Source organism: Blennius ocellaris, assembly GCF_963422515.1.
Source record: "Blennius ocellaris genome assembly, chromosome: 6".
Lineage (NCBI taxonomy): Eukaryota > Metazoa > Chordata > Actinopteri > Blenniiformes > Blenniidae > Blennius > Blennius ocellaris.
Genome location: NC_137655.1, coordinates 8,621,674 through 8,871,236, shown reverse-complemented (window position 1 = coordinate 8,871,236; position 249,563 = coordinate 8,621,674). Strand labels below are relative to the sequence as shown.

The window sequence follows — 249,563 nt, the reverse complement described above, 5'->3', positions numbered from 1 at the left end:
GCCGAGAAGATATGGTTCTGCAGCCACAACCAAATAGCAGTCTTTTGCAGTGGAACAACTTGCCTATCTCATATTTTGCAGAGGGTGAAATGCCACGAACTCAGACTTTTGATTTTTCTTTTCATTTACATTGTGAATTTCTCTGGCATTGTCATAGTGGAATGGTTCGATACTGCTGTGACATTGTGATGTCTGAGACAACATTCAGTGAAACCAGCCCGGTCAGTGTTGCAGTGGCATATGAGTGAGTGTCCATCTGGATAAAATATGTGCCACTGAATTATACAGGTTATGTGGTCGGACCAACATGATCATTGCTTTCAGCCACTTCGGCTGCTCTCCAGAGCTGGCTCTTTCTGATTTGCTCCTCTCCACCAGGAAAAGTTCAAGCTTCTTGCTTAACATTTGGAATGAATAAATAACAAGTCGTGTGCACTGCAGATGGCACATGGTTAAAGTTACAGGAAGCGTTTCAACCAACACCACATTTACACAGGAATTGCAGAACTGCTGAAAATATTGTACTTTCTATACAACTGAACAAAGCTACTTTAATTTCTCAGATGGGGCATCACTTCAGTGGTTCAACTGCACAAATATTTTTAATATGTGGTTACATGTAGCAGAGCTCGACACAATAGAGCATGGCCAATAATCTATAATTTCCAACAAACATCTTTGATTGCGTATATAAACTGAGATTAACACCTGGCGATAATGATCAGCTGTCTGGAACAACGCAATGTAAAACCTGATAGGCATAATGACAAGGCAGTGAGATCATCAGCTCTATTCTCCAATGAAGAGAACTGGTGAACCTTTGTTCTAGCACACACATGATCATTATATTTAATGTATATGATAGCTGTATGCAACATTATGTGGATACAACACATACAGCAGAGAATGTGCTTGATATGTTTGCAGAAAAAAAATACAGCGCGAGGCCAAGGTAGTCTTATAGCATTTTTTTTTTCTACAAGTTACCATTAGATGCATTTTTGGTACTTGTTTTGGCATAAAAGTAACTATTGTGGGTCAAAAGTCATGACAAACTGTTCCTGGAAGCATTATCTGTTCATTCCTACAAAATATGCTGATCTGCTTTGACATTATATGTAGCATGCACTGATGTGTAAAAAAAAAAGAGAAAGAAAAGAAAAGCGTGTGTGGTTGCACCAGAAATACTAGTGACATGATTGTAGTCTGTCCAAATTGAGTTTCGACAATGTTCTGCTTGATAATTGACTTTTTGTGACGCGGCAGTGCTGAACACTAAATAAAGCCCGTTCCCTTGTTTCATTTCGACAGAAATAGTTTTCCATTTAGGTCTCTCAAATCATGCTGACGAATATTTGTGGACGTTAGCTCATGTGCATGCAAGGGAATTAAATGACATCTGTTGTCCCAGGAAGTACACTGATAGAAAGTATTTCAAGACAACTGACTCAGCAGTGCAGCATTGGTGTCAAGCTCAGGTCCTGGGGGGGCCACAGCCCTGCATGTGTTCCATGTCGCTCTTCTTTAACACACCTGGATGTCATGATGGTGCCATCGCCACATTCATCAGAAAGCCTGACAACGAGCTTCCCATTACAATCAGCCATGTTGAAGCAGGGAGACATGTAAAACATGTAGGATGGCAGCCCTGGAGGAGTTCGACACGTGTGCATTAGAGGGATGGGACTTTGTGAGAACTGCACACTTAACATTACAGTAATGTAATAATACAGTAATAATAATCAAACAGTGGACCACAAGGGTCTCTGCAATGTACAATAAACAATGTGAAAGCATAAAACACACAAATGTATACTCCACAAAAGTAGTAAAGGAACAGTGAACTCTTTCTGTTGCGTTCAGATAATCAAATGGTTTTCTCAGTTACTAATAAATGTAGTCATGAACAAAGCCAAGCAGATGTTTTATAGCTCATATCCTGACATGGTCTTGAGACCAAACTTCTGCCAAATTACAAACCCAAGTTGGAAAAATGTTAATGGTTGCTTCCTGGTAAATTACTTTACACAGCATTATTTTTTTGTTGCTTGTTATTTTCAAATCCTGTCCAGTCACACTGGTCATCCAGTCATATTCGCAGCACTGCAGGATTTCTAATCCTTTGGAATATACCACTCGAAGACCAGGACTTTTTAGGCCAGATTTACACAGCAATGTTTCAAGTGAAAAAGCAATGATTTTGCATTTTGGTTTCAGAAAAAATGTAGAAAATGTAGAAACTCTGAAAATGGTGTTGTTAGCATGCCTGAACCTTTAAGAAAAAAAAAAAAAAAACAGATTCTCGAGTGCAATGTCTTTGGAAACTCAGGAGCAAATGCAAAAACTTCTGAAATGCTGCACATGTATGAGTAGATTACAATACATTATCGTCCAGAGTCTGTGCTTGCTGCTCACTCCTTTTAATTTCACAGCACTTCTACAATACTACATTTGGCTGGTGAGGAAGATGTACAACACCATCATCAGGATCACATGCGTATACACTTTTTTTTTTTTTTTTTTTACACACACACACCATATCCTTATATCTTGGTTCAAATAACTGCAACATACTATGATGTTTACCAACATTCCAGGGAAGATGAAATTCAGTTTTTGACTGAGACATTTTCACAAGGATTATTCTTACAGATGCAACAGGCAATTTTACGCAACAAGAAAGCAATCACACAGCTGTATTTGAGGCAAAATCAGACAGTTTGGTATAGTGCAAACTGGCAACTATTAAGGAAAAGATGAAAGGCAAGTGTAAAGCATCATATTGTCCACTTATCTGGGACTCTTAATAGTCAGTCAGTCCATCAGGGAAATCAGTCTCAACAATCCAGTCCATATTTTTTTCATTCCTTGTGCAGCTAATGCATTTATCTTCGGTCTCAGAGATGACTTATTCTGTGTTTCGACCAATGACGATTTCAGTCTCACGTTCCCATCAAATCAACCTCTGCCTGCTTGTGCCTGTTCAGCAGCAAACCTGAGAATATCTTTCTTCTCTGAAATGTTTTGTGGCTGGAGATTTTTGTTATGTTCATATTTGCACCATTTGCTATAAGAAAAAAAAAAGGAGGAGCTGGCTCATGTTTTTTCCAAGACATGTTTTACATCTCCTCTTGGGTTTCCAACAATGATAAAAGAGAATAACCAATATCATTCAAGAACTGATGTATCCTGATGAGAAATGCTGTTCATGGACAAACTGCAGTGATGGTGAAGTACTGTGATATATTGTGCCCACATTGTGAACAATTGTGTATTTTGTTGAAAGAAATGTGATATGGAACAATACTTCTGTGATTTCAACTTAAAGGTGAAATTAATTGTTGACAGACCAGCACATATGGTTATCCAAGCACATATCACTAGTTTACAACTCATGGGATTGCCAGTCAGGAGCACCCATGTTTCCTGACACAGCCCACTAAATGTGACATTAAAACTGTGCTAAAAAAAATATACATATATATTTTTTATTTTATTTTTGATGATCAGCTGTTGAGCTGACAGTGAGAGACTATATTTTGTGGCTAAATAACTATTGTCTGTTTTCTGCATGCATGTTTGCCAGTGCATTTGCTGCTCATCAGAAGGAAAATAAATCTTCATTGTATTATGTCTTGCCCTCTCTCAGAAGAAGATTTGCAAACTTCAGTTTGAGTTATTTTTAATCCATTCTCTTCATGCGTAAAATGTATCTGGCAGCTATTCCTCTGGAGTTCTTTTCAGCAATTTGCTTTAGTTCTTCCCTCCTCATGCCAATCACAATCTCTCCCTGTTAAATGATAATAAATGTTCAATGTTTTCAGACACTTTGGTGCTCTTTAATATTCTTACTGCCAGCAGGCGGGATGTACCAGACAAATAACACTTTTGTTGTTTGTTTTGGGGTTTTTTTCCCATGAAATTATTGGCACAAATCTGGCGGTTTGATATTGTCAATTATATAAAGAAGGATTAAAGGGTGATTAATTCTCAGATCCAGCTGACGTGGAGATGAAAACATTCCAAGCAACACAAAACAGCATTAAAAAATTAATTTGTCCACAAGAAATTAGAAAATAACAAAAAAATACTGTAGTATTTATACAAGGCCTGGAATACATCAAAGAGAACAAAACAAGAGAACAAAACAAGACAAAAAGCAAAGTAAGCATCCCTTATGTTATTGTTGCTAATCAATACAGCTAGTACAGTTCAGGGAACATTGGTGGTTTCATGCTGGGCAACGTTTCTCATGAAAACACAATGAAACACATTTAAAACTGTCAACATAAGTAATTATGTCACCAGTGCTTATAATTTGGTCTTGGAAGATAATGTTTAAGTTTAAAACATTGTGTTTTAAACTTTTAAAGTGAAGATGTTTCTCACCTTCACACAAGCCATCTGAAGCTTTTTTTTTTTTTTTAGTACCAACATCCGTGCAAGGTAATATTGTAGATTTGCTTATATCCATGAACACATTTAAGGCTATGAGAATTCTTTTGTCACCCAAGCTATGTTGTCAATATGGCCCCCCCACAGGTCATCAATGGTATTACTCCATATGTTTGGCATCCGTATGCTCCATGGAAATGTACCAAATGATGCACACAGTGAAGACAGAAGGCGGGCAGAAGGCTACGTCCAAATCCATCTGTGTCTACATACTGACTTCATGTATGTTTATCAAAGTATGTGTTTTCCAGGGTTGCGTATGAGAATTTGTGTCTCATTAAGATTACACATACAAATTTAAGAGAACTTCTGCTGTTGGTCACAGTCGATTGTTGACAGTTAAACAAAATCACTAAATTGTTTGAACATTTGCTGTAAAAGCCAGAATAACTTCAGCAGCTTCTACTTTTTAATTATCTGGTGTGTCTCAATTGATCATCTGTAACCATCATGACATGACATTTATGGTTTTGCACAAAAGCACATTTTATGAATTACATTAATAATAAATAAAAAAAAAAAGCCTGCAAGCAAAGTAGATGAGAAAGGTCTTGAAGTTGCAGTGATCATTGTGGGATTATGCTGAAGGGACTGGACATGTTTTGTGGAGAGATATTTGCATGTTCCTTACATCACCAGAAACAGCTTGCTTGACAGAATGTGCTGTTCCTTTCCTTGAACATTCATGCCTTTCTTTCAATCATGCATGCTAAAGCACAAACACATTTTCATTATTACTCTTCCAACCAACTACCTTCCAAATAGGAGCATTCACATTTGTTATAGTTGGAATAGAGAGGACGAAGTCAAGAGAGAGCAGAAAGAATGATTGGGGAGGACATTGAACAGGTGAACCATTTCCTCTCTCTTTTAAAAGGAATAAAATCCTACATCTCTAATATTTAGGTGTTATATAACTAAAGACTACTATGTTGTCCTTTGAGAATCAGCATTAAACCTTGCTCCAATGAAAAAAATGTATTAAAAAAACAGGAACTGAATAGTGTATTGACGGGACAAGTATGTCAAATATTGTGTGGCTTATTTCTTTTGTGGTTTGGGATGTAATTCCCGCATACCTTCAATTTGAAACTGTCATAACGTGATGTCAACTTTGTACCTTTTTTCTTATAAGCAACTGATTGCTTTTTACTCGTGGAATTGGAGGAGCAGATGGATACATTTTCTTTATGAGGCTCTGAATGCACAAGGCCACACAATGACCAAGAACTAAATGCTGTTGAAGATGTAATATAGCTTTACTTTCATTCCATTGTTTGATTATATTTTTTTGATTCTCATTTTATCAACTATAAAGAGTGCTATTCTTTCCTTTACAAAGAAGGTAGCTTGGCCCTTATTTAAGTCTTAAAAACAACACACAATTCACAATTGGAAGAAAATCCTGGGTGCTTCTGGACTGAAAACATTCCCAAGTTGCATCAATTTTGTCCTCACAACATTGTGACCCATCTCGGTCCAGTTCACATGACAAAGACAAAAACCGAAAAAGTTTGTGGCATTTTCAGTGTCTGTTTACACAACAATGGTGCTGGAGCTACTGATTCAAATGCACTAATTTGTCAGGATGACACAATTGTGACTGCAGTTAAAATAGAAAGTATGTCTGCCTGAAAATACACATACACTTTTTTGTGAAACTCATCAAGCTCCATCTGTGCCATGAGCCACATTTCTGTCAATACCTCTATGACACTTCAGCTCAGGCTTGATCTTTTGAGTGAAGACAGATGAGAAGTTTAAATGCTGCTGGAGCTTTATGTCTATTCCGTACATTGTAGTAAAAGAGCTGTTTGGATGAAGCAAAGAAGTGTCGTCATCCAACTTTTCTTTTGTTTTGCATGTTGCTTGTATATCTCAAAGCACTCAACCACACTTCTGATCTAGAGGGGTTTGCCTCTGGTACATGTTTTCTGCTCTTCAATGGCAAAAATAAAATTATGACCTCCACTAATGGTGTCACTTGAGTGAAAAGACTACAAATGTATGACGACGTATGTGAGAATTAGTTTACACCATGTGCTTTCATGCTCGACTGTGTAATGTTAATTAACATTCTGAGTCACAGCAGGGCTGAGTTGTACACAGAAACACACAGCAGTGCTTTTTAGGCCACTGATCTCTTTGGTTACACCTGTACATAAATATACTCATACTAATACACCAGGGATGTGAAACCTTTCTCACGAGGCACAACTTGGTCTTGCAATGCAAATATATCCAACAATAAGTATTCCTTTAAGGTGTTGCATTTTTTATTTTTTTTTCAAATCTCAGAGCAAAGACAGGCACAGGATATATTTTGATTGAGATCTGTGGCCGTATACTACGAAAGGGTGTTTTGCTGCAACAGAGACTAAGAATCAATAGAAATGGAACAGGAAATGATGTGATGCTCAAACTGACACCAGCACTGCCCCACAAATGATTGTTTGAAAAAAAAAAAAACAGGTGTAAAGTGATGGACTACATCCACATTCTCGCAAAACTTTTTTTTTCCCTACAGGGAAATGTGCTAGAACAACTGCTCCTTTATTTCCTGAAGGCACTGGTAGAGTGAATAGACAATGACAAGCATAACATTGCACACTGAAGTATGTCATCACAGTTGTCGACCCCATTTCAGTTCATGTTCAGACCCATGCCCCCCCCTTATTATATAGCTTTTCATGCTACAGTTCAACAAAAGCAGACATCACAGAAAACCCAGGCAAACAACAGAGGCCCAATATATAGTGCAGCCACCAGGTGAAGACAATCACAGACTCAGGCACAGGTGAAACACATCATAACAATCACACAGGCCACATGTTTTAAATGCATGCTCCACAAAAAAAGTGAAAAACTACTTTCTTAAACTGTACACACACACATTGATGTTTTTTCAAGTATATGAGAACCTTTGTTGTAATCTTTAAGTTGTATGTAAAAAATCTGAATACTTGATATACAAATATGGATGAATTAATTTCTTAGATATTGAAGAGGCAGTAGATACAGAAAAAACAATAAAGGGCCAAGAATAGTTACCATTTGACATTAAAAATCCTGTCATTTGAATAAGACGAGAACCAGTTGAAGGCAGTTCCAGATTCACTTATTTGATATTGATCTAAAATGGCATGGTCATCCAAAACAGAGGCAGGTGTTGAAATGCTTATTTTGGCCGATAAGTAGCATGTTTAAATATGAAGGGATAACACCAGATTCAAACAAATCCATTATTACAAGTACTGACAAATCCCCTGCAGAAGTGGAAAAGAAATTCCACAAAACCTCACAATACCTTTTCAGAACTACTCAGTAAGCCTTTTACAAGGGTTCATGTTGTTTCATCAACCAAGTCATTGCAGATAAAAAAAACAAAAACAAAACTCTTCTGGAAGGAGTTGGTGGACTTATTGCTCAGTGGTCCTTTTAAAAAGCCCCGAGTTGCAGAGTGCTTTGCTGGAGTCTCTTTTTTCTGGATGCTTGTCATTCTCTGGGTAAAGAAAAATTATTATAAAAGGACTATAAAATTACAACCTTTTGCACAGACGATGAATCCCAATGACGTTTAATGTGATTGCTTGACTTTTAGTCCAGTGAACTTAATAGGAGTGATTTAAATGTGTCTTACATGTTGAATGGGCAACCACATCAATTTGTACCTACAGTGTTACCTTTATAGACAAAATTGTACCTCTTTTATAACCTCCCGTCTTTTTGTCTGGTGACATTTCTTGCAAAAGAAATTTAGCTACATGTTGGGTCACTGTCAGCTCCCAAACTTATAACATTTACCACAAGTGTATTCAGGTGCTTCACACTAATATGTCAGCATGCTTCATTTGTGAAAATGCTTCAGATCAGGGCTATTTAAATAGAAGAGATAGTAACTTCTAAATAATGTCACATTGTTATGTTTGGCAGTTTGAGTGTATAGAAGTAGAAATTCAGTCTGAAAATATTGATTTTTAAAGTAATTCAACAGACCAAAATTAAATAGTAAAGTCTGAGGTTCCATTTACATGACGTTTCAAGTGAAAATGCATTGTTTTAGCATTTTTGTTGCAGGCAAGTTTCCAAGCACACAGACATTCGTATGGATAGATGATGATGTTGGATTGCTCTGACAGGTGACTATCAACTACAAAATTACTAAATCCCGAGGAGCATTTTTGAAAAGTTCCACCTTCGGGCTGTTTTCAAAAAGTTGTGTTTTCAGTGGCTCCATGCACCGTAGTTGTGTAAATGGACCTGAAAAAACAGAATAAAAGTTTTATGTTTTCACTTGAAAATATTGTCACGTAAATGGAGCTTTTATATTTGCAAAAAATGTTTGTTTGTTATAAGTTATAAATGTTCAAATCTGAAATATGCTCAAACAAAGAAACACACATATAAATGTTAGCTTCATGGCAGCAAGATCTATTCTTCTTCAAAAGGGTCATCTTGTTGTCCATGAAGTTCAGAGCAATTTGTTGATGAAAGTGAGTCATAAATTCAGTGGAAACAATTAAAATATATTAATGAAATATATTAATATGGTGGTTAAATTATGTTTAATTGATTGAAGTTCAAAGGAATGCTATGAATTAAATCAGACTTCAACATTTATAGCCCGTAAGCCATGTACAGCCCTTTTGCCGCGCCTGACTGATATGTCACTGAAATATTATGAACCTAATGACGCTTGGTGGACATGCTGAAACCAGTACAAATTTGCTCTTATTTTTCCAGGAGACAACTCTATCTTTTGAATGCATGTTCATGGTTGTACATTTATCCATCTTCACTGTATTGAATCACAAAAGAGCTTTTAATAAGAAAAAAATAGTATATTCCTCTATAAGTCCAATTCATAACTGTGTCCTTTGTAGTAGTACAAGTTTTTCATTTCGCACCATTAGGAAAAAAAGAATTGCTCACCTTGAAAGTTTGTCTGGAAAAATCCTTCTTTTTTTCTACCACTAAACATTTAAATTCAATAAAGAATGTTTTCTGTGCACAATTCACTAAAGACACAACCATGTTTGTGGATGTTGGCCAGAACAGACAATCTCATACAAGCCATTGTCTTTGGGGAATAAAGGCAGAGACAATCTACAACCATAGACTGTTTAGGAGGTATAGTCAGTGGGACTAAAGTTACATAAAACACCTCTATGATGGTAGGAGTAACCATTAACACACTACATCTACCTGAAAGTATCAACAATGGAGCTCAAGGATTAAAAAAAAGGAGGCTCAAGGAGGATTGGCCTTTCAATCAATCTATTTGTAATTCAGCGAGAAGCTCAAAGAAAATAACTTTTTTTTTCTTGACGGTGAGCTTGGAGATCAATGTCAGTCTAAAGTCTGTGTTGAGCAGAAAGCTGGATTCTGGTTGTGGTTAACATAGCTTCCAATAAAAGACCAGAGGCAGATACAAACAGCAAAAGTGGAAAAATACATATTTAGATGTTTTTAACTTGTCAACCAATTTGCCATTTTTCCACTTTGGGGCTCTACTAATTTAAATAATGCAATGTCAAATAAAATTGCTTTACCAATTTATAGTTAAATGAAATATAGAATGCTCGGAAGAGAGTCAATCTTTTCCCACATATGAATATTTCCAATATATAACACAAACCTTGAATATTAGTCAATGCAAATTTTCTATCGAGGTGTTTTAAAGTACAAGGTATAAGAACATAGTATATTTTTTTTAAAACAGGACAGGTTTTTCCTCTCCTCTGAAACTCTTAATACTGAAACCTTTTGGTCTTTCCTTTCTTTCTCTATATCTGTAACTTGGAAACAGAAAAGGACCTTTCAGGCTGAACATTATGTTCAAAGTAACATTCTGTAATCATGACTGTGAGTGCCAAAGATATCTCAATGTTTGTCTTATGCAACTTCCCTTTAAAAAAGCACAAGAAAATGAATAAGGAAAAAGAAAAAAGGATTGCTTTGAGTTTGGTTTAGACAACGAGATGAGAGACAGCCGGTGCTGTAAATATTAATTTCCCCTCTAATGGTAGGGGAGGAAACCATGATAGTGGCATGAGGCATGCAGGTAATCTGAAATGATTAATTCCTGTGATGAATGATGACATAATGAAAAAAAAAAAAAAAAGTGACACTTTAGTGTGGAATGAAAAATCTATTCTCAATTTCATTTTAATGTATAATAGCCCACATTAAAAGAAAGCCTTCGGTCCAAAGGGGTTTATCATTTACTTGTTGTTGCCCAAAAAGATAAGAAGTAATTACTTGCTGAGCTCAAACTTTGGATAATTTTCATAATTACATTTGGAACAGCCGTAAAATCTGTGTGTGATGGAGCATTGTGGCAAAACACAATTCAATAATTAACAAATAACCCACCCACCCACAGGGGCGCGCGCGTGTGTGCGTGCGTGCGTGTGTGCGCGTGTGTGTGTGCGTGTGTGTGTGCGTGTGCGTGTGTGTGTGCGTGTGTGTGTGTGTGTGTGTGTGTACATCCATCAACCTGCTACTGTGAACAACATAGAACGGTGTTGGGAACACTGGTTGCACATCAGACAGTTTCAGTGAATCCTGGGATTATTCCTTTTTTGCTTTAAAGAACAATTAAACTTGTTGCATTTCGGGTTGTTATTTTGGACTGTGGAAGGAATCCAGTACTGGGATATGCTGCGAACTGTCACAAATTTACTGTCTCACTGCCTAGTTTTTCTGCAGTTTATACAATAAAGCACACCAAAAAAAAATTACCGTATATGTGGAAATTGTACCTGTTTTCTTGAGAATTATGAGCTTGTTTTAATGGTTTGTCCCCTTGGGATCAAATTGGGCTGTACAGTATGTGGCCCAGGACTAAAATGACGTTGACACTCCTGCTTTAGCCTGTTTGATCAATAGATCATCTTCTAAAAGTCAGTTACACACATAAGCAGTCTTCAGCAGCCTGAAGACGTTCTTTTCAGTGTCAGCGCTGTTCCACAGTAACTTTACTTGGTGCCTCATCAGATGTGATATGAAAAAGCTTGCACCTAAAACCTCAATTTTGAAATACATAAACGTACCTGACAGCTGAGTTAATGGATTTGCAAAAAGTATTCTCAGTTTATTATCCGAGAGATAAGTAGCCTCCTTTACTGTGTGGTAATATGAGGCCTTTCTATTCAAACGGAAACAAATGTGGCTTGCTCTCAGAACAGAAAAAAGTGGGTGCATCACTTAATTTTTTATAAGTGCACATTACCAGGCAACCCTCATGACACCCTAAGTCCACAGAAGTTAGGAATTGTCTCGGTGGAAGGTGACTATACCAGTAATGAAATGTGAAATAATTCCATTTCTGAATAATTCTGATTTCATTTCATGAACAGGATAGACAAATAGACAAATCTGGGTTGTAAATATTGCAAATATTTTCACTCTCTGCATTGAAACCTATTAAATCATATCAATGAGGCCATAACTAAGTTATGATCCTGGTTCCCCTGATCTGATCTGGGTCTTTCTCTCTGTCCCTGTTTGCTCTTTGTTTTTCCTCTTTGGAGGAAAAGGACCTGCTCCATATATCTTTTCAAATCAGACCAGACCTCAGCTTGCTCGGCTGGACCTTGCTTAAAAAATAAAATAAAAAATAAAAACACAGCGGTGTGCCAAAACATCACTGATGCAGCTGCTGTTTTGCAGCAGTGAAGAAACACAAAGAAAGTCATTTTAAGTGTGTTGCAAGACAACCAGATGATAATCATCTGTTCAAATCGAACATTGTGTATGTCTCAAAAGAAGTGAGACACAGTGTACCTCAAATAATACAGCAGACTCAGTCTGAACCCACCGATATATTGCACCAACTCCCAACCTCCACAACCTCCGCTCATGTTTTTTTTTTCTCAACCTCCTCTTCTTATACTATAGATAAATGCATTATTCAGGATTAAGAAAAGAAGGGTGAACCTGCCCCAATCATTTTACATGAACAGCAGCTATCAAAAACATTCCATGGCCGTCGAGACAACATGTAGGTGTAGGTTATCAGCATTTATTTACATTTTGAGAAGAATTCATCAAGAGAGGATCATTCAAATTAATAAAGCATGCAGTAAGGCTTCATATCATTATCACTATGGGTACCATACAAATCAGAACCCCCCCCCCCCTTTTTTTTAAAGTATTTTATTTAAGTATCTTTCCTAAATGCTTGAAAAACTGAGGAACAGGTTTTGCAAAATCAACAGTGCACAGAATCAATTTCTCAGTGCTTTATATAATTCAATGCATGGTGCTCACTTAAATCGCCACAACATGATGCAAAAGAAGCAGAAATCCCAAATAAATTGTAAATAGGGAGGGATTGATAATAAGGCAGGAGTGACTGAGTGAAGAGAGAGATAAGACACAGTGATTGCTCGATACCAGTCCCACTCAGCTCCTTCATCACACCATATCAGCTTTACTAAATCACTGCCGCCCACAAGTGCTACTACTTCACATGAAATTAATTCAAATGACGAAAAAATGTATGCTTTCATTTCAGTGACGAAGCAGCTAAAAGGTACGGGGCTGGTCTGCATCGCTCCGAGTCCAATCCACTTCAGAAGTGAAGGAGCTCTCACACTCGCAGCATAACATACTCCATGGAGTGACTACTATACAACAAATGACATCAAATGAGACCTGAAAGCAACAGCGGTTTTCTCTATTTCACTGCACTTTTGTTGTACAAGGTGAACCATGCTTTAGTACATGATGCAACCACATTCTGAAGATCTAAAGTGGAAATAAGCTGTTTTTCTTATGTATCTTCTCTAAATATTGACCCCACAGAATTTTTCCATGTAATAATTGATTTTGCCTCTAAGTAGGAAACCAGCAAAAAAAACAAAAAAAAAAACATCATTATAATCAAACATATGCAATACAATCAAAGGTACTGCTAGGGACTGATTATATTGTCAGGTTTAATGTGAAAAATGTTGATCTCTTCTGGAGAGGAGTTCAGGATATTCCGGCCATTGCTGCCATTCACATCAAGCCCCCTGGTGTCTGCAGCACATTTATATTGGATCCCAAAAACACTGAAGATTTTCCCCAGCATCACATGGACAATCTCCTCTTCCTCCGAAGGCTGACAGTAAGAGAAGAACAGAAATAAAGGTGAGGCTCGACACTGTTGGCCTGTGACTCAGAGCTCGTTCAGATGGATCTCCTTCTGTTTACTGATAACGCACTTTAGAGAATGCTGTCAAACAGCTGCGATAAAAAGAAACCTCTTTGTCTAAATGTGGAAGACATTAATTAACAGAGAATTAACGTTCAGGACAAAAACATCTGGCTCAGGAACACCCTGTTGCTTTGGAAGTGCTTTGTTGTGAATCGAATGCAGCTGCTTTCAATATGCTGCTGCTTGTTATTCTTCTCTCATGTCACATATTCTGCATACAATGAAACAAAACAGTACAGCGCTTCTAAATCAACAAATGCAACAAGCACTGTATGATTGGTTAGAGATTTGAATCAAGCTCTTTTTATTCCATCTCTTCCCAGGAGGTCTGTACTTAAGTGTCTTGTAATGTGTGACATTTGTTTTTTGTTTTTTTTACGGTGCTTTTTCCAGTTCAGTGTCCTGCGGGAGAACAGGCAAACCCCACACATGAAAGCCCTGAGGCGAGAGTGCTGACAAAAAAATATTTGAACCTGGTGTCAATTACATACAGGTTACTGTATTACTCTTACTCTAAAATTAAGACCATACAATTAGTCATTTATATTCAGTCAGTTGTCGTCTTTCTCATAGATCTTTGAGGAGGATGTGCTCAGTCACAATCCAGCCCCCCGACAACATTTCCAGTGAAAACACATTGTTTTGTGTTTTTGCTGCCAAAAAGCTCTAAGTTCACATGACAAGGCCACAGAAATGACAGAAATGCTGAAAATTATGTAGTTAGCAATGCAAGGCCACAGGTTGGTGCCATTGGTTTTTTGCGACGCCAAAAACATTAACAAGGCCGAGTATGTGGCCATTTGTTTGGACAGAAGTTGGATTGCTATCACGGCGACTCTCAACTATAAAACTCCCCGGAGAATACTTTGGAGGCTGCCATTGTTGTTATTGTCCATCTACTCACGAATGTGTAGACAAACTATTTACTACAGCTGTGGTGGGCATGTGCAGTAGCAGCAATTCAGAAAAGTTGTGTTTCTCCCCATTAACACAAAGATGGATTCTGAGCCATTTTCAAAAAATTGCTTGTTCAGTAGCTCAGACTTCTGTTGTCTTGTAAACGGACACTCAAAATGCAATAAATGTCAAAGAGTGAGCATAAAATCTCTGTGGCCCCCAAAGTCAATTCTTGTTCCATCCAGTGTTAAAAATATCAATATGGGCACAAAAACCTTTTTCTTTTTACCTTTGATTGACCTAGAATACCTCACCACAAGTGTAAACACTTTCTGAAATGTGTTTTGATCAAAAAGAAAAGAACAAAGTTCATATTAACATTGCAAGCTGATATTTCGTGCCAGTAAATACTGTATACAATGCAGCACATATATGCTGTAACAATATTAACGTTGGTTTCAAAACTAAATTTGGTCAATTAAACTCTGGTGTTTTCTAATTGAGTTTTCTTCACTGATTGATGATAAATATTACCTTGTGGTGTATTTGCTCTTCATTAAAAGCAACGAGGATTACTGAAATCAGGAGGTTGACCACAACAAATGTCATGAACACGATGCAGGAACCAAACAGTAATCCGCCCATCAAAGACGCGTTGCTCAAGACCTGGAAAATGCCACAGCAATGCATCAATGTGGCTGACATCGGATTATGTTTCTTTAAAAACAGAGCATATATATTCACTGATTTCGACATACAGTCTAGCTTTTGGCTTGATTGTCAACATTGAGCCGATGGAATGAAGCACTCACCTCTTCATAGTCAAACTTGCCTATCTGCAGGCTGAAGATGGTCAGAATAGCATTAGCCAAGGTCCTGTAAGACGACAGCTTCCACCCATAAATCATGTAGCTCTGGGGAGCACAAAAATAATTTCATTTATTTGAATAACGTTTTCGTCTCCTCTTTTCACTTTGAATAAATTGGGATCTTTATAGATAATTGACTGAGGTTACTCATTAGATTTAACATTTATTCAGCATATGACCATTCATACTATAGAGAATATACACTGTGGAAGATTCAATTATGAAAATGGTGAAATAAATGCCCACAGGTAAAGATTGTGATCAGTCAGGCTTTTATTGGGTCACGAGTTGAGGACATCAGTGTCATCCAATTAAAATGCTACCCAGAGGTTGCTATACCTAAATGAAGGAAAATTAATACTGTCTGGGCTGGGTAACTTTAATTTACTACATTTATTTCACTTTCACTTCTGCTCTTGATTTGAAATAAGTTCACTTATAGGCTTGGGTTTCTCTACAGGCAATTGAGAACTTTAAAGGAACATCTCCAAACAAGAGGCATTTCTGACAGTTCAGTTTCTTCTCTGCACTAATGAGACAGCAGTGACTTGAGTGGATATTCTTGCACTGGGAAAGAAAAAGAACAAAGAGACTCATCTGTTGCGCAATAAAGTGGTGCAAGTACTCACTGTGAAGGAATATGCCATTAACATGATGGTAATGATGAGCAGGAAGCCGGATATGTCACTCCATGCACGCTGCAGCGTGGCTGAGATCATGTTCATCTTTGGGTGCAGTCTGAGCAGGTGCCACATCTTGACTGTGGCGAACATGACCAAGAAGGCGATGAGATACTGAAGCACGGCGTCGGCAGTGGCTGTCTCATAAAAACTGGCAAATCTGTACGGTAGCCAAAATTTGAGTGATCAGAGCAACAAAGGACAACTGAATAGCACAAAGCACAGAAAACCGAAAACAATGATTCATCACACACTGAATAGATAAAATGTTAGATTTAGTTCATGATGCAAAGCCTCACTGGTCTTTGTGGTCGCGGTAGAAGGCAACATCTCGGATTCCAAGCACGGTGCGCTTAATAAAGACAGCCACAGCACTCCAGCTCAGCAGGATGATCGTCAGCTCCAGAAGGTTCCACTTGTTCTTGAAGTAAGCACACCGCTGCTGCTTCATTAACTTGACCTTTCCACGAGAGGAAATGAGAGCAAATTGCCACGTGTAGAACAGTGTGTGTCTTAAATGTTCAAGGAAGTGGTGAGCAACCGCGTAAATTTATTTTAATTTTGCACATACACGCACACACACACACACACACACACACACACACACACACACACACACACACACACACACACACACACACACACACACACACACACACACACACACACACAAATATTTCTGTTGTATTAAGATTTATGTTTTTCAATCGAAATGCTGCTTTGTAATTTATACTCATATTTTATACAAAGTCCTAAATATCCTGAATTGCTATTCTTTTCTTAAACTATTGACCCATTGTAACTGGATGAATATTTATGTGCATTATTCCATAATCAGTTGCCACAATTAAGAGCTAAATGTCAGTGCGATCTTTCTCTCTATGATCACAATGCATCGCATCTTTAAAATCATTACATCATCTGCAAACATTTAAATCACATGCAATGATGAGGGAAACCATTGTCTTCGCATGTCTACAGCTTGTCTGGGAGCATATTAACTATACATAGCAAATTAATGAATTAGAAATTGTCTATGATTAGATTATTCATTATTCATTCGTCCATTATTTATTTTAATGTTATCCTATTTAAAAGTGCACACCAGATGCATCTATGTGCCCACTGGTATATCAGTTTGCTGCCGTCATGCTCATTGGGGGATCATTGCTATCTAAGGTCCCGTTTAACAGTGGTTTTCAAGTAAAAATTGGAAACTTTTCTTGCACTTAGGGTGGCTGGTTACATGACAACATTGCTCGGAGCCACTGAAAATATGACTTAAAAAAAAAAAAAAAACAGCTTCCAAGGTGGACTGTGAGATGAACAGAAAATACAAAAATACTGATGCGTTTTCACTTTGTATGTTGTATAAATGGGGCCAAACAGCAAACTTATAATGCTAAACATAGTCAAGTCAGAATATGCCACTGAATCTACAAATATCTCCGAGACATGTATTGTTCAATTATATTGGACCTTTTGAATAAGAGAAGGTACTTGATGTACCCAATAAAGAACGATGCCTACCTAGTTTATTTTGTTTTCCAGGACTGTGAGAATAACATGACGTCAATATATTCTCCACTACCTGGTTGTATTTGTTTTGGAAGCTGCTGCTGCTTGTCCCTAGTACAGTGTCCAACAACCATTGTTTGTGAGACTTTTTTTTTCTTTCTGAGCAGTTTCCGCCTGAGAAGTTTTACAATTGAGTTTCTCATGAAGTATGAAATCTCTCAGCCATGTTGTGCTTGTTATTGCCACCTTAAGAAAGCAGACTTTTCTATTTTTGAGAACTCTCTATCCACATTACGTCATCAAGAGACTAACAAGACCCTTCCTGAAATGTGTGCAGGATCTTTTGTGCAGATATTTCACAGGAAAAAGAGGGGGAAAAAAACCCTGCCATGTTTGTGATTAACTAAGTATTAAAAAAGCTCTTAATTCAGACCTAACCTTTCCGGAGGATGGTTTACAAGGTTTGACAAGCTAATGTGCTCTGCCACAGGGTATTTCCTGTGATTTCCAATCATCTACTCTGTTGCTGTTTCAGGTTTAGCAAAGCTCTGAAGTCTTATTTTGGTTATCTCAGGTGAATTTCAAAGACTTCAGAACATTCCTATTTGATGAAGTATAAGCCCTGTATATTTAAGTGTAACTTCCTCACTGTACCATAGCTCTTCCTGAAGAGCAGGAGCGGACAAACAATGGTGGCTCCGTATCTCACGAATTGCAGGTAATGGTGAAGAGCCATAAACTAAAATAGACAGTTGCAATTTATCATTTAGATATGACTCAGTGCTTCTTTAAATATTATATAAAACATAATTGTCAGAAAAAAATAGCAAATGACAGAAGATTAATGCTATTACTCTCAATTCAGACATCACAAATGACTTCAATACTTAACTTCCGCCTCTGTAATAATTACAGGAGAGGAAACTGAGCAGGGTTTGAGGGCTGCTCTGGCAGTGATGTGAAATCATTTTGTATTAACAAATTGGTTACTGTATGTTTTAGTAGTTAACCCCATGTACTGTTGACAAGCCAATAATTCAAACGCAATCTCTCATTCTCAATAATAATGTTGCTGGATTGATTATTAGACTGTGGTACTGTGGAATATATGTGTCAGGTTATCATGTGGAAGGTGATGTGACTCTTTTATCGGCCTGTTTTTTTGTGAAACATCAAATTGCAGATAATGGAGCAGAACATATCAGTCCCAGAATAGCCCAATGTAGTATTATTCCCTTACTTGCAGGAACATGTAATAGAGGATGAAGAGCAGATAAATAATCTCAGCAGCCATGACGAAGATGTGAAGACCGCCTGTAGATTGGTAAAGACGAACAGTCCGAAGCTCAGTGTGGAATTGAAATGCTCCTGCCATGTTAGAGAGAAAATTCACTGTTAATAAAGGTTATTTTGAAGGGATTATGACTAAGTCCCATACCTAAAGGGATTATGACTTATGAAATAGTGAAAGTCCTGACTTACCTACAGCCGCGGTCTCCAGCAAAAGTGTGACGATACAGAAGAGGTTCACATTTGCATTATACACAGTGAACTCTACAATGATGGCTCTTGTGTACATGTCCAGCCAAGTGTTTCGAAACAGATGCTCAAGGGTGCTGTGGAGGAAAAAAGTAAGGATCAGGATGCATTACAAATGCAAGCTCAACACAGACGCTGACATCAGTGTGACCTGTCGCATGGCAGAAAATATCATGATGCTTGCTCGTCACCTGTTAGCAGTTTCTGAATCTGGACCGAGCTCGGCCACAAAGCCTCCTCCCCTGTACAGGTCCAGTTGTCCCCAGATGGGATGGGACCTAAGCTGTGCCTGCGTCTGATAGGTCCAGGGATCTGATGTGCTGGTGTAGATCTTATCCATCAGGGAGCGGTTCCAGCCTGGCTCATAGGAGCCCATGTCCTCTGTGTCCCATGAATATGGAGCATGACAGTCGTGCACAAGCTCCCGCATGAAGCCTGCGATATGACAGGAACTTCTCTGCACCCGCAACTGACGGAGACGAGCATTCCCGATCAGCTTGGAGTTTCCATCAGTAATAAATCCTGCAACACAATTTTAGACTGTCAAAAAACACAATTCTTTTCACTACAATGTTCAGTATACAGCACATTTTGAACTAAATCTTTCTGTATGGTTTGACTCACAGATTAGATCTTTCGAGCTTTGGTTAAGGAAACAACAGAAAATCAATTTCTTATCAAAATTATTACACTCTCTCTGCCATAAAGTCAAATGAACTCTGTACTCTGATACCTTTCGCTCACAATTACTGTAGCAGTTTTACCACATGGGGCCTAATTTCCCTTCCAAAGTGCATCAACAAGCCCGGAATTGAACCGGTCGCATGTTAAAACCTGAAACACAAGAACTGCAGTCACAGCGGTCCGGCGCTCAACAATTGATCTTTACTGAAATTGACTGACAATGATAACAGTGATAATAAAGTAATGCAGTCTAATGTAGCCGCCATGAGCCCCCGGGCTCTTAATAGTCTACTTCAAATCCCTATTCACATTATGTCCTTAATCTCTTCAAATATGTGTTATCTTGCTCTATATTATGTCTCAGCCACAAACAGGTCTGTCACAACCAGTAATATAATCACCTCTTTTAACATAATAACTTACAATAATGTAATGATTTTATCTATTGTTGATGTGATAAAGTCAATAGCATGTCAACTTTCCATTAATGTAACAAAATAGGAAATATTTTTACAACCATATTTCAGAGAGTATCAACAGTGAATGAGTATGACAACTATGTCAATCACTACATTTATTACTCTTAAGCAAAGTGCACAAAATCTGAAAAAAGATTATTTATACTTTTTTAGAAATGCATTTCTATTTAACTGTTATTACAATATTAGCTGCATTTGATGCATTTTAAAATTATTTACAATGCTAATCCTTCATGTAATAACATATTACACTTTTGGTAAAATGTTATTATGATATAATGGCTCCAATATCCTATTACACTATTGAGAAGTTACTATTACGTTACTGAATTTATTACATGCAAACGAGTACTATATATAATCATTTTATTATCCATAATACCTGCCGTGGTGAGGTATTTCGATATCCCCAAAAATTGTAACGCAATAAAAAAAAAAAGACACTTTAAAGCGATTCAACCACCACACACAACTGTTCCAGCACTTGTTGGTGTTTGCACTTGCTTCATTGAAACATTTATGCACCGTGTTGTGTTTTCTCACACCAAAGTGCATCCAAGACCGTCTCTTTGACAGGTGTTTCTTTGGAGGGTTGGGGCAATGCATCACTCTAATGGCAGCATTGAAGACTTCTTTAAATGAAGTGTACAATTTGTACAAACTCAAAACATTTCAAAGCTGCTGAGTGCAGACACACCCTGCCAAACTGTCCCTGTAAAAATCCAAGTAAACGCCACAACAAAGGACAACATATGAGTTATGATGGGATCTGTTAAGAAAACAACTTTACGTCATATCCGGGGGGAAAAAGAAAAAGAAAAAAAGAAAAGAGGACAGGCTCACAAAACATTTTTTGAATCACTTGACCCAATATCTAACCCTTTGTATATACATATTTGTATTTCATGTTCTTGACAGCATAAAGAAAGTCTTAGCTGCTGTAATCATTCAGCACACTTGTTTAGGTGTATAAACACTTTAGAGGGAGGACTTTATTGATTGCTTAAAAATAACCACATTGCATAACTGCATAATTGCATAAAAATAACAACTTTGTTTTCCCAGACTGGTCGTCTCTGACTGGTTGCCAACTATGGACAAGGCAAGACAGCAAACAAGGTTGAGAAATCTGTTAAAGTGATGTGAGAAATAGTTGAATTAGTCCTGCAATTATCTATACATTAAAAAAACAAAACAAAAAAAAACAACATAGGTACTGACATTTTAGCAAAGTCTGGACTAATTTTCTCTGGTAATTTATGGAGACACAAACAGACAACCAGCGAATTCCAGTTGGCTTATAGACACATGGAGAGACACTGTGTAGTACTGTAAGAAGATAATGAAATTTTAAGATGTGGGATAAAAACTCTCCAGCTGTGGAGCTGATTGCTGTTAAATTTCACAGCAAGAGACAAAATCGTCTGCTATTCTGGACAGCGCCAGTGTGTAACACAGCTTTACTCCGGCAGACTCGTGTCAGATGAAGCCTTTGCTTTTCAAGAAACACAAAGCATCTGTTAAAATGGTTTCAACACAGGATTTTAGGAATGTAGTCAAGCATTCTGCTTTCAAGAACAAAGCTGCTCATGAAACCTCTCAAATGAAAAAGCTAATCTTGACACAAACAAATGTTCTAAATGTTGGTCTATAACCCATCTAGACATCTTTTATCCCTTTTTGATCGATTCCATTTTCTTCATCTATTTAGTTGAAACACGGGGAAACTTTCCATCTCTGCCTGTGTTTGTTTTCGAATGGAGCATAAGGTACAGTACCTGGATAAACTCCAAACAGATTACTGAGCAGAGATGTGCGGGTCCATGAGAACACGTCCCCAAGACTCATGGTATCCGAGATATTCTGACTGAAGCTCTTCTTGATGTGTTGGTTTAGGAAGAAAGCGTTGGGATCTCTCTGGCCGTACGCCGCCAGCAGAAGCATCCACATGAATCCCATGTAGGCTGGAACAGTAATGTGCGTGTTACAGGTGTTTCAACACACAACAGCAGGATCCTTTCTCTAAAGTGCCAAGTTGATTTTGCTATAATCCCTTATTTTATCATGGAACCCCGGAGAGATTTGATTATGTGCTCCCTCACTCAAAATCTCTCTGAGGAGAGCAAAAGCTTTCTGCTCCATAATCCTAGTTTGTCTCATTCTCTCAACGTCTGAAGGCGGAGGGGGCTCGTAGAGGCCGCCAACCCGACTCCTGGGTTGCAGATCTTTACCCTCGCCTGCATAGAAAGGAGACGTCTGGATGTTTTACATCATTAGAGGAAAATATGGGAATGTCTTTAGGGAGAATTTAGTTCTGACCTGAATTTCCTTCGTTTCTTGCGACCGCCACGTTTTGAAAATCTTCCTCATCGACATTTTTTATCACAAGTGCAAAGAAGACTGCAAGGCACAGCACCTGAGATCAGAAGAGGGAAGGTTGGTGAGAACCGACAGGAAATTCAACTCAACTTTCAGCTCAAAGACTTTCCTTGGTACAAATGTTTTTATGAATTGAAGTATGTGAAATAAGGGCAAATGTGCTTCTTACTTTTATTGGCTGAATGAAGAGCAGACTTTGAAAGAAGGAAACGACCATGGACACCAACCAGCTTATAGATCGCTCCTTCCCAAATTTCAACCCATAAAGCATTGTGAAGTATCCTGATATGACACTGGTGGCAATGACGAGCAGCCAGCCAACAAATATAAACCACCATGGTAACCCTCCATGACAGCACCTCTTTTTTGTCTGGCTTTTGTTATCGTATGAGCTGTCTGCAAGGATTGACCTATAAGACAAAAGAATTGGAAGGCATTTGGCTTGAAGATACCTTTGATTTGAATTACTGCAGCGCAAGTTCCATTTTGATGGAATTTTAACCTGAAATGACATTATTTGGTGCAAGTATTAGTTTATGATTCATTAAATGTGGTTTCTTCTACATTTGGCTTATTGGGTTTCTTTATTATGACAACACTGAAAAGAGTCTCAGTTTTGTCAGATTCTAGTTTGTACACTTGGAGAACAGTGATCAAACCCTTGTTATATACTGTGTGGGCCCAGTTTGGATGATCTCCCCTTGCGATCGTGGGTTTTCTTTATCTCCTCAGGATTCCTCTCACAATCCAAAGACATTTGTCTTGGGTTTGTTGGTCACTTCAAACTGTGCCTTGAACTGAATGATTCTGAATCTGTGTCTGGAACTTACAGCCTGTCTCCAGAGTGTCCCTCTCGCTGCCTGTCACAATTTGGGTGAAGTATATAATAGTTGAATAAATGCAAATGTACTCATATGGTTGGAAAACTGACAGACGCGGTAACTGCATTCAAACCTCATATGAAAGAGCATTAACATACATGCTAACAGAGCAAAATTCAGAAGTTTGGAGACTGTAAACACCTTAAAAAATATCCAGGCAAGTTTTTTTTAACGAGTTGCTCACATTCATGCTGTGTTAAACTCTCGATGGCGTTTGAGTTAGGTGCCACCTTAAGCCGATTAAAAGTTGTTCAACCTTACATAATACCACTAAATCCCTCGAATAAAGAACAACAAAATGCATGGATAAATAAAAAGATTAAGAAGCAATATTCAGAAATGACTGTAGTACTTTTTGTATGCGTTTTCATCTACGTTGATGCAGTTGGATCTGAAGAGTTGCTCCTCCAACAGTCCCTTCATCCTCTGGACTTGCTGCAGAGCCTGGCTGTGGCTTTGAACAGAGGGGAAGCTGGAGGCTCCCAACTGGCTCAGCTCCGTCTCCATGTGGCACAGCTGCTTGTACAGGTACTGAGTTTTGTTGCTCTTCTTTTCAAATCCTTTAACTGCTCGCTCGACAAAAAACACAAAAAACGCATTGTGATAAGAAAGGAAGGAAGCAAGGAATAGATCAGCACATGACAGAACAAACAATAGATAGTATGGGTGAAAAATAATAAAGGAAAAGAAGAAACAAATGAAGGAACAAAGGAAGTAAAATGACAGAAGAAAGGAACAAATACACAAAAAAACAGGGAGGACATAATGAAGGAACAAAGAATGAAGCAACAAATGAATAAACAACTGAAGGTTTGAAATAGCAAATACAGGAATTGAACTGGGAAAGAACTGATGAAGAAATAAACACATAAATAAAATAACTAAAAATAACTTAGGGAAAAAACAAACCAATGAGACGAGGAACAAATTAATGAATGAAGGAACAGAGACAGAAAAAAGGACAGATTGAATTAACAAATTGAAGAAAAAAACCAATGAAAGATTAAATTAATGAACAACAGGGAAAGAAAATAGGAAAGAAATGCACAAGAGAAAGAATGAATAACTTAATTACCTATTTACTTCATTTTCAAGTAGTTACATAACAGCAGAAGTGTTTAAATTACATTTGAAGTGATGAAATAACTGTGACTTAATAGTATTTCTATAAATTAAATGTTTGCAATCAGGTGAGACTGTTTATGAATATGAAGCTATAGTTTTCTATTGATGCTTCAGGGCAGCAGGTGAACAGGTGGCGAGCATTGTGGGTCTTTGAGGACCGCTCCAATCCTCCTGAGGCAGCACTAGCTCGCACCTGATAAACTGTGTTTGCCGTTAATATTGGAGAATATTGACACACGCTGTGATAAACACACACAAGAGGTTAGAGGAGGGGATGAGGCTCCAGCTCTTTTTATTGCCTCCAGACCCCGGATGAGCTGAAGCCACGAAATACATGAAAACACACCTGATACCCGAGGGCACGCTTTGGACTGAGTGTTGTCACAAGTTTTCTTATTCTGTTTGATGACATCTTCTACCGCAGAGAGAATTGCATTGATATCATTTTGTTGTCCCGGCCCAAACTCAGACTTTGTGGATGGAACGTTGCTTTTTACTGTGTTAGACAGTGAATTGGCAATCCTTGTAATATCCTAAAATAAAATACACAAGTGTTTCAATAAATACAGCTTCACAATGTCATACAATGTATTACTTTGTAATATACAAGGCCTACATAATGTTAATGATATACAGAGCAGTTACTATGTGGAGAATTTAGCAGGAGTGTTGTACACTATAAAAAATTCATGGCATGACTTGATTTACCAGCGCGTCAGTATTCAGTGTGGACGTCTTCTCTACACACCACCAGCAGACCTGAAGCACCCACCTTGATGATGATGTCGAAAGTTACATTGGCATTTGTATTGGTGGTAGTGACCTGCGAGTTAATATCCTCCTCAAGGATATTTTTTTGTTTTTTACGCTGGCAACATGACGTCTCCCGTGGGCGAGTGTTCCTGAAAATACTAACTATGAGGATGTTCACTGGAAACATAATGAGGGAGCTCTGGACTCCCACCATGAACTGCTGCCAGGTGAACTCGAAGTGACCTGAAAACAGATATGAGGTGAAATCAATAATAACCTATTGGCTTTATTTTTCCTTGTAGTAAATTGAACTGTATTTATAAGGGGGGGTGGAAAGAAAGTGTATAGCATACCGAGGTCCAAGGTCTGCTCAGCGGGGTCTGTGGGAATCCCATAAAACATGATGCTGGTCAGCATAGTGCAGAGTAGCAAGGAGAAACAGCAGGATACTCGCTGTACACAAGTGAAATTGCTGCCTGGTGGTCGGTTTATCACAGAGAACCAGAGGTGTCCATCATTGAAATCCTTTGTCGTCCGCATAAAAAACAGATTACTGGGGAAGTGAAAGCGGCAGAGAAAACATACATACACGTCTAATTAGTGGTGGATTTATAGCGTTTTTACCTTTATCACTTTTGGAGTAAAGCTCAGAGTTGATCTGCAGCATTCGGGTGCCTCCAGAAAAGCTGCAAATCCTCATTAAATTACCAGCTTAGTATGGAGACACAAGATGAAGCAGCTGAGGTGGGAGGAGAGGAAATTGACAGCGATGCTATGTTTTATTCACTTTATAATTTGACTAAATTATAGGTTTGACTACATAAAGACACTTACACACCGTAATCTACTTTGGTCCATTGTATATGATTTAAATTATTTATGTCTACAATTTAATAATTTACCAGAAAGGTTAAAGATCCAGTATAATATAATCTGTTATACAGTCCAAAGGCTTATATTCTGGTTTATTGACTCCCTAAACAAAGCTGTGTCTCTTTCCCTCATTATTTTCGTTACTCTAACCAAATGTTTGTCAAATATTTGCAAATAATGCAGCGAATGTGTTTCTTTGGTGGAGTTGTGACCCTGCTAATTACTTGATTTTAATTAATGGTTCCAATCATCTTTCCTTGACATTAATGTAGCCAAGAAATAGTAGCTTATAATAGATTTTAGGAAACACCGACCACTTCAGTCTGTTGTAATAAACTGTTGAGGTAGACGACAGATGTAATTAACTCTGCCCTGCTGAAGACAACAAACTCAGTTTTGATCCCCGTGTTGTTGAATTCTGTAAGAAATCTCACTTTAACCAGAGACTGAATGTTGACCAGATGTTTATAAAAATATATCACCTGTGTTTTATTGAATTAGTTCATGCTTTTCAAACATTTTCTAGTTTGAGTCTTTTTCCTTCAAGAATGAAACCAAACTGTATTGGATTATGACATTGTACAGTAAAATACCTGGGCTAATACTAAATGACCTTTCTCACATTTACAAATGTCAGATCCTTGAGTAAAGAGAGCTCTGTTCTGGTTAACCTGCACTCTGCAGCACAAATGCAGAGCAAACACACTAAAAAAAGCCATTTGTCCCTGCTGCCATTGGGCTTTTGAATTGTAAGTCTCTGTTATCTGTCGGATTTTGATATTATCTGTGTTTTCTGTATGTTAAATGAACTTAACACGTGCCCTGAAATTGTTTATAAGCTGCTACTGTATGATTGTTGTGACCAAATTAGTACAGATGCACCAATTTTACAGTTGTGCCCTTCATTAATTTAGTTTCCTTACACAATACGTTGTGTCTGTTGCACACAACCCGACTGTGTGATGTTTTGCACTTAGCTTTTGCAATGAAAATATATTTGTGGAACAGATACATGAAAATATGTCATACAAACAAATACCTTTGATTATGTTGCAATATGATATTAAATAACTACTTTGACAATTTAATGCTGTTTTGAACGTTTCAGCATTATTTGTTGTATTTATGTATATTAAATTATGTGACCTAACAAAGCAATGTTGGCTGTAAAAACAACATTCTGTCCAAAATATGACTGTTCATTTAACTCAGAGACTAACTGATTGACTGGATTAACCATTTCGAAGAGGGAACATGTTTTAGGCTCGATACACTCGACAGTAAAACAAGTGCTTGAAGTAATACTTCAAAGTCAGCTTTGGCTGATTAGCAATCCGAGGTACAAAATCCGAGGTACAAAATACTGTCAAACACTTAAATCAGTGCAAACTCATGAGTGTGAGATGCAGAGTTCAGTCACAGAACAGATTACAGTTATTTTATTGGGGTTTTGTCAATACAGCTCCACTCCTATTACTTGTTTGTGTTTGTTTTCAATTTCTACAAAACCTCTCCTTAAAAGAATTGAGCATTCAGGTGTCTTGATTAAGTGTACCTAAGTCGTGGTGTTGGACAAGCAGTGGCCTTTCATTTTCCCAATTAGATCTTTGCCAGTCGAGGGTTGTGAACCAGAATCTCTCTCCTCTTTACCCTCTTTACCCTCTTTGTGACCTCCAGCCAACACAGCTGCACCTGCCATGACAGTTTAAATAAATTCTTCATTTTGTAAAAATGATGTTGTGAAGCTCAGGCCCAATTTACAGCATTTACACCATCAACAGCCACAGCTGCAAACTCCTGGCCTGGAATACTAACTACATCCTTTTTAGTGTTTATGCTGTTTCCGTGTAAATGGACACCATTTTCAAAACATTGCCATGTAACATAAAAGATTTCTGAAACCAAGAATGCAAAAACGAGGCATTTTTACTTGAAACGTAGTCGTGTAAACAAGACTGACATTTTTCTCCTCATGGTGCTGCAATACTTTCAACTTACCTGAACCTCTTCAGGTCGTCTTCAGTTGCAGCTGGGAAAACTTTATCGAGAGTACAGTCATCCATGTCCACCGATAACCAGGAATTGCAGAGGAAATGCCATTTCTGTTTGGTCTGCAGATCCTGCACCATGACCGTGCTTACATACCTGGAGTACAGTGGAAACAAAGGTTTTAACATCCTTAGAATTAGCATTTACTAAGACCCTCTCCATCCTGGGTGAGCCTTATAGCGAACAGTTTCATCTGAGAAATAGCACACCAAAATGACAACTCTGAATCTTTTGACAACCAGGTTTATCTGTAAGGGTTAACAATAATAATGTGACTTTTTAAAATAGATCTGTCAATATCTTCCTACCAGGCAGGGTGGTCCCCAGAGTTGTTGTGCCACAGTCTGACTCCCTGCAGGTCCCCCAAGGCGAAGGGTGTGCATAGCAGGAACAAATCCACCGCACCCCTCTCAAACACTCTTTTCTTTGGATCAGATAGGTGGTGGGGCTCGCTGTTTCCTTCTGCACCCAGCAGAGTTAATGCAACCTGAAATAAAGAGAGAACTCATTTATCTTTAAAAAAGGTGAACAGCCTATTTGGAGCTTGACTCACTTAAGTATAAACGGGTATAAAACACACACACCAACATAATTAAATTAACTTGTGTTACAGATGGTCACTCATTTAACTTGCTGTTAGTGGTGATAAGTTGTGCTGATATTCAATTAAACTAATTACATGCCAATTAAATAAGCCCTGTCCCCCCCTAAACGTGATAAACGGTGTCTGAATACCTGTTCAGGATGAGAAAGTTCATGCAAGATTGAATTGGCATGGCAGTGAAAATGCACGCAGTACTGTATACCACGATAAACAGTACCGCTTTTTTTTTGTTTGTTATTTATATTACATTATAAAAACCCATGAAATCCAATTTTTCAAGGTAATACCGGATGAAAAAAAAAAACTTAAGCAAAACACATACAAAACAAACTACCACGATACATTTCTATTCTCGAGAAGGCCAAACACTTTATAGACCGCAGTTCACTTCACATTGTGTACTGTTGACTAGGATCACAGTATTCAAATTACTGTGAAGAGATTTGGCGCAATCCCAACAAATGTGCAATTCCATCACTAGCTACACTGCAAAAAAGGGGCATAGCGATTGTCCACAACACAGGCTGCAGAGATCACACAAATCCACTATTCTCAGAGCCAAAAAAAACATAAAAATTCACTGATCTGGTTGATTGTCAAACAGCTCAAATCATATACAAAGCATCATAAATTCCCTTCAAGGTAACATCCAGAAATTATGAATACAAACTGTATTCATAACGGGGGAAATACATCTTAAAAATCCATGTGCAATGCACAACTTCATAAGCTTTTTGAATTTCTATCTGTGGAGTAAAACTGTGGAACAGCTTGTCGGGGGAGCTCAGCCAACATCCAACAATTAAGGAGTTCAAACAGGGGTACAAACAAATGGTGCTCACAAAGTTCAGGGAAGAAGGATGGTATGCACCGTGTTTTTGTTGTTGTTGTTTTTTACATGTGTTGGTTTATATATCAGATCAGATATATTGATGCTGACTGAACATAGTATTTACCTGTGAGGAAGTGGATGCTCCGATACGATGCCCAGTACCGATGCTCAACAGATACTGATACTGACCCATGGGATCATTGTCCTCCAGCACTGAGACCTTCACCTGTTCACCAGAAGAGCAAACACAAAGTGGAGATAGTCTGGTGGCTGTGGCTCACTTGCTGGAGTGGGTTGTCTTTCAGTCACATGGTTATGGGTTTGATTCCCCATTTTTCCCTGCCCATATGCCAACGTGTCCTTGAGCAACACTTTTAACCTCAAATTGCTCTTAATAGGGAGACTATGCAACTTGCATGGCTGTCGACACTATTCATGCGAATCGATACATGTGACTTACACTATAAATCATTTTGGTTCCTCTTGAACCAGTGGAAAAGCACTCTATGAGAAATCCATTGACTGTAATTACCCTAAAGAAAACAGCTGTATTCCAATTTTTGAATGAAATGTTTTAATCAGTATTATTTAGCACACATCCACACATCCACACGCACGCACGCACACACACACACACACGCACACAAACCCACACACTTTCAAGCATCTTGTGGAACCACAAATATCCTTTTGAAACCTTTACAAGGCATAAAGTCAGCATTCCTCAAATAGCAAAACCATCAATTTAGTCAAGAAAAATGCTACTTTTTGATCTTCATTTATTTTTTTTTATTTTTTTGTAAAATCAGTGCTGTGCTCACAAGGCTCTGTACCTTAGCTGTGTCTTGGATGTCCTTCCGTCTCGCCCACACAACCAGCAGGAAAAAGGTCACAAAGAGCGCCCCCACGAAGCAAACAACCACCGGATTCTCACCAAAGCTTGCAAAGAGCTCGGCGCTGCGTGACGGGTCGACAAGGTTGGGAGTGACAAAGAAAGAGCTCCCGAAAAAGGTCAGGTGGTTGCAGAGACACTGGGTTGCTGAAGCTGTACTATTTACACCAACCTGAAATTTAACAACCCTAATAGTGATTTCAGTAAAGAAACAAAAACACCAAAGAAGGTACATTTATTTACTCCACTTACTCTACATCCGTTATTGCTCCAGGTCTGTAGTGAGTTGTTCCAAAATCTACATGAGGCCATGATGTTGGTGATCGTCAAACTGGCATTGATGGATTTGATCCCTGGGCCAACAATGGGCCTGACCACAAGATAGTGCACACCTGTGTTTCCCTTTAAAGTCGCAGGGTCCAGCAGCCATGTGTATCTCTCCTCTGTCACATCGTGAAAACAACCACAGATTTTATCGTAAAGCTTATCTGAAAAACATCAGGGTCGATAAAAAATAAAATGCAATCATATCTACAAAATAAAGTAACGTTGCTCTACCTGTTGTAGCTCCCTGCTGAGGCATCTCTGCCATTGCAACATAGTCTGTCACAGTGGGGTACTCCAGATACCCGAGAAACACTTTGAAAGGGAGAGGGTCCTCTGAAGGGATCATCTTTAAATAGCAATTTCACATGAATCCAGTGAAGTCATAGCAATGCAGAATCTCAATCATCCAAGCTGACAGTGTTTCAAGAAAATTGATTGTACTCTATTCGTTGATTAATTTTTCCTACTTTAACAATCTCATGAGGACAAATCAGAATTTGTCATTACATTACTGAAGCACTCAGAACAATCAAAACAGCATAAGCTGTCATAAGTCATGCTTATAGAAAGAAAGGAAATTTACTTCTTCATCCTACTGGGGAAATTGTTTTTTTCTTCATCTGAGCAATAAGTTGTTGCTGGGCACCACAAAAGGGAGGTAATTAGGTAATTTAAGCAGACTAAAATGTACATTACCATGGTAATCACTTTGTAAAAATTACTATGCGATTATTGTAATTGCACTTTCATTTATTATAAATGTTCTGACGATTGTTTTGAACTCTTCTCAAGACAAGAGAGAAAAAAAATGTTTCTTGCGTTACTTCATCTCCAATTAATATTACAAAGTCAACAAATAATGGATGAAAATAAATGGAACAACTCTCACTGTTATAATATTGTTATGGTTTTTAATAGACTTCATAAAGAAAGTAATCACTTTTTGTTCTGTTCTCTCGTTCTTTCTGCAGTTTCCTTCGATTCTATAAGTAGAACCTGAACCTGAACTTTGTCATTCGCAAACAAGGAATAATTTTAGTTTTTAATGACACGTTTTGCAGTCAATTCAGCACAATATCCGTTAGTCTAGCTTGGGTGCATCAAATATATAACACGTTTTATGTTAATAGATTGATGCAAAACAATGCAAACTCATGCATATACCACAGACATTGTTTTAATTTGAATGAATTATTTGGATCGTAAATCACAATGCCCCGAGACACGCTTCATTCTTTTGCATGCTGATAGGCTCTTTAAGCTCAAGTGCCGCCTCACAGAGCAGCTGGCACGTGTGCGCTCATATTTCTTTTTCTTTATCTCTTTATTATATGACTTGACTTGATTTGACTTGATAATGATCAACCATTCGGCTTCAGCAGCAGATGCGAATGTGTCATCTGACCTTTAACACCATGGTAGTGTTAGCAGAGGGCACATCTACGACTGTCGTGCTGAAGTTTCCCAGGTCCAGAATAGAAGAATTCAGCTGCTCACCACCAGGCCTCGGCAAAAAAATCTGTGGGCCAATACATAACATATTAAACAGCTTGGAATTGTAAAAAGAACTTTAGTACTCAGATACGCGATTTGATTTCTGTTTTATTAAATACTGAGTAAATATTTGCTTGAAGGACATCATTTTTCTATGATTTATATTCTGACTGTACTATGTTTGGGAACAGGTTTTTGATATGCTTTCTCTGAGGCCTTAAAGTCAAATCCAACCCAAATCCATGAAATAAGTACCAAGGTAATGAGGCAGCTACAATCCCACAACAGACAAGAACAGAACAATGTTCTTTTATGAAAACTCCACTAATTGGTCTCCCCTGAGGGAGGCTTTACAGGCTGTTATAGACTTACCAGAAGGAGAGATAAACATGGTAACCATAGCTCAGTCCTAACTGTTTTAAGATATGTTGTTGCAATCATATTAAGAAAAAATGCACTGTGGTACCACTGTGGGTGATTTTCTTGCTTTTGAGATCGGTTGCATGAGTTTAATTGGGGATAAAGTGTGGGATTAAGAGCGAAATTTGTATGGATATGTGCATCTTCCGTAGTTTCAATACGAGAAAAGTTGCAGTGCGCCGAGCACTAATTAACCACATGTTCAGGTTGAGTAACTATGTTGTGTGAATCCCTTCTAAAGTGCACAGGTTTAGATATTCTGGACTTGTAGTAATGTTGCACTTTTTTGGTGAACACTTCAAAAAATGTTGCATCACCAGCCAACTGCTTGCATAATATTTTTCAACAAGCGTGGCCTGATTGTGTTTAATCTCACTTTCATAATGGGATTCTGGTCATGGCAGTTGGGTGCATTACCAAGAACTTGGAATGAATGCAAAGGCCAAGCCGATTTCTGTCACTAAAACTTGAACACCAAAAAGTCCACACACTCTCAGCAGGAGATCACAATAGAAAATGAACCTGAGGATGAGTCTCAGATGCAGCCCAGTATATTCACTCACCTCGATCTCTTCACTTAGGTTCTCCACAGGTATACCGGCCCCATCCTTATCTGTCAGGGACAGCGCACCTACCAGCCCACTGATATTCCCTCCGTCATGCCAGGAAAATGGATTTTTATCAAAGGTCATCATCTGTGGCGGTAAATAGACAGCAAAGCAATTTCAAAAACCACAGTCAGGAACCCAAGAAAGATTTGAGACTGATGTGGATCTGACATGAACACCATCGGGAAAACTAGGTCACGTATACAACAAAGAAACACATCGAAGTTGCTTTAAAGACTTACTCTCATGTCAACTGACTTCTTTGAAGATATTGCAGAAGGAGGTATAGTTGGGATGAAAAATCCAGCGCAGGAACAGTTTGCGACAGTTAGAGGCTTTCTGTTCAGTTTTTCTGGTAAAACTCTGCATGGAAAGAAAAGCCAATTCATATTGAATCTTAAACCATTTTGAGGCAACATTATAAATTCCTTCAACATCAAGATGTGACTGAATGCACTTGCTCTCGTTTTTTTATGCATTCGGTAACAAGTTAACAGGTTACAATGGTTGGATGCTTTGCATGTTCTCACCATGCATACATGGTTCATTTAAGGTGTGATCGGCTTGAAGATAACTTAGATAAAGCAATAGAGGATGGACTGATGAACTGTGCTCTTGAATACATTTTATTCTGCCATAGATCAGATTATCTATTAGGGCCCATTTGCAATGGTGCTCCATCACTGTAAATGCAATTTTTCTGAAACGCTGCTACTGTGCATGCGGACCACAGCTCCAGTAAACAGTTGTTCTGCACATGTGTGAGTAGATGGACAATATCAACAGTTTCAAACACAAGTCTCTGCATGGATCATTAGAAACGTACCTTTCAGCAAGAACACTAATGTGTTCCAGTTGGATTATAGTCGGTGGCTCATTTGTCTCTTTAAATAACAACAAAGCACTCAGGACATTGTTCAGTGTATCGAGGAGGGCATCAGAAATCATTTTCTGCAGAAAGAAGACAGAAGCACTTGGTTTTTAGATAGACATCAAAATGACATGAAAACGTATCTCAATGGTCATGTTCCTGGTTAAATAATTTTTCTCCCTGATTATTTTGGGCCCCAGCTGGCCGGTCATACACAAACACTCTTAACAGATAATTAGGTGTGACAAAGAAATTACTTTGTCCATTGGGTTAAAACAAAAAACAAGAACTCTGTTTTGCTCAGACGACCCAAATCCCACCAGCATGGGTTTTGAAGTAAACAACTCACATTGGAAGAATACTCGAATATGAAGCTTACTCCCTCCAGAATGGCGCTGCTTGCAAGATAAATGTCTTTCTTATTTTCTTCAGAATTGCTTATATCCATGGTGAGAACAGATGAACTGAGATACTGGAAGAATGTTGAAGCCGCAATCTGAAAGTAAGAAGAAACTTGTACAATCACAGATGGATTCATTATACTGATTTCACCAGCAGTGCTTTATGTTTTCCACCATATATTTATTCTTCTGTTACAATAACTTCACTCAGGTATTTGTGGCATGTAAAAGATGTCTCTTTTATAGACATTGGAAAGAGGTCACACGTTGCAGATATTACCTCAAAGATATAAAACACATAAGAAGTGAAATTTGTGATGGCTGACCTTCGTTTTTTTTTTTTCTTTTGCAAAAGCAAAGCAAAATTTAAATAAATGACCGTAACATGGAAAATGCTTAAAATCCTCTAAGGAACATGATTGCGACAATAATAATCATTTTTGTGTATTTCCATCTGTTTAATGACCGCATGTCTGTCTGTTTGATTGCTTGTATTATTATTATTATTATTATTATTATTATTATTATTATTATTATTATTATTAATAATAATATAATAATCATAATAATAATAATAATACTCGAATAATAATAATAATAATAATAATAATAATAATAATACATATGGATTTCACAGACTTCCCCAGGGGATTTGGCTCACTTTAAAATCAAAGTTATACAAATAGCCCAATGCTTTGCCTTCGAGGAGGAAACAAAGTTTGCTCACTGATGGCTCGCTTATAATAAATCCAAAAGGTACCAACACGTTATATGATAATAATGTAGTCAGGAACTTTCATGGTCAAATCTGTCCCTCATTGAAAAAAAGTTGTTTAGAGATGTTTTCTGGCTTTTGTAACGGCAAAAACTCTTTTTTATTTAGGCATTTAAACAGTTTGACATTATGCTACTGCAATGAATAAAACCGTGGCGTAACGAGAGAGAGAAAAAAAAAAACCACATTACTTTTGAAAAATCAGTCATGGTCTTACAGCAACCTCAACACGGACAAAAACACATTTCTAAACTTCTGATATCCTGCATCTTTTCAAATGTCAAGGCAGACCTGGAGCAGCATTGTTCATCCTGTCATTTCCTTCAGTGGACCACAATGAAAGCAGCGCTTAATGATTCTATCAAAATAAAATGGTGGCTTTTTTTCTCTTACCTGTGGATATGTACAGTACCTGTGCAGTTAAACTGAGCTCAGTGCCTTCCATGACAACAGCGCTGAGGCCCCTCGCTATCACCTGAACCTCCTGTGTAGTATTGGGGGTACTTTCATTAACCACATCGATCATCATAGCCACCATATCCTCACGAAGCTTCAAAACACAAATTAATTCATGAGCATTAAAGATATATATTTTAGTCTGCCTTTAATTTTTCATTGCTACTCAATGTGGGGAAAGGCATAACATTTTAACCATGTCTCTATCATGAGGTCTGTGGGGTTGGATAAATGAGTTGGGAAGTGAATCTTATGTTCTCAAACTCAAAGCAGGAAAACTGGACTGGAGTGAGGATTTCAGCACATTTGGTAGGTGCAAAATTGTGTTTTTCCACAAGACTGATCTCAGACAAAGAAGCTTGTGTGAGGTGTTTTGGAGCCGCAACACCCCTAGTCTAGAAATTAGAACTCATTAACCTTTTTTGACATCATTCCTGTGGCACGAATTACAACAATTGACATTTACCTTCTGTCTGCTGGGTATTGTAAGAAAAATATTATTGTTAATTTGAGTGGCGACAGCAAAGAAGAGCTGTCCCAGGGTTTCTCCTGACAGAAGCCCTTGATCCTTCAGCTGAGCCACAGTATCCCTCAGAGTTGTATTAAGACTATCAACATCAGGCATGGGAAATGTGAGGTACGTAACCTAAAGAGAGACAAAAATAAATTTTTAATAAATGTATTCTTCTAAAGTGAATTACAGCATTTATACACATCCTTTTTTTGACAAACCGTTGCTGTGAAAACAGTGGTGACCACATCGCTGCCATCTGATGCTGTTGCTGTTATCCTCAAGCTGTAGTCCGGTGGGTCACCCATAGGAAGGAAGACGGTCTTCACAACATTTGTCGTACTGCAGCGCAGATGTTTAACTGATAATACCCAAGCAAGATAAAACCGTTGGAAGTTCTCAAGAAACTTTTCAGTGAAAAGTCATATCAGTGCCTAAATATTTAGAGGTACCTGTACTTACCATCACTCTTGAAACAGTACTGACAGTGTGGGCAGGGTACTGCAGTTTGACAAATTATATTGAAAGCTTCAAGCACAGTTCTGCTTGGTGGCGATACGCTACATGAGAGACTCCCCAGCTTTGTAAAGGTTGTTTCAGAGGTTTTGCCTCTGGCAGTAGTAGCAGAGGTTGGAGAAGTTGTAACAAAACTACTAACTTTTGTAACAGTTGTAGCTTTGTTTACTGTAGTAGCTGTGGTGGCTTTAGTTGCAGGGGTAGTAGCTCCAGTAGCAGGGGCAGTAGCTTTAGTAGCAGGGGTAGTAGCTTTAATAACAGGGGTAGTAGCTTTAGTAGCAGGGGTGGTAGCTTTAGTCACAGGGGTAGTAGTAACTTTATTAGCAGTTGTGGTAGCTTTGTTTACTGTAGTAACTGTAATGGCTTTAGTAGCAGAGGCAGTAGATGCAGTCGCAGGGGTAGTAGCTTTAGTTACAGGGGTAGTAATGCCAGTAGCAGAGGTAGTAGCTTTCTTCACAGTTGTTGTAGCTACAGTAGTGGTGGTAACTTGAGGAGAAGCTGGGGTAGCATCAGGTGATGATGTCTTTAGGGTGTATGTTGTATACAGTGGTATACCCCCTTTCAAAAGAAAACAAATCACAATAAGTTATTGATATGAGATTATCTCAAAATGTGTGTGCATCATCTGGTAAACTTGGGATTGAATATTTGGAAAACAACACAAAAAAGAGCTTGAGGATTTAGCTGCCTCTGGTTATTCAGGAAATTACATCATAAGCATGAGGTGCGTTGGTTTAGGATACCCCCTGGTCACCCCTGGACTCTTCTAGGTTTGCCAGGGACATCCTGGTGGGATTAAAGCCTGGTTTATATGCAACATTTCAAGTGAAAATGCATAATCTTTGCATTTCTTTTTCAAAAGTTTCACTTTTGTATGGCAATGTTTTGAAAACAATATCTGTTTCCGCATAAGTGCTGAAAATGATGTAATAAACCTACCAGATTGGTTGGATTACTAGTACAGGTAACTCTCAACTACCAAGTCCCAGGAGAATACAAACTGGGGGCCATGACAGTCTGGAAATGACCATTGTTGTTATTCTCTGTCTCTCGCGCTTGTTCAGGTACTGGTGCACATGCGCACTAGCAGTGTTTTTAAAAATGTGTGTTTTCGTCCATTTACACGTAGACATAGATGGAGCGTTTCCGAAAAGTTCCACCTTGCACCTTTTTCATTTTAATTTGAAAACATTGTTGTGCAAATGAGGCTTATATCGCTGGTTAAGTCTGGGGGTGGCTTGGGGTCCCTCCAGAGGATCTAGAGGAAGTTGCAGGGGACAGAGATGTCTAGTCTATACTGAGATGGATGGATAGACTTGAACTTAACTTAAATATTAATCAGCTTGAAATCCCAAATCTCATACAAAAGCATTGGCAAGACCATTTGGATTTTGTGATTTTTAGTGAATACTTACTGGCACTTATCACCACTGTGATGTCTCGCTTCTTTTTCTTGGCCACTGCAATAGCAGAGGCTTTCACAGTGTATTCCTTGCCACCATCCTGTTTCTCGATGAGAGGCCTTCTCTTGGCACTTTTGTAGCAAGACTTTGTCTCTTTCTGTTAAAAAACAACAACAACAACAAAAAAAACGTTATCAACAACTAAAATAGTTTTTCTGCACAATTAGATACTGTCCAATATCTGAGTCATATATGAATTTTGTCAGACTTACTGGCCAATCTTTATCATCTGGGTCCTCAATGTTCCAGATGACCGTTTTACAAATTATGCAAATCATTTTAATTTTTGCATCTTTGACAGAATCTGTTGGGTTGCAGCCTGAGACACAAGTTAAACTGCAGGGCAAAGGATGAGAAAGTATCATTCTAAGTGAAAATTGATAGGAATCCTCAGTACATTTTACAAACAGAAATACTAATGTCCATCTGTAACAACACATGTATCAAACCAGTTGAACAAGAACATACACGTCAAAAATAAAATGATCAAAAGGATCAAGTACCTCACTTTGTCTTTAGAGTAAAGCTTTGGGGCAACAGTAATGCAGATGCTGTCAATGTTTTTCTTTTTATTATCAGCAATTTTGATCTCATTATAATAATACTTGGAAAAATGAAATGGATCTGGCAGACAGCCTCCACCAATGGTTTTGGTTTGCCCAGTGGATGATCCTTGGCAATTGCAGGGATATACTGTAAAACAACAAGTGATTAGACGACAATAAAAAAAGAGTGAAACAAAACACTTTGTACATGTTCAGATGGTCAAACCTTCTGAAAAGCATATCCAGAAAGTAACATTAGTGCTCTGACTGCACTTTGCTTAAGACTAAAGCAAAGGATTGGATCACTGAGAATGAAATGAAGTCCCCTATTTTCTTCAAGCAACTTTTTTTTCATGCGTTCTTTACACAAATTTGATGTGATTTGTTTTACTATATAAAAACCTGGTTTGGCATAACATCATGTTGCTTCATGTTACACTGTCATCGGTACAAGTTGTACCCAAAATGTTTTCTTGATATATGTGCTAAACAAGGAATGCTCAAATTAGACTTTTTCTTTGTTTGTTTACAAATCCCACATTTTGACAGATTCAAAGATCTTTCATTGTTTTGCATCTTTGACAAAATCGTGTTGTGATGCACGTACCTGGATAAGCTATTAAAATGCATATATTTTACTTAAATCACTGGATATCCAGCATTAAACCAAATTGTACTTATTTTGTGGAGGATCAAGATGTGCAGAGTCAATTGCATCACTGTGACAGAGAGGTGATTAAGCCAATGATGGGAATCAGGTGTGCTGCCTCACCTCTCTGCCCATAAGAGGAGCTGCCAGACACACATGGTGTGTGTTTTGGTGGTTGGTTTTGATTTACTTTAATAAAAAGAATGGATTTGTAAAGCTCTGACCCTGCGTCTGTGTGGGGGAACCTGGCGTTGGCATGCTCGACTGCCACAGTCACCCTTCACTTTTACTTGGGGCAGGGCTTGGATGTTGCCTACTATTTCCTCTCACTCATTTTAAAACATCCAAGACATAGTCACACAGTGTCACAAATTGAGTCTGAACGTATGATGCTTACAGCATTCCCACTCATAACGATACTTCGAGTCGTCCTTGGACGAACCACTTGTTGAAAGTGTGATACTTTGCTTATTGTTAGTCACTGAACTCGAAGGCGTCGCAATGATTTTCTGTGGAGATCTGACAGCTCTGATATGTTTAATACTCTGAAATGAAACAGGATAAATTGTAGATATTGTAAGGTGAAATTTGCCACATTGCATCAATGGTAGGATATAAAATCTTGGTAAGCCATGATGGCTATTTACTTCAATTACTGAATTCTTGCCACAGGAACCAAAAATCTCCACATGTTCTTCTGCAGAGGAAAATTCATTCCATGCTCTGAGCTTCACCTGCAGTGCTCCTGCAGAGGAACAACTCAAAATCACACCAGCCAGTAAAATATGAACATGTTCAATACATTTCCGATAAGTTGGCAGATTAATTACTGTAATTACATACCTTGAGATGGGTGTCTTAAATAGAAAATTGCCTTGCTTGTAGTCATTACTCTAGTCACAGAAAATGAGATATTGTCTCCTACTAGATAGAAAAGCAGAAGAGCAGGTGATCCCCTTTGAAGGGAAACACCAACAGTAAATTCTGCTGGAACTGAGCAGGCATTCATGTCTGTCAACATGGAGGCTTGAAGTCCAGCTAATTTCTCCATAACACACACCTGGAACAAATTTACATTCAGTAAGCAGAAAAATAAATCCACTTATCTCTAAACATTCAATCAGCTCTTCTTCTGGGGAAACACCTCAATGTATGTTTTCTGAGGTGGATACATTTAATGAGGACTTTTTGGCACCTCTCCTACAGACCCCAGATGAAAGCTGCACGTTGACTTGTTCATTGTTGATTTACCTGCAGGTCTGTGGACACCTTGGGGAATGTGACCAAGTTGGATGCATAAAGAGTCAGGTGGTGGCAGCCGGGGCCAATTTGATTCACCACGTCTCCAGACATCGTGATGTTCTGGGGAACATTTCCTTTAACCACAGACAAACCCGATAACAACTTTTCTTTCCTTTGGACTCTGTAGGTCACATTTGTACCTGAGGGAAAGAAAGATACACGGTAAACTATTCAAAAGGGAAATGGCATAACACGTGGAAATGGATGCTTTCACATGAAAGTTTAGCTATTATTTATCACAAACAGCTTGGTGTCCACCTGCTTTTACTTCCACCTGGATGCGTATTGCTGCTCCATACAGGGCTTTGCAGCTGCTTTCAGGAAAAGAAAGGTTTCCAGCAAAGCATTTGATGACACCAATCTCTGTGATAGGCTCTTGGATGGTGATTATTTTCCACGCTGTGCTGTGTATAATCCCAGTGATGCATTCAACTGTCACAGTGAATGTACTTGGATGAGTGTATTTGTGCACCACACTGCGCTCAAACCTGTGAAAATACAACCAAAAGACAATTTTCATATTCAGAATTGTTTTTATCATAAATGACATGAAAAACTACTCGGGTAATTAAAAAAGTAAATGCACTCACTATTTAAAATACCTCTTTTTATATCTCTATAAAAAATAACTTATTTCTAAAACCTTCACCATCCAATGATATAATCATATGCAATGGCACTTGAATCAATGTCAGTGGTGTGTGTATATTAAATTGAACTGTGAAGAGAGACCAGACCAGCACAGCAAGGAAGTTGTAATCCTTTTGATGCAGTTCCCTGATCTGGACCAGAGTTTAATAGAAAATCAAGAGAAAACAAATCAAAGCTTGGCTTTGGTTGATTGGGACTACTGTTGTGAAATAACTGCTTGGACAAATCAAGCACACAGCATGTAAATTGTACTGTGGTAGTATTTGTACAAACAAATGCTTATACAATGAAATAAAAAATGTGTGAAAACTGTAGAAAATAAAAAAAAACTTTTTTGTTGTTGTGTTGACTGCATTTATTGTAATCTGCTGCAAGAATACAGTCTTCCTGAATACTGTTATGTCCTGTGATTAAACTTCAATCAAGATTAAGTTATTCTGAAGTGGCATGAGACACGCTTTTCACTCAGACACGACCTTGCAGTTACAACAAATGTTATTTTAATCAGAGTGTCAAGAACATGGAAGGTGAAACACTTCAGTTTTTTCATATTGCAGAAAATTATTCTTTCCAGGGTCACTTAAGATCAAAACGTTTGACTCGACACATCTTACTCTTCTCGACGTTACATTGAATGTAATTCACGGGCAGAGGGATTTCAAACCCGACTTTGTAGGAAACAACTGTCCTTAACAGCTGAAATTTGTAATTTGCAAAATATATTTTATAAAAGAAATTGTTTTGCATTGTAGGTCCTCGTCAAAAAGACAAACTAATGCAGCTGTTGCTATTATGATTCAAACTCTTTCAGAAAAAAAGGTTCTGCTCACTGAAAAGATGTATTTTGGCTAAAAAAGTGCTCATTTGCAACAGAAAAAGGCAATTTTTGCTCATTTGCCTTTTGATTCTTTCTTTTTTTAAATATAATTTGCAACTTCTAACAGTAAAATATGTATACAATTACTTTATTTTACACTCTGTTGAGCTTTTGCTGCCAGTTATAGCAATATCACCAAAACCTGCCTTTTAGATCACATGGCAGAAGACTCTTTTATGTATTGTTACTTTATGTCCTGCGCCTTCTCGAGCACATGTGAAAAATCTTGATGAAAGTGGAAGTTGAATTTATTTTGGACCTCAGCTCACCTCGCCATTCCCAGTATCAAATCATCAAATGAAACTTTATTTATATTGCACTTTTAGTACAATAAAATGCAGCACAAAGTGCTTTACAGGTTAAAAGCAACAATACAAACATCCACCCTCTGCCATTGTACACACATATCAAAGATAAGTAAATTAATAGATAAAGATTCTACAATCCTACAACTGGTAACCAAGGACATTTGTTGAAAGGTTAATAGCCTGGTTTTAAAAGCACAAACATTCTCTGCAACCCTCAGGTTCTTCAACAGGCTGTTCCATAAACATGGTACAAAGTGCTGGAAAGCAGCCTTGCTATAAGTTCTTGTATTAATGGTGGGAATTATTAAAAGACTGGTGCTGGAGGACCTGGGGGTGTGCAATGGTTCATAAGATAACTGTAAATCTGTGAGATAGGAAGGCACAAGATCATTAAGACTTTCAATAACCATCAAGATGGGATTGAAAAAGAGCTCATAGAGACACTCATTGAGGATACTGACATTATGCATTATGGAAAAATCTTGGGTTCTGCAAATTTCTGTAAGATTGCATGATACAAATAGAAAAGTGCAACAGTTCAGAATTTAAATATTTTTGCATCTCTCTGCAGTAAACATGACATAGTGAGGTGGGCAGAATGTCCAAGAGTTCAAATTTTAATCTCTTAGCCACATGGTGTGAAAAAAAAATGCAATGGTCATTATTAAAATTATACATCTGAGCCACACTGCTGGCTGCCTGAAAGGGACAAATTATAGCATTGCTGTACGTGATGTATATCTGGGTAGAAGACAACCTATTCTTAGAGGGCACGGGTTAGCACTTAGTGCTGTGTGATCAGGAATGTCAACGCCTCAAGGAAAAAGGGGCTATCACACATAACTCGGGCTACAAACACTGAGATTTTCAATTGCAATAACAGATTGTTATAGTTCAGAAAGCATGCAGTGTGAGTGGAGAAACGTGAAAACGAAATCATTATTTCGCTCAACAGCACCACTAATGCTACAACTGGTCTCTTCTCCTCACAGCCTCTGCAAACACAAAAGCAAATCTCCCCAAACAGTTTACTGACCCTTCATGTGTTTCTGATTAACTGGCCAATTCGGCAGAGCTCTGCGATCAACTCCCTGGCGATCTCAGTCTCCTTTCCAATGGAGCTCATAAAGATTCTGTCTTTAAAAACAACCCAATGAAAACATCCCAGCAACACCACTGATTCCTCATCACCTGGTTACTCTCTCGTGGATATTGGAGAGAGGCCATTGCCCATATTTGTGAGGGCTCAAGTTCCAAGTTTCACTTATTTCCCTCTTTTCTTCTGTGGAACAGGGTTTTGCCTTGTGATCCGGCCTCTTCCGTGCCCAACACTTTTTCATACAGTCTACTTTCTTTTCTGGTTTCCACTGCATAAAGATGTACCATCCCTCCACTGCCACCAATTGTTACACTTCAGAAAGTATGCAGTATGAGTGGAGAAGGGTGAAATAACCAGATCCTAGATTCTTCAGCAGCAAGATCGGCTGCCCAACTTTTCGTTTCAGAATCAGCCTGCTATGTCTGGTTCACACATATTAAAGATTTATAATACAGACTTGATTAGCCATGAATTGAACCAGGGACTTTGCCGGACCCTTTTTACAGATGAGCTGTGCCCCATCATCAGCAACAGATTGGCCAGAGTACCAGGAGTTTTTCCAGTGGACCGGTGTGTTTGGAAACTGGTATTGAGGGGTTTAAGAACCCTTTGTGGTTTTGTATTAGCAGTAAACATGTATCCCTTTTAAACAATTGAAAGCTTCCACTACTATATGTCACATTTAATCATAATTATAGTACTTGGAGAGGCCAACATTTTCTCCAGTGGTACAAACTGTAAACACTTAAAACCAACATTACAAAGCTAAAAAAATCGTGAACTGGTGACATTGACTGGTGAAGGTGAGTTCATTAGACCAAGTGATGTGAAATGCCACAGATCATTTTTCCAATCCAATACCAAGTAAAACCATAGCTGATATCAATGGTATCGACTGCATACTGTACAAATCACCCTAATGTGTGAGGATAACCATAAGTTAAAGTGGTAAGACATATCAGTCAAAGGTATTTTTCTTAATATTATAGCTGCTTATGAAGACACCAAGTCAAAAACTAATTTTTTTAGCTCCCAACATATATGTGTTAGTGATGAAACATAATTTGCTTACATTGTAGAGATCAAGGCAAAACCTTTTGCTCAGGACCATGAAGAGTAAGTTGACCTTCGCAACTTTAGATGCATAAGTTTTCTTTTCAATCCATTCAGCATGGAATTATTTTCACTCACCCCTGTGGGCTGGGCAGATAAACCACATGCCCATCTCCAGTCCTGAGCTCACAGCGAAGGTTTCCCTCGGATCCAAGTGTGAGCAATTTCACTCCGATGCGTACATCATGGAAAACAGCAGCCACTGTGTTCACTGACAGCGTGAGTCCTGATAGAGAGAGGGAGATTATCCAAAATGTGGAAAAAGCTTCAGGCACATCATCTTGTTAGACAGCAGAAGACCTCAGATATGACACGGTCATTTACTGCCAGGGCATAAGCTGTTATTTTTCTGACAGTCCGGTTGCAGCATGTCAAATAATGTGATATGATCTTATAGACAGACTGAATGAAAGTTTGTTAACATAGATATGTAATGCATTTTTGGTGCTTTTTTTTTGCACTAATGTAATTCATAGTCCTTTCTCCTGAGTTTAACAGTGACATACAAGAGTACCATGATTGAGTCTTTTGGTTTCGTGGACTTACATTTCATTATAATTACTGAATAAAAACATAAATGCAACACTATTTGTTTTTGCTACCATTTTTTGAGAGCTAAAGTCAATATCTAAGACTTTTTTGTATTTACACAAAAGACAGAGTTCTCTCAAACGTTTTTCACACGTGTCTCAATGTGTCTTGCTAAGCAGGTCTCCTTTGCTGGGATAATCCATCCAACAGCATGATTATTGCACAGGAGGAGAAGAAGGTCACTATAAAGTGCGGTTTTATCAGACAGCACAATGCCACAGATATTGCAAGTTTTGAATGCGGGAATGTCCACCAGAGCGTTTGATTTGAATGTTCACTTCTCTCTCACGAGCCGTCTCCAAAGGCATTTTAGAGGATTTAACCATACATCCAACAGATCTGACAATCACAGACCATGTGTAACATCAGCATCTTGATATGCAATAATAAAATATTTGAGAGAAATTTAGCGTGCACTGAGAAAGTTTTATAAGTTTTAGATGAAAAAAGAGAGCAATAATAAATAGCATGCATTTATATTTCCGTTCAGTATAGTATTAATTTAACATCTTCTTTTTCCAGTCATGGTTTGGAAAAAAGTTAATTAGAGAAGCAGATCACCAAAATCGTGCCTTTTCACATTGAAAATACTAATAATTGAGGCTGGATTGTAACACCTGTGACTTACTGTCTTCACAGTGGTAGTCCACCGACAGGTAGCTTCTCAGGTCAGGACACAGTTCGCCAAAGGAGCTCATGAGCTCAGCAGTTCTGCACAGCTGCCGGCCATTGCAGTGAGCTGAAAAAAACAAGACAATATAATCAGCTCCTGGGAACTCGCCCAATTGTTTCTGACAGTGCGCTCGGGTTTCTCTTGAGTTTGAAGAAAAATATTCATCTCAGTGAGATATTGCAGACCCAACAACAACAAAGCAATTCACATTCACTCACTGAGAAGTGCCCAATAATATAATGCATTAAACTAGTTTGGGATATATTTTTTGATGGCGCTTCTATTATTTTCTTGCTTTCTTGCTCTGGTTATCAGGCTGTTTTTTTGTTTTTTTTTAAGTGTTTTCCAATCTTGTTCACCCAACTGACACAGATGACAACGCGACTCTAATGGAGAATTCTTCCTGTTGAAAGGGAAACCTTTCCATGCTAGAGTGGCTCGGGCGGGAATCTTTATTACTTCCATACATAAATTACACTCTGGTGCAACTACAAAAACCCTAAATGTCATGGTAAAGTTCAATGTTGTTTTGTCAGTTATGGTTGAAATGCTGTGTCTGTTCCTAAAAAAGAACATACAGTATATGCAGTGACAACAGATGATTTTTCTGGCACATAGGAATCAGGTTATATCTAGTACAGTTGTCTACAGTTGATCAGGCTTGTCTTTAAAAAAAAACAAAAAAAACACTTCATAGTAATGGTTTTGAAGTTATCTTGTAGCAATGGGGTTTGTTTAATCTGAACTCATCTGAATGAATGAATACAAAAGGTGTCCCAAAAAGCTCAGTCATGGTTCCTGTTCTGTTTACACATTTCATGAATTTAGCGAGGTGGAAATGGGGCTGAAGCCTAGTGTGGTGCTTAGCGCTCTTAGTAGTACTAACTCGGAATTAGTACAGTAGCTAGTCCCATTTCCTCACAGGGGAAGTTTGAGGTTGATGGCTCATTCTGAATGTGAGTTACTGTCTGTCTCTCAGTGTTTGCCTGTGATGGACTGGGAATCTATCCCAGGGAGTGTTCTGACTTTGCCCATTGACAGCTGGCATGAGCTCCTCCAAGGACAAAGCCTGAAATGGATAAGGCAGCATAGCAGATGGATGGATTAATAAGTTGTGCCTATGATCGATGAAGTCATGGTGCACTTTGGCGTTTGTATTTCTGTGAAATGACATGAAATGTTGCCATATTTTGTGGGGATACAAAGTTAAAATATTGGCTTTCTTAGCAAATTCTTGTTCAGTAACTCGTTTTTTGACCAGTTTTTAATGAACTTGTGCCAAATCATATCATGCAAACCGCTGTGGCAAGGAATCAGCTTTGTTTATTGTTTATTGTGTGTTTCCTTGGTTTATCCTCCATGTCTAGTTTCTTGTGATATTTGTATTTCATTCTCCCCAGGAGCTTACCTCTTGGTGCAGTCGTATGTCTGACTCCACCTTTGTTTGCCCTCCACCCTCGACTGTTCACAGCACTGTGTTGTGTGCAGAGTAATAAGGCAGATGATATGATGATCATCAGCCATGATATAGTAATCACCTGTCTGATATTATGTCAACTTTTGCTGTCAAAACAGCCTGAACAGTGTGAACCTTGCAATGTTTCTATCAAAACCAGCATCGGCAGAGGTTTAAAACACAGTTTTGATTATCTGTATGAATGCCCCACGCAGGTCAACCTTCAATCTCCACATGCATCAGTGAACCTTGGCTGCCCATGAAGCCATCACCATTTCACTAATGCATGTGGAGATTGAAGGCTGACCTGCGTGGGGCATTCATACAGATAATCAAAACTGTGTTTTAAACCTCTGCCAATCAGTGAACCTTGGCTGCCCATGAGCCATCACCAGTTCACTTCTTTTCCTTCCTTGGATCACTTTTCATCCATACTGAGCTGCAGGCTTGCAAAATCTAACCCTTGATAAACTCAACTAATTTCTTCTTGCCCATTTTTTAGACTTCTAACTAACAAATTCCGACCATGATAAACAAATAAATCTTTGCTTTACCTGTCAGTGGTCATAAAGTTATTACTGACTGCTGCAGTTTTCCAAGGGAATTGTGCTGTTTTGATGCAATTTGTGAAGAAAGGTAACTTGCAGCGCTGCACACAAGCTGTTGACTGTTTTATTCATCTGCAGTCCTTTTGCATGCAGGTAAAGGCCACAGTTTTCTGACATCTTTTACAGCTGGAACAGGTTCGGAAAACAAATGAATGGATGGTCTGCTGCGAGCCTGAGTTCAATGGTTGAGTCAATATTTGTTCTAAATAGAGGGATATCACTAATAAATCCCTAAAGCTATTGGATTCCTAAACCATTGTTATGTGTGTTTTTATTGATAATTGTCCTCATGGACAACAATCTTAATTGTTCCAAAGATTTACAGTGAGGTCATGTGAAATGATCAAATAAAAAGGTAGGGTTGATTTTTGAGGTTTCCTTTCATGCCGTCTTTTGTGTGGTTTAAGTGTTTGTTTGAGAGGACCTATTATTAATCCACTGAAGCAAAACGTTAGTATGCAAACAGAGCAGTGACACGTATGCAAGCGAAAAGGCATAAGTGAATTATAATGACAGGAACAACTAAATCTTACTGAGGTTATTTCTGCTGTTAACTGCTGAAAAAAAGAATAAGTTGTTTTACCTGCAACTGATTCGACCATGTCCACCCAGCCACACTCGTGTTGCATGGACGTTGCAGCAGTGAAAAAGGATCGACAGTAATGAGGGTTCAAGCGGCCATAGAAACTTTTGTCTATCATGATCAGCCGACCAGAACCACACTGCAGAATAGAGTCATTATTCCCACACACAATGGATCTGCCAGACTCTGAAAAATCAGAAAACAAAGGTAATTGATTGTGGAGTGACTCAACTTGAGCTTAGAAGTGGGAATACATACCAAACTCGCATATGAAGGGACGTTTTTCACTGCAGTCCTTTGTTGCTTTCCACTGGAAACCTGAGTTTCTTAGTATGTGTCCGCAGGCTGCCCCTGGCTGTGGACCGCTCACCCACTTTGAATAGGAGACAGGTGAACCATCCAGCCAAGTAAGAGGACCTGAGGACGGATCAGATGGTCTTATCATATCCAAGACCAAAACAAAGTAGAATTCTCAGCTAGAGCTAGAGTTTTCATGTATAAAGTCCTCACGACTGCCTTAAACCTGCCTTATTTAGTGACCCTGGGTGTAGAGCAGTGACTGCAGAGAAGACCTGTTGTGATTCACTACCATGTCATACAACATGCAGTTTTTCCTGTTTGTCAGTGCATTGTGAGGATCGTCTTCAGTGAAGTGTGTGTTTCCACAGGATGCATTCACAAGTATCCTTAAACGTATGTTCCAAGTGCAAAATATGCAGCAGACAATCATTGAAGAAATTAGATGAAGCACTGAATCACTACCTTTGTATTATTCACCTGTTAAATTGTTAAACATGTACTACCATCACATGATAAGACACCGACTCTGACGATTATTCAGGTTGCACAAATATTTCTGGAAGTTCCATTTCTTTTTACTATACACTACATACAGTGATAAAATGTAATCCACTGTATGAGCGGCTTTGTAAATACGACATGTCGTCCACCTGTGTCTGTATTTCTCACCTCTTGCAAAGTCTCCAGCATTGCAAAGAAATTCTTTTCATATTCACTGAACTAAGAGCTTTCGCATCTCAGTGTGACCAGACTTCCCTAAATTGATCTTAACAGCTATGACCCATTTCAAATAGATTCCATTTTTTTAGTACTTTCTCACAGTCTTTCAAATGGTGGTCAATTTAACTCCATTTGTTTCCTGTAGAAGTAAACTTTTGTAAGTCTTCCTGAGCATTAGTGTAAATCTCAGTGTAATTAGGAGCCTGGCAGTTGTCCATCCCTCCACCTTACCTTCATCAGTGAGAGACTGTTGCTTGCTTTGCGCCACTCCAAACCACGCGTCTTTGTTGGAGTCCATGTGACCTTTAAGAAAACTCTGAGTATCTTCATCCATGATGAAAGCAAGATGACCCCCGCTCTCCTCACACCGAGCCTGGGCTCTTAAAAAGGAGTGCTGGAGACCCACAAACTCAAAACAAGAACCTCTAAAGGCTTTCTGGTTTTCTGCGCAGGAAATGTTGAAGCCTTCATTTTCAGCACAGGACCCACAGGTGAGGGTCAACAAGATCAGTAGGTACCAAAAGACCCAGCACATCCTCTCTGTAACCACCTGAAACAACCAAAAGAAGGTTATTCTTTTAAACTTCCCAGAGGTCCCAAAGATATTCACTCCTGTAACATCCAGTTTGTCAATAAGTCTATCTCACACACCTCCTCTAGTTTCTATGAAACAATGTTTACTTAACCTCCAGACTCGCTCCAAAACCAATGAACGCACTGCCTTTGTACACAGCAACAATAAAAGCAAGAGTAGTTTCAGCTGAATCTCAGGGTACTTGTTTGTTTTTGTTATTACAGCTATTTGAAAAAAAGTTTTATATATATATATATTCACAAACTGAGTCATACGTGTTTTCTTTGATATTTTTACATTTTGTTTTTTTTCTAAAGATGCTTAATGGTGATTTATTGGTAAATATTAAGCCAAAAGGTTGTGATGGAAAACCATATAAACTGCAGAATAAAGAGGAAGGGAACCAGATGATGAATTGAAATCTGCATACATTTAAATAAATATACCAAATGCGTTCTTTTACCCAGACAAGTCAGAAAGTTTTATATATCCATGAAACTTGGATTTTCATTGTTTTTCCAAGGAGCCATTTAAAATTGACAGCTACATTGCACTGAACATAGTTTGTTGTGTCTGACATGATTATCAATAGGCTGCATATAGGAACTGAAGGAAAGCATCCTGGTTGGGACCAATATGAAGCAGAGTGCATGGTTGAAAAGACACTCGATGAATTACTTGTGTCTTTATGACACTTTTATTATATCGTTTATCTCAGTACAATGATAAACCAGTGAGAGATTGTTTGTTAAAGATGGATTTTCTAAAACGAGACATTTAGAGTCTTGTCTTAGTTTTTATTCACTTGTTTATCCAATAAGACTTGAAAAAAGAACTCAATTGCATTGTTGTATTCAGACTCTTCATACAGAAGAGGTAAGAAACATTGCTATATTTCATTAATTGAATAAAGAGCATCTTCTTCTAAATAACTGATACAATTGCAGATAAAATTATTGATTGGGTCAATACTAGAAGCGCTATAATACAACGTCAATGATATTAATGCACACTAAATTACTGTTCAGTATATGTTTATTTCAATATTTTATATACTCCTCTACTTTTGACAGAATGAGTGAATGTAATGTAGTTCTAATTGAGAGCAACAATGAATGAAACAAAATCATAATTTCATCAGATCTTGGGGAAAAGCACATCGCCATTTCAGAGACGTTTTCCATGTATTCTGCAACGTTTTGAAAACTATGTTTGTATGCTTGTATGTTTATGATTTCTTCATGATTTCACAACTTCTAAATGGATTTCCTCTGAGACTTTAGTACAAATACGTCTTCCATGTGGGCAGTGACAAAAGCTTTACTGGTGTGTGTTGACGACATATCTATATATAACCAAGCTGAATACTTCATTGCTGGTGTTTCATGTGGTGTTTTTCACATGAAAGTAGCTCAGTCCATCAATAATTCCATGAAAAGCGAGGCCACTCCATGTTGGCGTTCAGTGCAATCAGTAATATTGGAAATACTTCTCTGTTGCTGTCTGCAGCGTCCAAGCACTGTTTTAGAAGAGGCGTAATAGTTAAACATATCAATTAAAAAGTGTTACATCTATAGAGAAATTGGTCTTTCGCACATTTTAAATCCAGTGGGCTTTGTGTTACTGATGTCATAAACCTGTTATTTTGGTCTCATTAGTCACTTTGGAGTCCATTTCTCCGTCGTCCTGTTTATCGCTGTTCTGGTGTAGCGATGCCTCCTGCTGTGAATCTGTATGAGTACCCAAGCAACTGTTGCATGTTTACTTCTAATGCACGTCATTCTGTCCTTAATGGTCTTGTCATTCAATGACTGAACTCCAAACCACAAAGCTTGTTTGTAGTGATTGAGTGTGCTGTGAGCTAGAATAATGCATTCACATCCTGGGTATGACTGAGCAGTAGCAGGCGCGAGCACCTGCAGTCACTGTGATTTAAAAAAGAAAAAAGAAAAAGAAAAGGTCTTAGATAAACAAAAGAGGTTGGCTTTGCTACCAGAATGAATAAAGAACACTCCAGTATAGATAAAACCCACAGCCAAGTCATTCATCTGTGCAAACGTTCTTATTTCTCTTATTACACTGCATAGATTGAACGAGAGATCAAAAGAACGTTTGTCAACATTTGTCTATGTATAACAGTTCTGTATTATTCACATCTTTGCAGATTAGTTTGCTCATGATAGGACAAGTGAGCATTTGTAATACACCATTACCATTAAAAATTGATAATGCCTGATAATCTTTTTCATTTGAAATAGAAATTATTTTACATTGGTTGTCAATAAATTTTGCCTTGGTTTCAAAAGTGCAAAATTAATTATGACTTTTGCAGCATTATCTCAAAACGCTTCATTATTCTTGGTTACTTGAGGTTTCAAGGGTAAACACACAGTCCTGTGAGCTTCCAGAAGCAAAGATGCTAATGTCTCTTGGATAGAGATCAGCATGCTGGATGAACGCGATTCGTTGCACAAGGTCATCAAAACCACATCCAGTAGAGACTGAACTCACCCTGCTCAGCGCTGGTGGCATTCAATAGTGTTACATGCCACCAACATCCAATGTTTTCTTCATCTCCTTTACATTTTATCTGCAATATCACAGGAAGTGTGTCTGCAGTGGAGAACCTCTGAGTTCTCGCTATTAGTTTCTGCAAGGTATGAAAAAACATGACCAAAACAACATTTTATTTCTTGTTTTCTCTTATGTTATAAAGAGAAAAAAAGTTCTTGCTTCTTGTGGAGTTTGAATAGACATTTAGTTTGTCAGGTAGTTCAGGCAAAGGTCGATCAGTTTCATCAGCAAAGGAACAAAGGACAAGGCCAAAGACATGATCCAGAGTGTAATACGAGTGGGGGGGAAAAAGGAAAACAATATATGGAGACAGCAATACAATGCTGACAACATTTGACATCAATCAGCGCAAGACACATGAAGAGCAGACTACGCAACAAGCCACAGACATGGAAAGTGGAATTAGACACTGACATGGACACAGACAACATGCAAGCAGAAACATGGAACGGGAACCAATAAAAAATCAGAACCATGAAATAACTTGAAACACAAACTCTCGAGGAAAAAAAAAACATGAGAGAAACATTCTACTTCATGAAGACTAATTCTCATTGCTATGACAATCGTTGCACATATTTATGACAATAATAATACTTTTAGGGAGGCGCAGTGGTTTAGGACTCATGGTGGGAAGGTTGTTGGTCCGGTGCTCTGGTTTCCTCCCACAGTCCAAAATTAAGCATGTGAGGTAAACTTGGCCATAGTAAAGTACCCATGGACGTGAACGTGTGTGTTACCCTCTGTTTCTTTCTGTGACTGTATACAGAAGATGGATGGTGTAGTGGATATTCTGGTGCTCTTCTGTGATGCTTGAACAGGGAATTTATTCAGACATGTAGCCGGAGCACTCCCACACATGACAAATAGAGAGACATTAGACAGGTCTTCACACAAACAAATGCACACACATCCTCCTTCTGCACACTCCCCTCTTCCGTATATAAAGCTGCATCACACTAATCACATTCCTTCAAGGCCTGGCTCTGGCGCCCAAAGATAGTTCTTAGACGTCATCGTGAACTGCAATAAAAACAATCCTGATTAGTTTATTATCAGTAGTATCCTGGGGTGACAAGAACAGGAGACATCTGTGATAAGTCAGACTCCACACATGTAGGTCAGATTTTCCATTACAGATGGAACAACAATATTAGCAATAATAACACAATAATTGGTTCTGTTGGACAGATTTGTTTTTCTATTTTAAAGAAAAGCATAGTATCAGTTGTATTTCAAACTTAACTATCTTTGCCTCTGGTAAGTATAATAATGTAAACATGGTTAGAACATTCTTGACAAGCACTGCAAGGTCGCCCCAAAGGGTGGTTATGTGGTTAGCGCTCTTGTCTCACAGCCAGAAAGTTCCGTTCTTGGGTCAGCGCCTTTGTTTGCGTTTATGTGTGTGTGTGTGTGTGTGTGTGTGTGTGTGTGTGTGTGTGTGTGTGTGTGTGTGTGTGTGTGTGTGTGTGTGTGTGTGTGTCCTCCCTGGTGGATTTTATACTTGCACTCTGGCTCCCTCCCACAATGCTGAGTCATACTGTACATGTTGTGTTAATTGGCCATCCTAATGGGCCCTTGGTGTGTGTGTGTGTGTGTGTGTGTGTGTGTGTGTGTGTGTGTGTGTGTGTGTGTGTGTGTGTGTGTGTGTGTGTGTGTGTGTGTGTGTGTGTGTCATGATTGACTGGTGACCTGCCGTGCCTTTGGCAGTTGCAGTTGCCTCCAGCTCCCCCTGGTCTTAACTCGGAGTAGAGAAGAATTCATGGAAGTGCTTAATAGGCCATTTGATGTTACTGCGTTTTAAAAAAACGTGAAATATCACAATGTTGTGGCTGCTAACTTTGGGCACAGCTGTCAGAGGAAAATGAAATTGTACAGAAATGGTTGAAGGAAAGCAGAACTAAAGCCGATGTGGAAATTCTGGGCCGCTGGTAGTCCTTCACTGTCAAGGTGAGGTCAATGAAAAAGAATCACGCGATTTCATGCTGGGAAACTCATGTACTTTTGAGGAAAATAGCTTTCTTCCAATTTACTTTGGGAAGTCAATCCTGATGGGTATACATTTACACATCTTTACCTTCTTCGCTATTTAACAGCAGTATTGCCTCATAGTAAAAGAAAAGAAACCATTAATGGACAATTTTAAAGTTTTCCCAAGATGTGGATAACAAAGTGCTTATTTGCCGCAGTCAAGCTTAACGCAACATGCTCAGTTTGTGGAAAATCACAAGGGATTTACCTTTGAATTCTAAAACTCACAGACATAAATGGACAATGATGGCCAGGGATAGTATTTTCCCAAAATAATACAAATAAGGAGATTGCAGCAAGATTGCTTAAGGTTCTCCAGAACCCCCCCCCCCCCCCCCAAAAAAAACAACATAGGGTTTTCCAACTTCATTTACAATTTGGTAATGGAATTTAAATGGAGTGGGCCTATACATGCCTTTGCTATGTTTTTCTTTTTTGTTATTTCTATGTGAATCACTGAATTACCTCGTTAATACTGCTCTTGAAATACATTCTCCTTGCCTTGACACCCTCTTTCTAGTCTATGAAAGCGATGCATAGCATTGCTTTGATCGGAACTTTGAGTTTCTTTCATATATCCTCATCTACCGCAGGAAGATTATTTTAAAACCACACTGTAGTAAAATCTGTCCATTGATGAGCTGCTTATTGTATTCACATTCTGCAGTTTTCAGGTGTTTTTGCTTTGCAGTAAAGCGTCTTTCTCAGCCCTGGGAGATGAGAACCCTGCTGAGAGCTCACAGGTAAACCACAAAGGCTTTCGGTTATCAGGATTCTGTAGCTCATCTAATTTATTATTGATTTTCCCTCAGTGCTTTTCACTTTTAATACTTAGATTTCAGCAGTTTTCACATCTGACATTTCCAAATAAAGAACTCATTACATTTCAGTGGAGTTGCAGCTTGTGTTTGGGACAATTTCTGCAGGATTGTTATAAGTTGCAAACTTTAAGAACAGAATGCTTTGTGTGTGTGAAATGTCTTCGAAAGAGTGATCGCATGTCTTTATGTTATCAAGGTTGTTTTACACAAAAGTCTCAAAAGTCCTTCAACTCAAGTGTGGAACAAATGGGCTGCTGAGGCTGATGTGGTGCACTGAATCATGTGCTGAAGAGTCCCTGCAACACGCTGAACCCTTATATTTTATATAAATAAAAAGTGTCATAGATAATGTCCCATATCAAGTGACTCGTGATACAATAATTTTCTCTCATTTAAAATGCATGTAAATGTGTGTGCTGAACACAACCTTGATGTTCCAAATACCAATAGATTAATTATCATAACTACATTTACAATAGAGCCCAGTGGAAGTGGATTGGCAATGATTTGTAGTCTTGTTCAGCAAACAGGAGTGGAATATAAATTGTTTTGTGCTAAATGGGTATGAGATGCATAACGAATGTGAAAAACGATCTGTAAAGGCCTGGGGTTTTCTCCAAATGTGCTGCTGATGTTGCTGTGGAGCTTTGTTTAAAAGACCATTTAGATTTCTTAAAAAAAACCAAAATAATCTGTATTGTATTACAAACAATTCTAAATATGGAAGGCATTTGTGGAGGAAAACTATCTACAACCAAGTACAAAAGAAATTCACTGCCCTGACATCTATGTAAACTATTTCTACACCCAATATGGTAATTACTTTCTACTTTTATGACCTTTGACTTTTTGCTTGCAATGCCATGTAACATTCATCCATCCATGCATACATCCATCTTTCATTGTATCAAGTGTATGAAATGAGGGCTGATGCTGATTGAAGCTGGGACAATTTCGCGCTCATGGGCAAACCACCAGCATTACCATAACAGCTGCTCTTGGACAGTGGGAGGATTCCGATCAAATCCATCACATGTACAGGGAGAACATGCAAACTCCGCACAGAAAAGACGGTTTCAGAAGCGAGTCACCACCCGCAAGAGACAAAGACACAAATGTGTGATTATCATCATCAAATAGAAGCAGGAGTGTGCTTTGTCTCAAAAATATTTAAATGTAGAGTGCAATATTTTTCACTGCTTTGTGAAATTTCTTGATCCAGAAATGGATCAATGTCATTAGCTTAACAGGTGAAAGAAATATTGGATATACATCAACTTTCCTTGGATTCTTGGATTAATGTTATCTACTCTGCATGTTTTCTATGTTGTCAAAATACCTTGTTGTATCACCCAATATCAGGTGTTCTGAAGAGCTTTTCGATGTCTTATTCATTGAATGCAGGGGCGCCAGAAGCTGTGGTGTGGTGCTCACAGACCATGATTCTCCAGCAATACTTTGATCTGTTAATATACAAAAGTATATACTTCTGTATTATGCTGGATGAGCAAATGCTGTGCATATATTTTAAATTATGTGTGCCGCAGCAGGTAGGCACAGGAGAAGCCAGCACCAAATCACTAAATCACCCTTCACTTGCATTTTTTAATCCAATGCTTGACGGGCTTGTTGTAACTCCATCACAGACCAAAAGTGACATTATGTACAAGAGTCCATATGATTTAAGCACCACTTCTGAAGTGTGTGAAAGCACCTGACTCAGACTAATTGAGTAACTTTTTGCATTATGTTTGAACAAAAAATGAAAAAAAGCATGTCGCCTCTTGAGCCAAAATTAGCTTCGAGATCATTCGTGAAAAAAAATAAAATCCATCCGGGCCTGTACGGCATCATAATGAGGCACATGGAGGGAGCAGATGTTGCAACTTTTGCTTTCAGTAATACAGAGGGAAATAAATGTAATTAACAACAGTCTTTAGAGCAACAACAAAAAGGATCATTTTTGTATGTACAGATTAAGATAATCTATTTCTCAATTGTTCACAAAGAGAACACACTAAACTGATTACTCCTTGCATTTTTCTGATTGTGTTGCTTCTTAATGTGTTGAGCGATGCATTAGATCCCTAACTTGGTATTTGTTAGATCTAAATATATGATTGCAACTGTCCCTATCCATATGCACCCTGATGTGGCCTCGTGCTCACAGGTCTTTATTCGAGTTTAATGGAGTATTACAACCTTGAAATTGATTGTATTGATTACATAGTCGTTCAGTTTCACAAGAACTACACGTTAAGTTTGTCCTGTAATTTTAGCTTCTGACTCGAATAATTTCTCAAGTTTATTTCTATCTAACTAATACATATATTTGAGTTATTTGCCTGTTTGTGCAAAATAGTTGCACACATTGTCACATGTCGACTCATTGAATTTTACACTTTAAATGTTTGGCAATCATCAAGAGTTTAGCATTCAAATCCAACCTCATTTGATTAGGTAAGCTTGGCTGACTGACTTCCTTACAGAATTGATGATACATTTGCAGAATCACTGTGACTTCATTTGGGGATTTGTGGTTTGAAAATACCAAAGCCTGCCATGGCATTCTTTTTATTTTTTATTTGGTCCAGAGCAAACTGGACCAAATGGTTCAAACGAGTTGGCATCAATCAGCAATTACTACAGAAAGGGACAACAGAAAGCATAACAATCAGGTGATTGCATTTCCTGAAAGAATGAGTGTTGGATGGAGAAACGGTGTAATGTCACCTCTGTAGAAAGGTGATGAGCAGCGACTGAGCCCATGAAAGGGAAATCAGCTTGACCATGGTTGTCAAGGATGTTGATGATATGAGAGCTCCTGCAAGGAACAAAAAGAATGAGGGTGCATATTCCAACATAAAGGATATGATTAATAAAGTATTATCTCTTCTATTCTCTTTAGTATTGTGTTTCTATTGTTCCTGTGAGAAATGTGTTCTGAAGGTCGATATTTTAATCAGATTACCTGAATGTCTGGTATTTGGCAATGCAATGAAGCATCTATCCATCTTCACCTTGACGGCTGCAATAGAACCTTAAAAAGAAAAAAAATGTTTTTGAACAGAGAACACAGTGATTTTACCTGGGAATTTTTTTTTCTCAGCATCACTTTTACTTGTTATAGAGTACAATTCAATCTATTTAATAGTAGTTTTGCTTCAGGCTTAATGTTCAGTACTCTTCGCACCTCTGAGTGCAGTCTTCAATCAGTCTGTATTGTCAGTATTGATGGATATGATTTAAAACAGGGATGTTTACCTCTTCAAGCTTCACATTGCTGTTTTGACTAGTTCCTTGAGTTTGAATCTCTTCAGGTGCCAGTTTTTAAAGGATTCAGACTGTATTTGAGTATTTATTTTGTCTTGACTTTTCCCTTTTACTCTCTTGAAGACACAGTTTTACTCTTTCCATTGTTTTGAACTGGTATTTTACTTGTTTGAAACTTCCACAGTTACAACTTTGTGTTAACAGTGGAATGATTAAAGACCCTAAACTGGATAAAGCAGTTTAAAACATGGATGGATGGATGGATCAAAGCAATTTCACTCTTTCTTCATACTCTTCATACTCTCTTCGTACTCTGGTTCCCTCTCACAGTCCCAAAACATTTGGATTTTATTGATTTATTTGTGACACTAGAACTACAGATAAGATGTGTGATTGTCCTGTGACTAACTGTCCAGGTTGTATCCTGTCTTTTCTCAGTCAGCCAGATTCAAATCCAGCACCTTACAAAAATGAATGAAATCGAAGCAATATAAACCATGAATGAAATATCATTATAACGTGTGCATGAGGTCAGTGTGAGGGAATAGTTCTGATTTATGTTTGAGGAAGTCTGCTGGATGTGAATGCCTCTCTAACCCTATGAACTAAATATAATTCTGTTTTATGAAGGTCTTTTGTTTGCTTTCCAGCGACTCATCACACAGCTCTTTTCTTTGACAGTCGTTTGGCATCAATTCATTTGTTTAATGTAGGATAATGGCTGGCCTTGATTAAAGATGGTGAATGTGAATTCATTCAATGTCCTGTGAAGGTCTGAAAACACAATGGGTGCGTGGCGAGTGATTTTCTCACTTTCATTTGTCTTCTACTTATCTTGTAGCACATCAATCTGAGAGCTTTTGCCGGCTCACTGGAGTCTGAGTCCACTGGCTGATCCATCTGGACCGTTTCTGTCTTGGGGCAGCTGCAGTCGCCCTGATTTTCCCTGCAGGGTGACAGAGCAGAAGCTGCTGGATGGCTGACATGATGCTTCTCCAGCATCGGTCACAGTGGCATTTTTGACCGGACTGTCAGTTTCTAGAAAAGGTGTTTGTGCTTCTGCTGGCAGATTTATTTCCCTCCACATCATGTCTGCCTCTTTCAGAGAATAGAAAAAAAACCACTTTAATAATCTTTTACAGCGTTGCTACGCGCACAAAAAAAGAGAGTTATTAAAAATAAATAAGTGATTCATAGGTAAATATTACATATTAATGTGTACAAGGCCTAAAAATAGAGATGGCTATGGCATTCCGAGCCTACTTTCTTTCTCTTTTTCAGCCTCCCACACCTTCCTGTCCTCATTCATGCCCTCTTCATCAGCACCTAAGGCACTTCTCTTCCTGAATCTGGACATTAGTCCTCCTTTGAATTGGTTTCTCTCTTTCTCCAAACGATCTTTTTTAAGTTCCTCTCAGCTTCTGGATGCCAGGGTGTAGGTCTCCCTCACCGATACCATCTCTTCATTCTCAAACTGGAACATCCCGTCATCAATCAGGTCGTCCTATTATTCATCAAAGGATCTCATCCTCGTGCAAATGTACCCTGACGTCTTTCTTTCTCCTTACTCTCCATCTGGAAGGCCTCCCTCGTGCTCTCTAGGAATGACTGCTGGTGATTACAGGCATCTCTCTGGATGGCCAACTCTTTCTCCTCATCCTTTTCCTTTTTTTATGTTTTCTTTCTCCAAGCTGAATGCATCTCATCTACAAGGTCTCCCTCTCTTGGGTCATTTTCTTCATATTCATCTCCTGCTCTTCTTTCCTCTTATCCAAGTGTTCCTCTTCACAAAGAAGGTTGTTTCCTTGAAGAGACTGTGGGCGTCTGCCTGTATGGAGCTCCTCTGCCTTCGGGTCAGATCTTCTTGTCCCCGCCCCCCCAAAAGGCAAAAATATCATTAAATGAAGTTTCATATTAGTCAAATCTTAAGAAACAATGTTTTAAGGTTCTCTAAATATATACACGTCTTTTTCCAAATAAGGGGACATTTTGTCTGCATCATGAACGGTTTTCTCTAAAAATGCATTAGTTTGAAGCGACAGCAATTTTTCCTGCCATTCATTTTTTCAGTGAAACCAGGGATTTTACCTCTCAAGCAAATTAGCATCCTCTGCTGTACTGGAAGATGCCTGATTCGTCAAAGGTAAAGGATGCAGCACAACCTATAGCACCTTGATAAGAATTAGCTTCCTTTACTCCTGATCTTGATGTGTGACGGCTTGCCTGCGAGTCTCGTTATTCTGTCTCTACCGTTAATATCTGCAGCGAGGGACACCCATTTGTCTATTCGTGCATTCCTGCTGGCTGCTGCTTATAATTGATTTGAACTTTGTCTGTGACCCGTTCATGAATATGACAGCAGTTTTAATTAAAGCACGCAGGTAATCACCATTATTCATTCACATACTGAATAATGATGCATCACACATCATAGAAAACATAACAGATGTCCTGATGGAGTTCATGATTACCAAGGAATATTTGCTTTCTACAACCAAGAGGAAACTACAATTTACATCTTGTTCCTGATGTTAGTAAGATTTGGGCCCTTTTTACGTTACGTGAGCATTTTGAGGGTGTGCATTCCCGACAAGAAACAATTGAAGTTTATTGATGAAAGTTAGGAAATCAATGAAATGTCCACTCATCAAGCAAATCAGTTAAAAAATATGAACCCTTCTCATACCATTTTCCTTTGAATATACATTTTATATTTATTGTTACCGACCCTGTTATTCCATAGATTTGAACTGTGAAAAATTGTGGGGAAATATAATTTTCCAGAAAGGTAAAATCAGGTTATCAATTTTTGAAAAGTTGATAATGACAAAGGGGAGTTAAAGGACACCAATGAAATTACATTTGGTTTGGGTATTAATGTATTGAGGCCTGGTTCATGGAAGCGGAAAGATTTTGTTCAGAGATGCACTGTAATAGAGCAGAGTAAACCAAATGTTGAATGAATTGTACCAGGAGAAAACCTCTACACAGGACCTAAGAGACACCAATTCAATTAATATGCACGTCAAACCAAACCATGCAAGCACAGTTAATCGATGCCAATTTCACACAAAAAGAGGCCAAATTTTCTCACTATGAAATGGGAGTAGTGATGTACTTCACTGCCATTAATCCCATTTCTGATCAATTATTATCCACTTGACTCAACTCGTTTCCCGTAATTAGGTTTACAAAATGACCTGAGGCACCTTTTGTCTCCCTGTAAATGTTGCCTCTAATCTTTATATTACTAGACTAAAGCATCATATCAGTGTTTTTAACATCTTGGTTCTGCAGGGAAACTGAACTGACAAAACCTTCAGTGTGTTCCGAATAGAAATGCACATCTGGTCGAATGCTACAACCCCATCAGGGCTTTTGGGCTCCGAGGGTGTGATTCTTTGTCTCTTTTTATTTCTTTGAGCATCTGAAGGTTCCGCAAAAAAAAAAGAGATTTATTGAAACAAAGTCCAGGGAACATGAGGGAAACAGGAGCGACACGTAGACAAGGCGCACATGAAGACAAGAAGCGAAACATGTTGACAAGATGAACCAACAAAGACAAAAGAAGGAGAGGGGTTGAAATACACAGGGAAAGGGTGGACACAGGTGGGGTTCATAATGAAGGGAGCACACAGAGGGCGAAGATCATTGGTTAATTGGAAACACAAGGTGAAACACACAGGGGCAGACACAGAGACCTGACGGTGTATCTGATTTTCTGGATCACTCGGAGAAAAAGCTCAGTGGTTTTCCTTCAAAGTCTTCTCGCCTTTTGTTTAGTAGTTTTAAGTTCACCTCACTCTTACCTTGTTTGTCGTCTCTTTTACATTTTTACCAACAAAGTCTTTAACAATTCGTAGTCTGTTCAACTCTTGTTGTTGCAATAAATGAGCAACGCACAGAGAACCCTGAACTTTTAATTGAATTGCTTGCTTGAAGGAATCCGTGTTAATTGTGACTGAATGCAAAGGAGATACAGGTGGTCTCACCTTCACCGGGAATCAAAGAGTCTTTCTCTCAAGCAGAACACTAAAAAGGAACAAACACAAGAAAACTCTATACTGATGAGACCTCTCATACACTTCAGGACAGTTTCAAGGGGAGGCACTTTGTGAATAAATCACCTTTGTCGATGAGAGAATGTGGAAGCTGCTATGTGCAGCTGTTGCCAGAAACTCATCAGTGCCTGTCATACTGTTGAATACACTTATGGATACACTTGTGGACATTTCAGTTTGTTTTTGTTTTGTATTTTACCCAATCATTTCCTTTAGCAAAAACAAACCAACCAAAAAAAAAAAAAGATTTTAACTGATTTTACATTCAGGAAAACATGATTGAAAAAGGCATTTACCCTCACCAACTATGTACTAACTCACTGAAGACAGTCATGCAGGGATTTATTGTCAACATGATGCTGTGAAAAAATGTACTTCCAGTGAACTACAATAAATTTCATGGCTCATTTCTGATAAAGACTCACGAGTGTTATCTACAACATTAATCTCCCATTTCTTTTCTCATATTCTTGTGAAGATTGAAGAAAAGAGGGAGTAGTTGAACATTAAAGACAAAGCAAGCAGATATAACAGTTCACTTTATTTTCATTTTTCAATTATTATTTATGGCGTCTGAATTGTGAACTATGTGAAGAATTTAAGCTCTGTCAGTAGTGGACCTGCGTGTACACTCTATTGTGCTGGGGTTTGCTGCCACCTTGTGGTAATAATAAGCAAAGTCATCATTGTACATATTTTCCATCCATCCATAAAGGTTGGTCAACATACAATCCCACATACTCACCCTCACACCTGACAGCAAATTTGGAGGCACAAATAAACCTCAAAAACGAATATAAATCATGAATTTAGAACAGTTACATGCATACCTTCTCAAACAATTTAGAAAATTCACTGAACCCTTCATTCACCCTTCAAAGCACATTTTAATTACACCTCAGCCTACTATGTCATTCTAGTATAGTGCTATTATATTTTGACATATTTACATTTGGGGTTGAGCCAAAAATGAGACTCAGCCTTACAAAAATAATCCTGACAGTTTATTTCCACTGATTACCTCCATTAATGACAATCAATGAAATCCTACAGTATCATTTCAGTGACAGGCTTTATGGTGCTAAACTCTGTCCGCTGCAGTTTGCTCCTTTTGTCTGACACCACATCCCGCCCTCATCTGCACTGACTTTTCCAGGGACATGGCCTTATGCAAAGTTGGTATATCAACCTCTGGCTGGACAACTTAAGTAATTTATACGACGCTGCACATTTCACTTTAAAGGTCGATTCTTGGAGAAAGGTGTACATACCTTGTGTCAGCAAAGCCATTTCCAGCCGTCTCAACAGTGAGACGTCTTCGGGTTTTATTCTTGGCCTCCAGTGGTTGGAGGTGTTGAGGTGGGCTGTAACCTACACCAGAGGTCTGCAACCCAGGGCTCGGAAGACGTATGCTCCTGCTTAGTCCTTCTGTAGTGGCTCCAATGAAGCTTTCAGGAAATGATATGCAAATACATATTCTTATCTGATTATTAATTAGTTTACACATCAGACTAGTTTGAGGCAGGATAGCTTGTTGGTACACCATAATCATAAAGCTTAAAAATAAAACCCTAAAACAAGCTATATAAAAGGTTTAATATTAATTAATATAGTGAAACAATGTTTTAAAGTTGTTTATGAGTTGTCTTGTTTTAAATTATGAGAAAAATACAGTGAAAAACAAACGTACTGGTTATTTACAGTGATAAGCCAATGAGTCCGTATGTGTGATTTATTAGTTCCACTTTCCAGAGAGACAGACGGTCACACACACACACACACTCACATTCACACATAGGGGCAAATTATGGTCTCCAATTAACCTCACATACATGTTTTTGGAAACCATAGTACCAGAAAGAAATCCACGCACACACAGTGAGAACAGGCAAACTCCACACAGAAAGATATTTGAACCCACGACCTTGTTGCTGTGAAGCGAGAGCTACCTACAGACTAAAAAAAAAAAAAAAAAAAAAGACCACGTGTCAACATTGCTGATGGTTAAGCAGGATAAAACTTTATTAATCAATAAAACCTCTTTATCTGACAGATACCTCATTGTTCTTTTACATAAATAAATGGCGTTTACATAATCTGTAATACCACTGATATCATTAATGTACAAACAGAGACAAATAATACTATTACACAGTCAGATTCATTGTAAAGTCACTTACGTATTTCCACCAGTGTTTTTGTACGTGTGTGCGATCTGTAACCACTCAAACTGTAGGGAGGGTTTACAAGCCCATGCAAAGCCTAAAGCAACAGAGAAGTGGTTAGTATTGCTATCATAATTTAGAGAAAATCCTGTGGAATGGATGGATTTCAATGCCTTTCTTTCTGCTAATGGTACGTCCATTCACAATGACAGGCACACCTGAATGACAGTGAGAGGATGACAAATGGTCTCCATGATTTGGCACAGTTTATCAAAGCTTCAGAATAAAACACAGTACTGAGCTGCTCCAGTGATATAATGATAGAACATGTCATGTACACGGGAAACACATGTCTGTACAGTGTACAGACGGATGGAGCAAAAGAGAGAAATAAAACCTCACATTTCAGGTGAAGAAAAATGCAACCGCAACAGAGGTGTTTATGGGATTGCGGCGTTATTATTTTTCTCTTTTTCCTCGCTCTGGCACTCGGTTGTTGCAGTTGCTCCGTGAGCAGCAGCAGCAATAGTAGCGAGTGCAACACCTTCAAAGATCACCCTTAAAAATGGGTCGTGGCCTCTGACCTCGATGGCGTCGATGCCCATCGAGATCAAGAGAAGCGGCGTGGAACTACAACAGTGCAAAGAAGAGAGGTAGCAAGGCGTCTGTCGCCAAGATGAAACAAACTAAACAACTTACCCTAAGAGCAACAGGGTTACAGCAAAGCGTAAGATTACTAAGACTGGGTAATGAATATGACTGTGTGTGTGTGTGTGTTATGTGGTGGTTCCAGCATGTCAACACTGTGCTTTGTGAGTGAAAGTCGTAGATTGTCTTCTATGCATCAGAGAGGGGGGGTGGGGGGTGGGGCATTACAAATCAGTGTGCTGTTGGTGAGTTGAAGCGTTGCGAGCAGATTCACACCTTCACTTTACGACTAATCCATATTCTTCACACAAAGCAACTAAAGAAAATACCCATAATTTTGCACCTTGTCCAGTATGTCGACTCGGGGCTGTACAGTGTGGACTGGATGTAGGTGTCGACACAGTCGCTGCCCAAAGCTTTGGATTAATTTAGAGGTCGTCATTTGGGGGCAAGCCAGCTGAATATTAATTACCACCGTTGTTGTGACATTGCTGACCACTAGATGGCTCACATGCACTATGGATCCACACGCACAGTTGGGAACCAGGGACACAAACGCTGCACGTGTTTAGTCACAGGTAGTGAGCTAGTTGAATGGAGTGTCTATAGAAAGCATAACAGGGAATCTATTCAGTGTTTATTTCCAGGATGCCGTTTGCCATGGGGGACTTGCGGGGGAATTCCCGGGAACCCCCCTCCCTCCTTTCATTTCTTATTGCTGGTGGGATGAAACTCAACCAGTTCACTGTGATTTACACTTTCACTTATGTTAGGCAAACTACGAAATCACCTCACTCGGAATTCAAGAAGCTACTAGTTACTCATCAGTGCGACTAAACAACTATTTCTACACATCTTTAGAAATACAGCTTGTAAAGTAGATTTACAAACTAAATACATCAGGCCAATAAAGTCCAGCTACCTCTCTCTAACTGCAGTATATCTGGATAATACAGAAACAGTGTTTTTACTATAGAGGGGGGGAAAAAAATCTGAAATTTGCTTCTTGAGCTATTCAATAGTTGTTACTGTCCAAATGGTAAGGTCAGCCTTTTATAGCAACAGGCGAATCGTTGCATGCCCACTTACCACTTCCCCATGAACACAACATGTATCTTCCATTTAAGGGGTAATTTTGGTTGGACACTGGAGTTCTTAATGTCCCTAGTGCATTAAAGCTCCTTAATGTTGCTTAGTTCCCATTACAAACTCTAGTTGTTGGTGTTCATTTTGAGGACTGAAACAGCCAGATTTGCACCTGATTCTTATATGGCATCATAGCTTTTTTTCTAACTTCCTGGTTTCATTAGTCAACTTATAATACTCTTTACTAATGCATATAGCACTAAAACCTGAAATCAAAATCTAATATTTAGTTAGTTCCAGTCTTGATTTATAGCTGCGACTGCTTCTTCATGATAACTTCCTTAGGACGATTAGAAGTAGGGAGGTTGTTGTAGCTCCCGGAAATATTCTCCTGTAAGGTTTATTTTCTCCACAAATTGCACCATTTATAACTAAATTATTAAAACCAGTTTGTATAAACAACTGAGTAAACTTGCCGCTCATGAATCTACACCATCTGAAGTTCAGTAACAAAATGGGTTTGTGCCCACAGAGAGAGTCGGTGCGGTTTTGGCAGCCACTGATTGTTGCTATTAGGTCAATGCACAGTACGTCTGAGCTTTGGACAGCGCTGTCCGATCACTCCTACATCCAATAACAAATGTTCACTTACAGTGCAAAAACTTACAGTAAGACTTGCAATTTCATTTCACAAGTAATCTACAGTAATATGTAAAACCACAATTTACAGTATATGCACACTACAGAGGAAACATTTGTCACTATACGCAACATGGATCGGTCTGTACTCCCAACTACAATGCTGTCTCTACTCCCATTTCTATCGCCGAACTCTATGACTACTGGTGACTTTTGTTACGGATGCAACCAAACAGTGTCATACACATATGTACAGGATTGTGTGCTTCGGTATTTACATTCTGTTGTTTGCATGTCATACTTAGACGAACGGCAGCAATGCAAACATGCAGGGCAAATGAGTGACAACCAGGTCACAGACATAAGCTCAGTCTCTGTTAAATATTGCTCCCACAGGCTGCTTTATCTTTGTGCTTAGATACATCTTGAGTTTCATATTCCCCACACCATTGTTGTGAAAAACATAAAATAAAGAACACAAAATAACAAGAATGAAAACAATAAATATCCCAGCTGGATTCAGTGCAATATTACCCCTCCCAAAGAAAACCAAAGAAACAAACATTCTGAATGTAGCAAATGGGATGCTAATCTGAAAACTTTATTACTATTCATGAGCTGGTAGATATTGCTTGGTAAAATATGACTAGTTTTAAGTAACATAAAGGATTTTGTTTGACTCAAAGTAGTTTCTAGCCAACAAATGAAAGTCATGTACAGTATCTCAGTTGAATATATATAAACCAAGCTACATACCCTGATATTTTTGTTTTTGTTTTTTTGATTGCGCGTGTTAAAAGGGGCTTTGTGCTACAGTGTGAGCTAAAAACATCAGTGCATGGAAGATTTGATGATTTGTGCTCAGACACATCCCATATTCTTCACCAGGGTTATACAATGTCATGCAGAAAAAAAAACAACCTTCCGATATTATTTATAGCTTTTACAGTAAATAATTCTTGTGTGTGTCCTCTGTCAGCTTCATTTCAACTGTAAGTTTGTACGTGAAGTTATCCACCCATACTGAGCTGGCTGGTGCTTTACATGAGGAGCAGCGTTTGCTGACTCAGCACAACTCCTGCGTTAGTTTTTACTCTCTCTGCTTCCTGCTTCCTCTTAGAAACAGACCAGGCGGGAGAGAGACTGTACTGATCTGAGGAAGGCTGGTGAGCTGAGGAATGGAAACACCAGCGCTTTTATTAAGTAGAAAATAAGCATAAAATAAAATAGCTAAATAAATCAGGGAGAAATCCTTTCCTCAGACTGGATTAAGACAATTTACTTAAGTAAAACCTGTATTTCCTATTAATATTGATTTAAAAAAAAAAAAAGAAAAGAAACACAAGACAGAGCGAGTGGTGTTAACATTTGCAGCACTATGTGTTTGTCCAGCTTCAATACACATATATTAAGCATTTTAAGGGTTTCACATCTCTCCTTACGCCCTATTCGAAGTGTACACTTTCAAAACCAGTGCTATGACGGACTCAAAGTGAATGAGAGAAGAAATGCAAGTAAATCTTTGAAGTGCTTTCTTTCCAGGAGATGATCTTCAGTCATGTCCTTTGTCTTTGCGTGGTTCTCCGACGCATGGCTGCATGTATGAACGCAGTATGTACACTATATACAGCATATGTGTATATATGTATCTATAATATATATATTCACATATTTGTATGAATGGGGGACATGAAGGGTGTACAGTCTGCAAGGATGTGGAGGTGAAACATGATTTGGATGTAAATGAGCAACAGGAGGGTAGGAGGGGCAGGAGACACCCGGGTGTGTGGGTGTATGCGAGTGTGTGTGGGAACCTGCTTGTCAAGCCTCTCACTCAAAGCGCTCGTAGTTTCTCGTCTGTCTGACGCGAGGCACCATGTCCTTCAGGAGCCTGTGGGGATGCAAAACAAGGTTTTTATTGTAAATTATGTACAGCTGGCAAACTAACAGCTCCGCAGGGTGGCTCAGGTTATTTCCGTCATCCACTTCAATATTTCCAACATATAAATTCAGGATGAGCCTATCAAAGCAAACAAGGAAGAAGGGAACATTTCCATAACAAAGTCAGGTAGGTTGATCTCTTACTTGGCCCCATATGCCAAAATGATGAGTCCAATTAGTACTCCGATGGTGCCGTCCAAGAACCAGACGCCAGGATGCTGCTTAAAGACCTCAGCGCTGATCAGAATGGAAAATCCCATGATAGCTCCGACCAGGGAGTTAAACCCTGAAAAGACAAGAGCGTTGTTGATACCCGTAATGCCCAGTTCCCCCCAAATGAGCAGCCGCTTGCATGACATTTTCCAGGCAGTTTGATCCGGTCGCATAAGCGCTGCTTGAACGTGACCAAACCAATGAAGGTGCAAAAACCCTCAGCCCCCCCACACAAAGTGAAGCAGACTATTCAAATGTGAAAGGGTCCTAAAACAGAGCATCAAGGTCAAGGACAGATGGAGTGGTGGGGAAAGAGGAGACACTGTATGCAGAATCAGAGAAAAGAGCAAAAAGGTAAAGTGTCATCTACCTTGTTGTTCAAGGATAGTCTGTTTTGTGAACCAGTTTCTGGCTCTGGCCAGGTTTGGTATATCTCGGATCTTTCAAAAAAATTGCTTTTCCACAAGCTTGAGAGCCACAGGAAAGTTTGTCCTCTTTCTATACATCTCCTCCCATTCTTCACAACTAGAAATGAAGCCTTTTAATCAGTGATGGCAGCCCTGAACCACGACCACATCCAATCTGCTGCAATGATGAAAAAAGAAGAAAAAGAATAGCAGCATAAATCGATTCTTTGACAAGTGCCTCTGGTATTGCAAGCCTTTATTGGTCTATAAAGACGACTGATCCAAGCTATTAGTGATGCAGTCTGGTCCTTCAAGCTTTGTCTAGTTATCCTGGACCTCGGAGGACAATCAAATGAGGTCGTCTGTCTCTTCTGCAGTCCTCTGCTGCTATGGTTTAATCTCAATTTACACATACATACAATTTTCTCAGGACTTGTGGGAAGAGAAAAAGCTTTTTGTACCTCATTCTGACTTAAATAAGTTTTGGTCAAGCATTAGTTTGATTTGGACCTCATTTGTCATTTGCAGTATTTTGCTGTTAATCAGCAGAGTTGGTGCCACTTCTTCAGCTGTTTATTGATTCAAGCCAAAAACTACGACCTGCAACTTTCCAATTGTTTGGGAATCAATTAGTACAAACCTTGAGAAAGATTACCTTGCTCACCCCGATAGAAACCTTTGGAAGTTTACGAATACCAATCACAAAATATATCCTTTAAAAAAACAAAACAAAACAAGCAGGGAACATTTTGGCCTTAATAGCCTGACATTGTGAATAAAAATGAAACACTTCACCTCACACTGAAATTTTAATGGATAAATATTGATTCACTGAAAGTGAAGTCTGTTTTTATGTGCTTTTTGCATTTTGTTTTATTTTGTTTGTCTTTTTTTACTCATCTACTATTCATTTAACCTCTTTTTGTAACTAATCTCATGTGGTTATGCTTTTTGATTTGATTAGTTTGATTTGATTAGTTTCTTAACCTAAAAAAAATTTAATAAGTTTTCACTGACTATGACAATTGACCAGTAAAACTGTACAATTCCATTTTTTCCAATTTCAATAAATACAATTGGGGGAAAAAAGACAGAAAGCTACACTGTCTGCAAGGAAACTGGTTCACCTTTGGGGATTTCTAAATCTGACTCATTAAAACAATGAAACTCATGTGTCCAGGTAATACAAAGCTCACAGTGTAAAAAGCTAGAATATCACAGCAAAGACATGCTGAGGGTCTGACATTGCAAAACCAGCAGGCGTCCAGCTTCATAGGCGCTTCGAGTTAAATCCTGCTGTTTTCAATGAGAGTGATTATTCAACTTCTTGATAAATGCTTGTCAAGAAAGAAAAGCATTTATTCATTTATTTAGTCAGGAATTAGTAATTCAATATGATTTTTAACATTTAAGGAGCAGATTTTCGAAGCATGTTTTGAAAGTCTTTAAAACGGCTGATATATATATATATATATATATATATATATATATATATATATATATATAAAAATAAAAAATAATTACATTTCACACCTTACTGCAAAACTCTGAAAGCTAGCACAGTGGGTTATTGTCTTGCCTGCAGTAAGTATATAGTCTTCTGGGAAATAAATCCAGGATCCAGGCTCGGAGAACAGCAACCTCAGGTTTATTGGATTGATGCCCTATGCGTTCTGAGACCTGGCGATGTGTAAGTGTGTGTGTGTGTGTGTGTGTGTGTGTGTGTGTGTGTGTGTGTGTGTAGCATTAATATAACCATTCACATCAATGAGCAGTAGGTCAAAACTTACTGTCCTTCAGTATTCTTCAGTTCACTACACTCTCTGAAACATATACAAAAAATACTGTATATGTATAGATATTTTTTCTTATAATTTCATTGAAAAATGTTTGGAGAGTGGAGAATGTTTCAAGACTTTTAGGTATGAAAGGAGCATTTTAAGGCAGAGTAGGCTCTCAGATGTACAGATAGGCAGGGTTTCCCCTAAAAATTGAGTTATACAATCCATGAAGAAAAATATGGACACTTTAGTTTTTGCACCCATTTTCCATGAGCTGAACCAAATATAGAAGACTTTCTATGTACACAGAAGGCCTATTTCTCTAAATTATTGTTAAATCTGTTAGTGAGCATTTTTCCTTTGCAGAGGTAATCCCTCCACTACACCGGTGTGGCACATCGAGATGCTGATTTGACAGCAGGTGTGAATCAGGCTGGCCACAATGAATGCACATAGAACAAGTCTGAGATCTTTGAACTCTGCTTATGAAAAATGAGAGCAAAAACAAAAGTGTATATGTTTGTTCAGTGGAGTTGCCCATCCTGGTTTGCTTTGTGACGGACGAACTGACCAGCTTGTGGTGTCCTGGCGTGACGGATAGACATTTAGTTTTGCTTTCACTTTAGTTTCTGTTTGGAGAACTATTTGGATAGCTATCTGCAAATGCTTTCATTTTTACTATTAATCATGCATGAGTGTGTGTGTCCTACCATCAGTGATAAGTGCCCGACTCGTCAGCACTCTTCCCAGCATGAACTTGGCCACAGCAAGCACAGCACATGTGAACCCGCTCACTATGGACACACTGTAGAGGAAGTCATCCTGGGGGGGGGGGGGGGCAAAGAGGAGAAAAATACATGGAAAGAGATCAAGATTTGCAAAATTAACCATAGAAAGCACCACAGACAACGTGAGCGAGTAACAGTGCAGCTATAAAGTGAAATATAGACGAGGCAGACTGAATGACCCACAAACCTTTTGTCAGCACAACCATTATTTATATATGCAGGCTTGACTTGGTGCATCAACCCAAGGTCATAGAGGTGATGCTTTTAAGTGTACTGAGCTTTAGGCGTTTTCAACCCAAGTCCCAGACAGACTCAGCGAAAAAAAAAAAAAGCTGTTGACCCCAGAGCATCGAACGTTCAGATTTAATTGGCCCACAACAGACCCAACGAGATGAGTGGAGGAAAGAGAGAAACTGGGACAAAAGAACACACTCCAGAAAGCAAACAAGCAACCAAACAAACACAAGTCTTTATCTGTTGTCAGACTTTGCCTTTCTTTACTATATGAGAATAACATTAAAACTCACACCCACAGGCCAGTGAGGGATGATGTAAAAAAAAAACAACCCAGACATTACTCTGATTTTTAACAAGCATCTTGCTCAAATTGTATTATTAGAATCAGAAAAGCAAAGACACATCTTCCCTTTTTCTGATTATACCAGGTGCTCTTGCATGTCTGTGCAGACAACCTGCCTGCTACACATTTACCTCGTCTTCTCTTTACTTCTCTTTACTAAGGCCGTACTCGTAAAACTGCATCAGTCTTTTTTTTTCTGCTGATGTGTTTGAGCAAAATGCTGAAAAATATCATCCGTACCTTTGTTCTTTCTTCTTTCAAGAGAATTTCAGCTCCTTCAATGAACTAATTGAAGCGAAAAAAGATATTTATTGAAGCCATTCATGTTTTCACCCATAACTTTGATCTCATCTGCTTTCCATGATTAGATTATTGTGCAAAGGTCAAGTCTGTGACAGATGCTCATAATATTCATATAAGGGCTGAATTTCTGTCCAATTATTAATAATTTAGGGTCAACTGGTTCAGCAAATGAAGTATTTGTACATTAGGTGGTGTGCTTGAGGACCGTTTTGATTTATAACTGAATTTTGACATTCACTCGATTCATTTGATCACATATATTCCTTTATCTAATTTGCATTATTAATAGTCGGTAACAAACTATGAAGATGAGAGTCTGTACTATGTCAAAAAGCATACAAGCAGACATGAATACACATACACCAATGGCAACACGAGAACAGTTGATTATCACTGAAATCAGTGTTCATTATTTTACATATACTCTGATAGATAATTACAGTTCAACCTTATTATTCCTTCTTCTTAACAACCAGAAATACTCCGGAATTTGAAATCCTGATAAGCTGTTTGGTTTAAAACAGATAAAAACCGTATTTTTCTTAGTGTGGAATTTCAAACTTATAGCTTCAGTGGGTATTTGTTAGAACTTTCTTTCTCCATTCTCAAACTTTAGGAAACTCACCAGTTACTAAAACTGACTCAATCATAAACTCGTATTATAACGTTTCAGTGAAAGGATGAAAGCTACTGAATATTGAAGCTATTGAAGTTGACAAATGTCGTTGACAAAAGCCAGCAAAGTCTGTCTGAAATGAAAAAATGGAATTCACTGTGTTAATTATAAAGTCCAGCTAGTTTCTCTCTAATGCAGGTTAAATCTTGATCTGTGTCCATAATAAGGATTATTCTAATGTATCCATCCCATCCGTTTTCTCCTTGACAATATTTAATTAAGAATTCGTTGCAGCATAAAAACTGAAGCATGTCCCAATGAGTCTGCCTGAGGGTACGGGAGACACTAGTGTTTAAAACATCGAAATAAAATCTTAAAACCATCTTCAGCTTGGCATTTATTCATATATGCATATACATTTATTCATATTCTGGTTTAAATACATCTTAATTCCAGTTTTGTTTCACTCAGGTTTAATCATCCACAATGCGAGTTTGATCGATAGCTTGTTATTGTCTACTATGGATTTCCATCAGAAAATCTGTTTATTCATTACAGGTGACTCTTTACCAAGCCTAATAGGCATGTTTATTGTTGTTTTTTGTTTTTTTTACTGTGACTAATGAGTTTGCAGATCATGTATTCATTTATGTGCATGGTTATGTGCTGTCTTGTGTCCCCACGCAGCACAAAGCCATCTCATCTCTGTGTTTAATCAGTTTCCAGACTCAGACAGCCTGCCATGATAGGCACCGATCCAGAACGTGACGTGAATCAGGATTCCCAATTTTCTGCAACCTCTGTCCACTCTCTGTGATTTCACAGTGTTGTGCTTCAAGGTGGCAGCATTTTACAGTATTTTCCCCTGCCTTGCTGTTTTCTTCAAGCGGTTCAATTTACATGTGAATGAGAAGGCGAAGCCCGGGAACAAAGTTTTGGCAATAGAAATGAGATGTTTCATCTTCAGCCTGCAGATTTATCTTCCTCTCTAGTATCCTTTCAGTTTATATTTCCAGGCTCCTCACAGAGCACATCGTCCTGCAGACACAAGCTGAGCACATAAACTGATCACTTCTAGTACAATGAATCACCTCTGACTGCTGTTTGATGAAGACTTCAGTGTGCCGCTGCCAAAATAAAACCCAGAGATGGGATGCAGAGGAAAGGAAGTCATTGCATGAAAAAAAAAAAAGATTGAGCAGTGAAAGCACATGAAGTAATGAAGACGGACGGACTATAGGTGAGCTTGTCGGGGAACGATCGCCTTTTTCTATCATGTGGAAATGAGAGCGAAGGAACCAATGAGAGTGAGACAGACAGTGATATAAAATGATGAATGAGGGGAAACTCCATAAGTGAGATTAGGAAGAGATCTCTCCATCCTCCTTGAATCTACAGGCCTGGGAAAGGCCGAGGTTAAGATTAAAAGACGGATTCAGATTGGTGAAATCATTAAGGCGAGTTATAATTAAATAGAGCTGCAGTTATTGCCGTCGCTTCACGTAAATATGGTCCATGGCTTGAAACCAGTGCCACACAGGACCTTTCTGTGTGAAGATTGCTCATCTTACTGCAGCTTCCTCTGAAATCCCACATTGTACACTGCCATTTCCCTGAGCAAACAGAGCCCCTCAACCTCCTGCTAAATACAGTCTGGATAAAGCGAATATGCACAACAAATGGAAGGATGGGTCAGCTATTTATTCTAGATGCAAATCATCTAATTGAAATTCACAAAAAGCTTACACGTTATGAAATATGCATATGAACATGACATTGTTTGGCTGTTACACAATGATGAATTATTTTTCAATAACAGGAGGCATTAAACCAGCCAGTCCTTTTAAGCATAAGCACATTTTAATTAATCTATTAATTCAATCCAAATCTATTCTGGATAATAAGCTACATTTTACTCGTCACCCAGATCACTCAATCGACACTAAAAAGGCCAACAATGACTGTTCTGTTTGAGGAAACTTTCTAAGATTCAGATCGATGAGTCAAATGATTATAATTTATAGATCATATATTGAATCTGTGCTGATGTATGTATGTCCATGTTTTATACAACATGAATTGATCTATGGGGACACAAATAAATATCAAACTGAACTGAACATGAAGCCGGCATGTTAATTTACTCATCCACTTTAAATTGTGACTATTACCCTCTGACTCAAAGACACAATCCTGGAAGTCTCCACAATAAACACAAAACACTACGAGGTTGTCTACTGTCTCCTTCTTGTAAATGTCCTATTGTTACTCCTGGGAAATCATGTCAAAATATCACAAAGCACTGAGCCCAGCTGGCTGTTAACTGCTGTCAAGATGATACCTGAACTTGTATTCACATAAATTCAACACAAACTATGACAGCTTGACAGAATTTCCTGTTAAAGTCTACTTCCACTCTCACAAAGTGTATTCTCCTTCTTGTTCCTACAGCTGAAGTAGAAGGCGAGTGTCACTGTGCAGAGCAATGCTGAGTCACATACAGCAGTTAGTTATCTCAGGTGATGTTAAGGTGATGTGGTGGAGCAATTAATAGTGCAGTAATTAACAGTAATGTGATATTTTGGGTTATTTTATTTCCTATGTAACCTATAATGTTGGAATATGGTATTTGAGCCAATAGTGTAATCCCTTTTTTTTTTAAATAAAATTGCACACACACACACACACACACACACACACACACACACACACACACACACACACACACACACACACACACACACACACACACACACACACACACACACACACACACACACACACACACACACACACACACACACACACACACACACGATGACTGAGCATTTAGTTATAAAAATGTACTTATACAGCAGTATCTTGACATCTTTAAACAAGCCTGGAGGACAAATACACTCCACATATATCCATCTATCTATATTTTACACCTGCTTTATTCTTGGACAGCACATATGAAGCACATTTCCACCTAAGTGGTCTCCAAGCAATTTCAGTCATATTCACACCCCCAGACTGAAGACATCAAAGATTTCACACATGTTGGAGGTTCAGTGTCTTTTGCAATAATCCGTCCACACATTGGAGCGGAGGTGGAGATGGAGCCCCGACTCTGTGATCAGTGGATAATAATGTCCAGAAATAACTGCAGTGACAGCTGTAATTGACTTTAAACCTCTTCGTGACAGATTTGAATTTTTAAATCAGCCAATAGGTTGTTCTGCTAACCTGTCAAATGTACATGCTCGTAACAGCTCGTACAATTTTTATTTTATTTTTTTTAATTCATCTTTTGGTAGAATGTGCAGCAGATGGTAAAGTAAAGAATCAGACTGTCAGGGAGGCAAGCAGCAGTAATGGGCTCATGCTGGTGTCAGGAAGCTCCCCTGAGACCTCACACCCACGGTTTCTATTACCATAATACCACTGGAGCATCAAATATAGTCTGCCAAATAGCTGTCGTCCTTACACCGGCTTCTCCACAGAATATTTCGCCCTGGCTTTAGATCTACGGTCAGTTTGACCCCTTTGAGTATGCTGTTGTAATTCACTGGAATACACACACACACACACACACACACACACACACACACACACACACACACACACACACACACACACACACACACACACACACACACACACACACACACACACACACACACACACACACACACACACACACACACACACACACACACACACCGAGTTCAGCTTCAGTGTTGAAAATAAACTCACATTTAACCGCTCTTAACAGCCAATCATCACTTCTTTGGTCGCATATATTTACATCTGAATAGTGTTTTTTTTTCCACTTTCCACATTCACCTGCTGTCATAAAATTCACACTCTCTACAGTAAAGCTGATTCAGTTTGAGATTATTTTAAATCACAACTTCTCATATTTATAAAAGGAGTTTTATACACAGATGACAGCAGAAAGGAAAGTCAACATAAATAATTGATCTTCTGGTGTGTACAAAAGTATAATGACACACAATCATATTTACTGAGTTAATTTTTTTCTGAAGATTAAACTTTCATTAGTTCACTTGTAGCTATAATAAGGGAGGGGGTGTGTTTAACAAATATCTTAAAAAGTCTTCAAATATTCACACAATGAGACCTTATGAGAAATAATCGGTAATGATTTCACAATATAATAACACTGCAAATTGTTTGGCACATGCCAAGACTTAAAATCTTATTTTTACACATGATGGATAATTTGGATTGTTTTAAAAGTTCTTTACTTATTTTTAGTCCTTGATTTTAAAGCATAATCTTAGATCTAGATTTATTTAAAGATTTCCTGTCAAGTAAAATTTACTTGCTGAGCATGGACAGATAACTTCACTAGTTTTAAGTGATTTCCTTCTCCATTTTAGTCGGGTGACCCTTTTTTGCAGTGAAAGCACTCTTTTGAGCTCAGAATACAACATGTTTTCATTGTGATGTAGCATTTAGAGCAAGAAAGTACAACTTTTAATAAAATCCCACAGATTAAGAAAATAACATGAATGTGTTGCTCCAGAATTACGTAATGGTTTCACCAAACAAAATAATTTTTCTGACAGGGAAACCTTTCTAATTGCATTCATCGTCGCCCAGATAGCAGCATCTGGTCGTCGGTTGTGTGTTGTGTGTTAGCCCTATGATGACTGGTCACTTGTCCAGTGTGTACCTCGTCTTTTAGTCTGTGTCAGCTGGGATTTGCTCCATCCCACACGACCTTAGTGTGGATGAAGTCGGTACAGAAGAAAGATAGATGGATGCTTGTTTACAGGAGAAATCCAGAAGGTACCTCTACCTTATACACCATGATTTTGTGAAAAATGGCCTAAAGTACCAACAGGGAAATGCACTTTTTGCTTTGGCCACAGCTTGACCCAAAACTACGTGAACGGAAATATACTGAAGCTTTAAATGTAAGAAACTTGAGACAACTGTGTTTATTTAAAAGACTACTGCCCCCCCTTTGTCTTGGCAACCTGGTTAGTAAAAATGTGCAGATGGTGAGGGGTAAATCATTTACAAAGCAAATAAGAGGTTTCAAAAGGAAAGAACTGGAGAAAGATGTGATGGGCGCTCCCAAAACTCTGATGATAGCAGGGCTGGGTTGCACCCAGCAACAGAAACATCAGACTATTTTGGGATCTTATTTATAGTCTCAACACCTCTAGAGAGAGGTGGAGGGAAGGGAAGTGATGTGTGTGTGTGTGTGTGTGTGTGTGTGTGTGTGTGTGTGTGTGTGTGTGTGTGTGTGTGTGTGTGTGTGTGTGTGTGTGTGTGTGTGTGTGTGTGTGTGTGTGTGTGTGTGTGTGTGTGTACGCGCGCGCGTGTGTGTGTGTGTGTACAAAACTGAACAAAAAAATCAGGTGGAGAGAAACAAACCTTCAAACATCAGAAGAATAAAGCTATAAAAAGATCCAAACCCTACAGTGGAGGTTCGTGTGTCTCTCACTCTGAGCACTGTTAGCGCACATGTGTCACATTACAGGTTCACCCATATGTCAGCTCATGCAAATGCATGAGTGTGATATGCATGCATGTGAACAAATGTGTACACAAAGCGCACGTGTTCGTGCCTGGCCTGTAGACGAACAAATACAGTCACCCGTGTGCACGATAGTTTATATGGTGGAGAGACTTCAGATACAAGCGGCCAGGGTAAAATGACTCATGACAGGAAGTGTGTAGGAGTGCCTTTCCTCACCACTTCTGGTGGCATCTTGGTGACCAGGTTGTGGATGGCCTTTCCAAGGATGCACAGGGAAGAGAGAACAAACAAGATTCCAAGGATGACACATGCTCTGCAGAGAGAGAGAGCGAGAGAGAGAGAGAGCGAGAGAGAAGGGAACGTTTGAGGTCAGCCTGACGATAAAGTTGATGCCACATCAAGTAGAATCAAAAGCTAAATGAATCAATTCCATCATATCTAGTATTGTACAACTGTTTCCACTGGCTTGACTTCCAGCCAGGTCACATTTAAAGAGATTAGCGATATTTTGAGGTCAAGGGAATGCGTTTCTTCCCTCTTTTAAACTCTGAAATATAGAAATATGACGACTCTACAGATATTCCATATTAAAGTATTTAACTCGCAAGGTCATGTCTTTGGAATCACTTGAGGATCCACACAGATGTAAACTATCTCTTTGAGCTGAGATTGAGTCAACTGATCAGCCTTTATTCCAACCTATATTCCGTTTCTGCCACTGTTGCACCATCTCCATGTCAACCTTTACTATATCCATGATTCTTCTGAAAGATTATTCATTGCACCTCCATCTCTAACATGCTTTACAATAACTTATGTGAAACCAAGTCCAGCAATCAACCAAAACCCGAGGATGTGACACATTAAACATCTCTCTGACAGATATACTGGCATGCAGTCTGTCTTCCTCTGCAATTATCGTAGTTGTGTAGAAACAAGTGTGTGCATGCGTACGGTATATATGCCATCCTGTGTGTGTGTGTGTGTGTGTGTGTGTGTGTGTGTGTGTGTGTGTGTGTGTGTGTGTGTGTGTGTGTGTGTGTGTGTGTGTGTGTGTGTGTGTGTGTGTGTGTGTGTGTGTGTGTGTGTGCTGGTGGATAGCAGAGTGGCAGCTCAGTCTTTCATCATGTGTGACACCTCTGAGCTGAGCAGAGGTCTTCTTCTAAGACCAACAAGGCTCAGTGCAACCTGACAGTTAATTGATTAAGTCGGCTCAGCTACAGACAGCTTGAAAGGTGAGGGATTAACAGGCCTGTGTGTAGTAGAGACATACAGTGAGTGACTCTGTTTAGTGACTTGACACAGGGATTTTATTATTGGTAATATTATGGAAACTAAAACTAATAGCAATGCTGCAATTTTATTGATCTTTTCCCAGCTTGCAACATGGACAAACCAAATATCATTTTGAGGCAAAATACTGTACATTCACAATGCACCGGAGTCTTAATTCATTCCAGCATTTCTAGATAAAACAAACATGGACAAATAAACAATATGATACACTGCAGGAACTGATTTATTCATGGAGCAAAATATGCCTAACCCAGAGATGCTTTGATGCATGTGGAGAGAGGTAATCAAAGTACATAAGATCACACAGATTCAGGGTTAATCAAACATTAATTAAAGTCGGAGGCACGTGTGTTACTCACATGTACTCTCTGTGTGCAGAGTGCACAGCTGCTGCATTGCTGTAGCGCCAGAGCACGATGAACGACGACATGACGTCCAACGTGGCGTCAAACTGCATCAAAGACAGACACCAGGAGGTCATGTAGAGGGAGCAAAGTTATTGCGGTATATGTAATCGGACTACACTTCTAACTCTTAAAATGATCACGTGCTGAATCATCTGCTGCTCCCTTGTTTCAGAGATGGATTTCATTTCTTTTTCCCCTGAATGTTGATGGTGTCTTGTCCATCTCCCGAGTGTCTGATTCCCACATTGTCCCCATTGTTCCATGTTCCTATTGTTCTGGTGTCCACGTCTCATGTTTAGTCAGGTTTGCTTTATTTCTCCGAGCTGGTGATTTCTGTGGGATTCTCTTCTGGTCTCAAAACTCCAGCCTTTGTCTTCTCGTCATCACTGCCTCGCATTGTCTTTCGACATCATGACAGTATTGTGCCTTTGGAGAATGGGCAGCCAACTTTGATTATCACCTTATTTTCTGCTCTATTTCTATTGGTTCTTAGAGTTTGGAGCAGCTGTGTGGTGTAATGAGACAACGAGAAATTTGTGACATTGTCGGAAGATTATCTCAGGTTTCCTTTGGTCACACACCAGTTACAATGGCCCTCAAAGCAGACAGCAAAGAGATTGTGCTAGGATTGCCCATCTTTTAATCTTTGATCTGAATATACTCAAACTTATGTCACTAAAGTGTGATTGATCCCCCATTATGTCAGTTAGCTGTTAGGGAAACAATACAGCTCAATCTTAGCCGTGCTTGAAATACAAAAAACGTGTGCGTGCACCTTTACTCATCCTCTGTATTGGCTAGCAGAGCAAATCACAATTGCTCTTAATCATGGATGACTTAAAGTAAGACATTTTGTTTTTAACAGCATGTGAACAATTCTGTACCTATTGAATGAAGTCAAAGTTCGACGGTCTGTTTGGATTGTGGAGAACTGATCGCTGTGTTGAAATATAATACTCAATAATTATTTACAGACTTATGCAAAGTTCGGAGAGACGGTTATGAAAGCTTTGGGACAAACAGTTTAGGAGACATTAGCATTGATCAGAATTGAGTTTAACTTAGCCTTCTACAGTAGTAGTAGTATTCAATGTGGCTCCTCGGGAAAACAAACAGTTTGTCAACATTGAACTATTATTTTTTAATTATTCTAATTGTATTTTATTTATGTTTTAAACATGCTACAACTAATTTAAAAGTTAGTATATAACAAACAAGTTTGCATTTGCTTCATTTGTAGTCTTAGTCTTATCTCTCAATTAAAGCTAAATCATGAAATATACTGAGACAGGCGTCATTTAATTTCCAAATCACCATCATGCCTGAAGCAGCTGATGATCAGTGGCTGCAATCTAACCTCCTGGATTAAGTTATATGTTACATATATTTTCTTCTTGCTACTTTAATAAAACTGCCACAGCCAGCGAGGCTCTTGTTAATTAAAATCCAGTATTTGATGAAGTCATAGCCAGAACGGCAGATTAGAGGGTATAATATTTTAATCAGATTATGCTAATCACATTTTTCCCTCACTGTCCTTGGGTGTGGATAGTTTCATTTTCACCTCACTCTTAAGACTAATTCTATCAAATTAATTACAGTCTAAATCGCTTCATCTAAACAATAAGCTTTTTGCAGAGGAGGGCCTTCAGGTCTCTTTCCACAATCACTCATAAAGAAAGGTTGGCATTCAACTTAAAGCTCCATCCCCCTTCCATCCTGTCTGCCCTGTTACCGTGGAGACAAAGGGACCAATAACAATTTGGTAGAGGGATTCATCAATAAATCACCAGGGCCCAAGTTATGACTAATTGATCAATGCAAATGGAGGGAAGGAGGAAGCTGTAACTCACGGCAAATCCGAAGGCCGACGCGCTGTGTCTCATGAATGATACAGCTGTGGAGAGAGAGAGAAAGAGAGAGAGAACAGAGGGGAGGGAGAGAGAGCAGTGACATTAGTCATCTTTGTCTCAAAGTACAAAACATTTCAGCTTGATGAGTTTGCAATTACATCAACTATGCAAACTGCTACACACATGCAATTAATCAATTAAAACAAACGCGTTTTGTTATATGCACTCAGTAAACATGATGTTTCTGTTTACATACATGGGAATGAGGTACTACTTATTTCATACTGTAAGAAAAACATTTGGCTTGTCAAAATTAGAATATCAGAGCAGCCACTATGAAAAATCCCATTGCTTTTCATTATTTAAATGTTGGTAGGATGGTGTGTGTGTGTGTGTGTGTGTGTGTGTGTGTGTGTGTGTGTGTGTGTGTGTGTGTGTGTGTGTGTGTGTGTGTGTGTGTGTGTGTGTGTGTGTGTGTGTGTACTATTTAAACACAGTCACTAGTGTTTGAGCTGCTCCTCTGAATTTAACTGCGCTTCTTAAACAAAGTGCACATTTAGCACACCATCATTTGGATCACATGTAGAGACAGATTAAAATGTTTCCATACAGATGATACCAAGTGGGTCCACAAAATGAATAAAGATTGTTTAAAGGAGCTTGAAAGTGCTGTGTTCACTGTATTCAGCATTTCTGTATAGATAATGATCATTTTATTGTTTGAAAATAAAATCAAATGAAAATGCATAACTCTACTTTCACTGTACCAGGACTGTATTTCCAGTCTTGTCATTACAAACTATCTGTGAGGTTCCAGGCCAAAAGTATATATTTTCAAAAGTCGATGTCACCTTTTTATGTATTATTGATAATGTTTTGCTTATCATTTTGTCTAATTGTCAATTTGGTTTATAAATTGTGAAGCCCCAAGAGCTGCATTTTATATATGAAATGTGTTATTATTAATAATTAAAATTATTATTTCATTAACATTTACTCATTTTATGTTTTATTAGGTTGTTTTCTTTTTAATTTAGCCATTATCTATATTTAATCTTGCTTTTGGTCTTCATTCTGACAATCTCAAATCTCTCCTTTGATTCTTCTCAAAGACTGTCTGCTTTACTGACTGTCAACAGTCAGTAAAGCCGAATTGTAATAACCTGCATGAAAAGTTCCTCACAATTAAAATGTTCTGGGCTGATGGAGCGCAGTACTTAGTCTGTGAGATAGCAATGCTGTGAACTTTTAAAGATGTGAATAAAAAAGACAAAATATTTGAGTCCCTGCATCTAATCACAATGTACACCTGATACATTGCTCTACAGATGTGACAAATTTTACCAGAAGCACAGAATGAATTCAGAGGTTTCATCAACAGGTTACAGGAAGCTGTGAATCCCTCGCTGTGCAGTCTTTGTCTGACGCACCTGCGCTGTTTTGTCCTTCCACCTGTCCTTGTGCATTTCTCTCCCTCTCTCCCTGTTCTAAGGACAGTGTCCCAGGGGGAAACTTGTCTGCAGTTAAATCACCATGGTAACAGGAGATTTGAGTTCAGGGTGGGAGTTGATTTGAAGTTAGACACAACAAGCACCAGGCTTTCATCTTCTTCCGAGCTCTCCTCCTTGACCCCCCGACCCCAACTTCCTCCCACTGTGTATTTTGTTTCGTTTCTTTTCCTCGGTGTCCGTCGTTCCTACTCACCGTCACTGTCGTTACTCAAAGCTCATTGCGATAGTCACAGCCAGAGAAGAAATGCAAAACAAGTTTTGTGCTGTAAATGAAGACTACTAATGCAACATTGAAACACATTAGAATCCCTGTTTGAACTCCAAGTCTGCAAAGCGTCCCCGTCTTTTAAGCTGCAATTCAAATCTCAAGAGGACACGTCTTCACAACTTATCCAACTCTGAAGACAGTTTGTCACAGCTTCCAATAAACTCAGGATCCAAACTAAAATAACTTAAATTGGACCATGATTAAAAAAAAAAAAAAAAAAAAAACTTCTTTATTGATCCTGTTTGGAATGAGATCAATAAAGTATCTCTGCACTACAATATATAAAAGACCACAATAAATAGTATATGGTGCTACTTTGTTATGGTGTCTGCAACTCATACAAGCTTATAACGCTATAATAGAATTACACAAGTTTTGTGAACATGTTCCCTCTACTTTGTATTTTTAAGGCCTGAAATGCGACTCTTAATTTTCTTAATAAGCAAGCTAGCATGCTATGCAATACATTTTTTGTTTTGTTTTTTTTAAAGTCCATCTGTTGCCATATGTTTAAAATGATCTGCAAAATAGTAACACATCCATAAAGGCCGTCACATCATCTATCACACCTGATAGAAAACGACTCGGTTTCTTGGCCATATTTTCCTTCTCACAAACAAGCTTTCCTTCCCCTTCTCTCCCACATGAAGCTCGAAAATCTCTGGGGCTTAAAACGAGACTTCCATCCCATCTGGAGAGCCCACAAACAGAGCCAAGTGGAGCGTGTGCCAGATTCTGCAGTGAATGTGAAGCCCTGACACGGAGAAGGCAGACAGGTGGAGCCTCTTCAGTCTGTACCGCTACTTTTATCAGTTTTGTAACCCTGAGCTCTGATTAAATTACCTAAACTTTTTTCTTTTCTTGCCAACATATTGTGGTCGATTAAGCCCCAAACAGCTTTTAACATTTACACGTGAGTAATGGAGTGTAACACTTTGTGGATGTAATTAGCTAAGTGAGCCAGAGAAAAACACAAACTTTTAACGAATCGATGAGAAAAAAGTCAGAAACTTGTCTCTCTTGTAGATTTTCTGCTAAAAATCTTGAAGCCATCATATTCAAAACATGTTGAGTTTTTCTCCATCTTCGTCTTTAAATCTTTATTCACTTTAACGTTGCTGGCTTTTGCAGATCCCAGCTCACTATGGGAGAGGAAAAATATGGACAGGTTGACAGTCCACACAGAGAAACACACCGACAAGCAAATGAAATGTGTGTTTTCTGACTATGAGGGGGAATCAGGTGACCTGGAAGAAACACTTGCACGGGGAAAACATGCAAACTCTAGAAGTCACAGAATCCTCCGATGCTTTGGTTCTTTGTTATTTACAAATAACATCGTTTTTTTTAAATAAAATTGTTGAATTTTCAGCTTTAATTTTTTTATTGTATGAACACTTTTGCCTAATCATAAATAGGACGTTAGTTTCTACTTATCATCATCTTTATGTGTCATTAGGTTTCATACATGTAAATATGTGGTCATGGTAATTTGGCCGATGATTTTTGATTTCTTATCTCCTGATTGCATTTTAATTTAAAAATTCCTTGTTTAGGGTGGGCTTAATGACTTTATTCCACTCTTTGTGTTTCATGAGGAGGGATCGTAAGAACTTATTTTTTTTATTCTGGCTATAGCTCATAGATTACATCAAGCTTCATTTGTATCCAACATGTATATTTCGATGATGAGCTTGTTCAGTTCTAAAAGTGGGCCAGCTATGGAAGTGAAGTTAAAAGGCCAGTGTACAGATTGATATCATCTACTCTGATTGAATTAAACCTAAAAAAAAAATGACTAGACAACGTTTAAATCAGATCCAAAACAGTCGTGCAAACAACCTTCAAAGTCTTTTCATTTACTGTGATAAAGCTTCCAACCTCCAGTCATCTGAGAACAGTCGTAAAATCGCATTTTTATTTTCCAGTTTCAGCGTGCACATGTTTTCATAAAAGCTGCAGACCCTGAAATTCTGGTCAGCTGTCTGTCCTCACTGTGAGGATCAGCCCAGTGGAACCGTAACACCAGCCTGGCGGGTCTTTTTTAATACTCAGTGGTCTCCTCAGCCCTCCTGCTCCAGGATTTTCCTGCGGTTAAATGCTAAAGGGGGCAGTGTTGTGAAATGAAAGTGAACAGTTGTTTTTCAGGGCACAATACTCTCTGTGTTGCTTTGATGTGTGACGCGAGGCTGTGTGTATACGTCCCAGCGAGGGTGGCTGTGGGCGGGTGGTGGGGCTCCAGGATAATTGGGTCTTGTGTCAAAGCCAACATGTGTGACTGTCTACATTCCTGCAGAGGGTGCAGGGGTGAAACCCACAGTCCCACAGAAGCATTGACCCATACTTCAACGTGTATTTAGCCCAGTTAGGTGGTCGACAGGCCGTTCACACAATCATGCAGATGTGTGGCTTGAGAGGAAGCGTCATTCATGGAATTTATTTTCTTCACATATGATCCCCATGAGAACATGACTGATCAATGTCTTTACCCTCACTCAACTTGTGACTGCAGCGTGCCTGAACTGGATGAAAATCTGTTTCATCCTTCAAGGCCAAGATCATTCACCAAGTTCTGATAATGAGGGGGTCTATAATATCACCACCAGGGAAATAGTTGTGGTGATTCGTTTTGGGTGACTTGTGCCACAAATCAAAACAGCTCACACAGAAACGACTGCAAATTCAAACGATCTCCATCTCAGGACTCATGGTTTGCTGTTCGATAGAGGCGGAAAAGTTCAGATACACTTTCTGAAAATAGGAAGCTAAAACAATATTCTCTGTTTCTGTGAGGAAGAAAAAAATGTGGCCATGTCTATTTTCTCTGCATTTCTCACTGTATAATAAATTGCTTCGCTGACCTTCTGTCTTTAAAAGGAAGCCAGGATGCGCACACACACACATACACACACACACTTTTCCCTCTGCTGAGTTTAAACTGCATTCAGTCCCACATCGAGCAGATGTCCTCCGTCTGTCGTCTGTCTAGAAGCCGATTTAGGTTTATTTAGTTTCACTGTCACCTTGAGCTCATGTCTACTGTCATGTACTTCATGTAGGTCCCAATTCATGCTTGCAGTGATTTAAAGAAGAGGTACGGCGCTACAGTATTGTGAATGCTGTGATTAGGATAATAAGACAGAACCCTTCTCATTCCTGGGCCCTAATTTGAAAATGGCAGGTTATTCCTCTCCCCGGCGGTTATTCGTTTTTTTTTCGGTTTCTACTCTCAAGCTCATTTCGATGTGCCAGCCGTCTGCGTGGTTACAGCCTGCCAGCAAATCAATGACTCTCTCGAGGCGAGCAGCACGCCATTCTGTGGAACATCCTTCGGGTTGTTAGTTAATCAGGGAGGCAAGCACGTGTGACCGGTGCTAACAAGAGGAGTGCAACACAGGGCGAAGGCACAAAGGGAAGGTAAAGGGAATGGAGCAGGATGTAAAGGGCTAACAAAAAAACTGTGTGTGTGTGTGTGTGTGTGTGTGTGTGTGTGTGTGTGTGTGTGTGTGTGTGTGTGTGTGTGTGTGTGTGTGTGTGTGTGTGTGTGTGTGTGTGTGTGTGTGTGGCAACTTTAAAGAAATTCCTGCATCGCCTTTGCAGTTTCGACATAAACCTGGCCTCATAACTCTTAGTTATTATCTGCCAGAGATCTGCAACCTTTATGACAAATGTTCCTACTTTCTGCCATAAAAGTCACCTGGAGCCAAAAAACAAATCTAACCTTCAATGATAGAATAATAAAGCTCATTAAGTTGTAGAAATTATTTTGCCAGGCAGACAAATATGGTATATTATGTTGCATAACCGTACCATTGTAGATGGTGCATAGTTTATTTCCTTTTTAAGGGGTTGTTAGTGGTTTCACTCGATTTTAAGGATATTTTAGAAAAGTTAGCCATTTTAACCATTTTGACTGCCCTTTTTCAACCTAGCAATGCTAGTTTTCATGTTTGTGTTTCCTTAATTTTTAGTGGTTGATGCCATTTAAGCAGGTTTTGGATGTACTTTCTTTAAACTTTTTCTTTTAGCTTCATTACTGTCGTTTTTAGCTATATTGACCATTTTCTAGTCCTTTTAATCCAAGTGATAGGAGTCTTTTTGAAAATAGAACTCACTACAGTCTGCATGCCTCACAAATCACCACAATGTTTTTATAGTGGTATATTGATGCAAGGATTGTATATAGACTTGAATATACTTTGAAAATGTCCCGGTGTTGATTGATGCCTGTCATTAATCCCATCTGAGGGTTTGAAGAGCTCATTCATCCAATATGGAACTTCAGCCTTTTTGATTCCTAAGAATTTTTTTTTCTTGGCTCTCCATCATTTGATATCACAGACTGGAGTTGATGGGATCTTCTGTTTTCACAATATGGAGTTGAGAAACATTTTTGAGAAAACAATTCCTGAATTGCTTTGAAAGGAATTTCTCTACAGATTGTTTACTCCTGATTAACTGCTCTACTAATATGCCCTTTTTCAACCATTTATTGCACTGACCCGTTGTCAGATAATGTAATTAGTTATAAATTACAGCTACTTCCGTTATTGCAGTCACAACTTAAAGTAGAATCAAAGTTAAAATGTGTTATTTTAATGAAAACTTCAAAAATATAATTTCTTCTATTAGGAGATTAGTTACACTTGTTTAAGTTCCTTAGGTCAACATGTTGGATTGTGCATTGCATTGGATGAAAGTGTCAAATAAATAGATGTGTTTAACACTAATCCACATTCAATACCTTCACCAGGAGACATATTCAGAAACAACATACTACATTAACTTTTTTCTTATATATATATTACCCTCAGATGTCCTGCCAACACCTGCCTCCGTTGCCAGGGTTGCTAGCCACGGCTATGGCTTGGCAGCAGTAAAGACCTAATTATCAGTGAGTTGTACAAGAACTCGGCCCGCTGCCAGCAGTTAACACCCATCTTCTCCCTCTCTCCGTCTCGAATGGTCCCGTGGCACTGATTATAGCCTGAACATAAATGAAGCAGCAACTGATCAAACATCAGCTCCAGAATAGACACTGAACTGTTGCAGGTGTAAGTGAGTAAATGTGAGCATTTCCAATACAAACATCTCCAAATCTCAGAGACTCGAAAGTGGATAAACATGTGTAGAAGATGCATATATGTGACGAAACACTTGGCTTTAATACTGAAGAAACTGGCAAACAAAACCCATTTTGACCATATTGTCCAACATGCAAGCATGAGCACAGACCAGGAATTGTAAGACAAATCTTGGATGAAATTGATTTAATGATCTTCATATTTCATTATCAAAAATTAACATGAACATAGATCTAAAGATAATTTACAGTAACATTTAATGGTCTAGCTTTGCACAAAAGAAAACAAGTTAGGTTAAATAGATACGGTGAGATAGATCAGCTGTGATGGTAGGTCATTCATCTGTCTCATCATTGTCCACCTTTTTGCTGGCAGAACTAAAACTCCCTCCAATGGCCTGCCTTCTATCTCACCATCCATCTAAGAATCCCTGCTATTGACTCCACTAAAAAGTCCATATCAAATTAGTAAAACCATTTGCAACCACACAGAAATGTAATTACGTCCCCTCTTCTCTGTTCCTTAAGGGCAACAACTCAATTCAGGGTGTGTGAAACTCAATTACATCACAAGTTTGCAGGGAATAATCTGAGATCCTGGGAGTGAGGAGGGAGGACAGTGAGACCAACAAATCAAGTGGCATGAGAGCTGGTGCAGGCCAGGGAGCAGCAGAAATAGAAAGGTAAGAGATTAAAGTGAGAGGAAGCAATAATACAGTGCAGATTACTGGAACTTTCACTGACTTTTGGAGCTCCCAGTCCAATCAAGCCGACTCATTTGCACTCTAAATTTAAAAAAACATTTCCCAATGGGCATGTTTATCGCTGCTGAAGACTACTTAATGGTCCCAAGATAAAGAGGGGAGATTCAAATTGCACAAAGATGATTCACTAACGGGGGATTTTTTTATCTGCAAAAAACTGCCGGTATAGCTGGTATTTGCATGGTTTAATGATGAGAAGGGACAGATAAACAAAGATGGGCAAAGATGAAGACAGGAGGACGAGCGCAGAGGAGAAAAAAGAGAAACAGGACACTGATGGAGGAAAGCTGACAGGGAGGAGAAATTATGCATCATTATGGTGGGACTAAACAAGATTTTTATGCAAATGCACCTGTCCCAGCAGAAAGTGTGCAGCAGGGCTCTGTTGGAAAAATAGATTTAAACATGACACATGGGAAACGCTGGCGTTTGGGGAAACTCCAGTTCCAGCAAGACTGAATGTTTCACACACTGACAATTATGACCTAAATTGTGCAAGGTGACCTATACAGTTGATATAGAGGATTTCAGGTGACTGGTACTGATGGCAGGAAAAAAAGAAGGCTAAATTACTGAATGACTCATCTGTGAACAAAAAGCATCACTATTATACCATGTTACACTGGACACGAGCTAAAAAAGGCAAAAGTGGTGTTTCTCATCCATGAATGTACTATTACCTGAACTGGAATAGTTTTCATAAATATAAAGCAATTTTCACAACAATATGAACAACACACTACATTGCAGTTCCAGGTAATGCACATTGTAACACAAATAAGTGCTCTTCGTAAATGAAAATATAACTTCTTGAAAACTGCTCCCAAGGTGGAGCTTTTTTAAAACAATCTGACTCCATCTCTGAAAAAGCAACTTTTCGGAATTGCTGCAAGTGCGAATGTTCACAATGGTTGTCAGAGACAGTTCTTCTGCACATGTGCAACTAACTGGACAATAACAACGGCAGCCTTGAGAGTGACATGACTCATATTTTACTCAGACTTGGCAGTTTAATATGCATTACATGCATCGTAGTTGAGAGTGACCGTAATAACAATCCAAATTGGACATCTTTCCATATAAATATCCATGTACTCGGCATTATTAATCTTTTATTTATATATTGTTGTTTTCTGTGCGCATTTCATTTCAAAAACAGACAGCGCCAATGATGCATTTTCACTTGTAATGTCATGTAAAAGGGACCTTAGTCACTTAACCTGCCACCCACAAAATAAAAAGGCATGAAGTGAATCAATTAAAAAAAAGAGTGGTGTTTCCTCATGTTTGAATTTTGGTGATATAAAGTTGAAACCACACATTCATCATAGTGCTTCAAAACAAAACATCGATCTAAACATCTAAACATTGTGAGACCATTGTATGACTACCACATTAGCACAAAAGCACAAATCCATCTTATGATTTAAAATAAACAAAAGCAAACCATGCTCACACATATTCATCTATTTTAATTGTCTAGCAGATGGTAGCAACCTCTCTTCATAAATGCTGCATGTATTTATCTTTTCATAACAAACATTAAACATCATGACTAAGAATGCATTTGCTTTGTACTCATCACTAAACAAGACAATATTCACTAACAACTAAATAAGAAAAACTAAAACCTTTAAGTAGTTTTATGTGACTTCACTTCTCAAGAGCAATGTTTCTGCTGAGCTCCACTGAATGGAGAAATCCATTCGAATTGTTTTAACTACTTTATATGTTTTATAAATGTTTCCTCATGATCCTGGTGAGAACACCTTAAACTACTACTCGTGGTTTCAGCCCATCACAGTGTTGCTTTCTTAGCTCTCACCCAACTCAACTACCTGATGTGTTATCATTTTGTCAACAGTCCTGTGAGTTGACCTCCGGGTCAAATGTGACGGGAAATATCCAAAGTCTGTGTACGGCAAACGACATGACATTGACATGGTATGATCAAATGGGAAATGTATCTTTGCTGACAGAGTTGACAAGTCAGTCAACTGAAATGCCAATTTACAAGGTCTGTGTCTGGTTTTAATTGGTTTCTACCCATATTGTGCCAAACTGCAACTGAGGTTGCTAGGCGACAAGAACGGTGAGCTGGGATGTTCTTGGTGGACAAGACCGTCAGTTCGGCCTCTGTGACCTCCGCAACCCTCTGCGGCGTTTTAAATTGCGTACACCAAAGGAAGCAGCTGCTGAAGGGATTTATCTGATGATAGTTAAAAGACTGCTGCTCGCTGACAAATGAGCACGAGGTGACTTGTTGGGTAGAAAGACAACAGCCTTTGAAATAGATCTGCAAGGACTGAATTCATCATGCACTGTCAGGGAGCATGAGCAGAGGAGCCCAGGGATCATGGTGGCCAAGATGGAAACAGGGACACTGAACAGGAAAGATGGCAAGACTGAAAAGTGGAAAACTCCACAGGAAATAGAAGCTAACCACAACATAAATGTCAACCACAACATGAAACAAGAATATACATAACATAAACTTGACCTGCAACAATAATCATAAAGAATAAAACGGAGAGGATAAATAACTCAGGGAACCACATTTAAAATACAAAAACAGGAGAGTCACACAATTGGATCTAAACCAAAACTCCCTTTTGAACCGAGAAATAATTAAAGTTCCATTGCCTGAACTCTGACTTGCTCCGTCTACGACCGATATTAATGCCAGAGCACGTCTGTGTGGCAGGTGCAGAAGCATTGCATGCATTCAAAAATAAAGTGCCTGAGGGAAAACTATTCTGTGACATGGAAACAAATTTTATTGGAAGACAGGAGAGCATGAGTGTAAACTGCAAGGATATGTGTACCAACCAGTGATGCCAGTAACACGTTAATTAGTAATGCATTCTTCTCATGTGACCTCTTTTTTTCAGTAACAAGTAATCTAACGCGTTACTATTTCCAAACCAGTAATCAGATGAAAAATACTTGTTCAAGTCACTGTGTGTTACTATTGTAGCGTCCCGCAGGACGAGTTTCTGCCGCTTTATTAAACAGAACCGGGTGCTCCTTCATTTTCCTCCAAACAGACATGCACACAGTGCATACAGTCTGCGTTCACCTGACCCGCCCCCTTCTGCACTCTCAGCCAATCACAGGCCATCTCGCTCCAACAATGCATTCAGGCGACACAAAAAAATCTAAACCAACAAACAACACTAAATGGTGAATGGATATTACTTGTATAGCACTTCAAGACCTTTTTAAAGAAGATAATGTCATGGTTAAACATGGTAAAGTACATGAATTTAAATGAATGTACATCAATTCAATTTTCCTATGCTATTAACACAAAGTGTGTTTATGAGTTTGAGTTTACCCATATTATATATATATATATATATATATACCAAAATGTAAATATAAGCTCCTCTCATGGCAATTTGTGTCTAATTGGCAGACGCAGTGCACATTAAGTCTGGATATTGTAACTTTGCAACATAACTGAAGGCCTTTAAAGTTTGAAAAGATGACCCTTGTTAAGGTTGGATTATAGTGTGGGCTAACTTAAGGGAAGGCGGTTATGATAATGAGCTGTGGGATTACGTAAATCAATGCAATGTCCCACAAACTGATGGAAATACAAGTCTGTGTGTGTTTGCATGGATTCTAAATTGCTTGTTGCTCTCCGCCGGGGCAGCAGGTTAAAACAAAAGCCCTCCGGACATTGCCTCAACATTTAATTAGCGGCTCTAAGTGGACACGCATGTAGAAGCTCTGATGACAGTTTATGAAGAACGCGCACACACACACACACACACAAAATCCCTTCCTCCTCAGCAGACATATCCGACGAGGTTGCGGCCGTTTGCTCAGCTGCAAAATATTGTGTTAAATAATTCAGGGCCTCCTGTTCAGCTCTGCACCGTGCCGCGCTCTCCGGCTGAGTTCACCCTGCGGAAAACCCTACTGGGATTATTCCCGTCTTCCCTTTCTCTCTTTCTTCACCGTTAATTCTGCCTTCTTCTTCACCTATAATTTTTTTCCTGCCCCTCTTATCATTTCCACCCCCTATGAGTGGTCCTCTCATGCCTCCCTCTCACCTTCAAGAGAAATGTGTGCCCTTCTATCTCTCTCCCGCCTTCACCTTGCCATCTTTAGTCCCCATTTCATCCCACTTTTGTTTCACAGTTAACTCCACCCTCTCCTTACTTGCAAATCCATCCCTTTCACTCTGCATCTTCATCCGTCTCTGGTGCTTCCTTCCCTCAATCCTTCCCTCCCTCCCTCACTTCCTTCATTAAGACCCCCCTCTCCTAACCTTCCCTTCCTTTAGTACCTCCCTCCTGGGCCGCCCTGGCTCCCTTGCTACAGCATCCTTTTTTTCCTCTCGTCATATTGATTCGCAGGAAGGTGGGATTGCAGTCGATGGGCACAGCGAGGGAGGTGCCATCTGACTTGGCACCTGGGGGACTCACCGGGGTTCACGTGGAGATTAAGCCGGGACCAGCACACGGATGATGGGACTAATGCTTCTGACAAACCGGCAGGTTTTAAACAACCTCCTTCCGGAAATGTTTTAGGAGGTTGGGAAACTTTCAATGCTTCTGTTTATCATCCATATGAGATCTTTATCCTTCAGAGACGTGTCGTTGGTGGGCAAATATGAATGTGTCTTCTACAAGATGTACTGCAATTACACTGGAATTACACTTGGAAAAAAACCCAGCAGAGTCATAAACAGGTTCCACTCGGACAAAAAGTAATTTCCTCCCAATTTTTATTTTCTGTTAATGTGCTCACAGCAGAGAGGATTACTCAGATTAGCAATTAGCTAAAGGACACCTTGTGGCAGCTAATGCGATTGTTTTATGAGCAAAATCATGAGTAACAGACAAAATAATCAAGGTCTTAAAGTAGAGACAACAAGGAACGAATGCGCTCAGTTCAGTGACAGAGTCAGAGCTATTCAATGTTTTTCTCTCAATAAATACGTTTTATATATATATATATATATATATATATATATATATATATATATATATATATATACAGTATAGTGTCTATTTTTTTTATTTATTTAAAATGTAATATACGTACTGTATATCCAATTAAGTAATAATACAATTCTGGTAGAAACGATCTGCTTGCATATAATGCCTGCACATTTTATAAAATATATAACTTTGAAACTGAATCCAAGTAAACTGTAGTTTACAGTTTCAACTATGCACAAAAATGTCCTGAATTAAAACAGAAAAGTGGCAGTAACTAATGGAAACCTTGATGCGTGTAGATCTCACCTGATGACAGTAACACTCAAACATATCCAACGAAGACTTGATAAATGAGTGAAAAAAAACATTTCAGGAATGAATCTTATAGATAAATATGTCTGCAATTCTGAATGACTAACTGAATGAAAATTCCAATTCCTCTCACATCAGGAGTGTTGGCTCACAGTTAAAGAGAAACATTCTGACACTAAAAGCTAATTTCATGAAGCCCAAACCTTTGCCAGCACCGATCTGCCCTCCAACTCCTGAAAATGCATCTTTTAAAATAACTCATTTTAGTTTTGTTTTTTTTGTGTGTTTGCTGCCAACCTGGACTTTGTTTTCTCATACTGATCAACTGCGGCACAGAAGAGGAGCAGATAATAAAGCAATGACTAGAAAGATTATATTCTAACATTCTCTGTTCAAATATACAGCCAAGAGGTTACTTATTAGACATTGAGCTATGAGGCAAATAACCACCACCACCATTGCTCTTTTTAATGTAAACCAGGGGGAGAAGTCTGGGAGAAGCTGCAGCAATTTAAGCATCTACAATAGCAAATAAAGGTTCTTTGTAATGTTAAAAAATAGAAAGATTTCTCGTTAAAGTACTTTTCTTTACATTTGAACTACCGTACAATAAGACATTAGGTTACAGAGTAAACAGTGGACACAAATTTGGACAGTTTACCTTTGAACTTCAAGTCCCAAAAAGTGAATTAGGAATTTTTTTAGTTACAAACAGTTAAATATTAATAATTAACATTGAATGCCCAACAGAAATGTCAGTTCAATCTGTTATACAGCTACAATGAAAAACCAAACAATGGTTCTGCAAACACCCATCCATCAATGTCCTGCGCCAGCGACTGTACATACAGGTTAGTGTTCAGGAGGTGGAGCCAGTTGACTCTGGAGGGTTGGCAGCGTTCACCTCGGACACATTTCCAGCTCATTACAGAATTAATTCAAACAGACAATCACTCACTTGCATCTTTGGACAATTTGAAGTCACACAATTGACACTACCTGACAAACATGACTAAAAAGCATACATAAAATACCTTATCCATGCTATGCAGTAGAATTAGGATTAGGAGAATTAGGAGAATAAGAGCAAGCATGTTGCACAGTAACCACGTCTCATTTATTCATACTCAACTATGAAAGCTACGTCAAAACAAGTAGCATGTAGTGAGCCAACTGTGTTAAAGAGGTAAAGAAACTGCTGAATGTCACAGCAACCCAATTAAAAAGTTAAAGTGGAACCACTAATTGCTGACTTTTTCAAAGTGAAAACTGTTTAACAAGGGGTGCTACATGGCAGGCGGTATGATGTGCATGTTCTCTTAGATCCACAAGATACTACGTACACATGTCTGACGTGTAACAACACTACACAACTCATACCCACCGATATCAGTTGCATCATGAGCCATCATGGTTCCACTTTTTGTTTTAATATCACTTCACAGAAAAACTTCAAGAAGTTCAAGGTTACATTACTCTGCTGCACGCCATTATTTGAATACCTGCTCGCTACAGTCGCTATGTTACCCCATCTAATTATACCAAACAAACACACTCAAGTGTTGTGTTGTGGGTTCTTCCTCTGGGCCTACCGGCTGGCAGCAGCACAAAATCATTCCCCCACTGTTTACTGTTTACTCAACTAATTTATTTTCTTTGATACGTCTCGAGACTTTCCCTGGCAGGGAAACTCTGAGCAACAACCATGTCTCTCCATTCAGCCCCAAACCAGGAAGCTGTTGTGCTCGGGTCCGATCATAAAGAGGACATCGGTGAAGTGGGTGGCACCAACTGCTACTTTGACCTCACTTGCTTTGATGAGGTTGGACAGGTATGAAATAGAAACACATGGTGTCTGCAAAAGTAAGGAAACCACACACACACCAACATACAGGTAGCTCTGATGGGATGTATTCTGCTAAGCTGAGAATGGATTCACCTAAGCTCTCCTGATATCCGTTTTAGCTCTGCATGGGTTGTTCTGTGAGACACCTGAGCCACTACAGTGCTGCTGCTGCTCTCCTCCATGCTGTTTTTCTTCAGTGATCCTTCACGCACGAGAGAGCTACAGTAATTTCCTAGCCTCTCTTTGCATCACAATCAGTCAATTTCACCTGACACTTCTGCCTGAGAGCACTTTTGGTTTGTGCTGCAGAAATAAAGCAAGCTACAATCAGTTTTTTAATGGCTTATCTGTTCAAAAAACTACAAATCCTGCAAGCACATTTGTTTCAAACAAACATAAGGAAATAATGTGCAGGGGGGTTGACAAGCAGGAGAAAATGCTCTCAAGTGAATGGCAACTACAATATCCTATGAGCATAAAGTTTTTACACTTACACCAAATAAATCGCTGTAAACCCGCAACATTTGTTTTAAATGGACCAAAACTGATGAGTGTGAACACGACCATGAAGAAAATTAGGTACTAGAGGAGTCCAGACCAGTCCAGATGGAGTCAAGAGCTATACAGCCTCAGTCCCACACTACATATTCATTTAGAGAACAAATAAAGTTGAGGATAGAAATACATACATTTCACTACAATAAAGGTGAATATATCCAAGACTTGGGGATATTAAACACTTATTGAGTTGGTGTTTTCCTCCAATACTCCTCCTACTCCTTTTCAAGCATGCAAACGCATACAAAACCCACTTTTTTTTTTCTTTTCATTCCTTTTGTTTCTTATTCCATGTCAATGTTTATATATCCCAAACAAACAAATCAAATAAATTCTTCAAGCTACGACGCCAATATTTCCATTTGATTGATGAGTGTTTGTATCCATCTCCAGTATTTCTTTAAAGTTTCAATTCTGAATATAAAGAAAAAGGTCCATCCTCCCCCCTGTGTATCTGTTAGTGTACAGTATTCAGTATGTAGGTCTCTTTCATGACCTTGAAAAGCTGCTGATTCAGACATAACTCGTGAGGATTCAGTTTCAGAGAAATGGAGGAAAAGGAATACACATCGAGTGAGATCTGTTCTGTGTGAGCCTTTTTTAAATCTTGTACATTCATGGACAAGTATGTCTAGGTCCACATACATATTTAGGATGAGTGTGAGGCAGATGGTGGCTTGCTTGTTGGAAAAGGATTCATGGCGAATCAAATCTTCACAATTACAGAGCTGGTTTCATTTGCGGCTCTGACCACAATGCATTTCCCCCACAGTTAAATAATGAGCTCTGTGGGGACTGTTCTGCATAATCAAATAGAAACTCACAGACTGAGATCCTTGAAATATTCACACTAACACACATTCTCTCTCACACAAACACACACACACACAGACTCACAGAGAATGTGGGCTCCTATTAGCGGGAGGTATAAAGACTTTTCAACTGTCAACCACCAATTATGGTCATGTTTTGCAACAAATGTGAAGGAAAGAAAATAATATTAGTCATTCAAACAACAGCAAGTAATTTTCTCTGTGATGCAGCTATTCAGATAGAGGAAATACAGTTTTTACACGGTCCAAGTCAATAAAGCCCCTAAAGCAGACCTGAGCATTGAACAGGCCGAGGAAAACATGCAGCCTTTATTTACTGGCCTGTAAATATGAATCAAAGGAAATGACCATACATGATACATGCAATAGAACTCATTTGATTTTATCTTAAAGGTGCCAGCTTTACTATTCCTATGTGTGTATTTAATACCTGTGGACGTACCTTTAGCTATCTGTGCAACAATTATGAGACAAAAACATGAAAAGGCTGGTTTATTTACTTATTATCACACACGTGTGTGTGTGTCATATTCATTGACACACACACAAATAAATATTATAAAGCCAAACAAGCCAGCTTCTAATTGGTGTGACTGTGTTACACGCATCGCAGCAGCTACCTTTCCCGCCACCTAATTAAAATTTTTTGAAAACAAACTTGTCTCCCTTGAAGGTAGCGAATGCTTAGAAAGACCAGAAAATATATCTGCAGTGGTTTGATGGAAAGACCATGGGGAAAAAAAACAAAGATTTCTGGGTGATTTAAATAGAAACATGTCGTCAGGCAGATTTCATAGCACGATGCATGAAATGATCCTGATGATTTTTCCGTCGGTTCGGTCACCGTGTAAACCAGGACAAGCAATTCTGATGGCTGGAAGTCACATTTAAGCCTTAGATCTCACACAGCCCGTATAAGCTCACAAAAAGAAACACACTTTGATTCATGGTGGAAATTATGTTAATGGATGTTTGAATCAAAAGACAGTGTGCATTTCCTGCTTCATTCACCACAGCAGACCATGGGGTCGTCAGATTGTTTGATTTGGCAAAAGTCTTACAATGGATGCCCTTCTCAATGCAATCCGGGTAGTTGTGGAATAACGTGTCAAGTTAAAATGCTTTTAAATTTCAGTTTGCATTAATCCTACTTACATCACAAACAGTTCTAAAACTATATATTTCAATGTTTTTCTGTTAAACTTCTTTTGTTATCAGGATGAGAAATCCATTAATTCACAGCACCATTTGTTTTACAGTTACAGTAGTGAAGCATCAGTACAAGCTGGTAAACTACTGTGGCATAAAAGAAAGCAAAGCACATAGTTTTATCACATGTTAACATAGCTTTGTCTCTCGATCTTGAATAACAATGTACTGTGTGTTAAGCATATTGTAAAAGGTCTTGTGTGCATTTATGGTTATTTTTGGCTCATACACAGATCTGGAAGGGATTTCTAGTTTCTGGACAAAAGGCAGCGAGAAGTCCTGTCATGGCAACGGGTCTTCCCTGCAACTCCTTCGTCATTCACTGAGGCAACAACAGCACAGAAGGCACTGATAGGCTTCTCGGCTGATAATACCATGTGATGTAATGGACTTAGAAGTGTTTGACAGCTGAGGAAAGACATGAAACTGCTGCTGCTAATAAAAAGAAAAAAAAACATTTAATTCAAAGCAAATTATCATTTTAGTGAATCAAGCCTACAATCTCAATTTGGTTCAAAGCTTCAGAAATGTGCCAACATTTCCTATCAGACCAAGAATAATTTTTTTTTTTTTTATATACAGTTTTTAAACATCATGTCCATTATGTTGGGGGAAATGTGAGCCAGGCCCATTGAAGCTTTTCTATTGCACTAACCCACATTCTGCTGCACAGCTGCAGCCCACTTTCACTCAAACAGCTCTGCACCCAATGCACTGCTTCATCTCGCTTAAAAATGAATGAGGTGTGAGTCAAGACCAGCGACTATTTCCATCCATTTTGATTCTGTGCCGTCACTTCATGTTAACTTCTAAATCCACTTCTTGAGAGAATGAAGAGCGAACAGCAGGCAGCAGATAAGGCGGGTGCTGCTGACTCTGAGCCGGCCTGTCATAACATTGTGCTGTAATTGTGACATGATAAAAGGGTGTTATGTCGGCCAAAAGGGAGCGGACACAATTTATTCTGGTGCAGATGTGGGTCATGGGTTAGAGACACTAAACCTATTTGTCAACAGTGCGAGATGTGAATATCATACATCACGCAATACAATAGATGACAGGGAGAATCAACAAACACAATCTCATTATTTTTAAACATAGCTGCATTTTGACATTAGTACAATAGTTTGATCTGCTATCAGACAGTTACAACGGGTAGATTTACTGACTTGCATATGTTAACACAGTGAACTATTGACATGAGCAGAGACTGAGATTGGACTTTATTTTCTTGATATACTCATATATTCATGGGTATATTTCTTTTATTCAATGGCTGCAAACATACATTAGGAAAACACAAACCCCCTTGGTAAACAACATCAACAACAAATTCAAACAATGCAAACACTGGGCAGGTAGAAACATTTTCTACCTGTCATAAGTTTCACTGATCACTGACAGGAGAGCTGATAATCACTGGGTGGGATACATTAGGCAATTTTCACCTCATAGTTGATGTGTTAAATGCAGGGAAAAAGACAGGAAATAGCAAGGATTTGATTGATGGCTAAATGACCGAGCGCAAGTATTTAGAGTTGTCTGCAGTGGTCAGTATTATAAAATGTCATTAGAGGCAGAGAAAGTGGTGAACTGCTGAGAGGACCATGGATGGCTCATTGATGGACGTGGAGAGTGAAAGCTGGTCTGATCAAACAGACTCTCTTAAAGTCAATGCTGGTTCTGATAGAAAGGTATGAAAATACGCAGTTTGTTGTGTTTCCAGCAGCAGCAGCAGCAGTGGGACCTACATAGTACAAGGCAGGTGTCATGGCTGATTAGAGTATGTTCAAGAAAAGCGAGGGGAAAAGAATATGATAATTCACATGCAACATGTTAGTCCCTACCGAGTGCTACTTGGCTTGACACTTTACAAGTGACACCTCCAGTAACACCAGCAACATGCTTATTAGTCTTGATCTTGGAAGCTGCAGTGGCTGTGGCATTATTTGGTGTGTGATACCAAGAAGGTGTGACAGCGTCTGCAGCACATGCTTTCACATCTCCTGTTGTGTAGGCAGTGGAGCTCTGCAGCAGATGGGAACACTTGACAAACAGATTTTATTTTTACTTTTTGTGTCTTCTTTTGAGTGGGAGGGGGAAATAGCCTGACATCCATCACAACATACATCTTCACAAAGATTGGATACGAGATATACTTATATACGACATAAAAAAGCAAGAAAAAACAGAGGTCTTGGGAAACATTGATTAAATCAAGCTGAGGCGGAGGATGAAAAAAGAAAAGGCTTCGGCAGTTCAGATTCAATACTTATTGCTTGAAATTTGATGCACTGAGTCAGTTCATTCATAACAGATACAACACCTTCGGCATAGCGAAAATGTTTTTTTTTTATTTTAGGCTGTCCATTCACTTAAATACCCTGAGTCATAGTAAATGATTACTGACAAATTAAATGCATTTCTGTGATTATATTTTATGTCAAACGCGGACACAGACTGATTCACTAAAGTAATGTTTCCATGCCTCCTGGGGACATTGCATTGACTGACATACACCAGGGCTGTGCAACAGAGAAAATTATGGTTCGGCTCTCCCCTCCGGTCTTAAGTTCCATTCAATAATTCTATTGATATGCTGCAGTCTTTTGTCAGTTCAGTTCTTGTTGTTCTTCTGATTATAACTGGAATCTTTAAACACAGCAAAAGTGGATTAAAAAAAAGATATACATGTACACTATAAAAATTAGACTGCCAGCTTCAAAATTCAAGAAAAACAGCTGTATTCCATCTTTGATTTCATTAGATCAATCATTTGTCCCCTACCACTGCTAAATGGTTGAAAAACTCAGCTCTAGACTCACTTGTAAACTGTAAATACTAATTGCCTCACCATAAACATAATCCTAGAAATATGTCTGATAAGTCTTACCAGTGTACTCTTCATCTTTATAGGAATAGTAGACTTTTCTTGAATACTACTTGAGCAGCCTTTAAAGACTTTACACTGTTGATTGCATTCCTTTATACATGCTCACACCTCCGTGTCTCGTTTGCGTATGAAGTATGAATTAGGCTTAATAGCAAATCATAAGTACTCGTATCAGTCCTCAGTATCAGAAAGTGTCTTAAGGTTAGTACTCAAACTTACTCCCTACTACTTATTGTAAGCAGCCTTTGGACCTCACCAACATGGCATGCCCGTATATGCAAGGGTACTCACAAGCTAAATGGCTTTGGGTGCCTCAACGAGTGTCTGAAAATTGAGTGCAAATTAGTCTTCTGTTTCAAGGGTGTTTGTCTCGATGTGCTGGAACTCGATGCGACCATGAATGTGCCCTGCTGCCTGAGGGATTTGGATGAACACAAAAAGACTTGGAACCTTCACGTCCCTGCGGTTCCCTCAAGAAAACAGGTCTGAACTGGCGAGTCCAAAAAGAGGTCAATCATATTGGAGCTCAGATGTAAATTTAAACCCAGTCTTGAGATGGATGCTCGTTGATTGTCTGACGACCACACTCCCCCGCCTTCACCCAGCCTCAGAGTATTTTGCCAGACAGTCAAAACTGAAACAGGGCGAAGCTTTGACTGGATTTTGTGCAGAGGAGGGTTTGTTTTTATACTAACCTAGCATGAGTGGGTGGTGGGTTACTGTGTTTTCAATTTTCATAAAGAGGATACTATGATTCAGTGCTAGAGAAAACAAATGATCCACAAATTCACAAAAGTACCTTGTGTAAACTGTGCTTGGGTCCTCCAGGGAATGAGCATTTAGTGCTAAGATAGTCCATAATACATTTATCTCCGTTTTCCCTTCAGCTGAAAATGTACTGATTTACATCAGAATGGTTGCATTATTTTCCAGGGAACAATTGTGTTTTCAAATCTTATTTATCATCAAGAGATGAATATGGAGCCTGAAGGCTAACTGTAAAGGTCAAACTGAAGGTCAGATTGATTCCTTTGAAGGTCAGGCCTCAGTCCTGTTGACTATAGAACAATAAAAACATGTTGTAATTCAGAAGCAGCATACAGATCGATACCTACACCGTTGGGTACAACTAAACACCTTATTTGAATGCACCATCCATTTATCAAATGTCTGCACTGTGGGTGAATTGAACATCAACATTATTCATCCAGATATTTGGATGCTATTCTCTTTTAAGTATCTCGGTTGGTTTTTTTTTGAACACATATAATTCAAATGAATAGGTTATTAGGCATTTGCAGAGGTTGACGATAACTGTAATGCTTACACCGGTTTCACCAATTACACCTTAATGGTTTTCAAAAACAAAAAGAGATAAGAGCTAGAAATTACTCAGTGGAATGAAAACAAATGACTTTCCCATTTGTTTTTGTATTCCTCTTCTGAGCCCCCTATCAGCTCCTCTCATTCTTTTCACTCAACAAGAAGAAGCCTCAATAAAACATTCAAGCTGTATCAGGACAATTAGGCAATCCGAGTCGATTTTCCCTGAGGACACTAACTGGCATCTAATGTGTTTCCATGGCATAAACTACAGTATGAGGAAGCCCAGACCTCTGGGTGAAGGAGCCACTGCTACCTCCATGTACTTAAATAAGACTCCATTGTGCAGGGTTGGTCTTTGAATCACTCAGAAATTAATGAATGCTCTTTTATTAGAAACTCATGACACGACCAAGAAACGCAAGAGTGAAGACTTTTTCCTCTGTTTTTGACAACCTGCAATGAGTAATGACTGCTGCTGAGATAGGAAACACGTGGCACAGAGAGGCAGGACCTTACAATTGGACCTATTCAAGTTAATATCATTTGTCATGTTGTGGCACTCATGATTTCCCTCCACCAATATTTTTCCGATGTATTTTGTCATGCACACAATTGAAAATGAATTAAATTGCACGTACAGCCACAAAGACTCATCCATGGAGACGACAGAATTATAATTCAAAGAACTGAATGCTTCACTTCGACACTTCTCACGAATGGAAGCTATAGAAAATTCATCTTACATCCGGTCTGCTTGTCTAAACTGTAGATGCACATGCAAAAAAAAAGAAGCCATTGTGTTTGCGTAAAATTGCATACAAATCACGAAATACAATGACATCACATATCACACGTTAAACCAATATCTTGCATCCAAATTGCTATGACTATTTTTCATTGAACGTGGCTCATGAAGCCAATTATATGCAAAACCAAGAAGGTTGACATTAAACTGGCATTAACTAATCGGCATGAGGCAAAGAGTGGGTTTTTCATGGTGTTGGAGTTGATTTGTAAGGATACTTGACCCCCACTAAGCAGAAATAACAACACAATTTTATCTTTTTTAAGCCCTTTAAAGTCCAACAGAGCAACTTTGGAAAATTAATCTGGATTCTTCATCTTTAATTAACAATGAGAACTGGATTCAATTTGCAACATACAAGCCTGCTGACTTGTGCGATGCAGCGCGATTAATTGACTTGTTAATATTGAATGATTTTCATGAGGGGTGATGATTTCATCATGTGTGGATCACATGCAGGCGCACAATGCCAAATTGGGGAGGTGCAAGTGAAGCGACAGAACCCACGTCCTGTTTATCATACACAGCAGTGACAAATGAGCACCACATCTTACAATAAGCTCGGTTCTCCAAGTCACTCCAGAGTGAGCTCTGTTTCAGCTTCCACCTGCACAGTTTAGCTGTGAAACACCACACCTTCTGGATCACAACCACACTGTGTGACGGACAGGAGTTATCCTGAACACACTTTCACAGACACTCAGACGTTCTCCTCTGACGCCTTCGTCAGATCACACACGCCGCACCACCTCACTCCTCCGGCTTGTCAGTGAGGGGTATAAATAGTCAAGTGCTGCTGACTGATAAAAGATGGCGTGAGACTGCCTAGAGAAGCTGTATTATAATTAAGCTACAGATGGGAGAGGGCTTCTTCTTTTTTTTTGACAGCCCAGCAAAGCACAAAGATAAAACACACTCCATAGGTTGTAATACAAAAAAAAAAAAAGCCTCCCAAGAGTTCTCCGACGCGTCAGCAGCAAGGTGAAGTGTGTCAGACATGCTTTCAAAATACTTAAACACAACAGATAATATTACTGAGAGATATTTCCGTTTTTGTTTTTAATTTATTGGGACTGTGAACAGTCAAGGTTCAAAACTCAAACACACAAGCACTAGGGCCGATATTAACCCCTCGTATAAAACACATGGCCTTTGTAATTTGACTATGACAAATAGTAATCGACAGAAAAGTTTAAAATGACGACAATTTCAGATGAGAATTTTTGACTACATATAATCTGGGTTTCACCCAGTCCAGCTATTATCAGGCATCAAGCAAAATCCATCAGCACCATTCTGTCAAACTGAGGCACTCATTTTAGGATAGGAGTCGATTCCAACGGACTTTGAGCGAAGGCAGTGTGCACCCTGGACAGATCAATCACAATTATGGGCAATCTTAAGTTAACCTCAAATGCAATGTTTTTGGATTGTGTGAGGTAACCAGTGTACCTGGAGAAACTCCCACCGATTGGCATCAAGATAAATTAAGTACCACATATTAGAACCACTGAAGCTGCTGAATAAAGACCCTCATTTGAAACTGACATCATGCTGAAGGCTCATTTGTCATTTATATCACTTTGTAATTTAAGGACGCTACATTTCAGATGGGTTTGGGGATTCTTTCGCTCAAGTGTCAGTGTTGTAAATCCCAATGAATGAATGAATTTCTTTTTTGGAAATTGACAATTCTCCCCCCAATTTCCGTCAACCCAGTCACAAAGGACCTCTACCTTGCATTAGATCACCTCTGAAAGGTTTTTGAAACAATTCCTCTTGAGAAGGGGATCAATAGAGTCATGTTGCTGCATTAAGGTAGAATATCCAGCCGACTTCCTCTTTAAAGCTGCAGCGATACACAACAGTGTCCGTACCAGCTTGTCATTACAAGTAATCCAGTAACACAAGCCACAAATGGCATACACTGTATGAATAACATTCAAAAGGAGCCAACCTGGATTTTATTTTACTGCACTTTGAGTGTTTGTGACTCGTGGGAAATGATTTTTAGTTTACTGAAGGCAAAAAAAACGTGGTATAAATACAAGAAATGGATGCACAAGCGCAAGATATGAAAATAGGAGTGACTGAGCCGACCATTCAAACAGACTTCCTCCTCTGAGCCAGTAGAGTCTCTCTAACCACAAAGCTGTTCTCTGCAGTCTGTGAAATCACATGAAACGTAAAGAGGAATATTGAGCAGAAGGCCTGAGTTATTAGAAGAGCTGCCATAGAGTCGCCTTGGCCCATTAACTACGTCCAACCTGTTGTAAAGTCTGACTGCCTGTGACACACTATAGCAGGGATCTGTCACTTAATGCAGCGTGAAACCTAAACAGAAATCCATTTAACAAGAAGGCTGAGGAGTGAAGCTGTGATGGACAGAATCACTGTGACAACAGAGCGCTAATCTAAAAGGTTTAATCGAATGTCACAACATGCAGGCGACACTCGAAAAGACACTTTACTTACAGTTAGTACTTTAGTTCAGTATATTTCACTTCAGTTTAACTACCCCTTGTATCTGTGTTGTATTGCAGGAAGAGTAATATGAAGGTGTATTTCATTCATATAAAAAAGAAATTATCCCTTTATAGGGCACTCGTTAAAATATTTAACTATATATTGCAGAATAGCCAAAAGCTTTAAAAAATCAAAAACTATTACACAACATTTGTATTTGATGAAAACTTGAGCAAAATGTTACATATTTTGGCTTAAAAATGTTTCTAAATGTAGTGTTTAACAAGTATTTATGGTTGTAGGCATTGGGTGAATGTTTGAAAATGGAGATACTGAAATGTGCTCTAGTTTTCTGAGTATACATGTCATCAAAAGTGGTGTCACAACATTTCTGTTTATGTTAAAGAGAAGTTCCGGCAATTTTGATGATTTTACATAACTACTTTCACGATCCTGTACAAAAGCAAGCTTCACCTATCTCAATGTCCACCTCCACTCGTTTTGAACCACAATTGCTACATTTTGAGTTACAGAGAAAAACAGGAATTTACCATATATGGTCACTGACCCGAGAAATGTTTAACAGATTTTCATTTGTTTTCTTCTTCGATTTCAAATTGAAAAGCTCTCGTGTGCCGATTCAGTCCAGGCTGGCCTCCTATCGTGTACTGCAATTTAACATATTGGATTAAGATTGGTATCTTGTTTTGTTGCTTTCTGCCAAATCACGTAAATTTGGGCAAACTGAGGCAAACAATTTAAATAGATATTGAGTGAAAATGAGTTGTAGTCCAAACAAATTTCCATGATCAAAAAGCATGCCATGATTCAGCGAGAACGGACCTCATACCGTCAGCAACATTAGCCAGCAGATTGTTCCACAACCTACATATGTTTCTACGTGTGCCCATTTCAGCATTCATAATTTATTTAGCTTGATCACAAGATCCCTTTGATGATTGAAGCTGTGCAACACACCATGCATGACCACATGGTATCCACTGAACATCAAGGGTTTGCAGCGCACCACAGGAGAACATACTGTTTATTTCTATATACACATTATATAAAATTCAAAATACGTTTTGGAGACATTAGAGGGGGAAAGTGGAACACCAACAGTTCAGTCGACCAACTATCAACCATGATTCTTATTTATGCAACATTGATATGCCTTGTCAGCACAAATTCATCCAACATTGTTTGATGCACGCAAGATTTTAATAACATGGAAACCAATGTTTTGTGATGGCCCGATCCTCACATTTCCAGGGCCATGCCCCCAGAGATCTGAAGACCGGACGGTGCCTGACTATGATCATGAGACTTGATCACCTTTTGTCCATTGAGTGCGATCAATCAAATCGGTCAATAAAAACAGCCTTCAAATGTTAAACACTATTGTCACAATAATCATAGCATAGTATTTTTATAAATTTGGGTCATTACTAGATCTATAACTGGAGATAAAACTCTTAAAGTATATATGTTAGACCTCGGATAAACACCACATTTTTATTCTTTTATCCCTCCTTAGTACTGAGGTGTTAAAGGCATATATACCCTTTAATATGGGCAGTACATAATAATGATAATGAGAAATACAAACGAAAAGCAATTACTGGACCAGGCCTGGCTGTGATCCACTAATGCATGTGGAGAAATGACCAAGCATAATAGAGGAGAAGAAAAATGGGTGTTCCAGTTGGAGGAGAAGTACAGAGCTGGTGATTTATAACCCTGGCATTATCCTCAGCCTTATAAAGATTTCATAAATGACTTACAGAGCAAGGGTCTGAGCAAAAGTGCTTGCACACTCTTTGTGTGATGCACACAGAAAGACACAAACACAATCAAGCGAACAGCCAGAGGCCACTTTACTCACCGATGATTAAGATTACACTGTAACTTCATATATTACATTTGGAAAATCTTTGAAATGTGGCTAAGCTGTAACAGTGAATGATTTCATCTTTATTTCTTTTTATTCTTTTGTTATCGCCTATACTTCTCAGCAAAATTATAGGCGACTCATTCAAACATGTTTCACTCGCTTGCTAAATAATATATTTCTATCTTAAACCTACGTCATCAGTGGATGTCACATCTATATGTGTACCAATGTATGTGTGCCTATCTGCGTAATTGGGCTGCAGCCTCTTGGTGCGTGAAGGAGGGAGGGGAGATGTGACTGAAGCATCTGGCGTGAGAAACTGGGAATGCTGAAAACGGCCTCACCACAGCACTTCAGAGGAGCTTTAAGAAAGGCAAGGGATCCATTTATTGTGACAGGGTTGTGCCAATAATATCTGCATGGTATTATTGTACTTTACTTCAGTCACCGTTCACAATACTGCCTGGTATCATGAACATACGATACAACAACAAAAAACATAGATATCCATTCCTCTTGTACCGTTTCAAACAGAACCATTTTCAATCATACCAATAATTTGATATCAGTAGTCAAACTGATATCTTAACAGTCCATCCATCTGTTAAGTTCAAATGGTTTTGGACTGTTGGAAGAAACCACAATACCTAGGAAAATAAAAAAAACAACCCACAAACAGGGAGGACATACAAACAGTGTAAAGAAGCCAAGCTGATTTTCTCACTGTGAAGAGTGACAACCACAAATCATTTATTTTCACATAATATTGGAACAAAACTGATATGAGGCATGTCATTGTTAAAATACCAATAGCAAAGGCATGCAAGTGAGAGTATCTCTCCAGTTTACCCCAAGGCTGCAGACACGTGAGGTATTTCTAAACTATATTGATAAAGATATTTGTAGCGATATACAAAGGGTATCAGTTCACAAAAAATAGAAAAGTACAGAACATTTTGATCAGTCCAACATCTCAGCCCCATCATAGAAATCATCTGTTTGCTGCAGGTCACAGAGTACAAGTACAGCAGTGATTTCAACTTTCCATTTCCATATGACAATTTCAAGATAATCTAAGACAAAACTAATTTAATAAATCCAGTTTTGCTTCCAGCAGCTACATGAATGAACTTTGAAACAAGTATGAAAACTTAAAGATTTGTAAGAGACAGTCCTCAGATATTCAGTGTACTTTTAGCTATTGATGGCTGACCCATCGGGACTTTCTCAACCTCTACCGACATGTGATTTTGCAGATGTGTCCCTACCTGCCCTCTGACCATGTGACTAACACACATCTGTCCTCCGGGCTCATCAAATGTGTCCCCACACATCTGTGCTTTGACCTCAAAGCATATCACATGTGTTACCACACACTCGCTCATTTCAACCACACGATGACTTTTAACCATCAGTTCTTCTTTCTATCCCACAACACATGGGAACAGATTAAAAACAAATTAGAGGAACTCTGTCACTGGATCATTTGAGACCATCGTCCAGGACTACTCGAGCTGAATATTGCATTTTTGGCCTCTCTCCATCATGTTTCATGTATTAGAGACATATTCTGGAGTCGAGCATTGTAGATCCTTTTGTGAATGTATTTTGGGCATCTCGTGTTGTTAGAGCTGTCAATCTGGACTGTGTTGACATCAAGTGGCGTTTTCCTCAGCTGCTGTTTCTCACCTCAGTGAAGTGGCAACAGATTTGGACTGGAAACGGAAGTTCTGAGAAGAGTTTGTCTCGACCACGTATATACATTTTTCCAATGTAGCCTCTCCATGCTGTTGCAAAAAGCAGAACTCGTGGAATGATACATCACTGAAAGTGGGCGCGATGCTGAGCAGCGAACACCTCACTATCCCCACTTCCTCTCTCTTTGAGGAGGCAAAGTACAATTGTCCCCATTCTGTCAACCACCTGATACTACATGTAGTGATGCTGCTGAGGCCAGTGAATCTCACACAGACCAGCTGCTATTCAGCGTATAATTGCCAGTAAATGGTAAATACAGTCTCAGCACATGCCGTCAAATCATGGGCAGTAACAGACTGTATTATGCTCTTTACCACACAAGCCGTAGACAAGCCAAAGGTTGGGATTGTTAACTTTAACACAATTAAGTAAAAGCGATTCTCTACATGTCATTGTCTACTATTGTTTGAGTGAAGAATCTGATCTAGCTGAGGAATGACAACGTTGGTCACTAAATACTGAAGTAGTCAGGAGGCATTAAAGGAATTATCCATGAAGTGACCTGCCATCTCTGTGCACTACATGTCTGTAATTTGTGTTTATAAACCAGGCATTCAGAGCAAATTACACTCTGTGGGTCATCTGATGATAGTAATTCAGATTGAACCGATAATGGGCTTCATTGTAGCTGCTAGCAAATGAATAGAAGGCCAGACGTGTTTCACATCTGGTTATAAATGTGACAAGTGAAGGGATTCAGCTCGAGAGCCAGGCCAAATAGTGGTCAGCAAATGAGTGTTCCATTCCAGCTTAATCCAAAAAGGCTACTCTGAGTCTTTTAATATTGTACGAACAACATTTATAGCTATGGCAGATACTGTATAAATGATACCAAAATGTAAAATGTTAAGGATCACGTTGAAAATTAATATGGGAAAAGATGTGTAAAGTAAAGTGGGCTGCAAATACCACTGAAGTGAATCAATCTATTTAAGAGAGATAGTGTTTTAAGAGGAAATTCCATGTTATCATTCAGATATACAGACTTTCTGATTTCAGTGCGATGTTCCAGATGATTCAAAATTAGCAGGTCATTCCATTCGTTTTCATGTCTTTTATATGTTCTGGCAATGTGTTTCCATTGAGACGGCTGGTTGAGTAGCTCTGCATGTGCTTCATGCAAGAAATTGTGGTTGCAGGATTTCATTCAGGACTTGAATCATTGGGGAGTTACACATGAGAACCCAAATCCAAAAGTAGCACAGTTATTTAAAAAAAAACAACTAACACATGGACACAACAAGGCAGCAGGTTTTGGGTGAAATTCCAGTGACACACAATGACCATTTAGACTGGGAGATTATGTCTAATTTATTTATTTAATTTATTTAATCGGATTGTAATTACAATCACAATACACATCTGGACAGTTTAAAAAAAATATGTGCAAATACAAAGAACAAACCTACAAAATGTGTCACAACAGAAACCTGAGTGAGGCAAGCAAAAAAGATGCCAGACATCACATGTAGCCGAGCAATATTCCCCTACTGGCACATGAGCATTCACCAGTAAAAATAGATAGCAACTGGGTGAGAAGGTAAAAGAAATGAATAAATAATTCTGTTTTCTACCTCGAGATAAGCAGTGGGTGGAGGCCAGGGTGGGGTTTGAGTGTCAGGTGGAGAAGAGAGCTAAAAAGAACCGAGAACATGGCGAGAGGAAGCTTAAGCGGGAGGAGGTCCCGGTGAAGAGGAGGAGAGGGAGGGAAAGAAGGCGGTGATGAGGGATCTGGGGAGTGAAGCAAAGAGAGAGGCGCAAGTGGAACAAGAGAAGGAGGGGGAGAGAGACTGGGACTGTCCAGATATGATGAATGGCCTACAAATAGACAGATAGTGTACCACCACATGCAAACATCTCTATTGTGTAGATTCTGAATGCTATTATTAAGCATTTCTTACATTCCTGACCACACTGTTCTTTCAAATCCACTGAATGATATAGTAACACATCACTACATCCAAACAATAGATGTTACTGCATCTTGTGATGTCGCTGAAGCGTAGCATAAATATGCTTTGCAGTCATGAAAATCCATCTCAGACAAAAGCATGATAATTGCTGTCTTGTGTCATCTTCTCATATCCAAAGTGTGAAGGGCAATATAATTCAGGTCACTCTCGACTGAGAAGCGCCTCAAGTCCCATTTTATTTATTAGGCTGTCGCTATTCCATTATTATCAGTGTCGATAAACAACCCGTGGATGACAGGGTCGTTCACTATTTTCTATCGCCTGAGGCTCAGCTAATTCTACTGAATACATCATTCTTTAAATCAGCTCATATGCAGTTTTGTATTTTTGGAGTTGAAGAGATTTCTGGTTTCATATAGTGGTTACTACCATTTATTTCTTAGACAGACATAAATAATGCTTTGTGGGAAACAATCACAAAGTTACAGATATATTGCAGTAGAATGGTGCATGCAAGATTAAAATTCTTTGCTTGCACTTTTGGGTCCAAAACGAACATTGACACCAGGGAAACGCATAATCTAGACACAGGCTTTGCCAAAAGCCAAAAATTAAATCTGACAAAGAAAGGCCAAGGCAAGAAATCCCAACAGGCAGGACAAGTCTGAAGACAAGCAGACAAACTACAGCCAAGCAAACACATGGAGTGACACAAAAACAATCTAGTCACTGTTCCAGGGAATATGTGGAACTGTTGGTGCATTCAGAAGTTACAAAAAAGTAGGAAAGATCCAACTTCTGAGCATGGAAAAGAAACTTGTTTGCTATGATACTCAAATTATTCCACGAGGAAAGTGGCAAATTTAAAAGAGCTTTAAAGTTTAACCTAAAAACCTTTATTTTAGCCAAGCTACATTACAATAACCAAATTGGATCATGGGCTAAATTGGTCACTACAATTAACAAAGTTTAATACAGTGAGAACTGTTCAGCTGAATCAGAGACAGCTTTTGACATCAATCCCATTTTTAGACGAGTTGCAACTCTTAGTCATTGCAAGCCAACTAATCTAAAGCACCTACTAAAGGAGATTTTATGCCTGATGCCCTTCCTGCCATAACTGCGATTTAAAACCAAACCCTACAAACTTAAGGTCAATAGGTCCTGATGCGCCACTGAGCAAGCATACGCTGTACAGTGAGGTAGAAATAATCATGAAAAGTGCATGACATTAGGTCAGACTAATTGAGGAGGTTGACGCTGGAGTCCTGTGGCTTATAGTATTGCACTTGCATCCTTTCACAAAAACACATAAGGAGACGTAGAAATGCTGAAGGGGCAAAAGGGAAGCATGGTGGTATCAATTAAGTCATGTGAACCTGTGTTTGGGGCTGCAGGCCAGGCCTATCAGTGTGGGTTTTCTATGGGTACACCAGGTTTCTTCACACAGGTGAGGTTAACTGGTGACCTGACAGGTATGACAGTGAGTCTGTGTGTTTGCCCTGTGATGGACTGGTGACCTGTCCACAGGGTATCCTAGTTATCTGGGATTGGCTCCCATACCCTACAACCTGCAATAAAAGGATATAATGATATAGAAGCTGGGTACAAAATTGAGTGAATCATTTCCTTTACAGCTGCTGTTGTAATTACTACAATCATTAGTTGTGATGCTAATTATGATTACAAGTCATTCCAAGACACTCTAAATCATTAAATTACCCTTGTGTTTTGTGGGTAAAGACAGGGTTCTGTCACCACCCATCCATGTTCTTAGCCACTTTATACAAACTAGAGTCATGGGGGGCTGCATCCGATCCCAACTGACTATGTCCGAGGGCTGTTTACAGTTCAGACGTGTCTAAAATATTGATAACAAAAACAACAAGCTTCTGTCTGGCTTATTTAGCACGAAAAATGCATTTAGCAGAGTGAATGCTCACAACATACTTTTACAATCTGTAGTGGTCACGTCTATTTGTCTGCTGACAGTCATCTTCTGTATGATCTTTGCAGATGAGTTGGTGCATACTTGATGAAGTGTATTAGAAGGAAAGACTGGTGGAGTGGAGGTTCTGTGTAATGAATCACCCATGTGCAAGTGTATCCTCATATGACAAACAAACAAAACTGGAATAATAGCATTGCAAATCTAGAAAAACCTCATCTGATAATCTCCCCAGCCTCTAGAGATGATCAAGATTACAAACCGAGGGTAACACAACGTACATTGTAGGTGAAAAACACTTGAACTGAATGTGGTGTCTTTGTAAAGTCATGAAACTAAATTGAAGTCTCGCTTATGACATCAGGTCCAGAAATCTAAACAGAGACTTAGGCTGTGTTTACGGCCTATTTTCAATGGAAACTGTCTATCTCGCTATAGCCGTACATGTGCATATAGGGAGAATATACAAACTCCACACAGAAAAGCCAAGAACCTGGAATCAAATGGGGTTTTCTCAAAGTGAGAGAAGAGCACAAGCCACTTCACCACTGTGGGCCTTGCAAGCATGTACAACATGATTTCTTTTAATTACAGAGGTCACATCATAGTCACTTTTTACTTTTTTTGTGTTTCAGCCATTCTGGTCTTCAGCTATAAAGCTATGGCACACATTGATCGCCATGAAGAGATGGTTTATTTATAACCTTGTTGGGCTTTTACTTTATGTATCTGGGTTAAATTTGAGTAATTACAGCTCTGCTGCAGAAACAGAAAGAATGGCAGAGCAAACAAGAAACAGAGGAAGAGAGAAAAATAGAAAGAGGATTGGGAGAAAAGTAATGTGCCGAAGCCAAGGTTGTGTCATTCTCCTTTCTCACTCCAACTTTATCTGAAACATGTTTTTATTTCTTTCACCTTCTTCTGCTTTTATGGTTTTCTTGTTTCCTTTCTGTCGTGGCTACAATTCTTGTTTCTTTGCTTTCATTTTCCTCCATCACTTTCTACCTCTCCTTTCCATTTCTGTGCTTCTCTCATTTCAGCCTCCCTCCCTCCCTCCCTCCTCTCTCCAATGTTCTCCTCGCTCCAACATTAAATGGTTGTTGGCAACAACGCTGATTGATCATGTGGCAGCCTATTAGTGTACGGGCTTGCAGCCTGCTCCTAGAAGTCCTGTAAGGCAATCTGAAAATCATTCCTGTTGGCGTGCAGTGTGTGGAGCACTCTGAATATAGAATAGCTTCTTTCCTGTGGCTGCTTTGCAAGCACAATTCAAACACATCACATAAACACCAAGCAGAAATCCCCCCCATACCTATCACTTGCACACCTCGGGAGGGAATTTCTAATAAACACTGGAAGAATGATAAAACCCGAGATATTGTTCAACTCTTTACATAAGTCAGCACAGGCTTGATGGTGAGACTTGAGTGCACCAAGCTGAAATGAGAATATATGTAGATGTGGCTTCTAATTTCGAGGCTGAGTTTGTGTTTTGTGCCTCTTGTCTGCAGCACCACCTGCATTCTAAACAACAGTCGAGACATAAGCAACAATGTGTTGCTAAAAATAAGGATACAAAACCACAGTTAATACCTTTATGGTGCAACTGGGACTTTTGAGTACAATAAACACATTAAAAATGAGGGTCTTTACAACCCTTAACCAAGTTAAGGGTTGTAAAGAACAACCAACCAAAATCAATTTCATGAATCAAATTGGGAGTCAGTAGAAAACGATTTGCCCTGGACAGGTCACAGACTATCACAGGATCAACACGGAGAGACAATCACGCATTCCCACTGAGGAGCAATTTGGAGTCCCCAATTATCCTAACGCACACATCTTCGGATAAGAAGAAGATGAAGACAAGCACCCCCGGGGAACCATGCACATTAACAAGCAAACTCTTTCACACAAAGGCACAGAAAGTGGAATCAAACAAGGGGTGAGAGTGCAAACCGCTACACCACCTTGCTGCTTTTTGTTCTACTGTCGATTTCATGATACTCAAATGAGTACCAAAGCATTGGCATAAGGTCACACTTGGCATTGTGGAGTATCAAATGTAACCATTTTCAAGCACTAAAATACTTTCTTTTTTTTCACATTTCTATGTCAGTAACCATGGTTGCAATGACTGGAGCTTGTTGTTAAAAAAAAATAAATAAAAAAAAAAAAGCCCCCAAAAAAGTGCACATTATCTCCTCAAGATAGAAACAGCTATGAAATAATGTAAGTTTAACCTTAGTCATTTTCAACTTGTCCATTACTCAGGTATTATATACATCTTTGAATAATGCAGTGCTGACACATGTAGTAAAGAGTCACATTGCAGTGCACCCATAGCAAGACTTTCTAAAGACTAATATTTGGCCCAATTATTTTAATAAATCAACATAGATTAGAATGCATTATTGAATTAATGCAAAGTAATGAATTTAAATAAATATCTGTGGTTTGTGTTTAGTTTGAGTCATTGATATTTTATTTTAGAACAAAGCATATAATTAATTTATCAATTTAAAAAAAATTATACTTTCCTGCATGCCTTAGTGGCCAATACAACAAAGTGCAGTGATGTACTTTTTTTTCCCACATCCTTTCTTTAATGATCTCTCTTACAGTTTGCTGGACAAAGTTAAAGCTAGCAGTATGGCAGGATAAGAAAAACTCTTCCCTCCTCCTGAAGTGTGGCTTCTGCTCACTTTCTCAGCTCGATATGTCTGATAGAGCCTCAAAGACTCGTGTCGTTTTTGCAGGTGAATCACCACAAAAGAACGCTTCTCCAGTAAAGGTTGGAAGCAGAACACAGAGGGGACAATACAATTGGAGCAGATGAGGAATGGTGTGCCCCCCGATCCCGTCTAAATGTTAAAATACTGCTAAAGGTCGCAGAAGGCTAGAGGATCTTTATAGGTTTCCTCAGAGAGAAGGGGGCAAGGGAGATAGAGAGTGAGAAATGGGGAAAAAAGAAAGAGCAAAGGCTTAAAAAGGTTGGCAGAAACAAGATGAAAAATACATGAATAAACAAAGAGGACTTTCACTTTAAGCCTTTTTTACTAAAACATGCCCACTTGAGGAATAAAATAAAGAAAACCAGATCGCTTGATAGAATCGAACTGTCATTCAACAGCAGAGCATATATTGGACACAAGAACAAACAAAGCTGGAACGTATATAGTGTTATATTTATATAGTGCTTTTTCCACTTATTTATCACCCCTTTTTTAACACTTCTTTTTCTCCTCAGTGGAAAAAGGGGTAAAAAAAAAAAAAGTACTGAATGAAGAAATAATCTGGCAAGAAGTGCAAGATAAAAGACTGAGAATAGTGAAAGAGGAAAAAACTGGGGCACAAAGAGGAGGAAACAATGTGCCGGTGATCTTTAAAGTTGAGCCATCAAAACCACTAAATCCCTGCTGCTGCCTGCCAGGATTCCGGCCTCCTCCCTGAGCACCGTCACACCTCCCAGAGCTTTGCTCTCACTCCTTCCCTGGTCAAGCTACTCGCTCTCATTCAACTTTTCACAATTTTTTTTTATTAGGTTTTTCAACAGACAAATTCTAAGCATCACAACAAGGAGAGAAAGAAACGGGGGATAAAAAAACAACAATTTACAATCAGTGCCAAACAGTTACAGGAATAAAGATAAAAGGGTACATAGGAGTAGGCAAAACACTGACAGCTTGACATAATGTCTATAAAATAAGGTAAAGTGTCTTTAGTTTAACCCACCACCCCCCAGCCCACCCGGTATTGGCCAACAGAAATCGACACAGCACAACATAACGCGCACACATACATACACACACACACAATCTTAGACAATAAAAAAATAAAAAAATAAAATAAAATAAAATAAAATAAAAATAATAAAAATAAATAAACAAAAATAGTAATAAAATAAAGTAAAAACAAATTAACAATAATAATAATAATGGTAAAAGGAACGGAGAGAGAGACATCTCAAGAGGTCACATTGCTAACTACAGGGTTTAGGTCAATATTTTTCACATGACTCAGCAGGGGATTCCAGATCTCCCGAAAGGTTCCGAGAGATCCCTTCAAAGAATATCGGAGCTTCTCAAGACGGACACAGGCTAAGACCTCCCGGACCCACCTAATGTGTAAAGGAGGGGCGGCTTGCTTCCATTTAAGAAGAATGGCCCGTCGGGCCAGGAGAGTAGTAAAAGCTACAAGATGTTTTGCTGCAGAAGACAAGTCAGGAGACTGAGACAAGCCAAAAAGAGCAGTCAGTGGATCAGGGAGAACAGGGGTAGCAAGAATTTGGCTGAGGGTCTCAAATATGTCAGACCAAAATTTGGTCAACCCAGAACAGGTCCAAAACATATGCACATGGTTGGCTGGGGTTTGGTTGCATCTATTGCATGCACTGCTTTTACCTGGGAATATCTTAGCCAGTTTCTCATTGGTGTAGTGTGCTTTATGAAGAACCTTACATTGCAATAAGCCATGTCTGGCACAGATAGACGAGGAGTGCGTTAGGTGGAGAATCTTATTCCATTGCTCAGTTGAAATAGAGATACCCAGATCACATCCCCAGGACTCTCTAAGAGAGATTACAGGTGAAGGGTTCAGAGAATCGATTCTACCTGAAACAACTGAGATGATTCGCCTATGGTTTGGTGAGAGTAGAATAAACTGGTCAATTCCAGATTCGGGGGGACGATTGGGGAAATGAGGGAACAGCCCCTGCACAAAATGTCTAATCTGGAAATAACGAAAAAGATGGCTACTGGGTAAGTTAAATTTAGCGGAGAGTGAAGAAAATGAAAGGAAGATCCCACCTTCATACAAATTGTCAAGGGTTACAAGGCCCTTAGTCGACCAGACACGGTAAGCAGAGTCTGTAAGAGAAGGAGGGAATGAAGAATTATTCAGAATAGGTACATGCAGCGAGGCTCTGTGCAGGCCGTAATGTTTGCGAAATTGGAGCCAGATCTTAATGGTGTGTAAAACCACTGGGTTGTCAGTACTGTGGGAGGTTGGGGTGGGGAGTTGTGAGCAGATCACAGACGCAGGGGAGTACCTGAGTGAAGAAACTTCCATTTGGACCCATACTGGGGAATCAAGAGCGGAATGATAGCTCAACCAATATGGCAGCTTCACAATATTACAGGCCCAATAAAATGTGCGGAAATTTGGCAGGGCAAGGCCACCTTCTGATTTAGCTAACTGGAGTGTCAATCTCTTAATACGAGCGGGCCCGCCATCCCAAATAAAGGCACCGAACATTTGATCCAACTTAGTAAAAAAGGCTTTGTTAATCAGGAGAGGGACATGTTGAAAGAGGTACAAAAATTTTGGTAGCGCTACCATTTTAATCAGATTGATGCGACCGGCGACTGACAAGGGGAGTGAAGCCCACCGGGAGATATCTAGTTTGCACCTCTCAAGCTGTGGTTGAAAATTCTTAATAAAAAGGCTTTTAAAAGAAGTGGAAATGAATATTCCTAAATATTTGAGGCCGTCCAAAGCTATTTTAAAAGGAAAGGCTGTCAGTGAGAGGGCTCTGGCTGAAGCATTAACAGGGAGAAGTTCACTCTTTTGTAAATTGAGTTTATAGCCTGATAGCTGGCCAAATTGATTTAAAATGTCAAGTATTGCGCGAAGGGAAGAAAGAGGGTTGGAGACGTATAAAAGGAGATCGTCTGCATATAGTGACAATTTATGTGTCAGGCCATGTCGTATAATACCTTCAAATTTGGCATCGCTACGAAGCCAGATGGCTAAGGGCTCTATGGCTAAGTTAAATAACAGGGGAGAGAGAGGGCACCCCTGGCGTGTTCCTCGCTGAAGCAGGAAAGGTCGAGACAGGGTACTGTTAGTTCGAACAGATGCACATGGGGATGTGTAGAGAAGCCGGACCCAGGAGATAAAGTTTGGATGGAACCCGAATTTATCCAAAATATAGAACAGATATTTCCACTCCACCCTATCGAAGGCTTTCTCTGCATCTAGTGATACAATTACCTCTGGAGAGTGTGATGGGGTTGTATACAGAACATTGAAAAGCCTCCTGGTGTTAGAGTAAGAGTGTCTGCCCTGAATGAAACCCGTCTGATCAGGTGAGATGACCGTTGTCATCACCCGCTGGAGACGAATAGCTAAAATTTTGGAAAGTATTTTTAGATCAACATTTAACAAAGAAATTGGCCTATAGCTGCCACAGCAAATTGGGTTCTTATCTTTTTTAAGCAGTAGTGATATTGAAGCTTGTGAAAAGGTGTCGGGTAATTTACCTGTGAAAAAAGAATCATTATAAACTCTGGTTAGTATTGGGACGAGCAGGGTAGAAAAGGCTTTATAGAATTCGGACCCAAAGCCATCTGGGCCTGGTGACTTTCCACTCTGCATCGATTGAATGGCAGTTTGAATCTCTAAGGGGGAGATGGCACGACCCATTTCTTCCGCCACGGAGTTGTCAATTTTAGGGTAATTAAGTAATGAGAGAGGGCTAGAAGACAGAGACAGACCAGAACTGCATTCAGAAGTATAAAGTTTGGAGTAATATTCATGGAAAGCTAAGTTGATATCAATTGGGTCGCACACCACAGTCCCAGAGGACGCCGTGATTTTAGTTATCAGCCTGGAGGCCTCCACAGCTCTAGCCTGGTGTGCCAGAAGCTTCCCTGCCCTGTCACCATGCTCAAAAAACAGTTGTTTTGTTTGCCTCAGCTGTTTTTCTGCCCTATGTGAGGTCAATATATCATATTCTGCCTGCAATAAAACACGTTTATTGTACATGTCTGGGGTGGGGGAAGATGCGTAAAGCATATCAATATTCGCTAACTCGACCTCAATCGCCTGCAATCTTGCCCTCTCACCCCTTCTCAACCGAGCAATGTAGGAGATTGTCTGGCCTCGGATTACAGCCTTAAGGGCCTCCCAAAGCGTTGCATCGGAGACATCAGTTGTATCATTGAACTCAAGGTAAGACTTAATTTGCTCACCCATAAAATGTTTAAACTCTTTATCAGCCAAATTCTGTGAGGGAAATATCCAGGGCCCTGGGGAGAGTCTGGGAGTGGGAAAATAAATGTCTAAGGAGATAGGAGCATGGTCAGACACTGCTATAGGATGATATTCACAGGCCCTGATCTGGTGCAATAGTTTATTGTCCATTAGAAAAAAGTCTATCCTGGAGAAGGTATGATGAACATGTGAGAAGAAAGAGTACATTTTAATGTCAGGATTCCTAAATCTCCAGGGGTCTGAGAGACCTAGCTGTGTCATGTGGAATTTTAGCATGCTGGCTGCTTTAGAGAGTGAAAGGTTGCCAGGGTGGGATTTGTCTAAACTGACATTCTGAACTAAGTTGAAGTCACCTCCAATCAGTAAATGGTGGTTGTCTAAATTAGGGATTTTAGAAAAAAAGATAGGAAAGAATTTATCATCATCCCAAGTTGGTGCATAGATACAAGCCAGAATAACTGGGAGGTTCTGCAGTGTGCCTGTCACAATAACATAGCGTCCATCTGTGTCAGAAATAGTTGAAGAATGATCAAACATGACATTTTTAGAGATAATGATAGCCGCGCCCCTCGACCTATCCGAAAACCTTGAGTGAAATATGTGACTCATCCAAGACCTTTTGGCCCGGGAGACCTCCGATGATTTGAGGTGGGTTTCCTGTAGAAAAATAATGTCTCCTTTAAGTTCTCTTATACGTGTCAGTACCTTATTTATTTTGGTCGGCCTGTTCATGCCTTTTGTGTTCCAGGAAATCAAGCGAAGTCCGTCACCCGGCTGAGTCATGGAGATAGACTAAAGATAATAGTAATGAGATGCTCTCTGTTGTTCCACTTCTGAGAAGGATGTGAAAAAAAAATAAAAATAAAAAAAATAAAAACAACAACAAACAAACAAAAAAACACAACAACAAACTGAAAAAAGACATACAAACGCTCACACTCCTGATTATGGCCAAATCAACACTCAAATCTCCATACAAACCATATCTGAGCCACATAGCTCAAGACTTCCAGGCATCTGACGAATCTAAGATCTCGCTTACCTGATTATAGAAAAAACAAAACAATAGCTAAACAAAGCCCCTTTAAAATACAATAAACTAGTATGTGGGACATTGATGAAAAAGAAGAAGAAAAAAATAAAAACTTAAGACAAAAAAGACCAAATATTGATTGAAGTATTCAGTTTTAACATTAATAGCTATCAAAACGTAGATGTAAGGGGAAAAGTAAGAAAATAATAATAAATAAGTAAATATATATATATATAAGAGGAATCATATAACATTGTCACTGAACTGGGTAACATGAATAACAATAACATGAAAAATAACAAGATAAGTTGAACAAAAGGCCAACGTAAACAGTATTTAAAGCTGTAAACAGGGATTGTAAAAGTCTAAATAATCCCCAACGTAATAAACAAAACAGGTCCCTGAGAGAGAAAATAAAAAATATAATTATATAATATAAAATGCGTAAACTCACACGCTGCTGGAACAGAACGAGTAACAGTGTTACCTCAGTCATGAAGGGTTGCCACCTCCGTCAGAGTGTTATCCGCATCAGGCTTAACATCAGTGTAGCAACCCAGTCATTACATTAAGTAAATAAGGCACAGCAAACGCAACACTTCGTAAGAGGTAAATAAAATAAAGTCAATCATTATCGGGACGAAAGGAAGCGATGAATTGTTTCGCTTCCTCGACTGAGGAAAGCCTCTTCTTACCCCCCTCCGTGGTCGTAATGGTTAGCCGAGCAGGGAAGAGCAAAGCTGGTTTCAGGCCGAGTTTATAAAGTTCCGAAAGCACCTCACGGTACCTGCTGCGCTGTTCCATTATCTCCGGAGCGTAATCCTCGTAGATGGCAATCGGCGATCCCTGATATTGTAGTTTGCCTCTCCTGGTCCTGGCCTCCCGTATAATTTTGTCCTTCTGCTGGTAGCGGTGCAGCCGCACAATGACGGGCCTCGGCCTTTCCCCCGGTTTAGGCTTTGCAGTTAGCGCTCTATGCGCACGGTCCAGTTCGGGTGGTGCGGGAAGGATATCGGGTCCCAGAACCTCAGCAAGCAGTTCAGCAAAGAAGGTAGACGGCCGGGGCCCCTCAATGGATTCCGGAATACCGACAATTCGGACATTATTACGGCGGCTACGTGACTCCAGGTCAGTGACTTTAGCCTGTAGCTTAGCATTGCTATCCCGTAACGTGGTGAACTGTGACTCCAGAGCCTCGAGGCGCTCGTCATGTAGGGCAGAATTCGACTCCAACATATTTATTTGTTGGGTTTGTTCCGTTACAGCAGCCTCAATGCGACCAAGCTTAGTCTCAAAAGTCGCAAATGTCGCCCTTATTTCCGTGAGAATGGCAGCCTTATGCTCCTCAAGAAGGGATGCTATCGAGGCCATGCTAATATCGGCTCCACTGGATTCGGAGGGGTCTGTTTTAGTAGTTGTGTCCTTCTTCCCTTGTCTGTTCGCCTTCGATGCCATATTTACGCTGGATACTGCAACAACGTTACCATCCACTTACATTATACTTTTATTGAAGATAGGGGTTGTTTAGAAGGGTAAATGAGAAGAGCCACAGGAGCGAGATCCAGTCCACGTCTACTCCATTCCACTCGCTCACCGGAAGTCTCTCATTCAACTTTTGAAACGCTTGATGGCAACTGAAGACTGAACACGGCGTACGACACTCATCCTCTCATGACTCCTTTTTTGTAGGTCACCGTGTTCCTTGTGTTCAAATCTCACTATCAAGTATTTACGTGCGTAAATGTACAGAACAGAGAAGCCGCACTTTTCTAATGTTAAGGCTTTCTTCTCAGTCTGATTGGAGTGGCTTCACATGAAGGGAATGGAGTATGAATCGCATCTGATTTTCAGCCAACTTAAAGAAAATATAAAGACGGATTTCTTTACTTTATTTTTCATTTTTGTCAGAATATTTTTTACTTGAATAAACACTATGACCTTAAATATTTGTTCTATAGGCACTATATTCCAATGATTGATCATTTCAGTGTTGTTTTTCCTCACAATCTTGCACCTATGTCTGAATGTATTTTCTGTGAATTACCTCAGTGAATTTGGATTCCTCTTTAGTTTTGTTTAGATATATAACCCTGAGTTATCAAAGATGAGCTCATGACTCCATACCCAATGCAGCACAAGCATTGTTACTTAAGTTCCTGTCTTGTGCTTAAATTCACGCAGTATTGCATTAGAAGCGTGTAATCCAGGCGTGATATCCTGTCGGTTAAAACAGCAGAGGGCTCGTGATTTGAAGCTGATGCTCATTCAGGATGACAAAGCGGTATCCCCTCCTGCACTCAATGCACTGCTGTACAATAACAGCCAGTCATCTTGCATACAGTACCATAAGACAGCCACCGCTGTGTTGAAACCATGTTAGCGTCCTGTGATGATGACACAGGATCACTGAGGAGAAACATGTGGATCACGAAAGGCCTCACAAAGCTAAATAAGCTTGGAAATGCAGCCACAAAGTGCAATGATTGTAGAATTTTTGAAATAGTAAGACGGCATTCGGCACAGAAGGTCATTATCACAGACACCAGACTCAATCGGACACGTCAAGCTCAGAAGCTATACCTCTAAAGCAACTCAAAAGATGAAGCTACATTAAAAAAGGAGGATTCTTGACAAAGTCATTCTACAAAGATGTGGTACTTCAAAACACCTAGACCTTTGTAATTACAGATGTCAAAGACATAGTGAGTGATGTATGAATAAATACATAGTTTCAATTCAATTTCAAGTCTTTAACAACGTGATTTTACTTCACAGTCAAGATTATTTTAGAGCCATGGCCAAAGGTTCAGAGCTGTTTTTACTGTTACTATTCTTATCCAAAAGCAATGACATTCAATTTTGTGCTTCAAGCCATTTAGTTAGCATGTTCCCCCTTTAGCCAGGTACTCCCACAATCCAAAGAGTCTGGATTGCCTGGAGATGTCAATGGACTGCCCGTGTTATCCCTGTGATACGCTTTTTTACAATGTAAGCTAGTAGAAGCTATAAGTGGATGAGAAGAAGTGTCCTCAAACCTTTTTACTTGTGCAGACTGACACAACAAGCCATCTGTCCCTGTATTTTCTCTGCAGCGAGGAGACGAGGAGGTGGATGGCAGGTTAACAAGAACGGTGCACTTTGTTCACATGTGACGCTGTCCCTTCTCCAACAGCTGACTGCTCAGATGTGTGTTCCCTCACAATATAAAGCACAGTGGCTATTGTATGGTACATCAACTTGCAATAATGAATTTGTTACAGAAGAGGCATGCTTAAAGGTATAGTGGAGGATTTTCTTCTTCCGGGTGGATCATCAAAATAACTGGTCCTCCCAATTATCAATCATTCTGGTGATATATGACGTAAGCCCGTCGTACGTGCCCGTCCCTGCGCGCAGCTCACTCCACACGGTCCTCATCATGCCGGTGGCCGACCCGACGCATTATTCTCGGACATTTTTACACAGTTTCACCCCCTCTGGTGCAAATCTTCTTGTAAAGTGAGCTTATGTGAGCGATGCCGACTTGTGACTTGTAAACAGAGCGTGCACGAGGAGAACTGGGCTCGTACATGTCTCTCGCACGCGTTTTAGTAGGCGTTCCGTCTCGGGAGCAGGTACAGCGTTGCGCATGCGCATTTTTTTCAAACGGTGGAGAGGGTGCTTCTTTCCTAAAATTCCTGAAAATCCTCCTGTATACCTTTAATAAGAAAGTGTTGACTAAAACCTCATGTTACAATAACTTGGATTGTGATACATCAGTCAGCCATCAAGAGCATTGTTATGCGAGACAAATGTCAAGCAATATCTTGTTCTTCTGTGACACATTTAGGTCAATCATTTTTCCCACCACGCTCCTTTCTATTTTTTTATGGCAGTGTCACAGTCTATAGTGGAAAATAATTAAACTGCTTTGACACACACAGATGAATTACTGCACAGCATGTGATCAACCCGTGTTGCTTTGTTGTATTTGCAATATGTAAAGCACAAGCAGCCTCTGACAGCATTTCACACCAGTTGTTGATCCTGATCATGACAATGTGGGTGACAGGCACATGCTTTTTGGGTCACACGCTCAAGTAAAGCCTGTGGTCTACGCTAAATCTGTGAAGTTGTGAAAGCAAAATGTACTCCATACAATGCTTCTGAAACACCAACAGAAAGTTTCAGGATGGTCGTTGCACTTTGAATGGTTCAATTCATGAATATTTTTTGTCCTTCACACCGAGTTTAACACTGTCAAAGCTAAATATATGATAGTATGAATATAAAGAAGTCTTTCACTGGAGATCTGAGATTTATGCTTCAGAAATTTCACTGAGAATCATTGATTTTTCAGTTTGGGGCTACGATTCAAGGCCAACAATGCTGTAAAGCTGAATTGTCATAAGAAGCACACTTACAAATTTCACTGGGTTTGTTTCTTTAGTAGTATATTAGGCCCTGGTGACAACAATGTTTCCAAGTTAAAACGGAACACTTTCATTTAAACACAACAATAATACAACTAGGTACTCCTATATAGGACGAGGTGAGCTGGAGGAGAATCCAAATGTAAAAATGACTCAAGTAATTGCATGAAATGATACCGTCTGAATCGATGCTTTATGCTTCAACATGTAGGTTTTGAATAACTTACTGAAAGCCGCCACTGCCAGTATGAGTGTGACCACGATGGAAACCCAACAGACCCAGAGAGTCTTCTTCCTGTAGCTCTGAGCCTCATGGGGCTTCAGCCGCATGCTGCTCTCCAGGAGACCTGCAACCAGACACAAAACTGTGGTTATAATGCCGTCTCTCCTTTTGGGAAGGTTTTGATGCTGTATTTCAAGTATAGTGGTTATATCACGGAGCCAAAAGTGATATTGGAGGACTATTGAGCCCGTGCTAGACTAAACTTGAATAATCAGTGCAACAGGCATTCAACATACAAATTTCTTTGATCATATCTGAACACATCACAGGATTTTCTTGACGAATGCTGACAGTCGTTTGAATTCAGCGTCTGATATGATGTAATGACATTGAGGATTTTTAAACAACTTTACAAAGTTGAAGTTTATTTTGTTGCGACCACAACTAAATCATAAAAGAGAAAAATGCTCATTACATTTGCATAGTACTTGGCAGTGGACTTGCAGAGGGTGAACTCAAGCATGTGTGTCCCACTCTTTCCAGTCTAGTCAAACTTGAATTCTTCTCCAAAATGTCTCCACTTCACAAAAACATGACACAAACAAGGAGGACAGCAAGGCCATTGTTGAGCCAGATATGATGAACCTGTTATGAGTGACCCAAAAGACTAATTAACAGGGAATAATTACTGCTTTGAACATTAATTAACATCTCCTCCTCTCCATACATTCTTCATGTTACATAATCCGAACTGCCTTCTGAAAGAGCATGGGAGCTGTTGTGGGTTTGCACTTACTGGAAAAAACAGTGTAGTGCCTGGGAAGCCTTGTTATGCTCAATATTGTAGGCCATAGGTGAAGCTATTGAGGCTTGCATATTACTGCAGGAAAAACCATTAGAAGGTGATTATGACATGTGAAATAAAAGTCAACATTAGTCAAGTGATTGATTCTATATAAATCAATTCAAAATATATATGTAATACAATTTCTTCATAGAACTGTAAAAACTTTGGCGAAAACAAAGTAAAGAGGGCTTGTGTTTGAAGCAGTCGAATTCACGGTAGCATTTGCATGCGTTTCCTAATGGCTGGCCTGATGTTGTGTGAGAAGCATTCGCCTGCAGTCGCAGACTAAACAGCCCAAATTCTGAGCTGCCTGAAGCGCTTTCATTGTCATGAAACATGAGGATGGCTCTGCAGATCCATGCATTATTCATTCGACTGAACTTTAACATCCATAAGAGATTTTAATGCTGTCGGCTGTCATCCTATCCACCAATTTGTCCCGGGGACTGTCACACTCGCCGCAGAAGACAAGAAGATAGGGGGATCTAATGAAGGGAAGAACAAGACATCTACACCTCCAAAACCCAAATGCTTAGAAGACTGTTCAACAGTCATTATTTGTAAGCCACTGTGAAATCTTCCTTGCAGTTTACACTTGAAAACCACAAGCAATAAAGGTCACTTATTTACAGTCTTATACTATTCAACCAATCATTTGTTCAAGCACTATACTGTCAATTTGAATACATAAATTAAACATGAAATGACGAGTAAATCTCAAATAGATTTTTTTCATAACAGAAGGTTCACCAGTTAAAAAAAACATGTTGATTTCACATTTGGTAGCATCCCATTTCAAAAATGTTAGGCGAGAACAAGTTGGGTAGGGCAATAGATCTATTACACGGGTTACTGGGTATAAGCATTTTCGACAGTCTCTCAGAAGTAATTGGGCAAAGGTTCACACCAATCTCAAATTACTGTAAAGCAATTTACCAAGAGAAAAAATGTGACAATGACAAAGAAGACATAGTGTCTGCATGATATCTCATTCAACGATGTGGTGAATGTAGAAAAATCTTGCAAAGAGCTCTTACTCCCACAAATGACTACAATTTCAACATAAAGCTAGTCTTTATACCTTCGAGAGCAGGGGTGTCCAAACTCGGTCCTGGAGGTCCTGCATGCTTTAGTTTTCTCCCTGCTTTAGCATACCTGAATCTAATAATGATGTCATCACCAAGGTTGTGAAAAAGCCCAAATGAGCCCTTCATTGGAATCAGGTGTGTGGCAACTGGGAGCGAGCTTAACTCTGCAGTACGCTGGCCCTCCTGGACCGAGTTTGGACACCCGTGTTCTAGAGTAAAACCCAGTGAAACGTAAAAAAAACAACTTCTGTAACTTTTGTTAGTTTGTTATCTTTTATGGCAAAATCACAGGTCTCAGTGTTGTGTTGCTCATGCTAAGAAATTAGTTAAAAGAAAAAATAAATCTATGTTTTATTTGCAATTTTTACCATTTGTCTTGTTTAGCGGGCCGAATTAGAGTCTCTTGGAGGCCAGTTCTGGCGACAATTGATCTGCACAATCAAATAACTGATAGAGCACACATTGACAGTCAAATTGGACAAATACCCTTAAAGCATTGTTTTTTTTTATATCAAATCTGACCAGGATTATTGTGGCTCATGACATCAGATGTTGGTGAACACGTCACAAGATCTCTAAAGCTCCTAACACACATATGAAAGTTCACAAAAGCAACAAAGCATGTGTAAAAAAAACACTATGACATAACTTTTAAGCTCAGACTTTTCTCTGTGAAAAGCCACACAACCACAGAGTAAAAGTGTGCATCAGTCACAAAGAGGGACACTTTACTCGTGGAAAAAAAGAGAACTGATGAAATCAGATGATTCATTGCATAGAAAGACATTTATAAGAAAACAGAAGTGAGAAGTGAGTCTGGACATGTTCCTACTTCTGGCAGGTCAAACTGGTACGATAAAGACAACTACTTGTACATTGCATGAACATGTTTGGACTTTAAAAGTCAAACCGACTTCGATGTAACTGTGAAAGTCAAAGCTGCAAAAACAAATATGTCCAGAAAGTTATTAATTGATATGGACCACATTTAGGTCATTAAATTATACTCAAACCATAACCTGCTAAATTGCTCCCGCTATGGGTGGATGGATGGATGGATGGATAGATGGATGGATGGATGGATGGATGTGTTCATATGATGACTCATACTTTTTATTTCAATCTTGATAGTCATGATATTGTTTGTTTTAAGAAGCAAAAACCTTCTCAGCAGAGTTTCATGCTCTCAGAAACTTCCCGCCAGTAAATTCCTCTCCATTAATATCATTTTAACTCAAGCTGCACGGGGCAGTTCATTTTACATATGCAATGCATTACCATTTCACTAGGCTGAATATCAACTCATATTCCTATGCTCCAATAATATGGAGCATAAAAAAAAAAAAAAAAGTGTGTCACCTTTGTGTGACTTTTCTTGTTGTGGTTTCCTCACAAGCGAGTGTCTCACCCTGCATGCTGCCCTTGTCCTGGCGGCTTTATCTGTCATGGTCTGGTGGGGGAGCAGACAGTAGGAGACAGTGCAGACACAGCGTCCAGGGAGATTCACAGCCGCTACGTGGATTTCATCCCTAACCAGTTTCCCACCATTTAATAGGGGAAATTAATCCAAAAAAATCCCTGCTTGAACTTTTGAAGTTTGGTTAAAACCCCTTGAAAATGACAAAAAAAAAAAAAAAAAGCTGTCTGTGACACTATCAGAGTAGCTTTACTAAAAAAAAGAATATTTTTTATATTATATATTATATTTATATTTTATATTTAGAATAAGTTAATAAGTTGATGTGAAAAATAAAAATCTATTAATTTCCTGGTTTGTGACCATCTGTCTGAAGTAAAACCCTTCATTCTTGCTCTGATGGCTTTGAAGAAAAATAAATAAATAAAGGAAAGCCTGACAGTTCGTGTGTGTTTAAAAGAGTAAGAGAATCCTCTGAAGGACCTTATCATGCCTGTGTATCCTTGCTCTCACTGTGTGCAGAAACAAATGTCTTTCCAAGCGTGTGAAGGTCTGTCTCCCCTCAGGGGGCTGAAAAGACCTGGCCTGGATTTATAAACTTGGGGTTTAGCTAAAGGTTGAAAAGGTTGAAATCAGGTTTGCAGGAAATTAATGGAAGTCGGTGTTATGTCCTCACGCTCCAGTTTTCTGTTGTTCTCAGAAAGTTTGATGTCCTCAAGAGAATCCTGATTCATGATGATGGAGCATCGCAGCAAATTAATGTCCTTCTACTGTCTCAGAAAAATGTGCTGTGGGTGACAATCACAAGGGCTAATAGTTACACCAGCATTTTTACACCAACAATCACATGATATGAGCTCCACTAAAAAATAAAGAAATACATTTAAAAAAAAACTTCAATAATGAAAAACACAGATGATGTTCATTTGAATGTTATGTGGTATTTCCATAAGACACTCTCAGCAGTAGATATAAATAGATGTTACATCCTGAAACTAGGCATGATGCAATAATGCTAGTAGAAGAAGGCAGAGGGATCAATAGTTTCCAAAACATATGGTTGGGCCACTTAGGTCAAACTGAGGTGAGTGGAATATTCCAGCAAATATCCTGCCTTAAAGTAATAGCCAAAAAAAGAGCCTTACATAGGCAATCCGTTAATTTTCTATACCTCTTTATCCGAGAGTTTCACGAATCAAAGTGGGGTACAACCTGGACAGGCCACACCACATTCAGAAATTCTGGAGTCACAAATTAACCTCAAACACACATTTTTGGACTGTCCGGGACAACTGGAGAAATCCTACACATTGCATGCAAACTCCACAAGGAAAGATTTAAACAAGGGATTTCCACACTGTGAGGCAAGAGTGCTAACCACTACACAACCATGAGGTAGTCCATGGGTAATAGCAAATTATATAGTGAAAGCCAGCGTTTCCAACATTATGTTTGTAGCGCAAACACTCAATTTGTTTCACTGTATAGTGCAGAATAGAGGTTTCTCAAGGCATAATGAAGGGTATACAATATACTGGAAGTTTCATACTTGAAGAAAAGACTTCTGTTTTAAGAGCTGCACTAGGAATTCATGTGCATGTGTGTCCGTGCATCTGCGTGCATGTGTGTGGCAGAGGAAGGGGGAAGTGAGACAGCATGGCAAATCACTTTGCTCACATGATCCTTGGCTGAGGGATCAGACAGAAGGCATGTGCTCAACGTCTCCCCCTGCATGTCTCCGTGACTCACACGGAGGTTTGTGCTGGTGCGGGTGGGTGCGTGCTTGCATCACACCTTTCTTTTCCAAAGAATAATGAACATCAGGCTCACAGATCAAAAGAATGATTGCACATATCCCATTGGCCAACACGCAAGTTTGACAACAAACAGGAGTGAATGTAGTCCACCTGCAGCGTGATCAGACATGTGACTGATCACAGCCAGATAAATTAATTACCTTGATAAATAATGAGAAAGCCCAGCTCCTATAAAGTGTGTTCATTTTCGTTTTCAAAACATGTTCAGTAGGGACGTGGACGAGAAAAGCGGGGGAAGGGTGTACAAAGGCTGTGAATGTGAGAAATACAACGTCCTGAAAAGTGTGAGCATGATGTTTGCTGGTGTTTGTGTGAAGACTTGCTTTTACTGTGCATCTATTTCTGCCACTAAACTTAAAGCTTCCTCTTACAGCTCATATCTTTGCTGCTAATGGGCTGTACTTCCCTCACCTCACCTCAACTCACCTCCTGATATTTTGAGCAAATAATGATCATGTACATGTAAACGATACATGATGACGACAATTCGTAACCCCAGGCTGTTTGTGCCAGCAAGCTAATTAAGACACACAATTCTGCTTCAACGTGGCCTCTTTTTGTGGTTTGTGGTCTAATTATGACAGAAATTTCAGTGAAAGAGAACGAGACGAGAAAGAGTGTTTACTTAATTCCACCTCGGAAGGAGGTTGGGGTGAATGGACTGGTTAAAGCAATGTCCTCTAACATAGGAGTCTTGTGTTCCTTTATCATTTGAGATTTAAGTTTCTGTCCATCCATTTCTGAATTGCAAGACTGTGACCATTTCCCATTTTTGTCTCAAAACCCAACTAAATTACCAAATGTGAAAAACAGCTTCTTGTTTGAAAATGATTGCTCAGATTAGAGGAGGAACTGCCTAAATGTTCCTACAAAATGAACTTTATACTATATGATCAGCTCCTATAGTGAACCATTGCAATTCCAGAGAAAGTATCTGTACCTATTGTACTCACAGCATCATGGTTTTAAGAATACATTCATGGGGTTTTGTTTGTTGGTTTGTTTATTTGCTTTTTTTTTTATCTTTAATTTCAATCTGCCAGTTAGCAGCTGTAAATGTGCCCAGAAGCTATTTAGAAAAATCAAAGAACCTTTGAAACATTTCAGATTATCTATCTTGTATCAATGTTCTTTTGCTCTTTTCTTGGCAAGACGTGAAGCAGATATGTTAATTCCTCTTAGAAATAACCCAAAACTAATGATTGCAGCAGTTGGATTTCCAAATTAAATAACCATTTAGGTTTTAAGTCATTACCCAGTCCCATTAGCAGGTTGTGGGAACAAACACTGCTTAAATGATCCCTTTAAATATGATCAAATCAAACACACTAGAATATTCAATAAACCTGAACTGAATGCCAAATAACTCAGAGGGATTTATAACTATGCACAGTAGACACTGACAGGGATGATAATAGTTGACAAATCACACAAAAGTGCTTAAGAAAAGGCAAATACACACTTAAGATTGTGTTGGACATGTGACTGCTATCAGACATAAAGGTGTGTGTGTGTCTACGTTCTGATATATAACTGAATTCCCTATGGAGACAAACGTAATTGCACTGATGAATCAAGGAATACACGCCTATTTTAAAAGCTTAAACATTTCTGCTCAAACTTGCAGAATCATGAAGTCGTCTGATGTATGAACATCATTCATTATTCAGACGAGAGCAGACTAAAAATATCATGAGGTAAAAATCCCCCCCTCAGTTTCTCATCCATAACTTTCAGAAAACATGACTCGGATGGCTGAAGTTACCTTCTCCCTCCACACTGTCTGTGATCTTCATCTCCTGGCCCACCGTGAAGGTCTCCGGCTCGGTAGGGGTCTTGGCCGCCGGCTGGTGCTGGTGGTTGGTGAAGCCATCCGGGGCGCACTGGCCGTTCCCCGCCGGGCACGGATCCACCACAGTCGGCTCCGGGACGGTGTAGGACTCCTGGCTCACCTGGTCTGTCATTGTTCCTGCGGTCGCTTTTGTGCTTGAGTGTCAGAGAAGGATGTACAGGGAGAGGGGAAGCGTCACTCCGGCTCGCTCGGTGCAGCAGCCATCCAGCGCGTCCAGTCTGACTGCTGCCACCGGGGGTGTCGGCTCGGTTGCGCACAGGAGGGGGGGGGAGTGGGTAGGTGGGTGGGCGTGTGGAAGGAGATGCGATTAGGAAAGATGGGAGAAAAATAAAGGCACTATCTCCAGAGCATCCGTAGCGCAGCAACTCCCTCAGTGGGGTCCACAGTGCAGGCTGGCTGTAAACACCTTCTCTGACTAAGGCAGTTTAGGGTTCGATGAGATGGCGAGGAGATGCGGCGATGCGAGTGAATCTGGCGGGCGGTGCCACACCGGCAAGTTTTTCTCCCCCACCCTCCTCCCTTTCCTCCTCCTTTCGTAACTCGCCATCTAATTCCCACAGAGAAACACTGCATGCTCTGATTCTGACATCTGTCCTGAATTAACCAACACTTGAAGCTTTCCACGTTTAATAAATTATTCTACTTTATGCACAATGTATCCTTGTGCATCAAAAGGTAAAAATCTTAACCAACGTATAGTAAACGTTTAGAAATGTTGCATTACTAATACTGATTATCTTAAATTGTGTGTTTCCAGGTGAAACGTCACGGTGCATTAATTGATCACTAGGGGGCGTCGACCGACAGGGTTTTCGGTATTTCGTTCTCACCCGCCTCAGTGTTTGTCATTCTACTGCCTGTAATCATACACTCTGTTAGTGCATCAGCTTTTTTGGTGTCCTGTAATTTAGCATCTCCCTCTTTGATGAAGAGTTGTAATCTCATAATTGATCAGATTTGAAATCAGCACTTCACTGGAGTAAATTCTTTAGAAGTTAATAGTTAATAGCGAAATAACTCCGATATTACAGATTCTAAACCTCATTTAGGCCCGTGTTGATGTGCATATAACTGTATGATTATAGTGTCAATGTCACACTATTTAAAAACACTAGTGACTGATTCCTATTCTATCCAGCTGAAATTACATCAGAGAATTAGAGGAAGATGCTCAATAATCTGGATGTTGGCGCTTCTTTAAAGAAACTGAATCCATAAAAGGATCTTGAAAACAAGAAGAAAGAGCAACAAAACAGCAGCTGTCCCATAAAAGCTGTGTTCTTTTAAGGCTGTTGGTTTCGGTCACTTGAACTTCACCGATGAATTACTATTTTATTATTCCCAACACAAATTGTAACAGTAACACTGGGCCTCAACAAGACTACTGGGAGAAAACCTGAGTCAGCACGTAGAGCATGGTTTTCGAGGAAGACCTACTGCCGGCGTCACATCTGCAAAAAATCACAACCCCAAAACAAACCTCAATGCCTTTGCAGTCCAGCACGACAGACACAAAACTCCCGAGACTGATGCTTGGAGTTTGTGCCTGTGGGGTTATGTAATAAAGTTGGAGGGTGTCCCAGCAGCAGCAGTCATTCACCTGCCGGTCACCGGTTTGTGCGGAGGGGCGGGTGGTGGGTGGATTTACTCACAGCAGAATATCTCTGACTACAAACAACCACACTTTCCAGAGAGCAGTCACAAGGATGAAGGTGGATATTCACAATCATATTTTACCAAGGGAATGGCCCGACTTGAAGCAGGTAGGCACGGCAGACACAATCTCATGAAGGACCTTAAAGTTTTACCAGCTTTGTGAAGCACAGAAATAAGCTAAGTCTCTGTAGATCAAATGTCATTCTTTAATTCAGTATCTGCAAACAGAGTTTGAAATCAAGACTCATGCTGTTAGAAAAAGAAAAAAAAAAGTAGTTCCTTTCCCCTTCCGGCATGTCAGTAAGGACTTTCAGCAGCTCACTCCATAAATCTGTTCACTCCATGGATGGTTAAACTTTAATCAATAACCACTGGCCTTGGTTTATCTGCTCCTGCCCTCATGTCTTTGTCACTGTGTAATGCTGGCCCGAGCTAATGATTTCCCAGGTTTAGGGCTTGACTGGAGACGTGGTCTACAGCCTGACCTCTTAATACACACCTTCAATTCCAAAAAAGGTGGGACAATGTGTAAAATGTAGGTATAGCCTGGACATGATTATTTGAAAAACTTGTACCAGTGAAACGCAATAGACTCAAATTTTCATTCATCTGAACACAGAACTGTTTAACATTTTGCCTCAGTCCATTTTAAAGTAGCTTTGGTTCAGAGATGACAATTTAGTTTTTGTTTTCACGTGACTTTTTCATTGTATAGTAAAGCTTTACCTTAAATTTCAGAATTGTATTGTAACCGCCATTCACACAAGGGTATCTGCATATTCTTTTTATCATTTGTGAGTGTTGATGATGACTTTTCAATATCTTACTAATATTTTGACAGATTTTCACCTATGAAATATGAAGATTCTCAATCTCTTTAAAACTCGTTTTATTGGCACACAAGATACAATCAGATTTATTTTCACCCTGATTGATTGTAAAGTGTTGTTTTCAACTGTGATCAAATTTAAATTAGTGTAATATTTGTTTTCTGCAAAATAAGAAAATGTCTCAACATAAAAACATCTGGTGTGATATTTATTTCTATACACAAATTAAAATAGCAAACCAATGCATCTTACTTCACTGATTACATTAAACTTTTTGAAATTAAGGTTGTGCATGCGTTTTACTTTGTACTTCAAATGTTTCAGGGTACTGGAATGTGACTGTACTGGAAATTCGATTTCTGTGTGTATGTCTCTATTCTTAATTAAATACTGATGCATCATTTGCATCGTGTTTGTGTGTTAAAGCAGTGATCCAAAAGAGACGCTGTACTGTACACACACTCAAACATGTCGTAGATGACAGATCAGTTCCAAACCACATCATGATTGGTTTGAAGTTAAATTGAAAAGCATTGGGCTCAATTTACTTGCATGTATCCAAACAGAAGATAACAGCTGGCTGTGCATCACCTGTCAGACTTGAACTGGCTCTGACACGTTCCATTTAAAGCCGGCTTTCACTTAAGTGGCAGCTTGGAGACGCAGCTACTCACTCATAAGAAGGGTGCAAAACCTGTCTTGCATTTGGAAAAGCTAAAGATTCTCAGTGGCTTCCACTCGATACACAGCACAGCTGATCTGCATGGATACGAAACATGGCTGCACCGGCTGTGTTGCTCGTGTCGATCATTTCCAGCTTCATTTGTATTCAAAAGTGTCAACAGCCTCAAAAGGGATTCTCTTTTAGTTATTCAGAGAGTTAGAGTAGAGGGTCCTCCAGGATGATAACTGAAGCATCACAGATGGGATAACAAAATCAATGTCTGTTCTAGCAGAGTATGTGCAGGACATCGACTCATACACAGAGATAATACAGAAAGCCAATGGTGTATTCAATTATGTATTTCTTTAAAATTGTGAGAAAAAAAAATCCTTTATGCTGTATGTTTTAGAGATATGGATATGAAGGGTTTGTTCAGCTTCACCATCACTGCAAGGTGAGTTTGAATTTTGTTTTGTTTTTAATATATATCCATCTATAAATATGTAAGTGCTGGAAGGTTACAGATACACAACCATTTATACTTGTAAGCTTCTAGGCTTGCTGGACTCGCAACAGGCTTTTCAAGGCTGCGTCCCACCCTGTGGACCAGCCAGGCTGGTTTTGCCTACGTGGACAGCTGCAGAACTCAGCAGGGTGCCACTGCATCAGCATAGTGCATCACCTCAAACACAAAGCTAATTCACCGCCATTTAACCACTGCAAATTTGATTTTGGCTCCTGTGTCACCAAACTGCATACAAGGAAGAATAGCTGCATGAGTTTTATACAGCGTAGTTACGATAATTCACGTAATCCTACTGCAGACATTCCAGAAGTGATAGGCTACTCTTGGCCTTCTTGCAGCTCAGGAACAAATTCACTCAGAGGACGTTTGAATGAAGAATTAACTGTCTGCTGCCACCATGTGGTTTCATCTTGAAATGTTTAATCCAAGTGTCACATATATTTATATATTTAATCCGTTCAATTTAGTGTTGTGGAGGAATGGAGCCAATCAAATCTGATTCTGGGCAGAATTTGGGTAGATCTTGCACGTGGTGCAAATTTATTTGAATAAATAAATACTTTCAATAACTTTAAGGTTTCAAAATAATCAATAACAACTACCAATCCAGAATTTTGGATTACATTTTGAAAACACACGATTGGAGTTTGCTACTCACGTTTCAGTTTGGGCTCTGAGTCATTGTTGTATTTCAGGGTGAAGCCGAGATGATGAAGGATGGGAAACTGTTTCGAGTGATACAAGAAAATTGCTGGGACGCTGATGCCCGCATACGAGACATGGACCAACATGGTATATGCACATATGTGATTGACACTAATAGTTATACCACCTAACTTCACAAATAATCCATCCTTCTGTTTGTGCTCTTAAGGTGTCACAGTTCAAGCACTATCAACTGTTCCTGTGATGTTCAGTTATTGGGTAAGTTTACACTCCATATCTGATCCAAGAAAATGTGGATATTATATTTTTTATTTCCTTAAGCTTATGTTCTGAAGCCACACAGGATTTTATAGTTTAAGGTGCCCCAGATAACTATCAACAGTATCCACTCCTGAAAGAAAGAAGTTGTGCAGTCCGCTACAGTGACTTATACACTTGTTTGAAAAACTGCTCAAATGTGTACTCAGGTACCGCTTGACGACCACGGCCATGACAACTTGTTTTGCTTTGGTATTTCAGGCCAAACCTCATGACACGTTGGATCTCTGCGTCATTTTAAATGACGATCTGGCCCAAACCGTGCGCAGCCACCCCAAGAGGTTTGTGGGTCTGGGCACGCTTCCCATGCAGGCCCCAGATCTGGCTGTATTGGAGATGAGACGCTGTGTGAAGGAGCTCGGCTTCCCTGGGGTGCAGATCGGGTCACATATCAACAACTGGGACCTTAATGCTTCAGAACTCCATCCTTTTTATGCTGTGAGGCAAAAAGAAACTATGATAATAGGATATTGCTGGAGACAGCAGCTACATTTATAGGCACACACCTCACTGGTTGCACTAGTTTCAATGTCATGCATTGGAAGACACTGATCTTACAGCATGTGTTTTTTTTTCCACACAGGCAGCAGAGGAGCTGGGCTGCTCCATATTTGTTCACCCATGGGACATGCAGACAGACGGGAGGATGGCTAAGTATTGGCTGCCCTGGCTGGTGGGTGAGGGAGATGGAGTAGAAACACGAGATATTGAATTTCAAGTCTGGTCTTGTCAATTACAAATAAAAGCAAGGTTCTCATGAAACATCTGGAATTTTTCTGGGGAGATAACCAGTGGAAATGCATCATAATACCATGGCAAAATGAAGCCCTGATAATAAACTCTCTGCTTGCTGAAATGATTCATTAAGTAATTATCCACCCCTCAGTTTTCTCTGAGTATATTAGTACTATAATCATATTTCATCCTGTGACATCATGGCCATGACCATTAGAGCTTTATTTGCTTTTAGAATTCCTGTTCACCACTTTTATATGTTGCATGTATTCAAAATGAATTATTTGTTATCTTATCTATTTCAAAGGCATGCCGTCAGAGACAACCATGGCTATTTGCTCGATGATATTTGGAGGCATATTCGAGAAATTTCCCAAACTCAAAGTCTGCTTTGCTCATGGAGGTACAAAAGAGGAACTCTTGCTTATTTGTTTCACTTACTGCATGCCATTTACAACAGGTGATAACCATTTGGAAAGTAGTGTCACATTATCAATAGGTTTTGAAATCAGACAATGGTCATTTGAAGTTCTTCCACTACAGTTGCACCGTGAAACACTGATGACAATAAATAGCCTATGAAACATCTCAAGACAGTTGTAGCAATAATTTACCATGGCAGGAAAAGGATATTTGTTTCATCATTTGAAAATCAATGAACACATATCTAATTATCTTAGAAATATTTGTAATGATTATCTTTCTTGCTTTCAATGAATTAGCACATTTGTGTACTCCGCAACAGATATCAAGACATTATTCAAAAAGTCAATAACTCTCACTTTTTCAGATAATGTGGTTTACTGATGAATATTTCAAGGCATGCCCTGGAGGGTACACCACGTTTCTGTGGCCACTTCTTATTTACTTTTTCTACTGCAGGTGGATCTTTCCCCTTCACTGTTGGCAGAATTGAACATGGACACAAAGTTCGTCCAGACCTCTGTGCAGTAGACAACAAGATCAGTCCACGGAAATACCTTGGGTCTTTCTACACCGACTCTCTCGTTCACGATCCCACTGCACTGAAGCTGCTCATTGACGTCATTGGAAAGGTGAGCATGTATTCAGCATTCATTCAGCTGTTGTGCTGTGCTGTGTGTGTGTGTGTGTGTGTGTGTGTGTGTGTGTGTGTGTGTGTGTGCGTGCGTGCGTGCGTGCGTGCGTGCGTGACTCACAGCTCAGCAAGAATCAGCAATCAGTTGAAATACCATCGATCTGGCTTTCTTACCTGTCAAGAACCTGAACTATAATATGTTTTTATTATTCTCTACTCTCACTTGTGAAACCTCTGTTTTATTGACAGGTGTGCCTTATTTGCTCATTTGGCCCACCTCTTGCATATTTCCAAAGGCCTCCCTCTCATTTTCTAAGCTCCGCCACACAACACAAGAATTTAATCATATTCATACTATATTAGTTGCCTTAGGGAAATTTCCTTAACGTTTCAACCCATCGGTGGACGACCATAGAATGGTCCTCAGCGGAGCCAAATATTTTGCTCAGGGAGCCACAGAATGTCTTTTGTGGGGATTGAATATGTGAACTACTGGTTAAGTTAAACAGACATGATACACATTGAATAACTATTGTTTGTTTGAGGTGCAGAGTGATTTTTTTCTTGAAAACCATTAAAATGCTCATGCTTCTCTTGCAGGATAAAGTGATGCTGGGAACAGACTATCCTTTCCCATTGGGCGAGCTGCAGCCTGGATCACTGATTGAGTCCATGGAGGAGTTTGATGACTCATTGAAGGTAACAATGCTTTCCTTTTAGCATTTTTTTGCTGTCAGGTTTGGTTTATACGACATGGAGACAGATGGAAGCAGAGTTTTATTGACCGAGAAGAGTCTTCATAGAAGCCACTGTAAGCAGCAGAAATCTTTTGAATATCCAAATGAAGGCACATGTGGGTGGTAGGAGTCATCTCTCAATTGGAAGGTTGAAGGTTCAAGTCCCTGTCTGCCACATGTCGAAGTGGCCTTGAGCAAGACACTGCTCCCAATGGATGGACTGAGAGCCTTGCATGGCAGCTGCCTCTACTGGTGTGGGTGTGTGTGTGTGAATGTGATTAACAGTGTAAAGTGATTGGGAGACTGCTTACGTGGTGGAAAAGGGCTATATAAGTGAAATCCATTCACCATTTAATTAGTTTGTATAATGAATGATGTTGGTGTTTCTGTGTTGCAGGACAAATTGCTTGCTGGCAATGCTCTGGACTTTTTGGGGCTGGAACGAGAAAAGTTTGTGTAATGCTTGGATACACTGACAATGACTGACTATATAAATCAGATATGGGCTATTTCGATGTTGCTCATTGACATAAATAAAATATTTAGCTCAGTATCTTCTGAATGGTCATGTTTGGGTTTTTTTTTCAAAGCAAAATAATCAAAACCACTATTTGGGTTGCTTACTTGTGTAGTGAATACTTTCTACAACCTCAAAAACAACAACAACAACAACAACAACAACAACAACAACAACAACAACAAAAAACCACAGATCTTCTGACATTGTTTTTCAAGAAAATATTTGACGTCAACTTCACTATCAAGCATATAGGCAAGATTGCTCCATTTGATTCATTACATATAAGTAATCTCTTTAATTTGTTATCATAAGTGACAAATAGTTGAAAAACTACATCAAAGCTTCACTGTATACTCTTACGCTTCAAATATATATATTTTCAGAGGCTCAAACAGGGTAACAAGTATGAAAAGATAGGCAATGCTGAACTATTGCAATTCTGCAGCAGCAAACTTAGAAAGCATTTTACTTACCTCAGTTCGGACCCAAGCACTTGGAGAGATTAGCAATGAAACCAAAGCAATTTAATGTATAATGCGACTATATTTAGCAGCTTTTCACACACACAAATACACAAACCACACACACAAATACAGTAGGTAGCCCAAAGTCCAGCCTAAAAGAAAAAAACTTTCTGCCAGCATTTTATGTCATGCTTTATAGTAAAGGCTGTGTTGTTCACAAAAAAACAAAAACAATTCAATAGACTTGATGATAGACACGTTTGCAACAATCTGGCATCAGTGATGCAGCGGTAGGAGAAGGTGCTTCTTAGTCAGACAATCGATGATGGTTCTTTATCTGAGTTTTATCACATACAACTTTCATCCTCGTATGATATACAACTGTATTTCTCCAGTCGGAGAGAACTCTTACATCTATGACAATGTTAAAGTTTTCACAATTCCCAAACTTGCCTGATTGTGTGTCATTTTTTGATTTTGTATTTACTGATAGAAGTACTTTATAGTGCAGGTTATATTTATAAAACATTTTCAGGCTATATTTCCTTGGCAAATAGTATGAAATATTTTCATGGGGTTGTTTTTGATTCCCATTAAAGCACAGTCACATGCTATCAAATGTAAAATTTGAGATCGTTCATAAAAGTTCATTTCAATTACTCAAGTCTTACGTAAATATCTACACATACGTTTAAGTGGCAGGGTCAAACGGTGATCTACTTTGATTAGCACATTCTCGTGACATTGAGAATATCTCTGGTCTGAATGCCTCTCTTAGTAAAGTGTGCTTGTTTTTCATATTTGTCTGTTCATTTTCTGTAGATAGTCTGATTTCTTCCAAAAGTCCACATACATATTCAGCTGAGAAGGCCTCATGCCCTTCGCAACCCAAAGCTGAATAAAGTCGTTCAGATGATTGTTACATGAGGCTGTTTTGTTTCACTCCCTGTTGTCTCTTGCCAGATTTAGCAGACTGGCATTGTCTGTTTCTCCTCCTCCTTCTTGTGATTGACCTTTTGATTGGTGGAGAGCACCGACCAATCCCATCCAAGCAGGCCACAGCGGACCTATGAAAAGGGGAAGAGCTATGTTATTCTGTGGCTGGCTGTCTGGAGGAAACAGCTTTTCCTGCTTTTTGCCTCTTTGTGGTTGTTAATGTTAATAATATGCTGTGATTACTGGGCAAGAAATCTTTTGGGGGAAGTATTCTATACTGTCTAACCCTTACTTTAGTTTTCTTCTTAATTTGTGTGGATCCTCTGTGGTGCTTTTGTTTAATTGATAATTTTGTTGATCCAATGGTTTCTTAGTGGTTTTTATTGGTGATGCTTAGTTCTTTTGCTTATCCATCTCATTTGTCTGTTAATTAATATATCTATTTTTTAATAACTTTGTTTTCCTCAACATCTATGGTTATGATGCTTTCCTTCCTTTGAACAAGCTGTCTTAACAATGATGGTGGATGTTTAATTGAGGGGGAGTAAGAACAGATAAATAACACCAATACTTGTTCTGAAAAGGTGCAAATTACACTATATGGAAAAAATTATGCACTTCTAAACATTAAGCACCTAGGCATTCCATCTGCCTTACAAAATACGTTTAATATGAATGAGCTATTTGTGCCCCCATGTGTTGGTATTGTAAAGTGGAATTTAAGCACAACAGAAAAAAAAAACAGGATGGCAGGATGAGCAATTATAGTGCAATAGTTGGAATTTTATTACGTGATTAACTAGCCAAACATCAGTGGGTTCACTCACCTACATTACTAAGGATCAAATGAAGTGATGTTTGGGCATGTTGCTATTGGATTGGAGTGGTGGAAATGTGTTCAGTGGAGCATTCTGTCATCCTGATTATGAAGGTTGTTTTATTAGGGTTTGCTTTGCCCTATAACTGCGCCCAGAGAAAATCTTAAGATATTGTGTTCACAAGTGTACACCATGGAAATAGTTGGCAGTGCAATTTGTTCTGTTCTCGTAAGACTGGGTCTCCGTACACAAAGCAAATGCTTGACATGATTGTAGATTTTGGGGTGGAAAAAATTGAATCTCAGCTCTAAACAATATCATCAGCAGGAGATTGCAAGCCTCAATGAATGCCAACGATGTACCTGCAAAGGTTGGATACACACTATGACCACCAAATAAGTCTTCAAAGAAATGTGGAAGCTGTTTTGGCTGCAATGTGGAATCGACATCGTTATGAACTTTGTGGATGGGACAATTTCTTAAACGGAGAATCCTATAGGTTTTTTTTGTTTTGTTTTGGGGGTTTTTTCTAAGGATTGTAGGTGTAGTGTTGTAATCAACAACCCAGGATCTGTCCTGGCATCCCATAGCATCCCAAGATCATGACTTTAACAGCCCCAGACTGAGTAAAAATCAAGACCATAAGGGCCTGAAACCAAGTCAAGACCATACCTTTGGAAACGTGGTCTCGAGTATTTCTACTCGTGGAAGGTGTTTCGATGCTTTCTGTTAGCGGTATAAATGTAGACTGTTTCGGCGCCACATTGGATCCGGACGCCAACAAAGACGTCGTGTCTTCCTGTGCGACCTGACGTCACATCCGGGCTCTCGCTCCCTCGGTGAAACGTTACAGAGTAATGGCGGCGTGCCGGGGGTCTTCGTCCAAGTGGTATTTCACCCGGGAGCAACTCGAAACTACGCCGTCGCGCCGATGTGGAGTAGAACCAGACCGGGAGCTCTCCTACCGTCAGCAAGCGGCGAATCTGATCCAGGATATGGGCCAGAGACTCAACGTGTATCCTTTGTAAACAGAGTTCTCCTCGATGAAGCCGACATGGCGCACAGCTAACCACTGCAGGCCCGCCAGCTCGTCCCATGTTGTGTGCTCGCGTATTGTGGTGAAAAGTGGCACTTGTCGAGTTATATGCTTTGATTCTAATTTCAGGGAAGTGTTGTTATCCAGATGTAGGTCACGTAAGAGGCCTCTATTATCTCAGGTTTGCAGCAAGAAGCATGCCAACATGCTAACTGTATTAGCTTCTGGGCTAACTATTAGCGTCTGAAAGGCCATTAGTCAGCTGATGCTCGACTCCCGTCTCATGCAAGACCCGATTTAACTCGCTAAAGAGAAAATGTTTCTTGTAGTGTGTACTCTTGGCATGAATGTGGCTCGTCGTATTACTGTCAGTGTAGAATGGTTTGTTCCGCTCGCACACTGTTACCTAACGGAGCTCCACACGCTGCTTGAAATAAAACTGTTTAACCCATCAATAGCCAGTGGGAATGATTTCTATTGTAAGATGGCTTTGATTCAGTGGTACTAGCACAATCCTATCACATCGATTGGTATGAAAAAGAAAGCAAAATTCAGATGCACAATTGCTTACGTAATGCTATTGTTTTGCAGCGTGCATGAAATACTACAGTGAATCTCCGTAGTAGAAGAAATGAAACATGCCATCTTACATGTGAGGGCAAACGATCAATTTGATGTTTATTTGATTTATGATAGGATATTGCTTGACTGCTTGAAATATTACAATATACTGATTCCTTAACCCAGCCCTCAGCTCTCAATTAACAATAAATACAGCAATTGTTTACATGCATAGATTTTATATGCACCACTCGTTCACCAAATTCCATAGAAATGTAAGTATTCAGAAATCGATTAATACGTGTTTGAAGGAAATGTTTTCTAATGGTTGAATATGTCTTGATGCTTCTCTGCAGACGATATCTCCCACCACCTTGTTCTTGGCTGCAAAAGTGGAAGAGCAACCTCGGAAACTCGAGCATGTGATTAAAGTTGCGCATGCTTGCCTAAACCCGCAAGAGTCCCCCCTAGACACAAAGAGTAATGTAAGTTGGGGTGCCATCTTCTATTCCCTTTTCGTTCTATGTTTTTCCTATTGTCAGAGTGGTCATGGGATCCCTATGTATAAGTGACTGCGTGATGTTCCTCTTGGCCCTTGTACAAAGGGTCTTGTTTTCTCTGCCCTGGCCTGCACTCCGTGTATACCAAACACCTACATCTAACAAGGCTTATGTTAATGGTAAAAGAAAAATAAGCCTATAGCCTTTGGAATTTTGGCCATGTGAAATCACTTATTAGGGGTATAGCTTAATAGACTCATTACAATTGTGTTGTAATGACTGTCTATCAAACTTCAGGCATACCTCCAGCAAGCTCAAGAGCTGGTGATACTTGAATCCATAGTGCTGCAGACCCTGGGTAAGTAGTGGTGACTGGAGTGGATGACTTGAGCTTTCTTTATCATTTCCTTTTAATGGCTAATCGGTAAACGTAAGGAAGCAGTGCCCTTGAACATAACTCTTATTTATTTTTCACTGAATTGTTCATCTCTTCTGTGGCAACCTTGTGAAATACATATTTTTCAGTACGTTTGTAAAGGTGACACATCATTCTTGTATTGCCATGAAACGTGGCTATAATGTGGTTGGGAGATTCTGCAAAATGTTAAGTCGACCTCAACAGTCAAAGCATTTTCCTTCACGTGGTGTGACAAATTTGGGCTCCCGTAACTGTACAATGTGGTGAAATCGTCGAGTGAAAGTGGGTAAGAGTTTAAGTGTGTGCTTTTAATTAATTGACCTTGTTCTCTTTGCATTTATCACTAAAGTCTGGCTCATTAGCTCCAAATGAAGCATTGCACTTCTTTGTTCCATCATTGAATGACTTGTCACCTCCCAACTGTGTCTGTGTTGAACTCACCTGTCATGTATTTTGTTCCAGGCTTTGAAATTACTATTGATCACCCACACACTGATGTGGTGAAATGTTCCCAGCTAGTGCGAGGTAGAGGCTTCCTTCTTTGCTCTTTGTGCCCTCTGCTCTTGTTTGTCCCACCTCAGATATGGGTGGGGTGGGGGGTGAAAACCTTGCTGATGTAATGGTTACAAGGCCACATACCTTATTGACTTGAAGACCCTTTGATTTGATTGTACGACATTAATGTTAATGACAACATTTGCCAACGCTGATTGAGCCAAGACTGAGACTAAATCTAATGATACTCAAAAACGTCTATAAAAACATTAGTCTGCAGCATTCGCCACTTCAGATAACTTTATTAACTGCAGATTTATTATTGACATTTTTATGATAAATTCATCTATTAATATGTACATTTTTGACTGATAATCTTGTGTTCGTTCATTATTATCAGTAATGTATTGGAATTATTTTAGTTTTCTATTGCGTCCCATTTCACTTTGTCAAATTATTAATTTATTAAAACGGCTGCAAAAAAATTCAGTAAGTTGCACAATAACATTGAGCATTAGGTTCCCTTCAGCTTTGCAGTCACTCTAAATTTAATTGTCCTAATTTCTGAACGTTTCTGAAATATTGCATCTGGTTGCATGATTTTTATTTTGACAGTCTTGGCTCAATCAGTGCAGCAGAACCCTTCTTCAAAATGGTAAATGTTGAGATCCTTCCCTGATGATTGCAGGAATACTAATGCTTGTTTCCGATCTCCACTCTTTTCTCTCTTACAGCAAGCAAGGATCTGGCACAGACTTCCTATTTCATGGCTACCAACAGGTTGTTATCCTGCCCCTCCTTTGTTGCACTTTGACTGCACACCATAGCTTCCTGTAATGCAGGGTACCCTTTCAGTGTCCAACGGGCCCTCCTTGCGCTGGTGGTTGTTGGGACGCTTGCCTCCTCTCCTCAGCTCCCCTCCTTTAATGCGAGGCGGTGGGACATGGTGGCTCACAGCGTTACCGGCCCCAGCCGCAGTGCGGTGTATTGTACAAGGGACCATGTGTTGGCACAGATGGGTTGAATGCAAGATGCGAAGTGTAGTGGTGCGCTTGAAAACCACATGTTTGTTCGGTTGAGAAAAAGTGCATAAGTCTAAAAGAAAGACACTGGTAGCCTGAATAGCAGCTAAAGATTTCACAGATGTAAACATTTCTCGTAGAGGTCCTTCCGGTAAGTACCGCAGATTAATTTTTTCATTTTTCTCTCATTCATTTTTTTTCCCTCCCAAGTGCATTTTTCTACATTTTGTGATACCAGCTTGTTATTTGCAAAGTATTTCCAGCTCTGCACCATCATTTTATACATTAGCTCATGTAAGCTATAATGAAGCCTACTTTTGACCCTTTAAAGACCTGCAGAATTTATGTTTTTCCATTGGCTCGCAAGGGTCTGTTACTATGCTGTGCCAAGCCAAGCAGTCCTAATACAGCTTTTCTGTATTGGGCGGAAAGTGAACAGCCTCCCAATAGAACTCGATAGTGATGGCAAGATGCTGGGCCAGACCCAGTTTTAAAATATTCCATAAAGTTGCTTGAGCTTTATTAGAATAGATGTGCTGTTAATGAGTGGCTTGGTACAGCTCAACCCTCTGCTGTGGAAAACCACAATATGCAATTAGGTAAATAATTATACTCTGAACAGATCAGACAGCATTGAGTAGTTCTAAAGTGAGGACGAGTCTGTCCTGATCTCTTTTGACTGAAAAACCTGGTCTTCAAAGGGTGTGTTTCAAATGAGTCAGTGTATGGAGGGATTGGTGTGAATGTCATTTACTTTGTCTTTTAACAGTTACTAAATAGTCGAACAGTGTCTGGATGCTGGTCATGAATTGTTCAAAAATGGTGCATGAAATGGTGCAAAAGTGTAATGTTACCTGTGATTGAAGGTAGCCTAATATTTCTAGTTAGTCTAAAATTGTTATTTTTAGGTCAAAACAAGATCAATTTAAAATTGCTAAAGTCAAATGCTACTAAATTTTTGTTTATAGCTACTGAATTAATCTAAAGTCACAACTACAGAGTCCAGACATTGTACATGTTTATCTACACACAGTTACCATACATCCTTAAAAACAGATGCGTTTTAAAGTTTATCTATGCTTAAGTTAGTGATTCTTTCGAGTACAGACTTGGATGAAGTCAGACTTAACTTTGACTCAGTCGTTGATACAGTACCTCAACCATGTGAAATCATGAATTGTTTTCTTAATGTTGAATGTGACTATATATATTGTCTTGATAATTTGATGGCAGCTATTTGTCTATTTTCACTTGCTAACTTTGATGTGATAATGTTGTTTCTTTGTGAGCTGCAATGAATGCTTAAAATACTAATTCCTGCAATTTCATATTTGGACGTGCATAAGGTTAATTTTATGTTATTGCATATTGTCTGAGCTTTGTTATGGTCCAAATGAGTACACTCATGCACATCAACAGGGGTCACTGAAATGTCTGCTGCATTTCTTGGTTTGAATAATCATACCTTTTATTTGTTCAAACGGTCCAAAGAGAGGCCGTTTGGGAAAGCAACTTGTCACATAACAATGTGCCTGTAACTTGTATGGCCTTGTGCTCCGTGTATTTCACACTGAGCAGACATCAACTTACTGCAGGTTGCTAGTTAAATACTGAAGGCAGCCCCCTCTGTGCTGATTTTGCACATGTTTTTATGCCCCATAGATTAAACCAGAGATTTTGTAGTAATTTGACACATGGCTCAAATAGTTGTGAATGATTTTGCTGTTTTGCATTGTTATAAACCTAATAGAGATGTTGGATTAAGAGTGAATTCTCTTTTAATATCGGTTGATACCAGTGGTGTGGTAGTCCCTGGAGAAGTGGACGTACATTCAATTTTTGCCGTCTTTTTATTTTGAAGAAACGGTGGCATGTAGGAAAACTAATAAACGTCCCATAGTATCTACTTATTTTCACATAATTCGTATATAATTTATCAGTTAACAATATTTACCTCGTCCTGACTCGCACTAGTTTTCCCCACTAGTCGTCAGCCCCCACGCTGCACTGTAAACAGACAACCTGTCAAATCTGTGAATTCAGAGAATACTAGCCAATTAGAGTAGGGCGGGACCTGGCTTCATTCAGAAATTGGGTTCCTTGATACTGCTGAGTGTTGCATCATGGGGATTTATATAGCTTGTACGCAATGCTGACTGAAAAATAAATGTGTATACCTGCATTTACCCGAGACGACACCACTGGTTGATGCCTTTATTAGCTTCCTTGTTGTATGAACTAGCTACATTATTGTCTTTTTGCACCAATTGCATCTTAAAACTGTCTGCTCCTTTTTGTGTTTTCCCTCTTTTGTTCTCAACATGTGGGATCGATCGTGACCTGGCCCAACTCAACTCCCTCACATACATGAAATACCTGAACACGCTCTCATAAAGTCTGCACCTCACGACATTCTGCCTCCAGTACAAGCCCACAGTGATCGCTTGCGTGTGTATCCACCTGGCGTGCAAGTGGTCTAACTGGGAGATCCCAGTTTCTACGGACGGGAAACACTGGTGGGAGTACGTGGACAACTCCGTCACTCTTGAACTACTTGATGGTGAGATGATAGATATTTTGCTTCGTTACAACAAACTGCATGGAATGGGTTTATTTTAGGATAGTGGCTTTCTGCCTGCAATAGATTTTTTCATGGTTGTGCTTTATAAGAATCTTCTCTTACAAAATCCTGTAGGATGTCCGTTGATGACGTCTTCGAATGACCGAGACGGTTGTGCAGCGCAAATTTGACAACTCCGTTCATGTCCTGTGTTTTTCAGAGTTGACTCATGAGTTTCTGCAGATTCTGGAGAAGACGCCAAGCAGGTTGAAGAGGATACGCAACTGGAGGGTACGATGTGTCACAATGTTTCCCAGTCAGTGGCAAGATAAAAAATAGTTACAATTATTGTTGGACAATCCCTCATGTATGTGTATTGCATTACTTTCGACCAATATTATTTATGTGAAACGATATACATGCATGATAAGAGCTTAATCAAAACATGGTGGGTAGAAATAAAAAAACATTTCAAGCAGTTTTTTTGTGTGACAAATCCTGCCAAATTAGATGATTGTTCTATTGGATGACCACAATTATAAGACCATTAAAAAAAAAAACATTTTGCAGGCCAAATGTGATTTTAAGAAAACATTGATCTCTCAGCCTTATACCTTGCTCAACTCGAGCCTTGCTTTTACCCCACTTATAATTGGGCATCCTCACTGCAGCATTTGAAATGGCTTGTTAACTTCAACTTTTGTCTGCGAAAAGAAAATGTAATACCAAACTAGTCAGCCTAACTAACTTTTGTGCCCTCTAGGCAACACAAGCTGCCAAGAAGCCCAAGACTGAAAATTCCAGTTTAATGGACAACCCATTTCCTTCAGCGTCACAAGACCAAAGTGATTCTTCTTCCAGCCTGAGTTATTCTAAAGCGGGCACTGCCTTCACCATGTCCATATCCGGTCAGTCTCAAAGATCATCCCTTTCTCTGGACAGCATCTCTGCCACATACAATCCAGGCAGCCACAGTGAATGGCCCCAGAGCCAGGCGGGGTACCCATCCGGCTGCATTAAGCAGGAACCTCTCAGCATCCCTATCCAGGAAGCGGCAGCACCCTCACAAATGTCCGTACCCTCTTTGCTTCAAGCAGTAATTAAAACTGAGAAAACCTTAGATTTCAATCCTATCAAACTAGAACAAAGAGGATCTAGTGGGGGTGGAGTAAGCAAGCATCAGCTGCCAACTCCATCTGCTTACCCTCCACCTGCTCAGCTTCCTGCACCTCAGCCCTCCTCAGCTCAGAAGCTTTCGCTCGACAAATACAGGGAGAAACACGTCTCTGAGGTCGCACTCCCCGGACAGAAACGTAGGCAGGAGCAGCATGGAGGGCTAATGGATTGTGACAGAGGAGAAATGTCATCCTCCTCTTTTACCTATGCACCAGCTACCGTGAGCCAAGTCGACCATAGAAAACACTCACAGCCCCACCAAATGGCCGGGGGCACCACAGCATCCCCAATGAAGATCAAAGTCCCATCCTCCGTTTCAGGCCAAGATAGACGCCATTATAGTGACAAACGGGACAAAGGCCTGCCTAAACTCCACCTGGGCGTCCCTGGCGGCAGCTCCCTCGCCCAACCAAGCAAAGACGAATTCAAGATGAAGATTAAAGTTTCATCGTCGGAGCGCCACAGCTCATCGGACGAAAGCATGGCCGCCAACAACAAGAGTAAACATTCCAGCCCGCTGGTGAGCAAGGAGAAACACCGCGGATCGGAGCACAACCTTCATCGCCACCACAAGCACAGTCACGCACACAGCGGCAACGGGCGAGGAGACACCGAAGGACCGGGGAGCGTTGGCGGCTTGCTGCGGAGCCCCCCAGGACTGGTCAGCATGGAAGGGTCCACGCTCGCGGCAGCTGGATTGGCCCCTCCGTCGTCATCCCGCAAGAGAGGCCACCCCGAGGTCAGCCACAACCACCACCCTTCATCCTCCAGCTCTTGCTCCAAAGTGAGCAAAGTCCCCAAGGGTGGCACTGGTGCTGCAGGTACTTCATCTTTTTCTTCCCACCTTTCCCCCCCTCGCTCCTCTCCTGTACTGCAGTGTGTCTTATCTGGCTTGCAGCTCTATGGCTAACCTCCCTCCCTCCCTCCCCCCCTCCTCCTCTCTCTCTCTCTCTCTCTCTTTCTCCTCCTCCCTCCTGTCACATTCAGGTGGGCTGCGGACCTCTCAGCAGTACCCTCCTCATAGTGATTCGCCACATGAAGTAGGAGAGCAGAGACACTGAGTCCACCACTCTGCGGTCATGACCAGCACTTGGAAATGGCAACAAACAAATCCACAGCTCAGACTTTTTCACTTCCTTGATAAGTGCCCTCAAGAGAGAGAGAGAAAAAAAAAACTTTTCATGTGATGTTAAACCCTTTATTGCAATGCAGAAAAACAATCTGCAATTAAAAAAAAAAAAAAAAAAATAGATAGAAAATGTACTGTTGGACTCAATTTCTGCGACACAAGAAAGATGGAAAAACATATGCTTCCTGACTCACATCTCTGTGCTGTGATGCTCAGTCCTGTTATTCTGTTAGTGTGTCAAATTGCTGCTCGGCTAGCCTTCCTCCTCACGCGGGTTTCAATAAGTGCGGAGGTGATGAGAAACGTGTTTCCATCAAGGAAGGGAAGGAAGTTCCTTTGATACATGTCTCCATACAGCAGAACACAAGTATTACAAGTACTATAAACGGCATGAAAGGTGCACTTTCTTTATGACTTTTTTTTTTTTTTTTTTTACAAGTAATTTAATTGAATCACATTTGTGTGGTTGATGGAGAACGCTCACGGCCAGCTGGAGAGAGGAGTTTTTGTTGGCTGGCATTCCTTTTAGTACCTTTGTTGGATGCAGTTTTTTTTTTTTTTTTTTTCCATTCGTAAAAGTATGATCTCCTCAATTACTTTGTCTTGGTTTCTTTTTATACTTAAATACTGTGCGTATAATTTTCGTGTTTCAATCATCAAAGGGATTTAAAGAGAAGAGCGCTTACTTGTTTACAGATAGTGGAGATAAATGTACATACATTTTTGTATGTTTAAAGAAAAAAAGCTATACCATGACTACTCAGGTTTGGAGCTGCTTGTAAGTATAACTAGAGAACTATAATACCTGTACAAAAAGACAAAGTTTTATTTTGAGTGGATTGGGCATCATCGGGTGTATGATTGCAGCATTCCAGTGGTGTGTGCTTCTTGCAGCCTTGCGATAGACATGGATCTACTGTAGTTTTCCCATCACAGGAAATATCAGCTGATTCCTTCAGCACATCCAACAACTAGTTACCACATCAGAGCGATGCAATTTGTACCAAAAACATATTTTTTTGGACCTCTACGTAGACCTTAAGCTGGATGCCAAAGGTTGTGCCTCAAAGAGAAGAAAAAAAAAATAACAGTAGTAGTGTGCTATTAAAGTTTACATAACCCTTTTTTTCCTGTTTGTTTGTTTTTTTACACTTTGAAGTGCATCTGACATTTCATGACGCGATGCTGTAGCTGGATTGGTGTCAGCCCTTGAGCTGGACAAGTGTTAATCATCAACAGGGTACTATTTGGGGGTGAGCAGCAAAAACACTGGTTACAGCAGTTACTAATTGAACTTATGCAAGATGACCTGCTCGATACGTGGGGAACCGCAAGTATCTGCAATTTAGATCTTTTTCTTTCCGTGTAATCCAATTGGTTGTGTTTCTGTTGATAACCATGAGTATGACCGAATATGGTTTCATAGATTAAACTCGCTATTCTATCATGTAGATACACCCAGGTTCTGTCTGTTTCTGACCGGTCCATGTAGGATTTTTATAACGTTCAAAACCCGTCGTAAGCCTGAGGGTGAATTGGTTTGCACCTTGATTTATGATTTTTATTTTTTGGGTTCGGCATCCAAACCAGCAACACTCATTGCAACCAAGCATAAATGGCTATTCACATCCTTTTCTTCATTTACCCTTTATTCATTTCAATATTACAAATAAAGTTGAAAGTTGCCACTACCCCGATTCTGTTTTTTTTTTTTTTTTGTCTCTTTATTACATGCACAGTAATATCTGTTACTGGACTGCATACATCATTATCTGATGGTTGACCATGTAAATGACGAGTAGCTTATGTCAGATTAAATTGTATAGTATGTTATTTAAAAAAGCATTTTAATCACAATCTACACTTAACAGTATGTCAGATTGGCACATATATGCAGTCGGTTACAAAAATTTATTATTTCATCAATTATACACATCTCCCTGTGTAAGTGCAAATATTTACAGAAAAGCATAGGATACATACCAAGCCAGTCATTGGATTTACTGCAGCATTGTTACAAATGAATTGTAAGGTGGGATAGTGTTCAGTCACTCTTCAGTCTCCGTCTTAGCCACACAGTCCTTCGCGGTGACCACAGCAGCTCGTAAACTGTGTTTCCCAAGAGTTCATGTCTGTTTCTCTTTGTGGGACGAAGGAATGCTTCAGAAGCTGGGTGGCACCAGGGCGCAGTTTCTGGTTGCTACAGAAAGAAAATGAATCAAAGTCAGAGAAAATAAATGGTAAAAGTCACATTGATCAAATGGGGGAGAGATAAAATATTACAATATGACAAGTGATTTAATGAATGTGAACGCTGCTTGTATTGAACAAAGTCAGTCGATACAATTCCATTCTTTTTTTGTGTCAACACCAACATTGAGTTTAAAGGCATCTGCCACAGCATTCTTGTCCCTAACCATCCTGTACATCTTTTGAGATGTTTGAAGCTTTGGTACATGTACACAGTATCCTGTGTAAGAGAATCCTAACTGAAATCGACTAAGAACCTAAAGTGGTGAAAACCACTTCAAAAGGTAGGTCACCAAGCTCAGTCCTGATAAATCCAGTTAACATTTTTTCTTAAAAAAAAAAAAAGGCTTTAATATGGGTTCACTGGGCTGGAGGGCTTTTTGCAAAAACATTGTTCTCAGTAGAATATTCTACTGTAAATAAAGCCTAATTTAGTTTACTTCTTTTTCTTAAATGGAGGTAAATAAAGTAAAAGGGTATTGTAAAAGTTGTTTCAATATATCTTTAAATAATGACACTCTGTTGTGTTTTGACCTGTTCAATACATTAAAAAAATCCAACTTAAACACTTTAATTCACAAAATGACTGCTTCCAAAGCAGTCATATCTTTTAAAAAAAAATCAATAGTTTATGTGACACTCTGAATAATTATCAGAAAGCAAAAACAGATGCCAGCAAGTGTTTGTTAAATGTCTACCAGCAGATTGTGCCGTGATTTCATCAAATAAACTTGGGGCGGGTTTTAGAGCTCCCTCATATCGGAGGGTACGCACCTTGTCAAGCAGATTTTCACAAAGTCCTTGGCGTCGTCTGAGAAGCTAACGGGTAAGGAGGGCATCACTCCTCTCTGAGCCCCAATGTAGAATAAGGCAGCCATCTTGTCCATGTGTGCCAGTGGTGGTTTTCCCGTGGCCATTTCAAACACTGTGCACCCCACGCTCCATATGTCGGATTTTCTGCCATATCCTGTCTCATTGATGACCTGAGACATGAAGAAATGTAAATGGATTTTAATGGACTTAGTTTGTAATGCATTTTACTGCTTGAGCAATCTTAACATGCTTTAATTCTTCCCCACGCTGCGATTTTAACAATCTTTAGTAGTCACAGTCTCTCACACTGCGGAAGGCAAATGTAAATAATCATGTCTGCAGGCTGTACAAACGCGCGCTGACTCGTAGCAAGAATGTGCTGCGTATTGAAAAACGTTGTGCATTGGAATTGAACAACATCAAGTCTACAAACTCAGCCACAGCCACCCTGTAGGAAAAAAACCCAATAATCACTAAAAGACGAACACCAAGATTATTGGGTGAGTGGCATGGATGTATACCTCAGGAGCCATCCAGTAAGGGGTTCCGTGAACTGACTTCAGTAGATCTCCACTGTTGCTCGCTGTGTGATTCACACAGCTGAGACGTCTTGCACACCCAAAATCTATGAGCTTAATGACTCCAGTTGGCATCAGCATGATGTTGTTTCCCTTCAAGTCTCGATGAATGACCCGATTCAGGTGAAGGTAAGCCACCCCTTCAAGGATTTGTTCAGTGTAAAGAGCCAGGACTCTCTCAGGCAGTGGACCGAATCTGAGGTCAGCAGAGAACCGTGTCATTAAGGTATCGAAACAACATTTGACATGTCACACTTTTTATTTCAAATTAGGTGAGCTCTTCTCAAAGGGGTTAAATTATGACAGGCCAACCTGTGAAGAATGCTTGCAATTGATCCTCCTGGAACGTACTCCATGAAGATGGACACCACATGCTGACGGAGCGACGTCCCTTGGAAGCCTACGATGTTGATGTGGCGAAGGTTTTTGAGCAGCTCCACCTCCCCCTGCAGACGATTGTATTCTTTCTTTGCAACCTCGGGGTCGGAGGTGTCCAGGCTCACCTGCTTCACAGCTATCAGCTGGCCCTGACTGGTCAGGCCACAGTAAACCTGGTAAGAAAGCAGAGTTAGTGAAACATTTAAACCTGCTGTGACAAGAAAGCACACTTTGTTAAACCTCTTAGGGAAATTACTTTCTATTAATAGTTAACCTTAACTAAACATGCTGGGAGCAGTGGGTTGGGGCCATAAGTCAAGAGCCTTGCTGATGTTAGCCTGTCAGCAGTGGCTGTCAAACCTGTGAAAGTCTAAACGTACACTTGCTTCTCTACCCGCTATAGCCGACCTGTTAGTCACTACAAAGATATCTGATAGTCAAGTGATCTACATAGCAAACTAATCTAAAATAGGAGAAGAATTGAGTCATGCAAAATATTCATAAATTCTCTAAGATTTAGGGAGTTTGAGTAATTTGAAAGTAGTGTACATACCGTCCCGTAGGCACCTCTGCCAAGTACTTCACCCTTTGTCCATGCGATGGAGTCATCCTCAGCAAATCCGGAGCCAAACAAGGCACCGCAGTCTGTTGAAACAACCTGCAGAAAATACACAGAATTATAATAAAGACACACCACTAAATTGTTGTTGAAAAAGGTAATTCAAGGTGCTTCGCTTTTGGTGCAGTAGATTGGATTGAGTTGAGTTGGGTATACAGAAAAAAAAAGCAGTTCTACTAAGACAGAAACCAGGGAATTTACTGATATGAACACAATTAGAACATCAGGAGTTTGTCACTTCCGCCGTGTTGGGTCAAGCGGGAAAAATTACTTTATTTGTATTTTCTATTAAAACAATGTCTTACATTAAAAAAAAAAAAAATCCTCCATGACATCCTAAAGAGCTGTTAGTTTCATGCATATTACCCCAGAAAAACACTTTGTTCTCAGAGTACTGGTGTATTGCACATTTATAGGTTTTGTAAAATTTAAATGTTTGGCAGAACTTTCTGTCATAGGTTTGTTTGTAGTATGAGGCATCTGACCCCATCACACATGCAGTGAGTAAATGTATGACAACCTTGTCTTTTGCTTGTGTGAACTCCTTCCCACAATCCCTATCCGAACCACAGATTGTATCCTTCCCCACAGTCCACTTACCCTCATGGCAAAACCGACTTTGTTATTATATGTGTGTTGGTTTTTGCTCCCTGTCTCTGTCCTATCCTTTTCTCTTTCTACTTGGTGTTTTTCATTTGATCATTGCTTATGCATGCCCAGAGATGACTGTGTTGTATGAGGTGCTATATAAATATAATTGAACTGAATTTAATTAAAAACACAGTGGTTTGTTGTTGTTGTTTGTTTTTTGTTTTTTAATCCATTTTGCTTAGGTAAAACCAAAAACTTATCAAAGCTCTCACAAGCAAATATGTCACAACCATATTCTGCTTTCAAGGGAGACTTTCCACTGCGAAATCTACAGAAAAAATGTCTGTACTCAGACTCAGAAACACCAAGACCTCGTTCTTATTTGTCACCAACATCCTGTGCTCACTGCACTCTCTCATCGTCCTTATTCAGAATACCAAATTCAACACCATCTACCTCTGTGTGCTCCTTGATTGACAACCACTGGATTTAATGTTCTCAATGAATCTGTCTTTGGTCTCATCTTCATCGTGGCTCTCCTCCCACTTGGCCACTTTTGACAGAAACATCTTGTACAGGCCCATTGCTATAAACATGTTTTTTTCAGCACCATTCAGACACAGAGCTCTACATCTTCGCCACACCTACTTTTACCTCCGACTCGCTGTGACTGTTCACAGGACATTAAATCCCCTCGACCTCGACATTGGCTCTCAAACAAAAGTTAATTGATTCTCCATCATCCTCAACAACTCATCTGTTTGAACCTCTTCTCGGGCTAGCAGTCATCATCAACAGCATTCTTTCTTCGGCTTTCCAAACTCTAATGGAGACATCACCTAGTCCTTTTTCTACATTTTGAATAATTGTTATAAAACTTGTTTTTCTTGTTTACCTCAGGTAATGGATTTTGCCGAGACACTGGATCATCCCCTTGGTTGGACTCCTCCCTGCTTGGCTCTTGGTTTTCTGATAGCTGACTCACAGATATGGCCCTTTCATCCAGGGAGATCAGCTCCTCTGCCAGACATTGTAGAAGGTCTTCTGTCAGCGGCCCATCTCCAACTTCATCCAGAAACCTCCGGTAAACAGGTGATATCGTGGTATTGCTGCTGTTGCTGTCTGATGTCCACGTGTTTATCTTTGGTTGTTGAAGACTTTGCGGTACTCCAGACTCGGGAGCTGATTGGTTTTGACTTTCTGGTGAGGGTTTAACTACCATTTCCTGCACATTTGTTTGTATGCAGATAGAATTCTTAGCTTGGGAAGATGTTTTCAGTGCAATCATGGTGTTGTCAGGCGATTTTGATGTTACAGTCCCATGTTTAGACTCATGTATAGTCGATAACATGGACATTTCTTCCTCGTCATAATCACTCTTTGGACAAATACCAACATCCTTAACAAGTGCTAACTCAGGCTGCACAGTGCTGATATGCTTTGTTTTACGATCGCCCTTTTTTGACACGGGCATGAGGTGTGGTTTCATCTTGGGAGGTACAGGTTTTGCTTTGCTTTTATTAGAAACCACCATACCCTCTCCTGGGCTTCTCCTCATCTTACTCTGTGTTGGTTTCAGCAGCTTGTGTTTGACTTTGCTGATCTGCTGTGGTTTCCTTGGCGAAGCTGATTGTACTTGTCTTTCTTTGAGCTTCCCACAGGAGCTGGAAGCTCGAATGTTATTGTAAATTGGACCTGCAAACATCTCATAAATGGCAGGTCCATCATCTTCACTCTGCATCTGCTGAAACATGTCTTTATAGGTGATCAGGTCCACAGCAGATTTAGACCTTAGCGTATCAACAACAACATTGGGTTTCTTCTCCTGCCTGGCACCTTTTAGCTCCCTAACTAGTGCGTAATCTTGTGTGTTGTTGCTGCTCTGCTTATCAGGATGCACTCGTTTGCTCGGTGAATAGTCGATGGCTTTCTTCTTGGGGGATGACGTGTTGGTGTTGTAATGAGGGCTTTTTGCAGGTCGGATCTTCGATTTGACTTTGGCTACAGCACTCTCTTTGCTAACAACTAGCTCAGGGCTTTTCCTGTTTTTATTTTTGACTTTGGAAGACAGAGAGGGGTACCTTGGATAACCTTTCGACTTGTTCCCATTTGGTTTATTTTGATTTTTCTGTGATAGTATTTTGGGGTATTGATTAGATTGAATACTTGCCTTCTGTTCAGAGTTTGTGTCGGTTCTTTTTTCATTATTGTGGGCATGCTTTAAGGCTTCGAACGTGGTCTTAGACAGATTGAGGCTTGCAGTTGCTGTAAAATATGGAGCTTTCTGCACAGTAGTGCTATTTGTTTTCGTCTCATCCATTGCACTACAAACAATAGTTTTTTCCAGCTGATGTTTGTCAATACAAAAATCTGTTGTCTGTTTCAGAGGCTTTGATATGTTTCTGTACTTCCAATCTGAACACGCAATGGAACCATCTTGATTAGAATTTAAAGTACAGTGGCTAATCTCAATTTCAGGTGTTGTGGTGAGGTCCACACTCTCCTCTTCCTCCTCGGACTCAGATGCGATAGGTTGTACATAGTTTCTGGTTTCTCCATGAGGCTTTGCAGCGTCTCCTTTTTGTACACAATCCACCATTTTCAAGGACAAGCTGCCAAAGGATTGTTTTGTAAAATTCACATTTGTGGCATTGTTTTCACAATAAGCATTTGTGGCTGTTTCAGTGCTCCCTCCTCCCTCATGAGATGATCTGTGAGCCAGTTCATCATTACTGATCCTTGGCTGATCTCTAAGATGCAGCCTTTTCTCTCCAGCAAGATCAGTCATGGAGGATCCCATATCCTGCAAATGCTGTAAAAGAATGTCCTCTAAAGGCGTTGGATTGCTATGTTCACAAGCAGTCTGGTCACTCCTGTCAGAATCTTCATCCTCAATATCGATGGAACTGTGGCTGCTGGTGCTGCTGGATCTAGTTCCCTCTCTGCCAGCCTTGGCAATCAGAGGGCTGTTGTGTGGACTGCCCCAGGAAATCCGCTCTCTCCTCAACCAGGTCCTGGAGCACAGGGAGCTACGAGAGATGGGCTTCAGGGGAACATGTTGCTTTAGCACTGGCAGAGCTATCGTCTCTCTGGGCCGGCTGTCCAGCGGTGCCAGGAGCTTCGGTGTCCGGGGATGAAGAGCTGGTAGGAGATCCTGTGAGAGAAGCCGAGACCCAATCGTTCATTGGTCATGAATGATGACCAATAAGGTAAACAATTTTGTGGATGAAAATATGTATGACGGAAGCTGCTAAGTATTACAGTAAGTATATATTATGTGCAAATATAAGAGGGCCTCTGGTTGAAACTCACATTCACTTCAGTAACATTGTTTTGAGAGCCCAGACCTGCAAATGAAGGCAATTGCAAATTTAAAACACAAAGATACAACACATGCACAACATAAAGTTCTACACATATATGAGCTGTAAATACACATACGGGTCTGGACATGTGCTCTGGCCTGCATCATGGTGTTTGAGCACAGCAGGGGTTCCATGATGCTCGGAGCTGATTGGCTGAGCTGGCTAGACTCAGCTACAGACAGCAGACAATACGAGGGAGTGGATGCGACGACCACACTTCTTGTTCTCGGCCTAACGATGAAAGATAAAGATCAGAACAAGACTTTCTTTCATGTGGAAATGCTCACCGTTTCAATGGCAAAACACATTTACTGGACCTTTTTTTTTATTATGATGAACATATATTTCTGATATTCACACTGCTCTGTATTGTCACAGTGAACTGTTTTTACATGAATGTTGTGCTTATACCTAAAATTAGGTTGCGTTTTGGATTCAGAGCCAAGCCAAGCCAATGCAATGAAATTATATTATATAAAGATCAGTCATGTCAAGTCATGTCATACTTTTAGCCTAGTTTTTTTTGGACATTTCTGTGATTTTCTGTGAAGTGAAAACAAGTGGTGACGAAAACAATAGACTCTTCATTCATCAATACTTTTTCGCTCTCTGTGCATCTGTCGTCAAAACTCTGTGTTATAAAATTGGTATATAATGAGTGAAGCCATTGTGAGTACCTGTTTGCAGGAGGTATTGGTTGGCCAGAGGTCTTGGCACTGAGTAATCCAGGAGACAGTGAAGGATCCACATTGCACCAGTGTCCACCACCGTTGCTCAAGCTGGGCAGGGACACGCCTCTGCTAAGACAGCAAAACACAAAAAGAGTCACAGGATGGATTATGCTGTAACAGCATAAAGTTAAGTGGTTGAGTTTTGTTTGTATTGGACTTAGCAAAAGCCTCTTTTATTAGATTTTATTTTATTTTTTTATTTTTATTTTTTTACATCTCTCCTCATTTCTGTAAGCTGGTCCTATGAAATTAGAGACCAGCTCAAAGACTATTATTCTTCTCAGTGAGCTTGGCCTTATGGGAGCAGCTCGTAACAGACAATGGGCTGATTCACCGAAGCCCTCTCTCTCCCTCCCCTGTGTGTAACCTGTTTGGGTAGAACAGGTTGTCCTCTGGACACGGTGACAGGTGCCTGTGTCCAGGTTCCTGAGTGTAACCAGATACCACCCATTCTGCTGCCAGTGTAAAAAGTAAGGTGCATGTGTTGACCAGCAGTGTACTGTGTGTACATGAGACGGGTGTTTGAGTGTTAACTGTACACACACATACTGTTTGGGTGTACACAACTGCTTCTGGTTGAACAGATGTACATGTGTTGATGGGATCTGTTACTGTCCGCTCAAATTATTTTCTGAATCATAGGTAACGCACACAAAATATTGTATGTGTGTGTCTATGTGTTGTCTTAAACATAGCCAGCCAAACATGAACATCTGTTCGGGGGACAATGAGTGAGAGAACGTGAGATTTCTGTGTTCCCACCTGTTCCCCCTCTCTACATGATGGTAGGATTGCCTGATGTCTCTCAGCGTTTCCATGGCGTTTTGGAAACAAGAGGGGATCTCCTTATCTGCTCCACACACAAACACACGTTATTACCCAAATCAGTTCCAAGTGTACCTCATTCAAGTGTATTGGTCGAGGAATATATATTCTGTATTTGCTAAAACTGACATTGAGGCTGCTGGAACACGTGTAAAATAACGTATTGACAACAACAAGCTCACAGAACAAATTCAGCTAAAATGAAAAACCATGAATGGTGTGATAATGGAATGAATGTACTTTCCAAGCACATATTAGATTGTTTTTATTGCTCATGTATTTCAACAACTGACATCCCTAATATCCATAATTTCATCTGAAAAACAATAGAAATCCCAGCGACCAACCCAAAAAAAGCTGCTTGGCTTGAAACAAAGCTGCTGCCTGACAGTATGAGTAATGAGAGCCTCTCAACACACTCTAATACAGTACAATCATTGTGTCTCAGTCTGGACATTGTGGAACATTTGCAGCTGTACTACAGTATACATACTGCATAAATGTGCCAACATCACGGAAATCTTCAAAAAAATCTTCAAAAAACAATCTTACTTCAGGTACTGACAGCTGAAGTCCCTGTATAAATCGACTGATGATAGTTTTGGTTTGTCGCTTTGATTATTGACATTGAAAGAACTCTACCCCTTTACAACAAAAATATTTAACATACAACTGAAAAAAAGAATCATATTACAACCAGTCAGTGCTCATTTAAAGGAAAACTTTTACCTGTTTCTATGCCTGCTGATCCATGGCTCCCTCATGTTCAAACCACTCTTTCATTCAGGTTTCATTCTGAATAGTTTCTCTATCATTCTTCATCCTGATCCCCTTGAACTGTCTCTGTGTTGCTCTCCCTGGCCATCTAATCAACCATTTGGATGTGGCTGCAGACAAAGTTTCTGCAAGGTGGATGTAACCCCTCCTCTCCCGCCACGCCTCCCTCAGTGCCCCCCCCCCCCCTCCAGCCACGATTCAGTAAGTGGTTTGATCTCATGGCCCTTTTGGGGATACGGAACATTTGGTCTCTCATGTCAATGTCAAAAGCCTGACAGTGTTTTGAGTGGCGAGCTGGCACCAAATGAGACGTTAAACACTTGTAAGCATCTTTCTTGTATTCCTTGAGTGTTCCTTGTATATTGAATTGCTCTTTAAACATTAAAAAAAAAAAAATCATAGTCACATCTGTAAACCTGCTTTAAAAGACAATATCACAGATTCAATCATTCCAGATCAACTAAAAAAACAAAGTTCTCAAGAGCTTTTACCTTGGCTGAGCTCTTTCTGAAGGTCCGATGGAGGAGGGCACGCTGCAGACTAGAAATGGCAAAGGTACTGTTAGGCATCAATGGCATGTCACATTTTCTTTTTCATCTTAAGAAGCTCTTCAAGATGCCAGAATTATGCTGTAAATTTATGCTGCAAATGTTTCAAGTTCAGTATAAAATATAATATCATGTTAATAATAATTTCATATTAACAGGTTCTTATATTATCTTTTATTTTTTCTTAATTAAAGGGGATAAAATATTAAAAATCACAATGAACACAGAAGCTTGTTTTTGGGGGTAAGTCATAAAGAAGAGATAGGCTGCAATTTTGAAATGTATACTTTTCTTTTTTAAAGACATTTCAACTGAGTATAAAACAAATATAAGAAAGACAAAGTAGAAATCTAAATAATAAGCTACAGTGGACAACAATAAGTGATATGCCCAACCTTAGTGACCTCCTCATTCAAAGTACAAATGTCTGTGTCGTTTTACTGTGAATGTGCCACATGAGTACACGTGAGGACTCGGTGTCTCATGGGTACTCTGGTGTCCACATACTTCTTTTTACCCACAAACCACCTGCTCTGTCTCTCGTGCTAACCAGCTGCCTGCTCGTCCACATTGTCCACGTTGTGGGTCTCATCTGTTAGCGACAATATGGCAGTAGAGTGGCTCACATGCACACACACACACACACACACACACACACACACACACACACACACACACACACACACACACACACCACTAGTGCACATATTTATCTTGTGGGTGACCACTTACTGTTAGTCTAAAAGTGTGTTTGGTCTGTTTGTTAATTGTGTTTACTTAAGGACAACACCCACGCACACACAGAATTCCATTTGACCTTACTGATTTAATACATCCTACTTTTTTTCTTTCTTTTCTTGTCGGTGTCACCAAGACATTTTCTCATCCATTAGCATTAGTAGTGTGAGATTCTTTTTTAATGGAAAGTTCTTTATAAATAAAATGTGTTAGTATTATTGTGAACATTATCTCTCTTACCCTGGTGTGGTGGTGAGGTGTGGGGGTGTGTGGATTGTTGGGTGTCCGCGCCGGAGACACCGCTGTCGACTGATGAGTATAAATGCTCTCAATGTCCAACTCTATGTCCAAATCTCCGAACTCTGAGTCCAGGTCCAGGCATTTTTCCAGGGCCGGAGGTGATATGGGGACAGCATCTGTTCGAAATAGAATAATTGATGTTAAGATTGAAACCTTCCACATTGTACTTGCATACGATGAAGGAAAACTTCAAGTGTTTCCTCCCCATAAGGAGACCACCAAATCCACGCCTGGGTCCACACCCCTGCACTCTGCCCTGTTTACACAGGGTGGGGGGAATAGAAGCAGAAAAAAAAAGCATTAAAGCAGCTTCTTTTCCCTTCCTGTTTTTTTCATTTCACCTTGTTTCTATATCGCCATCCTAAACATAACACTCTTAAATGTTCTTTGCTCACACAAACAAACAAGCCTTTCTTATGGCTGCACACATGACTGCTGGCTTTCACTGCCACTGCAGAGGGATTACTCAGGATTATGAATTAACTTGGTACGTTTGTTGAGTGTATTATGTATGTAGGATAGACAGCAAAACAAAGTGCAAGTGGCCAAACTCATTCACACGGACAACATACAATACCTTTGTTGATGCACAAATGATGACATTCAAGATCAAATGTAATGCATTTGCAGAATAAGAAATAAATGAATAAGAATGATGATGATGATGATGATGATGATGATGATGATGATGATGCACTGCCACCAAGTGTTGGGCGAGCCTGCACCGAGCTGCAGGGATAATGCAGCAGTAGATAAAGTCTTTGGGTCACATGGGGACACCTTCTCCCAACATGATTCTTCATTTTGATTTTGGTGAAGGAGTCTACGTATATACTCAATAATGGAATTATTCTGACACAACTCTAACTTCAGAATTCACTCTTTCCCAAAGGGGAAAGTGAACAACACTCCCACCACTCCACAGCACTGCCTGCATATCTGGAAACACATACCACAATCTTACCTAAGTGTAATGGTCTATTGATTCACTCTTTTAACATGATCTGTCTAGAAACAGGTTGCTAAGTCACAAATCTGTCCCGTGAACATGCTACAGAGGTGAGATGCATATTTTAGGGCCATGCAGGGGAGTTTGCATTTTCTTTAAATTATTGGTTTTCTCTAGACATAGTAGTTTCACAATCCAATCATTTGTACTGTGGAAGGACTATGGTTACAGTAATCTGAAAGAAATGAATGTAAGTCAGTGAAAGAGTGAGCGTTCGTGCATACCTGTGTGATCTAGTGCCTCAGTCAGAACATGCCTGATCTCATCACTCAGACAGCTGTTGATGGTAGCAGCATAGTGCAAAGCAGAACAGCCGTGGCAGTCTTCAATCTGTGGATCACTGGTTGAGAAAAAAAAAAGGGGGGGGGGGTGGAGGGGGAATCAGAAGAAACAGGCACAAGCTCATTCTTTATGCTCCTCAGAGAACATCAGTAGAACATCATGTTTCTCGCTGAAGTATTTTTATCGCAATGAGTTCATTTTGACATAAAAGTAGCTGTGTGTTCATGCAGCCTGACAGTTGTATGTGTTTTCTTACGCAGCAAACCCCAGAAGTTCTCTGATGACCTCCACAGGTCTGTATTCCCATTGCAGATGTTCCACCAGACTCTCAAACAGGTCCACGTCCCTGACAGCCAGCATCAGGGCCGTCACACCGTCACTGTTTGGAGCGTCCACATCCACCACATCTGTCTGAACCTGACACGTGGAAACACACAGAACAGAGACATGAGTTACACCTCACTTAGTGACATCTGGAAAGTAATCATGCAGAACATGGTTTTTGCAGATAAAATAACGCCCTCTGGTGGAGGGATTGCTGTGCCACAGGTGATGCTGATGGCATCATTCATAAGAAATTAATCGAGGAGTAATACAGGGCCAACACATCATCAGTTTGAGTAAAGAATTAGAAACTCATATTTTAAACATAAAGGTGCAAGAGCTCATAATCGCATCGTATTGTGGTTTTCTTTGCAATGGCACCTGTGGATGGATATCATATTTCCTGCAACACAAGGTAACAAAAGAACACAATAAAGCTGGCAGGCATGTTTGTTGATCTGGTAACGATTCAGATATCATGTTTATGATCGACTGTTCCATGATGTAACTGCTCATAATATGATCTCACAATGTTGTGTTTTTCTCCCTCACACAACCAATATTTGATTTAGGTCGTATGGAAATATTTCATCACTTGTTTCTTTCTTTTCTCATGTAGGTGTGGATATGATCACAGTTACAGTCCCATTATCATGGTGAGAGCAGAAAGGGAGATGTTTTTGGTCAAGAGGCAGATGGAGGAAGGATGAGGTCTGTCACAACCAATAATGTGTCACAACCAACCTGACAATAATTTAATAAAATAGTACTATACCCATTTAATTTTTGATTAACAAAATGCACCAAAACCAGCAACAAAGAACCTTTCATTTCCAAGCAATGCTGTTTTATTTATGCATTATTACATGATCAGCTGCGGTTATTACATCATGATGCCTTCAAATAAATGGCAGTTGTATCATGTAATAACTTATTTCACTAAAGGCAAAATGATATTACAATAATTGATCAAATATCCTTCTACATGGTTAGCAAGTTATTTTGTTATTGGACTACATGATGTGAGACGTGCAATGTGCTGCATGTTTGTAGTTCATGTGTGAGTTTTAGTCTCATTGGATAAGAGTTATATAGGTATACTTAGAATTTAGACTTGGCTTGAAACGCTTGCTTTAATCAACATATATAGTACTGTCAAACATTTCATCCTTCCCTGCATTAAAAATAATTGTAATTAATACACATAAAGTGTATATCTACGACTGTTTGCAGTTATAAAAAGCATGTGTTATTCCTGTTGTTTGTCCAAATTCATGTGGGAAATGCACTGACTCTGGCCTGGGAATTGTGTTTGTGCGTGCAGACTCACCAGAAGATGCTGTACGGAGACGAGGTCTCCCTGCCAGGCCGCCTGCAGCAGCTGGACCTGCGGGGGCAGGTGAGGCCTAAACATCCACCTCAGCATTTCCCCCCGGAGTTCAGGGGGGCTTACATGGAACGCTGTGTGTCGACTGCGGTTACACAAAGTCACATCGACCTCTGTCCTCAGAAGCTGCTGCACCATCTGCCACAACAAAAAGTAGCATTAGTAAAAACAACCTTTATATTTGGTATATTTAAATACAGTTCATTTCATGATGACACTTTGTAAACATGGTAAGGAAGTATTTTTCCAGGTGTGATTGAATGACTCAGTGTCTCTGGAGTTTCATGTGAGTCACATGCTTGTTTTGAACATGGACTCCCCGAGAGATCACGGCGGAGTTATGTTTACAGCAGGTTTTCAGTCATGTAAATCCCACATGCACACCAAAGCATGTGATCATTTTTTAAAAGGAAAAATACACTACGTCACACGATGGGATTGTTTTGGACAAAGTTCCCCTGGAATATTCCTGTTGCATCTGCATACCTGTTGGGTCCTTTACAATCTTACTCACCCCTCACTCATGGTTGCATTTTACACCGGGATACCAAATTCTATCAATGACAAACATAAAAAAATGATTTACCTCAGTCGTGCCCTCACAACATGCACCGATAAGAGAAGCACATCCTCTTTCCTCATCGTCCTCTTGTTTCACCACTCGAAACATCTCTTCATTTTCTTCATCCAGCTCTTCTTTCTGCTCCTCATCCTCATTTTCTCTCTTCTTGCTCCCCTCCATAGTTCACCTGTTCCAATCAGGCCTATGTGAACAGAATAAAAAAAAACAAACAAAAAAAAAAAACCCAACCAGGAGCTTCTGAACAACAATCCAGACAAAACAGAGCACTAATGCATCCAAACAACTTCAGTCAGCTCAGTGTTTTCCTGTGTGTGTGTGTTTGTGTGGTTTTTACTGTGACGTCAACCTTGTAATGGTGATGATGTAAGTCCCTGGTGATCGGCTGGTCCCGGAAGAGGTAACGCACAGTGCACATCATCAGTGCTGATGTATTGTCACTTCTCACATTATTATCTATCAAATGCGCTTCCACACTAATAATGCTGCATGTGTTGGTATGCATGCAGGGACTCATTATTGACACACGGACACCGTATATTAGTCATTGAGACAGTTCAATGGATGAAGAGTCTGCTGCAAACAATTAATCGAGAAAATGCTCTGTACAACTTGCAAGTGAACTTTCTCTGCATCAGTAATCTGTTGTGTTACTTCTCAGCAGCTCTAAAAGAAGACATCAAATAAAATGTTGGAATGTGTCACTCTTTACTCACTGTGGTTTGTCCCAGCCTGGTCTTGCTAATTCAGTTTCTATTCTTTTCCACCCTTCTGTGGTCATTTGACAAGCAAACCTCAACCTTTGATCCTTTTCAACAGACTCTCCACTCGAGTGTTCGTCTTTCTTTCTTCTTTTTTTTTGGTGCTGCACGCCTCCTGCTCTACGTTTACACTTGGTAACCTTGGAGACAGTCACACAGACAGGCCGGGCAGGCAGGGCTGCTTTTAAAATGGCTAGGGGCAGCCCCCTGTCTGATATTAACATGGAGTGGGTCAAGACTCAAAGCGATTAAAAAAAATAAAATATTCCACGAACCCCTGATAAAATGCCAGGATTTGTGTTTGTCCCATAGATTCTTTTATTGATCAACCCTTGAGATAAATCACTCTTTAAGTGATGTTTTGATGCTCATTACTTGATGTTGGCTTTGGATAAGATAAGGTCAGGATTCCACAGTTTTGCTCAGCCAGGTGGATTATTGAGTAGTTTTCTACGAACAAACCACTGATTGAACGATTGTTGAGTTCATTGATCCACAAGTGAACTAAATCTACAATTACACAGGAGCAAAACATACAAGAGTCCTACCATACACAGTATAATTTATTTCACTCATCCATTTGGTTTAATACGACTTCTCAATCATCATCATGTCTCAATCTAGATGATCTCAAACTTGAATTACAACTAAAATTTTTGTAAACATGACCGTTTTATATCATCACATCAAAATGACATTAACTGTTCTAGGCAGCTGTTGGAGTGGAAAGACAGTTTGTCATTAATTTGTTGTTGCCTTTAAAAGTGATTCACCTGCTCAGAACCGGCAAAGTAGTATTAGTAGACCAGTACCAGAGATAAACGTCCAGCTACCACCTGCACAAAACTAAGAATAGCACAATTGGCATCCACGTCCCCAAACTGTGCAGCCCGTGATCCTGTTCCCATAATTAATAAGATATTGGTTTCCCAGGTGAAGCTAATTTTATTACATCACTGTTTATCACATTGGGAATTTTACCAACTCTCTATGTGGAAAATTACAGACACGCAATTAGTTATTTCAATAAAATACTTGTCATCATTCTTATAAATCCTTGTGTCAGATGTTCTCTAAAAATAGATTGAGATTTCTAGGCCAACAATGATCAAAGTAATTCACTTGTATAAATCAGGCAATTAATAAACTTATTGTCCTCCTGTATCACTTCATAGTGCCAGTAGATGGCGGTGTGGCACAATTCTGCACAATTAAATCCTGGACCAGCACAGAAATTAAGTCACAAAAGGCGTAGTGTACCTCTGTCACAGCAGTCGCTCCCTCCCCAGGTGAACTGCGCCACTCGGACGCAGGCCATGACGCACAGCGTGCTCCTTTCCTCGGCTTCAACAGAGTGAATGATCAACACAAAAGTTTTCCTCAAAGTTTAGGTGTTGTGTAAAAGCCATGGTGAACTCCTGCGACTTTTGTGAATTGCACGGAGTGATTTGGCTCCTGCAGGAGCACTTGAATACACTAAAATCAATCTGTGTTGATTCCATGTTCTGTTTAATGTGTGCTATCGTCACAGTTTCAATAATTTTTAATAAAGGGTTATTATCACTATGACCATCATTATGACTGATATATATGTATTTATTTGTTAACGAAGTTAACTGAGTCTGTCAGTTCTTTTTTTAAACTTTATTGTCTCTGTCCCTTTGGGCGCAATGGGGTATCCAATCAGCCAATGGAAATGTGCTCATGCGTCCGGTGCCACCTCCTCTTCCCTAACTCGGCGCCTCGCCTCCTCTCCCGTTCCCGCATTGTAGTAAGTTTGGGTCTGCCTGCCTGTCCCGTATCATCCGCGAGCCGTGTCCTCGGTAGAGGCAGTGAACCCAACCCTTTACCCGCCCCGTCCCAGTCCGGCGCGTCCCGTTACGCACATCTCACATTCCAGCAGCGCTCACTCCACATCACGCATCTTCTCTAAGCGCAGTCAGAGGTCTGATCACTGTGTGTGGGGGGGAAAAAAAGCTTTTACTCCAAAGTTTTTACTGCCGGACATGTCTCGTGTCCGGATGACGTGTGGCCGGTGACAGGAAGACTCGGGGGAGTTCGAGGTGCAGCAGGAACAAGGACGAGTCTTGGCTCTCCCCCGAGCACTTTGCGCAAGGTGATCCATTGGAGGCTCCTGTGGTGACTGATCGACCGTGCGGCTGCGTTACATGGATCTCTAACCAGCACATCACTTATAATGTAACACAGCCCTCTTTGAGCGCTTGTTAATTCTCTTTCGGATCACTTCCCTCCTGAAAACTTGAGTCAGTGGATCGTTTGGAGCGTGACCAGGATGGGCTCGCACACCGGCGCAGCTCTGCAGAAACAGGCGCTGCTGTGGTTCGTCATAAGTGAGTCTAAATAAACTCTTTCTAATAAAATTATAGTTTTTCAAATGTGCAGTCTAATGCGGAAAATGTCACAAAATCCATCATTCATGCTTGAAAATTAGTTGTGAACAAGTGGAGTAAGAAATACTTTGTGGAGGCGTATAAACGGAAATTCACTGTATCTCTCTCCTCCAGTTTCGGAGCTAAACAGAATAACATCACTGTATATTTACTTAATATTTTAAATCAAGTTTGTGGGCTTACAGTGCCATCTATTTTCCAACGCAGAAACTTGTTAACATAGATTAATATATCAATGATACAAATATATAATAATAATACATAATATGAATAACATTTATTCCAGGATTAATAAGGGAATCTACCAGTCTGGAAAGTAAATGTAATGCTTGGTTAAAAATAAATAAATTGTGTATTTATTGATCAGTAGTCCAAAGGGAATCTCTTCTATAGGCAGAGTTGTGTGTTAATCATACGCAATGATAATGGTTTAGGAAAACAAGTCATCAGTTTGTATATTTCCATCATCCATATCCGCATTTCGTAAATATAAAAACGACTCTTTTCTTTCCGAGACACCCTTCTGGAGTCACCACATTGATTTATGTGATCCATATTTTTGATTTTGCACTAGTTTGACACAAGACACCCTTCCTGGGCTAATCTAAGCTGCTGGGGGCTGACTGCCCTGCACCCTGTGGTGTCCAGTCACCTTTGGGACGGGAACCATCAAATTCACAGTTGTTAACTTACCTTGTTGCCCCCACTGTTAATAAAACTATGTATAAGATGATTGTACTATTCAAATGCAAGCATAGAATAATTTTTACAAGACTATAAGTCTGCAGAAATAACTGAACAACTCCCTAACCTCACATCAGTGTTGTAATAATTCTGGTTTGCCTGCTGCTACAAGCTGACCCGGTGACACAGTAAAATCTCATCAGGCACCAGGTGTAGAGAAAAAAATACAAAGTGACAGACAAAATGCAAAAAATAAAAAGGGAAACATCAGTCTAAAACAACTTTGAAACTCAGTTGAAAGTTTTATTCTTCTCAGTGTAGTGATACAAGAGGAGTTAATAGCAGATTATTAACACAAGCACAAGTTAACAGTAAATTAATAAATGAATGAAGACATACGTAGTTGTCAGTAAAAGTTGCTTCCAAGGTTCGTAATAATGATTACAAGATTTTTAAGAGTTTTTTTTTCTTTGATTTTATAACATTTCAAATATTTTCTCACCTTTATCAAGGATGTCAAGTTCTGGAGGACCAATAGTTTTTTTAATGTCTGCTTTCTCCAGGTCCAATGGTTGCAAAATATACATTAAGACTGTCTCTCAAAGCAAAGATTCCTACCGAACAAACTGCTGACAGGAATAAAACAATAATAAGCAACAGTTTTAATAATGGATGAGTCTCAGGCAAAAAGTGTTTAATGGAAATGCTCGATCACCCTCTGTCACTGATGATGACCTCGGGGTGAGCAGCAGAGCTTGAAACACATAAGTGGTCTGCAGGGCACATTAAAACTTAATAGATCCAAGATATAAGAAGGTGCCAGGTCGTATAAAGCTGTATAAGTGAGATTAAACAGGGAGCCACGTTAAAGATGTGAGAACCGGGGTGACGTGTTCGTCTTCTGGACAAAACACAAAGGTCTGTAGGACAACTTTTAGATTAGCTGAAGTAGAAAATAAAAATTGCATGTTTGTCTGAGCTGAAAAAAACAAAAAACAAATGTTATTTATAAAATACAACTTAAACGTGCTTGCCGTTGTTTGTCTGAGTCTGGAGGGGTATTCAAAAAAGATGATTTGCTCTGTTTTAACTTGCTTAAGACTGTGATTATATTCACGTCAGGAACCTTTTATCCAAAATAACTGAAGAGTTCAATATCTGGCAGCTCTTCAACATTACCGTGTGAATTTGATGCTCCATGTTACAAATCTACGTATGACACTCCAGTTAATCTTGTGTGTGATTAGAATTCCTCTGTATAAGTATTTTGGTATTATTTCCTGTTGTCATCAAGTCATAAACAGTCTAGGAGTTATTGTTATGTGAAGTACACATGGCAAACTCTGTCATCAGCAACTGAATAAGTAATATAAGCCTTAATATAAAGAACTTTAAGAGTCCAGTTTTCCACAGAGATCACCACTTGGAGTTAATTGCATGAGTTTCATTTGGCTATTTGGCTATTTATTTCTTCAACTTTTTATTGTTCACAATCTGATAATTTCTTACGAGAAGAATGTTTTTCACATTGAGTCATTGTTCATTTTAATGAAATTACAGTCTGTTAATGAAGCAGGATTAATTGGGAAACGTATTAGTGACTGTACAAACTGCAGAGGGGCTCTACATTGACTAGCATGTACATTGTCACACACACACACACACACACACACACACACACACACACACACACACACACACACACACACACACACACACACACACACACACACACACACACACTAACTGAAGAGTGAAAGTAGCGGCTGAGGAGTGTAAATATTTCAGGATGTTATGTTGAATGCAGCTCCTTAACTACTGATGTATTTAATGCACAATGAAAAAAGCAAAACAAATCAATATTCTGCCAAAATAATAAAAGCACCAGCAGAGAGTTTGAAAACTTTAGTTGCCTGATCCCATAGCTGACTGCAGGGAAAGGCAGAATTAACCCTCTCCGCATTGCACCCCCTTCTTAGGTCTTGCAATCTTCTCAGAATCTCTACTATTGATCGCTGTAATGCTTGGTTATGTTCGATAACTTCCTCCACTGACACTCCATGGTATCGCATTCATTTCATTTGGTGCTTCTGGGAGCTCAGCGCTCCACACACTCCATTGGTGAAAACATTAATTTATGCCAAATCCCTCATTAATGCTGTTTGCGTGTGATGTTGTTACTCATAGTATTGATTATGTTGATCACCTAAAACACATGCAAAGTGAATGAGCGATGTATATTCGAAACACACCTACATACAGCCACATTCATACTGAAAATGAATTTTAGAGTGAATCATTAACCTCAAATGCACGTTTTTGGGACCGTGGGAGGAAACCGAAGAGAAAACCCACACATGCACCTGGAGAATATACAAACTCCACATAGGAAGCCTAGACTTAAACCAGGGATGTTCTCACTGTCACTGTGGGGGGAGGGGGCACTTAAAGCTTTAGTAAGCAGAAGCCTGTGATGTTGCATGTCAGGAGGTTTAGCTAGATTTACAGTGCAAGTAATAACAATTAGTTGTCTTATCCAAGGTAGGACATTTCATTCTCTTGAATGCAGGTCCACCAAATTTTGTTTTTTTCTTACAGAGGAATAGCCCTGGGATGCTGACTCGACAGATAGGGGAAATGACTGATGCTGCACCATCATGTTCAAATGCTTGAAAACATATATTGAGCTAATAATTATGTAATGAGAGTGAAAATAATTACCCTCTCAACAACCATTACTGAGACCAATAAGCAGATACACACTCAGGCCCCGTTTATACTACAGCTACTTTTTGAAGACAATATCTGTTTACCTGGAAACAGCAGATATGCTGAAAACGCTCGTTTTTAAGTAGGGCCACTATTGGGTGCTGATGTTTGTTTTTGCAATGAAACCACACACACGACAGCCATTGACAATGGTGTGTGCTTAGACATTTCTTATGGACAGACAATGGAGTTAGATTGTTTTTACAGTGACTCTCAACCATGAAATGACCAAGTTCCAGGAGAATACGGACTCTGAGTCATGACACTATGGAGGCAGACGTCCTTGTAATTATCCATCTCCTCCTGCGTATGTATAAGGAATATTAACTACCACCGTGGTAGGCGTGCACAAAAGTCGCATTTCAGAAAAAAATGGAGATGACATCGGAGCATTTCCAAAAAGTCCCACCGTGGGAGCATTTCTCAAAAATTAGTCATGGCTCCCATCTTCCATGGCTTTGCTCGTTTTGGACCAAACCATTTTGGCTTGTGGCAGCGAAGCGTTCATAGCGACACCGCTTTTTGATCCTTCGACGTCGGCTCTTCCTATCACTGTGAAGCAGAATTTACCAAGCGTAGGGTTGTTCACCCACTAATAGGGAACGTGAGCTGGGTTTAGACCATCGTGAGACAGGTCATTTTTAGCCTACTGTTGATGTGTTGTTGCAATAGTTCTCCTGCTCAGTACGGGGAAAAGAGGGGGAAAACAAAATCTTTTCAAACTTAAAAAGCACAGTTTTTTTGTTGCATATTACAATTCATTTAGTCTATACCTGTCTTGGAAGTAATAACTGTATATCTTTCCTCAAGAACAGCAGCTCCTTCTAAACCTCCTCACAGAAACTGAAGGAAATTCTGTCAGAAGTGGATCTCATGGATCACTTAGCTGACTGGAATGACTTTGTTCCATTCGGTTCAAAGGTTCACGCATCACATTCATCGGTGATGGAGTGCATCACTGTTCATCCCTGACTCCTTGTTGGTGCACACGTACATTCACAGCACTTGCACTTTTAGCCTCAGAAGCTGGTTCAGTTGACTTGGCTTCATTTCCTCGCCTCTTACAATGGCACAAACCATTAAATGTGTTACTCTTCACTGAACTGTAACCTGAACCCTGTTTGTTTACCCCAAACTAAGCGTTTAGGCATTGTGGAGGCCCACAATAATGGACTCACTGTCCTCACTGTGTTCATCACACTAGTTATGAAGTTCTCTGAGGAAGAGAGAGAGAGAGAGAGAGAGGAAAAAAAGGAAAGCGTGGCTGTGACGGAGGTGCTCGGGGAAACTTCCGCTGTTCTCTCCCCATTGTTTCCTGTAACAAAGGCTCCATGTAGGTGTTCTATAGTTACAAAGAGCGAAAGTCATGACTCATTGCAGCAACACCAGGTTGCAGCTTGTTACAGTTTCATCAAGTTCCCTTCTCAAATAGCATTTTCTAAAAATAAAGCTTGAACTTTTTTTTTCTACTCTTCGAGACGTCTAAATAATCTAGTGGTTCATTCAGCCGTCATTTTACTGTTACGGGTTCTGAAAGATTGATAGTTGACTCGATAGAGCACAGAAGTCCTAAAAATAAGTTTCTTTGACTCTTGTTCGCCTAGAAATCGTTCAATATTTTTCACATGGCAGTGAGCTGATTTTGTTGCTGTCTTTATGTGGTTGAATTCCAGGTTTGAATCCACAAGTATACCCATATTTGGGGCTTGATTTGTTGACATGGCGTCAAGATAAGTACTGGCCTTTAACCTTTCTTTTTCTGGGACAGAAGCAATTACTACATCTCCGTTTTAAGTTGTAAAAATTCTGATACATCCACTCCTTAGTCACTTTAACTTTTCTAGTATTTTTTTTGTTTGTTTTGTTCAGAGAGCACAGAATGAATGATTCTATCATTCCTCCACTGAAGGGATTCACACAGGGAGAGGCTGTGATCCGCTCTATGTGACACGATCGTCATTAATCCGACAGCTCATGACTGGTTTGAATCAATCGGAAAACATTCAAGTGCAGTTAAAAACTCAAACTCATGACATAGTTGGACTTTATATCCGGCAGACAATCAAACTGGTTTAGAAAGTTCTTGCCGACTGAACGTTGAAGTCCAGACTGGATGATGAGAGGGTACCTGTTCAGTCCCGGAACACAAAGACCGCAGGGCCGGTTTTAATATGGCTGAGTCTCGGGTAAAGTTTTAATCAATTTCCTCGTACAGAATGAAAGCCTGTTATAATGATATTTTTAATCATATGTGGCTTTAGTCAGGCTCAACTGGGCTTTTAGAATTCCACTTGAATAAGAAACCTGTTTTTACTTTCTAGTCTGTCCTAATAAATTCTTCACATGCCTTCCTTATGGACATATTACTTGCTGGTGCAATCTGTTCTCCTACTGACCATCCCACTGATCCCAGTTCGTCTGGGATCAGTGGGATGGCCATCATGAAACTCCAACAGTTCGAGTTTCTTACATCAAAGGGATTATTGAAGCGCACCACTTCACGTCCCCGATTACACATTTCAAGTGTGAACAGAAAACCTTTGTTGTTTTTCATGACAACGGTGATCAGAGTCACAGAAAACGCAACTTTTTTAAAAACTGCTGTAAATAACAAATAGTTCTTGTGCTCAACTAAATGGACAATGACAACAATGTTTGCCTCCACAGTGTAGTGACTCCCAGTCCAATTTCCCTGGGTCTTCGTCGTCTGTTGATACGAATGTCTGTGTACTCGCCATTGTTAATGCTTTATAGCGTATTGCTCTCTGCGAGCATGTGTGCGTGGTTTTATTACCTAAACTATCAGTCGGGCGTCAGGTGCTTGAGTATCCACTGAAACATTGTTGGCTGATCTACTGGGTGATAGCCGATCAAAAACAATAATTAACCAAACATATTTTAATGAATTCTTGTAAAAACTGTTGCATGCTGACTCAATCCCCAACCTCCCGGAGTGTAGGGTGAGCGTTCTACTGCCAGACTACAGTGGTTACATGCGTGACAGGTAGTCTTAAAATGCTTTCTGGCTCCTTTCCCTCTTACCCGGCCGAAATGGGCCAACACCCTCTCTGGGTAGTTATCTGGTCTCCGGAGGGCTTCATGAAAACTCATTTTGTTTGAATCAGATGTGGAGAGCAGAGAGACATCAAGATCAGGCAGGGAATTGGTCCTTGAGGATAAAGATTGAGAACATGAACACCAGAGAGCAGAGAAGAGTGAGGAAAAAGATCAGTGGTGGACACAGTGCCTCGCAGATACATTTCCAGACGTCTGTGATGTTGACACCAGAGATTACTGTCTTAATTCTTCTGGTCGATTTTAGCCCAAATCCTTAGTTAAGCTCTCAACTGTCTACAGAATACAGACACATACTGTGGCCATTGTAACGGTACTCGGCTTTTGGCTTTCTGGGCTGTACCCAGACGCAGAGCGTATCTCTGGTGTGAAGGACTCAAGGGGACGTTTTGAAGAAGCCTCATAAATCATCAGGGGCAGGGTGGGGGCACAATGAGGGCTACAATTGCTCTAACAAGACAGAAAGAGATAAACGAGGGAGGAGGAGCAGGGTCGTGAACGTTTTAATAGTGCTGATATATAACTGTGTCCGTGTGAGTGCTGTGCGTGTCCATGTGTGTTTGTGTGCATCCCGTGCGACAGACCCACCTTCTGGGCTTCAGCTAATTAGATAGATGGTGAATGGGGGCAAAAGGAGGAGAGGAAAACTTACCATGACCTCATCCGGTGAGCCAGGTTTTTTTTTTTTTCTCATATTGTTATCTAATATTTACATGTAGTATGAGAAAACTTCCCTTGTGAGCAATTCTCTCACTTTAATTTCCTGCTGAGTCTTCCCCATTCAATGAGAAAGCGTGGATAACGAAAACTATCAACACTCCCTCATGATCAAGTGAGATGCTTTTAAGGAGCAAAGCCCGGAATAAAGAAATTCAAATAATGAATCGATGCACTGCACTGAGTGTTTTTAAGGTCTGCCCGTAGAGAAGCAAAATTAGTTTACAGCGCAACAATCAATACAGGCGAACCAAGAGGAGAGTGTTATCCTCTCTTCATTCTTTATTTATACGGCCGTTTTATTACTCCGTACTCATTCAAGGGGATTAGTGAGCATCAAGGCTCAAGCATGTGATCAGAGGTTATAAAGCAGCTGTCATACATGCTTTATTACAAATATATTATACTGTGTGTGTGGGTGTGGGTGTGGGTGTGGATGTGTGTGTGTGTGTGTGTGTGTGTGTGTGTGTGTGTGTGTGTGTGTGTGTGTGTGTGTGTGTGTGTGTGTGTGTGTGTGTGTGCAGCCACAGTTTACTTCCTCAATTCAATTACCGTAACACACACCCCAATAAAATGTTTATAATGAGTGATTTTGTGTAACTGCCTCAGTAATGAACGTTTTATTTACACTTTTAAATCATCTTTAAGCATCACAATCTCTTTTCGAGGGTACTTGTGTGAGAGGTGTGTCGATAGTAGTGTGTATGTACAACAGAGTCTGTTGGTTTTACTACATTTTTCCATTATAGGAACAGAATCATGGACACGGTCATGAATCTTCCCTTGAAGATCCAAGACGCTTTCGCCGAGAAACAGCGCGCTGATTTTACAGTTCATTTATCTGGGCCGCTGCTCTCACATATTACATTTAACCTTACATAACAGTGACATAGTGAGCCCGTCGCTGCGGTTCACTCAACCAGTGCATCAGGCTGGAATCTTATTTTGAAGATGTTTTTTTTTTTTCCCCTCTGCATCTTCTGCTTCATGTGATGGCGTGTCAAAGTGTTTGTGTGTGAGATCCAAGACCACAACATCCAGGGAGCAGGGTAGAACGTCACGTAAAGCCAGCAACAAGCCACAGCGGGATTTATCCAAACATTTATCCAAGCAGGCTGGTCAAATAGTAACACGTTGGTATTTATAGCAATGACCTGAGGGACGAGTGGTGGAAGCATGGAGACGTACAGGCTAAGTGCAATCAGAAGCCGTCTCTTCACAGTCCTGAGTTGATCAGTTGGAGCAGTTTGTGGCTTCTGGGCTACAGTGGAGGCCAGAAGGTGCTTCACTAATATCTTATGTTGGATCCAATGCACGGTTTCCACGGTTGAGGCATTTGTAGCTTTACCGTGTGAATGAAAATGTCAGTCCACTGGTGGTCATCTCATTTAATATAGTCCAGACGAGACATCGGGATCTCTTCTCTTTAAAGAGCCATTGAAAAGACGAGCTGGTTTATGAGTCTGTTTTTAAGATTTTAACTGGGAACTAATCACTGGGTAGAATGAATCAAAATTATTCAACCTTGAACACTGCACAAATATTTTGATAAAAACGATGCCCTGTGACAGACTGGTGACCTGTCCAAGGTGTATCCTGCTCTCGCCCACAGTAGACTGGGATTGGCTCCAGCATCCATGGATGGATGGATGGATGGATGATGGATGGATGATAAAGCTGCAAGTTGTCTTTTGTCCAGAAAGGAAGGGTCTCAAAACAATTGAATGAAGCAGTTTCTATTTGAGAGCATGAAGTGATGAAGCTGCATGGAAAAGTCGACCAAACCAGTCCAGTTTGACCACATTCACTTACTGAGACATTAATTTGAAATACTCATTATACTGTAATTTAATTTGGTGTAATTTCAACATTTGTTCTGCATCTGTTCGGATGAATAATGTATTTGTTGTAGTCAAATAAGAAGCAAATAGATGTTTAAAAAATAACTGATTTGCGTCAGCAGATCACAGCTTTAATGCTGTAACAGTGAGAAGAGAGAACTGATTCTTTTGATTTGTTAGCTCATTTATTTCTTTCAAATACGAACGAGAGAAAAGATTTGTGTGTAATTTTGAGAAAGAGCTACAATTTTTTGTACTTCTGGAACACTGAGTTGACCCTCCAATGAGAAGACAGTGCCATCAGTTGCTCCCAGCTCAGCTTGAATTTCAGACCCCTCCTTTAAAACCCATCATGTTTGAAAAGTCACTTCACTTCACATAACCGTGTAGAAAGCAACCTACATCTATAAAATCACTGGGAAAATGTCCAGGAAAAAAAACGATGGGATGCTAATGTTTCACTACAGCTTTGCCGAGCTGCAAGCAAAGCCACAGACCTCATGTCCAATACAGATATTTATAAAAACTGACATCTAACAGCTGTTTGCCTTTGAAAACTGTGCTTGCCTTCATAACCAACTAACATTATAATTTCCCCTCCCTATTTTACACTAAATCCTGCACCTAATGTAATAGAAGTTGAAGTTTTATGAAGGAAAACGTGCCATTTTAATGTGCAAGATGTTCCTGAAAAGAGGAGGACCAGCCACTCCCGGCTTAATAGGTTATAAATAATACACATGGTATTCACTGGTGAGGATTTCTGGTGGCATTCAATCTCTACAGAGATCATTTGAGGTCAGTGATTTGAACATGTGACCTTTAATTCCTCTGCTCTGCTCTGTTAGTGACAGTGGGTTCAGATTTCCCGGTGTCAGTGTGCCAGGAAGTACTACAGATAAGACTGTCACAGCCCATTTATCCATAGAACTATATCCTCAGTCCTGGGTCACATTGGGAAACAACACATGAGGATGGTGTATGAAGGGTTTCCCCTCACAGTTTCAGATAAAGATATTCACTAAAACCTTAAAATACACTTGAAATCCAAGGAGCTCTCTCCTTTCATTTTCCTTTACTGCAATGCTTGTGATGCATAATTTAAGAAATTACCAGAGGGGATTAGTATTAAATTGAGTGAGGTTGTGCGGAAAATCTCAAATTGGGCTAAATTCATGCAACTGGTGTCATAGAGTAACAGTTGAATCAGTATGCAGTGTTATAGCTGATTTAACCCAGAAGTTTAATAAGAAGCTAAAATATGTAGAAGCCACAATTATGCTACACAATGTTGAAGGCCTCATGTTTGAGATACATAGTGATTGGTGAGCAGAGGCTCATTTCTTTAATGTGTAGTTGTGTTAAGACGACTTAAAAGGTAGTCTTTACATCGATTGCTCGTCCTCTTATGGTGCCACAGTCCAGAATGAGCAGACTTAAGATGTCTGAAGAAGTGAATTTAGTGAGCTCCACAGCCATCACACTTGCAGGGAATTGCAGAGCTATGTGCTAAATCTGCCACAATGCTCCTCCAGGATAAATGTCGATCATTTTTGGGTGGCGCAGCCATGCTTTATGTTATTTATGGGAAACACCTCGTGGCTTAGAATTTCTGATTTGTTATTGTCCACGGGCAGAGCTAAAGAACTGTCTCTGTGTTAATGACATATAAAAAATCCACTGCTCCCCAGTTATCCTCTGATCTCTCAGCTCATCTGTCTGCATGCAGCTCTGTGTATCATTTTGATCTCGGCTCACAGAGGCGCCACACCGCCTCAACTGGCTTTTAGCTGTTGGCGGCACATGTGCATTTTAGTGTGATCCTCACTTTGGGATCGGGAGGTTAATAAAAGCATTCATCATCTCCCGACCCCGCCCATCTTTGTCAACATCTTGCAACTGAATTACTATCGCTTGATGTCACAAAAATTATGAATTATTTCAGAGCATGTTCCCCCTCATCTATTTGGTTTTCTGTTTCTCGTGATGAATAGTACTTCTCTCGACATTTTTCTATTTTATAGAGGAAAGAGTTGTGAGGGTCAGCGCCTGCTACATTTGACATTGGGTGAGAGACAGGGCCCATTCCGAAAATTTGAACATCATCATATCGTATTACACAGTATAGTAGCAGATCATACGATACAGTAATGCACCATATAGTATCATATTGCACTGCATCACCTCACATCCTATCAAATAGCATAGTATAGTACAGAATTTTGTTATACTTTCTTATATTGTACGAGATTGTTTCACATCTTGTCTTAAGCCATTGTACTGTGTTGTATAGTAACACATGATATAGTGTCATATAGTGATATATCGAATGACATCATAATGATCTGCGATGTATAGTACTGTATCACATTGTATTGTGTTGTGCCGCTCATTGTATGTTATTAAACTGTATCATAGAGTATCATATTCTATAACGTTAAAATATGTTATATCATTAGGTGCGGCATGGCTCGGTTGTCGTCTCCCAATTGGAAGGTTTCAGTGTCCTTGAGCAAGACACTGAACCCCAAATTGCTCCCAGTGGATTGACAGTGCCTTGCATGACTTCAACCTCCATTGGTGCGTGAATGTGTGTGTGAATGGGTGAATGTGATGTAAAGCGCTTTGGGACTGCTTTGGGACAGTGGAAAAGTGCTATATGGGTGAAATCCATTTAACATTGCATACAGTGTTTAGACTGTGCCATATTAAATATTTATCATAATGGTATCATTATATATCACGTAGTGTTGTATCAAATTGTATTGTGTCTTGAATCTGGAAAAACAGTGTTAATTGACTTCAAGATTTATTTTGTGACTTATGGGTGGAATTTGGAGAACCTGAAAACATCCACACAGGTCCAGACACAACATGTAAAAGGTACATCTAAACGAAGCGCAATCACAGATTTCTGACTACCAAAGGTTGACCTGGACTCCGAAAAAAAAAAAGAAAATTCTGGAGCCCCTCTAAAATTTTATGGAATTGTCCATGGACTAATATCTGTCTGTGGTGAACTTCGACAAAATCCGTCCTGTAGTTTTGACGTAATGTGGTTAATAGACAGACAGACAAACAAATGTACGGTGATGATTGTATTACGTCCTTGGCAGACGTAATAAATGTGTAAACAGAATGAAAAACTATAAACCACATTACTTCACACAGCGGAAAAATTACAGATTTGAAGCATTTCCTTCATTTTTTCACTTTAGTGAATTTCTATTTTCATTTTGTAGCGTCACTGTGAATTTCATACAGTACATTTGTCGAGAATTAAACCACACGGGAGGAATTATGAGGAAGAAATAAGACCTTAATGCTCCCTAAGAGGAGACAAAAGAGCTATTTTATATCAACATTACACAATTTCAGCATGGACTGAATATGTCTGAAATGTCCTACTTAAACATACTGGCTGAGAATTAAACACAAGCATACAATAAGTTTATACAATAATTTTAGAATAATAATTTAGCTCCTGTTGTGGAAAGCCCTCAGATTGTCATAACAATTGTGGGCAAAAGAAGACCGCTCTGACATTATTCATGATAAAGTGACTGTAAACACATACTCACAGCCACCCAAGTGGATCAAAGTGTTTGGACAGATCCAACATGTGCAAAACATACAAAAGAAATATATGAAGCCATCTTTTGTCTCCTCATTTGTCTGTTACTGACAGTCATGACTGGTGTGCGTGTGGGTGTGCTTCCAGAAATCTTTGTTGTTGTTTTTTTTGTTTTTTTCATATGCTGTATATACATACATGTGGTGCAAAGCAAGTAACCCAGTTTTCCCCGTCACGCCTCAGCAGATAATGAGCAGCATTCAGCCGCTGCCAGTTAATGAAGCGTGTGTGAATGTGAATGTGTGGCATTGTGTGCATGTGTGCCTGGCAAACGATGTGCATGCATGTGTAGATATGTACGTTCACCACCGGGACGCCATTAACAGTTACCCAGACGACACAGAGCCAACACACATCGCAGCACCTTGGCAGTGCAAAACACACACACACACACACACACACACTTTTAATTTAATTTTTGTTTCTCTAAATTTAATCATTATAACTTTAAGAAAGAAATTAACCACATTTTTTGTAGACTTAACAACATATCTTTCTTAAATTCAAATAATTGAGTGTTTTTTTGTTTCTTTTTCTCAATAAAGAAGCAGGTGTTTAAATACTCTTTAACAACAAGTGAGTGTTGAAATTCTCCATTTCCAAATAGTCTAATGAGTGCCCTACAAAGGGTTGAACAATGCCTGGCATTACTGCGTAATATTATTATAATGATAAGGGATATTTATATTAAGGCCATGTGACGTTTCCATGCAGGAGATATTCAAGCTCGGCAAATTAAAATGTACAGTTTCTTCAAAAGATTGATTGAAATATTTCACTTGAAGTACCTGATTATTCTAATAATTATTTACTGAGAACAGTACTGGTTGCGCACTTCTTTTTGGAAGAACAACTTTCAAAGCAGAAAGACATGATCATCATCTACTTAAGTGCTTGACTATATTGAAAAACAAATCAATATACTCAATAACATCCCTGTGGTAAGGCTGCAAACACAATGCTTAAACAGACATTTCAATTGCCACATCATGAACCCAAATCTTCCCTTAAACTAACTATATTTGTAACCTCCATTTCTGTCCCCACGTTGACGCTTTCAGGAGTTCGCGCGCCATCAGGTTGAAATCCCCTCCACAATAGAAAAGCCACACACTGACATCATAAATATAGGCTGTCACGCCTGACATCCACAGAAAAGAACCCGCACACATACCAACACACACGCTCACACATATACGTGTGAACGCATTCAAGTGCGGTGCGGAGTGGATTCAACGTGCTCTCCCATGTCACAGCAGTGCCCTTGAGCAACGCAGCCAATGGTTGGGTGGCATCCAGTGTCAACAAGGAAAGCTGCGCTTGTTCATCCACAATGTATTTATAGCTGCAGCTTCTCTGTTCAAAGAAGTAACCTGAGTAAATTAAAGTTATAGATCTGTATTGACGGCACAACGTAAAAAGAAAATATGTTCACCTCTTTCTATGATGTCAAGCTGCTAATAGAATGAAAAAAAAATAAAGGTGATCCATTATTTTACACTTATTGACACTGACACACTAGTGGATAATTATGCTGTTATTGTATTGCAGTGTGTTATTATATTACTGTCTGCATTACTAAGAATGTGGAATCTTATCTGGACCCAAACAACGTCTTTCCAATACATCCTGACACTTTCACCAAACATCCCATGATGCAACAGCATAAATATATTCATAGGCTCACACAATTGAATGGCTAATTGAATATCTGTGGAAACGCACGTTGCCTAGTAAACGTTTCATCTTGTGAGGGCTGCTGTGTCTGGTACATCCAAAGAAAAACACACTGTAATCCTGCTTAATGTTGCTGTGACGTTTGGCTCATTCTTTGACTGTAGCTTCTCACAAATAATCATTCTTTTAATGTTTGTTGCACACAAATGCAGTCCAGACATTAAATTAGTGCAAATAATCAAGGCTACATTTGGTCTGAAAAACACTTTTGAGTTTATTTTTTTTAATGATCCCAATACGTACACATTTGTATCGTAATTATAGAATAATGTTTCCAATATAAGATGGGTGCGACATAAGCTTCCTTTCACCTAATGTGCAAGTGTGTGTGACTCACTCTGTGGTAGGCTATCCCTCTGATGCACTGGTGATCACCAAGAACACATAAAGTAGTGCAATCAGTCATATAACAGCCAAAACCTGGGACAGAAAGAGACTTTTTAAATTAGTTTATTATAACCTGTTGTAGTTAAATCAAAGAACAAACTAAAATATGTCAGAAAAATATTGGTACTGCCAGTAGTATTGCTTTGGTTGTTTGCTGGGATAAGGTAATAAAAACACACTTTATCTATTTTTAAAACCATAAAACAAAAAACATAATTATTCTGTAGATTTTGACTAATAAGATAATAGCTGTACATGCTGGCTCTCTGTACCTTCCATTAACAACATCGCAACTGGTGCTGAGAGTCTTTTCAGTCCTCTGACATTTGAAAAAGTTGTTTCTGTCATTGAGAATAATTCTTATCAGTTAGAGGCTGAGAGAATTCCCCATGCTCTCACTTGCGGTGTTGTGTTTCCTGTCTCTCGGAAAAACCCTTCCAGTGTGCTGAAAAGGGATCATCCATATTTATCTCCCCCTCCCTCCAAATATACCTCTACCGGTCAAGTGGAACATCTGAAAAATTAATCAAGCGTCTTACAAGCATGTAATTGGAACTCAACTGAAGAGATTACAGGTGTAATCTGAACATCTGATGAAAATTTTACACTCTCCGTTGGCAGCTGGGTGACGGCGGGAAGGAAGAAGGACACATTTAGATAGATAGATAGATCGATAGATAGATAGATAGATAGATAGATAGATAGATAGATAGATAGATAGATAGATAGATAGATAGATAGATAGATAGATAGATAGATAGATAGATAGATAGATAGATAGATAGATAGATAGATAGATAGAATTGAACTGAACTGTGAATTCATTACACTCAATGAATATAGATGAAATGAAACTAATACAATTCACCATCCTAACTATCATGTAATCTACACAGCTGGCTCTCCATAACTTTTGTTTGCAGATTTTACAACACATTTTGTTATAAAATCTAACCCTAACCCTGAGCTTCTGTTGACATCAGTGGTGAATTATGGCCACAGTAACACTCCAGCTCCAACTAAAATCCCTGAACGTCTGAGTCAGCGAAAATACTGTATAAATCATTGTCGGTTTTGTGGCATAGTGAAGAAAACAAAGTTTATTTTGTATTCAATCTCTCTTTTTTGCTTGTTGCTTGAGTGTTGTTTATTCCTGGGGAGCCACTGCCCTTCATGTTCTAGATATGTCTTGATCATCATCCAACTGGAGGCCTGATAACAAAACAGCGGCGGAGCAGAGAGACATCTGAAATATGTAGGGCAGTAGGTCTACACAGCCGGAGCTTTAAAACACTAGATTACACTCTCAGTTTTACTCTACGATGAAACTAAACACAATGCTGATGCTGGAAAAATAGGGCTTTTTTGAGTCATGTATCAGCTGCTGCTTACATGAAAATGATCAATTCAACAATGTATTTATTGTCAAACATTGTAAATCACACCATTGTGTTATACATTATAGAAGCCCCAATAGGACATGATTAAATACATTTTATTTTCAAAATTTTGTCATGATAACGAGTTTAGTTTTTCTTTAGATCTTTAGTTATTTATGCGGTTATCTTGAGAAAACGACATCCCAGATGAATCTTAAAATGTGGAGTGTGTGTGTGTGTGTGTGTGTGTGTGTGTGTGTGTGTGTGTGTGTGTGTGCGTGTGTGTGTGTGTGTGTGTGTGTGTGTGTGTGTGTGTGTGTGTGTGTGTGTGTGTGTGTGCGTGTGTGTGTGTTTTGCACTGCCATGGTGCTGCGATGTGTGTTGGCTCTGTGTTGTCTGGGTAACTGTTAATGGCGTCCCGGTGGTGAACGTACATATCTACACACGCATGCACATCGTTTGCCAGGCACACATGCACACAATGCCACACATTCACATTCACACACGCTTCATTAACTGGCAGCGGCTGAATGCTGCTCATTATCTGCTATGAGCAGATAATGAGCAGCACCTCTATTCGATAATATTGTGAAAGCAAACTTTGTTTTCTCGAGTGAACAAGAAAAGTAACTTGAGATTTTGATAAAACTACTGAAATGAACTTATCACCACAAAATAGAGAAAATATGATGTGTTTGATGCATCAATCTATCACCATATATTTGTAACTCATATTCAATATTCCCAAATGAAAAATGCAAAGTCAGTATGCGTATTATTCTTATGTTATAATCCTCACTGTGCCCCGTTTATGCTTTTATTGAATTGTCTTGCTCCCAGCCAACTGTTTGGTGAAGGATTGTACGGAGCTGTTCCTCTGTTACTGTTTTACTAATGTCCTGTTTACAGAAGGAGGAGGGCTTCATTAATCCTGAACTAAGTCCTTCCTAAACCAACAAGGAAAATGTCCTACTGTAAATAATATTAATATTAGCCCGTATTAGCAGCCTTGTTTGTCGTTTTCAAGATCTTCTAAGAACTGTAATATTAAAGAGCATCTATCGCCAATAAACTGGTGTAACTATAGCTGAATGAATGAGTGAATCATCATTTGACTGACCCCTCAGTGATGACACTCAGCTAATGTGAAACAAAACAGCATCACAACAGACCTATATGATGGACATGAATAAAGTGAATGCAAGCATTACTAGTGTTAACTTGTAAGTGTACCATGATATACATGATCATTGAGCCTGCAGTACATATCATTGAAACAGACAGCTTTAATGTACCATATGAAGATGAGGATGAGCTTAGTTCAAGATCTGAAAACCAAATAGAAAGCATGAGAGCGAAATATAAACAAAAAAAAAATAATAATAAAGCTCCAAGGCAGGAGCCTACGTAATGTCGCCCTCCCCTCCCTCATGCCTCTGGTGTCAAACCAGATACTCGGACACTGCAACAAAGGGCAGAAGATTAATGTCCCCATTTGGTTTTAGGGCAGAAAAGGAGAACACACGAGTCAGAGGAGAATCATCCGTCTCACATTAACATTCTCTGCCCAGTAGACACCTGAAGCTCACAGCGGGGAAGGGGTTGCAAAGTCAAAAAGCTAAAAAGTTTGCATCTGAGTCTGCAAAAGCATGCCATTAGAAAGGAAAAACTGGATCCGGGGAGAAACAGGGTGCAAGAAAATATTTGAATAATTTCAAATGCAAATATCCTGCTTGCAGAACCGCCACAAACACGATTTATTTATGTGCTGTGGTCGTTAAGTTTAAACTGTTTCATCAAAGTTTGTTATGCTGTTGTCAAAACATTATGCAGGAATATTAATTCATTGGGAATACAGGAAGAAATACACTGAAGGACATAAGCAAAGCAGCAGCTTACGAGCTTGAGTACTTAAGAAACTCTCAACAGCAGCACTGAAATGGATGAGTGGCTTGATTTTTGGCAGCAGCAGGCGGTGTAGAGACAAGAGGCCACAGTCTTCACTGCCCCCAAACTCCATCCCACCACAAACATTTCCAATCAGTTGATGGGCTGGCAGTTTTCCAGCGACATGCTTTTCCTCGCTCGTCCCGAACCTACCCCTCTGCACTTCCGAGGGGAGCCGCAACTATTCTGCATCTAAGACAGGAATATCTTTGGAAATATTTTAACTCCCACGTTGTTGGGTTTTTTTCTCTTTTGAATGATGGAATCCCTTCACCACCAACACTGATGTACTGTGACAGGATGTGTGATCATACATGCCGTGTTTCATATACAGTCGTTTGCTAAAGTAGCCATACCCCTTGAACTTTTGCTGATTTTGTCACATAAAATTGATTCTATTGAGATTTTATCAAATAAAAACATAAAAAACGGATATGTCTGGTATGCAAAAATATTCATTCCCCCTTTACTCTGATTCCAATAAATAAAATCCAGTGCTATGAAGAGCCTTCACAACTCATCTAATTAGTAAATAGAGCCCAACTGTGTGCAATCTAATCTCAGTATAAGATACAAGATACTGTACATATTAGTTGAGTCTCGTAACTGTTTGTAGGTGTCAGGAAGTGCGTCTGCCTGTCTTTGTTTGCCCTGTCATGGACCGGTGACCTGTAGAGGATGCCCCTGTCGTTTACATTTTCAGCTGGGATGAATTTCTTCCCCTGGGACTCGTGGATGGAAATTAGATGAATGGATGGAAAAATCTCCATCGGCCCATCCATCTTCAATATCGATTTATCCTGTCCAGGGTCACGGGGTGCCGGAGCCAATCCCAGCAGACTATGGCCGAAGGCAGGATCAACCCTGGTGGGTCACCAGTCCATCACAGGACAAACATAGAGTTTTCAGCGCTGGTGTTTGATTTTACCTGCCAGACCTCAGGAGGCTTATATGTAGTTATACATTTTGTTAACGTCACATCGTGACATTGGCGGCACAGTGGAGCAGTTGAAGGCATTATTGCCATCGTAGTGATAATACAGCAAGGGCTTTTCTTTGATCTCTCCAGGTACTCCGGCTTCCTCCACTTTAGCCAATATTGACAGATTTTGTGGTAAAACATCACATTAACCTCTCAGAAATCTCTCTTCTGCCGCATGCAAACAATAAGCATCTCCATTATTTTTCTAAGTCGAACAAACGCTTGGTTGGCAAACCTAAATATAGCTGGTAAACCTAAATATATCTTGCGCGTTCATTGGACGCTTAGCGAGGAGCTCCTTTCTGATCTCTGCAGCTTCCTCTAAATTGTCCTGACGTGGCCGCAGCTTTTCGCTCCACCTCGCTGGCTTCAGCAGCCCTCTGCTCACCTCTAATCAAACCTGCTCTGACACCCACTCCACGTGAGGATGTGCGTTTGGACGCCTTGAGTTCACGCGCCCGTTGTTCACAGCCCATTAAGCAGGGGCATGCATGCGTTTGTGTGTGTGAGCTTCATACAGTACACAACCTTCCCTTTATTTCTCAACATGCTGTATTGTCATATTAATCCACCGCTAATCCTTCATTTTGTCCAGACATACCAACGTACAAATTTAAGTGTTCCAAACTCCACGTTGGTGGGTTTCAATGAATTATTAAAAATATAAGCTGTTCTGCCACAGGTTTGTGTGCGTTCAGTTCACAGCCTGCTGGCACTGTTCCCTCCAGCTCAGCTGTGCTCTCAAGCACATCGAAGGAGAACTACTGCTCAGTCACATCCAGAGGCTTCACTCCTCTCCAGGCTCGTTTCCAGACCCTGCGTCTCTGATGTGAGCTTGCAGCAATGTGCCACAAGATACATATTCACTGTAGATATTCTATTCTTAATTATAAGCATCTATTGGTTGCCGGACCTCGAGAAAGCCAGGAGGATTAATTGAGCAATATGAAGTGCATTTCTGACAGTAATATGTGATTGTTAGCAGGAGAATTACATATATCTAAATTTCAATTAGTTTTATTAATTATCACCATTGTTTTATTGCCTTTGTGCAATTAGTTTGATTGTCAAGCTTACTAAATATCCCTGTGCTTCTGCTCTCTTCTGGTCATTAATCTTTCATCCAAAGCAGGGGTTCCCAAAGTGTGGGACAGGTCGCCACTAAGAGGCACCCGGGGCGAAAAGGGAGGGCACAGCAATAGAAGAATAAAAATGATAAACTAAATAAAGACAGTGTAGCCTCAAAATAAGCTGTTATTGTCCATTGATATAGTATGAATGGTGTCCACTGCAGTAGCAGCATAATGCAGATTACACATAAGGTCTCACCACAAGAAGAGTTTTGCTTGATTTTTGCAATTGGATCCAAACAGCTTTCAACAGTATAATGTGTGAAATATTAGGAAATCCAACAATTAACCATAACTTACTACAACATTTTTACTTACTAAACTAGTGTGAGACAAATTTCTCTGCAGGAGCGTTGTTGGGCCATGTGGTAGAATCTCTGTGAGGGAGAGTCATCCTCCAACGTGTCCGGAGAAAAGCCACCGCGCAGCTGCAACTTATTTCAGCTGATATTGGTAACACTGCTGCAATGTCCATCTTAGGGTGAACACACAGGCAATCACACAAACACACCTATGGGTAATTTATAGTAATGTAATACTTCATGAAGCATGTATTTTGATTGTGTGAGTTTCTGTTGCTCTGTAGAAAAGCTCATTAATATACTGTGTTACATAACTAGCATTTGTTAATCAGCATTTATGGCAACAAAGCCTGTGTTTTTCTCCTTTAGCGACTGCATGTTTGAGCTCAGCTGTGCAGAATGATTAGCACTCAAAGTGAGACTGTCCCCAGTTTAAGTCCTGGTTTGGGGATCTTGCATGTTGGCCCTGTTAATGTGTGGCCTTTCATACCTCCCATAGTCCAATTTCCAATTTGCATGTCGTCTATCTGAGGGTTACAGAAAAATAAAAAAAGGGAAATCTGAAAAAGAAAATGAGAAACGCAGCATGATCTTTCAGAAACTCAAATCTGTCGAAGGGGGGGGGGGGGGGGGGGGGGGGGGGTGCAACATACAAACAGAGCTACAGAAGATATTCAGAAAACAACCAGAACGGATAAAAAAAGGGTGCAACGCAAAAAATGTCTTTAATAAAATCTCCCATTTGATGAAATGTATGAGCAGCACCATTACTGATAGCTCTACACACCTGATATAACATATTTAGGAATTCAAACGTGCAATATGGTAATCATCCTCAGTGTGTCCCATTATTAGCTGCAACGTATGTTTTCAATATCAAGTTTATGGCTGTTCGGCCATGCACTCCTTTGCTAGATCAGACCCAATAATATGTAACAATTAACATGATGCAAACATAATGAGACCTAATTCTTCCCTTTGAAAAACTACTTAATTTTTCACATTTCTATAGAATTGTCCATTCATTTTGTCTTCTGTTCTGTTGACTTTTTCATATTTTACTAATTTTGCTATGTACCGGTAATCTCTCAGCTCAATCATACTTTTCCACCCACAGGGGTTCATAACTCCATCTACTTGTATTGTTTACAGCAGTACCATGCGTAAAGACCTTGTGAACCAGATGTTACATATAAACAGCATAGAAATACATCGTTTTAACGTAGTTAACGCTTGCACACAACACAAATGTTGTCTTTATGAGAGTTACAACTGGCAGCATGCGTAATTCCACATTATCTGGCCTCTGGTCTTTGTAGATAACACACTACAACACTGTTTAAGTCACCCCTTTTTGTTCGGTGTCTTTTTATCTACTTTAATTGTGTGCTATTACTAAGGAGACCCCGTGCAGGCAGACCTTTATCTGCGCTGAAAGCCCGGCTCATTGTAGTGATTAGCTGGTGATGGATGGAGCTCTTCTTGACAGAGATATATTTGGCAGGCCGGCATGCACAAACACATACACAGACATACTATTGTTACAATTACTGAAAAGGTGGTGCATTTGTGTGTGTGTGTGTGTGTGTGTGTGTGTGTGCGTGTGTGTGCGTGTGTGTTAAGAGGAGGCAACTGACACTGAGCCCAGGCACTGTGCTCACCAGAACAACCTTTTCCAATTGTGTGAAGGAAAGAAAGTCGGTGGATTATAAACAAGTGTGAGAGAGTTTTAAGCTCAGATCAAGTGTCATGAAGTGCTTCAGAAATAAACAAATATGCACGGACTAAAAATAATGTTGAAGATGAAATGAAATGAAACAAAAGCAAGCTGAAGGCAAGACAAATGTATTTGTAGAGCACTATTTAGACATGTCCGAGTGCTTTACTAAGGAATAAAAAGAAAAAAATGCATTAAACCAATGCAATGAAGAATCTTAATCTTAAGCAATTAAGATTATGAAATACATTAAAAACTCTCATATTCTCTCCCACACACCTTTTTTCATTGATGCTTTCCAGCTTCATTCCTCATCTGACTTCTACCACCCTCCGCTCCGACTGTGTTTAACCGAATGTGTATTCCTCCTTCTTCACATCCTATCGACCCTTTCTGCAACACTTCCTCTGTTGACACTGATTTGTGCACTTTCTGTTCCTTTTCATATATCAGTCCCGCTCACACATTTTCAAAACTGGTTTCCGACAAAGTCTTAAATGGAGCAACCTCGACACCAGAAGCTCTGTTCCGCCACACACAGCTGTGGCTCAGATAAGTTGGTTCCACTCGAATTCTGTGTCCAAAAACCTCAGAATCCAAACTAAGAAATTCCAAATACCTCTGTCACAGTGAGTCTCTGTCAGAGTGAAGATGAAGGGAGAGCTTTAGTGGCAGTGTTGGTTCGTTCAACAGACTTTGTGACATTTGTGAATGCCAAGCACACCATTTCAGTTCTGAATTGAGAAAAAATAAATAAATAAATAAATAAAATTGCTAGTTCATATTTTGAAACAGAAATAGAAGTCCGAATCCATTTTAGATGATGGTGAGAGACGAGTGCAATGTGGGCTGATTCAGATGTATTTCCCCATTCTGTAAAATAATAAATATGTGTCAATGCAGCTGTCTGTCAAGATATGTAGCTCCTACACTATCATTACCCCAAGTGCAGATGCTGACGCAGCCATCAACACTGGTTCTGAGTGCGTTTCATCACCGGATGCATCAGAAAAGTGCCAGAAATGTCTCTAGGCTCCTCTTCATTGGTCTATTTTTTTTTTTGTTTTAAACTTAAAGTTGTTTTGTATCCAGTGACAGTACCATACATCCATCCGCCCCTACAAATATGAAATAGCATCACTGAACACAATAAAGCTGAACGGACTTTGCAACAGAACTTGTGTATGTAACCTGGCACCAATGTGTGATTTGCTAAGATCTTGATTTTTTTTTTTTTTAAATAGGTGGCAGTTAAGAAAAATATTACCAAGCATTTTCTCAGAGGGTAGATACTTAAAATACAGCTTTGGAGAAAATAATACCAGCTGCTAAAATTGAAAATTTCTCAGTTATTGTATTTAATTTTAGCCCACTTGGTCTTTTAGCTCACTTATGGTGCTTTTTCAACAAAGATGTCACAAATGCGCAATTATACCTTTGCATGAAACAAGAAAAATTACACCATTGCCACCATATTTCTTTTTTCCAACATTTTTAACACTTAGCTTTCTTCATCTTCCTCATGTAGCCTTTCGATAATGTGATAATGAACTCTCCCAATGATGCCACTTGTCAGGTGTGAACATATTTCTGTTGGCAGCATTACAAACTGCTCGAGATTTAAACCAGCTACACTGCAGCAATGCCCCCCCCCCCCCCCCCTCACACCCTCTCCAGCCTTCATTGACTACCAAATCAATTATAAATCCAATTAAAGTGGTGTTAAATAGAATAAGTAATAATCCTTCAGGTCTAATCCCAGTGACAAAAATCTCATTTACCTCCTCTGATCATTATGGGATAAAGCGTCCTGTCACTCATCATTTTACCTTCTTGTCCAGTCTCATGCTGGGAAATAAATAATCATGGTATGGCCAGGGACTATCAGTTCCAGCTTATCATGATGCTCAGCTCTTAGTCTACACACTCTACTTGAAATGCCACTCTTCACATACCTTCAAGGCAGTGACTTTCTAATCACATTGAACATCAGCAACTTCTTTTTTTTGTGTGTATTAGTGTATTAATTTACTATTTCATCAGTTTAAAAAAAATTCTTCACTAACAAAGTGAAAATTACCTGCTCAGATTTTGTGTTTTCACACTTGGTGGAAAACAGTCACAGAGTTGCATGATGCTACAAGTTCATGGTGAGATTTGGATGATTTACAGTGCAACAAACCAAAATTCTTAGTCAAAGGGGATCAGAACTGCAGGTTAGGAAGCCTCCATTTACCCATCATTTGTACTACTTCATCCACCTTGTACTGGATGCTGGAGCCGATCCCAGTAGACTCAGACAGGATACACAGCAGAGACAGGAGTCGCCAGTTAACCTCCACCAAGTGTTGGGATTGAGGGAGACAATATCACTCCTACACACAAAGGTGAACATGCAAACTCTTCACAGAAATGTCCCCAAGTGAAAAAAATATGGTCTAAACATGAACAATGGTGAGTAAACAAACATTTGTACGGCCAAGTTGAATTGTTATTCCTGGCGAGTCTCAACTATAAAAGTCCCAGGAGAATATGCTGACTGTTCAGAATGAAGTACTGAAGTTATCTCACTTTGTTTTGCATCTGTTTTGACATTGTCTTGTCTTTCTACAATTTTTTTTCTTCTATTCTTGACAATAAGCTTCAGGACACGCATACAGGGTGTTTCGAAGTCGCAGCATTTGCTGCCTGTATTAAAAACCTCAAAATAAGGACAAAAGTGTATCCCTGGTTTCTCCTGAAGGTTGTGTAGAAATCAAACAAGTGTATCTGGGAATGATGTGGTCAACCAATGTAGTTTTCCTTGAACCTGTTCCCTCTCATTACTGCACAGTGTGGAGGAAAAAATGGCGGCAGCAGCACATTTAGAAGTTTCGAACAGACCTCAGCAGCTCACTTTGCGACTAGTTTTACTCCTCCTTGGTGTCTTTTTTTCTTGTATTCTGCTGATGTGTATTATGTGTGTGCAACCAGCGACCTTGAAGTATCTGGCTTCTGCATTTCGCAACACGTTTTTATAAACACTCGTGGTGGGTTTGAGTTTTCAGTTTTTGTGTCTGACTTGCCTGGGTGGATGTCAAAGTGTTAGTAAAATGTTAGTTTCATTGGCTTTTTGTGCTAGGACTCGTCTCCACACCATCCTTGCTGCGGCGTTATGTGGCATGCGCATGCTACCTGCAAACACGAATGTAGTCTTATGGCTGTATGAGTGAATCCTGTTCAATGATGCTTTGTTGCAGGGATGGGCACTATTTGGTCCTGGAGAGCATCATGATGACAAATGTATTAAATTCAGGTGTTTTGTAACAGAAAAACATGAAAAGCATGTGGAATGTTTCTTCTTCTAGGACCAGCGCGCACTTCTCCTAAGTTGGATGGATTGGACATCGAAGACAGATGGATGGTTAAAATATTGTCTATGCAGCTGATTCGGCTGTACCCTGTGTCTAAAAAGAAAAAAAATCAACTGTAGCACTGTGTGCTTTATTGGGGCTAATTTATACCGAAAGTAGCAGAAAAACAGCTTCAGTCTGAAGTTGAGGAAAAAAGCTGACAAGGGTTTTCAACTTCGAAAAGCACTTTTTGATTAATTATCAAATGTTAAAATCTAAAGTACTCTGTCCAGTGGTTGGCCAAACCAGGTATCTCCATGATGTATCCAGCTCCTTTGTGTTACACAAACACTGAAGTCGCCGTCATTGATTGCCAGATCGGAGGCTGCAGTGATTCCGAAAGTTCTTTGAAGGGAGTCATTCTTCTTTAGCTGTGTCTTTCAAATTAATTACGCGGATACCTGCGGGGGATGTTGCGAGCTTAGAGAGAGGAATTTACCCCCTGGCTCACCGGCTGTCTGATTAGGCCCACAGACGGTTGAGGTGGAGGAAGACTCTAATTTGTGAGCGTGCGTGACGAGGCTGGAGGTGAAGCTGTCGCTCCTCGTCGTGACAGCAGCTGATGTGGAGCTAGCGGCGTTCCTCTCCGCTACTTCATCACATACATCGGGAGAAAAACAACAAGTCTGAATGACTCACTCCCGTCCAGATCATTGCCATCCAACTGTGATAAACAGCTGATTTGTATACATATCGGTACCTCACTCAGTAATCAGCTTTGAGAAAGGGGTAAAAAAAAAAAAAAAAGAAGACATGAATTGGAAGGTGAAATTACAGACCTCTCAGCGGCATGTAAATAGACTTCCAGGGTTGACATTTTGAATTTGTGTTTCCATCTGTAGCTAGCAGATGGAAAAAATAACTCTGACATTTGACTGTTGCTTTCAGCAACTAATTTATGTTGAAGGAGAACTGTTGAGCAATTTCTGAGGCAACCGATGAAGTCATCAGAACAATTTTAATGCATGTAGTACTCTTCCATTTGTTTTATTTCATTCAGAGCCCACTTCATAAATACACTGAAGTCATGACAAAATTCAAAGACATTGGACTCATTTTTGGAAATGTGTTAGGTACACTTTGATTGCTTAATCTATGCACAAAAAATAAAAAAAAATAAAAAAAATAAACAAACATAATTATTAGATTTATAAATCAAACTAATGAGGCTATTAAGCAGATTTCCCCATTTTTCTAGCTGTAGGACTATTTATGTTTGTTTATGTTAATCTAATATCTTGGCTCTCTCTCTGTTTCCCTCCCTCTCACACACGTGTACATATTCACACAAACAGAAAATACCAGTATTTTGGTTTTTTTTTTGGATAAGCTTGCTTCTCAAAAATCGAGTAAAAAAAACCCACAAAAACAATCATGCTGGTGAAAAACCTCTATGTCAAGCAAATATTTCCCCACCCAAAGTCGAGACTGGTGGCTGAACAGTGATCAACTTGTTCTGGAAATATAAAGTGGATCAAAAGTAGTGATGTAAAGATTGAAGATCACTTGGTTATTGGCAGCAGATAAAGCAAGGAACAAAATCTTGTCTGTGGATCTAAATATAATGGTTATACATTCAAAGTTCTACTATAATAAACATATATAAAAGACAAATCCAGACAGAGAAAGATACATTACATTTTGAGTGTCATTAGTGCAGCCTGAACTGTAGATGAGTGCAGAAAAGTCCCACAAGTGTCTCAAACTGGGTGTTTGAAAAGAGCGCCAGCAACACTCTCCACATGTGCTGAAGAGCACTTAATAGGCCAATGAGACGGCGCTGGACCAACTCTCAGCTCACAGACAGAACCTCCACCTTCATTACAAATGATAACAACCGCTGAACAACGAGAAAAATGTAGCACGGTGTGCCTGAGGCACATTTATTGTAGAACTGATCATTGTTATCCCATCTTGTTCCAGGAAGCTTCTTCATGGCTGAAATACTTGTTTATCTCGATTCACAAAAAAAAAAAAAATTCAAAATGTTATACATATGTGTGTGTGTGTGTGTGTGTGTGTGTGTGTGTGTGTGTGTGTGTGTGTGTGTGTGTGTGTGTGTGTGTGTGTGTGTGTGTGTGTGTGTGTGTGTGTGTGTGTGTGTGTGTGTGTATATATATATACTGCCACACATCTCTAACAGAGCTTTTTTCCCTCCCATTATCTATTGTGAAAGGCACGCATGTTTACTAAATGTACTATAAATGCGGCATAATTGTAGACAAAAACAATAAAACTGCCATGTTTAGTAGTTAAATGGAGGCACAACAAACATTTAGCCATAATGTAGCATAACAGTCACTCAGACATGCTGCTTCCGTCTGTCTTCTCTGCAGCTTGTAATAGTTTCTTAACGTGGCAATTTAAGGAAGGTCAAAAAATTAATTCAAATGAATTGCAATTATCATTTAAATAGTGTAGAGCGAAGTTCATTTTAAAAATACATTTATCAAATGCATGCATTCTGATTCACAGTCGTTCCCTTCACTCTTTATATTAAATCATTACTTCCAGCACATTTTTTACATTTTTAAATTTGTAGATTATATATTTTTGATGTTGAAGAACAACCACAGCTTGCTGTATTTCCATTTCAATCGGACATTGTTTATTTGTATATTGCAAAAAGCAAGAGAGCCATCTCATGACTTTTTGCATATTCAAATAACATAAACAGAGAGATTTTTATTTGGACTGGGAAAGGACAATAAGAGGTAAGAAAACAGGACAGCTGATCAACATGTTGATAAATGAGGGTACAAAATGACCATACAGTCCTTGAGATGACTCACTGTTCAGCAGCCATTCCTCGTTCCTTCCTTCTGAATACTGTGAGACACCGCCTCACTTTGCATATTTGTTGCATCTAATTTAGAGCAACAGAAGAAATGTTTTTTTTAATGAGGAACATCTGCTTGAATTTGCTGTCTGTGTTCTCATCACTTTGACCCCGAGGCCAAAAAAACTCCATCTCACCGTTCAAGTACATGGTTTTTTTATGCGGCTGTGAATAAATTAGTTCTGCTTCTCTTTATATAGCCTGATCTAGACGTAGAGCAGAGGGCTGCTTTAGCAAGGAGTGGAGGAGGAAATGAAGTGTATGTAATTTTGCCCATTCAGGCTGGCTACAAATAAGAAAAACACCAATTTCTCTCAGTCTTTCAAAGAAAAGTTACAGTCAGCTGCAGCAAAGATGAAGATAATGGGGAGACAAGAGAAACAGGCGAGTGTACAAAAACAACACTTTGGTATGGTAAACCAAACTATGGTAAACAGACTCAACCACACTTCTGGCGCACCATACGAAAGTTTTCTGAAACGAAAATGCTAAAGGATGCATTTTCACGTGAAATGTTGTGAAAACCAAGCCCAGGTCTAATTGGCTAATCCTTATCAGCCAATGTGCCCAAACTTTCCTCTCTGTGAATGTCAAACACACCAGGTTGTTTTTTTTTTGTTTTTTTCACAGGAAGAGCTGAAATGTGTGGGTTTTTAAAATATGCATCAGAATCTCTGCAGCTTACAGAATCTAAATGGAGCTGTCATATAGGTGGGAAGAGAAGCAAATACATCCATTTTTTTCACTCTCTTGTCCTCTACAACTGTGTAAACTGAAATGATTCATAAGTACAATGTGTTCAAAAGGCAAAGAAGTGGGAGTTGTGATGCTCAATGGGGCGATAGGGCAGCGGCGGTCAAAAATAACTCCGATCAAAGGCCAAAGATGACAGGCTCCTTTTCCATAAATCACCGGTGAGAAAATGAGGATTGTGAGAGAAGCAGTGGCTCAGAGTAGGAAGCTGCTTCGTTTCTGATCTGGCTGCTTAACGTTCGCTTCTGACACAAACCATCTTGCCTTGTCTCACTGGGGTGTTTGTCACGTTCGCACTGGAAGGAGGAGACATGAGCTGCGATTTCAGACACTGTTCCATCCATGACTCAGCTCTGTGGTGTCAGATTCAACAACTTTTCAGTTTGGATCCATTGTTGTGACCACTCTGTCACAACAACTGTCATCAACAACACCATTCCTTTAATTCAATGCCTTTTCCCAGCATGCCTCTTTTCCCGAAAGGTTTTTAAGACTCTATGAATAATTATAACAGTCAAAGTTATTCTAGCCCAGGGGCAACATAGAGTCTAATTGTAAAATATCAACAAACAAATGTTGAATCTCATGTTGAAATCCTTTCAGAGAGATACAGTGTTTGGTGTTTTGACTCAATGGACAGATCAAACATACTCCGTCTTGATCAGAAAGTTGTGATCTGGAATGAGTAGGAAAGATCATGTGTTCTAAAATTTCTTGAGTGAAATTCTACTTCTTTGACCCTCTTTGACTGGAGAACAGAGGGAGCCAATTATTTGCAACAGGCAGTTATACAGCTGACTTGTTAATCATCACAGGATTAGATAAGAGTTCAGATGGGTCTCAGCTTCTTTGCGATCTTAATCAACTTGAGAGGAGAGAACCTAGGCAATTGCTGGCAGGGGATTTATAAATGCTTGAGATGGAAATGGGATTTGGAGGGAAAGTATAAAGTAATTGGAGGGAATATTGGTGGATTGTAGAAGAATGTGGGAAAATTCCCTTGATAAATCTCCAGACTCCACGTCCTTTCTTCCAGTCATGGGAGACCAAAGATTTCTGATGTGGAGGCTTGTCTTGAAACTTTTCAAATTACCCTCAATCTGCTCCATCAAGGAATCATCAAGCCGTATGCTAAAATTAGCATTTTCCTCTCAGAAACGTGCTTCTCTCTGCTCTTCAGCCCCTGGTGCTGTGTGGATTACTGTCTGATACAGCTGCAGAACGTGTTAGGAATTCATGAGAAAAACAACCCCTGACTAAACAGAATGCCACAACAGATATAGCATCTCAAGTTCTCTCTTCTACTTTGTTATTTAACTACTTGGAAATACTCACTGGTTAAAATTGGACCGTGGGCAGAAGATACTCTCTTTGGTTTACATGGCTTCTAGGATATACGGAACTATATAGGAAGGAGACTTTCCAGAGAGCTCTCGTGTCACCATTTAATGCAGAATAGTACAACAATAGGATCCATTACAGCGCGGAAACACTCTGTCAAGTGTCATCCATTTCATACGGCCCTGCTAAATTTAGAACTTATTCTTGTTATCTGCTGTATTCTTTTCGCAGCACTCATTTTAAGTGCAAATGTATGAGCGCTGATCAGCCATCTCATATGATTTTCTTTGATTTCGTACAAATCCTGAGACTTATTCCTGAGTTTCTAGCATTTTATGCTTTATTCTGTTACAGAGCACAGTATGATTTTTAGTCATTATCGCAGTCACAGTAGACATGAAGATGTAATTTCAGGTTATGACGCTTTTATCCTTTCGTAAAAGTATCTTTTAATTTTTACGTCTTCTAACAAAAGAAACAGAAATTCCCAATCAGTAAGGCAAGGTTATTTGGCACTATTCAGACAGGAGTGCTTTACAAATAAATTAAATCAACACATTAAAGCTTTACAAAGAAATAAATACAATAAAGCAATAAATTAAGAATCTTAATCTGAAGGGGTTAAGAATATGAAATACTTTAATTCCTCTCACACATGCTCATCCTTTCCATTGGATTAATTTTACTTTGCGGTTTTGGCAATTGGCGTCTCAAACCTCTCGTCAGAGAACCCCACATGTCCCGTTGTTCCGGGTACCATCACAGACAATGGATTCACTTCACTTGTCCAACATAGAAATGATGAATTTGTACATGAGTGGAGGAAGTGCTTCACTGCATCACTTCAAAAATTAATCTGCAATTAATTTCAAGGAGCAATTTTCAGTCACTGCTTCAAATGTGGGTTGAAGGGATTAAAAACATAGTGCTAAATTGCATGATAATGCACAATACATTGTACTTTTGATACAATCTGATACCATGAGGGACATCATGTACAAACATAAACATTCAAATTTGAATCTGTAGCTTTTGCATGCTCTTTTGGTCTCAATGCTCCAGCAGCCCGCAAGCACAGAATGAAATTGTGAAAACCGGAAGTTGAACTTATAGGTGGAGGAAGTTTATGAAAGGTAAAGTAAATCGGAATTTGTTGAAGAAGAAGAAAAAAAAGCAATATGAGACATAAAGTGTCACAAAGTCAAAACTGTGGGAAAAGAAGAACAAAGAAATATCTTATGTAGTCCACAATGGGTGGATGGATGGATGGATGGATGGATGGATGGAGATTGTGTAAATGCAAAACATACAAAAATGGATTTATAAATGAATTAGCACAGCCAACAAGTATTAGAAGATGCTGCATACCTCCAAACTCCCTTCTCACAGGTGGAGGTAGAAAAAGGCAGCACAGATGTACGGAGTAACAGGTGTCGTCATTTTTAGCTGCTGCTTCACAAATCAATACGTGGTTGCAGGTGGAAATGTGTTAACCCTCAGTCAATCATGACCTTTCCTCTAGATTCATCATGTACTGCCTCTCCGTGACCGTCAGCAAAATTAAATTGATTTGGGGAGCAGATACGGGTTTCAGCGACCAGACAAGTCGCTCATGAGCAGAAAAAAAGAAAAAAAAAGAAAACGTATTCCCTCCACAGTTGGGGATTTTTCACTGCGACCTTTTCTAAAGTTACAGGTACAATGACGAGATAGAAGTTGTGTTTTTCCATTGCAACTGAGCGATAGGTTTGCAGTTTCCTTGCAGCCAGGAACACAGAGCCATCTGAAGCTACACTAACACTGAGCCACTGTGTTTTTGTTTAAGGACAATGCGATTTAAAGGGTTTGACCGTGAAGCAGCCGCCCTCTCACTCCTAGAACCGTCGGCTAAGCTTTCACCCAAACAACTGCTAAGGAAAATTTAAATTGAAGTGATCACAGTAAGACTCCACCACTTTTAGGCTGAAATGTGACATCAAGCACACACTCTGTAATCTATTGCAATTTTACAGCATGTCAGCTGAGAGTGTTTTTTCTTCTCATCTCCACAGAATAGATATCTTTATTGTATAACAGGGACCGATTTCCTAATTATGGAATAATGCGTCTCGTTCAGGCTTTCTTCCAAATAAACTTGCATATATCCAAACCATTATTAGCAGACTTCATTCAGCATGCTCACATGGAATGTATTTATCATGTGAATATTCAGAGTTGACCTCTGAGCCCTGCAGCCACTCAGGGATTTCTCGGTATGACTTCAAACAGCGGAAGCAGCTGCTTTATTTTTGTCCCATTTTCAACAATAACAACATGCTATTGAAACATCAGGCTTATAATAAAACAACTTGTGCATAACATATTGATTGATTGTGATTATTGAAACACACACACACATACACACACACACACACACACACACACACACAGGTAGAACATGCAAACTCCACACAGAAAGGCCCGGCCGGTTCTTGAACTCTTGACCTTCTCGCTGTGCTAACCACTGATCCACGATGCACCTCTTAGAGCCTCGGCTCCATTTTGGAACAATTAAAATACAAATGTACAAAGGCTGCAAGATCACCTTTCAAGAACTTACTGTTTCATCAAAATCTTCTGCTTCTTGAAATCTTCTTATTGAGTGAAATATGAATCTCTTCACACAAGAATTGACCCTCCAACAGACATTTCTGCTATGTTGCACGGATCGATTCAACCGGCACTATTTTGGTTCAAAGGTCAAATCACTGTGACCTCCGTAGAGTTATCTGTTACTTAAAACTGTATTAATCTGCTGCTGATGTCTCCTGGGATGGAAGTCTGGTCTTTATTCAGAGGAGCAAGCCTTACTGCTCAGTCTGTGTATACAGAGACGATCATTTATGCGATAAAGCGCTCTGGATGTTCAAACAAGGATCATGTCATCAGGAAAATAATAGCGGCCTTTAGATGAACCTGGGCCTGCATATCCTTAAGAATGACGTATATGTTGGATACGTTTGCAACACAGGAATCTTGCCCAGTGGAAACCGCCATTGTGTGCTCTGGGGGGAGTGTGGCCCTTCCGCTCTGAAGTGGAAAGTGAGAGAGTGGGAGGCTGCAGAGTTTGTGCAGATTAGCGTTTCATCTTTCCTCAACCTTCCAAACTTTTTTTTTACAAGTGGAGCCAAACAGGCCGACAGATCAGAACACAGGCAGAACAGGTCGCTTTGGAAGTTGATGCTCTGCTTTGTTGTTCGGTTACCAAAGTCCACTCATTCACAGGGACGGCAAAAGAATAACACTATCTTTCTTTTTTATTTCCTGTTCATGTTCGCCATTCATCTCCCAAAGATGCTCACTTGAGGCGGCTGTTTGATCGCAGGCTTTGATTGGTGCTCTGCAGACTATAAATAAGCCTTTTCATCTATCTTTCCAGCACAAGAAAGAGTTTTTGGATGCATATAAACAAGTTATTTGTTTCAGATCTTGTGGGGTCTGCTGTCTGCTGTTTACTGAACTCCAAAACAATATATCCACAAATTTACTAAGGACACACAGTGAGTGTCATAACATGCATTTTGATGACGTGCTTTATCACATTTAGTTTCAAATAAAGCTTTGTCTCTTACCCATCGTCTCGTTCGGCGCTCACTTGTTTCACTGTCTCTCTGTCTTTAGGTTGATACTTAAATGAAAATAGGTTCAGTCTTTTGTTGTTTGACGTGGTTGATTGGGGGGATTCTGAGAACACGCAATGTTCTCGTGTGCCTCTGTGTTCTGTTCCAGCAATGACAAACCTCATTTAAAATCACTCCGACTTCAGTAACGACTGCAATAACATTTCTTTCGAACAGCATTTCTCAAATTGACCCACTCATACTAAAGTATTGAATCATGTTTGCATTGAAAGCATTGACTGGAAATTGTTTTGTTTTTCGTTTGGGGAAAGTTTCATGTTCAGAAGGCAATTACACAGTAGTTTTCATGGCAGGCCACTAGTTTTTATTGATGTTTTTGTAATAGATCCATAGAACAGTACAATGAAAACAGTTGTCATTCTTCATCATATAGTCTGACTCAGTTTCTGAGAGAAAAGCATTGTTTATGTGAAACGTGTTGCCTCTCTGTGTTAAATAATCTGTGTCTGTGTGTGACTGTCTGTGTCCCCTGGTTTCCATCATTTAACCTGAATTCACCTCGTCAGTAAGTTTTATAAATGGACATTTTTGCTATTTTGCCAGAAAATCGTATCTTTGACAATTAAAAAATAAATAAAATCAGAAGTTAATAAGACACATCGAATGTCACATCTGGAACTATAGAGACTACACAGCTGCAATTAATCACAATTTTAAGTAAATCCATACACATTACTTTTTTTTTTAATTCAACAGTTTTCTTTAGTATTGGTGTGGATTTATGGTCCTTTCCATAATCCACCCTCTCAACATGACTCTAGTTGACCTCATTTTACCTCTTCCCTCCTCCTCCTCTTCTTCTTATCTATGCGTTTCTTTGACGACAGCAACTTTGACGAAACACATTTGCATGCATTTGACTCCCTGAATTAACACAGGGCTGGTCACAGGACTCATTCCATCGAGAAGGTTTAAAAAAAAAAAAACTTTTTTATCACTTTAATCAAGCTCTTTTTGTCCTCTCCTAAGTGAAACTTAACAAGACCTAAGTGGACTCCTAAGTGGAACTTTTTGTCCCTGGGAGTCGACACAAAGATAGAAAAAAGTGACTTTTTAAAAGACATTGCTCGAGAATATTTTCCAAACTTCGACAGAGCTTTGATTTTACTACCAGAAAAGTTACCATATTTCGTAGACAGAAACGGTCCTTTCACCAAACTTCCAGTAAGCAGATAACTTTGTATTTTCCAAAAAATTTCAAATTATTCTTTCAAAGTCATCACGGTGCATCATCTGGCACAAATGGTCATCTGATATGGTCACTAAGCTGGTTGAACCACAGCAATTTACTTCTTCTGAGGGTAGGAGCAGCTCATAACGGTGTGTGCTTTAGTGGCACACTCGGTCCTGCAGTTATTGTGTCGAAGTGTACTTTCCAACCAGCCAAAGCACACTGACAGAAGAGGAAATATTCATCAAGAACTTAAGAGAAATGTTCTTGTTCGAAAGGTACACTGTGTCTCCTGTATGTGTGTGTGTGCATGTGCAAGTGTTCTTGTGTGTGTTTTACTGACGTTGCTTGGGCCTAAACTTGACGACACTTTCACCTTATGGGGACTCGAACACAACTCAAGTACCTATGATGTATATACATATCTTCTGAGTAACTTCTAAATAACATCATGATTCATAGTCGGACTGAATTTGGGAGTAAGGAAGTAGTAGTTATGATTATAGTAAATCATTAAATAAATATCAGTCAATGTAAAGTCCCTAGAAGTAATGAAACTAGTGATTTCCACACTGCTGGTAAGGTTATGGTAGGGCCAGGAAGTACAGGAAATACTTTATGTAAGTGTGTGTGTGTGTGTGTGTGTGTGTGTGTGTGTGTGTGTGTGTGTGTGTGTGTGTGTGTGTGTGTGTGTGTGTGTGTGTGTGTGTGTGTGTGTGTGTGTGCGTGGGCGTGGGTATGTGGTCTCTTTTCCTTCCCTCTGTGGTGCCTGAAAATTGTGAGGTTCTGATGTGCATGTTTACATATTTCTTTTAAGAAGACGTGGCTTCAGAGCAGTGATTTTGTGGAAGTTATGGTCAGACAATTAATTGTGGCGGTTCAGATAGAGTATGTGAGTGAGAAAGCCCCACAACGATACCACATGTCTGTTTTTGACAGAGCGTGGCAGCAGATGGAATTTTTGTGCCAAGTGGAGAGGAAATAGTGTACTTTTTAAAACTATAAAAATCTAAAATGAGAAAATCTATGACCACTGAGTGTTTCTCTTCACTGTCACCATGATATTTCCAGGACTTTTTGACATTTTTCTTCGTTTTTTTTTTTTTTTTAAATCAGATTTTGCTGTGCGCTAACTCTCTGTCTCGCCCTCTCCTCTCACAGCAGTGTCTGCATGTGTGTCAGTGCTCGGATGCGGACCCCACTACGAATACGCCATCGAGGAGTTCTGCCTGGCCAAGTTCAGGCTGGACATGCAGGAGCTGGATCAAGGACACTGGTGCAGCTGGGAGGACACAGTCGAGTGAGTGTGACAATCACACGGAAACACACACACATAATAAACACACGCCGAGCGAGAAATCCAACATTCACACAAAGACAAATAATACATATTGGTGCTTCACATCTGAATAGTGCTTAAAGCACTTTTCATCCTCTTTGTTGGTTTTAATATTCCAGCATCATTAAACGCCTAAACTGCAGTAATGTGTTTTCTACACGCTTCAAGTTCTCCACACAGTTTCATATTTACTCTCCATCAGTCATCCTGTGCAAGTCTTTCAAGTCGGTGGTTGAAACAGAAATTTAAATATTATATTGGCGTGTTTCTGGCTGGAGGTTTTTGGTCTTCTTCCAACAGCTGATTAGACTCAGAGGAACAACAGAGAAAAAAAAAACAAGTGGAACAAACAGTGTGGGAGAAACGGTGTGGATATGAACAGGCAGTCAGAAGAAAAGCTCTCTGCCGTTGGCATAAACACAGATTATTTCTATAAAGGTCTTAATATTGCCGTCAGCGTCATTCACATCAGCTACTACAGTTAAGCGATTGCACAAATACCGCCTACCCACTTACTTTGAACTCAAATTTTGTTTGTATATCAAGTGTGTTTAGTGTTTTTAGTTTTTTCCTGAACACCATTTTCAAAAAGTCCCATATGTTCCTGTAATATCACGCAGGCGCTCTGCTTTTTTTTTTTTTTTTTTTTTTAACCAGCAAAGCCCAAACTCTCCCCTCGATAATCAGCTACCTTGAAAAGAGAGTGCAATTAAGCGAGCCTCCAACAGTTCTGACCTTTGTCGAGGTCGTTCTAGTCTCATGAGCATCATTGTCTTCACTCTCGTGAAAAACACCAACTGCTGAAACTCTCCCGAGCTAACTGTGTCATGTCCGGCTCTGAGGGGCCGTGCCGCGGGGTGAGTTCGGGTAACGGAGCAGCATTTCCTGACCCACACAGGGATTTTAATAGTGAGTAAATGAGACCGCTGCACTAAGTAGTCTCGGTATAAAGAGTCTGCTGTTACACTAAAGTGGTGAAACTGTACCGGAGACACGGCCCACACTGTTTTGGATGATGAATTGAACATTTCAGGGTTATTGAGATGTTTACACAAATTATTCTGTCTTTTGTTATGCTGACATCAACATTTTTTCCAATAGAATTCAAATTAAACATGCTTTATTTTCTGAGCAAGTTTTTTTTAAACCTTCAGTTTAATGTTTTGACTCGAACGTGACTGTGCTATGATGTCATGTTATCACTTCTCTGGTATTTCAGTTAAACCAATATCATCCTCATCAATCATTTTGTAGCTTACACTCAAATGTTACCCCTGAATGCTTAATCTAACTGTTTTGTTTTATTGCATTTTATTTTTTCGCCTTTCTCCCAAATCTCAGCTCATAAATGTTGCTAAGATAAATTACTTTACATAAATGAGGAGAGTACAGTCGTAGTAGTAGTAATGTAGCGACCTTGATCAAATGTCAGTTTTTCCAACCAAACTTGCTCAAAGAAAAAACAGCAAGAGGGGAAAAAAAAAGCCCAAAGAGAAGTAAACAACAAAGTTAAGTGATGCAAGGACTTAAATGCCAAAGACCGTTCGACTGAGTTGGAAAGGTGAAGTATCAGGACAGTCGCTTCCACTTAGTGGAAGCTTTACAATCCAGCCAAGACGTCTCAGGAGGTTTCTCAATCAGTTTAGATGACATTCTGTGTGTGTGTGTGTGTGTGTGTGTGTGTGTGTGTGTGTGCGTGTGTGTGTGTGTGTGTGTGTGTGTGTGTGTGTGTGTGTGTGTGTGTGTGTGTGTGTGTGTGTGTGTGTGTGTGTGTGTGTGTGTGTGTGTGTGTGTGTGTGTGTGTGTGTGTGTGTGTGTGTGTCACTACGGCGCATCAGCCTGAGTTGACATTCTTCTCCAAAGTCGCCACAGAACAACTTATTACATGCTTGTGCGTATTTTCCACAGAAATCTCATAGTTCTTTTGCTCCTCACGAGTCGTTACATAACAAAGAGGCTTCACTACCCAAACTCTGCCCCCATTTTGTCAACTTCACACTGCGCTCTCCTGTCTTCATCATCACATCTACCATTATTACATTTTGTTGTCCTTCCTTCATGCCCTTGTTCTTCCAGTCTCTTTGTAGTGCTGCTTTGTAATGGCTTTTTCATTCCGTTCCTCTCATCTCCATTTGTCTCTGCCGTAATATGTCCCCCAGTGCCTCATAAATGCTATTGCTCACATATCGCAACGTCTCCTTTCAGTTCAGCGACATAAGTAATATATCTTTTCTTTCCTTTTTTGTTATTCCACAATGTATTACTACTTTTGTTGTAATATCTTTGTTTTTTTGGGGTCACTACAGCAGCACTTGTATGAAGAGTTTTATGATTAATGGAGGAAACTCAAAGCGACGCCGTCTGTAAATGGCAGTCGGTGATCGTCACAGAGCTGCTCAACATTCATTACAAAATCCACTCACATCTGTGTTTTCCTAATCAAGCTAAGATGCAAATTACCCAGTGATGGCAGTTTTCAAGAGTTCTTTCTAAATCAGTCTTCTTCCCCGTGAAGCAGCTTGTTCAAGTTTTCAGGGGCCGTCTATTTAAAATGACCTATTTTTCAAAGTAGACACTGCAAGGCTTAATTGGATATATATTTATTTTTATTCAGTGTGAGACAGTGAACCAACATAGAGAACAAGAAAATATTTGAATGCACTTCACAAGGACGTATTGGATAAAAGTCCTTTGGTCAAGTGACTTCTCATTCCTGCGAGTAGGATTTAACACAATGTACAGACAATGTACCAACAATGATACACTATGGAGTATATTTTCGAAGATCCTCAGAAACTGTAAGAATGTCTGTAACACTTTAGCCTTATTTGCTTCTTGGATTAAAGTCTCAGGCATAATCCATGTTACCATTTCCCATCATTTATAGACATAGTCAATTAGTCTTCATGCTACAATACATCTTTTTTCACTTACATCATTGTCTATTTTATCATAACTGCCACCAAAGTGGCCACCAAAGATTATGGTACATTAAGTATAAATATTATTTCATACATGTTTTGATAATGGTTAGATAATGATTTGATAATGGTGTAGTCACTATATAATGGGAGTATGATGTGATTACACATTGTAATGATATTCATCTAAGTGAAGTGTAAAAAGCTGCATGTTCATGAAAGCATCATTCTGGTCACTTCCCACGCAATGCAAGCTGTAGAGAGTCTGTTTATCTGTCTGAGATGATTCTGTTGCTTTCCAAATCACCTGTTTGCATTCACTGTGCACGATTAAATTTCACAAGGTCAAATATCAGAACATCAGCAGCCAGCCGTAGCATGATAATTACTGTTTAAATGTTAACTGCAGGATGTGTGGCTCAGTGACTCACGACAACATAACCCCCGTCTCGTTTCTTCCAGCAGTCTACTTATTATGACTGAAATACATTGAGAACACCTTTGAGAGTTTATTCTGTGTAATAATAACTTATTATCATACTCAAACAATAAGCTCTTTCTGCAAATGTCAAGCTGTTTCAGTGAAGTGTTAGGATTGAAAAAATTTTCATTTTAATGTTCAAAGAAAAAAATCAGTAAAAATGTCTTAATTTTGACTTTACGTTGATATGCCATTCTGTCATGATTGCGTGTATATCATTGGGCAGGATTCCTCTTTTGCCACATGACGTTTCAAGTGAAAGTGCATTGTTTTTGCATTTTTTTTGTTTACACGGAAGCTTTTTGTAAACAAAGTCAGCTTACAAAGAAACGGCAGAAACGCTGAAAACAATGTAGTAATGAAACCACACACACATGCATGCAGACAACAATACGCTATAAACGTTAACACTGGGGAGGACACAGACATTCATACAGACAGACAACGAAGTTGGATTGTTATTACAAAAGACTCACAGCTATAAAACTACTAAGTCCCCGGAGAATAAAGACTGGGAGTCAGGACACTTTAGAGGTCGCCATTGTTGTTATTGCAGAAGAGCTATTTACTGTGTATGCCCCGGTGCACAGTAGTTGCATTTTCAAAAAGTTGTGTATTCAGTGTCTCCAACCACCATTTTCATGGAAACAGAGGCCTGGAAACAGGTGGGGCCTCCGTGGATTACACTCGTATGTCCAGCACATCCTACAAATGCTCAATTGGACAGAGACCTGAGAAATTTGGAGGCCAATTCAAGAACTCATTTTCATCCCACAGAAAGATGCCATCAGGGAATGCTATTTCCTTTAAGAGCTCGCACATGGTCTGCAACAATGATTGGCTATGTGGCACCTGTCAGAGTAACATCCACATGGATGGCAGGTCCATCATTTCCCAAAGCTTCTTCCATAATATTATTCATGTGCTGTCTTCCCCAAGTCATGTGTGCATATGATGTGGAAGAAAAGTCATTCTTCAAACAAGACTACCTTTTTTCCATTGGTCTGTGATGCACTGTGTGTTTTCACAATTTTGTTTTCAAAGTCAGCTATCATAATTTGTTCATTGTCAAATTCATGGAAATCCTTAAGCCTGTCAACTTTTTCTGCTTCTGACACTTTAAGGACAAAATGTTCTCCCACTATCTCATATATCCCACCTAATAACAGGTGTCATGATGAAGACTTACTCTGTGTTCTTCACCTCACTTTGCAGCAGTCATCAAGTTTTGCAAACCATTGACTCGTTATGCGTTGTAAAGCCTTGTTGTAAGAATAAAGGCGGTTGACAGTGTGACTCTTTTAACAGTAATGTGATGTTTGCGGTGAAAAACAGGGAGCTTGTAATACATTTGTGGGTTTCCCCCCATCCAACAGTGAGCCGAGTGGAATAGTAATGTTGAGGAGCGGTGCTGCTGAAATGAATCATTTTGGTGTTTTCATACTCCGATATGTACAAGACACCCAGCAGATGGAAAATATGACAAGTGTGTGGATGCAGATGGGAGGCAGATGGAAAGACTAAGACATCCAGCTGGAGACTGAAACGATGGTATGTCACCATCTAGGTTCGGTTTTCATCCAACATGTTTACGACGCCACTTTAAAGATTAGAGCACCTCGGGCATGCAGTTTTAAGCAGACATATGACTCTTGTGTCTGCATCATGTTAACAGACAAGTGCGTGAACTGTAATGAGCATTTATGTCATATGAATATAAATATGGTGCATCTAAAACATGAAATTACAGTATGAAGCACTTCAGTGTTTTCATGCAGCTGATTTAGTCCTCTGTGTCAAAAAAGAGGCACAAATATCAAGAACACAAACCGTAAATCACATCTATCAACATAAATTCATGCCAGTATCTTGTGTGATCTAGAACATACGTCCCATATTACATATTCATGAAGGCAAATAAACTAAATCATTTAGCTGTCGTAAGTTGTGTGCATGTGTGTGTGACTGTGAGAACGGAATAACAATAGTGTTGCAATTCAGTGCAACGCTTCCTCTTGTGTGATATTGCCTGAATATAAAACAAACAGTGACAAAACATGTATTAAATAGTTTGATCCAATAAATATCCATCTCCAGTCAGTATTGATCCACAGTGCAAAACGGCAGAAGCATAAATTTCGGTTTCCTTCTCTTTTATTCTTTGGACACATTCCACTTTGGCTGTGTTTTCTCTCCTTATTCAGTTGTGAGGTTTCTCTCTAAAGTAGTTCATAGCTCACGGAGCCCAGGGCCCTTTGTGAGGCCAGAGTGTCACCGACTCCCGAACAGCACACATGACACCGAGGCCTCCGCCTACACAGAGTGGATGTGCAGCTATTACACCTCTGAAGACGACGGACCAGAAACTACAGATTACTCCAGGGTTTAATTCACATTAACGGGTGTGTGTCGTGAGATGTGCTGTCATGAAGTGGATTAATGCATTTAAATCATGATCATCTTACTTAAATATTAAGATCAAAGATATCATTGCTTTGCTCCGGGGCAGGATTTGTCGGACATGTGGTCGTTAAAAGACCACTGAAGAGAAATAAAGGATTTGTTATTCAGCTGCCACGTTTAATTACCTACATGTATCTGTGAACAAAGGCAGCAGAGCTTTGATGTCTGCAGGCATATTTTCTATTATTAACCATGTGAGACGTTTACTGGGTTTTTCTCTGTGGTTGAAACAGAAAAGGAAAAGATAGACTGGAAAACATATTGTGTTTGAATTAGGTGACTATTATGATAAAGCACACAAGCAGTTAATCCCAATAAAGGCAACATGACACTAATGTAAACATTAAAAATAACATCAGGATTAACTCTTTCTTTTACAGTCACATCTCAAAAGTTTATGTCTAAGTTGTATGTTTGAACATTTTGTGCGATTTCAGTGTAATCGTTTATTGAGTTTATTGCAGTTCATTATTGTTTATTTCCTTATGTGCACAAAATAATTGGTTAGATTAGGGTCTGAAGTGTCTCCTCTGCAGCAACACCAACTTAAGATATATATGTAACAAAGTAATATTTCCATTTACACAGGTATGGCAGAAACGCTGGTCAATATTTAGTGAGCTGGCCATGAGTTGGCGCTGTTGTTTGTTCTTAGAACATTGCGCTATAAGCATTAACAATGGCGAGGAGATAAACAATATGTCTACTTTCACGTAGTTGCCTTGATAATACGCGTTCATGTATTTCAGAGAATGGATCGACAAAGGGAGTTACAATGAACTACAATAGGAGTGAGTACATTGAGCTGTTGATGATTTACAGCATCAGAAACATGTTTAGAAAATTTAATGAAAAGAAACTACCAATGATTTCTTTAAGCAGCCGGGCAGATAAACATGTTTGAATGGGCATGGAGGTTAAAGAGACAAGACAAGGACACGCTACAGTCACAAGAGCTTTCAATTCATTCATAATTTCTTATAATTCTTTTCTTCCTGTGCGGGATTACCAACAATGTAGAGCATTCCTTTGTCACACTATACAGAGTAGAACATTAAAAGTGGAGCTCCTCAACAACAGCATTATGCATTCAATGAAAATGTTTTTAAAAATCTTAAACGACCCAAAGTCTCCTCTCCAAACTTCGACATCCACAACTTGAGATATTCCTCAGCTTATAAATATGTATATGTGTGTTTGCCTTGGCTGCAGTCAATCCATCTGCTAGGCTCAGTAGCACAAGGCGCTGCGGGGTGTTTCTGCTCAGCCGTCCGCTCTGTCTGCTGGGTTAGGCTCTTAATTGTGGTACATTATTACATTACTGTCACCCACCAAGAGTGGAGATGCCAAAACATGTTTTTATTTGTTTATTTGCTCTGAAGCAATGTTTGTTGGTGCATTAAAGAGTCTTCCTATCTGGGCATCACTGATGATCCCTGGAGCATAGATACAGGAATTTGACATTTTTTTTGTGAATGTGTAGTTTAGTGATATAATGCCAAAATATAGAGTTTTCAAAAGTAAGTTATGATTATTATTCCAGATGCATCCCAGGCTTGATTACAGCTTTGCACGGCAGTGCATGTTTGCAGAAGTCTCCACATCTTGCTCGCTTTGCACCGCGACTCAGTCCAAAGCTTCTCAGCTGGGTGTGGATCAGAAGACTGGAGGTCAGGCCGTCTGCTGGTTTTCCCCACTGAGCTAAAAACAGATGGGATGAGATGATGTCCATGGGATAGTGTGGTTGCCATGCGTGTGATCAAATAGCCAAAAGTCACCTGCGAAGTCACAGCTCCGGCTCCGTGATTCATGATGAGAAACCCACATGAGGAGGAAACCATCCGTTCACATCTGCATCTCTGAAGGATGCTGCATCTGGATGCAGGAATCTTATAATTGAGACACATTTCATTTGGATTTTCATTTCATGAAAATCCAGATGGATGCTGAAAGAAGCATGAATGGATGAATGCTTTTAGCAGGATGACGATGATTTGAAGAGTGGAAGTTGTGACTGGATCCACCAAGTTGAGGGAAGGAGGATTGAAATGAATGAATAACAAAGTTGATGGAGGAGGGAAAGATCAGAATGGGATGAAATAATATAACAAGGAGGGATGTAGGAAGGGTTGGGATGAATCAATGAAATGAGAAGGATGAGGTGTTTGAGATTGGATCACATTTGATTCGAGAGGATGGAGACAAACAGCATTAGATAGGCTTGAGATGTCACCTTGTTTAGGAACTTTAGATTAGTAATTAGAGTGATGCTCGGAGCCAATGAAAACAAGTTGTTACCGTGTGATGCACTTATAACCGGTCCAGGGTCAATCTGCAAAGCTGTGGTCCGTATAAAAAGTGTCTGATTTTAAGAAACATGTATGCAAAATGTTTTTTTCACTGCGCATTTACATTCACCATGTTTCATAATATGGTTTTGACATTTACCTCCAGAGTGTGTGGAATACGAAAAAAATATATCTTCAAAGCCTTGGTGTGTACAAGCCTCAATGAGAAGAAGTAATGAGTTCTGCGACCTTGTAAGCTCGCGTGACCTCTATGTCAGGTGATCAGTAATTCTTCAAACTCAGCTTGCCCTCAGCAACAGATTATTCCAACTAAAACGCAAGATCAGAAGTTTGCTCAATGAGTGTAAGGCTGGATGTCATGTTTTATTCCCATTAACTTTCAACCCTGCGCTTGAAGTAAAAATAACTATTTCTTGGTTCTACAAGGCTTTCTTTGACCATGTGAGTGTTCCGGGTGTATTCTGTTCAGTCAGTCATGCATGCCTGTCAGCCGTCTGTAATAATTTAAAAACTCTTTTGTGGGTGAGCTCACATCCAGTTACGTGAAAACTCCGACCTCATAAATCCACTGAGCTCAGCTGCGTGGAAACCTTGATAGAAGTTGCCCTTTTTAGTGATTAAACGGCTGATTACGTAGTGATTAGAAGAAGATTGCCGTATGTTTCTACAACTCTAATGACTGGAAAACATCCAACATTGCCTGGATTGCTGCATGCCTGCAGCTGTTATACACTGCAGCTTTATAAGGACTTTGAATTTTAGCCTCAGTTCGGAAAGACGATGATTTGTGTTTGCCCAAATGACGCTAACGATGGGAGGAAAGCAGATTAATAAACGTGTCTTTTGAGATTTTCATGAAAAATGCACTTGTCATGTTGAAGAATATACTATACACTTTTTACTTTTCTGTACCTTATTTTAGAGGTTTGAACAACTCATGTAGCGCCGGCTGCAGATCTCGGGTTTAGATGATACGGTTGATGATGAACAGATGAAACAAGAGATGGGTGAAGTGAGAGCAAGATGAATGGATGCAGGAGGATGGTGGAGCTCAATGGCTGAACAAAGACTAACGAGGAATAAATGAAACGAAAGGTGGATAGGACAGCCAATAAAGAGATGAATGGGCAGGATGAGAGAAGGGAGATAACCGGATGACAGAAGAGGATGAATGGATGAATGAGGGAAGGGTAAGTAATGGAACAAGATAGATGAATGAGGAGTTCGCACTGAAGAGACGAGAGTGATAAAATGTAATGGGCGGGAGGAATGAAGATAAACGGTGAGTAGGGGAGGAATTGAGAACGAGGATGAATGAAGAGATGTTTGAAGAATTAGAATGAATCAATACACATGTGTGGGCTGAGAAGGAATGACAATGAATGAGTAAAGAAGGGGAATGAATGGATGTAACTGACAATATGAAGAGTGAAGAGAAAACAGACAAAGAGAGGATCATGAAAGAAGTGTTTTACAAAGGCTGGAATATATTTTTCATCATAATCATCCTCCAATATCTCACTTTCTTTTTTAAAACAAATTGTTTTTCTCCTATAACAACAGAAGAGAGACACATCCAAAGGTGTTTCTCCACTTTAATTGAGGCTGCTTCTTTTTTTATTTTCGTAGTCCTCCACATCAATACTGCAAGCATTCCCTTCCAGAACTCAGCACTCGCCCCTGTTTCCGCTGGTGCTGGAAATTAAATCCCTTTTACTCTGAATATTTCCTTTCTCATTTAATTTTCTCCTTCTCTCCTCCTGTGGTGCGACCATGGATTTCACATTGGAATGCCGTTTCCCCTCAGAAACGAGTTACTCCTAATAGCCACTATTTAGTACATTGAGATACTCTGCAATGTTGATTATAGCACAATGATATAATTTCTGATTTGCACAAAGCAGTTGACTTACACATTGCATTGTGTTATATCTGTGAAACTGCTAATGCAGTCACTTGCATTAGTTCTTGTTAACTGTGGATATGATGAATGGCGTTGTAAAACTGGACGAACAATGTTGATATTATTACAAGAAGTAAAAAAAAATCTGCCATGCTTCAGCATGATTTTACAAATAATAAAAAAGATATTGTTAGTTTGTAAGTTGCGAAAGAATGCAAGAGTTACCAAATGTGGTCAAGAAGGACTTAATGCAGTATGTCAGTATAACGCAACGTGGACAATAGCAACCATACACACTTTATTCAACAGATTATTAAAAAATCAAAGCATCTAGAGGAAAGCAGAAGAAAGAAACTTCACACAGAAAAGCCTCAATGATGAAATGAAACCTAAGTCTTCTGGCTGTGAGGCAACCGTACAAACCACTTCAGCACTTCACCACCGTATGGTCTGAATTCTGAACACTCCTTTAAAATATACTTAAGGGTCACTTTTTTTGCCCGATTGCTCAACTCTGCTGTTTTGCGAGTTTGAAACTGGAAAGTCGCCACTGAATTCATAAGCACACATGTATCATGCTCTGCGAGAGGTTTCGTGCAGCTTGTTTGGCAGTTTTCTTTGGATTTTTCTCAGTTTCCAGCAGCAGGTCAGCATTTGTGAACGCTTGGCTCATTTGGAGTAAAATGACCACGTCGGACGGAACATCTGCGTTAGTTTATGTTTCCACGTCAGGTGGTGATATTTGACTGCAAACGCGAACAAACGTTTACACACCCACGCACACACATGCATGCACACATAAATCTTAACTTGCGAAAATCAGATTCATCCCCGAGTAGAGAAATACAGAAACCGCTTCAATGGAAATGGACACATTAAATAGAAGTATATCTGGAATCATACAAACAATCAGACACGAACAATGTGTGTCAAATACAAATACACACTCTGTGAGGACCATCTGTTTGCATCATGGTACTGATGGGTTTGAAACCGTTACAGGACCCAGGGGCTGACAAAGTGAGAACAAATATAAAATAAGAGCTCTGTATGTGTGCATGTGTGTCGAAACATTTTCACCGTCCTCAATAAAAAACAACTCAGAAACGCTGCAAGATATTTTAGCACTTCTGGTTGCGGTGACGGTGACGGAGGAAGGAGAATGTGGGAACTCAGCAGAATAACAAAGTTGAAAAGAAAAAAAAAATATTGTGTCAGATTTGCTCAGTGGTGACAGTTTGTCCTGTTACTTTTTTGGTTTCTTTTTTTTTTTGCATTTCCTTAGCTTCAGAAGGGAGGACTCTCCTCTCCTGGTGATACCTTTATGCTCTGAGGTGATTTCTCCAGGCAGCCATGACAGAAACATTTCTCTGGGCTGAATGCAGGAGACAGAGAGGTGATTTTGGGTGACGGTCTACAAACAGCTCAGTTCCATTAGATTTGCCAGCTTGAAGTGACCAAAGCGTCTGGGATGGATGTGATGGATGGTAACCGGGCCATGTCTGAAAACTGAGAAGTGGAAAATCAGTCTGGATATCTAATTGTGTATGAATGATGGTCTCCTTTAATCTTTCAGTCCCTCACTTGCTGCGACACTTTGATGCTTCGTGGCCCAGTTTTCTCCAAAGTATCGCTCTTATTGAATCTTACCATCGCTGCTAAAATGAACAAAATGATAATGACCGCCGTGCCGTGCGCTCGGCAGCACAGTACCACGACTCTGCCTCTTATCGAACCTCATCGTTTGGGAATGTTTTTCTAAAGTGCAAAACCCATTAAATTAGAACTGTCTGATCTTCCTTGATTAAAATATTTGTGGCTACTTGATATCAAAGTTACTTTTTTCAGATGTGTGGGGTTGATAACAACTCATCAGCCAAACAAGACTTTTCACACTCTCTACTTCAGGAGAAATTATCTGAGGTGTTTGCATAATAAGGGGCAGAAATGTTTTCTCTTCCCAAAACCACATTGCCATAAAAAAGGTTTTAAATGGTGGTTTGAGATGTAATGACAACAAATCACATCATCCAATTGGAAAAGTCAGGCTGTATATATGAATACAATAAAAAGTGTTAGCAAGACAACAAACACAAGCTTCATGCAATTTTGACTGACTCTTCTGCACCCCCTAGCGTCACGGCTGTGAACTACTTTATGGCACGTATAACAGAACTTCCGGCTCGAACGGATTGCGGGAAGAGATTGTTCGCTCTCTTAATTGCAAATGTGTGCTGGGTTCGAAATTTTTTCCACAAGCTAGCTTTAGATTTGAAACCAGAAGACGAATTTTGAGATAAAAGCGTTGTTTAGGCTACAACAATTGTGTTTGCAGCTTTAAAAATATCAACTTTCTATTACCAAGGAATTTAAACTCTCGAGTCTTGGCAGACAAAATGTCCCATTGTTAAAATGTTTTCCTCCCACTTTGTGCACAGCCACTAGGCGTCACTGTTCGACAGAGCTCGGTTTACAGACAGCAGGCCACAAAGAATCAATGAAAGATTATGACTCAAACGAAAACGATTGTACAAGCTGCATGCGATACGACTGCTTCGCTTTATTATTCCAGGACCCAGAGTTTGTCCTTGGACATACCTTTCTCCGTATCCACTGTTCAATATTGAGTCATATTTATTGTTCAATCCTGCACACTTGTTCTACTTTTTCACGTGGCCCACCCCTTCTTTATACTGACATGCCTATCACATTTGTTGCTTTCAAATATGAACATATTTTTCCCTATCACTATGGCAGCAATATTGAGTATATTGCCTGCTTCATGAAGATTAACACGTTTGTATCATTCATATACTTTGTTTGTATCTATTCATCTCTGCCACATTTGGCATCCCGAGAATGAGATTCCACTGGTTAAATCGGCTAAAACGACCTGAAATCGAGCAAAAACAGCCTTTTGATGTCTGAAATTTTCAAACTGCCGCATTGGTGTAAGTCATTCTTTTAGTTGTATGAAAAACTGCACAGTGTTTGGTAGATAGTACATGCTGATTGCTCACTATAAGATTTTAGTGCTCCCATTATAAAATACAACTAAACTAATAGCTATGCTTTTTTTGTGTGTGTATCTCATTGGCAATCATGACAACTTGACCAAAAACATTGGGCCCAATCCACTAAAACTTCCTGGATCTCAAACAGGGTGTGATTAGGATCTGATATACCTCATCTGTTTTTAAGATGCTTGAAAAGGAGCGTAAATCATCTCGGCCTTGTGACGAGACACTCTTCATGACTTTTGGCTGCAGACCTTATTATAGGATTTCTTTCTGCGTTGTACCTCATACTTTGACTTTTTGACTGATCATCTCAGACATTTCTTTTTCAGTAAAGTTAAGGTTTATTTGTTTGAATTATCCAACAGGTTTGATAACTTCCTCCACCACTCCATGATACCCCATGTGCTCAATTCAATCGTGGCAAATGTAAGCAATAATACATTCAATACCCCCACTGGAATATCCCCATGTCTGCATGATGTTGCTCATGGTGTTCTGATAGTGTGCAAATGCAAACAAACCAACTGCACAATGTATGTGTGTCAGCATGCTTGATACGGGAGTTTTTTTTTTTTTTTATCCAGTCACTCCATGATGAAATTAAGCAATGAACATGTTTCCGGCAGATCGTTCCTGTGTAAACCGGGCATAAAGCATGCAAAGCCCTCATTTGAATCCTCCTGTTTGTGCTTGATTGATTCATGGTGTTATTCTTAGTTGATGACACATACAATGTCTGCAAAGTGAAAGCCAAATCTGCTTGCGTGAGCGTGCAGTTTAGCAACAGGATTTAATAAAATCCTGCACCTGTTTAATGACCTTGCTTCCTTTTTCTAAAAGCGCACACACCTGCAGCGAGGCCGGACCGGCTCCACTCAAATGAATAAAGGAGCTGCATTTTTCTACAAAGACTTAAAAGTCGGTTTGAACACTGACAGCTCAGTGGGACCCCGGAGATGTTTCCCACTCCAATCGCAATTTCAAAGTGAGGTTTAACACGGCTAAATATAAACTACTTCTAAATATAATATGACTCCGAGGTTGTGGAGAGGACAAAATCTGTATTCTTTTTTCCCCCCTGTACTTTAAGTGGATTTCCCTCGTGACATTTGACTTTTCTTCTGACAGAATAAAAATATGACATTGGAAGTCAACTGAGAATAAAAGGCACTGTACTGTGTGCGAAAGGTTTCTGCATAAAGCACCGCTGTTGTTGTTTTTTTGTTTTTTGCATTTTCGTGACCACCGCCAGTCCTCCCTGAAGGTGAATGGTCACATTGTATCATTACCTACTCTGGACCAGGAAGGGTAGTGTCACACTGCATACGTGCGTGGGTGTTGTGGGGCTGCTCGGTCTACAATTAGACCAGGGGCCTAGATCTCCACCAAGATGAAGAATACAGATTACCAGTGTTTTCCAACAATGCCCAGTGAGTACTGGGGGGGATTCTGCATGTCCGTGAGTCTTGTCAAAAGATGGAGTGATTTTCACCCATGCAGGTGGGGCTACCAAAGAGTCCTGAAGACTGGTCCAGGCGTGGCGGAGCTTCCCAGACTGTCACCACCCCAAGCCAATGGCCACAGGCTTGGAAGTTGACTTCCAATGTCATATTTTTATTCTGTCACGCAATGCCCAGACACCCAAAGGACCACATAAAACAACCGCCACCCCCAAGGCCCCCGACGCCCTCTCAGGAGGAGCGAGGCAAGGGGGCACCCCCATACCCAGAACATCTCCCTTGATGTTGTAGATCGGAGAAACAACACTGGTTTTGTGAGAGTACATTTCTACATCTCTTGCTCTATTTAAATGGATTTGTTTATGAATCAAACAGTAATTGGTTAAAACATATTTTTGGTGTGAGAGGAGGTTTAACCAATAAATCCATGCTTCACCCACCCAAAACCATGCTTTGAAAGTGAAACAGTGTGAATTTGAGCACATTAGTTTGCACAGTAATGGATGGCGGTGTACCCTGTCTTCACTCTTAGTCACCCTGGACAGACTCCAGCTCCCCACGACCCTTAATTGGACAAATCTGTATGTAAGACAGATGAATGATGAATGTAAAATTGAATGATGAATGTAAAACAAAAGAAATTGAGTCTCTCCTTCGCGAGCTACATAACCATCACTGCTGACAGAACTGCTGCTTTTTGCTACTGCAGATCACGTCTGTCCTTCTGTCTTCGCTGAGATGATAGCGGCATGTTACATAAAATATCGTGAATCATTATTTATTTCATAAGTGCCCCATCCATCCTACTTTCAGAGCTGCCCACTTCTCATACCTTGCTCTGTGAGTGTCACTGGGAGTGATGGAAAACAAAAAGTCCTCACTCATTCCTGAAGTCACCAGAGGAGCTTTGTTCCATGTTGGTTTTATTTATTCATTATCCAGCTTTTATTTATTCACATTGTGCCTTTCGGTGCACAGATCAAACTGCCGCATGCGGCATCCTCTGCTTCGCTTGGCTGTCTGTGCCCAGCACTTATCACAGCTTGTTTCTAGTGTGCCAGCCAATTAGGCTGCTCATTTCATGTTTCATGTTTGTTACATTCCCTGTCCATACCTCTGAATGTTGATATTTTGAAGAGAAAGTTTGTGTTTTTTAGGTTAATTTCCTTCATTTTTTTCAAACACGTACCATGTACCTGTCTAAAACAAGTGATTCTATATGTGCCTGGTGTCTAAAGTGCCTAAAGCTATTTAAAGGTACAGTATCACGTTTATGCATGCTGAATTCTGCTCATGTTGCTGTCAATAAATTATTTATTCAAATGTAAGGATGTGAAACGGTTGTATGAAGCAATGGATAAGTAAAAAAAACCCAACTAGGATTCACTTCAGAATTTAGAGATGACACAGCAAGTCTTCTTTAAAAGATGGTAAGATGTATAAGCTGGGTGTGATACACTGAGAATGGCTGGATTATCTAGTATCAGCATCAAGTTCGTTTTCTGTTCTTTTTCTCATATATCTTCCACTAAGAAGTGGAAAAGTTCCAACTTCAATTCTCTAAAAATTGTATAACATGCAGGTGCTGTGTTAAAAATGAATAAATACTTTATCGCCAGCTTACATTAGCCTCATAAATATATCTTGCCTCATCGTTGGATGAAAATTAGTGGCAGTGAAGCACTAAACGAAGCTGGAATGCTGTAATTAAAGCTGTTGTGGGATGGACATGTTGCTTTTTAGCAGAAAACTCTTTTCTTTTTGTGTCGCTTCTTTAATACCATGTTTCTTTGCCACGTCCACACAGTCACAGTTTGAAGGAAGGAAACATAAAAAAGCTTTCTGGGGTGGTTGGCTTTGGTAATGCTGATTAACGTGTGCAGCAGTGAACAGACTGACTGACGTGGCTGTTTTAGAGATGCAAGTAGGATGAAGACCAGTTTGTTGGATAGTTTGATAAACTGGTTTTGAAGTGTTTATTTTAGGATAGCATAAATTTTTAAGCAACAAATGAGTAAGGAAAAACGGTTTATATCCTGCTGATGTGTTCCAACAGCATCTGCAGGCTTCTGACGTGTCGTTTTATATATCAGGTGATCTACCGCTTCTTGTTGTTGGAGTGAATTCCCCTTCGTACGTGTTTTAGATGTGTCTTACCTGTTCTTGTATATCTTGTTCCAATGGGACGTGTTCTTTGAGTTTGTTTGAATCCTCTCGTATATGTTGATTCTTTCAAGTTTGTTTGTCATTGTCCTTATTCTCTCTCGATTGAGAATGCTTTGAATGTTTTCTGTGGGTTTTTTTGTTGTTCGGATGGGATTTGTGATGTTGAGGCTTTTTGGAATTCTTTCCTTGTCTCTGCATCGGATGTAGAATTTGAGCCGGTTCATGTGGCATGGTCCCTTTTCTTTCAGTTTATCTAATCGGAGGAAAACTCAGACACAATCAATTTCCAATTCTTCCACATAAGAATGAGTAAAGCTATTGTAAAGTTAAAAAAACAACAACAACAAAATGAACATAATTAATCTGTTTATGTATGTTATTGCTATACACTGTGACTGCAGAAAGTGTTTCATTATTACCATGTCACATGAATGACAACAAAAGGAGTCTCATTTTGAATTAATGATGATTTAGGATTATTTGTTTGATGGAATTCATCATATAAACTGAATATATCTGATTACAGCTAATAGTTTTACATTATTTTCATTATATCAGAAGCAATATTTTCTTCCATGTGTCACTTCTTCTTCCTCTCCGGGGTCTTCCTGGTTGTGTCGGTGTAGCAGCGGCCGGTTTCTGTCTGGTTTTAATAAAAGAGCTTACTGTGAAAAGGTCATGCTGGAGGAAGTTCTGATTCCTGTTTCTCTGTAAAGGACATTGCAGTCTGTTGTTACTCTGTGTGAGAACTTGGAGAGTTCTGATCCATATTTCACTTTGCAGTTAGATTTGCTTTGCAAATGAAATAATGGACAAAGGCACCTTAGAGTCACTAACATATCATGTCTTTGGGAGATTTTATATCAAGGAAAACACAATATATGACTGCATTTATTCATTTTAAAGACTCTACAGTACAGCATTTCTCTTTATCTGCAGCATAATCAAAATGCTATTTTATAAATGAGAGGGAAAGCAAATCATTTTGACTTTGACTTTTAATATAGGAAAAATATGTACTCATTCAGTTATATTAAGTTTCTTTCATAGACCTGGAAACTAAGTTAAACAGACGTTGTATTGAAATCAAGAAGTGACAACTGTGTCCATTTGTGACAACATATAAACAACACAAAGCTGCTAAATGTGCAGTGCTTCATTTCCTTACAAGTGTGAAGTTCTTTCCACAAATACATGCATGAAGAGCAGGATTTGTGGGTATCTGGTTATTTTGGATTTACGTGATCCAGGCATCACGAAGAATTTATATATATATATATATATTTCTTTTTTACAAACCAGCACAAGTTGATTCACAGCCCCTATGGAGGTGTTTTTGATGTTGTGCTACAGAAATTAAAACTCCATAATAACACAAGTTTCGCAAATGCTTAATCCAGAGTCTTTAATTCAGTGGAGCAAGTTGCTCAGATGTGACTGTTTAAAAAAAAACAAAAAACACTGCGACTGCACTTTAGATATTGTATTAACCTTTAAAGAGAAATGTCTGGCTTCAGCTGATCAGGGTTTTTTTTAAAGGGAGAAGGGACCTGCTTTGCTGATTATCACACAAAAAAACATCCTTGAAGCTTCCCTTCCTTCATCTCACATGTACGACTAAACATCTCTGTAAACCTGCCCTGCTATCATTACCGTAAAGAGCATGTTTGTGGCGGTTTGGGATGCCGCTGTAGTCCCCAAATCCTCAGACTACACCCAAGATAATGCATTTCTGAGCTGATATGACTTCATTCTGAACCAGCCATGTTAGCACCATCAATATTCCTTGGTGTTTTTTTTTCTTTTTTTTCTCGATTGCTACAAGGAGAATGCAATATGGAATATATCTGAAATTAGATTTTGCGCACGTTGTCTCCTTCCTAGGCAAAATGGCCCTGGGGCTGATATTACTGATGCTTTTAGTCATGAAATCCTTCAGTAAACAATGAAACAGACTCTCTAGTTCAGTGACGTGCTGTGAGGTGAGCTTACCTTAACGTTTTAATGTAGAAAACGTTTAAACGTTTAAATATTGGCAGGTTTTTACAAAAACAGATATTTCACCTTCTACGTTTTCAAAACTAGCGTTGTTCAAACCAAATCTTTCTTCTTTTTTTTTTTTATTACAAAAACCCACATAAAAACTTCATTAAGAGCTACTATTAGCATGCCAAACCTGAAAAACACAAGAGACAGCACATGAACCATGACACTAGGCATTCACCCTCTGTTGACCCTGACAGGCTCCAGCCCCAGAGGCCCTGGTGTGGATAAAGCAGGCACAGATGGAAGGATGGAAGGATTTGATGGACGAAAGAGAGTAAAGCAGCAAAGAAAATAATAGTATTTATTGTCCGTTCTCAAGGTGTTATACTAAATATAAGCATTTTTCTTAACACGTTAAGCAGCGCTGAATGCATGTCGGTCGAAAGGCTGAACACACACAGATTGACTCACTCCATTGTCTGTAACATAGAGTTCCAATTAAATGGAAAACACGTCGGCGCGGAAACAACACAGACAAGCATGCTCAGTAAGTAAAGCACGCACACCAGCTCTAAGAAGTCCTGTCAGGTTTAATTTCAGCCTTACCACAGGTTATGAGTTGAACCGGTAGCCAACCGACATCTCGCTGTGTTCACCGCCACAGCCTCGACCCCGCTGTTTTTCATTTCAGTCAGTGACTCATAAACACCACCCCCTCCAAAAAGATAAATAAATAAAGTGCTCATTAGACCATGCAGTAAGACCTGAGTTGACTTTTTATGCTCCTCAACTGATCTGTAAAGCCTGGAGGAAACAGCAGAGGACCGAGGTTCACACCCAGGCCGAGTGAACCTGGTACCTGAAGTGTCACACGGTAGTGCCGCAGCCCAAAGCTGTTTACAGAGCTGTCCTGAAGACACACTGTGTGTAAGGACATGTGGATATTTAACACATGAAATCTGAGCTGTGCAGAGCAGATGGATGGATGGATGGATGGATGGATGGATGGATGGTACAACGGTACAACTATCTGTTGTCTAGAATTCTGCTGTGTTGTCTGTTGTGTTCAGAATACTTGGTACGATTTTGTTCTTGTCTTCCTCCCTGACTCGATTGTCTTTGTTGTTTTCCTCTGTGTCTTCCACACACAGGCTTTACGGCGAGCTGACAAACTGCACATACCTGGTGGCACTGAAGATGGAGTGCTTTTGGCCCAACCGGATAGTGGATGAGTTCTTCATCCGAGTCCACCGGCACTATTTCCATGACTGCTCGCTGTCCGGACGGCTTCTCAGGGACCCTCCAAACCGCATCCTGGGCCCCTTCATCGTAGTACCCATCCTGGTCACCCTCCTCATGACAGCCCTTGTGGTGTGGAGGAGCAAGCGCAGTGAGGGGATTGTGTAGTGAAGACGGGGAGGGGGAGGACATCATAAGACTCATGAGTTGAGGCACTCAATATGTGTCTCTAAGATTACAACATATGACTAAAGTATATCTTCTCCTGAGGGTTAATATTTGGGGAAAAAGATTTAAAGAAGACCACAGTTTCTTTATTATGAACTTGCAAAAGGACCTAAATGAGCCACAAACCCAGGCACTTATTGGGTGATGGTTTGGTGGAGCTGCACTGACGCAGGACTTGTCTGTTGTACGTACCCTCTTCATGGACTCGGTTTACAGAGCACCAAGGGGCTGAAATGAAACTTGATTCATATCTGTACCAGAACACTGCCCCCCCCCCAAAAAAAACCCATATTGTATATACTCACAAAGCGCTAAAGTTTGCAAAGTGTTTTAGATGTGATGAAAATTATGTTCAATATACAATAAATATATACTATATTTGGAGGTCATACAATTTATGTCACCTTCAACAGCTCAATGGAAATGGCATGCAGTGATTAAATAATAAAGACACAAGACAGATACTCAGAACTGTTGTGGGGGAACCCGGGGATTTGCATTTTTTTTAGTTCAACGTAAGATTTATCTGTCAGCAGAGTCCACTAAATTGACGTTTCTCTGATGCAATTTTTGTGTTTTCCTGTGGTAATTCTGACGGACACACTACGAATCCTCCAGATGGCCCTCCGTTGAGCTGCAGAATACAGAGAGAGCAGAAATTAGTTTTCATTTCCCTTTCCTCCAGACGGCTTGGCTCATACATCCTCACCCTCGGTGCACACCAGCAGCAGGTTCCATGCTTTGAATGGGAAATTAACTTCCATAGCATAATCTACATAGCCGGGAAAACAGAGGTAATTGCTGAAGATTGACAGGTTTACAAGTAAGAAAAAGCACAACAAAGTAAGAATGATGACAGAACAGCCCCCCCCCCCCCCCCCACATCACCAAGGAAACTGAAGTGATGAAAAGAGAATAAAGAACAGAGTACAAGATTCACAAATGATACAGTTCCAACTACAGAGACAACACTAAACACAATGGTGTTAAGTTAGCCAACGCACATCCTGGGCGAACCTCGCCGTTGCCTAAAGCACAGCTTGTGTATCGTGGACCTTTCGGTTTCTATTGATTCGTGATCTCCCAGCGAGCTAAGAGTGTGCCGCGTGAACTGTTCCCTCATTGATATTTTTGAATGCTCTCTTTCCTTTTAGAGATTAACTGACCTCCAACCTTCCTGTCAACAAAACAGACTCTGAAACACTCCCACACTTCCACAACGCGATTCCCACTTTGTACTCTGTGCCAAACGCTCACTCAAATAAGAAGGCGATGCTTTGAATTGTCTCGTGTTCTGTTGGAGTGACTTCTAATGATTTTTTTTTTTTTAATCTGTTATCATGAAGAAAGTTCAATAAAATGTCTGATTGTTGTGTCTGATACACTGTGGGGGGGGTGCTTGTGTTTCCCTTGAGATCATGATGGTGTAAAATAGTATTTGAATGTGTTAAATATTAGTCAGACTCTCTGCATTTATACATGCATGGTTTGGCAGAGACCATGGCCAGTGTGTTGACAAACACAGTAAGTGTCACCAAATTAACAGTCCGTCAGGAGGTAAAATATATAGCATTCTTTAAAAAAAAGAAACTCATCCCAAGAGTAGTAAATCTTTAACAACCTTTAATTTGACTTGATAATTGAGCACAAAGCCATAACACCAGTAAATACTATTTTTCTTTGAGGACGGTCCAGTTGTTGCCTTTCTTTCCATCCTCCATGTTGTGTCTTCATTATGATTTAGCTCATCTTCAGTATTGTCTCTTGGATACAGCATACATTATCCTGGCATTAAATAACCCACTGCGAGCAGAGGAATTGGGGCAGCTGGCTTGAATAAAGAAACCTTATTCTAATTAGCCTTAGCTTTAGAGTTATCTCATTGCCTGGCTGCTTCGTCCAAATCCCTGCCCCTGAGGCAAAGGTGCTAATTTAGTCCGTTCGACTGAGCAAATGTGAATTACAAAAGGTACATCAGAATTCCACAGACTTCAAACATTTGCTGAATCCTCAGATCTAAATAATAAAATAGAAACATGGTTGTGACTGTGTCTGTGGGAAGTAAAAGTACCCGTGTTCATAAAATCTCTTCTATTAGAAAAATAAATACAAGCAGAGTTTGTTTTTCCTCAAAATTATAAGATGTATTGCTTCTATCGCTTGCAGAGATCCCTTTGAATTTCACAAGCGGAGAGGAACAAACTGTGGTTAATCTATTGCTTTTCTTTCTTTTAAGCATCAGGGAGTCTACGTCTACAGCTGAGACCAAACATTTTGTACCTATAGTGCTCACTTTGAAGTTCTTTGATCTGTTATGTGATTTGAGTATGATTGTCTGTTTGTGTTTCTGGACCAAATCTAAGATTTGTTAGTCCAATGTCCGAGACTTTCCGACACTAACTTTACTATCATCCTGCACAGACTAGATGATAAAAAATATTCCAGAATTTGATCTGTGGCAATCCTCCAACAGGTTCACATCTTTTTTCTTTTTTTTTGCTAGTTTGCTCCATCTGCTCCCATCATAGCATTATTAGTTTGGAAGTTTTGAAAAACTGCATGACATCTATCCCTGAGGCTCATCTGGATGATATTTTCCAAGAATCTGACTTGTTTTCCCAGATCCACCCTCTGGAAGTACTTTTCCCAGGAGGACGGCTCATATTTTTTGCCCAGGAATGATGATATTCTCCCGAGCATTTAAATGTTGGTTGGGGCTTTGATGGTTGGAGGTTTTCACTTTGCTTTACGCCAGTGAACCAAATGTTACAACCACCTTCAGCACCAGGTTGTGGTGCCAGCCTGAGTGGACAGCTCCACTGATCCTTTTCCATGAAACAAGATACATGCTGGTATTTAATTTTGACTTCAGATGATAGATGTGTTGAGCAGAACACAAACAAGAAAGAAGGTTCAAGCTTCCACAACTCAGATCAAAAGTTTCCTGTCCATTGATTGTCCCTTATCGAGTCAATGTACTGTACTTTGTTTTCACAACCTCAACATGTGATGTTTGATTCTCTTCCGAGGCTGGACAAGGTCTAAGACCTCCTTTCCAAAATGTTCCTCCACTGTCACTCAGGTTCAAACACCAAGGCAAGGCAAGCCAAATTCATTCATATAGCACCATTCAGACACAAGGCAATTCATAGTGCTTTACAGAGAAATAAAAGAAATACATTAAAAGCTTTGCAAAAAAAAATACAAGAAATTCATTATAGCACACAATTAAGAATCTTAATTTCATGGGATTACGGGTATGAAATACTTTAAAACCCCTCACATTTTCTCTCACACACACTCATCTTTTTTTTATTGGATAAACGACTTTGCGCTTTTCCCATATTGGTATTTGGTGTGCCACATCTCGCGACAGACCCAACATAGAAATGAGGAATTTCTACATGAGCATAGGAAGCGCTTCACTGCATCACTTCAAAAATTAATCCGCAATTAATTTCAAGGAGCAATTTTCAACTCAATCATCTTCTGCCTGCCTGGATAGAATAAGTGACACAAATACAGCAATTGATCGACAGAACTTTAATCTGACTGTCACATGACATTTGTGTTTTGTTACTTCACCCAGTTGCCTAAAAAGCACAGAAAAGTAATAAATAAATGAAAAATAAATAAATGTGAAAATGAGAAAAATATTTCTTCACATATCTCATCTGCTTCACTTTCTGCACCGGTGAAAGTTTCCATTGGTGTAAACAGCAATAGAAAAATAATATCTACCTTATCTAATGTAAAGAGGAAAAAGCTACATATATACAAAGTCCAGCAATTTTAAGACTGTCAAGGACTTGCTGTCAGGCATGACCTTCTCCACCCACGCTAACTGACCTCATTAAATAGTTAACTCACTTTGGTGAATAATTTATGAAGGAGAAAGGCAATCTGAGGACATTCAGGCGTATGTGGCAGCAGGGGCAGCAGATACCATGATAGTAGCAATGATGCATCTACAAGTATTATTATCTAATAACCAGGATCAAGAGCAGGACCAACAGTGAATTAAAGAAGCAAAAATATTTGCTGAAAAGAGCTTTGTTGTTTATATTGAATTTCAGGCAAGAGGCTGCATTAAACCAGATGTGGTTGGGAAAACAACAGTTATTTATTAAAAAGTAATCATACATAATAAAATGGACAGGAAGCACTAAAACATGCAGATAGAACAATGAATGGATGCTGTTTACAACCCAAAATTGCTTTTTTTGTTAACATGTGGTCCAGACTAAACATCCTCATAATCATGATCTAATATTCAGAATGTGAAACTGTCACTCACTCACTCACTCACCATGAACTTCATAAATATCAATAGAAATCTCAATATTAAATGATCTGTGAAAGAAATATGAAATGTCAACCATGGGTATTTAATTTCAGATTGGATTTGTATACATTTCAAAGTGCTTGATTTTCTGTTTTTCTTACAAAATGCAGAAAACGTGCCTTTAAAGCTAAGTTGCCCATTGTTATCTGGAATCAGCTCTGTTGATCCTGGATTGGATGAAGGGGTGAAGATGGATGGATCAATGAAAACAAAAATGAATGTCATAGAGATCAATTGAATTTCAAATATATCACAAGAACTAAATTTTTACAAATCCAAATCAGTTTCTGGTAAGATTTGTTCTGTATCTATCTCCTAATATGTGTTATTATTTCGTACTTGGGTGCTCATGTTATTCAATGACAACTTTCTCCTCATCACTTTCCTTCACAATTTCTTTGAACCACAGGTAGTCACAGGTTATTCTTGCTGCAGAAAATATGGAAGGATGTTTTCCACAAGCATTTCTTTTTTAAAATCTCCAGCAGCTCTGATCCTGTTCGTGTTTCTTTACTGGAAGTCCTGATATGCTTCTCCAAAGCTGCGGACAGAATCTGAGGCTCAGCCGAGCAGTAAATATCAGTCTGAAAACACACACAGAGGACTGAAGGTGGCCATTTCTACTTTACACTGGTGCGTGGCAGGACACTGTGTTATCTCTCCAGAGGATAACTCTTGGTATGTGGACCAGCAGCAAATCAACTTCAAGACACACATCAGCTACTTTTCTATTTTCCTTTTCTTCCTCTCCATTGACTACCAGCCACTTTAATTATCTCCCCAAAAACATGAACTGCACTGTTGATTTAAGCATCTTCAGCAAGGTAAGAGACTATAGTGGGAGGATGCCGTAGCTTTCTGTGACTAATTACGAAGCAAACAGTGCCTGAAATCTTAGAAAACTGCCGATGAAGTCACTGGAGTGGGATGCAAGCTGATGGAAAAAAGTTCACTGTTGTCTCTCTAGAAACTCTTCTCTTTTTGAGTGCACAAAGAAATAGTTGGGAATCGTTTATCATTTGCGAAAAGTTGAGGTGGTGCAGTGGATGTGCGCTGAATTCTGATGTAATCAGACAAACTTTGTTTACCAAGTGTGTGTGCGTGCGTGCATGTGTGTCTGTCTGTATGTGTGTATGTGTTGGCGTGGATCAACAGGGACTAAAACTTTCCTCAGCTATGATAATGAGAGAAAATGTCACTGCAGCCTGGCGCCTAACAACCACAGTCCACCAATTCGAAAAGAAAGCTCGGGGAAAGGCTGAGCCTATCCACTTCCTCCCCGACATCTCCTTTCACTGGTAACACACAACGTGATGTCCTCCACAGATGTCTGCTGGTGATGTAAATACATGTCATATTTCAATGCTTGGAATCCACATCCTCATGTTCCCATGTGGCTCTGGTGTATTTTTACCTCACTTCAGCTCATTTGGACTCTCCCTTTGGTCTCCCGAGCAACATTTCAATCTGCCAACATGCAGACTGGGACACAAGGCCCTCACAAGCGCTGCCCACAGATAATTAACTGGATTTCTTGTCAAAAAATATGCGCGTCTCATATGTCAGTACCTGTACTCCCAGATCCGTTTCCATTTCCATTCCCTCATGGCGAAGAAGACAATAATTATCAGGCACGTCTACAGAATGTAGGTTCGAACATGTGCATTGTGGCGGGCCGTGCTTAGTTATCCTCTCATCACATTAAACAGTTTCACAGAGGAGTTGAAGGCTTACAGGCTGTCTCCTGAGAGGGAGAGCGGGGGAGAGACTCCAGGGACACGAGAGGAGAGAGACACAGCAAGGGGGAGGAAATGAATGAAATATCAACACGAAACAACACTTCCTGGAGGTTATGGTGCGTGTCCTCCACATTCAACATAAAAGAAGTTGAGCAATGGCAAAACAGTGATTTCATCATAACGCAAGGTTGTCACACTGTAAACCATAAAGGGTGCTGGGAGGGATGTACCGTATATACAATTCTTCTGCTCAATTACTTTCATCCCAGGGAACGATATAATTTATCTCTCCTTTATATCCATTAAAGCTGCTTTACCAGCAGGGGGGAAGTAAAACTCTCACTTACCAATAGTGAAACTTGAGTGACGAACTCGAAACTCATACATACCTGAGTCGTGCTGAGATGAAAATGCTATATATAGAGAATTTCTTTTAAACGACATTAGGATTGAAGCCTCATACTATGAAAAGTTATAGGCTTGTAAAGGTTCAATCAGATATGAGTAATACATTTTGGAATTATTCAAGATCATCAAATAGACACATGCTGATTCGAATTCCAAGACATTCAGCTTCTTCTTTTCATCATATTAGCTTTCGTAATTCTCCGTGCTTGTTGATAATCTGTCTCTCTGGTAGTGAGCAGGTCAATATAGCAGCTGTCTCAATGATCAAAGTCGCCCATCCCTGGGTTGGAGGTATGCTAACCCCTCTGATCTATGTACTTATGTTTGACTATAAAATACTCTGCGAACCCCCCCTGCTGTTAATGCTGAAAGCATTCCCCCTTCTAACTAATCATACCCCACAGGCATCTTTATATAAGTTCTGATTTCTTTGAACCCGGTTACACTTATGGTTTTGCATCACAGCTTTTTTTCAATTTGACTTGATTATATTGACATGAAAAAATATTAAACAATTTTTTATTTTTTTTTCATGATTTCTTCACAAATGCCCTGAAAGCTCAATCTCATATTCCTGAAGCAGTATTTAAAGTGACAGTGGCTGACTTAGACCACTAAAATGTTGGGCCCATTGAGCTGGGAGTTCAAAGAAGGTCAAAGTAGTAGGTACATTACACACAAGTTTTCATCAGGATCAGCCAGGACTGTCCCCGTCTTGGACTGTCATCTGACCGTCGGTTCCAGACGTGATTTTTATGAGTATTTCTGCAATTGTTGATCTCCCGAGATTTTATTTTCTTTCAAGTCTCTCGAGTTTATCCAAAATAATACATCCCTTGAGCAGGACTGCCATAGAAAGGAATGGCATGTTGCTGGAGGAGTCCAGAGGACAGACTGATAAAAAACTTTTCCCTGTTGTGCTGAGTGGAAAAGCTTCTCAGAATTCATAGGAAAGCTTGCAGAGCCAAGGGTCTCATCGAGTGACACTCCTGTCAGCTGAGAGCAGAAATCTGAAGCAGCAGCTGGCACTGAAGTGGACAGGCAAAGTCAAGAAAATGTAGCCCGGTCGATTTCTGTGGGGTACAATTCATTGATGCAGCAGAAATTCATGCACCAGCTCAGGCTGGTGGTGGTGTCGCGGGGAGCCGATCGTCATTTAAAATTCACAACCTATCTGCGTGCTACTGCTGACCTTGGGTAATTCCATACAGTGACTTGTTCTGTGTGCCTGTCTCTTTAAGAGTCAAGGCACAAAGACTGGACTGCAAGGCCAGTCTCCTTTTTGCCTTCGCCAACAAAAGTTGGGATGTATGTATGTATGTATGTATGTATGTATGTATGTATGTGACCAACTTTCCGCCAAAACTACTCACGTGAATTGCTTGAACTCTTCATGTGTAGTGCACTTTGACCTGGTGGCACAGTGGAGAAGTCATAAGCACAGTTACTCCATATTATAAATACCTGGGTTTGATTCCAGTGGTGTAGATTTTGCATGTGTTTTTACTGAATATTTTGGCTCCCTGCCATAGATTGAAGTCGTTTGGTTCAAGTGTGGAACGATGAAACCCTTCACTTTGAATTTTGATTTCATTAAAAATATTAAAGGGAAAACATCCTGCTTGGGAAAGGCAGCCTATGACCTCTCCATCTGGTTGTGTGACCCCCCCCCCCCCACTGAAGCTCGCTAGTGGCCCCCATTGGAGGCCCGCACTACACTTTGAGAACTGTCGGTTTGACTGGCAGCTTGGACTCAACGCTCACAATTCCAGTTTCCTCGTAACATAACTGTGCATTTTACTGAATGATGTGGTGGTGTTTTTTTTTTTACCAGCCAAAGTCTTCAACAGCTTATATGAAAGCATCAAGAATTGTTATTTTATTGTAACATTACAAATTCATTGAAGATTTTCTTTTGCTGTATGCAGAAAAGGCATATTTCCAACATATTAAGATTATGAGGCATCTTTGATTATGCTTCAAAAGATGTGACCTGACCTGCTTGAGATTTTTCAGAAGCATACATTCCCATTCCTCTCATCATCAAGAGCTTCCAAAAGCCTAAACGAACGCTGGATCCAAGCCGCCGAAGAAAAGCGACTTCTTCGTTTGTGCTTCTCGTGTGGTCAGCTCATTTGTCTCGCTTCCTTCAAAAGTGTCTCAACGTGACAGCTTGACGGTACTTTTTTTTTTTCTGCAGGACATAACAAGCTGAGTCGGTTCACATATTGCTGCTGGATGCGTCGTCGTTCTCCTTGACTGCAGTGTTCCTTTATGTGTGCATAATATTGTTGTGAGGCTGCGTCACACTTGGTTAGATGATGTGAAACGCTCCACAGTGTCCCCGGGAGTGCATATTTGAATCTTTGGTGGAAAAGAAAACATGATTGTGGGTTCTGCTGCTTTTTCTACACCTCTATTTACCTGCATTATGATTTGATCGCCCTGCAATTTAGGAAAAATTCCATACATCCGAGCCCCCCCCACCCCCCTTACCCGTCGTAGATTAGTTCTGAGATTGGCTTTTGCGATTAATCCAGCGATGACTGAAAAAAGCACGATAATGTGAGTAAATCGTGTTGATCTGACATTACTGCTGTGATTCACTGAGGCGGCGGAGATGGAACTTTATTGAATGGCGCTGATGGATTCATTGTTTCTGCTTCTGCTTAAGTTGGCGTGACCAAATGTATCAGCGTTTGCCGCGTTGCCAAGCTGATCTCGCAGAACAATGAAGTGCCTCCCACCGCTGGAGTGAGAGCGTGGGCTGCTGTCGAAGCCAAACAAAGGAACTGGAGAGACACCGACTCTGTGAATCCCACCTGGGCGTGCGTGAGCCCTTATGCTCGTTCAGGGAACGCACATGCAGAGGAAACACAAGCGAAGCACAACAATGCGTCAAAGTTTTTGGTCGGGGAAAAAAAAAAATGCAACAGTTTGGAGGGCTGACAGCAGTTCTAATAAATATAAGCTTGATTTAGATTTATCTTTCAGAATTTATTTTATTTTTTTTAAATTTCTCCTTTCCTGTCAAAGCATTGCCATACATCGAGTGTACTGGCCATTAATACCATTAATACCATTAATAGTTCTTGTCATTTACTTTTCAACTGTATATAACAACTCTGTCATTGAATACATTTACCAGATAACAAAGTCTATTAACTCCAACTTTCAAGCAATAGTACATTTCTGTTAAAAAACAAACAAACAAATAACATAATATAATGTCTCCAAGAAGAAAAGCAAGATATTTTATTAAATTAAGCTGTGGGTGTAGACCTGTGACTTTAGCCAATTGCATAATAGAAATTCAACTTCTGTGAGAGTAAAATCTCACATTATTCGGGAAAAATATCCAGGAAAATGCAACTTAATGCAGTAATATTCAGGATGTCATTCTTTACTTCCCAAAAAGAAAGAAAATGTTTGCACACTTTGTAGCTCATGAAAATCCTTTCCCCAAACATTTCAGCCTACAGTTGATCTGTTTTATGTGCGTCTGCATTTGGCATGGTGTCCTCAGACAGTGATAGCAGAGATTTGGCGATTTGTGGAAACTTGTGAGGTTTTTCTCGCTGTGCAGAACATCGACATAAGAATTGAGAGAAAGAAAAACTAAAATAAATCAACATGGAAGTCTTATGTGTCTATAGGAAACTCGGCTCCATTTTAATCGAGAGACACATCAGCCAGAATATAGACAAATTAACGCCACTCCAGATGTCTTTCTATTGTGATTTGTGTTATAGTGAACAGCGCTGAAGATTCATTATGACTGTTCAAACAAGATAAGACCATCTGATTTGTTTGTTTTTTTATGTAATTTAGTAGTGTCTGTTCCAGATAAGCTACGTTGGCCAGATGTTGAAACTTATCTGGACCATAAACCTTTTTAATGAACTGCTAACTATCGATTCATGTGGTGTTTTTTTTTTTTTTTTTCTGGATGCAGATTGAGACTGAAGTCCTTCACTTCATCATCAGCACATCCTTTATTGGAGTTAGTTGTTGATCATTGGAGGACATCATTGACTTTCAGGCCATAGATATAATCAGTCATATTCTCCTTTTCAGTCCCAAATGAATCAGAAGCTGCTGGAAGTCCACTGACTGAAGCTGATGTTTAATCAACTTTTCGACCCGATTTTCATTGGATTTCTTTTTTTAAGTTGTGATGTTTTCACATTTGCATCACACTGTCATCTTGTTCTAGCCACGCAGTCAGGAGCAGGAGAGTAAACAGCTGAATAAATGAGACGCAGCTAGGAGACAGGCAGTCAGCAGGCAGCCAGGATGAGATGGAGTTTGCTCAGAGCGGAGTGACGGGCAGGGAAGAGACAGAGGAGCAGGAGGAAGGCAAACAGTTGGCAGCAAACGCCCACTGGATCTTCACCACACACACAATCAAAGATAAATATTGACCCCTAAAATACAGCTTTAGGAATATTCACTCATTGTTGTACAAAGTAGAAGAAAATAACAAGAATACATTTTATTTATAAAGTGTATTCTTCATTGTACCTAATGAAAATTTCAATTAAATTAAAAACTTCACAAAACCCCCCCTTTTGCATATATCTTCATAAAACATTCCCAGTGTTGATGGAAAAGGTTGGCAAACTTTTCTGAAACATTGCTACTGCACAGGCTCACCACAGCCATAGTAAATCATTCTTCTGCACATGTAAGCAAAAAAAGCACCCCACTGAGCAAAAAGTGATCCAAAACAGGTCTATGTCTATGACGTGATCTCTATATGTCCAGAAAACGTCCCCGGGGAAGCCAGAATGAGCGTTTCTTTCCCTGCATGGATGTCTTGATATTGAAAAAAGTTTCCTATTGAAAAACAAACATGTTTCTTTGGGGAATTGAACCCAAACCTAAAAACAAACAAAAAAGGAAATTCCCTGGGGGGGGCACAGCATTTTGAGAAAATGTTATCCCCTCAGATTTTTTTTTTTTTTCCAAAGGCGGCTGATGCATTTTCACTTGTCGTGTAAAAGGGGCCTCAATCTGGAATGAAAGGCTTAAAAAAGTCCTCCAATAGCTTATGACACAACATTAGAACAATTAGCTGATTCACACTTGGAGAGAGGACGAGTACAAATAATGAACCTGCAGGGGCTGTTCTTCAATCTGTGAGGGACACACACACACACACACACACACACACACACACACACACACACACACACACACACACACACACACACACACACACACACACACACACACACACACACACACACACACACACACACACACACACACACACACACACACACACACACAGAGTTATAACCAACCACGTGTCGATCGTGACAAATGACCTTCTTGATTATCTTCTTCGCTGCTCTGGCTTCTCTGATCATCTGGGGATTGAAATAGATTTTCTTCATGTGAGTGTAAAATAACACAGACTGTGAGTTTGTCAGGGGACTTTAAATGGACCAATGAGCCACCAGGAAGGAGATTCAGTTCAAGTTAAGAGCGTCTGTGTTACAGTTTATATCAGGGCTGTATGGCGACGGTGCTATCCAACACACTTCGCCGTGTCGTCGTTCACTTCAACATAACATTAAGTATCTCTGCCGACCAGAACTGAAACTGGAAGAGATTCGGCAATGCTTACCCATTCTCTTAAAAACGATATCCTTCAAGAAAAAAAAAGTTAAATGACACAGTACAGTAAATTCACATTTGAAGTTTTAATTGTCTCAATTCCTCACCGGATCCCTTCATGCACAATGACACTATTGAAGAGTCCATTTCGGCAAAGGAAGGGAAGGCAAACAAAATAATAATAGTCTGAAATAGATCGGACGGAGCCAAAATAATGCAGAGTCATGTTTGTGTGTGATGATTCAATAAAACAATCCATACTGTCCACACACGTCTGCTCTCCTTCATCCTCCATAATCCTGCTGGATGTTGTGGAGGATTTGGACAAATTGGTCGGACAACAAGCTGCGTGAAAACATCAGTTCAGTCTTTTAGAAACATTAATCTCTGACAACAAATCCAGGAAATACTGAGACAAGATAAATAATCCTCATCTCTGGCTTTGCAGCTTCATGAAACTTTTGCACTACACCGTTTAAATGCACCCATGTTGAGAGGACGTATGTTAAATGAACAGACACATGCCATCATCTTTTTTTTTAATACTCTCTTTAATATATTAAAAAAAAAAAAAAAAATGGATATACAATCTGAGAAAGAAACGTTTGAGGGTTTATCGAACAGGCTGTTTATCTTCTTCCTCTGGCCCAGAAATGGAGTTAAAGTCATCAGACATTTTCCAAGACGAAAAAGAAATCAAAACAACAAACAAACGACAAAAAAAAGCTGATAACTTCCAAACTGAAGGTGACGACAAATTGTCCAACAGGGAGTCTGAGTGGTAGTAAGGCTAAGAGATCAGTCCACGCTTACATTTCCAGGAGGCAAACGCAGCCGTCGTGGCAATAACACGGGATGGCTTCATATTCAACCTCGCGTTCGTGGTCGCCTGCAGCGGACATGCATTCAGTCAGAACTCCTTGATTTTGGCAGAGGCCGGGTGTCGTCCCCTCTCCGGAAGCTAAAAGTTGTTGAACGCGTCGGGCCAGAACCACAACGAGCAAAGAGGGGAAAACCAGAACATGCTAACAAGTCACATCCTCTCCACTTGCTCACACACGCAGACACTCGCACACTTACACAAGAACAAAATGTCAATTTTTTTTTTTTTTTTTACACTCATCCGACATAAAGTTTCAGCCGTCATTGATTACATCTGTACATCCTCGGTGAACTTTCCCACTGGCAGATCACGGAGACTCTCACGCAGGCGAGTGAACGCGGAGCTGAATGGAGCCGCGACAGTTCATGTTTACACGTCGTCCAACTTGAGGCACGGTGCGAGTTGAGGCCGAGCGGAGAGCGACAATGGGCGCTCGCTGACTGAGTGACAGTCTCTCTGACTCACACGGATGAAGAAGAAAAAAAAAAAAAAATGTATAAAAGAAAATGTAACAATCATTGGCCAAATGTGACAGGATGTGGTTTAACCGGAGCTCACAGATCAACATGTTGACTGCCTTTTTCACTGCAGGAGCTTGGATGGATCAGGCCGTCTTGAGAGTCTATGTACCTCCACACACATTCAGAGAGTGAAATCACACAGTCCACTGACAAAGACCTGGAGCTGTGCCCTTTTAGGAAGACACACGGACGTGCGAGTGTGGGGAACCTCCAGAATGGCAGGGTTTGTGTACAGTGCAGTTACAAAGTGTCAGCCAAAAAGCTTCCTGTTGGTTTTACGCTCTGTGATGATCCACAGTGACAACTAAAGACCGGTAGTGAAAGGAGGGATTCTTTGAATATAATCTGTGTCTTTGGTTTGGGGAAGCGGGTTACTGTAGTGAAGCGGAAAGCAGAGAAAAAGGGACGCTCTAATTAAAATAAGACTATTGCTTTTCTTTTTTTTCCTAACAAAACCTAAAATATTTCCAAAAACAGCAACAACATTCTTCATGAAGATCTTTTTTTGTAGGAGTGAATATAAATCTAGCTTTACTGGCTATCCAGTCTTGTAATACCACTTTGTGCCACAGGATGTTGTGTTGAGTCGGTTTAACAATTGTCCGCGGTCTTCACACTGTCTTCACCTATTATCAGCTGGGATCGAATCCTGCCAGTCTGAATTCCATAAAATGTTTTTCAGCATGGATAGATTAAGCTTTAGCCAACCACAAGGAGAAAACAGATTGACTGCAGAACAACTGAATGCTACAGTGACTCTTTACCATCCAGGAGAGGCAAGATGCAAGTTTTACATGTTGTACCTTTAAGAAGATTTTAATCTATTAGACTTACTGATGAGCCACACGTATTAGTGATGACTTGTGTTGATAAGTAAAACCTCTCATAATACCTGGGAGAACACAGAAATATCTGTCTGCACTGGCAACAACAAACAAAATGACCCAATAGATTAGAACCACTTTCTGAACGTTAATATTCATATTTTAATGTGAGTTTCTCATAAAAGGTAACTCAGGGGGGGGGGGGGGCGTCCTACAATATGATCACCATTATTCCCGCTACAAATAATGCTAAACGTCCTTTTAAAAAACAGAATGATGAGTTTTAAAGGTGCGTGAGGGTTATTGTAGGGAGCTTGCAGTTTTGCAGCATTAGTCATTAGACTCAACTTTTTTTTTTTTTTTGCTCATCGTTTTCTGGCTAACAGCTGTTTAATACATTACTGTGATTAAAAAATACAACCTTAAATAAAGATGTTTGAGGTTTAACGGTAAAAATTTTTTTTATGCGTTTAAAAAACAAATGCAGGTTTTAAAGGGATCTCGGTACCATGCCGATGTGTCGGACAACTTTGTGATTGCACTGCATGACTCAACCTCTTCAACCGGGATAGAGGAAGGTGTGTGTGTGTGTGTGTGTGTGTGTGTGTGTGTGTGTGTGTGTGTGTGTGTGTGTGTGTGTGTGTGTGTGTGTGTGTGTGTGTGTGTGTGTGTGTGTGTGTGTGTGTGTGTGTGTGTCAGAAAGAAGCAAAAACTAAAGCGATGCAAAGATGAGGTGAAGCTACAAAAAATTTGGCTGTGGTATTAGTGGCAGTATTTTATGTCACATGTGAAGGTGTGTGTGTGTGTGTGTGTGTGTGTGTGTGTGTGTGTGTGTGTGTGTGTGTGTGTGTGTATACACATACTTACAAGAAGAATAACAACAAAATGGGACGATGTGGTCATTCACATGCTGTCTAATGGGGCTGGAGGCGTCTCCAACGTCTGCGTGTGTTTGAGTGTCTCTGCGCTCACCTTCCAGCGCGCGACGCAATGCCGCGTCGGCGTTTGTGAACTCGCATGCATTTTCTCTTTAGCGACACAAACGTGGCAGGCACTGGAACAGAGAACTGACAGTAACAGATATTATTTCTCTTCATTCATCAAGTTTTAAAACGGCTGAGTGTGACCCACCACCCCTATGATGCAGAGGTCCTCGTGGTTGTGACACTATCGATTAGCATAATTATAGCAGAATTCTCTTTTGGATGCAAGTCCTTTAAACGCAGGATTTTTTCTTCTTCTCCTTTTTACATTTTTTTTTTCTCATATTCCTGCAATGTGGAGGTTATTGCAATTGTGTGAACGGAGGCGGGGGGGAGGGCGGTGGTGTCAGAGGAGGGGAGAGGTTAAGAGTCAGCTGCTGATTCACACATGTAGTTGACCAAGTTAAGCACAAGTGAAGTAGAGCGGTTTGGTTGGTTTGTTGGTTGGTGCAGGAAGCCCGGTGTTTCTATCATCTGGCGTAGTGCTTGATGTAATCTTGAACCTTATTTCGAAAATCCTCCTGTGGGGGTGGGGGGTGGGGGGGGTGGAGAGATGGGAAGGAAACAGTTAGATGGAAGAACCCAGAATATGATAAGACTGAACCCAAAGCAGCACTCGTGGGTATCATGTGGCCCTTTCGCTGTTTGACTTGGAAATTCTGAATCAAATAAAACTTACTTGTCATTAGTGGCTTGATTACATCTCAAATGGTCACATTTTTCACATTATATGTCCATTAAGGCATTATTGGTCGTGACGAGCAGTGTGGCTACCTTCCTCCTACATTGTTTTCAGGATCCAGATCAATTTAAGATTAAATCCTTTTGTCGACAGCTGTAGCAGGACATGAATCGAAATGGAACACAGTACATAGAAAAATTCATCTGAAGACCCTAAAGTTTCCATTCATTGAACCAGGTTTGATTCGAGACTCAACTTGAATTATTTGCTTAACCCAAGAATCCAAAGTCATCAATGGATCAGTTGTCTCTCCTTGGCCACGTTCCTTCAGGTTATGAACGCCTTCTCCTCTAACCCACCATGCGTCTCAGTCTCCTTGATCGTGTCCCTTCTGGACATGCTTGGTTGAGTTTCAGACCCGCCCCCATCTTCCTATCCAGTGAAGCTACCCTTTGTCATTCCGGTGACACATTGGCTCCAGGTTACGAGTGGCCCCACTGGGCTCCCTGTCATTCCTCTTCTTCAAACAACTCAGCCGGGTCACTTGTTTGAGCTTTTCGTTGTCTTCCAGTTCTGCGGTTTTGTTTCTAAGACACCTGATTGTCTCCGATTTGGTTGTTCCTGCGTCTACCCTCTTCATGTGTCATACTATTCTTCTCAACATCGTCGCAGGACACATAACAGAATCCCAGTTTTTATTCAAAGGCCGCTGGTCATTAATCCGACCTACAGCAGCTTTCTGTCTTGTGAAGGGTTTCCTTTCTGTATAAGAAGAGTCCAGCAAACCTGTACCGTGAGCTACACACACCATAAATCATAGATACTACTGTAATTGGGGCTGCTGTCACACACAGGAGGAATGGAAGAGTTTTTACTGGCGTTAATGATGACACAGACAGTATAGACCTGCTGCAGCACCTAAGGACGGAGTATGTGGACACCTTAGAATTTCATGGTGTTCTGCATTAATTGGCCATAAAACCTTTAATCCAAAACTAAACAAACGATTGCGTTCTTATATATTATGAGAGCACATATATGTAGAGCCAATGTTCACAGTGGTGGTGGAGAAGGTACAGCACTATGTATTTAATGACCGGTCAAACCGCCTTAGGCGGTATTAACTGCATTGAAGCTCCTCTGGTAGACGCTCATTAGATCTGCACATCACCCAGAAGGGATTCTGGAACATTGTTGCTTATAGAACTGCTTCAGCTCAATCAGATTCCTATGATGTCTGGCATGAACGCCTCCCCTGAGGTCACTCCTCAACATCCATCTAATCTGCTCTCGACTTCATGAGGGAGATTTTAAACATCATTATAATGTCAATTTGATGTTGTTATCCTGTTATTCAGCTTGTGCTGGTGGACAACATTGCAATTATCTTGTACCATACCCTTAAATATATTATGGGAAACTGCCCAGGCTGTAACTGTGATGCTGCCTCCACCACTGAGAGGTTTTTACTTAATGTGTTGAGAGTTTTAGATGATATCCAGCGATGTTTCCATGTCCTGCCATGGAATCCATGCCTGTTCAATGTTTTGCATGTGGTAAACTTCTGAAGAGACATGTTTAGCAGTTATATTGGTTTCTTTTTTGAACATCCTGTGTTGTGCGTTTACCGTCAACTTTGTAGGGAGAGCAGCTTTAACAGTAAATTCTCTTCATCAGTAAACAATCTGTCTTAACTGCGGACTGGCAATTATCTGAACTTATTGAATTTGCTTTGTCACGTCTTCCATCTTAATGCAGCTCAACGATTCTTGTCAGTTGGTTTACAGAGTTCAGCTGACATTTCCCTTAAATAGCACAAACCAAAAGTATTTGCAAGTGTTTTTAGAAGCGAGAACAGGCTCTCTACTCCTTCACCCAAATCTTGTTTCACTCCAGGTTTGCTAACCTTGAGTATAATTTGCATATATTAGAAGTCAATAGGCTTTGATGCCCTGTTAATGTGACAATGTTTCAACAGAAAAGGCATAGTTTTCTTGCATTTTCGCTTCAGAAGTTTACATGGCAACATTTTGAAAACAATGTCCGTTTACGTGGAAACAGCAGGAATGCTTGAAAACTCTATAATTTTCCTGTTGGAGCACAATTTGGCGCTATTGTTTATCTTTGTAATGAAACCAGACATGTGTGCACAGAGAACAGTATGCTATAAACAACAACATGGATATTCGATGACAAAATGGGATTGCTATTACAGTGACTCAACTATACAACTAGCAGGTCGCAGGAGAAAATGGGCTGGGAGTCATGCGTCTCTGGAAGCCGTCATTGATCCATCTACTCGTGCATGTGCATAAAACCTATCCACTGTGGTTGTGGTGCACATCTGCAGTAGCAGCCTTTCAAAAAAGGTGCACTTTCCCCCCATTTATCAAGCGATGGAGAAAGAATTGTTGTTTGGCCTCACTTTGCTTCCTTGTTCCACTTACACCGGGAATGTTTATTAAACACCTTCTAAAAATACTTTATTATAATTGCTCATGTGGCATTGGGTTTAGCACGAGACTTTCTAAAGTGTGCAGTGTGGAGTTCAAGCTTTAGCCAGATTTATTTTTCTGATGAGAAACAGTGAACCACACAATGTATTGATATAACACTCGCCATTGGAGCTCAACAAATACAGCTGTTATTCACCCATTGGTCCCCTTTAGTCATTCACGTCATAATTTTTTTTTTCTGTGTGTGTGAAAATGTCTTCTTCCTTCTCCTAACTGTACTGTTTTCCGTTTTTACTTGCAGTCCCCGGTTGTTGACCCATCACCACAGGGGACGGAGACATATAATGCCGACACGTCCTTGTGTCCTGCTGCTCTGCGATACGAGACGAAAGTATT

At 39.7% G+C, this 249,563-nt stretch overlaps 7 protein-coding genes across 10 annotated transcripts in view; 3 read left to right on the top strand and 4 right to left on the bottom strand.

Annotated features, from left to right (window-relative positions):
• Nucleotides 1-13,375: 13,375 nt before the first annotated feature.
• LOC308131417 (polycystin-1-like protein 2) lies at nucleotides 13,376-38,837 on the bottom strand (the record flags this gene model as incomplete). The annotated part of the gene is made up of 30 exons (XM_080498145.1): nucleotides 13,376-13,567; nucleotides 15,095-15,226; nucleotides 15,373-15,474; nucleotides 16,059-16,269; nucleotides 16,409-16,569; nucleotides 18,868-18,995; nucleotides 19,110-19,243; nucleotides 19,358-19,688; nucleotides 22,108-22,293; nucleotides 22,432-22,566; nucleotides 22,649-22,745; nucleotides 22,878-23,118; nucleotides 23,942-24,155; nucleotides 25,061-25,247; nucleotides 25,487-25,710; nucleotides 25,821-26,020; nucleotides 28,339-28,485; nucleotides 28,698-28,876; nucleotides 29,950-30,051; nucleotides 30,659-30,889; nucleotides 30,970-31,160; nucleotides 31,276-31,390; nucleotides 32,450-32,563; nucleotides 33,522-33,653; nucleotides 34,787-34,933; nucleotides 36,026-36,163; nucleotides 36,536-36,715; nucleotides 36,802-36,941; nucleotides 38,512-38,656; nucleotides 38,772-38,837. The coding sequence occupies 30 exons, from the start codon at nucleotides 38,835-38,837 to the stop codon at nucleotides 13,376-13,378; spliced, it is 4,902 nt and encodes a 1,633-aa protein (XP_080354271.1).
• A 30,899-nt stretch (nucleotides 38,838-69,736) lies between these two features.
• Nucleotides 69,737-135,730, bottom strand: tmem163a (transmembrane protein 163a; the record flags this gene model as incomplete). Its single annotated transcript, XM_080497777.1, has 8 exons — nucleotides 69,737-69,797; nucleotides 69,992-70,133; nucleotides 72,959-73,070; nucleotides 80,252-80,348; nucleotides 81,691-81,782; nucleotides 83,592-83,635; nucleotides 128,602-128,721; nucleotides 135,532-135,730. 8 exons carry the CDS (start codon nucleotides 135,728-135,730, stop codon nucleotides 69,737-69,739), a joined length of 867 nt encoding a protein of 288 aa, XP_080353903.1.
• Nucleotides 135,731-137,324: 1,594 nt separating this feature from the next.
• On the top strand, nucleotides 137,325-143,267 carry acmsd (aminocarboxymuconate semialdehyde decarboxylase; the record flags this gene model as incomplete). The annotated part of the gene is made up of 10 exons (XM_080497786.1): nucleotides 137,325-137,381; nucleotides 139,178-139,222; nucleotides 139,990-140,086; nucleotides 140,169-140,218; nucleotides 140,480-140,716; nucleotides 140,862-140,955; nucleotides 141,321-141,416; nucleotides 141,896-142,068; nucleotides 142,671-142,769; nucleotides 143,205-143,267. The coding sequence occupies 10 exons, from the start codon at nucleotides 137,325-137,327 to the stop codon at nucleotides 143,265-143,267; spliced, it is 1,011 nt and encodes a 336-aa protein (XP_080353912.1).
• A 3,135-nt stretch (nucleotides 143,268-146,402) lies between these two features.
• Nucleotides 146,403-156,133, top strand: ccnt2a (cyclin T2a; the record flags this gene model as incomplete). Of its 2 annotated transcripts, XM_080497984.1 has the most annotated exons (10): nucleotides 146,403-146,560; nucleotides 147,336-147,417; nucleotides 147,499-147,627; nucleotides 147,940-148,000; nucleotides 148,523-148,585; nucleotides 149,290-149,335; nucleotides 151,974-152,137; nucleotides 152,358-152,428; nucleotides 152,901-154,134; nucleotides 154,301-156,133. In XM_080497984.1, the coding sequence occupies 10 exons, from the start codon at nucleotides 146,403-146,405 to the stop codon at nucleotides 154,372-154,374; spliced, it is 2,082 nt and encodes a 693-aa protein (XP_080354110.1). In that variant the 3' UTR covers nucleotides 154,375-156,133. The 2 variants fall into 2 exon arrangements, with proteins under 2 accessions (XP_080354110.1, XP_080354109.1); XM_080497983.1 differs by lacking the exon at nucleotides 154,301-156,133 and having other exon boundaries at nucleotides 152,901-154,271.
• A 376-nt stretch (nucleotides 156,134-156,509) lies between these two features.
• On the bottom strand, nucleotides 156,510-173,487 carry map3k19 (mitogen-activated protein kinase kinase kinase 19; the record flags this gene model as incomplete). Its single annotated transcript, XM_080498144.1, has 17 exons — nucleotides 156,510-156,642; nucleotides 157,467-157,675; nucleotides 158,027-158,279; nucleotides 158,396-158,634; nucleotides 159,015-159,119; nucleotides 160,567-161,729; nucleotides 162,129-162,825; nucleotides 162,984-163,018; nucleotides 163,113-163,267; nucleotides 163,714-163,836; nucleotides 164,530-164,617; nucleotides 165,861-165,909; nucleotides 166,896-167,071; nucleotides 168,189-168,304; nucleotides 168,503-168,663; nucleotides 169,901-170,095; nucleotides 173,305-173,487. 17 exons carry the CDS (start codon nucleotides 173,485-173,487, stop codon nucleotides 156,510-156,512), a joined length of 4,080 nt encoding a protein of 1,359 aa, XP_080354270.1.
• Nucleotides 173,488-173,586: 99 nt separating this feature from the next.
• On the top strand, nucleotides 173,587-231,946 carry ramp1 (receptor activity modifying protein 1). Its single transcript, XM_080498654.1, has 3 exons — nucleotides 173,587-173,649; nucleotides 210,348-210,486; nucleotides 230,386-231,946. The coding sequence occupies exons 1-3, from the start codon at nucleotides 173,592-173,594 to the stop codon at nucleotides 230,639-230,641; spliced, it is 453 nt and encodes a 150-aa protein (XP_080354780.1). The 5' UTR covers nucleotides 173,587-173,591; the 3' UTR covers nucleotides 230,642-231,946.
• Nucleotides 231,947-243,362: 11,416 nt separating this feature from the next.
• ube2f (ubiquitin-conjugating enzyme E2F (putative)) overlaps nucleotides 243,363-249,563 on the bottom strand; it is a 41,737-nt gene continuing 35,536 nt past the window's right edge. For 2 of the 3 annotated variants that reach the window (XM_080498354.1, XM_080498355.1), the window contains one exon: nucleotides 243,363-246,550. In XM_080498354.1, coding sequence (XP_080354480.1) covers nucleotides 246,500-246,550 — 51 coding nt within the window. In that variant the 3' untranslated portion in view covers nucleotides 243,363-246,499. The remainder of the gene's footprint in view (nucleotides 246,551-249,563) is intronic. The other variant, XR_013936662.1, reaches the window with a different exon arrangement.

Excerpts from the sequence above, each read along its gene's own strand:
- ramp1 (XM_080498654.1), top strand. The coding sequence starts at position 173,592 with ATGGGCTCGCACACCGGCGCAGCTCTGCAGAAACAGGCGCTGCTGTGG. Across the intron at positions 173,650-210,347 it reads GCTGCTGTGGTTCGTCATAA|CAGTGTCTGCATGTGTGTCA; the intron begins GTGAGTCTAAAT and ends CTCCTCTCACAG. Across the intron at positions 210,487-230,385 it reads AGCTGGGAGGACACAGTCGA|GCTTTACGGCGAGCTGACAA; the intron begins GTGAGTGTGACA and ends TTCCACACACAG.